Raw genomic sequence first — 263,989 nt, 5'->3', positions numbered from 1 at the left:
AAAGGGCATTGCGAATTAACATAAACGATATCCATCATATTGTTTGTCATCTTAGATTAGCCGAGAGAGAGGGGACGCGGGTGGGTGAAAGTTTCCCCCGAGCATCCTGGGCTGGGGCGAAGCGGTGTTTTATTTTTCTTCTAATTTTTTTTTTTTTCTTTTTTTTTTCTTTTTCTTTTCCCTCCCTACAAGCCTAAGGGATGCCCGGGTCAATGAGTTTTTATTAAAGGGTTTTTTTTTTTTTTAAAATATCCCACGCGTGTCGCTAATGAGTGGGGTGAGAAGCGGGGGCCGGGGGTGCTGCCGAGGGGCAGGTACGGGCAGAGGGCAGGCAGCCCGCGCCCTGCCCGTATGTATGCAGCGCACACTCCCCGGTTATTTCTTAATAGGCTTTTTATATATATATATATATATTTTTTTCTTTCCCTCGCTCCCATTTTCTTTCTCCCATTAGCGATCGATGGCCCCTCCGCCAAAGAGCCCTCTCCTCCAGATCCATTACGCCAGCTATTTCCTTTCACTAATCAATGCTTTTTTCTCCTCCATCTCCCCTTCCACCCTTTTCCTTCCTCCCCCCGCCTCCGCAGCCTCCTCCTCCTCACGCTCCCTCCCTTCGGTAACCCCCCCCCCCCTTCCTACCCCAGCACCCCAAAAAAACCTTCCCCCGCCCCATTGCAGGATGCGAAGAGCCTTCATTTCACCCTGAGAAGGCACCAGCATCCCCCTCCCTCCTCATCCTCGTGAATGTGAATTTTTGTGATTTTTTTTTTTTTTTTTTTTGTAAAGATATTTTATTTTTTGCCATTTCCACATCCCCCCAACCCCCCCCCCAACCCCCTCCCTTCTTTCCTCCTTCGCCCGTGAAAGCGTTAAGGTAGGAGCCCGGCACCCGCATCCAACAGCAGGCTTTTGTAGGGCTGATTTATGACTTCAATCTTGGTTCACCCAGAGTTCACGGGGATTTGCTGTTCCTGAGGGCTAAAAGATGGTCTCACTTGACAAGTGTGACTATTGGAAATGCCTCTCCCGCTCCCTCGCTCTCTCAACCGCCGCCTTTCCAGAGAGTAAAAGGTTTTCTAATTGAGAACGAGATTCGGGGGCTGCCCCACCCTCCCCCACCCCCCACCCCGACTTTGCTCAGGTATGGAGGTGGAAAAGGGGGACTTGGAGGGGCTCAGCACCCCAAAAATCCACCGCTGTCCCCTTCGGGGAGATGGTCAGAGGTGGCTACAGGGATGCGACAGGCCCCCCCCAGCCCTAATTCCCAAGGGAAATACAAAGAACTCCCCCCCCGCCGCCTCCGCCGCCCCCCAAATTCCTTCCCAGCCCCCGCCGCCACCGCGGGTTTTAAACAAGTAAAATAGTTTATGGAAGGCATCGAGGTCTTAAACTCCCGCAGAAGCATCAACCATAAATTACCCGACGTGACTCGCTTCCCAATGCGCCCGGCCCCGCGTCTCCCACCGCCGCGTCCCGCCGCCCCCCCCAGCACCTCCCCGCTGCCCCCCCCAAGTCCTTCCTCGCCCCCCCCAGCCCGGCCTCATCCTCCTCCCGCACCCCAAAGCTGGAGGGTTTCTTTTTTTTTTTTTTTTTTTTTTTTCAGCGAGCATCCGCCCGCCTTTGGCTGTAAAATAACCCTTGTGGGAATGTTAATAAGATGCAAATTTGAGCGGCAGCTAATCGCTTTCTGGGCCAGCGCACGCGTGTGGGTGCGTGTGCGCAGACCTGGGTGCGTGTGTGTATGCACACACCTAATTTATGCTCCGAGGTAACGAAGCGGCCGCACTCCAGGCGTGCAGGTTACGGGATGTTCTCGGTGCAGGATGCGGCCCCGTGGCTGTCCGGGTACCCAGTGCAACAGCTGGATTTGTGCGTGCGGCATCGCAACCTCCATATATGTGTGTCTCTATACGTATCTATGCGGATGTATATAGCCCTGGGCTTGCAGGCAGGGAAAGGTACCCCGGGGATGTCGCGTGGGTGCTCAAAGACACCCCCAAATGTGCGGTGTGGCCACGTGCCCCCCGTTTTGTGCTGATGGCCTCTCCCCGATATACCGTCCTTACGTGTAGAGGTAGCGTTATATACGTGCCGACTGCGGAGACGTGCGTCAGGTCGTTGCACGGACAGAGCTATGACGGGCGGTTATAGGGTGATGTCTCGGGACGGAGCTATAGCATGTCTGCGGGTCTGTATGTTCCCGTTTCCATATGTCTGCAATTCTATAGGTCCCCGTTTCTATACGTGGATATGTTTTCCTTATGCATGGCTGCACAGTGGGGTGCAGTGGGGTCCCCCAGCTGTGCCAGCCGGGGCTCGGAGGGATGTCACCCCACCAAGGGGACCAGCACGGGGGTCTCCAGGTCACCCCCAAAGGGGAAGGACCCCCCCGAGAGCGGCTGGGAGAGGAAAACCTTGGAGTAGAGCCGGGGGGTGCCCTGTAGAGCCCCCCCCCCCCCCCCCAGGCCCCTCTGCTCCTTCTCCCTCCCACCCTGTGGGTCCTGTGGGTGGCAGGGGCTGGGCTCAAGGTCACCCTTCTTCTTCCAGCCTCTCCCAGGGGACCAACGTGAGGGCTTTTCATCCCAAAACCTGATGGGCAGGAGCACATCCCGACGGATACCCCCGGATAACCTCCACCCCAACCCCTTCCATAGCATCTCCCACAGCTCTTCTCCCCCGGCATTTCGGGAGCCTTCAGGATTTGTCACCAAGGTCCCGGCGAAGCCGCCGTTCCCAGGGACGCTGGAACCCCGAGCCGAAAGCATCCGCAGCCGAGCGGCATCGCGATGCTGCTGATGCTGGATCCTCCACAACCCCCACCACCCACCTTTCCCAAAACCTGGAATTACTGGAAAACCACCCAGGTCCCATTCCAGTGCCTTACGTGGCTTTTTTAACCTCAATTAATTTCCTTAAAATGACGATCCTCGGGGAAATGAGCTTTAATCCAGCTCCCGAATACTCTCTGTAACTCCCGCGTCTCGATCCGATGTATTATATTTCGCTGTCACTTTGGTTCACGAGGGCACGGTGGGACGGCGAGAGGGATGCGGGGATGTGGCAGGAAAGAAAGACGGAAGGAAGGAAAGAAAGATGGAAGGAAGGAAAGAAAGATGGAAGGAAGGAAAGAAAGACGGAAGGAAGGAAAGAAAGACGGAAGGAAGGAAAGAAAGACGGAAGGAAGGAAAGAAAGACGGAAGGAAGGAAAGAAAGATGGAAGGAAGGAAAAAGACGGAAGGAAAGAAAGAAAGACGGAAGGAAAGAAAGACGGAAGGAAGGAAAGAAAGACGGAAAGAAGGAAAGAAAGAAAGACGGGAGCAGAGCAGAGCAGCCCCGCTCGGGGCTTGGGACCCCCCCCAGCATTCCCCCAGGGATCTAACCCCATATCCTGCATCTGGGGGGAGTTGTGAGGATCTGCATCGGGAAAAGCCATGGGAACCGGGCTGGGAAAATTCCTCCCGCCCTATTATGTCATTAAAAACCCCAAGTGTAACCACCAGCACCCGGCGTTCGTCCCTCTGCTCCGGCCCCTCCGGCTCCCCAGGTATTAAATCAGGGGGAGACGTGGTACGGAGGGCAGCCGCGGCGGCGATGCTGCTCCCCACCTTGCTCCATCCCTTTTGGGGTGGGTTTGGGGTCCCCCCAGCAGCCCCCTGCGCTCCAGCCCCGGGGATGGAGCATCGCGGGATGGGGAAACCGAAAATGAGCGTCGGTGCGGTGCGTCCGCGGGGAGAGAAACCCGCGGGTTTGCAAAAACAAAATCTCCTAGGGTTTTGTTCTAATTGGGGGGTCCCCCCATGCCGACCCCCCCCAAAACCGCCTTGCACCAGCTCCGCCAGCGCCTCCCCTCTTCCTCCCTGTGGGTTATTGTTTTCTAAGCAAATCGAGATGTAAATATACGGCAGCTCCCAGGCGGCTTTGACCCGGCAGCGCGGTGCAATTCTCACTGCCATTTACACGTCCTCGTCGCACTTATTTATTTTTATTAAAATAGTTAAAAAAAAAAAAAAAAAACAACAAAATAAAAACCAACCCCCCCCAAAAAAAACCAGCCAGAAAAAAAAAAAAAAAACCAACCCAACCAACAAGGCGAGGAGGAGAGGAACCCTCGGCTCTGCAAGCTACTGGGAATAAAGTGTATTTTCTTTTTTTCCAGGAGGCTTTCTGGGCGAACACTGCTCTCTTGTTCTTCGAATCACTTTGCCATCTTGTGGCTCTGGGGAAGGAGGGGCCTCACCCTCCGCTCACCCCCATTAATCACCCCGACAGCCCTCGCTTGCCGAGGCCTCTCACCCTTTTCATCTCCGGGTTTGTGTGCAGCCCCCCAGCGCTGCCCCGCTCCGGCCTCGCACAATGATGCCGCCGTCGCCGTCGCCGTCGCATCCCCTCCCTGGCGCGCCCGTATCCCGCTCCCCGGCATCTCGGAGGGGTTGGAGGATGGGGACCCTTCCCTGGGGTTGGGGGGGGAATGATAACGTAATTCCCATATATATTTTATTCCTCCCTCCAAAATGAGCAAATCTCCCTATTGCAACGGGCTGATTAATATTTCACCGGAGGGAGAGCGGCTCCGTCGGGTGCTCGGCTCTCCGGAGCGAAGACTTCCCAGCCTGGACCACCAGGTTTGTTTAGAGGAACCCGCTGCAAATTAAAAAAAAACCACTGCAAGGGGGAAAAATGAGGAGAAAAAATGTAAATCCCCTCCCGGGGCATTTTTCTCTCCGTTAGGAGATGAGCGTCCACCCCCTGCCTGCGTCGCAGTCCGGATGGAGTGGAAATGGGGCAGGGGTGTGCGCCTGCCCCGGCGCCGGGCAGAGCTGTGTTTTCCCACGTGCCCACGTATTTTCACCCTCATGAGTGTGTCCAGGCACTGTGCAACAGGGATTTTTGCACAGGACAGGAGGATTTGCACTATTTTGTGCTTTTAAAAACCCCAGCTAGTGGGATAAGAGCTGCCCGGGGGTGAGCACCCCAACTCGGCGGCATGAAATCCCGGCACCCCAGCAGAGCCGGCCGCTCCAGCGCTGTCGGAAAATGGCTGCTGTAAGCGAATTACAGCTCCATCCCGGGAATTAAATCACAACTCGGCGCTAACTCGATTGCACCTCGTACGGCGGAAAGGTCAAACGGGACTCGCGCTCGCTCCTCGCCGCCGCGTGATGGTAACGAACGCTCCCAGGCAGCTTCTCCCCACGCTAACGAGCCTGGCGGGGGGGGTTGCAGGGCATCGTGTTACTCCCAGCCCTGCCATGGCCCTGAATTTGCACCCACCAGCCCCTTCCCGGGGCTGATTTGCACCCTCGTGCTCAGGTGTGCAAATCCTGTGCCTGTGGGGAGGAGGGGGGAGAGCTCCCGGTGCTTCCATGCGTGTGCACGGGGGCACGTGCAAGAGGATGGCCACGTGCAAGAGGATGGCCACGTGCAAGGTGATGGCCACGTGCAAGGTGATGGCCACGTGCAAGGCAAAGGGCACGTGCAAGACGATGGCCACGTGGCTTTGCACGGGTTTAGCGCGGCCGGGGGTGATGCAGGTGTGTCGGTGCCAAAGCATCACCCCAGCTCGCCTCCATTTGCACCAGCCACCCCCAAAGTCATCTATTGGGGTTCAGGGCCACAGCGAGGCTGGGACCCCTCGTCAGTCGGGCAGGGTGAACCCCGGATTCCACCTAAATCCCTCCATATTCAGGCAGAGCCCACCCTCCCGCGGATGGGTGTGGGTGGCCGAAGCTGCTGGAGGGTGTCCAGAGCATCCCCCCAGCCCAGCCCACGGGGGGCCCACGGGGTGTTGTCGAAAATCCAGGAAAATTGCACAAATCCACCTCCAGCTGTAGGTGGACCCATATAGACAGGGATATACGTCCCCCCAGCACAGGGCAGCACGCAGAGAAAGGGGAGCAGCCGGCCGGGGGCGCGCGACGTTTCCCTTCCTTATTAATTTAATTGGAAACGCCGCAGGGAGAGGTGGGGGCCTCGGCTTCCCCCCACCTTTGGGGCTGTGAATTTGGGAAACCCTCGGCTGCAAACCCCCTCATTCCCTCTGCAGCTTCACGCAACGGCCCTTTGCCCAAATTTTTTGCGACACGCTGGGCGCCTTCTCCCACGCCGCTGAGCAAACAATGGACGATAAATAAATAAACACCCGATTTTTAATTTTTTCAATATTTTTTATCGGAAATCCCGGCGGTGCATTAGCATGCAAGGCGTCGGGAACGGGCGCTCGGTGCCGCTGCGTGACCTTTCCTTGCACCCGGTGCCGGGGAGGAGCCCGGCGCGGCGGCTGCGCCGGCGAGCGCGGGGGCTCGCGATGCAGATTCTAATTTGGCGATTACTGTCACAAAGTCATTTGTCACCCGCCCCGGGGAGACTCGGCGGACGTCAACCCTCCGATGCTCCTTATTGCTGCCTTAATCTTTACAGATTGAATTAAGATTGGGGGACTTTATCAGCGGATGGAGCCGGGTGAAGGGTTACGGGCGGGTTTCATTTGTTCGGCGATGGAGGGATGGAGGCTTCCACCCCATCGAACCCAAAAGCAAATAAAAATAAGACCCCAAAACCCAACAACCCCCCCCACCCACCTATTACCCTGTAATCAAATAGCTTCGGAGACGCTCTTCGGAATAAAGCAAGATGGATGGAGCATCCTTCCCCCCAGCCCGCCGGAGCAGAGGCGATCGCCCTCCATCCCGATATTAATTCTCCTATTAAATTAAATAACGCGAAGGGTTGTGCTGCTTTCATTAAGCGTCGTGGGCGAACGAGCTCCCTGCAGCCTCCCATCCTCCGAGCAGCGCACTAATTAGCAACAGGCAGGAGCGATGCCCTCCTGCCTCCCCCTTTTTCTTGCTTATTAATCGCTGTGAGTAATAAATAGAATTCGGGGGGGCTTGAGGGGGGGATGTGGGTGCTCAGGGACCTGGGGGCACCCACTGGCACCCGCCCTGCCTTGGTCCCCGAGCTCTCCTCTGGGACAGCCCCTCTGAAGGAGGAAGAGGAGGGTGGGGGTCATCGCCTCCTGCTGCTATTGGGGGGAAGTAATCAGCATCCCCAGGAGGTGAATGGGTCCTGCTAACGAGGTCGGGACTTGTAATTACACGTGGTCGGGGATGGGGTATAAAACTGCTGATAAATCCTGAGTGACGCCGTGGGAGGAGGGGGATGCTTTGGGGTGCCGGTGTAGGAAAATCGGTGTGGCTCAGGGAAATTTGGTCCTGGCCTTGGTGGAGAAGCTTCATTCCCTTCGTGTGGCTTTTATGTTGGGATACAAACCCCTCGTCACCGCTAGTCCAGGCTCCCTCTGGAGTCAGTGGAGAGAATCGGCACAAATCAGGTAAATACAGGAAAACTCCCCAAACCCACCCAGTCCCTTCCCATTGGGGGAGCTGGCCTAACTTTTCGATAAGTCAAGCTAGAAGGGGAAAGGCGAGGCTTAACCATGAGGGCAGGCTTATCACCGCAGCCGTCCCCATCACCGCACTTAAATCACGGCCGGGTACCACGGCTCGGCCGATGGGGAATCGCTCATTAACGGTGACAGCTTTCCCGGTCGTGCTCATCTGTCCGGCCTTTCCTGGGAAGAGATTGATTTAAAATCTGGAGCTCAAAGCTGAAAATCCTTCCTAAAGAACGCGTTGCTGCTCGTTAGGGTAATTGGTTTTGCTCGCTTTGTTTGCAAGATCCCGGCTCATCCCTGCAGCTCCTTTGAGGACTCGGCCCCGCTCGAGGATTATTGAGTTTCATGCTGAACTTCACATTAAATGTGCTGGGGTTTAGGAGAGCTCAACTATTTTCCACCCTTTTTCTCACCCCGGAAAACCGGGAGTTTCAGTTACATCGCTGCGGGAAGCGTCTCGCCCCTGCTGATTTACCCCTCCTGCCCCGTTTTTGCTCATCTTTTTAAAGCCCGTTGGCTTTGCACGTCAACGCCAGGGCTTTGCCTGAATATTTGGGATGCTCCTGCCGTATTCCTGGCTTTTCCCTTCAAAGAGCCAAATTTCCCTTGAAAATCCCTAGCAAAAAATTGGAAAGAGGCGGTTTCACCCCAATTTGCTATAAAAACATCCCTGAGCCGGGGGATTTCAGCTCACTCCAAGCTTTTAGGAGAGAACTTGCTTCAAGCTCAGCTCTTTGGGCTTAAAAGCCTGGACTTTGGCATCCAGCCCTTGGCTTTAATGGTGTTCAGCGGCTTGGGTTGACCTTTATTTTGCAAGGCAATGCTTCACGGCTCCGCCTGAGCTTCTCGGAGCCGCCTGTCCGGGATTGTTGGCTTCCCGGTAAGATTCATGGGACCCATAAAAACATCAGTTTTCTTTTCTAAACAAAGCTGTTGCCGGCCGTTTGCGGGGGAGAAGCTGGAGGAAGGGAGGGAGGGATGGAGGGAGGATGCGGTGCATTTTTTTCCGAGCTGGTGAGTTGTTTATTTTGTTGCTGTAAATAAGGCAGCGGTGCTGGCAGAACCTCCGGGTCGAGGGCAGGGGCTCAGCCGTCTCCTGGCCGTCTCTCAGCAGCTCATCCCCCACGTGGGGAGAGACGGAGGTGGTGTCGTAAAAATGGGCTGCGAAGGGATGCTCTGCCCCTGCACCTCCCGTCCATCCAGGAGGGATGCGTCTCCTTTGGCCCTGCTCCAGGTTGCAATCCAGAGCAGCGTTGGCCTTCTGGAGGCTGCTCCTCATTCAAGTTCATCTTCCAAAGAGATGGAGCCCGCTTGCCTCATCCTGGCCGTCAGCCGGTGACTTGACACCTCTCCCAGGGTGTATTTCCATACGGGAAAGTGTGGGCAATCAGCCTAAGGGTGGGATTAACCCCGGCTCTTGGTTACTCACTTCCCTCCAAGGCGTTGTCCATCCTCTTCCCAACCTCAACCGGGAAAGAGGGGTAACTGCGGGAAGCGATTTGCTGCATCCCGTAAGCGGCGGTTCACGGCGGGGAATTGCCCATGCCGAGGGACATGCTGAGCTGAGCTGAGAAGCCCATCTTCGCTAACGAACCTGCGGGCGTCTACGGTAAAAAGAGATGGATCCTGACCAAAATGCCAGGGGATGGGCAGTAAATTACCTTCCATTGACGGAGGAGCACTTTCATTCAGACCAAAGTGCACTTTGCATGCATTTTGCATGGTCTTTAAATGCACTTTAAATTAATGCACTTTAAACTCAAACCCTTAGTTAATTTAGATTCGCCTGCCTGAGCGTTCCCCTGCAGACACGTCCCCGCTGCAGGACCCAATCCGGCGCCCTTTGAAGCTGGGAGGGGGGTCTTCAGGTTGGCTTCACCTCATGTCCCACAGCTAAAAACGTAACGTCTGGTCTGATGTCCTCCTTGTATCCCTGGAGAGAGATGGGCGCTCATCCACCAAGGGGGTGAGTAGGACGGGAGAGACAACCCGCATCTAGTGGTCCACCTTTCTCCATTGACCATGGAAGGAGCTGAGATGACCCATCCTGGCCAACATTTTCTATTTAAATAAGCAAAAACGACAATGAGTGCTGGGAAAAACTATTCAGCCCTCCCCAGGCTTTCCTTCACTTCAAGGAGTGAAGCGGAGCCGGCCCGACTTGCGTGAGGCTGTGCAGAAGACATGGACGTGGTGATGGAGAGGCTTGATGGGACAGGGATTTACTGAGCTAATTTCTATCCGAGTTTTTCACCGTGTAGCCACGTACCAAGGCCATGGGATGCAAATGCATCCCAACAGGATCCACCATCCAAAAAGTTGTTCTGGATCAGCCCCATCTGTGGGGTGGCGAGGTGCTCCGCTCTCTGTTGTCTCCACGTTGTCTCCCAAAGGGAAATAATTTATTTAGCTCCCGTCCTACTCACTTTCCCCTGTATTGATCCATTGCCAATTGGCCGTTCTGCAAGAGAAATGAAGCCGACAGCCGCGGTATTAGCTGTTAACGCGTCAGCAGACTCTAAAAAGGACAAAGTCAAGGGGATACAGAACTCCTCTGCGACAGAGGGATTTTGCCAAGTTGGTTTTGGAATGAGGTGAAGACGTTTGGGGTGTGGTGCCTCCACGGCCTCACGCGGGCGGTGGGATGTGGGTGGACAACCCTATCGGTGTGGGGATTTTTGCAGGTTCCTCTCGGTGCCTCCTTGCACAAATAGCCGTGGCATTGCAAAGGTTGGGTCCTTGCTGTGCCTGCTTTCATTTTGGATCGGGGTGTGTGATTTTGTGATATTAATGAATCATGTGGACGCTTTTCATCTGCATGAGGTTAGTCATTTAATAGGTGTGCCTAAATGAGGAGCTTCGTGCCCAGACTTCTCTATACAGTCAATGGAGAGAGATCAGCACCCTCAAGTCTTAAGAAAGGGCTAAATTCAGGTGCTTATTGCAAACCCATCAGGAATCTCCCAAAATACGCCCAAAACAAGCGCCTTACCTCCTTCCATTGACCGGACAGGAACCGAACACCCAGCCGGTTAGTTGGCGAAGCAGGATGGATCCTGTCCTTCAAGAAGGTGGTTGAACCCCAGCCTCAGCATCCCCTGGAAGGAGGAGAGAGCTCACGGTCTTGGAGCAGGGCCATAAGGGAGGTGGGTATGGGGGAGCTGGTATGCTGTAAATCCTCACTGCATGGGGCGTTGGCAGAGCCGGCGAGCCCAGCAGCACCGAGACGTATCTATAAGGGGACATCCATCAGCATTAATCCAAATCTAAAGTGGATTAGCTAAAGCACATGAAATCCCTTTCTGGACACTTATTCAGAATTACAGTTGGTTTAATTCAGTTGAGCTTAATTTGCAAAGCTAAACCGAATTAAGGCTGGCTGCATTTTGAAGGAGAAGGTCCACGTGCCGGTTTAATATAATTTAGCTGGCCCGCTTTAAATTCACACCCTTAGTTGATCTATAGGCCTCCGGGGAAGCAGCTTGGCAGGTAACCTCAAGGTAAAAATTACAGCGTCTCGTCTGCGTTAGGGCTTTGCTCTGCTTGTTCTGGGCGAATCGTCCTTTCCCCGTCAGAGCCATATGCTGGGCTGCCAGCCTGCCACCCGCCTGAGTTGTGGCCGCTCCGAGAGGTCTTTCACGACCCATCCAGCAGCGTGATGCGAGACCAAATGATAGGTGACGACAGGGCTGTGAGCGATGCAGCTCCGCTCCAGGTGGAGCAATACGGAAAATCACTCTTGGAGCATCCGCCTGTCCCTGATGGCAACCGGGACCATCACGCAACCCGTGCACGGAGGGGAGAAGGTCCCGATGATGGTAAAGGGGATCCTGAAGGACTTTTAGTCTGTCAGAGAGAGGCATAATGGGATGCAAATCCCTTGGGGTGAGATTTTCCAGCCCTGAGAATGGGGAGATGTTTGGAGAGGTTGGGGTCGCAGGTGGGGTTGATGGGACACCTGGCCATGGTCGCCATCACTTGGCAGGGGTGAGCAGAGGATGCAACAGCCCTGGAGCATGGGTCTCCAGGTATCTACACCCCCTCTGCAAGCACCGACCATCCCCCAGGTCCTTTCCGGAGGTCAGACCCCGATTTCATCAGGCTTCTTCACCAGCCACATCATTTCACTACCTCCATCTGCCTGATCCCCCAGACATCTCAGCAGGGTCACCAAACTTTGGATCAGGCTGGAGAAGACTTTCCCAGCCTCTTGCAGCCACTGAGACGTGGCCGTCAGGGCGGGATTTGGACCACTCCAGGCACAGGAGACCACGAGCAGGATGGGACCCTCCAATCCTCCGAGGAAACGATATCTGTGGCAGAGATCGCGCTGGAATTTGGCTGTAAATGACCCCGTCAAGCTGGGCACCGGGAGGGGAAATGCCTCCACCAAGGCTTTGAGGAGGTTTCTTGTCTTCTCCTTATTAATCACAGAAAAGAAAGCAGGTCCCTTCCCCTCCCATAAATCTTGCGGTGGCGTCAGCCCTGTTTGTCCGACCCTTGGCTCACGCCGCTTCCCACGACAGACAAACCGGGGAGGAAAACCGCCTGGCAGCACCAAGCTCCCGCGGGTGTTAAGCACATGCTTAAAGTTAAGCAAACATTTCCGTGCTCTGCTGAGCCCAGACATTAAAATCCTAAGGTTTGCTTTAAATTCCTGAGATGAATTTCCTGGTGCCTCCAGAGGGTCTTTGATTTTGAGCATTCGGAGGTGGGTTTTCTGCAGATGAGAGGAGGGGAAACTTTATCTTTTCAGGGACAATCGAGGCTCCTGCCCTGCATCTGGGCAGGACCTGGTGCCTTTATCACAAGGCTCCCGATAACTCATCAAGAAGCCCCAAAATACTGAACTTGGGACGAGCTACGAACATTTTAGTATTAACTTAAGAGCTAACTCAGCATCTCCGCTAACTTTGACGGACCATCTTCAGATGTGGTTGATGGCAACCCAGCAATCTCCAGACTAACCTCTCTCCTTTTGCTTGTCAGTGATGGAGAAGCAAAGCCCTCGCTGGACGCAGAGCTCTGCTAAACATCTCTGATCAACTCTTTCTTATGCTGCAATTGGCTTTGACCTCCATCCGTCCACCACCACTCCATCTCATCCACCCAGGACCAAAAGAGGGAGAGGAAGGCCTGGGGTTTGGAAGAAACACGGAGTTGGCACAGCTCCCTGCGCCATCCCCCTTCTGCTCTCAATAAGACCAAAATATTCCCGGTGTCTTCACATCTCCTAAATGTCGTTTCCATTAGTTGATGGGCAGCTACTGAAGTATCTCAGCAGAGGGATTTTAACATGAACCGCTCTCCAGGTAACCATTACTGGATCTTAAAAACATTTTATTACAAAGGCAAATGTATGTTTTAGCAATGCTCAGATGGCTACTTAATGTCATGTTTATCCCAGGCCAGACGCTTCTCAAAATGAATGAGACTTTAAGATCCAGGTTCCCCCTTTGTTTAATGGACTTTAAGTTGTTTAAATCATCAGCTTCACTTAAATGTCTCACTTACTGAGGACGATCTATTTTTCTCCATTAAAAGTTCATTCGTCACAAGTGGGGGATGAGTCTTTCCATGAAGCCGCGATGGAGAACAAAAACATCCACGCTAGGTCATGGCCATCGTTTGGCCTTTTCCATGCAGGGATGGACCATTCCTTGGCAGAACGGGCCCAAAATCAGCCAAGAGGCAATGGTGCAACCTCCATCATCCCACGCACCGTGGCTGGCTGGATGCTCTTGGCTCTGGTGGTCTGATGCATACCCTGGACCCTTTTCCTTCTCCCATGACCCCTCTTTGAGCTGGAGATCCCCCAAACCATTTCCCTGCCCAGACACTCAGCCCCCATGGTCCCCCCACGGTGACATGGAGGAGAAGTACTGATGGGAACAAGCTGGTGGCAAAGGCCACCATTGGGTGTCCACTTCAGCATGGACCATGGAGAAGGACCACACTCACCTTGGAGAAGAGCTGGGCAGCGAGGAGTAAAGCCAGATGATGGGGTCGGTGTGGCAGAGCCTGAAATGGTGCTGGCTCCTGCTGCTGGGTTTTGCGTTGAGATTTAGGATGCTCAGGTAGGACCAGAGAAAAGGTCTCCACCAACACGTGCAGCCAGCCCCTGTGATGGACCCTCCATCCACAGCAACTATTAAATCCCAACACTTTCCTCTTAACTATAAGAAAGGAGAATCCCTGCAGCATGAATACAGACCAACCTTACACTCACAATCACCCCTTTTATTCCCTGTGCACCCACAAATTTACAGCTGCCCCCCCCGTAACTCACCAAGCCCCCCCCAAACCTACACGCCGAAAGCCGTCGCCTCCGTGACTTTGTATTCTCCTTGCAATATTCATGCGCGTAGGGTAGAAATGTAAATACATCCAGGCTGTCCCGCTTTGATTCATGCTTTGGTATCAAATCACATGTGCTTCCCCGTACGCAATAAATCTCTTTACGGTAACTCCACCTGAATTGTTCTTTGTGTGTTTCTCGGATCAGGATGAAGAACGGCGGCTCAGGGGGAACTGCAGACCCCCCCCCGCCGCCCACCAGCGAAATATTTCCCAGCACGTGCACAGGCTGACGTCTTCGGTGGCATGGATGGGGTCGCCCTTGGGCTGGTCCAGCATCTCCGGTGCAGAGCTCAGAGAAAGAAAAAAAAAAAAAAGGCTTTTTGGTGATTTGATGTGTTATAAACCATGGACTTTGTTGTCCCAGCCTGGGGACAACAACCTGAGAGCCCGGGGTCTAGGCTGGGAGCAGGACCATGGTCAGGGCAGTGTTGGAGCCAGGCTGAAGCGGGGTCAGATGTCCCCTTCCCTTTGCTGTTAGCCCAACCATCACCCTGAGTCCTTTTGGCTGCCCAGAAGATGAGGTCCACCTGCTCATGGACCCCAAAGTCAACGGAGGGAGCTTGGCACATCCAGAGCCCGACTCCTTCCATCGGAGAACTGTGTCCGAGCCCGATGCGTCGCCCTTGGGAGCTCAGCTCAGCCGGGAGCCGCCTCACCTCGCTGTGACCATGTAGGAGCCAGGCCTTGGTCTCAACTGGTCCCCAAGGCTCACTTGGTGGCCAAGAGAGGGAGAGAGATGGGATCATCCCCTGGGCGGGTGGGTGCATCCTCGGGTGGGCATGGGGGATAATTGGGGTGTTTTCTTCCCAGCGGCAGCAACGTCTCCCCAGCAGTGTCCAAGTGCCCCCGGCCAAAGAGACTTGACCAAATTCCACCTGAAACCACCCCGTACTCCCCCAGAAAGGGCCAGTCATGGATCACGGCGGCTGCATCCCAGCAAGGGCTTGAGCTGACCCTCTTTGTGTCCCCCCGAAATGGGTCAGGAGCAGCAACGTGGGGTTGGTGACCACCCTTTGGCCAAGCACTTGATTTCGGAGAAGGTTTGGAGACCCCACGCTCATCTTGGGGCTCCCCCGAGGCTCGTCCTCTCCCTGACACGGGACGCTTCGCATACCAGAACTCTCCCTCTAATTAAGATAACACGGAGCGAAGCCCCAGTGGAAAACTGGGCTGAGCTCACAGATCAGGACAGATTCCAGGAAAAAGGGGTTTTAATTTTTTTTTCCTTGAATCCTGGGGAAAGAAAAAAAGGAGAGAAACCCTCCCGTCTTTCCAGGGAGAGCAAGAAAGATTGGAGACAATTACAGAGCCCGGCACAAAGCCCTCAACATCTTTCATTATATCGGCAAAATTAAAACGTGGGGAGTTGAGCATCGAAAATTCGCCAGCTAATAACAGAAGTAAAAAGTTGTTAATCAGGCACGTGACCCTATAAAATAAAAGGAATAATTGAAAAGATATCTAATTTATCTATTGAATGCCTCCAACGCTCTCTTTATCACTTAGATGGACAGAATATAATTGGTACGGTGAAAGCCATCAATCTTAGGAAGTGGGCTTTCTGTACAAGATACAACTATTACTGTCATATTATGACACCATAATATCAAGATCAATGACATTTTAAATGCACTCCAGTTATGGGCAATTGGTGACAATAAAAACAGTGACAAATTGATGAAACAAGCGCCAAATGATCTGGTGTCTAAAATAAACCATAAATAATCTTCTTTAAAAAAAAAAGATATCCGCCAAACTCGCAGTGGTTGGGGGACTTCTTCAACCGATCAATTTATCCGGGGACTGAATTATCCGATTTTCATGAAGGGGCAACTTTCTGGGTTGATTTAGGGGTCATTCCCATGCAGTTTAATAATGTTATCATTAGCATAATTGTTGCCATAAAAAGCAAGGTTCTCATTTAGCCGTAGAAGTTACTCCCAGCTGAAGAGTCAATCCGACTGCGCTGTAAACACCGAGGCATTTTTTTACATATTATGGCACCGGGACGGCGTTATTCCCTCCTGGTGTCCGCGGCCCTTAAATAAAAGTAATAACAACAGCAGCAATAACGTGTGGATCTTGACGGAGCTTTCTGCCGGCAAACCTGGCCGTGCTCCTCGGACCGCAGGGGAAGCTGGGGGTGGGAGCCTGCCGGTCTCCTGGGAAAACTGGGGTGAAATCCTGCTTTTCCCCCTCTCCTGGGGGTCCCACCGGCTCCCAGATCCATCCCCAACTGTTGTCACCTCCCTCGGGTTGGCAGGAATAAAAGATGCCAAAGACAGGTATGGGGAGGGAGAATAGATCCTATAGGAATGCACCCGATAGGAATGGATCCTGTAAGAACAGATCCCATAGGAATTAATCCTATAGGAACAGCTCCTATTGAAATGGATCCTATAGGAAGAGATCCTATAGGAAGAAATCCCATAAGAAAAGATCCCATAAGAATAGATCCCGGGAAGTGCATCTGAGATCCTATAGGAGCAGATCCTATTGCCATGGATTCTATAGGAACAGATCCCACAGGAATAGATCCCATGGGAATGTGTGCTATAGGAGCAGATCCTATAGGAATATATCCTAGAGAAATGGATACCATAGGAATGGGTCCTACAGGAATGGATCCTAGAGGTACAGAACCTGTGGGAATGCATCCTAGAGACATGCAACCTGTAAGAATAGATCCTATAGGAATAGATCCTATAGGAATGGGTCCTACAGGGATAGATCCTGTAGTAATGCATCCTAGAGAAACAGAAACTATAGGAACGGGTCCTATAGGAACAGATCCTGTAGGAACGCATCCTACAGGAACAGATCCTATAGGACCTGACCCCGTAGGAAGAGCCTTTGCAGGGGGCCGCAGTCACTAGTGGGGTGCATGTGGGGGGGCCGCGGGGCTCTTGGCATTAAAAGCTGACAGCCGGGATCCGAGCCCCGGGATCCAAACCCGGTAGCGGGCGGGCGGGCGGGATGCTGAAGCCAGAAGACGTCGGTCCTCACTTCCCCGCGTCCGTGCCAAGGCACCCATCAACTGCCACCCTGCTGTCCCCAGCCCCCCCAGCCCTCCCCACCCTGCCCATGGCCCCAGCCCTCCCTCCTCCCTCCCTGAGGCCCAAAACCCAGGTTGGCTTCACCCCTCAGCATCCCCAGACATCTCGGATGCTCCGGCATCCTCCGGCTGCTCGTTGCCTGGGGCTAAGAGGCGGCCGAAGGCTGTTTGTCCTTGGAGGCAGACGCCACCTCCTCATTTCCCAAACTTCTCCGAACGAACAATGTTTTACATCCTTCAAGGCTGTTTGAGCAGCACTTATTGAATTTGGCTCCAAACAGCTCCCTCTGATGTGCTTTCCCTGTCCCCTCTTGCTCCATCTTTTTGATGAATATGAAACCTGGCTAAAAGCTGAGGAATGGGAAAGCCTGACAGATCCTTCACGGATCCCAGAGTCGTTTTCCTGGAGGCATTAATGGATTTTCCTTGGCTGGAGGAAAGGCTTTGGCAGCGAGCTTGGGAGGCAGCAGGGATGTGGAAGATGCTCTTCCCATAACTTCCCAGCTTCAGCCCCATAAAGGCGGAGGGAGGAGCCCTCGCAGCATCGCTCGGATCCAGAGACAGGGACACGTGTACGCAGGGACACCGGGACAAATCGCCACCTCCAGTCTCTCAGAAGTCCCACCCCCATTTTAGGCATTTCAAGCACCTAAAATCCAGCCCTTGGGCGATGCTGAGCCCTTAAAGCCACTATTTTAGGAGCAGGTTGGAATTGTGTCTCTCCAGAGACTAAAAATTGGGTTTTTTACCCTCATGGGAGTGAAGCGTTGGCTGGACCAGGTCCAGGAGGTGGGTGCCTGAAGGAGAGGTGCTGCAGGAGCACTTTGGGGGGACAGAGGGGTGTCCCCTGCTGATTTGGGCACCTTGAGAAGAAAGCTGATGGCTCCAGGGATGGTTCATCCACACCCCACGTACGCCTTCCTGGGGGGACAACCCAGCCGCTGGAGCTGCTGATCTCTCCCCAGACCCCTCGTGCCGTCCCCAACCAGACCCTCAAATAGGGGCGAAATCCCTTATTTCTACTGGTGCGTTTTTTCTCCAGGGCTGGAGCAAGTGTGGGACCAGCAGCAGGACCCCAGGGCTCTGAGTGAGCTTTCCTGGGCTTGAAGAAACTCCATGAGATGTTGGGAGCAGGGAGGCATCCCCTAAACGAGAGGTACTACCCCAGCCCAACCCCTGTGCAATCACGGGGCTTGGAATTCGGTGGCCACGCTGTTTTTTTGGGGAGATGCTGGTCTCATCCAAGGAGCTCCAAGGACTTGTCCATGGCTCCGTGCCTTGACCTGGTCTTCAAGCTGGGCCAGGGGCCAGGGTTCTCCAGGATGATTCATTCCCATCCAGGCGATTTTGGGATACAAGGTAGAAGGACCCACCCGACTGAAGGGGGGGCTGTTCCCTATGGATGATCCTGCTGGAACAGGGTCCGGCTGCAGCATCCCCCTCCGGGGCGAGCGGAGCCTCTGAGCCCCGGCCAAGAGAGACAAGCAAAGAAAAAATAAGGCAAAAAAAGAAAGGAAAGGGGCCAACACAACATTCCCAACCCATCGCCGACATGTCGGGTCCCGCCACATCAGAGGGTTGGCTGCTGGCCTGGAGGAGCCCCGGTGGCCGGGGGAGGAGGGTCCCTGCGTCCCACGAGCCGCTGCCGCGCGGGAGGGGAGCACCCGGGCAGGGACCCAGCTGTGGGGCTGGAGGGAGGAAGAGCAGGGGGCATGGGGGGAAAGGGTGCTGGGAGGTGGGGTTGTGGGGCCTCGGAGGGAGAGAGGGAGGGAAAAGAGAGAGAAAGAGGGGGGGAGAGGGGAAAAAGGAAAGAAAAAAGAGAGAAAGAAAAAGGAAAGAAAGAAGAAAGAAAGAAGAGAAGAGAAGAGAAGAGAAGAGAAGAGAAGAGAAGAGAAGAGAGAAGAGAGAAGAGAAGAGAAAAGAAAAGAAAAAAAGAAAAGAAAAGAAAAGAAAAGAAAAGAAAAGAAAAGAAAAGAAAAGAAAAGAAAAGAAAAGAAAAGAAAAGAAAAGAAAAGAAAAGCAAAGAAAAGAAAAGAAAAAAAGAAAAGAAAAGAAAAGAAAAGAAAAGAAAAGAAAAGAAAAGAAAAGAAAAGAAAAGAAAAGAAAAGAAAAGAAAAGAAAAGAAAAGAAAAGAAAAGAAAAGAAAAGAAAAGAAAAGAAAAGAAAAGAAAAGAAAAAAGAAAATTTTGATTTTCCAGGAAAGACTTTGCTTGGAAGCGACGCTGCAATCCCCAGTCTCAGAGGCCACTCCTCTGTCTGATTCCACATACAGAAATAAGAGAGAAAAATCTCCTTTTTGTGTGATTTCATGCCATTTAAAAAAAAAAACAAACAAACCAAAAAACAATCCAACTTCTTGATTTTTTCCCTTCATTTTGGGGAGGGTTTTCTCCCCCTCCAGGAATAAAGGAGAAGAACAAAAGGTGATGCTGAAAACTGCTCAGGGCTTTCGGGGCCAGGACCCACCTGGCACCCAGGAGAGGCCTGGGCTGGGGGTCCCATGCCAGGTCAGGTCCCACCACCCTGCATGGCCAGGGACCCCCAGGCAGAGTCACCAGCACATGGACCTTCCCTGGGACAGTTGTGCCTGAGCCGGACCAAGCCCTGCAGACATTTCTGGGTTCCTCCTCCATGGGAGGCAGATTTTAGGCAAACCCAAGAAAACGCCACTTTCCAGTGATGCCTGGCAATGGCTTCAAACAGCACCTAGAAAAAAACCCACCCCACAGCTCATTCAGTTCAATACCACGGAGCAGATGAGCCTGGGGACATCGCAGGGAGGGAATTCAGCAATTCATCTCCAAGCCAGCCCGCCTTGGACGGCCATGTCCCCAGAGACGCCGGGGTCCGTGCCGGTGCCACACAGGGTGCCCAGCGCCATCCGAGATGTTGCTGGCACTCGCCTGGCTCTCCCTGTCAGTGGCTCACATCTGCCAGCCTTCTGCAGAGGTTTGGAGCCCCAGGGCATCTCCAATGGTGCTGGGGTCTTCTGGCCACTAGCAGAGTCAACAGCTTGGCTAAGTCCCTATGGGCTCTACGAGAAGCCTGGCACCTATGTAGGCACCTACGTATAGATATACACCTGCACCGAGGCATCAACATAGAGACCTCCACGAAGACTTGGCCAACGGATGAGTGCGGCAGAAGCACGGCAAGACTCAGCAGTCGCTTGGCCGGGCAAGAAAGGGATGGGACAGCATGCTATGTCCTCGAGGAAACATCTCTTTGTTTCTCGCTGCACCCGAAGAAAGATGGTTTTTTTTTCCAGCTGGCTCAAGAAAAGCATCGTGCGGCTCCCAGGCAATGTCCGACCGCCCCGCTGAGCCCCAAAATGAGCCTCTCCTGAAGGTCACCTTGGGCATGATGGTTGGGCTCTAGCAAGGGCCACCATTCCCAGCGGTGGCCAAGCAGCTCTTGACCTCTACATTTTGAGGCGGCTTCAAAAAATAAAGTAGTGGAACAAACCCAGAAAAAAAACGAGTCACTGATTTGTGAACAAAACCCTGAAGAAGAAACCCAACGGGATGGGGACACAGAGAACCACCTCCCATGGTTGGAAATGGAAACCACTCCTGGCCCTGTCCCAGATATTTGCTCTTTCTCCAGGAATTTGCACCAGAACTGTTTTCAACACTTCATTTCCCAACGGCTCCGCGTGTCGCTGCCAACCACATGTGGTCCTCGGCCCCTTTCTTTGGAGAATTGTCTCAAAAAATGTCTTTGCGGCCGCCAGTGACTCAGTGTCGAGCCTTGGATTGGGGGGCAGGGAAAATCCCTCCTTGGGACCTTCCCTCCGAGTGGGGAGAGAGTGGGAGGTGATTTTGGGGCTGGGCTGGTCCCCAGCCCGTGCTGATATTAGTGAAATCGCTGGGTTTCAGCTCAAAAATAGGAGGCTCTAACGGCGGGGGGGGGGAAGCTCTCATGCAGGAATTGCGTCATGCACGAAAAGGAGGTAATTGAAAAGTCATGGTTTTCAGGAGAAATCACGAGATTCATCCCTCGGGATGATGTAAATGGGCCCAGGATGGCACAGGGGAGCGTCCTGGGCTGCGAGAGCCATGGAAGCATCTCTGGAGTCCTCCAAGGACCCTCTCCCCTCACCCACCACCTCTCCCATCGCCCTCCCGGCGAGCCCTGAAGAGCAGTCGTCGCCCCACGAGACACCAGGGTGGGGGCACGGGCTCCTCCGTTTTGGGAAGAATTCAGCTTAATTCAGTTCAAAGCAGAGAGACTCCAGGACTCGTGTGGACTGCACCGGAGCAGGACTCGCTCCTCAAAAAAGACGACGGATCAGCTCAGCTCCGCTTCCTGAGGGAAACTGAGGCAGGGAGCCGACTGCTGGGGGGGAACGGAGGCATCCCCCCCGCTCCGTTGCCCATCCCTGCCCGCCAGCATCTTCCCAGCGAGGACAAACAGGACGACGGGTCCGGCTCGCCTGGATCTAGATCCCTCCTGGCTTCGGAAAGTCCACCCCTCGCTGGCATCCGCACTGCCCATCCATAATGTCCGACTCCGAGCGAAGCCAAACACCCACTTAATTAAACTCGGGGAGAGGATGGAGACGCAGCCGGCTCCGGCTCCGTTCCCTGGAGGCATCGCTCATGCCCACGATGATAGTAAGCGGCTTTAATATTGAAATATGTGCCATTTAGGAAACTGAAGCCATCCCCGTGCAAAAAATAAAACAACTTTTAGCTTGATAAAAGATACAGAGAGTAAATACATTAATAGGAGGTAATTGAAAACTCATGGGAAATCTTTAAGCGATCATGAACTTCATCCGTCGGGATGCTCGGGTGTATATACTGCTCCGGCCGACTCGCTACGGCTTTTACAAATCACAGCCCGGGTGTTTTATGGTGCCGGGTCTCGGAGTGTAACAGCGATGTCATATTTAGATTTCTAATTATATTTCGAGATGCTTCAATGGCTTTTCCTGCACGCGGAGCTGAACAAAGGGGGGAATTGCGGAGAGGAGCAAACCAGTCGTGAGCCATAAAAGAGAGAGAGGACAAGGTATCACCTAATGGAAAAGATCAAGATGTTCCCTTTCCTCTTCCCGGGCTGGCTGATATTAATGTGCCGGGAGTTGCTTTACTCCGTGAACGGGCAGATGAGGAGACTGCCGTCTATTTTTTTTTTTTTTTTTTTTTTTTTTTGCTGCTTTGCAATTTGCTTTCCCTCCGCCGGGCAGACGCCGGCCCTGAGCAATGGCCCGTGCAGCAGAACTGGTATTCAGCGGCCTCCTCCCCTCCCGCCTCGCTCAGCAAAATCTCTCTCCCAAACGCCCGTCCTTGGGATGTGCTCCCATGGGTGCAAGCACCCAGCCGGGCTCCCCCCCAGGAGCCGCCCCCAGGGATGAGGGGGGACCCGTGAGTCCCCGTGGGTGGGATCGGGGTGTTTTGGGGTGGGAGGAGCAGGGGGCAACCTCCAAACTCTCCACCCATGGAAACCCCCCGGGGTTCCTCGCTGGAGGATGCTGCTCGTGGGTTGATGGGCTGCTCTTCCCCCAGCATCCCACGAGGAAGGCGAACGCTGGCTTCTCCACCCCTCCGTCCACCCAGCCGTCCGTCCGTCCGCCCGTCCGTCCCTGCCTCGCTCCATCTCTCCATCACCGTCCCTCGCTGCCCGGCTGAAATTCATGACGCTAAGGGAGGTGTAAACCTCATCCATCCCCAAAGCCGGGACCCCCCCCAGCTCGGCCGGGCTGGAGCTGCCGCGGAGGAGACCTGAGCAGCCCGATCTGCCCCGGGCAGTGATTTCCAGCTGCCGCCGACGCCTGGCCCCGGCTCTCCGCGTCTCCCTGCCCTGGTTGGCAAAGGCTCGGCAATCCTGCGGGGAGCGGGACATAAATCTAGAGGTCAGAGCTAATACCCATTAACAAGCAACGCTGCTTGTAGGTGATTGCAAGGGATTCTTTATAAGGCTTTTGCAGATGAATGGACTGCCTGCAGCCATAAATACACTGCTCCACGGCCTCCTGCCTCCGGCACCGGTGCTCTGACTACGCTCGACTTGTTTCCTTAAGGTTTCCTACCCGGCTGGAAGGATGATTACAGCTGAGAGCCCCCCCGAATGCGGAATGCTCTACAAATCCCTTGGTTGGGGGGCAAATGTCCCCCGGAGTGTCCTCGTGAGCCTGGAGGTACCGAAGGTACCGCCAAGGTGATGCTGCTGCGTCGCGGGTACCATTTTCTCAGCATCCCTTTGGGAACGGGGAGGGGTGGGACCAGACGGAGCATCCGGAGCGATTGCTGGATGGAGGAAATCCTATGGGGAAAGAGTTCAGCTTGGGAATTTCCTTTGGAAAAGAATATTAAATAAAAGGGTCAGTGGAAATTAAGGAGGAGGAGGCACAGCGAGCCCTTCGTGTGCTTATCCCGGCGTTTCTTGCTTGTACCAGCAAGCGATGGGGCACAAGCGCTGCATCCTTGATCCTGAACCTGAGACCGTCTTTCCCTACGGAGCTTTTTAGCCCAGCACGAGCAGCCCTGGCTGGAAATTTCACCTCCCCGATAAACACGTTCCTAAATTTTGAGGCCGGGATGGGTGTTTTTAGGAGTCGCCATCCGTGCTGCTGAGCCCTGCTTCGGTTTGAGGACATAACGGGTGGAAACGGGAAAGCAGAGGTGGGAAACCCTGATGCCGATGGGTTCAACTTCCCCCTGGGAAATAAATGGGATAGAAGAGGAACAGAGGGAAAGCCCTCGCCTTGGTTTTTTCCAGCGGACCATAAAGTGCCGTTATGTGGGTCCCAACGCCGGGGACTTGCTCTTCTTGCCGTGGGGCTGCCGGCATCGCCAGCTCCAAGCAGACCCAGCTCCGCGGGTGCAGGGTGGCCGGTGCCACCTGATTTTCCCTTTTGATTTTTATTTATTTTGTTTTTTTTTCATTTTTAAGCCCTGCATGAGCCTGTCCCCACCCTCCCTCTGCCCCAGCCAGCACCGTGGCAACACGTGCATGGAAATCTTCCATTTGGGTTTATTCCTGAACCTTGGAAATAGGAAGAGGGGGATGCAAAAAGGACCAAAACCCACCCCAAACCCTCTCCAACGCCCTGAGACGCAGCTCCCCACGCTGCTGCCGTGGGGAGGTGGGAGGGGATGCGAGCAGCCACCGGATCCAGACAATTCCCAGTCCTGCCGGCCGCCCTTTCCGATGCCAAACAAATAAATAAGGTGAAGAGAGAAAGACGGAGCTGACAAAGAGCCCCGGAGGGAGCCGAGCCCGCGCCGGGCGGCCCCGGGAGCACAAAGGCGATCTTCTCGCCCTGTGCAAAATGCATCACGGCCACGCAGCCCTGGGTAAATACCGGGAATTTATGGCTCCTTTTCCCTGCCGTCGCCCTGCAACCGCCTCTTTGCATCCCCCTGAACTCTGGCAGGAGTTTAACCACATCTTTCCCGGGCGCTGCCAGAAGCGGTTTGGATCGCCGCCGGCACACGGCTCCTCTGCACGCCTCCGGTAAAGAAATAAAGATAAAGAAAAGCGATAAAGAAATGCGGGGAGTTGGGAAAGAGCCTGGGTTTAGCCTGAGATTGGCTCCTAGCAAAACCCGTTAAGCGAGGTGGTCAAAATCCTTAAGAAATGGTAAATTTTGGCAGGGCGGTTTCGTTCTCCAGGGTGGCCAAACCTCGGGGCTGCCCTGGGGTGGTTCATCCCCGGAGCCCCCCGCTCGCCCCGACACCTCCAGCCCCAAATCCTCCTTCCAGCAGCACCATTTTATCATTTCTGTCATCAAGATTCAAGCTTGGAAGAAAAATTAATGAGACTTTCCCCATTAAAGTGACCCGACTTGGGTCTGGCAGAGCGGTGGCCCAACCCAACCGTTGAGTTGGGTCCCAACTCAACAGCAAAGTCAGGGTGAAAGACACCCCAAGGCCACCCAATGGCAGTGACATCATCCCACCACGCTGTGGCCCAACCCAACCGTTGAGTTGGGTCCCAACCTTTTAAACAAATGTTTAAGGAAGGTAAAACTTGGGTCCCAACTCAACAGCAAAGTCAAGGCAAGAGGCGCCCCAAGGCCACCCAATGGCAGTGACTTCATCCCACCACACCATGAGGGACTTGCTCCTCGTTCTCAGGGGTCTGGGGCTCAGACCTCAAGGTCTCAAGAGCTTTTTATTTGGTGCCCAAACACGATGCTCAGCCCTTAAGGACACTGAGCAAAAAGGTCCCTCGTGCAAAGGGCTGTGGTCTTCCAGGTGGACTTTGCTGGTGGAGATGTCCATGGTCAATCCTCACCTCTCCTCCAGCTGCGGAGAGGAGAAAAACCAGCACCAAAATGCGGGTGGTCACTATATAACCACAGCTGGAATCTCCCTAAAGCCCAGTTTTGCTGGGAAAAGCAAGGATGCTCTGATTCAAGGGAAACCAGTAGAGCGGAGCCCGCTAATATGGCAAAGGTTGTTACAACGAGGCCGGCAACTCGTTACACTCATTAGCAACTGGGAAGAGCGAGAGGAGCAGGGACTGATGCTGCAGCGGGGAAAAATTAAGCGAAACATTAGGCGTGACTTCGGCGCTGGAAGGGCTGTTGGGAGGGAGGAACAGGCGGCTGGAAGCTGTTCGGGGGGCGCGGGAGGGGGAGATGCTCCCGGCGGGGGACCCATTCGTCGAGGATGGTTTAGGGGTAATGGAGCCGCACTGGGAAGGTGGTTGGCTCCAGGTCTGCAGGTGGGTGGGTTTGGTTTTTTTTTTTTGCCCTGAACCCCCCAAACCATCCTCTCGGGGGGGGGGGGGAGAAAAGACATCAGGGCATGTTGGTGCAATTTTTGCATCTTAAAATTAACAGGTTATGGGTGAAAATGTCTATTTGCAGCAGATATTTTTTCAGAAGGGGGGGAGCACGTTCATTTATTTTCCAGCCCCCAGCCCCCAGAAAGCTCTTGCTTCCCTCCCCAGCAGTTCCCGCGCTCAGAAAACAAACAAACAAAAAACCCCAAGAGGTTTGGGTGGGGAAGGTGAGATTTGCTGGGGGCTGCGGTGCCCATCGAGCCCCCGATGCCGACCGAGGACGAGAAATGCTTCCAACACCTTCGCCGGCGCAAAGCGAGGCTACAAATAAACCACTCAAACGGACGGCTCTTGTTCTAATCACCCCATAAAATGTATTTAAGCGGCCAGCCGGAGACTTTCCAGGGGTTTATTTATCTATTTATTATTGCGGCTGACCGGAGCATCCTTCTCCTAAAGAGCCCGGTGCCAAGCGCCGTGAGTTATGCAAAGGCAGGAGGGGAGCCATCGGGGAAGCGCTGCCGTAACTCACACCGGGAGCCCGGCCGGGGGGATTTTGGGGAGCAGGGGGCACCCCAGACCTCTCCGCAGAGGGTTTGTGCCCCCCCGCGGGCTGTTTACAGGGGAGGGGATCGGCTCCGGTGAGGGTGCAACCCCATCCGTGGGGCAGGGGCTGGGATGCCGCCGTCTGGGAGCCTTGAATGGGGTATTTTGGGTTTTTTTTAGTGAAAAAGGTGTTTTCAGGCACCCATTGCTGAGTTATATTTGAGCCATTCCTCCCTAAAAACCTGCTTGGCCGAGGGGGTGCACGGCAGCTCCCCCCCATCCCACGTCCCCTCTGCAATTCTGGCATCTCCCAGGCTCTCGGTTGGGATGAGGTGGAAGGGTGCTCGGATGTGGTGGAAGGGTGCTCGGACGAGGTGGAGGGATGCTCCAACGAGGTGGAGGGATGCTCCAACGAGGTGGTGGGATGCTCCGACGTGGCAGGGGGATGCTCCGACGTGGCAGGGGGATGCTCCAGCATGGCAGGGGGATGCTCCGACGTGGCAGGGGGATGCTCCGACGTGGCAGGGGGATGCTCCGACGTGGCGGAGGGATGCTCCAACAAGGCGGAGGGATGCTCCAACCTGTCCTCCAGCAGCCAAACCCCTGCCCTCGCCGCCCCCCCCGGCTCTTTCCCCCTCTGATCTCAGCCCCTGCAGCCTCTGCAATCATCTCCTGGCTCCCTCACCTCTGAGCTCCTGCCAAGGGGGGATCCCCCTGCGGGGTGCAGGTGCAGCGGCGCCGGGACCACATAGGGAGAGGCAAAACCCCAGCCCCTTCCCAGCCCCGCAGCCCCCGGCCTCGGCACGAGCGAAGGGGAAGGCACCAGCAGAGCCCTCCGCAGAGCATGGCTGGGGGTTAGAGCTGCCTCAGATTGCAGTCTGGGGGGGTGCAACTGCAGTCTGGGGGGCGCGACTGCAATTTGGGGGATGCATTTGCAATCTGGGAATGCAATTTGGGGGGTGGAACTGCAATCTGGGGGATGCAACTGCAATCTGGGGGGTGCAACTGCAGTTTGGGGGATGCATTTGCAATCTGGGGATGCAACTTGGGGGATGCAATTGCGATTTGGGGATGCAACTGCAATCTGGGGGGTGCAACTGCAGTTTGGGGGATGCATTTGCAATCTGGGGATGCAACTTGGGGGATGCAACTGCAATCTGGGGGATGCAACTGTAATTTGGGGGGTGCAGCTGCAATTTGGGGGATGCATTTGCAATCTGGGGATGCAATTTGGGGGGTGCAACTGCAATTTGGGGGATGCATTTGCAATCTGGGGATGCAATTTGGGGGATGCAATTCCAATCTGGGGGATGCAAATGTAGCCTGGGGGTTGCAACTACAATTTGGGGGCTGCATTTGCAATCTGGGGGATGTGACTGCGCTTTGGGGGATTGCAGTTTGGGGGATGCAGTTGCAATTTGGGGGATGCGAGTGCACTTTGGAGATGCAATTGCATTTTGGGGTGCAGCTGCATTTTGTTGATACAATTGCATTTTGGGGGAGGCAACAGCAAGGGTGGGGGACGCGACACTGCGATTTGGGGGATGCGATTGCAAGCGGGGGGGTGCAACTGCAAGCTGGGGGGTGGGCGTGATTGCACTTTGAAGATGCAATTGCATTTTGGGAATGCAATTGCATTTTGCTGATGCAATTGCGTTTTGGGGGTGCGGTGGGAAGCTTGGCACCAGCGCAGAGGTGGCCCCCAGCACCCTTGGGTGGCCCCGAGAGGTGGGAGCTGCTGCTGTCCCCCACAGAGCCCCCCTGGCACCCGCAGCACTCACCTCGCTCCCCCCGGGAAGGGCAGCACGTCGTTCCCGTCGGAGGCGACGCACTGGGCTGAACTGGGTGGACTGGGAGCATCGTCTTTTGGGGAAACTGGTTATTTTGGGCTCTTTTGGGCTCTTTTCCCTCCCCAGCCCTGCCCATGGGCTCGTCCCCCCCTCCCTGCCCGCCTGATCTGGGAGCTGATCCGGCTGAAAACGAGCCGAAAAAACCACCACATCCCACTCCCCCGCGCCCCCGCCCCCCCCATCCTCCTGCCTTCACCCTTCCCATCCCCCAAAACGGGTGGGATCAGCACCACATTCCCCCCCCCCCCCAAGGCTTTTTTCCATCAGGAAGGGGACGCTCAGGCTCAGACCGAACCCCCCGTCCCCCCCCCCCCAACACCCCTTAAAAAATATTAACTCCCAATCCCCGGCGATGCAAAACCAAAAATAAAAAAAACCCAAACCCTTTTCCCACCTTTTTCCCTCTTTTTTCCCCGCTGGCTCGGCCCCATCCGCACCCGGAGCGAGCTGCCGCGCGGATGCAGGCTGTAAATATTAATCAAATGGCTTTTGGTTTTTGGTTTTTTTTGGGTTTTTTTGGTTTTTTTTTGCTCTGTTTAGCTCCGCGGGATGCAAACAGATGGGAGACGAGAGGGCTTTTTACCCAGCCGAGGAGCGGGGTAACTCAAACCTAATGAATTCCAGCGGCGGAGCGGTTTTCCATAAAATCAATAGCGGGATGTGAGGGTGTAAATATTTTATTAAGGGGCTGGAGAGGACGGGGAGGCTCTACCGGGGCTGGGGGGGAACCGCGTGGGGGGGGAGCAGAGGCCTTGGCGGAGGTGGGAGGGGGTTTCCTGGGAAAGCTGGAAAAAAAGGGGGAAAAAAGGAGGGGAAAAATAGAAGGGGAAAAGCAGGATCCTGCGCCCAGTGCTGCTCCGGCGGCGGGAATTCCCATGAGCGTTTTTGGGGGTACCCACGGCCAGGACCCTCCCCTCCCCCCCGGCATCGCAAGAGCATCCGGAGCGAAGGCGCGATCTGCTCATTTAATATTAACAAATTGAAATGAATTATTTTAATGCCAATTAACTTGTAGCTGTCCCTTATTAATAGTAATTTAGATTAATATTTCTTGGAAGCAGGAACGCTGGGCTCGGGGCTACGTGATTTGAATACCAGAGCGTGGCGGAGCCCTTATTTATTTTTTTACCTGAATTCTTGCTTTTTCAACCCAAAATTGGGCCAGAGGGTGTTTTCTTAGTGGGGGGGGGGTGAGGTAAAAGCGGGTCCCGTTTGGGACACTTGCTGAATGTCCCATAAAAATCAGATTTCCCGGCTTGGCCCAAGCATCCCATCCCAGGACCCTCCTTGTGTCGAGGGGAAGAGCCGCCCCCTCCCCCCCAAATACCCCCAAGTGGGAGCCCCTCCCCCCCCGCACCCCAACCTGGCAGCTCGGGCTGGGGGGGGAAAGGGGGAAGGGAGGAGTACCCCCAAAATAGACTTTTTCAGGTTGTTTTCTAGAGAGAGCTGGGGGGGGGAGAGGGGGTGGATGGGGGGGGGGGCAAAGTTTGCTGCTGCCCCTTCCCGGGGCGGGATGGGGGGAGGAAGAGGGAAAGAGGGAGGGAATGGAGGGAAGAAAAGAGAGGAGGAAAAGAAAATGAGAGGAAGGAAGGAAGGGAGAAAGGGAGGAAGAAAAAGGGAAAGAAAAAGGAAAAAATGGGAAGGAAAAAGGAAGGAAAAGGGAAAGAAAAAGGAAAAGAAAAAGGAAGAAAAGGAAAAAAGGAAGAAAAGTGAAGAAAAAGAAAGAAAAAATAAAGAAAAAGGAAGAAAAAGGGAAATAAGAAAAGAAGGGAAAGAAAAAAAGGAAAAAAGGGAAAGAAAAAAGGAAGAAAAAGGGAGAGAAAGGAAGAAAAAGAAAGCGGGAAAAAGAAAAGACAAGGAAAGGGGCCGGGGGGGGGCGGCCCCCCCTTACCTGCCGCTCCGGGCGCAGCTCCCCGACGGGGCGGACGGGCCGGGGGGTCCCGGGGGTCCCGGCAGGACTCGGGGGGTCCCGGGGGAGGTCCGGGGGGTCCCGTCCCGGGGGGTCCGGTCCCGGCGGTCCCGGGGGAGCTCCGGGAGGTCCCGTTCCGGGGGGTCCCGTCCCGGGGGGGCCGGGCCGGGCGGTGCAGCTTGCCCGTCTCCCTCCTCCCGCTCCGCCCGACCCGAACCCGCGGCCGCCCCCGGGGCCCGGCCCGTCGAGGCGGCCCCTGCCCGCACCGCCCCCGGCACCGCCCCCAGCCCTGCCCCGGGGGGAGAGTTTGCTTTTTCTGCCCTTTTTTTCCCCGCCCCCCCCTCCACTCCCAGCCCCGCCGTTCTCCCAAGGAGACCCCCGGGACCCCCCCCCCCGGACCCCCACCCCCGGGTCCTCCCTCCTACGGATACCCCCGGGACTTCCACGTCAGAAGCCCCCTGGGGATCCCCCCACGGAGCCCCCTGAGACCCCCCGGGCTGAGCCCCACCCAGGACAGCTGGGGGCTGGGTAAAGCCCCCCCGGGACCGGGCTGAGCCCCCCCCAGCCCAGGCAACACCTCCAATCCCTGACAGTGCCTATAGACATGTATAGAGGGACACGCAGCAGGGTGCCAGCACTGCACAGGCACCTATAGGGCCCTATTGCTCCTATAGACATGGAGCAGGACCTATGGGGTGCGTATAGAAGCACACACAGTCCCCTCCCCATAGAGGTATACGGTCCTGCGGTTATAATGACATATGTAGGGCAGAGTCTATGGGGCACATATAGGCATATATACAGTCCTGTTCTTACAGTGATGTGTGCAAAGCTGGATCCATGGGGTGCATATATATATACATATGCGCATATATATATGTATACATACACTTCTATAGCTAGTGAGGCACAGAGCTGGGTAAGGGCCTTGCCTATAGGCCCATATACTGTCCTGCTGCTCTGTGACGCACAGAGATCAGGATATTGGGTGCTTATAGACAGATCTATAAGTCCTACCCTCACAATCCTATAGATGCACACAGGGATGTCCCTGCAGATATCTCCCCTATGTATCTGTAGGCGGTAAAACCCTTACACCACCAAGGACCAGGGAGAAAAAACCCCACCATTTTTAACCCCCCCAAAAAAGTTCTCTTTATAGAGCTGGAAATGAGGCGAGAAAAACGGGAAATCCCATGACTCCAGGAGCTGGCGCTTGATGCTAAGGGATGCAGGAGGGGACGGGTTAGGGTTAGATATAATAATGTTAAAAAGAAATAGAAATAGAAATGGAAATGAAAATGGAAATGGAAATAGAAATAGAAATAGAAATAGAAATAATAAGACTAAGACTAAGTCTAAGACTAAATTAATATTTAATACTAAAAGAATAAATAACACTATTTACAGGGGTTAAACAGCTGGGCGCACATTTTGAGGCCGTTTTGGGGCCGAGTTCTTCCTGGGGCTGGAACCGAGGCGAGAAAACAGAAAATCCCATGACTCCAGGACCTGGCGCTTGATGCTGAGGGATGCAGGAGGGGACGGACGGCATCGCGTCGGGCGCGGGTACCGAATCGCGCGGCGCGATTCGGTACCCGCGCCGACGCGCTGCCGTCTGTCCCTTCTTGCGGCTTGGTTATTCAAAAGAAAAGAAAATCATTATTATCAAATTCAAGGTATTTTATATAAAATCCATCCATAAAATTCACCCCCTGCCCTTTTCACCCCCGGCTGGCCCGGGGCCAGGCGTGACCCGGTCATTGACTAACCCCGAGTCAATAAGTCTGCCGGCATTAGCATAAAGCATGAATCTGGTGGCAGGGTGATTAATGAGAGCGCGGAGGTAAAGATCTGCCAACTGGCTCAGTCCTGGAATGACGATTTATCATTGGGGCTGGGAAATCATAGGAATCCAGATGACTTAATTATTCAGAGAGAGGGGGGAAAAAAAAATATATTGGGCTCTAGAAAAGTGTTCAGGTAGAGGAAAGTGTTTTCAGCTCGCAAAAAATGTCAGGTGTTCAAAAAATTCCGGTAAAAAATATTCGGAGATAAAAAATAGTCGGAGAAAAAAAGAAGTCGGATATAAAGAAAAATTCGGCTATAAAAAATATTCAGCTATAGAAACATTCAGCTATAGAAATATTCAGCTGTAAAAATATTCAGCTACAAAAAATATTCAGCTACAAAAAATATTCAGCTACAAAAAATATTCAGCTACAAAAAATATTCAGCTACAAAAATATTCAGATGTAAAAATATTCAGATGTAAAAATATTCAGATGTAAAAATATTCAGATAAAAACCATTCAGATAGAAAAATATTCAGGTATAGAAAATTCAGGTAGAAAAATATTGAGATAAAAAATATTCAGATAGAAAAACGTTAAGAGAAAGAGTAGTAAGATATAAAAATATTCAGATGTAAAAAATTCAGATGTAAAAAATAATCAGATACAGAAAAATTCAGATATAAAAATATTCGGATAGAAAAACACTCAGGTAGAAAATATTCAGGTATTAAAAAATTCAGATCTAAAAATATTCAGATATTTAAAAATGCTGATACTGAAAATGCAGAGATTAAAAATTCAGATAAAAAACCAGGTAAAAATATTCCGCTATAAAATCGGACCTAAAAATATTCAGGGATGAAACCCCCCGGCCCAACCCTTAAACCCCGGCTCTCAACCGCTTTTCGGCTCTTTAAGGGAAGGGGGGGGGGAACTGAGATTAACGGGGCCTGAGCTGGGGGGCGGCGGCTCCCACGCGTGTTTCTGCTCCCGCTCTGCCCCTGCCCGGGGGATTTGCCCCGGCGTGCGGAGGCGGCTGAGGCTGAGGCTGAAGATGAGGCTGAGGCTGAAGATGAGGCTGAGGATGAGGATGGTCGGAGCCTTCGCGCCCGGGCTCCTCCCGCCGCCTCGTTTCTCTTTGTCTGGGGCCTCGCTCCCTCCGTCCCTCTTTGTTTCTCCATCGCCGGCTCTTTGTCTCCCGCCAGCTGCCTCCTTCCTCCTCCTCCTCCTCCTCCTCCTCCTCCTCCTCCTCCTCCCTGCGGGATGGGGCCGGGGGGGGGGGGCAGGATCCGGCCCCCGGGCTGGGTACCCGGGCGATGCCACCCCCCATTTCCCCATCCCCAAATGGGGCCAAACCCCGACCCGTCCCCCCCCCGCGCCCCCCCCCGCTAGAACCCCTCCCCCCCATTAAAAACGGGCCCGATCCCGCCCAGCTGATTTTTGGGTTGTTTTCCCCTTTTTTTGGTACTTTCTAACTTTGGGGGACCCCGAAGCAGCGTCTCACCCCGGGGGGGTCCCCGGTTGGGTGCTGGGACCCTCCCCAGCTGCTACCACCCTGCTTCCCATCGCTCCCAGTGCTCCCAGTAACCCCAGGATCTGCCCCCAATCCTGCCATGGGATCCCACCCCAGTACAGAGCCGCGTGTGGCCAAGCCCGGGGGGGGTTTTCCCACTCTGACTTCTTTCCTTGCATGGAAGAAATAAAAGAAGACACAGAAATGGGGCAAAAAAGGGGGAATTTCACACCAAACCTCCCTCCCCGGGTCTCCTTCCCAACCCCGGGGAGATTTACGGGCGCGATGGCTCCTATAAATCACCGCCGCCTTTTTTCCTCCGGCCCAGGCAGAAACGCAAACACCTGCACCTGATTATTTCTCCTTTAAACAGAAAAACAGGTGCCGACAGCCCCCATCCCCCCCCCCCAAAATATAAATCCTGGTGGAAATCCCGGCGGCAGGATCCGTGCGTCTCCCTACAGCCTTAAAGGACGAGGTCGAAGCCGCGGCAGCTCCGGCGCTGGGGTGTAAATCCGGGCGCGATGGATACGGGATTTGTCCCCACGTCACTTTTGTGCCCCCGCGAGGGAAATTTGGGGGGAAAAGTGGGGGGTTGGGGTGTCCCTGGCTGCAGGCAGGGGGAATAATTCCCTTTTTCTGGGCTCTTTCGGGTGGGGGATGTGGATCCCCCCCCCCCCCCCAGGGTCAGCTCAGGTTTGGGGGGTTTTGCTTCTCCCCAAAGCCCCGTGGTCAGGGCCTGGTGACAGGGTGGGGGGCAGCCGGGCCACCCCAAGTTTAGGGCACCGAACCCCATCCCTGTCCCAAAGTGCTGCAGCCGTCGGGGCCGCTTGGAGGGAGCCGCGGGCAGTCGGAGCATCCGCCTCCCCCCCGACCTCCCTTCCTGGCCCCAACCCCCTTCGTCTTCCCCCAAATTCCCTTCCCCAACCCCAAACTCCTTTCCCCAGCCCCAAATTCCCTTCCCCAGCCCTAAATTCTCTTTCCTAACCCCAAACTCCCTTTCCCAGCCCCAAATTCCCTTCCCCAGCCCCAAATTCCCTTCCCCAGCCCCAAATTCCCTTCCCCAGCCCTAAATTCCCTTCCCCAGCCCTAAATTCTCTTTCCTAACCCCAAACTCCCTTTCCCAGCCCTAAATTCCCTTCCCCAGCCCCAAAATCCCTGCTCCGGCCCCAAACCCCCTTCTCCAGCCCCCCACTCCCTTCCTGAACCCCAAGTCCCCTTCCCCAACCCCAAATTCCCTTCCCCAGCCCTGAATTCCACCCTCCAGCCCCCAAATCCCTTTCCCAGCCCTAAACCCTCTTCCCCAGCCCTAAATTCCTTCCTCCAACCCCAAATTCCCTTCCCCAACCCCAAACTCCTTTCCCAAGCCCCAAACCCCCTCCTCCAGCCCCAAACCCCCTCCTCCAGCCCCAAACCCCCTCCTCCAGCCCCCTCCCAGGGAGGACCCATCCCAGCTCCCACGGCCACGACCCCCTTCCAGGGATGCCGAAGGGGCCTCATCCTGCCCGACCTCCCCCCCTGGAGCATCACCACCTTTTGGGGTGACCCTGCCTGTTCCCCAGCCCCAGCCCCGCATCGCAGGGATGGGATCGGGTGGGATTCACGCCCCGACTGACCCGGCCGTATCCGGACCCGTGGGAGAAGCGGCACCAGTCGCTCCCCTGGGACCAGCCGTGACCTCGCCAGTCCCAAACCGGGAGGTTTTCCCCCCTAAAAGGGCTTTTTCCCCCTCCAAAAAGCAGGGTTTTCCCTTCTAAAAGGGCTGCTTGTCCCTCTAAAAGGGCTGTTTCCCCCTCTAAATGGCTTTTTTCCCTATAAAAGGGCCTTTTTTTCCTCTAAAAGGGCTTTTTCCCTCTCGAAAAGGGCTTTTTCCCCTCTAAAAGGGCTGGTTTTCCCTGTAAAAGGGCTTTTTCCCCTCTAAAAGGGCTTTTTTCCCCCCTCAAAAAGAGTTCCCCCCCCTCTAAATGGCTTTCCCCTCTAAAAGGGTTTTTTTCCCTATAAAAGGGCCTTTTTTTCCTCAAAAAGGGTTTTTTCCCCCCCTCTAAATGGCTTTTTTCCCTCGAAAAGGGCTTTTTTCCCCATCAAAAAGAGGCTCCCCCCCCCCAAGGGCCGGTTTTCCCTCTAAAAGGGCCTTTTTCCCTCTTTCCTTCCTCCTTCCTTCCCTTCTCCCGCGCGTCCTCGCCCCGCCGGCCGCTCACCGGGGTGGCAAGAAACGGGGGAACGAACCCCAGCTCCTGCAACGCAGGCAGCGCGGGCAGGGAAAAAAAAAAAAAAGAGATGTTTTTTATTGGAAAAGATGACATTTTTATTGTCTCTTGTATTGTGCTATTTTCTTTTTTTTATTACCCAGTTCCAGCTTTATTTTAGCCGGTAACAGAAGTGAAATTATTTTTCCAAGAGGGTTCTTTATTTTTTTTTTTTTTTAATTTTTTTTTTTTTTTCCCCTTTTTCATCTCCACATTTCCTTTTTAAACACTCGATTAGAAAAATATAGCAGCTGGGACGCAGGCAGCGAGAGAGGCGCGAAGAGAGCGGGGGGAAGGGGGGGGCAGCGAGCAATAAAAAATAAAAGGAACCAATAAAGATTAATTATCTAATTAACAGAGACATAAAATAGAGAGAGGAATAAAGAAGCCTCTTGCCAAAATTTGGGGAGGGGGTTGTGCAGGGGTGGGGGGGAAGGGCGGGGAGCAGTGCGGGGGCTCCTGGGGGGGGAGCGTCCCCCCACCCGCTCCGGCGCAAAGGCCGCCCGGTCCCGCGGGAAACGGTGCCGGAGCTGCGGGGGCTCGGCCTGGGCTGGGGGGGGGGCACCCCCAGTTTGTGGTGGTGCTGGACCTGTGACATCCAACCCCACAGCGTCCCAGTCCCGCACATCCCAGTCCCGCACATCCCAGTCCAGCGACATCCCAGTCCCGGACATCCCAGTCCAGCACCGTTCCAGTCCCACATATCCCAGTCCCGCAATCCCAGTCCAGCAGCATCCCAGTCTCACATATCCCAGTCCCGCACATCCCAGTCCCGCACATCCCAGTCCAGCAGCATCCCAGTCCAGCGGCATCCCAGTCCTGCACATCCCAGTCCAGCAGTGTCCCAGTCCAGCAGCATCCCAGTCCCGCACATCCCGGTCCAGCAGCATCCCAGTCCCACACATCCCAGTCCAGCAGCATCCCAATCCTGCACATCCCAGTCCCGCACATCCCTGTCCAGCAGCATCCCAGTCCCGCACATCCCAGTCTGACAAATCCCAGTCTAGCAGCATCCCAGTCCTGCTCATCTCAGTCCCGCACATCTCAGTCCGACACATCCCAGTCCAGCAGCATCCCAGTCCAGCAGCATCCCAGTCCTGCACATCCCAGTCCAGCAGCATCCCAGTCCTGCACATCCCAGTCCTGCACATCCCAGTCCAGCAGCATCCCAGTCCAGCAGCATCCCCGTTCCGCACATCCCAGTCCTGCACATCCCTGTCCAGCAGCATCCCAGTCCCGCACGTGCCAGTCCAGCAGCATCCCAGTCCAGCAGCATCCCAATCCTGCATATCCCAGTCCCGCATATCCCAGTCCCGCATGTTCCAGTCCCGCATGTTCCAGTCCCGCACATCCCTGTCCAGCAGCAAAACCCCGGCTCCGGCGACCCCCTTGGCCGGGCCGGGGCCGCGGTGCGGGGCCGGGGTGCGGGGCCGGGGTGCGGGGCCGAGGTGCGGGGCTGGGGTGCGGGGCCGGGGTGCGGGGCCGGGGCCGCGGTGCGGGGCCGGGGTGCGGGGCCGGGATGCGGGGCCGGGGCTGGGGTGCGGGGCCGGGGTGCGGGGCCGAGGTGCGGGGCCGGGGCCGCGGTGCGGGGCCGGGGTGCGGGGCCGGGGCCGGGGTGCGGGGCCGGGGTGCGGGGCCGGGGCCGGGGTGCGGGGCCGGGGCCGGGGTGCGGGGCCGCGGTGCGGGGCCGGGGTGCGGGGCCGGGGTGCCGCCGCAGCTCTCTGCCTCTCTCTAGCGGCCTCTCCCCGCAGAGCCGGCTCCAGCCCCGCCGCTCCGCACAACCGGCTCCGGCGGCCGCGGGCAGCCCAGTGCCTCCCAGTTCGGCCCAGAGCTTCCCAGTTCGGCCCAGTGCCCCGACGCCGGAAGGAAGGAAAAAGGGAGGGAAGGACGGAAGGAAGCAAGGAGGGAGGGATGGAGGGGGGGAGGGAGGGATGGAGGGGAGGAAGGAGGGAGGGATGGAGGGGGGAGGGAGGGATGGAGGGATGGAGAGGAAGAGGGAGGGCAGGAGGGAAGGAAGGAGGGATGGAAGGACAGGGGGAGGGATGGAGGAAAGACTGGAGGGAAGGAGGAGGCGTCGCTCCTGGGATTCACCAGCAATTCCCGTCCGGGAGCAGGTGGGAGCACGGGAGGAAGGGGAGGCCGAGCCGGGGGGGGATGGAATTGGAGCGGGGGGGCCGTTAACCGCTGCCCTGGCCCAGCTCCAGCCGCAGGGATTGCATTCGCCCCGATTAAAGATTTCCCCTTCGTTTTCGATCGGCTTCGCCCTTCGTCTTCGCTTCCTCCCCAAACGCCGGCGGCCTCAGGACGCGGCCCCTGCGCCTGCTGCTGCGGAGGGGAAACTGAGGCAGGGAGCTGGGGGGGGCTCATGGGGTCCCACAGGTACTGCAGGGTGTTTTAGGGGCTCACTGTGGGGTACCCGCTGAGTATCACTGGGTGTGTACATCGGGGTGTCCCTGGGGTGATGCATGGTACCTGCAGGGTAGGAGGGGTGTTTGCGGTACCTATAGGGCACCTATGTGCTCCTCACAGGGCGTTTATGGTACCTATAGGGCACCCACGTGGTCCTCACAGGGTGTTTGCGGTACCTATAGGGCACCTACATGGTCCTCACAGGGTGTTCCTGGTACCTATAGGGCACTTACTTGCTCCTCACAGGGTGTTCCTGGTACCTATAGGGCACTTACTTGCTCCTCACGGGGTGTTCCTGGTACCTATAGGGCACTTACTTGCTCCTCACAGGGTGTTCCTGGTACCTATAGGGCACTTACTTGCTCCTCACAGGGTGTTCCTGGTACCTATAGGGCACTTACTTGCTCCTCACAGGGTGTTCCTGGTACCTATAGGGCACCTGCGTACTCCTCACAGGGTGTTTATGGTACCTATAGGGCACCTACGTGGTCCTCACGGGGTGTTTATGGTACCTATAGGGCACCTATGTACTCCTCACAGGGTGTTTATGGTACCTATAGGGCACCTATGTGGTCTTCACGGGGTGTTTATGGTACCTATAGGGCACCTACGTGCTCCTCACGGGGTGTTCGTGGTACCTATAGGAGAACACCCCCCGGGCCCGGGGTCGCAGACCCCCAGCCCCCCCAGCCCCATAAATATCGCGGGAGAACCCAGCCGCCCCCGAAGGTTCCCCGGGAAGGGCCGTAAATTACCCGGAGCTTTTCACATGGCTCGGCCGCGGGAAGAGGAGGAGGAGGAGGAGGAAGAGCGAGAGCCGGAGGTGCCCATTTATTCCCAGGGATGAATCCCGAGCCTTTCGCTTCCCTTAATTCCTCTCTTCTCCTTTTTTTTTTAATTTTATTTAAAGCAATTCAATAAAAACCCCGTAACCCGCCCCGCAGGGGGCCGAGCAGACGCAGCCCCGGCTCCGTCCAAAGGGATCCCAGGAATGAGGGGAAAAAAAGGGAACAAACCAGCTGTTTCCCACCGGGAATGTCCGGTAGGTAGCAAAAAGGAAAAGAAAAAAGGGGTTTTTTAACCCAAACCCCGGCAGTGAGCGCGCTGCGCCGGCAGAGCCCGGGGCGGTATCTGCTCCGTCCGTCTGTCCGGCCAGCTGGTTCTGCCTCTCCCGGCGTTTCTCTTTCCATCTTCCGGATTATCCCCGTGTCCCGGCGGAGCATCCGCTCCCCCGCCCCGGCTCCCCCTTTCTCTCTGTCTCGGCATCTCTTTATCTGTCCGTCCGTCTGTCCCACACTCATGGTCCCCGTTGGACGGCTGAGGACGAACCCGCCCCCGTTTCATCTCAAATCAACTCAAACCTCCGTAATTAAACCCAAATTAAAAGCTCCCGGGGCCGAGGCCCCTTTTTCGCCCCTTTTCTCCCCAAATCCGAGATGGGAACACCGGGAAGAGCCATCGGTCGTGCCCTTTCCCACGCCGACCTCCCGGGTGGCGACGCTTGAGGAAACACGGACGGCTGCTCCCGCGCGCGGACAGACGGACGCGGGACCTGCCGAGACACCCCGTCCCTGCCCCCACGCAGCCATCCCTTTTTCCATCCCTTCCTCCTTCCATCCCTCCATCCTTCCTTCCTTCCTTCCCTGCCTCATTCCTCCCTCCTTCCCAGCCTCATCCCATCCCTCCTTCCCTGCCTCATCCTTCCATCCCATCCCTCCATTCCTTCTTCCCTCCCTCCCTCCATCCCCTCCCTCCCCCCTGCATCCCATCCCTCCTTCCCTGCTTCATCCTTCCATCCCATCCCTCCCTCCCATCCCTCCTTCCCTGCCTCATCCCATCCCTCCCATCTCCCCATCCCTCCTGCTTATCCATCTCTTTATCCATCCCTCTCTCCTTCCATCTCATCCCTCCCTCCCACCCCTCCATCCCTGTCTCCTTCCCAGCCTCATCCCATCCCTCCTTCCCTGCCTCATCCCATCCCTTCCCTCCCGCCCTCCCATCCCTCCTTCCCAGCCTCATCCCATCCCTCCATCCCTCCTGTCTATCCATCCCTTTTTCCATCCCTCCCTCCTTCCATCCCATCCCTCCAGCCCATCCCTTCCTCCCTGCCTCATCCCATCCCTCCATCCCATCCCTTCCTCCCTGCCTCATCCCATCCCTCCATCCCATCCCTCCTTCCCTGCCTCATCCCATCCCTCCATCCCATCCCTTCCTCCCTGCCTCATCCCATCCCTCCATCCCTCCTGTCTATCCATCCCTTTTTCCATCCCTCCCTCCCTCATCCCATTCCTCCTTCCCATCGCTCCATCCCTGCCTCATCCCATGTCTCCCTCCCATCCCTCCCTCATCCCACCCCTCCATCCCATCCTTCCTTCCCTGCCTCATCCCATCCCTTCCCTCCCATCCCATCCCATCCCTCCTTCCCTGTCCCATCCCATCCCTCCCACCCCGTCCCTCCCACCCCCAGGCAGTGCCCCCCACCCCCCATGTTGGGGTGCCAGCCGGGATCCCCTTCCCTTCCCAACACCGTCCCCCATTCCCAACTCCAAAATCCGTGCGCTCCCTCCGCGTCCCCGCAGCGGCAGCCGAACGCGACAAGCGCCTTGAAATACGGCGGCATCCGACCCTCCGGAACGGCGGGACCCCGTTCCCTGTAAAAAAATTATTTATTGGGAACTTTTAGTTCTCAAGTGGCAGCGGGATTTAGTGCCGGCGGCTGCTCCCGGCCTCCGGAACGCCGGCTCGGGCGGCGAGCGCGGGGAGAGGCTGCCGGGGCGGCGGCGGGCGGCGTGGGGACGTAAAACTGTCACCGGGGGCTTAAATCAGGGATTGGGGGGGGGGGGGGGGGGGGCTGGGATGGGGGTCCCCTGGGAGCTGGGAATGGGGAGGGGGGATGGGAATGGGGGGAATTGGGGGGGGGGGGGAAATGGGGGGGTGGGGAATGGGAATGGGGGGAGTTGGGGGAAATGGGGTGGGGGGCAAATGAGAGGGGGGTAAATAGGGGGGCAAATGGGGGGGAGATGGGGGGCAAAAATGTGAGGGGGCAAATGGGGGGGAATTAGGGGGGCAAATGGAGGGGGGAGTGGGAGGACAAATGGGGTGGGGGGAATTGGGGTGGGGAGGAAGGGGGGGGACAAATGGGGGGGGAGTTGGGGGGGGAATTGGGGGGGGAATGGAGGAGAAAATGGGAGGGGGGGAATTGGGGTGGGGGGGAATGGGGGGCACCCAGGGCAGGGGTTTGGGGGGGGGCCCCGGGGGCCCAGAAATGGGGAAAAACCATGAGAATCGTTGCAAAAAGCGGCAAATTCCACCCCCCCGCGCTGCAAATCCCCTTCCCAGCCCCACGGCTGCCCCTGGGGACCCTCCGTGTCCCCCCCCCCCAGCCCCCCCATCTCCGGGCTCTTACCGTAAAGCCGCTGATTCATTAAGGGCCCAATTAATTACGTGTCGTCATTAGTCAGGGCCGGGCTGGTTGGTGGCAGCTGGGGACAGGCCCCTCGGGGCGGGGGGGGACGGACCAGAAATTCAGCCCCCCCTTGCCACAAGCTGGGGGACAGGGACGTCCCCTCGGTATGACGGGGCCCCCCCGGGCCCTTCGGAGGACGGGGGGGGGCTTGGGGGGGCACTGGGGGGGTGCGGGATGGGGGGGGTCTCCCTGCACCCCACTGGATGCAGCGTCCCTGTCCCCCCCCCCCAGCATCTCCCCAGACGCCTGGGGTCTCTGTCAGCTTTGGGGGGCATCGGGACTGCGGGGGGGTGTCTGGGGCGAGCCCAGGGAGCCCCCCCAAAACACCCCATGTGGGTGAAATCAGTCTTTGGGGGGAAGGTGGGTTATACCCCCACCCTGCACCCCCAAATCTGGTTAACCCCCCCCATCTGCACCCCCAAACCGCAGTGTACCCCCACATCTGGTTAACCCCCCAACCTGCATCCCCAAACTGAGGTGTACCCCCACCCCGCACTCCCAAATCTGGTTAATCCTCCCCATCTGCATCCCCAAACTGAGGCGTACCCCCACCCTCTACCCCCAAATCTGGCTAACCCCCCAACCTGCACCCCCAAATCTGCTTAATCCCCCATCTGCACCCCCAAATCAGTGTCTACCCCCACCCTGCACCCCTAAATCCAGTTAAACCCCCAATCTGCACCCCCAAAACGAGGTGTATCCCCACCCTGCATCCCCAAATCTGGGTGTACACCCACCCTGCACCCCCAAATCTGGTTAATCCCCCACCTGCACCCCCAAATCAGTCTCTACCCCCACATGCACCCCCAAACTGAGGTGTACCCCCACCTTGCACCCCCAAATCTGGTTAACCCCTCTCACCTGCACCCCCAAACCCATGGGCAGCGGGGACCACCCAAGAGACCCCCCAACGGTGGTGACCCCCCACCCAAAGGACGACGCGGAGGCCCCGGCCCCGCAGGACGCAGCGTTTATTGCCAACAGGGGAAACTGAGGCACGGGGGGGGACACATGGGACATGCGACCGAGCACCCCGGGGAGCCCCTTATCGCCCCCCCCTTGTCACCCGCTCCCAGGGGACGCACCCGTGCCTCAGTTTCCCCTGCCAAGAGCGAGCAGGGCCACTGACCCCTTGGGTTCAATAGCTTAAAAAACCCCTAAAAAACCCAAAATGGGGGATTTTAGGGGAAATAAAAGGGTGAGGAGCCCCAAAACTCGGGGCGGGGGGGGGGAGTCAAGCCCGAGGCTCACAGGGGAAACTGAGGCACGGGGGCACGGCCAGCACCACCCATGGGATGCGGCATCTCACCCCGCCCTGAGAGCCTGTTTAGTGTTAAACTGGTTAAACTGGGGAGACTGGAGGCTGCTGGTTGGCTCCCCCGGCAGAATTAGCCCTTGGGGTGGGGTCCACCCCGTAGGAAGGGGAAACTGAGGCACGAGGTGGGGGATCAGTCCCCAATTTCCGCAAGATGGGACCCCGCTTTGCTCTCAGCAGGGGAAACTGAGGCACGGATCCGTCCTCCACCTCCTAAAGGTGCCCCAAACCAGCTCCCAACTGGGGAAACTGAGGCACGGACCCATTAAACACCCCCCCCCCCCGCAAAACCCCAGCCTTGCCCTCAACGGGGGAAACTGAGGCACAGACCCATTAGTGCTCCCCCCAAACCCCAGCCTTTCCCTCAACGGGGGAAACTGAGGCACAGATCCACCTCCCCTCCGCCTCCCAACCCCCCCCTCACCTCCCCGCCGCCCCCCCCCTCCTCCTCCAACAACTCCAGCACCCCCAGTTCTCCCAATCGCGCCTTAGCCAGTTCCTCCCAACCCCGGTTGGCGCGGGGATTTCGGGGTGAGGGATGGGGTAACCCCTCGACGCGAACGGTGAGGCCGGCGGCCGCCAAGGCGCGCCGCGCCCGCCGCTCGGCGTAACGCCCCACGCCCACCACCAGCCCCACGCCCAGCAGCCCCACGGCTCGCGCCAGCACCCGGTCGCAAAGTCCCATTAACCGGTCGCGTTGGGTGGGGGGCAGCTCGGTGGGGGGCAAGTTCCGACCGCTGGAAGCGAGGAAGAGGAGGGGACAGTGGTTGTGGACGAAGCAGTGACGGAAAAAGAGACGGGGGTCTGGGCAGAGGGTTCGTACCAGCCCCCAAAAACGGGCACCGCTCACCTCCGCCCGTCGGCAGGTCAGGCCCAGCACCGGGCGCTTGGGGTGCTCCGAGGGCGGCTTCTTCACCCCCCCGACGACCCGCAGCCACTCCCGCACGTGCCAGGCTTCTCCGAAGGGGACCTGCGAGACGGGGAGGGGGGTCAGGGCGGGCTTGTGACCCCGGTTTCCCCTCCCTGGGGAATTGGGGAGGGATTTGGGGGGACCCTGGGGAACAGTCAGCCCAAAATAGCCAACCCGGCTGCCCCGTGCCTCAGTTTCCCTCACCTGGTGCTCTGTAGGGATGGATTGGGACTCCCTGGCACCCCACGAGCACCCCCGTGCCTCAATTTCCCCCCTCCTTTGGCTCCACGGGGGCATACGAGGTGCACCCACGGCGTGCCCCACCCACAGCCAACACGCCAAACCCCATCCCAGCCTTGTCCGTGCCTCAGTTTCCCTCCCCGCCAGGGTCCCTCCCGGTGCCGCACCCCGGTCTGCGCCATGCCGAAGGGGCCGGGGTTCATGCCGAGGAAGAGGACGCGTTTGGGGGTGCGGCAGTAACGGCGGACGAAGTCGCAGTGGGGCTCCCAGGCGTAGTCGAGGGGGTGGTAGACGTGGCTGACGGGCTCCCCGAAGGGCGGCAGCGCCCGCAGCAGCGCACTCTGCTCCCGCTCCAGCTGCAGGAACCGCCCCGCCAGGTCATCTTCATCCTCCTCCTCCTCCTCCTCCTCCTCTTCCTCCTCCTCCTCCGCCGCTGGCACCGGCTCACCCACCGGCTCTGTCACCGTCTCCGCTGGCTCAGCCGTGCTCTCCTCCATGCTGCCATCGCCTGGTGCCTGTGGAGAGGAGAGACGGTGACAGGGCAGCCCCGGGGGGGAGGCCCCGTGGCCGGGGTGGAGGTGAGGGGGTGGCCTGCCCCCCCCCCCCCGGCATCTGAAACGGGGAAGGAAGAGCCCCCGTCTCCGCTCCGCCCCATCCCCTGCACTCCCAGGACCCCCAACGACCTCAGAGCACAGCCCTGCACCCCCCCGGGCCCCCCCAACTGCCCCCCTACCCCAGCCCCGTGCCCCCTGGGCCCCCAACTGCCCCACAGAGCAGCCGTACACCCCCAGAGACCCCTCAGGGTCCCCCAACTGCCCCCAGGGTCCCCCAAGTGCCCCCCCAGGGCCCCCCAACTGCTCCCCTACCCCAGCCCCGTGCCCCCAGGGCCCCCAACTGTCCCCCAGAGCAGCCGTACACCCCCAGAGCCCCCCAACTGCCCCCTCCGGGCCCCCCAACTGCCCCCCAGCCCCGGCCCTTCCCCCTCGCGGGCCCCCCAAGCCCAGGCCTAACCGCCCCAGGGGTCCCTCACTGCCCCCCGGCCCGGCCCTACCCCCCCCAATCGCCCCCCACCATCACTCCCCTCCTCCCCCAGCCCCCCCAAGTCCCCTAACGACGTCACGCGACGTCATATAACGTCACGCGCCCCCCCCCCCCCCGGGCCTACCTGTGCGCCGCGCCGGGCCTCTCCGGCCGCGCTGCCGCCCGCCCGCCCCGCCCCTTGACCCCTGACCCGGCCCCGCCCCTCCACCCCCGACCCCGTGCGCAATGCCTGCCGGGAGCTGGAGTCCGGCGGGGCCCGCCCCCTTCGCCGCCTTCCCGGCGTGCCCCGCGCAGTGGGCGGGGCCAGTCCCTTTGTCTGCGCGGGGCCGCGCTGCATCACGGGGCGGCGCGCGGAGTTTCCCATCGTGCCTTGCGGCGGGAAAACTACTCCTCCTCCCCCCGCCCCCCCCCCCCCCGTGGGGCGGCACGGGGGCGCGCACACGCGTGGGAACATCGGGGCGCTTGGGGGGGGGGAGTCGGGGGTCGTGACCCCACAGGGCCGGGCCGCGCGGCAGAAGGAGGCGTGTCCTCCCCGCGCCCCGCCCCTCCCTGACCCCTCCCTCCCCAGCGGCGGGGGGCGGTGCCGCGCGGAGCTTCGGCGGCACAAGGGCGACCCCTAGCGGGGGCGGGCGGGGGCGCCGCGGCGGGGGGCGTGTCCCCGGGGTGTCCCCAAACCCCCCCCGGGACCCCGCCCACCCCCCGGGGACACCCCTTGCTCCGCCCACAAAGGTCCCCAGGCAGCGGGTGCCCCGCCCCCCGTGTTTCCCCGCCCCCCGTTGCCCGGGCTGCAGTGCCGCGTCGCGCCCACCAGGTGGCGCCAGAGGCACAGCCCGGGGGCGGGGCGGAGCTGGGCCCCGCCCCCCTGTTATTGGGGTTGGGGGGGTGGCACTCCTGGGTCCCCCCGAAATGGGGGGTTCCCTATCCGAGGTGGGGGTCCCACCCTGACCCAGCAGTGGGGGTGAACTGGGCCATACTGGGAGGCCCCCAGTTGCCCCAACCCGCCCCCGCCCCCAGGACGAAGCGGCAGCTCCTGAAAAGTGACCGTTTATTGGAAGGAAATACTGGGGGGGGGGACGACAGACACAGGGACACCCCGGGGGGGGGGACGGACACGGGGACACCCCGGGGGGGCCCCGGCTAAAAACACCGACCTTAGAAAAACAGCAAAAAAACGGGGCTGAGCCTCCCCAAAACCTGCCCCACCCCCTTCTCTGGGGGGCGAGGGGGGGATGCAGGGTGGGGGGTGCCCCCCCTTCAGACACCCCCCGAGGAGGAGGGGGGGGGACACACACACAATGCTCCCCTCTCCCCCCCCGGGGCAGGACTGTCCCCTCCCCTGTCCCCAGGGGGGCTGCGGGGAGGGGTAGGGTGATCCCTGGGGACACGAGATGATTTGGGGGGGGCTATGTACAGGGGGGGGGGCGCCTTAGCTCCTGGGGGTCTCGCGCTCTTTGCTGTCCGTGTCCTCGGGGTAGGCGTGCCAGGTCAGGCGCTCCTCGTAGAAAGCGATGACAATTTGGGGACACTTGAGGTTCGCCTCCTTCGCCAGCACCAGGTCGGCTTCGTCCGTGTCCTTCCTGGGGGGACACAGAAAAATAAGGGGGGTCAGGGGGATGCTGGGGGGGACACACACACACACAGAGAGGGGTGGTCACCCCCCTCGGGGACACGGCTCACCACTTCATCAGGAACATGAGGTCCCCGCAGGAGTCGGTGGCACCGATGATCTTCTCGGGCTCCAGCCCCCGCTCGAAGCCTCGGGCGATGTCGTTGCTCTGCAGATTTGGGGGGAAAAAAGGGGATTTTGGGGGGGGTGAGGTGGTGCAGGTACGCTTGGGGTGGGGAGCCCCGGTTTGTGACAGTTGGAGGTTGGGGGCACCCTCCTCAGGCTGGTGCTGGTCCTTCGCGGTGGCACTGGGTGCACGTCCCCATCGTGGTGGCACTGGGCGCCCATCCCCATCACCAGGTGCCCATCCCCATCCCTGGGTGCCCGTCCCAACCGTGGTGACACGGGGTGCCCGTCCCCACCCCTGGGTGCCTGTCCCCATCACAAGGACGCTGGGTGGCTGTCCCCATGGCTGGGTTCCTGTCCACATGGTGGGGATGCTGGGTGCCTGTCCCCATCCTTGGGTGCCTGTCCCAGCCATAGTGACACTGGGTGCCCGTCCCCACCCCTGGGTGCCTGTCCCCATCACAAGGACGCTGGGTGGCTGTCCCCATGGCTGGGTTCCTGTCCACATGGTGGGGATGCTGGGTGCCTGTCCCCATCCTTGGGTGCCTGTCCCAGCCATAGTGACACTGGGTGCCCGTCCCCACCCCTGGGTGCCTGTCCCAACTGTCGTGACACTGGGTGCCTGTCCCCACCCCTGGGTGCCTGTCCCAACTGTTGTGACACTGGGTGCCTGTCCCCATCCCTGGGTGCCCATCCCAACTGTTGTGACACTGGGTGCCCATCCCTGTGGTGGAGACGCAAGCTGCCTGTCCCCATCACGGGGACGCTGGGTGCTTGTCCCCATGGCTGGGTGCCCGTCCCAACTGTGGTGACACTGGGTGCCTGTCCCCCTCCCTGGGTGCCCGTCCCAACCGTGGTGACACTGGGTGCCTGTCCCAACCGTGGGGACACTGGGTGCCTGTCCCCCTCCCTGTGTGCCCGTCCCAACCGTGGTGACGCTGGGTGCCTGTCCCAACCGTGGTGACACTGGGTTGCCTGTCCCCCTCCCTGGGTGCCCGTCCCAACCGTGGTGACACTGGGTGCCTGTCCCCCTTCCTGGGTGCCCATCCCAACCAGGGTGACGCTGGGTGCCTGTCCCCCTCCCTGGGTGCCCGTCTCAACCGTGGTGACGCTGGGTGCCTGTCCCCCTCCCTGGGTGCCTGTCCCAACCGTGGTGACACTGGGTGCCTGTCCCCCTCCCTGGGTGCCCGTCTCAACCGTGGTGACACTGGGTGCCTGTCCCCCTCCCTGGGTGCCCATCCCAACCGTGGTGACACTGGGTGCCTGTCCCCCCCCCTGGGTGCCCAGCCCAACCGGGGTGACGCTGGGTGCCCGTCCCCCTCCCTGGGTGCCCGTCTCAACCGTGGTGACACTGGGTGCCTGTCCCCCTTCCTGGGTGCCCATCCCAACCGGGGTGACGCTGGGTGCCTGTCCCCCTCCCTGGGTGCCCGTCTCAACTGTGGTGACACTGGGTGCCTGTCCCCCTCCCTGGGTGCCCGTCTCAACCGTGGTGACGCTGGGTGCCTGTCCCCCTCCCTGGGTGCCCATCCCAACCGTGGTGACACTGGGTGCCTGTCCCCCCCCCTGGGTGCCCAGCCCAACCGGGGTGACGCTGGGTGCCCGTCCCCCTCCCTGGGTGCCCGTCTCAACCGTGGTGACACTGGGTGCCTGTCCCCCTTCCTGGGTGCCCATCCCAACCGGGGTGACGCTGGGTGCCTGTTCCCCTCCCTGGGTGCCCGTCCCAACCGTGGTGACGCTGGGTGCCTGTCTCCCTCCCTCGGTGCCCGTCTCAACTGTGGTGACACTGGGTGCCTGTCCCCCTTCCTGGGTGCCCAGCCCAACCGGGGTGACACCGGGTGCCCGTCCCCGTGGTGGTACAGAAGAAACCCCATTATCCGTGTTCCTCCCCCCATCAGCCTCGCCCCGCGCCGGCAGCGGGAGCCTCCGGCCGCCGGAGCTGCCCGAGCGTAAACTGCGCGATAAAACCAACGCTGCAAACCCCGAACTCGCCGGATCCGGCAGATGGGAGCGGGACAAGGGAGATAAGGACCAAGGAAACAATTCCAAGAGAATGAGGTCACCTCAGAAGGCGGCCAGCCCAGCGACGGTGAAAACCAGGAAGAAATCAAAAGACCACCGACCAGAATTAAGGGGGTCGGGTGCTGGGTGGTGCGGGTACAACTGGGGGGCACAATCTGGGGTCACCCGGAGGCACCCAGCTCGAGCTGGCAGCCGAGAACTAATCCCAGAGGAATTGGGAACCTTCCCTCGGAGATGACATTAACCGGCGGGATCCCAGGGTTGGACCCTGTTACGGTGGCCAGCGTGCGTAAATCTGTAACGACGGCTGGGTGCCCGTCCCCATCGTGGGGACGTCGGGTGCCTGTCCCCATCCCTGGGTGCCTGTCCCCATCCCTGGGTGCCTGTCCCCATCACGGGGATGCTGGGTGCCGGTCCGCATGGCTGGGTGCCTCTCCTCATCCCTAGGTGCCCGTCCCCATCCCTGGGTGCCTCTCCTCACCTCTGGGTGCCCGTCCCCATCCCTGGGTGCCTGTCCTCATCCCTGGGATGCTGGGTGCCCGTCCCCATCCCTGGGTGCCCGTCCCCATCCCTGGGATGCTGGGTGCCTATCCTCATCCCTGGGTGCCCGTCCCCATCCCTGGGTGCCCATCCCCATCCCTGGGATGCTGGGTGCCTGTCCCCATCCCTGGGTGCCTGTCCCCATCCCTGGGTGCCTGTCCCCATCACGGGGATGCTGGGTGCCTGTCCCCATCCCTGGGTGCCTGTCCCCATCCCTGGGATGCTGGATGCCTGTCCCCATCCCTGGGTGCCCATCCCCATCCCTGGGTGCCTGTCCCCATCCCTGGGTGCCCGTCCCCATCCCTGGGATGCTGGGTGCCCGTCCCCATCCCTGGGTGCCTGTCCCCATGGCTGGGTGCCTGTCCTCATCCGTGGGATGCTGGATGCCTGTCCCCATCCCTGGGTGCCTGTCCCCATCACGGGGATGCTGGGTGCCTGTCCCCATCCCTGGGTGCCTGTCCCTATCCATGGGTGCCCGTCCCCATCCCTGGGATGCTGGGTGCCTGTCCCCATGGCTGGGTGCCTGTCCTCATCCGTGGGATGCTGGATGCCTGTCCCCATCCCTGGGTGCCCGTCCCCATCCCTGGGATGCTGGGTGCCTGTCCCCATCCCTGGGTGCCTGTCCCCATCCCTGGGATGCTGGGTGCCTGTCCCCATGGCTGGGTGCCTGTCCCCATCCCTGGGTGCCTGTCCCCATCCCTGGGATGCTGGGTGTCTGTCCTCATCCCTGGGTGCCTGTCCTCATCCCTGGGTGCCCGTCCCCATCCCTGGGATGCTGGGTGCCTGTCCTCATCCCTGGGTGCCCGTCCCCATCCCTGGGTGCCCGTCCCCATCTCTGGGTGCCTCTCCTCACCCCTGGGTGCTCATCCCCATCCCTGGGTGCCTGTCCTCATCCCTGGGTGCCTCTCCTCACCCCTGGGTGCCCATCCCCATCCCTGGGTGCCCATCCCCATGGTGAGGTCCCCCCCTCACCTCCCTTTTCTTCTTGGCCTTGACGTCCTCCCCGCCGGCGGGCAGCCCTCCTTTCCTCTTGGCGCTCTCCGCCTTCTCCCGCGGTTTGTTCCCGTCACCCTCCTTCATCTTCTTATACTTTCTCATAAACTCCGAGATCAACTCCGGGCAATCCAGGTTCTTCTCCGGCTCCCAAGTGTTGTGTTCCCTGTCACCAAATAACCGTCATCGTCATCATCATCGTCACCGTCCCCCGTCCCCGGCGGTACTTACTCGGAGAAGCCCTTCCACTTGAGCAGGTACTCGGCCTGGCCCTTCACCACGCGCCGGTCCAGCACCTTCTCCACCACATACTCCTCCTCGTCTCCCGAGGACGAGCTGTCGGCTGGCCGCTTGCTCCTCTTGCCCATAGCGCAGCGCCCACGGGTCCTGGGTGGGGGGGGACAGGGGGGTTATTGGGGACCCCCCTGCCACCCATCGCCCCCCAAATCCATAAGAAGAGGAGATGGCGGCGAAGGAGCAGGCGCCTCCCAGCGCTATTTGGGTTAAAACCCCTAAAAACGGTAGGGATTTAGGCACAGGGAAATGTAATTTGGGTTAAAATCCCTAAAAAACAATGGGGGTTTAGGCACAGGGAAATGCTTTGGTGGAAAAGCCCATTTTTCCACCAATTTATAACACGGCGATAAAAATCTCACCCCTTTTTTAGGGGGTTTAAAGACGAATTAAAAAGGGGTGAGAGGGGAAAAAAGAGGGGGAAACCTCGCACTCCCCCTGACTGTTTTGGGGTGAGTTTGCTGCTTAACAGCAAAGCCCCACAAGCTAAAACCTCCGGGGTTTAAAAAAAACCCAGGTTTTAAGGCACACAGCCAAAATGTGGGGGTTTTTTTAAGTCTTGGGTTTAGCGTTTTTTTTTTTTAAATTCAGCCCTAAAAAAACCAATGGAGCCAGAAGTTCCTCATCCTCCCCGTTCCCCGGGCGGTGTTTCCTGACAGGGCTGGGCCGCGAAAGCCCAAACCGGCGTGATTTACCGGCGGCGGGTTTGGGTGTAAAAGAGGAGGTTTTGGGTGTAAAAGGGATGGGTTTGGGAGTAAAAGGAGCAGTTTTGGGGGTAAAAAGGGCGGGTTTTGGTGTAAAAGGGATGGAAACGGAGCCCCGCGGTGTCGCATCCCTAAAGCCGCGTGTGGGAGTCCTGGAGGAACAAAAGAAAAGCGCCGTTTTGAGGCAAAAAGTGCTATTTTGAGGCAAAAAAGAGGCGTTTTGAGGCAAAAACCGCCGTTTTGAAGCAAAAAAGAGATGTTTTGAGGCAAAAAAGAGCCGGTTTGGTTCGGACTGGCTTGTCCCGGGACCGGGCCGGTCCCGGGGGCGGCGGAGGCCCGGCCCGGTCCCGGTGCTCGGCGCTGCACAGAGGACCGGGCCGCGGGGGCGGGGCGAGCAGCGCGCCACCTCTCCCCATTGGCCGGCGGCGCCGCTGCGTCCGCTCGCGCATTGGCTGAGCGCGCCGCCGCTCGCCACCGCTCCGCCCCGCCTCCCCCCCGCGGCCGTTGGCCCAGCCTGCCGTCACTCCCCGCGCCGTCCCACCCCTCCGCCGCCGCCATTGGCCGAGCGGGGCGCCGCTCGCCCCCGCCCCCCGCCGCCGCCATTGGCCGGCGCGCCTGCCCATCCCGCCGGCGGGGCCCGCCCCCGCCCTGCCCCCCATTCATCCGCCGCCCGCCGCCGCTACCTGGGCGGGGAGCGGCTCCGGCGCGGGCCCGTCCGCCGCGGTCTGGCCGCCCCTCCGAGCCGCCGCCGCTCCGCGCTCCGCCCGCCAAAACCGCCCGCAGCGCGCAGGCGCCGCCGGCCGCGCTCCGCGCATGCGTCCGTCCGCCCCTCCCCCCCCCGCGCCCCGCGTTGCGCATGCGCCGAGCTAGGTCCACCTTGGGCGCCGGCGGGCGGGCGGCCCCTCCTCGCCGCCGCCGGGACTCGCCGCCGCGGCGCCGCCGCGCCCTGCTGCTGCCGCCCGCCGCGCCGCGCTCGCCGACCTCCGCCGGGCCCGCCGCCGGGCAGCGCTGAGCGACGGCCGCGCCCGCCAATGGGAACGGCGGCGCCGCGTCGCTAGCCAATGAGAGGGAGGCGCGAGGCGGGACCGCCAGCGAGGGAGCCAATCGGAGGAGCGCCGGGGAGTCTCCGGGCCGAAGCGGGAAAAGCGGAGCAGGGCGGGGCCGCGGCGGCCTCGCCCAATCCGTGAGGCGCGGAGGCGGGACCTCGCCCTTCGCGGCCAACCGGCGGCAGTAGCGCGGGCGGAGCGGCGGGGCGCCGCCAATGAGACCGCGTCGCTCAGGCCCACCGCCCAATGGGAGGCGGCGCGGGGGCGCGGCGCGGGCGGTGCCGCCCAATGGGAGAGGCCGGGGGGCGGGCGGACGGCGGGGGCGGTGGAGTGAGGCGGCGGCGCTCGCGTCGCTCGGCCCCTTTCTGTGTCGGCGCCTCGCAGAGGGAGCATCGCGCGCTGAGCCGCCCGCCGACCAGCCCGCCCAGCCCCGCGCCGCCGCCATGGCCAAGTCCGAGGTAAGCGCCCCGCCGCTCCCCAGCCCCGCCCCGCCCCGCCGCCGGCCCCCGCCGCCCGTCGCGGCCTCCCCGCCCCCGCCGCCCCGCTCGCCGCCGCGCGGGCCGCGCGCAGTGCGCCTGCGCGCGCCGCCCGCCCGCCTCCCTCTGCGCAGGCGCCGCCCGCTCGCTGCGCGCCGGGGGGCCCCCGCGGCGCATGCGCAGCCCCGCGCGCGCCCGCTCTCCCCCCCTGCTCCCTCCCCTCCCCGCCGCGGCTCCCCGCGCGCGGGGCCACGTGCGCGCCTTTGTGCTCGGGTGGGCGATGGCGGCCGCGCCGCCTCCGCGCATGCGCAGGGCGCAGGTCGGGCCTGGGGGCGCCCCGGGTGGGGGGGGGCGTGATGGCGGGGGCGGGGGGGGGGGTTCGGGGCGGCGACGGAGACCGGGTCCCGATGGTGATCTCGGCCACCCCCCAGATGGGGTCTGGGGCGGTTCGGGGGTCTCTTTGGGGCCAGGGCAGCCCCCCAGATGTGGCCCGGGGGGGGCTTGGGTGTCCCTTTGGGCCAGGGCTGCCCCACAGTTGAGGGCTGGGGAGGGGCTCAGGGGTCAGGGCAGCCCCACAGATGGGCCCTGGGGGGGCTCAGGGGTCCCTTTGGGGACAGGACAGCCCCGCGGATGGGGCCTTGGGGGGGCTCAGGGGTCCCTTTGGGGACAGGACAGCCCCACGGATGGGGCCTTGGGAGGCTCAGGGCCCTGCGCAGCCCCACAGATGGGGGCTTGGGGGTCTCTTTGGGGCCAAGGCAGCCCCACAGATGGGCCCTGGGGGGGCTCAGGGGTCTCTCTGGGGCCAGGGCAGCCCCACAGATGTGGCCGGGGGGGGGGGGGGCTTGGGTGTCCCTTTGGGCCAAGGTTGCCCCACAGTTGAGGGCCGGGGGGGGCTCAGGAGCCAGGGCAGCCCCAAAAATGGGGGCTGGGGGGGCTCAGGGTCCCTGTAGGTCCTGATGGCCCTGCAGATGGGGCCTGGGAAAATTTAGGGTCTCCTTGAGGCCTGGGCAGCACCACAGATTAGGGCCCCGGGGGGGGGCGCTCAGGGTTCCTTTGGGGTCTGCACAGGCTCACAGGTTGGCATTGGGGGTCTCAAGCCTCTTGGAGGAACAGGCAACCCCACAGATTGGGGCTGGGGGCTCACAGGGCCTTCCCAGGGCCTGGTCGGCCCCATAAATGGAGGCTGGGGTCCCCAGTGTCTCCTTGGGGCCTGTGCAGCCCCACAGGTTGGCACTGGAGGTCTCAGGGGGCCTGGGCAAGCCTGTAGATAGGGGCTGGGGGTGGCAAGGTCTTCCTAGGATGGGGGGGGGCTGACGGAGGGGAGCTGGGGGTGAAACGGGGGCTGGAGGAGTGCAGGGAGGCTCCAGGAGGGGCTTTGGGGGCGATGGGGCCTCTTTGGGGCTGAAGACAGATATGATGGAATGCAGTGGGTCCAGTGAGGGGGGGTTTGGGGTGCCAGGGCCTCTCGATCCAGGAGGCAGGGGTGTCCAGCCCCCCTCACCCCCCTGTCACCGCCTCCCCGCAGTCTCCGAAGGAGCCCGAGCAGCTCCGCAAGCTCTTCATCGGCGGCCTCAGCTTCGAAACCACAGATGAGAGCCTCCGCAGCCACTTCGAGCAATGGGGCACCCTGACCGACTGCGTGGTAAGGCTCCCCAACCCCCCCCCCTGCCCCCCCACCTCCTCCCCAGCCTCCTCTCTGCCTCCAGCACCTCCGTGGGGGGGTGGGTGACAAACGTCGGCCCTCGGTGACCCGCACTGACGGGGTTTGAGGTGTAACACGGTGGGTAACGAGGAGAGCGGCTGCGAGGGCAGGAGCGAGAGGTGGAGAAGCTAAAGGAAAAGAGCCACGTCCCCATGGAGGGGGGCTGCTGCCTTTTGGGGGGGCTTCGCACCATACCCTGACGTGTGTCTCTGTCCTCGCAGGTGATGAGGGACCCAAACACCAAACGCTCGCGAGGCTTCGGCTTCGTCACGTACTCCTCGGTGGAAGAGGTCGACGCCGCCATGAACGCCCGGCCGCACAAAGTGGACGGCAGAGTCGTTGAACCAAAGAGGGCCGTATCCAGAGAGGTAGGGAGGAGCCGCCACCGTCCCCGGGAGCTCTGGCGGGGGCTCAGACCCCGCTGGATGGGGCTAGCAGAGCCCAGGGCCGCTTTGGGGGGATGACGGGGGGCTCCCCGACCCCAAACCCACGCTGCCGTATTCCCGCAGGACTCCCAGCGGCCCGGAGCCCACCTCACAGTCAAGAAGATCTTTGTGGGCGGCATCAAGGAGGACACGGAGGAGCATCACTTGAGAGACTATTTTGGCCAATATGGCAAAATCGAAGTCATCGAGATCATGACGGACCGCGGCAGCGGCAAGAAGAGAGGTTTCGCCTTCGTCACCTTCGACGACCACGACTCCGTCGACAAGATAGTCAGTAAGTCCCCTGTGCGCCGAGAGGGCGGGGGGCACCCAGCTTTGTGCCCCCCTCCCCTAAATCTTCCCCCCCTCCCTCCCCGCAGTTCAGAAATACCACACTGTGAACGGGCACAACTGCGAGGTGAGGAAAGCCCTCTCGAAGCAGGAGATGGCCAGCGCCTCAGCCAGCCAGAGAGGTGAGCGGGCGGCTCGGCCCCCAGCTCCCCCTCGCCCCGAGCTGCCGCTAGACCCCGCTGCCTGTGCTGTTCCTAAAGGCTGTCCCCCCCCTCCGCCCCCTCTCCTAGGCCGCAGCGGTTCCGGGAATTTTGGCGGCGGCCGCGGAGGCGGATTCGGCGGTAATGACAACTTCAGTCGCGGCGGCAACTTCGGCGGCCGTGGTAAGTGGTTCGGTGGGACCCGTCCGGCTGCCAGCCGCAAGGGACGCCGCCGGCTCGAGACCGCAGCTCAAAACTTAGCCCAAACGCCGCCGCCGCTCCGGCTGCCACCGCTCCGGCTCCCGGCCCCCCTCGGCCCGGCCAGAGCGCCGCTCCTCCTCCCTCCACGCCGGGATTTCGGCACCCCGAAACTTTTCTCTCCGGCAGCTCTAAAACCGCCCGACCCCGCGTGGACGGATTGAACCACAACGGTTTGTTCTTTTCAGGTGGGTTTGGTGGCAGCCGCGGTGGCGGTTATGGCGGCGGCGGAGACGGCTATAATGGATTTGGCAATGACGGTAAGGCCAGAGCGGGATTTCTCCGACGGGCAGCGGCCAACGCGCCCAGCCGCTCGCCGAGGACGCCAGCCGGCCCTGTGGCCCGGCCCAGACAGCGGACGCAGCCCACCGCCCTGCCGAACCCGGAGCCCGGCCCCCACGCGCCCGCCGGGGCGGCCCTCGGAGCTCAGCGCCCTCCTTCCTCTCCCCCAGGTTACGGCGGCAGCGGCCCCGGCTACTCCGGCGGCAACCGGGGCTACGGCGGTAGCAGCACCTACGATGGCTATAATAACGGCGGGGGGGGCTTCGGCGGCGGCAGCGGAGGACGGCGTCCCGCCCGGGGACCCGCGCTCGCCGTGCGGAACGGCCTTTCCGAAGCGGGCACAGGTGAGACCCGCCCCCGCCGACCCCCTAAATCCCCCCCTGGACATGGGGTGCATCTGGGTTCCCCGGTAAATCCTCCCCAGGTGCTTCGTGGCCCCCCAGTAAATCACCCCCCGGCCGTGGGGTGCCTTTGGGGCTCCCCGTTAAACCCCACCCTGGCAGTGGGGTGCCTCCAGACTCCCAATTAACCCCACCCTCAGGCTCCGGGTGCCTGCGGGCTCCCCGTTAAACCCTCCCCCAGTTCCTTGGGTGCCTCCGGACTCCCTGTTAAATGCCCCCCCCAACCATGGGGTGTCTCCAGGCTCCCCATTAAACCCTCCCCCAGTTCCTTGGGTGCCTCCGGACTCCCCGTTAGACTCCCCTGTGGCCATGGGATGCATCTGGGCTCCCCATCAAACCCCCTCCCCAATTCCTCAGGTGCCTCCAGGCTCCCTGGTAGACCCCCCCATTGCCTCTGGGCTCCCAGTTAAACACCTCTCCGGCCATTGGGTGGCTCTGGGCTCCCCATTAAACCCCCCCACAAGCTCCCAAGTGCTTCCAGGCTCCCTGTTAACCCCCCCCTCAGCCTCCAGGCTCCCCGTTAACCCCCCCTCAGCCTCCGGGCTCCCCGTTAACTCCCCCCTCAGCCTCTCAGCTCCCCGTTTAAACCCTCCCCAGCCTCCGGGCTCCCCGTTAACCCCCCCCTCAGCCTCCGGGCTCCCCATTAACCCCCCCCTCAGCCTCCGGGCTCCCCATGAAACCCCCCCCTCAGCCTCTCGGCTCCCTGTTTAAACCCTCCCCAGGCTCCCCGTTAAACCCCCCCTCAGCCTCTGGGCTCCCCATTAAACCCCCCCTCAGCCTCTGGGCTCCCCATTAACCCCCCCCTCAGCCTCCGGGCTCCCCATTAAACTCCCCCCTCAGCCTCTCGGCTCCCTGTTTAAACCCTCCCCAGGCTCCCCGTTAAACCCCCCCCCAGCCTCCAGGCTCCCCATTAACCCCCCCTCAGCCTCCAGGCTCCCCGTTAAACCCCCCCTCAGCCTCCAGGCTCCCCATTAACCCCCCCCAGCCTCCAGGCTCCCCGTTAAACCCCCCCCGAGACCCCCGGCTGCCTCCCCCTTCCCCACATTGACCCTGTTTCCCTCCTTCTTGCCCCCCCCAGGCAGCAACTTCGGCGGCGGGGGGAACTACAACGATTTTGGCAGTTACAACAACCAGTCGTCCAATTTCGGCCCCATGAAGGGGGGCAACTTCGGGGGCAGGAGCTCGGGGCCGTACGGCGGCGGTGAGTCCCCGGGGGGGGGTCAGATGCAACCCCCAAATCTGCTTTTCCTCCCCCGCCCTGGAGTGTTTTTTCTAACCCACCTCCCCTTTTCGCAGGCGGCTACGGCAGCTCGAGCGGCGGCGGCAGCTACGGCGGCGGCAGGAGGTTTTAACACCCAGGTAAGCCCGTCCGCCGCGAAGCAAGCGAGCCGATTCCAACAGCGGTTTTATTAAATGAAAAAAAAAAAAAAGAATAAAAAAAGATTTTTTTTTTTTTTTTTTTTTTTAAGCCAAAAAGCTGCCAAACACCCTCAAAGCGGCGGCTGGAACCCGGGGGCCGTTTAGATTAACTTTATTCCGTATTATTCAACAGGAAACAAAGCTTAGCGGGAGAGGCGAGCCAGAGAAGGGACAGGGAAGCTGCAGGTTACACCAGTTGTGAACTCGGCCCACTCACAGCTGTGGCGGGGGGTGGCTGCTCCATGACGACGTGTGGTAGACAGAAGTCTCCTTTGCGAAACAGGACTGTGTTTGTGACTAATTGTACAACAGGTTCTTTTAGTTTTCTGTGCCGTGGAAAGCATTCCGACGAGGCCTCCCGGGAGCCTCGCTTTTATTTGCGCGCCCGTGCTGTCGATCGCTAACTGTACCACAACATGACGCTGAATAAATGTGTCCTTTTTTTTTTTTTTTTTTTTATTATTATTATTCTTATTCTTTTTTTTTTTTTTTTTAATATATTCACGTTTCTGATCTTTACGCCGCTCTGGTGTCGGCCGCTGCGGGGGCGCAGCCCCCCCCTCCCACCCAGCGCAGACTAGCTCAGGCTCTTCCCCCCCCACGCACCCCCAGCCCCATTTTGCCCTTCACGGGCTCCGCACACACCACCCCCCCCCATTCCCCCCCCCACCTCCATTTCAGGCTCGGCCGCCCCCTCCCCACCTTGTCCCCGGGGTGTCCCCTTGGCGTTGGGCCCCCCAAGTTCTCCCCCCTCGCAGCACCGCAGAGCGCAGGGCAGGGACGCTGTAGGTAAGAGCAGCTTCTGTCTGTGTGTGTCCCCCACGTCCCCGTCCCCCCCCCAGGACCCCCCCTGGGTCGCTAACGCCTGCCTTCGCTTTCGTAGGAGCCGCCGGCACGGGGAGAGGAGCCCGCGGGCCACCGGCGGAGGTGAGCGCGGGGAGGGGGACAGCGGGGGGGTGTAGGGGGACGTGTGTGACACCCCCGGGGTCGGGGACGCCCCCCCTCACGGCTCTCCCCTTCCTTGCAGCGCCCGCGGGAGCCGTTAGCGCCTGGGAGGTGTCGCTGCCGCGGGGCGGGGGCCTGTAAATAAAAAAAAGGGTATTTTTGTAAGCGTGTCCCGTCTGTGGGGACGGGGGGGACGAGGATGGGGACAAGGACAGGGACGAGGATGGAGGGGACAGGTCGGGGACAAGGATGGAGGGGACAAGGACAGGGACAAGGATGGAGGGGACAAGGATGGGGACAGGTCAGGGACAAGGATGGAGAGGACAAGGACAGGGACGAGGGGACAGGTCAGGGACAAGGATGGAGGGGACAAGGGTAGGGACAAGAGGGGACAGGTCAGGGACAAGGACAGAGGGGACAAGGATGGAAAGGGCAGGATGGGGACAAGGATGGAGGGGACAAGAATGGAGATAAGAGGGGACAGGTCAGGGACAAGGACAGGGGACAAGGGTGAAGGGAACAGGTCGGGGACAAGGATGGAAGGGACAAGGACAGGGACAAGAGGGGACAGGTCAGGGACAAGGACAGAGGGACAAAGATGAAGGGGACAAGGATAGGGACAAGAGGGGACAGGTCGGGGACAAGGATGGAGGGAACAAGGATGGGGACAAGAGGGGACAGGGCAGGGACAAGGATGGAGGGGACAAGGATGGAGGGGGCAGGATGGGGACAAGGCTGGGGACAGGTCAGGGACAAGGCTGGAGGGGACAAGGACCGGGACAAGAGGGGACAAGTAGAGGACAAGGATGGAGGGGACAAGGATGGTGACGAGGGCACAGGTCAGGGACGAGGACAGAGGGGACACAAAGATGAAGGCGACAAGGATAGGGACAAGAGGGGACAGGTCAGAGACAAGGATGGAGGGGACAAGGATGGGGACGAGGGGACAGGTCAGGGACAAGGACAGAGGGGACAAGGATGGGGACAAGGATGCAGGAGGCAGGATGAGGACAATGATGGGGACAGGTCAGGGACAAGGATGGAGGGGACAAGGACGGGGATGAGGGGACAGGTCAGGGACAAGGACAGGGGACAAGGATGGGGACAAGGATGCAGGAGGCAGGATGAGGACAATGATGGGGACAGGTCAGGGACAAGGATGGAGGGGACAGGTCAGGGACAAGGATGGAGGGGACAAGGACGGGGACAAGGATGGAGGGGGCAGGATGGGGACAAGGGTGGGGTGGGGACAGAGGGGATGAGGGTGGAGGGGATGGAGCAGCCGCGGAGGGGACAGGATGGGTGTGGGGACAGGGTGGCACTGGGGAGCAGGACAGGGAGGGGGAAGGGACAAGGACAGAGGGGACAGGTTGGGGACAGCAAAGGGGGAGAAGGTGGGACGAGGTTGCCAGGGATGGGGGACAAGGTCTTGGGGACCCCAGGGCTGGGGCACTGCAGGGAAAGTGAGGGCCACGTGTCACCCGGAGGTGACAGGGACAGGAGGTGACCGGCAGGCGTGGGGACAGGGACGTGGTGCCCCAGGGCGGGACGGAGTCACTCGGGTTGAGGGAGGTGACGCCTCCTCACCCTGGGGGGACGGGAGGTGGCAGGAATGTGTCACCCCCGGGTGATGGGACAGGAGGTGACGGGTGACGCGGGGTGACAGAGGCGACACAGGCGCTGGCCCCTTCTGAGGTGGTTTATTGTCTATGTACAGGGGTGACAGTGATGGGGTGTCCCCAGGGTGTCACCCGCAGCCAGGGGAGGGCGGGGGGGGGGACACCCCGGGGTGTGGGGGACACTGGGGACACCGCGGGGTGCAGCACCCATTGTAAGGCACCTGGGTGCATCTTTGGGCTCGGGGGGGGTGCAGGAAGGCACCGTGGGCACCCAAGGGCTCCATTGCTCACCTTGGGGTGCAGGGGGGACCCAAGGGTGCTGTGGGGCTCCGTGGGGTTCAGGGGGTCACCCAGGGTGCCCTTGGGCTCCTTGGGGTGCAGGGGTCACCCAAGGGTGCTGTGGGGCTCCCTGGGGTGCAGGATGGCACCCAAGGACCCCATTGCTCCCCATGGGGTGCAGGGGTCACCCAAAGGTGCCGTGGGGCTCCCTGGGGTGCAGGATGGCACCCAAGGGTCCCATTGCTCCCTATGGGGTGCAGGGGTCACCCAAGGGTGCCGTGGGGCTCTGTGGGGTGCAGGACAGCACCATGAGCCCCCGAGGCCCCCCACAGCTCCCCATGGGGTGCAGGACACCCCCAGGGCCCCCTCCCTCACTCCCCGCCCCCCGGGCTCTCCAGGCTGAGCCCCCCGTCGGGCGCCAGGCGCAGCCCGAAGCGCTCGGGGGGCAGGGGGTTGCCGGCCCCGTCCCTCAAAGCCCCCAGCACCTGCGCCGAAACGCGGGCCAGGTCCCGGCGCAGAGCACCCAGCGCCCGTTCCGCCTGGCCCCGCGCCCGTAGCAGTCGCTCCCGTTCCCGTCCCAACCTCCCTAATTCCGCCTGTAACCGAGCGATGGCTTCTAATTTCCGTCGGCGACATTTTTGCGCCGCCACTTTGTTCTTGCCGCGGCGACGGATATCCCGCGCCAGCGCCAGCTCCGCTCCCGACAGTCGCGCTCGTCCCAAGAGGGCGTTGAAGTCCTCCACGGGCAGGTTGACGATGGCTTCGGGGCCGATGGGCAACGCCGAGGCCAGCGCCCGGCGGGCGTCCCGGCTGCTGCCACCGCCACCTCCCCGGGGAGCGGCTGGGTGGGCGGGCGGCTCCGGTGGGAAGGGTGTTGGTAAAGGGGGATTGGGGAAGGGAGGAGGGAAAGGGGGAGTAAAGGGGGGTGGGGGGAGGGAGGGTGGAAGGGGGGGTTGGAGGGGGGTGTAGGGGGGAGGGGGGGGTGGGGGGTGGGGGCAGAAGGGGGGGTCAAAGGGGGCGTCTGCCACCATGTCCAGGCCCTGCAGGGAGAGAGGGGGTGATGGAGGGGGGTATAAGGGGGGGCACAACGGGAGTTTCCCAGGGGGTGTCAGAGAGGTGGGTGCAATGGGGGGGGGGGGGTCGCCCAGGGGGAGGTGGGTGCAATGAGGGGGGTGCAATTGAGGGTCTTTGAGGGGGTGCCAGAGGAAGGTGGGTGCAGTGGGGGTGGTCCGGGGGAGATGGGTGCAGTGGGGGGGGGTGCAATGGGGCTCTCCCAGGGGGTGCCAGGGGGAGCTGGGTGCTGGGGGTCTCCCAGGGGGTGCATGGTGGGTGGGCACAGTGAGGGGCCCAGAGGGGTGGGTGCAATGGGAGGGGTGCAATTGGGGGTCTTCCAGGGGGTGCCAGGGGGAGCTGGGTGCAGTGGGGGGTCTCCCAGGGGGTGCATGGTGGGTGGGCACAGCGGGGGGGGCCCAGAGGGGTGGGTGCAAAGGGGGGGGTCCAGGGGATGGCGTGGAGGGGTGCGGGGGGGCCCAGGGCTGGGGTGCTCGGCGGGGAGTGCGGCGGGTGCACCCGCGGCGGCCGGCAGGGGGCGGTAGGCGCCTGCAGGGAGGGGGCGTGGTCTCGCGGGGGGCGTGGCGTACCTGGAGCTCGCTGAGGGAGAGGATCTCCTGCCACGTGAGCTCCACCTCGGCGGGGCCCGGCAGGGGCGGGGCCAGGGGCGGGCCTAGAGGCGGGGCCAAGGGTGGGCCCCGCCCCCCCACCTCCCCGAGCGCCGCCAGCGCCTGCGGGACAAACCGCCTCGTTGGCTCTGATTGGCTGCGGGCAGCCCTTGGCCCCGCCCCATTCCCCCCTCCGCCCCCCCCCGGGTCCTAGAGCCCCCCATCCCTCCCCGTGCCCCTGACACCCCCGGGGCCCCCTGAAACGCCCCCAGCCCCTGCCAGGACCCCCCAAAACACCCTCAGCCCCCACCAAGAGCCCCCCCAGCCCCCCCGTGACCCCCCCATGCCCCAGGTGACGCCTACCAAGGCCCCCAGGGCCCTCGACACCCTCCCCAGACCCCCAGATGCCACCCCCAAAACCCCCCCAGTGCCACCCTCAGCCCCAGCTTCCCCCTCCGGCCCCCCCCGCTCACCTCGGGGTCCCCCATGCCGGAGCCGCGGTGCCGCCTCCTCCTGCCACCCCAGATAAGGGGTTAGCGCCCGTCCCCGGGGGGGGGGGACCACACACCCACTGACCCCCCCCGTGTCACCCCCCAAGGGCGCCTGTGTCCCTTCCGGCTCCCACTTCTGCTTTCGGGGTGCAGCAGGGGACGGGGTGGGGACGGGGGGTATCCCCTGCAGTGTGGGAGGGGTGCCCCCACCCATGGGTGCCCCCAGGGCGCCGCCCCCCTTGCGCCACCCCGTTGCCCAATGCCGGGGCATTGCACAAGGACCAACCGACGTGTCCCACCCGCGGCTGGCCTGGCCGTCACCCCCCCGTGTCACCCCTGTGTCACCCACCGTCACCCCCGTCCGACAGTAACACAGCGCTGGGGCACCCTACAATAACACAGTACCCAGAGACCCTACAATAACACAGCACCCAGAGACCCTACAATAACACAGCACCCAGGGACCCTACAATAACACAGCACCCAGAGCTCCTACAATAACACAGCGCCCAAGGAGACCCTACAATAACACAGCACCCAGAGCTCCTACAATAACACAGCGCCCAAGGAAACCCTACAATAACACAGCGCCCAAGGAAACCCTACAATAACACAGCACCCAGGGACCCTACAATAACACAGCACCCAGAGCTCCTACAATAACACAGCACCCAGAGACCCTACAATAACACAGCACCCAGAGCTCCTACAATAACACAGCACCCAAGGAGACCCTACAATAACACAGCACCCAAGGAGACCCTACAATAACGCAGCACCCAGAGACCCTACAATAACACAGCACCCAGGGACCCTACAATAACACAGCGCCCAAGGAAACCCTACAATAGCACAGCACCCAGAGACCCTACAATAACACAGCACCCAGAGACCCTACAATAACACAGCGCCAGGCCCCCGTGCTGACGGTGGGTGGGGGTGAGGGTGACCCCCCTGTGTCCCCCCCCCTCGCCCGCCGCAGCCGTTGGGGCTGTTTCCGCCCGGGGCTGAGCCGGGGCCCGGAGCCATCACCCCCCGCCGAGCTGCTGGCGCCTGGCCAGGGCACCCTGCCTGCACCCTGCCTGCCTGCCTGCACCCTGCCCGCGCCCTGCCTGCGCCATGTCTGTGCCCTGCCTGTGCCCTGCCTGCCTGCACCCTGCCTGCGCCCTGCCTGCGCCGTGTCTGTGCCCTGCCTGTGCCCTGCCTGCCTGCACCCTGCCTGTGCCCTGCCTGCCTGCACCCTGCCTGCACCCTGCCTGCCTGCCTGCGCCCTGCCCGCGCCCTGCCCGCACCCTGCCTGCCTGCCTGCGCCCTGCCTGCACCCTGCCTGCGCCCTGCCTGCGCCCTGCCTGCCTGCGCCCTGCCTGCGCCGTGTCTGTGCCCTGCCTATGCCCTGCCTGCCTGCACCCTGCCTGCACCTTACCTGCACCCTGCCTGCACCCTGCTCGCACCCTGCATACACCCTCCCCGCGCCCTGCCTGCACCCGCACATGCACCCGGGCACACGCAGGCACCGACGCCCCGATCCTCGGGCACACGCGTGCACCAGCACAAACACCAACGCACCAACACGTGGCACACGCGTGCTCTGCTGCCCTGGCATCCTCCCCGGGCACACGCGTGCACCGATACAAGCACAAACACGCTAACAGCTGGGCACACGCGTGCTCTGGCACCCTGGCACATGCATGATACTTCCCTGCCCACCCTTGTGCACCGATCCCCGGCACACGCGGGCACTGATACCGTGATCCTCGGGCACACGCGTGCACCGATCCCCCGATCCCCGGGCACACGCGTGCACCAGCATGAACACAAACACACCAACACCTGGCACACGCGTGCTCTGGCACCCTGGCACACGCGTGACCCCTCCCTGGGCACATGCGTGCACCGATCCCCGGGCACACGTGTGTGCCCGTCCCCGTACACGCCTCCCCCCCCCGCTGCACACACATGCGCCCCCCCCTTGCACACGCGTGTGCCCCCCGGTGCCGGGACCCACCTGGTGCCCCGTGCTCAGGGCAGGGCCATGTCCCACGGGGACACGGGGACACGGGGACACAGGACAGGCCTGGCAGTGCCAGTCCCCAGGGTGGCCCCGCAGCCGCTGCCAGCGGGTGCCCGCCCCGGGGACACCCTGGGGACAACGCGGGGGGGGGACAGGAACCCGGGGATGGGGGGGGTGGGAAGTGGCAGGGGACAGAGAGAGGGGACATGGGGGCGGGAGGGGGGACACGGGGACAGGGAAATGGAGGACATGGGGACACAAAGGGGGGACATGGGGACAGGGAAATGGGGGACATGGGGACACAAAAGGGGGACACGGGGACAGGGAAATGGGGGACATGGGGACACAAAAGGGGGACACGGGGACAGGGAAATGGGGGACATGGGGACACAAAAGGGGGACATGGGGACAGGGAAATGGAGGATATGGGGACACAAAAGGGGGACATGGGGACAGGGAAATGGGGGACATGGGGACCCAAAAGGGGGACATGGGGACACTTATGGGGTCTCAGGGACACGGGGACAGGGAAATGGAGGACATGGGGACACAAAAGGGGGACATGGGGACACAGGGACAGGGAAAGGGGGGGTGGGAACAAAAATAGGGGACATGGGGACACTGATGGGTCAAAGGGACAAGGGGACAGGGGAAGGGGGGATATGGGGACATCAGTGGGGGTCATGGGGACACACGGACAGGAGGAGGGGGGAGACGGGGACACAACTGGGGGACACGGGGACAGGGGGAGGTTGGGGAACATAGGGACACTTACGGGGTCACAGGGACACGGGGACACAGGGGACAGGGGAATGGGGGGCAGGGGGACACAAGCAGGGGACACAGGGACAGGGGACAAGGGGACACGGGTTTGGGGGGCACGGGAAGGGGACAGGGAGCGGGGGCAGTGACGGGGACACTCCTCTGTCCCCCCCTGTCCCCCCCTGTGTCCCCCCCGGGCGTCCGGAAGCCACCGGCGGTTGCCCAACGCGGGGCCCCGCGGGGGACGTGGGGGGGACACAGGGGACACGTGGGACCCCCCCCCCCGCCAGGCGTTATCAGCGGGGCCCAGGGCATCCGCCCCCCCCGCGGGGACCAGGGTGTCACCCCCCGGTGGCACCGCTCCCGCCAGGTCACCCCCTGTCCCCCCGCATCCCCCTTGTCCCCTTGTGTCCCCCCACGTCCCCTCCGTGTCCCCTCATGTCCCTTTGTGTCCCCCCCGCATCCCCTGTGTCCCCCTGCATCCCCCCGCATCCCCCTTGTCACCCCCATGTCCCCCCCAAGTCCCCTCATGTCCCCGTGTCCCCCATGTCCCCATGTCCCCTCATGTCCCCTCATGTCCTCCCATGTCCCCATGTCCTCCCATGTCCCCATGTCCCCCCATGTCCCCATGTCCCCTCATGTCCCCTCATGTCCTCCCATGTCCCCATGTCCCCCATGTCCCCATGTCCCCTCATGTCCTCCCATGTCCCCATGTCCCCCATGTCCCCTCATGTCCCCTCATGTCCTCCCATGTCCCCATGTCCCCTCATGTCCTCCCATGTTCCCATGTCCCCCCATGTCCCCCATGTCCCCGTGTCCCCTCGTCCCCTCATGTCCTCCCATGTCCCCTCATGTCCCCCCATGTCCCTATGTCCCCCATGTCCCCTCGTCCCCTCGTGTCCCCTCATGTCCCCGTGTCCCCTCATGTCCTCCCATGTCCCCGTGTCCCCTCATGTCCCCCCATGTCCCCCCATGTCCCCTCATGTCCCCTCATGTCCCCCCATGTCCCCCCGTGTCCCCCCATGTCCCCTCATGTCCCCTCATGTCCCCCCATGTCCCCCCGTGTCCCCCCATGTCCCCCCATGTGCCCATGTCCTCCCATGTGCCCCATGTCCCCTCATGTCCCCGTGTCCCCTCATGTCCCCATGTCCCTGTGTCCCCTCATGTCCCCTCATGTCCTCCCATGTCCCCCCGTCCCCGTGTCCCCTCATGTCCCCATGTCCCCTCATGTCTCCTCATGTCCCCATGTCCCCCCATGTCCCCCCATGTCCCCCATGTCCCCCATGTCCCCTCCTGACCCCTGACCCGACCCCAGAGAAGCCAAAGGTCACAGGTAACCCCGCCCCTCAGGGGGTCGTGACCCTATTAAGGGTGTGGCCAAGCACTGAAAGGGAAACGCTTCCGGTCATGTGGTTGGTGAGCCAGCCAACCACAGAACGAAACCGACAAAGGGGTTACGTCAGCGCTTCCCTGGTCACCATGGGAACTGCACCGCCCCCTCGGCTTCCGGGAGTGCGGTGCGGCGGTGACGGACGGGACGCGCCTCCAATCAGCGGCCGCTTCGGGAAGGGCGGGAAAGGCCGGCCCGCCCTCCGAGCGCAGACGCGCAGTGATTGGTCAGATCGGGTCCGGGCTCCCCCAGTCAGCCTGGCGGGGTGGTGCCCGGCGGCGTGATTGGCAGCCGAGCAGCCAATGAGCGGCGGCCGCTCTTCCGGCTCCACGTCGGCAGCGGCGAGCGCAAAATGGAGGCGCTGATCCTGGTAGGGGGCGGCGGGGCCGGGGGGGGAGGAATGGGGGGCGATGGGGGGGCAGGGGGGGCAAATGGGAGCGGATGGGGGGCGAGGGGGTAAGTGGGGGGCAGCGAGGCGGCAAATGGGGGGCGCCAGTTGGGGTACGTGGGGGGCGATGGGGGGGTAAAGGGGGTGCAATGGGGGGGCAATGGGGTAAATGGGGGGTGCCAGTGGGGGGGGCAGTGGGGGTGAATTGGGGGTGTCAATGGGGGGGGTAATGGGGATAAATGGGGGGTGTCAATGGAGGAAATGGGGGGCTGCCAATGGGGGGTGATTGAGGGTGCCAATGGGGGGGCAGTGGGGTAAATGGGGGCTGCCAATGGGGGTGCCAATGGGGGGGCCGTGGGGTAAATTTGGGGCTGCCAATGGGGGTGCCAATGGGGGGCCATGGGGTAAATGGGGGGCTGCCAATGGGGGTAAATAGGGGGGTGAGTGGGGGGGGTAGTGAGGGGGTAAATGGGGGGGTGCCAGTGGGGTAAGTGGGGGGGCAATGGGGGTAAATGGGGGGCAGTGTGGGGGGGTAAATGCCAGGGTGCTACTGGGAGTAAGTGGGGGGGCAGTGGGGAGGGAAGTGGGGGGCAATGGGGATAAATGGGGGGCAATGAGGGGGGTAAATGGGGGGCAATGAGGGGGGTAAATGCCAGGGTGCCAATGGGGGTAAGTGGGGGGCTTCTCCCTGCCCAATTGGGTGGCAGTGCCCCCCCCCAGAGTGGCCTTGTCCTGCCTGTGGGGTGACCGTCCCCACCGGCGGTGCCCACAGGGTCCCTGCTGGGGCTGGGGGGGGCCGTGGGCAGTGGCTGTCGGTGGTGGCTGTCGGTGGTGGCCCTTGGTGGCCATCGGTGGCCGTCGGTGGCCTGGCAGCGCCCGGGGCGAGGTTCTGTCCTACACTCCGGCTGTGGCTACGGGCAGTCAGTGCATCACAGAACTTGGTCCCGGGAGCTTGGGAGCACCCGGATCGACGGGGACAGGGACGGGGACAGGGACAGGGACCCCCCCGGCCTGGCCCTGCAGCGGCCACCGCCCAGGACCCCCTCGCCAGGACGGGGGTGCCGGACACAGGCTCCTTCCTGGTGTCCTCGGTGCCACCGAGGCGGTGTTTGGGTGATGGGGGGGGGTGGTGCGGTGCCACAGGGTGTCCCCCCTCGCTGGGCTGGGGGTGCCCCTGTCCCCAGGAAGGGGGTGGCAGCAGGGTGACAGTGGCCGTGTCCCCGCAGGAGCCGTCCCTCTACACCGTCAAAGCCGTCATCATCCTGGACAACGATGGCGACCGGCTCTTCGCCAAGGTGAGGGGCACGGCGGGGTGACGCTGACACGCAGGGTGCGGGGATGGGGACAGGGGTGGGGACGTCGTCCCAGGGAGATGTGGGGACAGGGGGGCACAGGCATGGGGACACTCGGTGGCACCAGGAGGGCTGGGACGCGTTACAGGACAGGGACGTGGAGGCCACGGGGGGCACGTGGCACGGACAAGGGGACATTTGGTGGCACAGGGCAGGGACAGGGGCTTGGGGACAGGGTTGGTGACCCAGAGCAGGGTTGGGGGGACTCCTTGGGGGGGGGGTGGCCCACGTCCCCACGTGCCACTGTCCCCACAGTACTACGACGACACGTACCCCAGCGCCAAGGAGCAGAAAACCTTCGAGAAGAACATCTTCAACAAGACCCACCGCACCGACAGTGCGTGTTTTGGGGACGGGGACGCCTGTGTGTCCCCTGGGCGGGGGGCTGCCACCCCTGTGGGGACAGCGGGGCCGCGCGGGGGGGGCCCGCGGGGGTGACGCCAGGCTGTGCCCCCAGGCGAGATCGCGCTGCTGGAGGGGCTGACCGTCGTCTACAAGAGCAGCATCGACCTCTACTTCTACGTCATCGGCAGCTCCCACGAGAACGAGGTGGCTGGGGACACCCAGGGGTGCCAGGGCAGGGGGGACGCTCAGGGGGTGGTGGGTTGGGGACACCCAGGGGTGGTGGGTTGGGGACACGGGGGTGGCAGGCTGGGGATGTGGAGGGATAACAGGACAGGGAGGGGGGTACCTCGGGGTGCCGGGGCAGGGGACACAGAGGGGACATGCAGAAAGGTCCCAGGACAGGGAGGGGACACAGCAGGTGCCACCAGGGATGGGTGGGGGGGCAACTTGGGGTACCCCCGTCTGGCAGTGCCACCGCGTGACCCTGCTGTCCCCCAGCTGATGCTCACGGCCGTCCTCAACTGCCTCTTCGACTCGCTCAGTCAGATGCTGCGGTACGATGGGTCCTTGGGGGGGCACCCATGGGTCCTGGGGGGGCACCCATATTCCTGAGGGGGCACCCATGGGTCCTGGGGGGCACCCATATTCCTGGGGGGGGGGCACCCATGGGTCCTGGGGGGGGCACCCATGGGTCCTGGGGGGGGCACCCATATTCCTGGGGGAGCACCCATGGGTCCTGGGGGGCACCCGTACTCCTGGGGGAGCACCCATGGGTCCTGGGGGAGCACCCATGGGTCCTGGGGGGCACCCATATTCCTGGGGGGGCACCCATGGGTCCTGGGGGGGCACCCATGGGTCCTGGGGGGCACCCATATTACTGGGGGGGCACCCATGGGTCCTGGGGGTGCACCCATTGTCCTGGGGGGCACCCATATACCTGGGGGGGTAGCACGCAAGGTCCTGGGGGGACACCCATGGTTCCAGGGGACCCCCAACGGGCACCAGCACTGGGGGGGGGACACAGCAGGCACATCCTGGGGGCCACTTGGGGGTCCCATTGCTGGGGGGGGCCTGTGGGTGCTGAGCGGGCAAGGCCCCCCCCCCCCCCAGGAAGAACGTGGAGAAGCGGGCGCTGCTGGAGAACATGGAGGGGCTCTTCCTGGCCGTGGACGAGATCGTGGACGGTGGGTGAGTGTCCACGGCCCCACCCTGGGGCTCGTGTCCCCCCCTCCCCGGGTGCCCACGGGCCCCGCGGGGCGGGTGCTGGGTGCTGACGGGTCTCTGTTCCCCCCCCCCCAGCGTCGTCCTGGAGAGCGACCCCCAGCAAGTGGTGCATCGCGTGGCCGTGCGGGTACGGGGGGGCCGGGGGGGACACGGGGAGGCCGTGGGGGGGCCGGGGGTGCCCCCCCCAGGCACCCACCTCCCCCCCTGTGTTGCAGGGCGAGGACGTGCCCCTCACGGAGCAGACGGTCTCGCAGGTAGGGCCTGACCCCCCCCGGGACCCCCCTGGGACTGGCAGTGCCCCCCCGCCAGCTCCGAACCCACAAACCGGGGCAGCTGCCTGTGCCCGTGGGTGTCCCCAAGTGCCACCTGGGTGTCCCTGCCTGCCCCCAGTGTCCCCCTGTCCCTCCCCAGTGCCACCTGGGTGTCCCCGAGCCCCCCCACACCCCCATGCCCCTCCCCACGTGCCCACCCCATGCCCATGGGTGCCCCTGGGTCCCCCCAACACCCCCGGCACAGCTCCCCATGTCCCCTATCCCCACCTTGGGGCCCTCTGGGTGCCCCCCCGGGCCCCCCCGCACCCATGGGTGCCCCCTACCCAACGCTGCCCCCCCCCTCCCCACTTCCACAGGTGCTGCAGTCGGCGAAGGAGCAGATCAAGTGGTCGTTGCTGCGCTAGCGCGGCCCCCCCAGCCCCCCCCCCGGCCCCCCAACATGCCAGCCCCCCCCTCCAACTCCCGTCTGTCGCCTGGTCTGTGCCGGGGGGGGGGGACCCAGGGTGGGGGGGTCTGGTGTCCCCCCTCGGCTTTGGGGGGGTCCTCTTGCCGGGGTGGGGGGGGGGACAAGGACACGCGTGGGGACACAGGCGTGTGCTTGGGGCCACACGCAGAGGGGATGTGTGGGGGGGGCACGTATAAGGGACACGCGTGCAGGGGGGGACACGCGTGCGCATGGCCACGCCTCCAGGGGCCGCGGGGCACACGCGTGTGCGCAGGGACGGGGCTGGGGACGCAAAGACCCACCTGGGGGACATGGACCCCCCCTGACCGCCCTGGGCCCCCGCCAGCCCCCCCAGACACGAGACCACAGGCTCAAACCTCGTCATTTATTGGGGCAAAGCCGGGGGGGGGGACACAGGGGGACAGGCAGGTGTGGGGGAGGGTAACAGGGCTCTGTGTCCCCCCCCAAACCCTGCCCTGCCCCCCCCAACCTGCTATTGCTTTGCTTAAATCACAGTATTGACTGGGGGGGGGGGCACCAAGAAAGTGGGGGGCCAGTGCCAAGTGGGGGTGGAGGGCAATAAAGAATGGGGGGGTGTGCAGTGGGGGGGGCAGTGCAAGGTTTTGGGGGGGGGCCCACAGTGCGAGTTGTGGGGCAATAAGGATGGGGGGGGCAGTGCCAAGTCGGGGGGAGCCTGTAGTGATAAAGGGGGGGGGCACAGTGATAGCGGGGGGGCACAGTGATAGTGGGGGGGTGATAAGGATGGGGGGGGTCACAGTGATGGGGGGTGCTGGGTGTGTGGGGGGGCACAGTGATAGTGGGGGGCACTAAGGATGGGGGGGCGCACAGTGATGGGACAGTACCAGGGTTGGGGGGGGGCACAGTGCTTGTGGGGCAGTACCGGGGGGGTGAGGGGGGGTGTGTGCTATTTACAGGGTGGGGGGTGCCCCGGCCCCCCGCATTATTGCAATGGGCTGGGCCCAGAGGGGGGCCCCGGGGTGGGGGGGGGATGATAGGTGCCCCCCCCTTCCCCCGGGGCGTGTGCGGGGCTCGCTGCCCTCAGTGCAAGAGGTCATGGCTTGGGCTGGGGTGGGGGGGCACCCTGGGGTGGGGGGGGGCACCCTTTGGGGGGGACAGACACCCCGGGGTGGGGGGGGGGCTCCCTTCCCTGCGAGCCATCACTGATTGCTTAGCGGATCCCTGAGGTGCCGGGGTGGGTGGGGGGGCGCTGGGGACCCCCCCCCGGACCCCCCCACCCCACCCCGGGGCGCTGGGGGTCCCCGTCCCCACGGGAGTTGTGCAGTGGGGCCGGGGCGGGGCAGGGGGGCGGGGCTCATCGTTTTCCTGCCAAATATCCCAATTCCAGTTAAAAAATAATCGCTGAGCCCAAAAAGCAGCTGGGGGGGGACGGGGATGGGGGGGGCTGTTGCCGGGCATGGTTGCTGGGAGACGGTTGCCAGGGACGGTTGCTAGGCGCAGCTCCTGGGTGCAGCCAGTTGCTGGGGACGGTTGCTGGGTGCTGTTGCCAGGTGCCGTTGCTAGGTACCATCGCCGAGCGCTGTTGCCAGGTACCGTTGCCGGGCAGGGTTGCCAGGGCGGTTGCCGGGGGCGGTTGCCAGGGGCCGTTGCCGGGTCCCTTTGTCAGGTGTGGATGCCGGCCACAGTTGCTGGGCAACCATCGCCGGGTACCGTTGCCAGGTAACTGTTGCCACGTACCGTTGCCATGTGCAGTTGCTGGATCCCGTTGCCAGGTAACCATTGTCAGGTCATCATTGCTGGGTCCCGTTGCCAGGTACCATTGATGGGCACAGTTGCTAGGTAACCGTTGCCAGGTGCAATTGCAGGGTCTCGTTGCCAGGTAACCGTTGCTGGGCGCCGAGGCCCAGTCCTGTTGCCGGGCAACTGCTGCTGGGTCCCGTTGCTAGGTAAACATCTCCTGGTTGCCAGGCAACCACTGCTTAGAGGGTTGCTGGGTAACCATTGCTGGGTGCCCGTTACCGGGCAGGATGCCGGTCCTGTTGCCAGGTAACCATTGTCAGGCAGGTTGCTGGGTAACCATTGCCGGGGGGGGGGGGAGTTGCTGGGCAGGTTGCTAGGTGGGTTGCCAGGTAACTGTTGCTAGGCAGGTTGCTGGGTGGGTGGGTCTTGTTGCCAGGTAACCGTTGCCGGGGGAGCGTTGCTGGGCAGGTTTCTGGGTTCTTTTGCTGGGTAACCGTTGCTGGGTAACCATTGGTGGCTGGTTGCTAAGATACCGTTGCCAGGTAACCATTCTGGGGTGGTTGGTGGGTGCTGTTGCCAGGTAACCACCGCTGCCCGGTCGCACGGCAACGACCGCTGGGTTGTGCTGTGGAGTTGCTGGGTGACCGTTGCCGGGTGGTTGCCAGGTAACCATTGCTGGGCGGTTGCTGGTTGCAGTTGCTGGGTAACGGTTGCTAGGTAACAGCCACTGGGTCCCGGGTGATGCTTGGGTACCGGTTGCCGAGTGCCGGTTGCCAGGCGATGGTTGCCGGGGGGGTCAGTAGGGGGAGAAGAGGAGGGGGGCGTGGGCGGGGCGCAGGGGCCCGGGGGCGGGGCGCAGCAGGGCGGGTGCCAGGGGGGGCCCGGGCAGGAGGGGGGGCCCGGGGGGGCGCAGGGCCAGCGGGGGGGCGGCCATGGCGGCGGCGGCGGCTGCCAGGGCCAGGGGGGGCGGGAGCAGCCCCCCCCCCGCCAGCGCCTTCGGCAGCTCCTTGGGGAAGGGCAGCGGTGCCTGCGGGGGGCGAGGGGGCGTCAGTGATGGGGGGGCACCCTATAGGTACCCCACGGGGCAACCCCAGGCAAGCTATAGGTACCCCAAGGGCCCTCTCTGCCCCATAGGGCTCCCTATAGATAACCTCAGGGCCTTTGCCGGGTGGGGCACCCACGGAGATACCCCCAGACACTCTATAGGTGCCCCCAAGCACCCTACAGATAGCCTAACCCCGACACCGTGGAGCACCCACGGAGATACCCACAGACACCCTATAGGTACCGCAAGGGGCAGCCCCTGCCTCCAGGGTCCCTTCAGGGCACCCTATAGAGACTCCTGAGCACCCTATAGATACCCCTGGGCATCTCCCTGTCCCACAGGGCACCCCCAGGCATGCTATAGGTACCCCAGGGGGCACCCCTGACCTCCAGGGTCCCTTCAGGGCACCCTATAGAGACCCCTGGGCATCTCCCTGCCCCAGAGGGCACCCCCAGACACCCTATAGGTACCCCAAGGGCCCCCCATGGAGCACCCCCTGCCTCCAGAGTCCCTTCAGGGCACCCTATAGAGACCCCTGAGTACCCTATAGATACCCCTGGGCATTCCCCTGCCCCACAGGGCACCCCCAGGCACACTATAGGTACCCCAAGGAGCACCCCGTGCCTCTAGGGTCCCTTCAGGGCACCCTATAGAGACCCCTGAGCACCCTATAGATACCCCTGGGCATTCCCCTGCCCCACAGGGCACCCCCAGGCACACTATAGGTACCCCAAGGAGCACCCCGTGCCTCTAGGGTCCCTTCAGGGCACCCTATAGAGACCCCTGAGCACCCTATAGAGACCCCTGTGCATCCCCCTGCCCCACAGGGCACCCGCAGGCACCCTTTAGGTAGCCTCAGCCCCCTCCTTGCCCCATAGGGCACCCCCAGAATACCCTATAGATACTTCTGGGCACCCCTCTGCCCCATAGGGACCCCAGGACACCCTATAGACACCCCGAGCCCCCCACTCACCAGCTCCGGGGGGGTCCGGGGCTTCTTGTGGCGGCTCAGCAGTGGGTTGGGTTTTCCGGCCACGCCGTCCCGGTGCCGCCGGCTGGAGATGTGCTGGGGGGGGGCACGGGGGGGCTGAGCGGGGAGCCAGGATTATGGGGGGGGGACACTGGGGGTGGGGGGTCCTCCCGGGGGTGTGATGGGGGCTCAGGGAGTCCTGGGGGGGGGGGAATTAGGGGAGTCAAGTGGGTCCGGGGGGGTCCCAGAAGCATTTGGGGGGGGGTCCTGGAGCCTCAGGATGGTTTGGGGGGGTCCCATAGGGTCCTTGGGGGTCCCAATGGGCTCGGGAGGGTTTGGGGGAGTCCCATGAGGGTCTGGGGGGGGCTCAGGAGGGTTTAGAAGACTGTGGAAGGGTCTTGGGGGGGTCTGGGGGGGTCCTCGGGGACTCATGAGGGTTTGAGGGGTTCCATGAGTTACTTGGGGTTCCCAATGGGATGGGGAAGGTTTGGGAGGGGTCCCACAGGGTCCTGGGGAGGGTTGGGGCTCCCTGGAGAGGTTTGGGGGTCCCGAGGGAAGGTTTGGGGGTCCCAGGGTACCTGCTTGAGCTGGAGCTCGGAGTTGAGGCGGACGTTGCAGATCTGGCAGTGGAAGGAGCGCTCGGGGGCCTCGGCCGGGGGGGTCCCCGCAGCCCCCCCCAGCCGCGGGAAGGCGCGGATGGGCCCCAGCCCGCTGCGCGCCTCCACCAGCGTCTTGTGCTTCGTCCCTGCGCACGTCGGGGGGGGTCACCCTGCGCCCCGGGGACCCCCCTGCGCCCCGGGGACCCCCCCCTGCGCCCGGGGGACCCCCCCCTACGCCCACAGAACCCCCGTGGGACCCCTGTCCCCCCCCGCAGTGTCCCCCAGTGCCACTTGATGCCCATCCCTCTGCTCCCAGTGTCACCCAGGGTCCCCCAGCCCCCCCCACGTCCCGTGTCCCCATGTCCCCCAGACCCCCCCCGTCCCCTCCTGCCCCCCCCGTGTCCCCTCGTCCCCCACCTTTGTTGTGTGCCTCCAGCTGCGAGAGGGAGTTGACGGCCACCTTGCAGAGGGCGCAGTACAGCAGCCGCTTGGCCTTCGCCTTCTCCTCCTCCTCCTCCTCCCCCCCGGCCCCCCTCGTGCCCCCCCTGGCGCCTCCGTGGCCACGGCCGGGGGGGGAACGGGGGGCGAGGGGGGCCCGGGGGCCCCGGGGGCTGCAGGCGCCGGGGGCTGCTCGCCTGCCGGCACGGGGAGGGTTAACGGGGGACCCCTGGGACCCCTGCCGGGGTGGGGGGGGGGACCCAGGCGTCCAGGGGTGTCGGGGACCCACCTGCGCGGTTGGGCGTCTCCCCGGCGGGGGCGGGCGCGGGGGTGTCCTGGGTGTCCCCGGCGTCCCCCCCGCGGCGGGCGCGGGCGGCCTCCAGCCCCTTCAGGCGCCGCGCGTGGCGGTTCCCCTGGTAGTGCGCTGCCGCCTGGCTCTGGGGACCCCGCGGGGACACCGCGTCACCCCAGAGACCCCCCCCGGGGACATGGGACACCCTGGGGACATGGGACACCCCGGGGACCCCCACCCCTGGGGACATGGGACACCCTGGGGACATGGGACACCCTGGGGACCCCCACCCCTGGGGACATGGGACACTCCGGGGACCCCCATCCCGGGGGACATGGGACACCCCGGGGACCCCCACCCCTGGGGACCCCCACCCCTGGGGACATGGGACACCCCAGAGACCCCCACCCCTGGGGACATGGGACACCCTGGGGACATGGGACACTCCGGAGACCCCCATCCCGGGGGACATGGGACACCCTGGGGACCCAGCATCCCAAGCCCCCCCACCCCTAGGGACCCCCTACCCCTGGGGACATGGGACCCCCTGGGGACCCCCCACCCCTGGGGACTCCCACCCCTGGGGATCTGGGCCACCCTGGGGACCCCCCACCCCTGGGGACCCAGCATCCCAAGGCCCCCCACCCTGGGGACATGGGACATCCTGGGGACCCCCCACCCCTGGGGACCCCCCACCCCTGGGGATCTGTGCCACCCTGGGGACCCCCACCCCTGGGGACCCAGCATCCCAAGGCCCCCCACCCTGGGGACATGGGACAGCCTGGGAACCCCCCACCCTGGGGACCCCCAACCCTGGGGACCCCCAACCCTGGGGACACAGCACTCAAGGGCCCCCCAACCTGGAGACCCCCAAACCTGGAGACATGGGACACCCTGGGGACCCCCAACCCTGGGGAAACAGCACCCCAGGGCCCCCCACCATGGGGACACGGGACACCCGGGGACTCCCAAGCCTGGGCACGTGGGACACAATGGGGACCCCCACCCCTGGGAACACGGCACCCAAGGGCTCCCCAGCCTGGAGACCCCCACCCTGGGGACCCAGGACACCATGGGGACCCCCACCCCTGGGGACATGGCACCCCAGGACCCCCCACCCTGGGGACATGGGACACCCTGGGGACTCAGGACACCCTGAGGACCCCCAACCCTGGGGACCCCCACCCCGAGGACATGGGTCCCGGCATGGGGTGCACACCCAGCTCTGGGGTGCAGTGAGGCCGGCCCCCCCAAACCAGGACAGAACCCAGGCACCCAGGGAGGGGGGACCCAGGCTTCTGGGACGGGGGGGTCCCATGCACCTGGGGAGGGGTCCCAGGTGCCGGGGAGGGGTCCCAGGTGCTCGGGCGGGGGAGTCCCAGGCGCCCAGAAGGGGGTCCCAAGTGCTTGGGGAGATGTCCCAGATGCTCGGGGGGGTCCCAGACACCCAAGGGGGGTCCCAAGTGCCGGGGGGGGGGCATCCCAGGCACCCGGGGGAGGTCCCAGGCGCTCAGAAGGGGGTCCCAAGTGCTTGAGGGGGGTCCTAAGTGCTTAGGGGGATGTCCCAGATGCTCGGGGGGGTCCCAGGCGCTGGGGAGGGGTCCCAGGCGCCCAGAAGGGTGTCCCAAGTGCTTGGGGGGGGTCCTAAGTGCTTGGAGGGGATCCTAAGTGCTTGGGGGGGATGTCCCAGACACCCGAGGGGGGTCCCAAGTGCCGGGGGGGCATCCCAGGCACTGGGGTGGGGTCCCAGGTGCTTGGGGGGGGGTCCCAGGTGCTCAGAAGGGGGTCCCAAGTGCTTGGGGGGGGGTCCTAAGTGCTTGGGGGGGGTGTCCCAGATGCTCGGGGGGGTCCCAGGCGCTGGGGAGGGGGTCCCAGGCGCTGGGGAGGGGGTCCCAAGTGCTTGGGGGGGGTCCTAAGTGCTTGGGGGGGATGTCCCAGATGCTCGGGGGGGTCCCAGGTGCCCAGGTGGGGTCCCAGGGGCCCGGGTGGGGGGGGGGTCCCAGGCGCTGAGGGGGGGTCCCAGGGGCCCGGGGGGGGTCCCAGGCGCTGAGGGGGGGTCCCAGGTGCTGAGGGGGGGTCTCACCTCGGAGTTGAAGCGGATCTGGCAGACGCTGCAGGCGATGACCGGGCGCCGGGGCTTGGCCAGCGCCGCCCCCAGCACCGCCTTCGGCACCGGCTCCATCTGCGGCGCAGGGCGGGGGGGGTCGCATCCTGCCCGAGGGTGGGGGGGGGGGGCAGCACCCAGACCCCCACCCCCTCCTCCTCAAACTGCCCCAGCACCCCCCTGGCACACTGGGTGCTGCTTTGGGGGTGGGGGGGTGGGCGGTGGGTGCTGGGGGTCACCGTGGGGCGGGGGGGTGCCGGGGGGGGTGGGGGGGTGGGCGGTGGGTGCCGGGGTCACCGTGGGGCGGGGGGGTGCCACGGGGGGAGCTTTGAAGGGGGGGGGGGCCGCGCCGTGGGTCGCCCCCCCCCGCCCCATTCCGTAGCGGCTCAGGAATCTCTCCCTGCCCAAACCCGGGGGACCGGCCCGGCCCCCCCCCGCCCCGCCCGGGTCTCGGCCCGGCCCCGCGGTCCCTCACCGGGGGTTCGGGCCCCCCCCACCCCCGGCTCCCCCTTACCCCGAGCGCGGCGGGCCCGGTGGGGGGGGTGGTTTGGGGGGGGGGGTCCGGTACGGTGGCCGGGAGGGGGTGGGACCGCGCTCCGCGCCGGGCCGCCCCTCCGCGACCCCGCGGGGCCGCCGTAGGGCCCCTCCCGGCCGCCGTAGCGACCCCCGGGCCCGCGGGGTCCCCGTTCCCCCCCGGCCCCGGACTCACCCCGGGCAGCGGCGGCAGCAGCCGCAGGGCAGCGGCGGCGGCGTCGGGCAGGAGGAGGCGGCCGGGGGGCGGCCCCAGCGGCCCCGGGGCCCGCAGCATCGCCCGGCCCGGCCTGGGGAGCGGGGGGCGGGCGGTCAGGGGGCGCCGGCACCCGGCACCCCCCCCCCCCCGCCCCGGTCCCCGAGGGGTCCCCGGCCGCTGCGGGGCGTTACCTGCGGCCCGGTGGGCTTGTCCCCGCGTGTCCGTGTGTGTCCCCCCCCCCCGCCGCCCGGCCCAGCCAATGGCGCCGCGCAGAAGTGGGGCAGGCGGGGGGGTGGGGGGGGGGGCGCATGTCACACGCGTGTTCCCGGCCACGCGTGTCCCCGCTCACGCATGGCCCGCCCCCCCACCCCCCATTGTCCCCGCCAAGCGTGTCCGCGCGGTCACTCACGTGTCGCGGCGCGTCCCCGGCCCACGCGTGTCCCCCCCCGCCACGCGCGTCCCCACGGCTCCGGCCTCGCGGCGCGGGCCTGCAGCGCACGCGCAGAGGCGGGCGGGCACACGCACATGTCAGGACACGCGTGTGCCGGCCGGGCGGGGGCGGGCGGTTGCCACGGGGACGGGCCCCCACCCCGCCCCACCCCCGCCCACGCAAGTCCCGGGGGGGCGAACCCAGGCGTCCGGGTGGGGCTCCGTCCCCCGTGGGTGCTCCCACCCTGTGCACGCCCCCCCTCCGTGCACAGACCCACCCCCACCCGTGCCCCCCCTCCCCGTGCACCCCCGGCCCCGTGCAAAGCCCCCCCGCCGTGCACGAGTCCCGTGCTGCGCCCCCCTCCTCATTGCACCCCCCCCGTCTGACCTCACCCTGGGGGGGGGGGCGTGGGGCTCGTGCGGGACGCGCGTGGGGCTGCGGTGGGCACGTGGGGGGGCCCCCCAAGGCTCCGACCCCCGCGCATGCGCCCTGCGACCGGCCCCCCCCCGCGGGTGCCCACCAGCTGCTGCGTCACGTGATGGCGGGGCTGGGGGGGGGGGCGCGTACGGGGGGGCTATGGGTGCGGGGGGGGTCAGTGGGTGCAAGGGGGGGCTGTGGGTGCGAGGGGGGTCTGTGGGTGCTGGGGGGGTGAGTGGGTGCAAGGGGGGGCTGTGGGTGCTGGGGGGTCTGTGGGTGCAAGGGGGGGCTGTGGGTGCTGGGGGGGCTGTGGGTGCGAGGGGGGTCTGTGGGTGCTGGGGGGTCTGTGGGTGCTGGGGGGGGTGAGTGGGTGCAAGGGGGGGTGAGTGGGTCCGAGGGGGGGCTGTGGGTGCTGGGGGGGGGCACGGGGGTGCCATGCACAGGGTCCGTGGGTGCTGGGTGGCGCTGGGCCCCCCCGCAGCGCCGGCGGCCGGGGGGGGTCCGGGGGGGGATGAATTATTGATGCCCGACGCGTCCCGGCTGCTAATGAGGGCGGTAATGGCGTCACCCGACACCCCGCACACGCGTGTGCGCTCAGCCGTGCCCGACCTGGCTCACGCGTGTGCTCCCCCCACCAGGCCTGGCTCACGCGTGTGCCCCCCCACCAGGCCTGGCACACGCGTGTGCTCCCCCCACCAGGCCTGGCTCACGCGTGTGCCCCCCCACCAGGCCTGGCACACGCGTGTGCTTCCCCCACCAGGCCTGGCTCACGCGTGTGCCCCCCCACCAGGCCTGGCACACGCGTGTGCTCCCCCATGTCCAGCCTGGCACACACGTGTGCTCCCCCCACCAGGCCTGGCACACGCGTGTGCTCCCCCCATGTCCAGCCTGGCACACGCGTGTGCTCCCTCCACCAGGCCTGGCACACGCGTGTTCTCCCCCCCATGTCCAGCCTGGCACACGCGTGTGCTCCCTCCACCAGGCCTGGCACACGCGTGTTCTCCCCCCCATGTCCAGCCTGGCACACACGTGTGCTCCCCCCACCAGGCCTGGCACACGCGTGTGCTCCCCCATGTCCAGCCTGGCACACGCGTGTGCTCCCCCCACCAGGCCTGGCACACGCGTGTGCTCCCCCATGCCCAGCCTGGCACACACGTGTGCTCCCCCCACCAGGCCTGGCACACGCGTGTGCTCCCCCATGCCCAGCCTGGCACACACGTGTGCTCCCCCCACCAGGCCTGGCACATACGTGTGCTCCCCCATGTCCAGCCTGGCACACACGTGTGCCCCCCCATGTCCAGCCTGGCACACACGTGTGCCCCCCCATGCCCAGCCTGGCACACGCGTGTGCTCCCCCATGTCCAGCCTGGCACACGCGTGTGCTCCCCCCTCGCAGGCCTGGCACACGTGTGTGCTCCCCCCTCGCAGGCCTGGCACACGTGTGTTCTCCCCCCCCGTGCCCAGCCTGGCACATGCGTGTGCTCCCCCTCTCCCCCCTGGCACACGCGTGTGCCCCCCCCGTGCCCCCTTGCACCGCTCCTCTGGGTCGGACACATTTATTGGGGGGCCCTGAGGCCGCCCCCCCCCCAATTAAATACAAACCGAAGCCGCCCCCCCCGCGCCCGCCTGTGCCCCCGGCCCCCCCCGCGCTAGTGCAATCCCCCCCCGCGGGGACGGGGACACCCTGGGGACACCCCGGGGACACCCCGGGGACGTGGGGGGGGCGGGTTTCGAGTCATCCCCCCCCCCCCCAACTTTGGGCGCGGGGTCAGTGCAAAGTGAGGTGCCCGCGGCGGGGGGCACGGGCAGTGCAGCACGCGTCGGCCGCGCCGGGTGACACCGCGACCGGGTGACACCGCGACCGGGTGACACTGTGAAAGGGTGACTCCGTGAGAAGGTGCCACCGGGGCACAGGTGTCCCCAGGTCCTGTGCCAGGTGGGGTCACAGGGCTGGCACCGGTGCCCGGTGTGGTGACGGTGTAGGCCCGGCGCGGTGACGGTGTAGGCCCGGCGGTGCCCGGCAGGGTGTTGTCCATCCCACCGGTGTCCTGACTGTCACGGTGGTGCCCAGGTTGGCGGTGCCGGTCACAGCAGTGATGCCACCGGCACGGCGGTGGTGCCCGGCACAGCGGTGATGTCCCGGTGTGGCGGTGCCCGGCACGGCGGTTGTGCCCAGCATGCAGGTTGTGCCAGCTATGGCGGTTGTACCCGGCACAGTGGTTGTGCCCGGGCTGCTGCCGCCCGGCACGGCGGTGTCCAGCGTGGTGGTGCCTGGCTCGGCATCACCCCATGTGCCGGCAGTGCCCGTCCCGGCGGTACCCAGTCCGGTGGTGATGCCCGCTCCGGCGGTACTCAGTCCGGTGGTGATGCCAGGCGTGGCGGTACCCGTTCCAGCGGTGGTGCCCATCCCGGCGGTGCCGGGACTGTTGCCGCCCGGCACGACGGTGTCCAGCGTGTTGGTGGTGCCCGGTACGGGGGTACCTGGCGTGTTGGTGCCCAGCCCGGCGGTGCCCGTCCCGGCGGCGGTGCGCGGCCCGCGGTGCGGTGCGGGTGACGCCGGCGGGCGCCGGCGGTGCGGGGCCCCGTCAGGCCTCCGAGGCCGCCTGGGGCTTCAGCTGCGCCTTCTCCATGGCGGTGCCGTAGGGCACCGAGCGCTTGAAGAAGCCCAGCTGGGGGGGGGTCAGGGGGAACCCCCGCCCCCCTGCGCCCTGGGGCCCCCACGTCCCCTGCGCCCCCCACGCCACCTGCGCCCCCCACGTCCCCTGCACCCCCCCACGCCACCTGCGCCCCCCACGTCCCCTGCACCCCCCCATGTCCCCTGCACCCCCTGCGCCCCCCACGTCCCCTGCGCCCCCCACGTCCCCTGCGCCCCCCCCACATCCCCTGCACCCCCCCATGTCCCTTGTGCCCCCCACGTCCCCTGCGCCCCCCATGTCCCCTGCGCCCCCTGCGCCCCCCATGTCCCCTGCGCCCCCCCATGTCCCCTGCAACCCCCACGTCCCCTGCACCCCCCCATGTCCCCTGCACCCCCCCATGTCCCCTGTGCCTCCCATGGTGCCCATGTCCCTGTGCCCCCTGTGCCCCCCCCATGTCCCCTGCACCCCCCATGTCCCCCTGTGCCCCCCGTGCCCTCTGTGCCCCCCCATGTCCCCTGTGCCCCCTGCGCCCCCCCCATGGTGCCCCGTGCCCCCCATGTTGCTCATGTCCCCTCCATCCCCTGTGCCCTCCATGTCCCCTGTGGCCCCCCAAATGCCCCCCCCCTCCATGCCCCCCCGTGCCCCCCCCGTCCCCCCCCTGCACCCACCTTGTAGAGGCCGTAGCAGAGCAGGGCGAGCAGCAGCAGCCCAGCAGCACCGCCAGCACCACCACCCACACCGGCACCCCCGGGCTGCCCTCGGCGCGCGCCCACTGCAGCCCCGTCACCACCTGCCACCCGCGGCGTCACCCGTGGGGTCACCCACGGCGTCACCCCACACCCACTGCAGCCCCGTCACCACCTGCCACCCGCGGCGTCACCCGTGGGGTCACCCACGGCGTCACCCCACACCCACTGCAGCCCCATCACCACCTGCCACCCGCGGCGTCACCCGTGGGGTCATCCCACACCCACTGCAGCCCCGTCACCACCTGCCACCCGCGGCGTCACCCGTGGGGTCACCCACGGCGTCACCCCACACCCACTGCAGCCCCGTCACCACCTGCCACCCGCGGCGTCACCCGTGGGGTCATCCCACACCCACTGCAGCCCCGTCACCACCTGCCACCCACAGCGTCACCCGTGGGGTCACCCATGGCGTGACCTCACACCCACTGCAGCCCCGTCACCACCTGCCACCCACGGCGTCACCCGCAGGGTCACCCATGGCATCACCCCGCACCCGCTGCAGCCCATCACCCCCTGCCACCCACAGCATCGTGCACAGTGCCACCCACGGGGGTCACCCCACCACCCACGGCGTCACCCGCTGCGCCCCGGGGTGGCCCCGGCCCCCGTCACCTGCAGGCGCTGGCTGGGGTAGTGTTGGGGCCGGACGCGGTACGGCAGCCGCAGCACCCGGTACTCGGCCTCACAGCGCAGCGCCTGTGCCCGCACCTCCCGCTGCGGCACCCGCTGTCAGCACCCGTGGGCACCCACTGACACCCGTGGGGCACCCACAAGCACCCACCAACACCTGCAGGACACCCGCAGGCACCCACGGACACGCACAGGGCACCCACTGACACCCATGGGGCACCCACGGAGATCCACAGGGCACCCACTGACACCCATGGACACCCATGGGGCACCCACCAATACCCACAGCACCCACCAACACCTGTGGGACACCCCTGGGGCACCTATGGACAACCATGGGCACCCACCCACACCCACAGACACCTATGGGCACGCACCAACACCCACGGGGCACCTGCAGGCACCCACGGAGATCCACAGGGCACCCACAGCCACCTACCAACACCCACATGAACTGATGGGCACCCACAGACATCTACGGGCACCCACTGACACCCGTGAACACCCACAGGGGACCGTGGGCACCTGCACCCAGCACCCATATGGGGCACTGTGGTGTCAGGGCACCCACTAACCCCCCGCCACGGGTGACAAGGGCACCCCCCCACCCCGGGGGACCAGGGCACCCACTAACCCCCCGCCACGGGTGACAAGGGCACCCCCCCACCCCGGGGGACCAGGGCACCCACTAACCCCCCCCATGGGTGACAAGGGCACCCCCCCACCCCAGGTACTGGGGCACAAGTGGGTCCCAGCTGGGGGTCGGGGTGCTGGAGGGGGGCTTGTTTGGGTGCTGGGGGGTGGGGGCAGATGCTGGGGGTCCTGGGGGGTCCGGGGGGTCTCAGGGGGTCTGGGGGGGTCCGGGGCGGTCTAGGGGGGGTCCCAGGGGGGTCCTGGGGGGTCCCAGGGGGGTCTGGGAGGTTCAGGGGAGGTCCCGGGGGGTCTGGGGGGTCCCGGGGGGTCCCGGGGGGTCCGGGGGGTCCGGGGTCTCACCTGCCGCAGGGAGGGGGCCCAGAGGCGGAAGGCCAGGCGCAGGCTCGCCCGCTGCTGCTTCTCCAGCCCCCCCATGGGGCAGCTCAGCCGGAAGCACTCGGCCTCGGGGCACCCCTGCGACCCCCCCGTGTCACCCACCGCAGGGACACCCGGCCCCCAGGTGTCACCCGCCGCGGGGTCACCCCCCCCCATCATCCGCACCCAGCCCCCAGGTGTCACCCGCCGTGGGGACACCCGGCCCCCCCCCCCATACATCACCCGCTGTAGGGGCACCTGGCACCCCCGGTGTCACCCAGAGCAGGGGCACCCCCAGCGTCACCCGCCTTGGGGACAGCTGGCACAGCAGTGTCACATCGTGGGGACAGCACCCACGGGTGGTACATGCCAACCTGGGGGTGCCACGGGGTGTGGGGGGGGACACAACAGAGACAGCGGGGGACCCGCGGGCAGAGGGGGGACACGGGCACAGGGACACGTGGGTACGGGGACCCGCGGGCACTGACCAGGGTGGGGGGGGGCGCGGGGGGGCCGCTGCCCCGGGTGTCCCCCGTGTCCCGGCGCTGCAGGACGTGCGTCTCCGGGCTCTGCTCCTGCTCCTGCGGGAGGGGTCAGCTCTGGGGACAGCCCTGTCCCCTGCCACCCCCGCTGGCGCCCAGGGCCACCCCCTGCCACCCCCTGCCACCGGGGTCCTCTTTCCCCACCACCTCCCGGTGCCACCCATGTCCCCTCCCCGTGTCCCCACCCAGTGCCCCTCATGTCACCCAGTGCCACCTGCCTTGGTGCCACCCAGTGTCCTCAGTCTGCCCACCACCCCCCAGTGCCTGCCAGTACCCCCCAGTGCTCCGTCTCCCAGTGCCACCTGATGTCCCCAGTGCCACTCAATGTCCCCAGCGTCCCCGAGTGTCGCCCAGTGCTCCATCACCCAGTGACACCCAATCTCCACAGTGCCACCCAATGTCCCCAGCACCCTCCAGTGTCCCCAGTGCCCCCCAGTGCTCCACCTCCCAGTGCCACCCAATGTCCCCAGTGCCACCCAATGTCCCCAGCACCCCCGGTCCCCGTCCCCGCGGGCGCACCGCCAGGCGCAGGCTGTCCAGGGGGTGGCTGGCGGAGCAGTTGCGGGGTCCCGAGTGGCCGGTGACGTAGAGGAGGGGGTGGCCCCGGTAGCTCAGGGGACAGCTCAGCTCCAGGGTGCCGTGGCTGATGGCGCTGGGACCCTCGTTCACCACCTGATGGCACCAGGGGGCACGGACGTGGCAGCATGAGGGGACACCCATGGCATGGGGACATGGCACCGTGTGGGACACCCACGGCATGGGGACATGGCACCCACAGGGGACCCCATGGCATGGGGACATGGGCACCCTTGGGGTCAGGGACATGGGGGTCCCCAGGGTTGTGGGACAGGGGCACTCCTGGGGTTAGGGACATGGGTACCCACAGGGACACAGAGACATGGGGACCCACAGGGACAGGGACACAGGCACCCGTGGGCTCGGGGACATGGGCACCCCCAGGGTTGGGGACATGGGCACCCCTGGTTTTAGGGACCTGGGTATTTGTGGGGTCAGGGCCACAGGGACCCCTGGGGGTGGGGACATGAACACCCATGAGGACACGGGGACCCACAGGGACATGGGGACACATGAGGACATGGGCACCCATGAAGACACGGGCACTGACAGGGACATGGGCACTCATGAGGACACGGGGACCCACAGGGACATGGGGACACATGAAGACATGGGCACCCATGAGGACACAGGCACGGACAGGGACAGGGGCACCCATGAGGACATGGGCACCCATGAGGACACGGGGACCCACAGGGACAGGGACACCGGGACCTGGGGGGGTCAGGGACATGGGCACCCCCAGACATGGGGACAAGGGCTCCCCTGGGGTGGGGGACACGGGGACCCGCAGGGTGGGGGACAGGGGCTCCCCCGGGATGGGGCTCGCTGCCCCCCCACCTCGTAGACGTGCTCCACGGGCGGCCCCAGGTCCTGCAGCCGCTGGGGCGGCCGCTGGGGCGTCCACCCCCCCTCGGGGATGGTGACGACGTCGGGCCGTGACACCCTGGGGGACACACACACACACACGGGGGTCAGGCGGGGCTCAGCGCCCCGCGTCCCCCCCCCGGGACCCCCCTGGGGCGGGTGGCACTCACCCGAAGGCGGAGAGGCGGGTGGCCGCCCGCACCTCCAGCGGCACCGTCACCACCTCGCTCTGCGAGTTGTTGGCGTTCTTGCTGCCGGCACACGGGGGGGTCACGGCACGGCCCCCCCCCTGCTGGCACCCACTGCTGGGGAACCCCCCCACCCCCCGGGACACCACCCCCCCCCAAGCCTGAGCCCCTCAATGTGACACCCCAAGCCCAAATGGGACCCCCTCACTTTTGGGACACCCCCGGAAGGTCCCTGGATGGGACGTTGCTGGACCCCCCCCCCGCACCCCAGGACCCTCACCCCAGGGTGCCCCTGGATGGGACCCCCCAGCCTGAGCCTCTCAAGGTGGCCCAGGTGGGATCCCCCCACCTTTGGGACCCCCCACAAGGTCCCCGGATGGGATGTAGCAGGCTGGAGGCCCCACCCCAGGGTGCCCAAGGTGGGACCCCCACCCCAGAGCCCCCCCACTGGGGTCCCTCCACTCCAGACCCCCCCAGGGAGGATCTCCCCTGACCCCCCCCAACGAGGCCCCCCCATGATCCCTTAGCTGGGACCCCCCACCCAGGACCCCTGCCCCAGGGTGCCCCAGGTGGGACCCCCCCACCCCTGACCCCTGCCCCAGGGTGCCCCAGGTGGGACTCCCCCACCCCTGACCCCCCGTCCCAGGACCCCCACCCCAGGGCGCCCTACATGAGACCCCCCCACCCCAGACCCCCGCCCCAGGGTGCCCCAGGTAGGACCCCCCCACCCCAGACCCCCGCCCCAGGGTGCCCCAGGTGGGACCCCCCCACCCCAGACCCCCCACCCAGGACCCCCACCCCGGGGTGCCCCAGCCGGGCCCCCCCACCTGCGGATCTGCAGCTCGAAGCGGATGCTCTTGCTGCTGTCGCTGAGGTGGGGGACGGTGAAGCGCAGCCCCCCCCAGATCTGCGGGCAGAGGGCAGGGGGTCACAGCGGGCCCCCCCGCACCCCCCGCACCCCCAACCCCCCCGTGCCCCCCACTCACGCTGGCGCCCGCCTTCATGGGGTTGCCCAGGTCGCAGACGAGGGGGCTCGAGCCGTTGCCCCCCCCAAGCTCACAGCTCAGCGCTGAGAAGTTCTGGGGGGGGTGTCAGGGGCGACGGCACCCACAGGGGCCAGGGGCACCCACAGGCACCCACCCCTCTGCACCCACCCCTGTGCACCCACCCCACACCTGGGGACTCCCAGGGGCACACACCCGATATCCAGGGGAGACCCCAATGCCCCCACCCCTCACCTGGGGACACCCACCCCATACCCAGCAGACCCCCCCAAGCACCCACCCCTCACCTGGGGACACCCACCCCATACCCAGCAGGCCCCCCCATGCCCCCACCCCTCACCTGGGGGCACCCACCCCATACCCAGCAGGCCCCCCCATGCACCCACCCCTCACCTGGGGACACCCACCCCATACCCAGCAGGCCCCCCCATGCACCCACCCCTCACCTGGGGGCACCCACCCCATACCCAGCAGACCCCCCCATGCACCCACCCCTCACCTGGGGGCACCCACCCCATACCCAGCAGGCCCCCCCATGCACCCACCCCTCACCTGGGGACACCCACCCCATACCCAGCAGACCCCCCCAAGCACCCACCCCTCACCTGGGGACACCCACCCCATACCCAGGCCCCCCCATGCACCCACCCCTCACCTGGGGGCACCCACCCCATACCCAGCAGACCCCCCCAAGCACCCACCCCTCACCTGGGGACACCCACCCCATACCCAGCAGACCCCCCCATGCACCCACCCCTCACCTGGGGGCACCCACCCCATACCCAGCAGACCCCCCCATGCACCCACCCCTCACCTGGGGGCACCCACCCCATACCCAGCAGACCCCCCCATGCACCCACCCCTCACCTGGGGGCACCCACCCCATACCCAGCAGGCCCCCCCAAGCACCCACCCCTCACCTGGGAGCACCCACCAGCACCCACCCTAGATCCAGGGGACACCCATATGCACCCCCCGCCCCATATCTGGGGGCACCCACCCCATACTTGGGGTCCCCTTGTGCACCCACCTCATACCCGGGGGCACCCACCCCATACCAGGGGGCACACCTAGGCACCCCCCTGAGCCCCCCCCATCCACCCACCCCATACTGGGGGGCACTCCCAGGCACCCCACTGACCCCCCCCCATGCACCCACCCCATACCGGGGGTCACCCACCCCATACCAGGGGGCACCCAGCCCATGCCCAGCGAGCACCCCCATGCACCCCCACGCACGCACCCCGTGTGGGCGCAGCACCCCGGTGTACTGGGCGTGCGGGGGGGGCCGCACGTGCAGCTCGGCCTCGTAAGCCCCCCCCTCGCCCTGGTTGCGGGCGTTGAAGGTCAGGTTCAGGCTGTTGCGGTCCCCCAGGTAGACGGCACGGCGGTCCCTGCGGGCACCCTACGTCACGGCCACCCCGGGTCCTCCCGGGCCCCCCCGAGCCCCCCTGCCCCCCCGGCCCCCCCTTACACGGCCGCCTCCAGCTGCAGGTCGGGCACACAGACGTTGTCCTCCCCGCAGTCCAGCTGGATGTGAGCCTGCGCGGGGACACGGGGACGTGGGGACACGGGGACGTGGGGGACACGGGGACGTGGGGGACACGGGGACGTGGGGGTGGTGGGGGACACGAGGGCCATGGGGGACATGAGGGCCATGGGGGACACGGGGACGTGGGGACACGGGGGCCATGGGGGTGGTGGGGGACAGGGGGCCATGGGGGACACGGGGGCCATGGGGGCACACGGGGACACAGGGGCCATGGGGGTGGTGGGGGCACGGGGGCCATGGGGGACACGGGGGCCATGGGGGACACGGGGGCCATGGGGGCACAAGGGTGATGGGGGACACTGGGACATGGGGGACACGGGGATGTGGGGACACAGGGGCGATGGGGGCAGTGGGGGACACTGGGACATGGGGGACGCGGGGACGTGGGGACACGGGGGCGATGGGGGCACAAGGGTGATGGGGGACACTGGGACATGGGGGACACGGGGACGATGGGGGCAATGGGGGACACTGGGACATGGGGGACACGGGGGCGATGGGGGGACATGGGGACATGGGGACACAGGGACATGGGGCCACGGGGGCGATGGAGGACACTGGGACATGGGGGACACTGGGGCGATGGGGGATACGGGGACATGGGGACACAGGGACATGGGGACACGGGGACATGGGGGACACGGGGGACAGCAGGTGACACAGGGGCAGTGGGTGATGCAGGGGACAAAGGGTGGCACAGGGTGCTACTGGGTGCCATGGGGAGGCAAGGGGTGACACAGGGTGCCATGGGGAGGCATGGGGTGGGACAGGGTGACACAGTGTGCCATGGGATGGGACAGGGTGACACAGGGTGCCACGGGGTGCCACGGGGTGCCGGGGGGGGGTACCTTGGCCTCCAGTCGGGTGCGGGTATGGGCGGCCAGAACCGGGTGCAGCCCATGGGTGTCGGGTGGGGCGTGGGGGTCCAGGGCAAAGCTCAACCCCACGGCGATGGGTGACAGCTTATCCCGAAACTCCGACTCATTCTGCCGGGGGGGGGGACACGACACACGGTGATAAGGTGGGGGGGTCCCATTGGGTGCCCCCCGCCACCCACCCCCTGGTCCCGGCGTACCCGTAAGAAGACGGCCATGGTGCGGCAACGGGTGCCGGCGCCGTTGGGGACGGGGAGGGTGAGGGTGCGGGTGGGCTGCCCCCCCGAGAGGAACAACGCCCGTCGCCCCCCCCCAGCCTTCGCCCCATCCACGCTCAGCTCCACCGCAAAACCTGGGTGGGGGGGGGGCACCCGTGTCAGGGACCCCGGCATCCAGGGAACCCTGACGCGGGTGCCCCCCCCCGATGTCCCTTGTCACCCCCCCCCCCCCCATGACTCACCGATGGGGCCGGGGAGGTGACGCCCCGAGGCGTTGAGGCAGAAGCTGACGTTGATGCTGCAGGGTGGGGGGCAAAGGGGGGGCACCCATGCAACCTCCTGCCCACCCCATGGGTGCACCAGCACCCAGGTCCCCCCTGGGTCCCCCCCCTTCCATCCCCCCCCAGAGCCTTCCATCCCTAATTGTCCCCAACACCTCTGGGTGTCCCCCCCTGCTGTGCCCCCACCACTCCTCAGGGTCCCCCCTCGGTGCCCCCCAAACATTGGGTGCCCCCTTTGATGTCCCCAAGTCCCCCCCTGTGACCCCTTTCCCCCCCAGTGCCCTCCACCCCCATGTCCCTGGGGTGTCCCCAAGCCCACTGTACCCCCACTTGTCCCCATGTCCTCCCCAGTGTCCCCATGACCCCTGGTGCCCCCCCTCAGGGTCCCTCCTCGGACCCGTGATCCCCAGACACCCCCCCGCAGTACCCCCCAGCCATTGGGTGCCCCCTGGTAACCCCCCCCCCAAGGTCCCTGTTGTCCCCAAGCCCCCTTGGTGTCCCCCAGGCCACCTGAGATCCTGGAGCCACCCTGGTTGTCCCCAACCCCTCCACACCCCCGTTTACCCCACGTCCCCCACCCAGGAACCCCCGGACCCCACTGGGTGCCCGTCACCCCCCGGTCCCCCACGGTGTCACCCACCAGGGGACGTGGAGGCCGGTGTCCTCGAGGACGCAGCCGCGCTCCTCGGGGTTGAACATGGTGGGGAAGACGCTGAGCGCGGCGCTGGCGTGGACGATGGGGCGGCCCCTGGGGACAGGGCGTCAGGGACAGCCCGGGGACACCCTGGGGACACCCCCCCCAGCCGGCAGCACCCACCTGTACACCACGGCCGTGTCCACCCCGAAGGCGCCCACCAGGAGGTCTGTAGGGAGAGGGGGGCGGTGGTGTCACCAGACGTGGGGTGGCACGGGTAGGAGGGGTGGCAGTGGTGGTGGGACACCCATGGGGGGGTGTCTGGGGCTGGGTGTCCCCTCCATGGGGTGGCATGGCCAGGCTGGGTGTCCCCAACCATTGGAGTGGCACAGATGGGTCTGGGTGTCCCCTGCCATGGGGTGGCATGGCCAGGTGGGGTGTCCTCTGCCATGGGACACCCCCCTATGGGGACATCTGGGGCTGGGTGTCCCCAACCATTGGGTACCCATGGGGTGGCACAGATGGGTCTGGGTGTCCCCTGCCATGGGGTGGCACGGCCAGGTGGGGTGTCCCCTGCCATTGAGCACCCCTGGGGTGGCACATCCAGCTTGGGTGTCCCCAACCATGGGGTACCCATGGGGTGGCACGGGTGGGGTTGGGTGTCCCCAGCCGTCCAGCACCCACAGGGTGCCACGGATAGGTCTGGGTGTCCCTGGCCATGGGTGGCATGGCCAGGCTGGGTGTCCCCAGCCACTGAGCACCCCTGGGGTGGGACCCCCGGGGCCGGGTGCCCCCGCTGGGGCGGTGGCGGGTGCCTTACCCGGGTAGCCGTTGCCGTCCAGGTCGGTGGCCCCGCGCAGGGCGGCTCCGAAGAAGTCGGGGTGCCGGCCGGGCGCCCAGTGTCCCCGCAGCACCTGGGTGGGCTGGGGGTGCAGCCCGGCCCCCCGCCCGCTGTAGATGTACACCAGGCCCTGCCGGCCCTCGGCGCCCAGCGGGGCCCCCACCGCCACGTCTGCGCCAAACCGCTCAGGGGGGGCACGGGGGGCCATGCCCCCCCCGGGCACCCCCTGCACCACCCTATAGCCTGGGCACCCTCCTGCACCCCATGCACCCCCCCCATGCAACCCCGTAACGCAGCCACTCCCTTGAACCCCCTGCAACCCCCTGCACCCCCCTGTGCCCCCCCCGGGCACCCCCTGCACCCCCCTGTGCCACCCTATAGCCTGGGCACCCCCCTGTGCCCCCCCCGGGCACCCCCTGCACCCCCCTGTGCCACCCTATAGCCCGGGCACCCCCCTGTGCCCCCCCCGGGCACCCCCTGCACCCCCCTGTGCCACCCTATAGCCTGGGCACCCCCCTGTGTCCCCCTCACCCTGGGCACCCTCTGCACCCTCTGTGCCCCCCCCGGGCACCCACTGCACCCCCCTGTGCCACCCTATAGCCTGAGCACCCCCCTGTGCCACCCCCTCCACCCCGGGCACCCCCTGCACCCCCCTGTGCCACCCTATAGCCTGGGCACCCCCCTGTGCCCCCCCGGGCACCCCCTGCACCCCCCTGTGCCACCCTATAGCCCGGGCACCCCCCTGTGCCCCCCTCACCCTGGGCACCCTCTGCACCCCCTGTGCCCCCCCGGGCACCCACTGCACCTCCCTGTGCCACCCTATAGCCTGGGCACCCCCCTGTGCCACCCCCTCCACCCTGGGCACCCCCTGCACCCCCTGTGCCCCCCACCCCTGCCCTGGGCAGCCCCTGGGCCCCCCCTGCACCCCATATGCCACCCCTCACCCTGGGCCCCCCCTGCCCCCCCCCCGGGCACCCACCGTTGAAGCCGTCCAGGTCAAGGTCACCCAGGGGGGCGATGGCGCTGCCGAAGCGCCCGAACTCCTGGGGCCCGGTGAGGGCCATGGCGGGGGTGGGTGCCATGGCAGGGGTGGGTGCCATGGTGGGTGCCATGGCGGGGGTGGGCAGGGCCCCCCCGGGCAGCTGCAGGTACAGGTACACCCTGCCCACCTCCTGCACCCGCCCCTCCCCTGTCCGCGCCATGAAGAGGGGGGCCCCCACCAGCAGGTCGGCCAGCCTGCGGGCAGCGGCCGTCAGCCCCCCCCCACGGACCCCCCGGGTGGGGTGGGAGGGTGGGGGGGGCACCCAGGGGTGCCCGGCGGGAGCAGCCGTGTGGGTATTTGGGGGGGGGGGGCACTCACCCGTCGTTGTTCACGTCCGTGGCTGCCACCGCGTAGCCGAAATACGCTGCCATCTGATGGGGGGGGGAGTGGGGTGATGGGGGGTGCTGGGTGGGCACCCCCACCCTGCATGGGGGCCCCCCGGCCCGCGTGGGTGCTCCCAACATGCATGGGTGCCCCCCACCCTGTGTGGATGCTCTCAGTAGGTGTGGGTGCCCCCCCACCCTGCATGGGTGCTCCTGCCCTGCATGGGTGCTCCTGTTCTGCACCGGTACCCCCCACCCTGCACGGGTGCTCCTACCCTGCATGGGTGCTCCCACCATGCACGGGTGCCCCCCACCCTGCATGGGTGTTCCTGCCCTGCATGGGTGCTCCTGTTCTGCACCGGTACCCCCCACCCTGCACGGGTGCCCCCCACCCTGTGTGGACACTCTCAATAGGTGTGGGTGCCCCCCACCCTGCATGGGTGCTCCTGTTCTGCACCGGTACCCCCCACCCTGCATGGGTGCTCCTACCCTGCATGGGTGCTCCCACCATGCACGGGTGCCCCCCGCCCTGTGTGGATGCTCTCAATAGGTATGGGTGCCCCCCCCACCCTGCATGGGTGCTCCTGCCCTGCATGGGTGCTCCCACCATGCACGGGTGCCCCCCGCCCTGTGTGGATGCTCTCAATAGGTATGGGTGCCCCCCCCACCCTGCATGGGTGCTCCTGCCCTGCATGCATGCTCCCACCATGCATAGGTGCCCTCCACCCTGCACAGGTACCCTCCACCCTGCATGGGTGCTCCTGCCCTGCATGGGTGCCCCCCACCCTGCACAGGCACCTCCCATCCTACGTGGGTGCTCCCACCCTACATGGGTGCCCCCCACTCTTCGTGGGACCCCCCCCCTCCAGCCCCCCCTCCACCCAGGCACCCTGTGGGTGCACCCAGGGCCACTGTGGGAGCACCCAGCACCCCACGGGAGCACCCAGTCCCCCCCTGGGGACCCCCCGCCCCACCTGCTCCCCCGAGAAGTTGTAGAGGGACTTCATGTTGGAGCCGTTGAGGATGGTGACCTGGGGACACGGGGGACAGGGGGACACTGCGGCAGCGGCCAGGAACCCGGGCAGCCGGGCCCCCCCGGTGCCGCCTGTGTCCTCCCGTCCCCTGTCCCGATGTCCCCCGTCCCCCCATGTCCCCCGTCCCCCCACGTCCCCCGTCCCCCCACGTCCCCCGTCCCGATGTCCCCCGTCCCCCCATGTCCCCCGTTCCCCCACGTCCCCCGTCCCCTCATGTCCCCTATTCCCCCATGTCCCCCGTCCCCCCACGTCCCCTGTCCCCCCGTGTCCCCTGTCCCCCCGTGTCCCCTGTCCCCCGTGTCCCCCGTCCCCCGTGTCCCCCGTCCCCTCATGTCCCCTATTCCCCCATGTCCCCTATTCCCCCATGTCCCCCGTCCCCCCATGTCCCCCGTTCCCCCATGTCCCCCGTCCCCCCACGTCCCCTGTCCCGATGTCCCCCGTCCCCCCACGTCCCCCGTCCCCTCATGTCCCCTATTCCCCCATGTCCCCTATTCCCCCATGTCCCCCGTCCCCCCATGTCCCCTATTCCCCCATGTCCCCTGTCCCGATGTCCCCCGTCCCCCCACGTTCCCTGTCCCCCCATGTCCCCTGTCCCCCATGTCCCCCGTCCCCCCGTGTCCCCACAGCCTTACGTAGCCATAGGTGAGGTTGCCCTTGGGGACACCAGCCACGAAGTCTGCAAGGGACAAAGTGACCCTGTCAGGGGGGTGTCTGGGTGGGGGGGCTATGACCCCCCCCCATGTCACCCCCCCCAGCACCCTGGTGGCACCCACCTTGTGTCATGTCCCCGCTGAACTCACCGACCGCCACCGAGTAGCCTGGGGGGGGGAGAGGTGTCACTTGTGTTGTCACCCGTGGCACTGATGCCACCCTGCCCCCTGTGTCCCCATGCTCCATGTCCTCATGTCCCCCATGTCCCCTGTGTCCCCATGCCCATGGCCCCATGCCCCCCTGTCCCCCTGTCCCCATGCCCACGTCCCCATGTCCCGATTCCTCTGTCCCTGTCCCCCCATGTCCCCCACATCCCCCATGCCCCCATGCCCATGTCCCCATGTCCCCATGCCCCTGTCCCCCCATGTCCCCATGTCCCCATGCCCCTGTCCCCCCGTGTCCTGATGTTCCCATGCCCCATGTCCTCTGTGCCCCTGTTCACCCATGTCCCCCACATCCCCCATGTCCCATGCCCATGTCCCCATGTCCCATGCCCATGTCCCCCATGTCCCCATGCCCCCATGTCCCCTGTGTCCCCATGCCCATGGCCCCATGTCCCCATGTCCCCTGTGTCTCCATACCCATGGCCCCATGCCCCTGTCCCTGTCCCCCGATGTCCCCCATGCCCCCATGTTCATGTCCCCATGCCCCTGTCCCCCCATGTCACCCATGTCCCCATGCCCATGTCCCCATGCCCCCATGCCCATGTCCCCCATGCCCATGTCCCCATGCCCCCATGCCCATGTCCCCCCTGCCCCTGTCCCCCCATGTCCCCCATGTCCCCATGCCCATGTCCCCATGTCCCCCATGCCCATGTCCCCATGCCCCCATGCCCATGTCCCCCCTGCCCCTGTCCCCCCATGTCCCCCATGTCCCCATGCCCATGTCCCCATGTCCCCCATGCCCATGGCCCCGTGTCCCCCATGCCCATGCCCCCATGCCCATGTCCCCATGCCCCCATGCCCATGTCCCCCATGCCCCTGTCCCCCCATGTCCCCCATGTCCCCATGCCCATGTCCCCATGCCCCCATGCCCGTGTCCCCCATGCCCCTGTCCCCCCATGTCCCCCATGTCCCCATGCCCATGTCCCCCATGCCCATGTCCCCATGTCCCCATGCCCATGTCCCCCATGCCCCTGTCCCCCCATGTCCCCCATGTCCCCATGCCCATGTCCCCCATGCCCATGTCCCCCCATGTCCCCCATGCCCCCATGCCCATGTCCCCCATGCCCATGTCCCCATGTCCCCCATGCCCATGTCCCCATGTCCCCATGCCCCTGTCCCCCCATGGCCCCGTGTCCCCATGCCCCCGTCCCCGTCAGACCCATGTAGCTGTCATCGTGGGTGGGGGCCGCCTGGCGCGTCTGGAGCTGCCCGGCCACCTCCTGGATGAAGTACTCGGGGTAGCTGGAGGCCGCGATCTGCTCCTGCGTCGCCGACATCACCTGCCCTGGGGGCGCGGGCGGCCCCTCAGCACCCGGGACGGCGGGCGGGGGGGGCAGGGGGGGGTAGGGGGGTCAGGGGGGGCAGGGGGGGCAGGGGGGGGCAGGGGGGGGCAGGGGAAGGGTGGGCAGGGGCAGGGCGGGCAGGGGCAGGCAGGGGCAGGCAGGCAGGAGTACTTAGGGGCAGGCAGGGGAGTTTAGGGACAATCCGGGCAGTTTAGGGACAGGCAGGGGCAGGCAGGGGCAGGCAGGGGCTGGGGTCTCACCTTGCCAGAAGTAGCTGCCGGGACCCCCCAGAAGCACCCGTCCCGTCTGCAGGGAGACCATAGGGGCCCCCCCTCAGCCAGGGGCACCCACCAGGACCCCCTGCACTCCCTATATGCCCCCAGACCCCTATATACCCCCCCACCCCCACATAACCCCTGTGACCCCCAACATACCCCCCATAGAGCCCCCATACCCCATTACCCCCAGGTACCCCTGCCCACCCACACCCCCAACCCTCACCCCCCCTAGGCCTATGGGTCCTGGCCCCCCCATGCCCATGATACCCCCCATGCCCCCCTATATCCCCCATGCCCCCCCATGCCCCCACCTGGGTGAACTCGGCGCTGAAGCCCCCCTGGCAGTAGCCCTGCCCGGCCGCAGAGTTCAGGTCTGTGGGGAGAGGGGGGGCAGTTGGGGAGGATGGGGGGGTCCCATGGGTGCTGCTTGAAGGACTATGGGGGTGTCACCTGCCGGGGTGCTGAGCTGGGGATGCCCAGAGTCCCATGGGTGCTGGTTGGGGGGCTATGGGGGTGTCACCTGCCGGGGTGCTGGGCTGGGGATGCCCAGAGTCCCATGGGTACTCGTTGGGAGCTATGGGGGTGTCACCTGCTGGGGTGCTGGGCTGGGGATGCCCAGGGTCCCATGGGTGCTCGTTGGGAGCTATGCGGGTGTTACCCCTGAGGGTGCTGGGCTGGGGGTGCCTGGGGTCCCATGCGTGGTGGTTTGGGGGCTATGGGGGTGTCATCCCCCAGGGTGCTGGGCTGGGGGTGCCCGGGGTCCCATGGGTGCTGGTTGGGGGCTATGGGGGTGTTACCCCCCAGGGTGCTGGGCTGGGGATGCCCAGGGTCCCATGGGTGCTCGTTGGGGGGCTATCGGCTTGTCACCCCCCAGGGTGCTGGGCTGGGGGTATGCCTGGGGGGGTCCCTGGGTGCCAGGCAGGGTCCAGGGGGGGTCACCCTGGGGGTGCTGGGCATGGAGGGGGGGATGCCCAGGGACCCAGGGGCACCAGACAGGGAGTGTCACCCATGGGTACCGGGCGGGGGGGATGCCCAGTAGTGCCACCCATGGGTGCCAGGCTGGGGGGTGCCTGGGGGTCTGGGGGCGCGCGGAGGGGTGCAGGGGGGTCCCACCTGAGCGGCAGGGCGCGTACTCCACGAACTTGGAGAAGTTGCCGATGGAGAGGAAGCAGGTGCCCACCGGCTCCCGGGCCCCCCCCTCCTCCTTGGGGGGGCTCCAGCTGTACAGTGGGGCGCAGGCCTGGGGGGGCAAAGGGGGGCTATGGGTGGGGGGGGCACAGGGAGTCCGTACACAGACAGACCCCTGCCCCCTGCTCACCTCCCCGGTGCCCCCCCACCCCATGCCCCCCCCGTACCCCCCCTGTGCCCCCCCGTGCCCCCCCCGTACCAGGATGGAGGCGTTGTGCGCCCGCACGGTGGCCCCAAACCACTGCAGGGACTTGAACTCGACGGGGTCGGGGGTCTCCGTGCTGTTGCCCCCGAAGACGTGGGTGCGGGTCCCTGGAGGCGGGGGTAAGGGTCAGGCTGGTACCCGCTGCTGCAGCACCCACGGGACCCCCGCCCCAGCACCTGCTGCTCCCCCCAGGTTTATCATTAACCAGGCAGGACAAGAGCCCGGCTGTGGTGCCAAGGCCACGGGGCGGGGGGACATGGCCGTGGGGGACGATGACGTGGGGCTGGGCTGGGGGGGGCTGTTGGAGGGGCCCATGGGGGGCTACTGCGTCCCATGGGTGCTGGGGGCCGTGTACCTGTCCCAGGCCATGCCCATCCCTGTCCCCGGGCCTGGCTGTGCCCTGTCCCCATGCCTGGGGGGGGCCTGTCCCCACCCATGTCCTTGTCCCCCACCCATGTCCCCACCCTGTCCCCATGCCCAGGGGGTCCTATCCCCACCCGTGTCCTTGTCCGCCACCCATGTCCCCACCCTGTCCCCATGCCTAGGGGATCCCATCCCTACCCGTGTCCTCATCCCTATCGCCCACCCATGTCCCTACCCTGTCCCCCTGCCCAGGGGTCCCCACCCGTGTCCCCATCCTCTTACCAATGTGGTCGAAGTCGATGGGGGTGCAGTCGTCACCGGGGGGCCAGGGGCAGTGGTAGACGGCCCCCCCCTGGGTGACATTGGGCTGGCTCGTGTTGGCCTTGGGGGCACCCACCAGGATGCTGACACTGTGGGGGGGGGTGAGTGGGATGCTCAGGGTGGGGGCTGTCCCCGTGGGGACACGGTAGCCGTCACCCATGGGCCACCCAGGGGCTCGCAGGGGATGGAGGGGATCCAGGAACCCTGGCGTGGGGGTGTCGTGGGGGGAGGGAAACCTTTGCCCCCCCCCCCCCGCGGGGTCCCACGGGCCCCTCTGACTCAGCCCACAGGGCCGGGCCTGGGTGACCCCTTCCGGCTCCGTGGGAGAGGAAGCGCCGAAACCACCCACGGCCGTGGGGGGGGCCACCCACCATGGGGTGGGGGGCACCCAGGGGCACCCAGGGGCACCCAGGACCCGGGGGATGGGGGGCGCAGAGAGGCCGGGGGCCCCCGGCCCTTCTGCACCCCCCATCCCCCTGGTCCTGGGTGGGGGGACACACGGGGGGTGCCCCTCAGTTTGCCCCCGGACGCCTGAGTCCCCCCCCGGGTGCGGGTCACGCGTGGGCGAAGGGGGGTGGGCACGGCCGTGCCCGGACGCCTGGGTTCCCCCCCGAGCCCCCGCCGCCCCCCGGGGGCAGCTCCCGGCTCCGGTTACAGGAAACGCTCCGGCCGGGGGCAACGGGGCCCCGGGACCCCCGGCGGGGGCCGGCGCGGTGGGGGGGGACACGACCGGAGCCGGGACCGGGGCTCAGCCCCCGCCCGGTGCCCTCAGCCCCGCCGGAGACCCCCGGGGCCGAACCGTTCCCCGTTCCCCTTACCCCATCCCGGGACCGCCCCGTTCCCTGTTCCCCGTTCCCGTTACCCAGTTTCCCGTTCCCGTTTCCCGTTTCCCATTCCCAGTGCCGGTTCCCGCTCCCCGGTACCCCATTCCCGTTATCCCCGCCCCGCTCCCGGTTCCCGTTACACGCTCCCGGTCCCGTTCCCCACCGCCCCGCTCCCCGCCCCCGCCCCGCTCCCGGGGCCGCTCCCCATCCCGCCGGGCCGGTCCCGGTCCCACCCGCTCCCCATCCCGCTCCCTCCTGCTCCTCCGTCCCGTTCCCGGCGGCCGCTCCCCGCCCGGTGCCCGGTGCCCGGTTCCCGTCCCCTTCCCAGTTCCCGGGGCCGCTCCCGGTGCCCGGACCCGTCCCGGTGCCGCTCCCACTCCCGCCCCGCCACGTCCCGGTGTCGCTCCCGGTGCCGGTGCCGTTCCCGGTGCCGTTCCCGGTACCTGCGGGGCCGGGGCAGGTAAAAGTCCAAGGCGAAGCCGAAAAGGGACCCGGGGGCCCCGCGGAAGGCGACGGGCCGCGACGCCTCCAGGTTGAAGGCAGCGACGGGCAGCGGCGGCAGCAGCAGCGGCAGCAGCAGCGGCAGCAGCAGCGGCAGCAGCGCCCGGGGCCGGGGCCGGGGCCGGGGCCGGGGGCGGCGCGGGGGGGCCGGGGCCGGGGCCATGGCGGAGCGGGGCTGGCCGGGCTCGGCGCTGCCTCCCGTTCCCGAGTCCCTTCGGAAAGTGCTCGGGGGGGGCCCGGCCCGCCCCGCCCCGCCGTGACTCACCGGGGAGGAGCCAGAGCCCCGCCGGGCACCGGCACCGGCACCGCACCGGGCCGGGCCGGGGGCACGGGGCGCCGGGACATCCCGGGGGGAGCGGGACATCAGGGACAGGGACACCCCTGGGGCGCCGGGACACCCCGGGGGCACCGGGACACCAGGGACTGGGACATCCCGGGGACACCGGGACACCCCGGGGGCACCGGGACACCTCGGGGGCACCGGGACATCAGGGACTGGGACACCCAAGGGACACTGGGACACCCTGGGACACGGGGACATCGGGGATGGGGACACCTGAGGGGCACTGGGACACCCCGGGACACCACGACATCGGGGACTGGGACACCCAAGGGACACTGGGACACCCTGGGACACTGGGACATCAGGGATGGGGACACCTGAGGGGCACTGGGACACCGCGGGACACCGGGACAGCAAGGACTGGGATGCCCCAGGGCTACTGGGACATCAGGGACTGGGACACCCCGGGCACACCAGGATACCCCGAGGGCATGGGGACACTGGGGACGGGGACACCCGAGGAACACCGGGACACTGGATACTGGGGACCAGATCACTCGAGGGGCACCAGGACACCAGGATCAGGGACACCAGGGACTGGGATACCCAAGGGGGACTGGGACACCAGGAACAGGGACACTGGGGGGACACTGGTGGGACCAGGACACCAGGAACTGGGACACCCGAGGGAACAGGGACACTGGGAACACGGACACTGGGGACCAGGACACTTGAGGGGGACTGGGACACTGGGAAGGACTGGGACACCAGGAACTGGGACACTGGGGACACACTGGGGGGAATGGGACACTGTGGGGACGCTGAGAGACCAGGGGAGACGGGGGCCCGGGTGGCAACGGGACAGTGGGGACTGGGACACTGGGAGGGGGGAACTGGGACATTGTGGGGGGGTGAGGGGACACAGGACACCAGTGAGGGGACTGAGACAGAGGGGATGAGACCCCAGGTGACGTGGTGGGCAGGACAGTGGAGGGTACTGGGACAACGGGGGGACAAGGGGACACAGGACAGGGGGGACATGGAGGGGGACAGGAGAGCAAGGCATGCTGGGACACTGGGACGCGGGACACTGGGAGTACTGGGACGCTGAGAGGACAAAGGGACACAGAACACCATGGGGGGACCCGGGTGGGACAGGCATAGGGGGACATGGGGGGACATGGGGGGACACATGGGGGACACAGGACACCAGTGGGACACTGGAGGACATGGTGGGGGGACAAGACCCTGGGGAGGAACGGCAGGGATGGGACACGGGGGACAGGAGTGGGACAGGGACGGGGGGACGCAGGGCTGGGGACAGTGGTGGGGAGGAAGGGGACACAGAGGGGGGACGGGGGGGCCGGATCCGGCTGCCGCTTCCTGGAAGCAAACAGCGGAAACGGAGCTGGAGCTGGAGCAGTTCCCACACGGCTGCGCGGGGGGGGGGGGACGGGACCCCCCACGGGGGGACACGGGGAGACACGGGGGGACACACACACACACCAGCACCCCAGGACCCTGCCCCGGTGCGGGGCCAGCGTGCGAGGGCGTGCGAGGGGCGGTGGTGCCCCCCACGTGCTCCCCGCGGCACCTTCGCTGTCCCCACGCGAGCGGGCGAACGGTGCACGCGCGGGGTCTCGCTCCACGCGGGGTCTCGCCCCCCGCCCCCCCCCCACGCCAGCGTGCGAACGCCGCACGTCCACCACCTCCCGCCGCGCGAGCGTGCAAGGGGTGCACGCTCAGCCTCTCCCTCCGCCCGCGTGTGCAAATGCTGCACCCTCGCTGCGCCCCTCCACGCGTGCAAAGGCTGCCCGCCCCTCCACGTGCTCGTGCAAAGGGTGGGACCCCCCTCTCCCGGGTGGGACACCCCTCCCTTCCCAACCGGCCCCCCGTGCGAGGCGGGTGCCCGGGCGTGCGAGGGGCCGGGGGGCGTGCGCGGGGGGCCGGGGGCCTCGCACGCCTGCTGCGGGGCCGGCCGCATTCCTGCGCCGCTGATGCAATGGCGCCCGCCGCAGCTGGGCCGGGGGCTCGGGGGGCTCGGGGGGACCCAGGCGTCTGGGGCCTCCCCCCGTCCCCCCACCCAGGCCCGGACGCCTGGGTCCTCTGCCCAGCACCCTGCCGTGGGTGCTCCCCCACCGCTGCTCCCCTGGGGTGGGCGGGTGGGTGGTCAGGGGAGGCGTGGGAGCTTGCACACGCGTGTGGGTGCAGGGGTGCGTGTGCCCCCCGTGGGCACAGTGCCCGTGGGGACAATGGGGACGTTTCCGTGGCTGGGGGGGGGGAAGTGACAGGCGGGCAACGAACAATGCGCTGGCGCCGGGGCCCTTCCTGCCCTCGCACGGCCGGCCCCGCGCTGGCACCGCCCGCGTGCACACGCGTGTGCCCTGACACCGTCCCCTCGTGCACACGCGTGTGTATCCTGACACCGTCCCCTCGTGCACACACGCGTGTCCTGGCCCTCTCCCCTTGTGCACACTCACCCCAGGTCCCATCGCCACGTCCCCGTGTCCCTGTGCAAGGGCTCCATGGGTGCCCATGGCCACAAGCTGCCCCACTCGTGCCTCAGTTTCCCCCACGCTCTGTCCCTGGCCTGGGGGAGCCTGATCCGCGCCACCCCCATTCCCACGGGTGCTGTCCCCATGACCCCCATCCCCGGGACACCCCACGGGTGCTGTCCCCATGACCCCCATCCCCGGGACACCCCATGGGTGCTATCCCCGGGGACCCCCAATCCCCACTTGTGCGAGGGACGCCCCTTGGGTGCCATCCCCCTGGTCTCCATCCCAGGGACACCCCACGTCCCCCCATCCCCACCCTGGGTGGGGGGTGCCGGCGCTGGGGTCAGGCTTTGGGTGCTCCCGGCTAAGTATGGCCAGTGCCGGTGCCGGGGAGCGTCCCTGAGTCACCGCGGGGGCCGGGGGGGCCCCGGGCCTGACTCACCGCCGCCGCCAGCCCCTATATAGCCTGGGCCGACAGCGGGGCCACGTCACCCCCGGCCCCCCCGGCTGGGGCAGCGCCTGGGGCTGCGGGGGGGCCAGGGGCAGCCATGGTGGGGCACCCCCATGGGTTGGGGGGATGCAGGGTGACACTGGGGCACCCCGATGGGTGCGGGAGGCATGCGCCGGTGACATTGGGGCAGCCCGTGGGTGGGGGCACGGGCAGGACACCCCGGGTGCTCGGTGGGTGCCCGGCCTCAGTTTCCCCCAGGGTGGGGGGCATGGGTGCTGGCGCGGTGCCCCGGGGCTGGCGTGGAGCCCGGGGACGGGCGCGGATGCGGCCCCGCGCGCCGGCTGCTTCCCAAAAAGGCGCTGGCGGCTGCAGGCGTTGGGGAGCCGGGCAGCCGGCCAGCCCCGGGGGGCCCCTGCGCCGGGGGGGGGCAGGCAGGGCAGGGACACGGGCAGGGACGCGGGCAGGGACGCGGGGCAGAGGTGGCACTGCTGTGGCTGACACACGCGTGTGCTCGTGGCACCGCTGGCCCTGGCACTGCCGTGGGTACTGCAGGGCCGGGGCCGGGTGTGCACACGCGTGTGTGTGCGTGTGCAAGCGTGTGCACAGTCCTGGGCAGAGCCCCAGGGGTACCGGTGGGCAGGAACACGGGAACCCACGGCACAACCCCCTTACACACACACGTGCACACCCACCACACGCGTGTGCACTCACACACGCGCCCACCAGCCCCGCCATGGGCAGGGGGCCGCACATGACCCCCGTTTGGGTCACCCCCCGCCCCGGGAAGGGCAGGGGCTGGCCAGGGGCACAGGGACCGTTTCACACCCCCCCCCCCCTCATTTTTGGCCGGCTGCCCCCTGGCTCCCAGGCAGCGTGGGGACGCCCTGACGTCATTCGGGGACACCCCCATCCCACCCTGAGCTCCCACCCCCTTTTTGACCCTTTTCAGCGCCCCGATATTGGGTAAAACACCCCGTAACGTGGCTGCGATTAACCCGGAATCAAGCGCGGGATGTTTTGGGGCCAGAAAGGGCAGTTTTAGTGCTCGCGCGGCGAGGCGGAGGCCGGACGCTGCCGAGCCCTCCTCACCCGGCCCCGCTGTTTCTGGGCATTTCTTGTTTTTCTGCCTAATTTCCTGCCTTAACGAGTCCCGCTCGCCCTGCGGAGCCCGGCTGCCGGAGGAGCTGGGGCCAAGCCCTGGAGGTGCCCGCTCCAGGGCAGGATCCATCCCCGAGCGAGTAGCGGGAACCAAATTTTGGCAGGAGGGAGGGATCCCAACGAGCTGCGGAGATAAAAAGCAAAAGGTGTAAAAAAAAGCCCCAAAAAGGTTTCAAGGGGAGCGATTCCTGCCAGGGCATCCCCCCTCCCCGGGGCTGGGGTGCTGCTGGGGTGCACGGCGGGGGGGACGGGGCTTCTCCAAACCCCCCGGCCGTGGCTCCCACCCCGGCGACTTCAAAGCCCCCGGCGAGCCGGGGCCTCGGCGCTGCCATTTGCCTGCGACCGCCAGACACTCGCCGGTTCCTGCCCTCTTCCTTTTCCTGCCGCTTTCAGACACAGTTTGACAGTAAATGGGGTTTTTTTTGTGTCCCCCCCCCCAGCAGAAACCAGCTGGAGAGCGATGCCGGGCGCTGAATCACAGCAGGGGAACGACGCGGGTTAAGACGAGGGGAATTTTGTCCTGGGAATTGTGTAGGGGGAAGCGGCGCAGCCGGGGCGGCTCGGGCAGAACCGGTACTCACAGCCCCGCGTGGCGCTGGTCACCCCTGCCCGCACAGGGGGGTCTCGGCGGGCGGCCCCGGGAGCCGTGTGAGGGTGGGGGCACACGGGATGTTTCATCGCTGTATGGAACAGAACAGGGAGAAGCGGTTAAAGCACGTGGGGCAAGGCCAAAAAGGCATAAAATCTCCCCAAAAACGTAGCGCGGAGAAGGCACGTGAGACGGCGGGACCCCCTTGGAGGTGGGGAGCAGGGTGGGAGCCAGGAGCTGCCCTCCCCGAAGCGCGGCCGTGCCACGGCACGGCTTGCCCGCTCCACGGCAATGAAACGGCTGGACACCGCAGGGGACGACGAAGGTGACACGTATCTGTGCCGCCACCACAAAAAACCTGACTGTCCCTCCCCACCTCCTCACGTCCCCGTCGAAGGGAAAACCCAACGGCTCCCACCGAGGAGATGCGCGAATGGGGGGCTCCGTGACTGGGACCCGCGACTGCTCTCGACGAGAGAAAATAACGGCAAAATAGGTGGAAAAAGGGGGGAAACGCCTGTCGTTTCCCATCCGGCTCACGGATGAAAATAAGCCAGCCCTCCAACCTACCCGGCTGGATCCACCCTCCCAGCAAAAACTCCCGGCAAGTGTTGCAAGGCCGTTATTGGCACGGTTCGAAGCACACATGAAACTGCTCTGGAAACCACAGGGGAGAGATGTCAGGCAAAGCCGAAGCAGTCAGACGCTTTTAAACAAGCGAGGCAACAAAGCTGGAGAAATTCCTCCTTAACCCTTACGGAGCAGGAAGGGATTGGGATGACTTTCCACCTGCGGGCAGCGCGTGGGGAAATGTTTCCACTCTCCGGCGAGGGAAAACGGGAGCCGGTGCGGAAGCACCGGCTCCGTGCGGGGATGGGATTTGCGGCCGGGGGAGGATGTGCGGGGGATAAACCGGGGCGGACACGCGTCCTGATTCTCCGGGCTGAGCCGTGGGGGGATAAACCCTCCCCATAAACTCAAGAAATGGGTTTAAAACATGTCTGGGGGGGGGGAAGAAAAGGCAGCTTTGAGCGAAGGTTAGCGCTTGGCAGGTTAAAGCCCGAGGAAGGAGCGGCCGCCGCTAGACGATTCGTGTTCAGCCTCCGGATTGGAGATGGAGGGAGGAAAAGCGTCTCCCAGATGGGCTGAGCCCAGGATGTGCGGCTCCTGCCAGATGTACGTTAACGGGAGTTATTAGTCGCATAAAAACCGCTCTGCAGCTGCATTTCTGGCACTGACGAGGGAGGAATTAATTGCAACACCAGATCACTCCTCCTCTGCCCGGCCAGGAGGGACCGGCGCGACCCCGCCCGCGCGCTCCCCTCCGCCGGACGGGGAAAGATATATATCTGACCTCCCCGTGAACCGCTGGAAAAAAGAAAAGCAAAAAAAAAGCAGGTTTTCCCCCCAAACTCAGCTCCGCGGGGTCCCCGCAGCCTGCCTTGGATGACGGGGTGTTGGAGGAGGCTGGGGAGCGAGCGGTGGCGGCGGGGCGGGCAGGGAGCCCGGCCGGGGAAGGCGGCGTGACACATGCGTTCCCATTTCCACACGTACCGCCCCAAATCTGTCGCCTCCTCCGAGCTCTCCTCACTTCCCGGGGTGGCGGGGGCTCCGTGGGGGCTCCGTGGGGTCCCCCGCACCCGGAGACATCCCACTGGAAGAAGGGGAGAAGGAATTGGGGGGGAGGGAGTGGAAGATTGGGGGATCCCCCCGTTCCTGGCACGACACTGGGGTTGAGCGCGCCCTGGGTGTGACGGGTGTGTGTCACCGCCAGGCTGGCGGGGGGGGGACACACGGCGTGACACATTTTTTGGAGGAATGCAGGGGGTGGGGGGGGATTAACGAGGCTTCCCCAGCTGCCCCCCCCCTCCCCGGGCGGGGAACCCACGGCCCGATGCCCCGGGACACAGCCCGAGCACGAGGCACCCGCGTTGCGCAAGAGGCACTAAAATAGCCCCCCCCCCCAGCCCAAAATCTGGGCAGCGCCCGCCTGGAAACGCCTGTTTTGATGGGAGAGGGACTGGGAGGGGATCTGGTGCCCTGCGGGGGGGGGACAGCAGCGCCCCAGGCACCTGGACCAGGTGGGTTTGGGGTCACCTTGAGCCAGTTTGGTCATGGTCATCCTCTTCGTCGCTGTCCCTGCCAGAGCCCGAGTTTAGGGGTGGTTGGGGACAGGGTGAGGGGGACAGCAGGGCACCGGGGGCCTGGGGGGACAGGGACACGCTGAGGGGGACAGGGCACAGGGGGGTTACGGGGACACGCCGGGGGGATACAGGGATACACTGGGGTGCTACAAGGACATGGGTGAGCCTAGGGGTGACGGGGACACACTGGGGGGTATGGGGACACGCTGGGGAGGGTGACAGGGACATGGAGTGGCCCAGGGGGTTATGGGGATACACTGTGGGGGTATGGGGGCACACTGGGGGGATGACAGGGACACGGGCTGGCCCAGGGGGTTACGAGGACACACTGGGGGGATTACGGGGACACGGACAGGCCCGGGAGGTGGGATCCCGCTGTGCACTAGAGCTGTTGCCCCCTGTCCCCCCATGGTGCTGGAGCCCCTTGGAGGGGGGCAACAGGCCCTGCCCCCCCCTCATCTGTGCCATAAGGGGCGGGGCCAGCGCAGAGCATGCTGGGAGTGCGGCTGAGGGAGCGTGGGGGGAGCGGGGCAGGCTGGGAGCTCATGCTGGGGGTCCCCTGGGTCCCCATCCCCGGGGTGCCCCTGTCCCCAGGTCACACGGTCCCCTGGGTCCCCGTCCCCGCGGTGCCCCCAGCGTCCGTCCTGTGGGGGTGCCTCCGTTCCCCCCCGGGTGACAGGACACCACGCACACTCACAGGCAGTATTTTTGTAACATGCAATTAAAACCTGTGAGTACAATCACCCCCCACAGCAGCAGTCGAGGGGGCAGTGCCCCCCCCAGCACTGCGGTCCCCCTGGTCGTGGTGGAGAGACGGACACTGCCCTGGTCCTGCTGCCACTGTCCTGTGTCCTGGTCTCTCCTGTGCCCGCTGCTCTGCACCCACTGCAGGGCATCCTGCGACTCCACCACCTCGGCTCCGGCTCGTGGGTGCTGCCGGGGCAGAGCTGGGGGGCAAGACAGGACCAGGAGGGTCGGTGTGGGCAGCACCCTGGGCGGGGACGTCACCCAAATGTGGGCACCAAGGGAGGGGACATCCCTGGCCCTGCGGGCTCCTACCTGTCGCATGGGAGGAGCAGGTCGTTTGTCCTGACGTTGAAGATGAATGGCGGAGGGTCCTCCAGGTCCTCCAGCTCTGCAAAGGGTGACAAGACGGGGACGTGCCAGCCTCAGGGTGACATGGCGAGGCGGGGGAGCACTGCTTGGCACCCCAGGGACACTCACCAGCCTCCCAGTCCTCCTGGCACGGGGGGCCCTGCCAGGCCGTGGGGACCTCTGGTTGCTTCATCCTGTTGCCGAGGGATGTGTCCGTCTCTGCAGGGACAGAGGGGACAGTTGAGGGGGGGCACAGCTAAGCATGGCTGCCGGGGTGGTGGTGGGGGGCCACGCTGTACCGTGGGGAAGGTCGGGCTGGAGCTTGTCGGGACAGGAGGCGACGTGGCTCCGCAGCTTGGCCTGGGGCACCCTGTGCCTGGCGTTGAAGGGGCAGGTGGCCAGCGTGCGGGCCACCTGCGGGTTGTTCTGGGGGGGCGAGGAGAGGCGAGAGGCGCTGGGTTGGCGGGGGGGGGAGCCTCTGCCTCAGAGCTGGCTGACCCCCGGCCCCAACAGGCCTCGGCCCCGGCTCCCAGCAGGCCCCAGGGCCCCGTAGGCCCCAACCTCGGCCCCCACTAGGCCTCGGCCCCGGCTCCCAGCAGGCCCCAGGCACCCGTAGGCCCCAACCCCGGCCCCCAGTAGGCCCCAGCCCCGGCCCCCGCTCACCCGCTGGCACTTGACGAGGTGGTAGGGCAGTCGGGACACCCGGACCTGGTGGCTCTTGTCGTAGGGACACTGGACGAGCGCCTCGGGGTCCATGGCGGGGCCCAGGTCCGAGCCCGGCCCGGCGGCTCGGCGCAACAGATTCCCAACGGGCCTCGCGCGCCGCCGCGTCGCCACGGCAACGGGGCCCGGCTTCCGGCGCGGCCTGCGGGGGCCGCCGCGCTCCGCTGTCGCCATGGCAACGGGGCCGGGCGGCCGCCGCGGGGCGCCCGCAGCGCGGCGGGGTAGGCCCGGGCGGTGCTATAGGAGCCCGGGCGGTGCTATAGGAGCCCGGGCGGTGCTATAGGAGCCCTGGGCGGTGTTACATGAGCCCAGGCAGTGCTACATGGGCCCCAGGCGATGCTATACGAGCCCAGACGACGTTCTGTGGGCCCTGGGCAGTGCTATATGGGCCCCGGGTGGTGCTATATGAGCCCAGGTGATGTTATGTGGGCCCTGGGCGGTGCTATATGAGCCGCAGGTGGTGATATATGGGCCCCGGGTGGTGATATATGGGCCCAGACGATGTTACATGGGCCATGGGCGGTGCTATATGAGCCCTGGGCAATGCTATATGTGCCCAGGTGAAGTTATAGGGTCCCTGGGTGGTGCTATATGAGCCCTGGGCAGTGCTGTATGGACCCTGGGCAGCATTATATGGGCCGAGGCAGTGCTATATGGGCCTAGGAAGTGGTATATGGGTCCCAGTGGTGATATAGGGGCCTAGGAAGTGGTATATGGGCCTAGGAAGTGGTATATGGGCCCCAGTGGTAGTATATGGGCCTAGATGGTCTTATATGGACCCTGGGTGCTGTTATAGGGCCCTGCACCATGGTGTTATACGGGCCTGGTTGCTGCTATATGGGTCACGGTTGGTGTTGCAGGGCCCTGGGTCCTGTTGTAGGGCCATGGCGGGTGCCATACGGCCCTGGCCGGTATTACATGGCTGTGGCCAGTGTTGCGTGGCGATGGCCGGCGCTATACGGTCCTGGTCAGCATAGCACAGCTGGGACGGGTGTTATATGGCTGTAGCCAGCACTGCCTGGCTGTCAGCGGTGTCACCTGCCACAGCCGGTGTCGTATGGCCACGGACGGTGTCATCGGGCCATGGCCAGCGTGGCATGGCCACGGCCGGGCCTACACCGTGGTGGTGTCACACAGCTGTGGCGTCAGGGGGTGGTGGCATCGTGCATCAGTGGTGTCACACAGCTGTGGCGTCAGGCGCTGGCAGTGTCACGGGGTGGCGGCGGTGGTGTCACGTGGCGGTGGCCCCAGCTCGGGGCGCAGCCCAGGAAGCCCAGGAAGGGGAAGTTGGGTGTTGGGGCCGTGGGGCCGATCAGGGGACGTGGGGGACACGGGGTGGCCCCCTCCCAGCACGTCGCCGCCATGTCGCTGCCCTCCGTCTACCAGAACAAGTTCGCCGAGAAGCTGACGATCCTCAACGACCGGGGACGGGGCGTCCTCGTCCGCATCTACAACATCAAGAAGGTGGGTGTGGGGTGGGGTGGAGGAGCGGGTGCCTGGGTCCCTTGGGGGAGGAAGGGTTGGGGTACAGGACACCGGGGTACCCCCCCGATGTAAAGGGAGAGAGCCTGGGTTCTGCCTGGAACAAGGGTCGTGGAGAAACGGGGTGGTGGGATCGCTGGGGCAGGGGGGTCTGATGGGGGGTCCGAGCCCAGGAAGGGGGTTTTGGGGGGGGTCTGACACTGGGGGGTCCCCGCAGACCTGCTCCGACCCCAAGACGCGGCCACCCTTCCTCAGTGACAAGGCCATGGAGCCCTCCGTCAAGTTCATCAACAAGAAGTTTCCTCACCTGGACGTGCGGAGTAGCACGGTGAGGGACCGGGGTGTCCCCTCTGTCCCCAACCCCCTGTCCCCCCCACCCTGTGCCAGCTCTACCTGGTGTCCTCTCTGCCCCCCACCCCGTGTCACCCCAACCTCAGTGTCCTCACCATCCCCACCCCATGTTGACCCCATCCAGTGTCCGCACTGTCCCCCACGTGTCACCCTGGTCCATGTCACCCTACTTTGTGTCACCACCACCTGGCTTCCCCTCCAGCCCCCTCCCTTGGTCAACCTGCCGCCCCCTGCCCCATGTCACCTCTCCCTGGGTGTCCCCCCTGTGTCACCCCACCCCGGGTGTCCCCACTGTCCCTTTGCAGCAACACCTGGGGCCGGTGCACAAGGACAAGGGGGACATCGCCCGGGCGCTGGGGCCCTTCTACCACTCCTTCCTGGACGTCCTGGAGTTCAGGGTGAGCTGGGTTGTGCGGCGGGAGGCAGAGCGGGGTTTTGGGGGGCAGCGCTGGCGTTTCAGACCCGGGGGGACAGTGGTGACATGGTCCCTGTCCCCTCCCTGCCAGGATCACGTCTATGAGCTGCTGAACACCATCGATGCCAGCCAGTGCTTCTTTGACATCGTGAGTGGGGTGCAGGGGGTACCCGGGAGGTACTTTGGGGGTGCCACGGCTGTGCCCACGCGCTCACGGCTGTCCCCTCCCCAGCACGTCAACTACGACTTCACCAAGAGCTACCTGGATCTGGTTGTCACCTACGTGTCCCTCGTCCTGCTGCTGGCCCGCACCGAGGACCGCCGGCTGCTCATCGGCATGTACCACTGCGCCCACGAGATGAGCCACGGCACCAGGTGGGTCGGCTGTGCCCACCGGGGCTGTCCCCACGGACTGTCCCCACTGGAACTGGCCCTGAGGACCATCCCTGACCCCCATGCCCCTGTCCCCACAGTGACCCCAGCTTCGCCCGCCTGGGACAGATGGTGCTGGAGTACGACCACCCCCTCAAGAAGCTGACAGAGGAATTTGGGCCTCACACCAAGGTGGGATGGGGGCCCCCCAGCCAGCAGGGCCACATCCTGCCCCAATCCATCCCACAGCCCCCCCCGTGATGTCCCCCTGTCCCCCAGGCTGTCACCAGCGCCCTCCTGTCCCTCCATTTCCTCTTCGCCCGGAGGAACCAGGGGGCCGAGCAGTGGCGCAGCGACCAGCTCCTCAGCCTGCTCGGCACCGCCGGCACCATGCTCAGCCCTGCCAGCTCCGACACCGTGAGTGCCACCGCGCCGCAGGGACCGGGACAGGTCCCGGGGGAGGCTGCAGGAGGGCTGAGGGCAGTGACACGGTGACACCTGTGTCCCCAGATGGCCTGTGAGTACCTGTCCTTGGAGGTGATGGAGCGCTGGATCCTCAGTGAGTCCTTGTGATGCCCGTGGGTCCCCGGCCCCATGCGGGCACAGGGTCCCCAGCCCCACACGGGCAGCCTGGCTCCCTGCTTCGGGCCATCCCCCTGGCCGCTGCGGGGCCGGCAGCACGGGCAGCCCCTGCACTGCTGTGCCCGCAGTGGGATTCCTGGTGTGCCCGGGGGCGCTGGGCTCATCCCCGCAGTGCCTGGAGCTGTGGCGGCTGGCGCTGCAGGGCTCGCTCTACGTCACCCTCCTCCGCGATGAGGCCCTCCAGGTCCACAAGGTCACCGAGGAGCTGCTCAGCAGCCTCAAAGGGTAACGACCGTGCCAGTGCCAGGGCTGTGGAGGGTGCCAGGGGGGTGCCGTGGTGGGTACCAGGGGCTGGGTGCTCTGCCAGCAGCCCTGCTGGGTGCCAGGAGACTTCGCAGGATGCCACGAGTTTGTGCTGGGTGCCAGGGGATTGTGCTGGGTGCCAGGGGCTGTGGACTGTGCCAGGGGCTCTGTGGGGTGCCTGGGGCCCTCCTGGGTGCTGTGCCGGGTGCTGTGCAGGCTGCCACGCCTGGCACTGCCTGGCTGTGACTCTCTTGCAGGTACGGGAAGCGGGTGGCCGATGTCAAGGAGTGCAAGGAACACGCTGTGGCTCACAGGTTGGGGACTCAGAGGGGGGACAGCGGGTATGGGGGGGCTGGGGAAGGTCCCAGGAGTCCTGGAGAGCTGGGAGGTCCCAGGGCATCCCAAAGAATTGGGGGTCCTGGGGGGTACCATGAGTCCCAGAGAGCTGTGGGGGTTCCAGGGGTGCCAGCACCCTGGGGGGGGGTGGCTGGGGTGCCCCTATCAGGTCCACACTGGCCCTGTGCCACAGCCCCCACCTTTGCCTGCAATGGTACCTGCAATGTCCCCACTGGGTGAGTGAGGTGACTGGTGGGGCGATTGGGTGGCCTTGACCCTGACCTCCACCCTGACCCCCCCTGCAGCGGATCCCTGCACCGGGGCCGGCGGGCATACCTGCGCGGGGCCGTGCGGGAGCTGGAGGCGCTGCTGGAGGACCAGCCCGGGCTGCTGGGACCCAAGGTGAGCCCGGAGGGAACGGGGGGGCAGTGGGGGCCAGGGGTCAGGGTTTGGGGTGGCAGGGGGTGCGTGGGTGCAGGGCTTGGGGTACGGGGGGTGCGTGGGTGCAGGGTTTGGGGTACAGAGGGTGCGTGGGTGCAGGGTTTGGCGTACAGAGGGTGTGTGGGTGCAGGGCTTGGGGTGCAGGGGGTGCGTGGATGCGAGGTTTGGGGTACATGGGGTGTGTGGGTGCAGCGTTTGGGTGCAGGGGGCTCAGTGCTGGAGCTCTGCATGTGCCCGGGGGTGTGAAATGGGTGCTGGTGTGGTCTGTGTGGGGGGTACTGCCAGTGCCAGCCTGGTGCCATGTGGTGACAGTGCCCAGGGCCATTGGTGCCAGCTGGGTGGCGGTGCCTGGTGGCAGCACCCTGTGCCTGGTGCCCTCTAACCCCCGCTCTGCCCAGGCCCTCTTTGTCTTCATGGCACTCTCCTTCTGCCGGGACGAGGTGAGCTGGCTGGTGCGGCATGCCGAGCATGTCACCAAGACCAAGACGCCTGAGGATTTCGCTGACAGGTAGGCATGGTGTGTGGGCACTGGCTCCACACTGGGGGGTTCCGTGCCCACAGGGGTTACCCCCAGTCGTGGACACGCTGGTCTCGTGGTGGGGGTTGCCCTGGGGCAACGCCAGGGTGCCATGGGCATGGCTGGCACTGGGGTGGTTTGGTGGGCACAGGCTCTGACCGGCGGCTCTGGCAGCAGCCACATCGCGGAGCTGCTCTTTCTCATGGAGCAGCTGCGGAGGCTGGTGCGGCGGCAGGTCGGGGTGCTGCAGCGCTACCACGTCCAGTACCTGGCCCGCTTCGACGCCCTGGTGCTCAGCGAAGTCATCCAGGTACCGCAGGGCACTGGCAGGGGCTGATCTGTGTCCCCCGTTGGGGCTATCCCTGTCCCCCATGCCCTATCCTGGCTGTCCCTCATCCTGTCCCCATTCCTGGCCCTGCAGAACCTCTCCGTGTGCCCCGAGGAGGAGTCCATCATCCTGTCGTCCTTCGTCAGCTCCCTCTCAGCTCTCTCTGTCAAGGAAGGTATGGTCAGTGTCCCCCCTGCCATGTCCCTGGCACTGCCCGGGGACTGATGTCCCTCCTGCCCCGGGAGCCCTGCAGCAGTCCTGGACCGTGCTGGGCACCCAGGCACGGGGAGACGGCAGCTCCTGGGGGTCCTGTGGGGTGGGCACCTCAGACTGGCACCCCCAGACTGGCACCCCCAGGACCAGCACCTCCAGATTAGCGTCCCCAGACTGATACTCCCCCCAGCCCCCTCCCCACAGCCACGTCTCCCCACTTTTCTATTTCCCCGCAGTTGATGACAAAGAACAGTTTGATTTCACACCGCTCCGCCTGGACTGGTTCCGGCTGCAGGTGCTGTCCCTGTCCTTGTTCCTGTCCCTCTCCTTGTCTCTGTCCCTGTCCTTGTCCCTGTCCCCATCCCAATTTCCATCCTCGTTCCCGTCCCTATGCCAATCCCCTTCCTCTCTCCCCATCCCCGTCCCCATCCCCTTCCCTATTACTGTCCCCATCCCTGTCCTTGTCCTCGTCCTCTTCCCCTGCCCTGCTGTGCCCCTGAGCCCGCTGTCCCCCCCAGGCCTACACCAGTGTGGCCAAGGCCTCGCTGCCACTGGGCTCCAACCCCGACGTGGGTCGTGTCATGAACCTCATCGTCTTCCACACCAAACTGCTCGACTCCTTGGAGGAGCTGCTGGCCGAGGCCTCCGACCTCTCCGATCTGTGGTGAGCGCAGGCACCCGCTCTGCCTCAGTTTCCCCACAGTCATGGGGGGGGGGTCACCCTGGCTGTGGGGATCTTCGAGCCATGTCCTGCACCCCAGCATGCATGGAAAGGTGCCCACGTGTGCTGGGTGACGGGTGTGGGAAGGGATAGAGGTGGCTGTTGGGGACATGTCACCCATGGGAGAGGTTGGGCAAGGTTAGGTGACATACACATGGACATGGGAACAGGGACGACACACATGTGGCACAGGAGCAGCGTATCCAGAAAGACAAATCCCTTCTCCTGCCCTCCCTGCCCACATCTTCTGCCCCTCTGCCCCCCCACCCCTGCAGTTTCTACCCTCGCCCCATGGAGAAGATGTTTGTGGCAACAATGGAGGAGCCCTCGATGCTGCGCTACAGCATCGCCTTCCCTCTGCTCTGCAGCCACTTCTCCCGCTGCGTCCACCCCATGTGCCCAGAGGAGGTGGGTCCTGCTGCCGGGGGACACACGGGGGACACGGGGACCATGGCTGGCTGCTGCCCGGCCAACTGTGGAGGGGCTGGGGCAGGCACACGTGGGTAGGGGACAATGGCAGCCCCATGACCTCAAGGCAGCCGGTGGCCCGCTGCAGACGTGGCTGTGGCCCGCGTGCTGTGCTGTGACGGTGCTGTGGCTTTCCCCCCCCAGTATCCCCACCTGAAGGCCATAGCACTGGGGATGTGCAACAGGTTCCTGGAGGAGATGGCCCGGCAGGCCAGCGCCTGCGTTATGGATGCCTGCGCCGAGCAGCACAACCTCAGCGAGCAGGTGAGGGTCACGCCTCCAGGGCCTCTGAGGTCTCTGTGGCCTTTGGGGTCTCCATCACCTTCAGGATCTCTTGTGTCCTTTGGGGTCTCTGTGGTCTCCAGGATCTCTATAGCCTTTGGGGTCTCCACGGCTTCTGTGGTTTCCAGGGTCTTTGTGGCCTTTGGGGTCTCTGTGGTCTCCATGGCCTTTGTGGCTTCCAGGGTCTCCATGGCCTTTGGGGTATCCATGGCCTCTGGGATCTTTGTGGCGTCTTTGTCCCCTGGGACCTCCACAGCCTCCAGGGTCTCTGTGGCCTCCGTGTTCTCCAAAGCCTTGGGTCAACAGAGGCCATGCGGGGGAAGCCCTGGCAGGGTGTCCCCCCAAATCAACCTTGGGGATGGTGACCTCTGGTCCTGGAGGCCCCATTTGGGCTGTCCTCGGTGCTGTGGCCCATGGTAACCCACTGCCCGTGTCCGGCAGCTGCTGCCCAAGCACTGCGCCTCCACCGTCAGCAAAGCCCGCAACAAGAAGACCCTGAAGCAGCCGACCAAGAAGGGGGAGCCTGAGAGGGACAAGCCGGGAGCCGAGAGCCAGAGGAAGGACCGGACCCTGACCACCAAGTGAGAGCCACCCGGGACTGGCGAGGGTGGGCAGGGGGCTGGGGGGGACCAGTGGCCACCAGACGTCAGGTGTGGGCATGGTGTGACGTGGGGGGACGACGTGACCGTGGGGCTGTCCCCATGGGGCTGCGGTGTGGCTAACGGCACCTGTCCCCCCCCACCCCAGCATGGACAAACTGCACCTTACGCTGGCCGAGCTGTCCCTGAGCCTCAACCACGTGCCCAACTTCACCGTCTTCGAGCACACGGTGACGCCGGCCGAGTACCTCAGCAGCCACCTGGAGACACGCTTCACCAAGTAGGGACCGCACCGGGGACGTGGGACATGGCAGGGCCAGGGCAGGCTGTGGGTGCTGCCGGGGAGGGGACACTCAGCCACGGCTCTCCAGACAGCCCCTTCCTGTCCCTGCAGAGCCATCGTGGCCATGGCGGGCTACAGCCAGGCCACACAGGAGGTGTCCCGGCCCTCAGAGGTGCTGGTGGGACTGAGCGCCTACATGACCTTCATCCAGACGCTGGGGCAGTTCGTGGGCTTGGACACAGGGCGCATCATCCGCAGCGTCCTCCTGCAGCAGACGCAGCCCCGCGACGCCACCGGCGAGCAGACGCTCACCACCATCTACACGAACTGGTGGGTGCCACGCCGGGACCGGCACCCTCCCTCCCTCCCTCTTGGGAGGTGGCCCTGGGGTGCCGTGGGTCACAGTGCCATGGGTCGCGGTGCCAGGCGGTGGCAGCAGCTTGGTGTCCGTAGGTACCTGGAGGCCCTGCTGCGGCAGGCCAGCACGGGGGCCATCGTCCTGGCCCCAGCCCTGCAGGCTTTCACCACGGTGCCCCGGGAGGGCGAGCCCCCCTTCAGCGCTGCCGAGTTCTCCGACGTCTCAGGTGAGGGATGCAGGGGTGCTGCAGGGGGGGATCATCACCTCCTGACCCCGCTGATGTCCCCATCCTTGTCCCCCTCCTCGCAGAGATGCGGGCGCTGGCTGAGCTCATCGGGCCGTACGGCATGAAGTTCCTGAGCGACAACCTCATGTGGCACGTGGGCTCCCAAGTCACCGAGCTGAAGGTTCGGCTGGGGGCTGGGACCGGGGTCGGGGGACCAAGACCAGGATCAGGGGACTGGGACCAGGGTCAGGCTGCTGGGGCCAGGTTCTGGAGCACGGTGTGACAGGGCAGGCAGGGCCACCCCGGGGACCATCCCAGTCCCCTGCCTGTCCCTTGGGCTTGCCGGCCAGCGTGGAGGCGGGGCAGAGGGGCTGGGATGCCCGGGTCCCTCCCGGCCGGCAGTGGGCTCGTCGTGTCCCTGGTGCCATGAGCCTCACGTCACCCGCAGAAGCTGGTCAACGAGAACATGGACACGCTGGTCCAGCTGCGCTCCAGCTCCTGCAAGCCCGAGCAGATGGCAGCTCTGCTGCCCCGGCTGACCTGTGAGTTTGGGGGGAACTGGGGACACGGAGGGGGAGCGTGGGACTGGCACACGTGGGTGTGCACACACACACATATGTGCGCACACACACACACACGTGTGCACACACACACACACGTCCCCGCTGACCCCTCTCCTCCCACAGCGGCCGAAAACGTCCTGAAGCGCATGACCATCATCGGGGAGATCCTGAGCTTCCGCGCCATGGCCCAGCAGGGCCTGCGGGAGGTGGGTGCCCCCCACCCCACAGGTTCCCCACCCCATGAGACCCCCACCCACAGGCCCCACAGCCCAAGGCTTCAGCAGGAGCCCTGTGAGCATCCACCTTCTCTCTGCAGGTCTTCTCCCGCCACTGCCCCTTCCTGATGGGCCCCATCGAGTGTCTGACGGACGTTGTCACCCCTGACACTGACATCCAGGTGGGCACGGAGGGGGACGGGGACAGGGTGGCACCTCCAGTGCTTGGGACAGCTGTCCCCAGGCAGCGCTGGTTGCTGCTGTCCTGTCACTGCCGCTGCGTGGTGCTACGGGGCACTGTATGTCGTTGTATGGCACCGTGTGGCACTGTGTGGCATTGCATGGTCCCCCGTGCCTGGCTGCACCCCCTGTCCCCAGCCCTCAGCCTGCGCGTCCTCGTCCCCCCAGGTCACCCTGAGCATCTTCGAGCTGGCCTCCGCTGCGGGGATCCCCTGCGAGGTCGACCCCGCGCTGGTGAACGTCCTCGCCGGCAGCAAGACAGGTACCACGGGGGTCTGCTGGGGTCGCGGGGGGCTGTCCCTGAGATCCGTGACCCTGCCATGGGCCCCCAGCCCCACTCACCTTCCCCTACCCCATGTCACCTCCCTGGGACCCCCTGGGGTCCCCTCTTGGAGCCCTGTCTAGTGTCACCTTCCTCCCTGGCAGATGGCTCATCCCCGGAGGAGGACTACAAGGTGGCCTGCCTGCTCCTGGTCTTCGTGGCCGTGTCCCTGCCCCTGCTGGCCTCTGACCCAGCGTCCGTCTACAACACCGAGGTGGACGGTGAGGCTTGGCCGTGACCCTGGCAGCTTTGTCCCTATGCCCCGCCCCGGTCCTGGCTGTGTCCCCGTGACCCTGACCCCACAGTTCCCTGGTGTCACACGTTGTGTGTACTGGGACCCCCAAGGTCATCGGTGCCCCATAGCCACAGCTGAGGGGTGTTGGGGACAGCAGGACCCCAGGACTGGCAGGGCTGGTGCCCCATAACTGCAGCCACAGGAGGTGGGCACAGTGGAGACCCTGTGCTGCCCCCAACCTACCCCTGTCCCCAGCCTACCGGTGTCCCCAACCTACCCCTGTCCCCAACCTACTGGTGTCCCCAACCTGCCTGCGTCCCCAGGCTACAACAACAACATCCACTGCCTGGCCAAGGCCATCATCCACGTGTCGGCCGCCCTCTTCACCGTCCACAACAAAAACATCGAGACCCACCTCAAGGAGTTCCTGCTGGTGAGAGCGGCTGGGGGCCACAGCTGTGCCTGGCCGGGGGTGGGCACCCTCCTGGGGTGGGCACCGTCCCCAGTGCTGATCAGGATCCGTCCCTCAGCTGGCTTCCGTCAGCCTCCTGCAGCTGGGCCAGGAGACGGACAAGCTGCGTGCCAGGAACCGCGACTCCATCTCCCTGCTCATGCAGCTGGTGAGTGACGGGAGGGACCCGGGGTGCCCCTGGGTGGGCTGTGGGGTGCCCCTGGGTGGGCTATGGGGTGCTCCTGAGTGGGCACATCCCAGCTCCGTGTCTCCGCGGGGCTCCAGCTCTGCCCAGGCTGCTCCAGACTGCAGCGGCTCTGGGTGCTCAGCCCTTGCCCAGCTCCGGTCGGGTCTGGGGGGCTGGATCCAGCTCCGACACCCCCGGGGAGAGGCTGGGCTGACCGGGCGGGGCCCATGCACCCACCACTGGGGATTGGTATTCAGGGAGCGCTCGCCCTCGCTGCAAAGCAATTTAAATGCAAATATTTCAATCTGGAGCTGGGGCAGGGGAGCCATCTGGGGAGGGAGCACCCAGCGCTGCCAGGGAGGGGCTGGGGTCCGGGGTCCCCTCTCCGGCAACAGAGGGAAACTGAGGCGAGGGGGGGCTGCTGACGCTGTGTGACGCCTCTCCCAGATCGTGGCGGAGTCGTCCTTCCTGACGGTGGACATGCTGGAGACCTGCTTCCCCTACGTCCTGCTCCGCAACGCCTACCGCGAGGTGTGTCGGGAAAACCTGCTCAGCAGGGTCCCCTCGCACTGAGCCCGGCCCTGCGTTGCCCCCTCCCCTCAAACCCCTCAGAGCACCCCATGCTGGGACCCCCAGCTCCTCCCTCGATCGCTAGATACCACCACGGTGTCCCCAACTGTCCCCCAGCCATTGCCGCCTTCGCTAAACCGTTTTTCCCCCCGACGGCTGCGTCCAACTCATGGCTGGGGGGGACCTGGCAAATATTTGGGGCCGGCTCTGCCCCAGCACCCCAGGGTGGGTGCCTAGCCCTCTGTCTCCGGCAGGGATAACCTCCTGCGGGTCCCCCATGGGTGTTCGGGGGCGTCTGGGCGTGCCGGGGACCTTGGGGGGCTGGGACACGGAGGGACTGGAGCTGCCGGCAGGATTTACCAGCTTTAATTAAAGCAGCTGCTTCTCGTGGCAATGATCCTGGCTGGCCCGGTGCCTCAGTTTCCCTTCTCCCGCCTGGCCGGGGACGTTTCAAGTCACGTTTCCCCCCGCCCCTTTCCCCCGTCTCAGGGTGTTTATTTTTCTCTCGTGCAGCATCTTGGGGGAAAATTAATGGGGCGAAGGAAGGAGGCGGCAGGGCAGCCGTTGCCATTCCGCGCACGGTCGGCTGCTCCGGGATGAGTCACCGGCCGTGCCGGGAGAGGGGGACGGCGGCTGCCGCGACCGTGAGCCCCCCTCGGCAGAGCCCCCCTCGGCAGAGCCCCCTCGGCAGGGCCCGGTGGTACCGGGGCTGCGGGAGGCCGAGCGTAAGGCCCCGGCAGCCAAACCGAACCGCAGCCATGATTGCGTGGCTGAGCCCGAGCGCGCGGCCGCCTCGTCCGGCACTAATTGCTTTATTAATTCATCCGGGGGGGAAAAACCGCTCCGGAGCGGGCTGGACTCCCCCGCTGCCCCCCTCCGACTGCGCTCCCAGGGGGCTAAACTCCCCCGAATTAACGCCCAGAACCTGCTGATTATTCCAGATTGCTGCAAAAGTCTATTTTCGCGCTCATCAATCACGATATTAAGCGGTAACGAGCTGCCGCGGCTCCCCACCGGCAGCGCGGCTTTGTCTCGCGCACATCCCTGCCCACGGCCTCTCCCGCGCCTACAGCCCCCCGCGCCCCCCACCTCGGGCTGCTCTGCGCCATGGGGTCCCCTCGCTTTGTTCAAATTGCTGCCCCCAGCCCAGCTTTGAGCCCCCCAAAAGTTTGGGGACCCCAAAATGTCCCCAGCAGCATATGGGAGCTCCCATGCCATGTGCCGGGGCTGGCAGCCCACCCTGCTGACCCCAGCATGCAAGTGGGGGTCCTATGGGTGCCCCCTGCACCCACAGAACACCCCACCAGACCAGGGGACCCCCGTGGGAAGGGGCACAGTCCCCCTTTTGGAGGCTAAACGGATTCATCCCCGGGCAGCACCCATGGGTGCTAGCCAGCAAAGGCCGGGAGGTGGCATGGCCTGGTGGCCAGGGACCTGGCTGAGCTGCCGGGGACGGCGGGCCAAGATGGGGGCTCGGTGATGGTGCCCCCAGGGGGGGTCCCCACCTGGCCCCCCGGTGCTGGTGCCGCGGCGGTGGGTGCTGTGCACACCCACGGCGTTACATAAGGGCTTATTAATATTCCCCGGGGGCTGCGGCTCGGCGCGTGCCGCGGGAGGCAGCACGGGTGCTGCCGTGCACCCCCGGCTCGCTGGGACCCACCCGGGGCCCTGGCACCCCGATATCCCCCCCCGTGTGTGTGCCTGGAGCCCCCCAGGCCCTCGGCACTGGCCCCTGCACCCTGAGGTTTCCCGGTGGGACACGGACGGGATGGGGGGGCCACAGGGTGGGGGACAAGGTGTGTGCGGGGTGGGTGGGGCAGGGGCAGGGGATGGGGTGTCCATGGGCCCATGGGATGGGGTCCCCTCAAGTTCAGGCTGCTCCCAAACCCCCCCACACCCCCCAGCCCAGGGGGGGTGATGCCCCAACAGGTGAGAGGCCCAGGAGCCCCCCAGGTTTGGGTAGGTCCTACAATAAGTTGGAGGCTGCCGCTGCCCTGCGGCCGGCGGGAGGGGACGGTCCCTGGTGTCCGTGTCACCTCAGTGACGTGTGACGAACGGGGCAGGTCTTGGCAGGGAGCGGGGCTGGGGGAGGTGGGGGACGCGGTGCCCCCCGCCCCAACCCGCTGCTCAGAGCAGACTCCCCGCGCGGCACGTGGGAGGCCACGGCCCCTCCGTGGGGGGCACCGGGCCGGGGACTCTGGCCCCTTCCTGGGCTGCCAAACCCAGTGACACCCCCCATAGCCCCATGGGGGTCCTGGGGTACCCCCCATAGGGGTCCTGGGGTACCTGCACTCCCCAGATCCATAGGGGTCCTGGGGTACCTCCTTCTGTAGCCCCATAGGGGTCCTGGGGTACCCCCCAGGGGTCCTGGGGTACAGCCTCTATAGCCCCATGGGGGTCCTGGGGTACCCCCCAATAAAGGTCCTGGGGGACCTTCCTCTCCCATAGCCCTTATGGGGGTCCTGGACACCTCCCTCCCCATGCGGGGTCACGGGGCACCTGCCCCCCCCCGCCCCCGCCCCATGGGGGGTCCCAGGGCATCTCCCCCCCTCCCCATCGCCCCGTGGGGGGTCCCGGGGCACCCGCCCCCCAGCGCCGGGGCTGAGCGGGGCGGTGGGGCTGGGCGGACCCCGGTTCCCGGCCCCCGCCCCCGGCTCCCCCCGCCCCTCCCCGCCCTCCCGCCGGTGCCGGCTCGGGGAAAGTTGCGGCGAGCCCCGGTCGGCGGAGGCAGAGCCAGCAGCAGCGGGAGGACCGGGGCACGGCGGCACCGGCGGTACAGGCAGCACCGGGGCACGGCAGTACCGGCAGCACCGGCAGCACCAGGGCACAGCGGCACCGGCGGTACAGGCAGCACCGGAGCGCGGCAGTACCGGCGCTTCCCGGCCGAGCATCCCCGGGTAGGAGAGCGCAGTATCCCCGGTCCCCCGCACCGCACGCCGGTGCTCCGCATCCTCGGTGCTCCCCCCATCCCCCGTGCTCCCCATCCCCGGTTCTCCTCTCCCGGTGCTTCCTCCATCCCCGGTGCCCCCCATCCCCGGTGCTCGCCTCATTCCCGGTGCTCCTCTCCCGGTCCTTACCCCATCCCCGGTGCTCCCCATCCCCGGTTCTCCTCTCCCAGTGCCCCTCCATCCCCGGTGCTTCCCCCATCCCCGGTCCCCCCCCTCCCGGTGCTCCCACCCCCGGGGCCCGGGATGCCATCTTAGCTCCGCCGCCCGGGCCGGTGCTGCCTGCGCAGCCGCCGGGTACCGGGCGGGGAGGGAGGCCGCTACCGGGGCTGCGGGGTGGTACCGGCGGCTGCTCCTCGGCGCGGCCCGCCGGGCCCCGGGTCCGGCCGCGGGGCTGAGGGCGCGTCCCCGCCGCCGCAGGGGCCATGGAGCCGCCGCGGAGCCTCCCGGGGCTGGAGCCCGACCGCGAGGTGCTGGACCCGGCCGGCGGCTGCCCGTCCCCGCTGGAGATCAAGTCCGTCCCCAGCAAGAAGATCTGGGTCAAGCTCCGGGCGCTGTGAGTGACACCCCCCCCCAAACCGGGACCCCCCAAAATCAGGACCCCCGAGCCCACCTGAGCGTCACACCCCACCGAACCCCCTGACACCCCCCTTTGGGCACCCCCCTCATCCTCTTCTAAGACCCCCCCGGTGCCCCCCACCCTGCGTCCCCCCACTCCGGCAGGACCCCCTGGGACCTTCAGCTGCCCCCGGGGTCCCTCCCGGAGCCTTTGCCCCTGGGGACCCCCCAGGTGTCCCCCACCCCAGCCGTGCGCTGCCCCCCACACTTCCATTGCAGGACCCCCCAGTCACCTTCAGGACCCCCCTGCACCCATTGCACCCCGTCGGGGTGGGGAGCACCAGGACCCCCTTGGGCTGGAGGCACCCATAAGCTTGGGGTGGGTCTGATGGGGCAGCTCTGGGGGTGCTGGGTGGGGGCCCCCCAGCACAGCCCCCAACACCCCTCACCCCGCGTGGCACCGCAGGGTGGGCAGAGGGCTGGGGTGCCCCCAACTCTGGGGGGGCAGAGCAGGTGCCAGGGTGCTGGCTGGCCCCGGGGAGGGGGTGACACCCTCTGACACCCCAGGCTGCCACCCCGCGCCTCCCCTCCTCGCCAGGGGGCTCCCGGTGGCCCTGGAGCTGCCACCCCCCCTCACCCGTGTGCAGTGGTGCTCACGCGTGGGCTCATGTGCACGCGTGCCCCTTCGCGAACCTGCGGCACGTGCGCTCGTGTGGGTCCTTCTGCGGCGGGCGCAGGCGTGGGTGTGCGAGGGGCGTGCGCGGCCGCGTGTGCACACGTGTGCGGGGCCGACCTGCACGTGGCGGCCCGCGAAGGCGCGCGCGTGCACGGGTGCGCGCCGGCCGGGGTGTGCACAGCGCCGGTGTGTGTGGGGGGACACGGGGACAAGGACGGGAGCCGGGTGCCCGTGTTGCACGCTCGCCGGCGAGCGTGTTTCACATGAGCCCGAGGCCGGGCCAGGACTCAGCCGGGGCGTGAAACGTGGGTGCCAGAGCTCTCGGAGTGAGTGTGCAAGCCTGAGCGTGCACCCGGCTGCGCAGGGTGCTGTGGTGGGAGCGTGCACACGCGTGTGCGGAGGTGCGTGCGAGCGCACCTTGGGTGCGTGCAGGAGTGAGCGTGGGTGGGAGCAGGGGTGCCTGCGCGTGTGCGCACACACGGGAGCACGCGTGTGCACACACGGGACCGAGTGAGTGTGCACGGGACCGTGTGTGCACACCCGCGTGCCGGAGCGCACCCGCGCAGGTGTGCGAGCGCGTGGGCTGCGCCGCGTTCCCGCTCCCCCCCCGCCCCCGTCCGCTTCCCCCTCCCCGAAATCGCTGGCGGCCGCCCCCGCTGCGGGGGCTTGTGGGGGGCTGGGGAGTCCCTGCCTGCGCCCCCCCGGGTCCCCCCTCTCCCTGCCAGCACTGGGGTGCAGGATCCCGGCCCCCCGAGCATTGGGGACCAGTGGCAGGTCCCCAGGTGGGATCAGCTGGGATGGGGGATGCCAGGGAGGGAGCTGGAGCGGTCGGGGCACCCATGGGTGCACGTAGGGCTGTGGCATCAGTGCTGGGGGGGTCCCCAGCGCTGGCTGCACCCCGAGGCCAACCCTGAACCCCTCCCTGGGTATGGGGTGGCCCTGGGGACACTGTTGCCACCCCGGGGGGCTGCGTGGTGCCAGCGGCTCTGCAGGCACCCTTGTCACCGTGGCAGGCCTGGGACACTGCAGGGGGTGGCACAGGGGGGGCTGACAGCAGTGCGGGGCCGTGGGTGGTGACAGGCAGCCTGAGGGGACCGTGGGCACGGGTGGCACCCGCCTGGCAGTGTGACGCAGCCCGACCCCTGCTCCCGCTGCCGGTCGGTGGCCGTCCCTTGTCCCCGGGCTCTGCTCGGGGGTCCCAGCTCCATCCACGATGGACGAGTGACACGGGGGTCCCCAGGGGTGGGTGTTCCTGAGGATGGGTGTCCCCAGGGATGGGTGGGCGGGTGCAGGAAGGTGACGGCCGCCTTCCCCAAGGTCACATTCCCTCGCAGCTCGGGAGCTTCGCGCTGGCTTTGAACGTGACGTCTGGCCGGCCCCCGGCCCCCCCGGTCCCCCTCCCTCGCTCGCTGGCAGCCGTCACCGTCACCTTGGCCGGGGGACATCGTGGCCCCCACACGTGTGCCGGCACACGGGGGTCTCCAGCGCCTGGCCCGTGCGCACACGCGTGTGCACGCTCCCACCACAGGCCGGGGCGACGCTAACGAGGCCTGGGAGGTCGTTAGGTGCTGGGAGGGTGGGGGGGGAGCACAGGGGCCGTGGGACCTGGGGTGGGACCCAGGGGGGGACCCTGTGGGGGACCTGGGGACGCTTTCGGGGCGCGAGCCCGGCTGCAGCGCGGGTCCCCTGGCGCGGGGCGGCGGCCGGTAATTAAAACAAATTGCAATCAGCAGCCGGCAGGAAATCCCACGGGAGCCGGGGCGGATGCCGGCCCTTGCCAGCCCTCCTCGCCCTCCCCGCTGCCAGCGCCCCGTGTCCCCCACTGTGGGGACCTGGTGGCTTCATCCCCCGCTGGAGTGGTGGGAGGTCCCCCTGTCCCCCCCCAGTGACCAGGAGCCCTGTCCCCACACAGTCCCACGGCCCCGCTGGCCCCGGCGTTCCCAGCGCTGGTGCTGGTCCCTCCTGGGCTGGCCGGGGCCATGGCACTGTCCCCTCCTGGGGACTGTCACCTGGGTCGGGGACGAGCGCTGGCATCTCCTGGGTCACTGCTGGTCGCGTCCTTCCTGCGAGGTTTTGAGCCACCGGTGGCTGTCCCCAGCGCTGGGGGACAGGGGACATGGTGTCTCCTCTCGGCCGGTGACCTGCGGGTTTTGGAGCTGGTCCCCGAGGAGCCAGCGTGGTGGGGACCCCGTGGCCCCGGCTGGGACCGTCCCTGTGACCCCTGTCCCCACTGTGCCTCAGCCCCCCCACCTCCTCATGCCGTGCCTCGGTTTCCCCAAGGGACAGAGGTGGTGGGGACAGGGTGGCTGGGGGCTGGCTGACAGGGACAGGCACGGCCACGTGTCACCCGCGCAGCCTTGCATGAGCGTGCACGGGTCCGTGGGGTCTCGCCCACCCCTGCACACCCGCCTGGCGGGTCCCTCGCACCCGCTGCCAGCTCTCGTTAGCGCTAACGAGGTGCAGGGCTGCTGGGAGCTCCCCTGGGGTTTTCACTCAGGGCTGTGACCAGGGTGACGTTCCTGCCGCGGGGACACGGGGTGACAGTGCCGGGGACGTGGGGGTCGGCTCGGGGCCAGCCGTGGGAGCGGCACGGGGCGGTGGGTGGCCTCTGCCCTGGGTCCACGTGTCCCCATCCCATGGGACTGGCACCGCGTGCTGTCCCCCTCCCCACGGCCGGGTTTCAGGGTCCCCCCGAGGTGTCCCCCGAGCCACGGGCCGGGCTGGCAGCAGGGACAGGTGCCACCAGCCTTGGGGACCGTGTGCCCAGGTGGTGGGGACCCAGTGGGTGCTGGGTGGGCAGTGATGGGGACCAGTGGGTACTGATGGGGACCCCCTGGGTGCTGTGTGGCAGCAATGGGGACTAGTGGGTACTGATGGGGACTTGTTGGGTGCTGGTGGCAGTGATGGGGACCAGTAGGTACCAATAGGGACCCCCTGTGTGCTGGTGGCAGTGATAGGAAACTGGTGGGTGCTGGTGGCAGTGATGGGGACCAGTGGATAGTGATGGGGACTTGTTGGGTGCTGGTGGGGACCCACTGGGTGCCATGCGGACACTAATGGGGACCAGTGGGGACCTGCTGGGTGCCAGGTGGGCAGTGTTGGGGACCAGCGGGTACCAATGGGGACCTGCTGGGTGCTGGTGGCAATGATAGGAACCTGGTGGGTGCTGGTGGCAGTGTTGGGGACCAGTGGGTACCGATGGGGACCTGGTGGGTGCCAGTGGCAGTGACAGCGAGGCCTCCCGGAGGGGACAGGGTGGCCGGAGGGCCGAGCCAGACCAGGACAGGGACCAGGGTCCCACCAGGGGCCAGCAGCTGCCCTGTGTGTCCCCCCCCGTCCCTCACCCCAGCCCTGGGGGGCCGTGCCAGCCCATGCCAGCCCGTGCCAGCCGGCGTGCGAGCAAGGCGGCTGCAGCGGGAGACATGGCTGCGGGGGCGGCGCTTCCCCGGGCGGCCAGATGGGATTCCCCCTCCCCTCCCCGCCGCCGCCTCCGCGCCCCCCGCCACGACAGACACACGGACACACAGACAGATGGCCGGGGGCCGGCCGGCTGCGGGCACACGCGTGTTCAGGCGTGTGTCAGACGGGGAGGGCTTGCCCGGGGTGGGAGCTGGGGAGAGAGCGTACCTCCGTGCACACGTGTGTGCTGCGGGCACGCGTGTGCGTTGGTGGGAAGGTGTGCACGTGTGTGCGAGTGTGCACGCGTGTGCGTGTGCACTGTGGGTGGGTATTTGCAGGTGTGGGCACACATGGTGCGTGTGTAGCTGTGCCAAGTGCGCATGTGTGTGGTTGTGTGCACCATGTGTGTGCTTGTGGGCACCGTATGTGTGCATGTGTGGTGCACGTGTGTGTGCGCGTGGTTGGGCAAGCGTGTGTGTGCGCGCGTGTATGTGCAGGTGTGCATGCCTGCGTGCACACACCTGGCACGTGCATTCGGGCATGTGTGTGCGCGCACATGCATGTGCACGCTTGCTGCGTGCACAGATCTGGGTGCTCTCCCTGCCAGGGCTTGTCCCCACGCCGTCCCCCGACGGGACGCTGCCGTGTCCCCGTGTCCCCCCTGTCCCGTGCAGGTGTCGCAAGCCAGAGGGGGGAGGGTGGCCATGCTGGGCTCCTGTCCCCACGTCCCCATGCTGCTGGGGCACCCATGGGTGCTGCTACAACCCCCTGCCATGGGAGAACCCGCCTGTGGGGTCCCATCCTGCGGTGAGTCCCTGGGGACCCCCAGCCCCTCAGCACCCAGCACAGGGGGGGAGGCTTCTGGGGGGGAAAACTGAGGCACGGCAGTGCAGGGTGGGGCTGAGCACCCTGACCCCGCTGTGGGTCCCCAGGGTGCAGAGCCACCCTGACCCCAGGCTGTGTCCCCCCCTCCTGGGTTTGTCCCTGTCCCCAGGGACGTCCCAGCTGACCGCTCGGCCTGGCGGGGACTTTGTCCCCAGGGTCACCCGGGGCCCTGTGCAGGGCGGGGAGCACCGGCGCTCCCGGGAGGGTGACGCAGTGGGGACAGCCACCCTCCGGGCTGGGGACACGGTGACCTCCGGGCTCGGGATGCTGAGGGGAGCCCTGCGGCATTTTGGGGCACCCCCTGCTCTCAGCCCTGCTCGGTTCCCACGGGGGGGTGCCCCCTTCCCAGTGCTGGGTGCTGAGCGCCAGATGCTGGGTGCAGGATGGGCTCTAGGTGTTGGGCACTGGGTGCAGGGTGCACTCTGGGTGCAGGATGGGCTCTAGGTGCTGGGCACTGGGTGCAGGGTGCACTCTGGGTGCAGGATGAGCTCTAGGTGCGGGGTGCTGGGTCCCGGGTGCAGGATGGGCTCTAGGTGCTGGGCACTGGGTGCAGGGTGCACTCTGGGTGCAGGATGAGCTCTAGGTGCTGGGCACTGGGTGCAGGGTGCACTCTGGGTGCAGGATGAGCTCTAGGTGCAGGGTGCTGGGTCCTGGGTGCAGGATGGGCTCTAGGTGCTGGGCACTGGGTGCAGGGTGCACTCTGGGTGCAGGATGGGCTCTAGGTGCTGGGCACTGGGTGCAGGGTGCACTCTGGGTGCAGGATGAGCTCTAGGTGCAGGGTGCTGGGTCCCGGGTGCAGGATGGGCTCTAGGTGCTGGGCACTGGGTGCAGGGTGCACTCTGGGTGCAGGATGGGCTCTAGGTGCTGGGCACTGGGTGCAGGGTGCACTCTGGGTGCAGGATGAGCTCTAGGTGCGGGGTGCTGGGTCCCGGGTGCAGGATGGGCTCTAGGTGCTGGGCACTGGGTGCAGGGTGCACTCTGGGTGCAGGATGGGCTCTAGGTGCTGGGCACTGGGTGCAGGGTGCACTCTGGGTGCAGGATGGGCTCTAGGTGCTGGGCACTGGGTGCAGGGTGCACTCTGGGTGCAGGATGAGCTCTAGGTGCTGGGCACTGGGTGCAGGGTGCACTCTGGGTGCAGGATGGGCTCTAGGTGCTGGGCACTGGGTGCAGGGTGCACTCTGGGTGCAGGATGAGCTCTGGGTGCAGGGTGCTGGGTCCCGGGTGCAGGATGGGCTCTAGGTGCTGGGCACTGGGTGCAGGGTGCACTCTGGGTGCAGGATGGGCTCTAGGTGCTGGGCACTGGGTGCAGGGTGCACTCTGGGTGCAGGATGGGCTCTAGGTGCTGGGCACTGGGTGCAGGGTGCACTCTGGGTGCAGGATGGGCTCTAGGTGCTGGGCACTGGGTGCAGGGTGCACTCTGGGTGCAGGATGAGCTCTAGGTGCTGGGCACTGGGTGCAGGGTGCACTCTGGGTGCAGGATGGGCTCTAGGTGCTGGGCACTGGGTGCAGGGTGCAGGATGGGTGCAGGATGAGCTCTAGGTGCGGGGTGCAGGGTGCTGGGTCCCGGGTGCAGGATGTGCTCTGCACCCAGGGTGCTGGGTGCTGTGGGGTCAGCTCTGCTCGCTGGCTGCTGGGTGCCCCCCACACCCCCCCCCAATGCCGTCACCGCGCTCCCACCTCGACCCTCCCCTCGCTGCCACCACTGCCCCGGGTGTCCCCTGGGCGGGTGCCCGCCGCCCCGCCCCGCCACCTCTAGGTGCTGCCCACGCGTGTCGGGGCGTGTCGGTGGGCACACCCACCCGCAGGGCAGCCGGGGCCCCCCGCCGCTGTCCCCCCCGTCCCCGGGGGGGGGCCGGTCACCCGCTGCCCGGCTGCCCGCAGGCTGCGGTACCTGGTGAAGCAGCTGGAGACGGGCGAGGTGAACGTGGAGGAGCTGAAGAGGAACCTGGAGTACGCCGCCTCGCTGCTGGAGGCCGTCTACATCGACGAGACGAGGTGCGGGGGCGGCGGGGGGACGTAGAGCCATGGAATCGTTAAGGTTGGAAAAGACCTCTAGGATCATCCAGTCCAACCATCACCCCCCATGCCCACTACACCACGTCCCCAAGCGCCTCATCTCCACGTCTTTTAGATACCTCCAGGGATGGGGACCCCACCACCTCCCTGGGCAGCCTGGTCCAAGGCCTGACCACTCTTTCCGTAAAGAAATTTCTCCTCATGTCCCATCTAAACCTCCCCTGGCGCAACTTGAGGCCATTTCCTCTCGTCCCATCGCTGTCACTTGGGAGAGGAGACCGACCCCCCCCTCGCCCCAACCTCCCTTCAGGGAGCTGTAGAGCGATGAGGTCTCCCCTCACCTCCTCTTCTCCAGGCTGAACACCCCCAGGTCCCTCAGCCGCTCCCCATCAGACTTGTGCTCCAGGCCCTTCCCCAGCTCCGTTGCCCTCCTCTGGACATGCTCCAGCCCCTCCATGTCCTTCTTGTGGTGAGGGGCCCAGAACTGAACCCAGAATTCGAGGTGGGGCCTCACCAGTGCCCAGTACAGGGGGGATGGCGCCCACCTTCTCCCCGTTCCCCTCCCACAGGCAGATGCTGGACACGGAGGACGAGCTGCGGGAGATGGGCTCGGACGCGGCGGTGCCCTCGGAGGTGCGGGACTGGTTGGCGGCCACCTTCACCCAACAGGCACGGGCCAAGGGGCGACGGGCAGAGGAGAAACCCAAATTTCGCAGTATCGTTCACGCCGTCCAGGCTGGCATCTTCGTGGAGAGGTGGGTGCTGGGTGGCACCCCTCGGGTGGATGGGGGGGCTATGGGATGGAGGTGGGGAGCACGGTCCCACTCGTGGGTTGGGGCTGTGCCTGGCACCCAGGTGGGTTCCCAGCACCCAGGTGGATTCCCAGCACTCAGGGACTGTCCCCTGCACCCAGGTGGGTCCCCAAGCATCAAGGTGGGTCCCCAGCACCCAGGGACTGTCCCCTGCACCAAGGTGGGTCCTCAAGCATCAGGGTGGGTCCCCAGCACCCAGGGACTGTCCCCTGCACCAAGGTGGGTCCCCAAGCATCAAGGTGGGTCCCCAGCACCCAGGGACTGTCCCCTGCACCAAGGTGGGTCCTCAAGCATCAGGGTGGGTCCCCAGCACCCAGGGACTGTCCCCTGCACCAAGGTGGGTCCCCAAACACTCAGGTGGGTCCCCAGCACCCAGGGACTGTCCCCTGCACCAGGTAGGTGTGTCCCCAAACACTCAGGTGGGTCCCCAAACATCAAGATGGGTCCCTGAGAACCCAGGGACTGTCCCCTGCACCAAGGTGGGTCCCCAAGCACTCAGATGGGTCCCCAAGCATCAAGGTGGATCCGCAGCACCCTGGGACTATCCCCTGCACCAAGGTGGGTCCCCAAGCACTCAGGTGGGTCCCCAAACATCAAGATGGGTCCCTGAGAACCCAGGGACTGTCCCCTGCACCAAGGTGGGTCCCCAAGCACTCAGGTGGGTCCCCAAACATCAAGGTGGGTCCCTGAGAACCCAGGGGCTGTCCCCCAGCATCCAGGTGTGTTCCCAAGCACCCAGGTCTGTCCCCCAGCACCCAGGTCTGTCCCCAGCACCCAGCTGAGTCCCTGAGCACCCAGGTCTGTCTCTTGCCCCCAGGGTTTGTCCCCTGGCACCCAAGGTCTGTCCCTGAGCACTCAGGTTGGTCCCTGAGCACCCAAGTGGGTCTCTAAGCACCCAAGTCTGTCCCCCAGCACTCAGGTCTGTCCCCCAGCAGCCAGGCGGGTCCCTTAGCACCCAGGCTGTCCCCCAGCGCCCAGCTCTGTCCCCAGCACCCACATCAGCCCTGAATCCCCCCACCCTTGCAGGATGTTTCGCCGGACGTACACGGCCGTGGGGCCCAGCTACTCCACCTCTGTCCTGAACTGCCTGAAGGTACCGTGGGGTGCGGGGGGCACCCCAACCCCCCCCCCCCCAGGGACGCTGCCCCAGCCTGCACCCTGCCCCCACTGCTGGCTCCATGGGATTCTGCCTGGGGGGAGATGGCACCCAGTGCTGCTGGGCACGGATGGGCATCGCCTGGCATTGCTGGGCATGGCTGGGTATTACGGGGCATGGCTGGGTATTACTGGCCATTGCTGGGCTTCAGTGGCCATTGCTGGGCATCATTGGGCATTGTCCGGCATGGCACGGCTTCACTGGGCATGGCTGGGCACCCCTGGGCATGGCTCAGCATCCTTGGGCACCCCTGGGCATGCTGTGGCTTCACTGGGCATCCCTGGGCATTGCTGGGGGTCGCCTGGCACCGCTGGGCATGGCTGGGTGTCACCGGGCATTGGGCTTGCCCCGGTGCTGGGGTGATGCCCCCCGTCTCCCCGCAGAGCCTCGACCTGTGGTGCTTCGACGTCTTCGCGCTGAACCGGGTGACGGACGATCACTCCCTGAGGACCATCGTCTTCGAGCTCTTCACCCGACACAACCTCAACAGCCGCTTCAAGGTACACCCGTGCCCACCCGTGGGTGCCCCCGGGGCTGGGTGCCTGGCACATGCCGGTGCCTTTGCATGCGCGAGTGCATCCGTGAGCGCGTGTGCCCGTGCCGCAGATCCCCGCCGTCTTCCTGACGACGCTGCTGGACGCGCTGGAGGCCGGCTACGGGAAGTACCGGAACCCCTACCACAACCAGGTCCACGCCGCCGACGTCACCCAGACCGTCCATTGCTTCTTGCTCCGCACAGGCATGCTGGTACGGGGGCGTGGGGGGGTCCCACGGGGGGCCGGGCTCTGTCTGGGCCCTGGGCGGGTGCTGGGTGCTGGTTTGGGTGGTCCAGGCGATGCTTGTTGCCACGGAGACGACGCCACCTAGCGACTGCGCTGTCGCCATGGAAACGTCGCCAAGATGATGGGGGGACGGGGTGACCCCCGGCTTGGGGGGGACGGGTGGGCACACGTGGGGTGACACCTGGCACGTGTGTGCGCCCTGTCGTCCCCACACGGCTGTCACGGTTGTCACGCGCACATGCACACACTCGTGGCGTGTCACACGTGCCGTGACAGGCGGGCGTGGCCGTGCACACGTGTAGTCACACGCAGTCGTGCAAAAACACACATACAGAGGAGCCCACACCCATTTGGCCCCGTACCGCTCGCGGGGTGGCACTGGACCACCCGGTGCTGGTGCCCGTCCCCCTGATGCCTGCGTCCCCCCAGCACTACCTGACGGAGATCGAGGTCCTGGCCATCATCTTCGCTGCCGCCATCCACGACTACGAGCACACGGGCACCACCAACAGCTTCCACATCCAGACCAAGTGAGGGCGGGTGGCACGGCGCGGGTGGCATGGCACGGTGCAGGTGGCATGGCACGGTGCAGGTGGCATGGCACGGCATGGGTGGCATGGCATGGTGCAGGTGGCATAGCATGATGTAGGTGACATGGCATGGCACGGGTGGCATAGCATGGTGTAGGTGGCATGGCATGGGTGACAGTGCAGGTGGCATGGCATGGCATGACATGGGTGGCATGGCACAGTGTGGGCAGAGCAGGCAGGACAGGGGACCTGTTATGGGGACACACGGGGCACTGTGGGGCATGGAAAGGACTGAGTGGCACCCTGGGGGTCACCGTACGGCTGGGATACAGATGTGGTGGCACCCTGGGGACACCCAGGGCCACTGATATGGCTGGGATACAGATGTCCTGGCACCCCGGGGACACCCAGGGCCACCGATATGGCTGGGATACAGATGTCCTGGCACCCTGGGGACACCCAGGGCCACCGATATGGCTGGGATACAGATGTCCTGGCACCCTGGGGACACCCAGGGCCACCGATATGGCTGGGATACAGATGTCCTGGCACCCCGGGGACACCCAGGGCCACCGATATGGCTGGGATACAGATGTCCTGGCACCCTGGGGACACCCAGGGCCACTGATATGGCTGGGACACAGATGTCCTCGCACCCTGGGGACATCTCTCTTCCCGGGGGGGGGCTCAGCCTCCGCCCCGTGCCCCACTGTCCCCTCCGTCCCCAGGTCGGACTGTGCCATCCTCTACAACGACCGCTCGGTGCTGGAGAACCACCACATCAGCGCCGTCTTCCGCATGATGCAGGACGACGAGATGAACATCTTCGTCAACCTCACCAAGGACGAGTTTGCGTAAGGTCCCCGTCCCCATCCCCGGGGGTGTCCCCAGCCGGGACGCGGGGCCCTGACGGCGTTTCCCCCCCTCCCCGGGGCGCAGGGAGCTGCGGGCTCTGGTGATCGAGATGGTCCTGGCCACCGACATGTCCTGCCACTTCCAGCAGGTGAAGTCCATGAAGACGTCCCTGCAGCAGCTGGAGCGGTGAGTACGGGGACCCGGTGGCGGGGAGGGGGACGTGGTTTTGGGGACAAGCCTCAGCGCCAGGGTCCCCTCCCCAGGATCGATAAGTCCAAGGTGCTGTCGCTGCTGCTGCACGCGGCCGACATCAGCCACCCCACCAAGCAGTGGTCGGTGCACAGCCGCTGGACCAAAGCCCTGATGGAGGAGTTCTTCAGGCAGGTAGGGTGCCCGCGTCCCCAGGGACGGGTGGTGGGACATGGGGACCACCCCTTGGGGACACATCTCCCTTGCCTTGCCAGGGGGACAAGGAGGCTGAGCTGGGGTTGCCCTTCTCGCCCCTCTGCGACCGCACCTCCACGCTGGTGGCCCAGTCCCAGATCGGTGAGTGGTGGTGGGTCCCCGTCCCCACCCCGTCCCCAGCCACCGGCCCCGCCGTGGGCAGGGGGTGTCCCCATCGACGCCGTGTCCCTTCTCCACCGTAGGCTTCATCGACTTCATCGTGGAGCCCACCTTCTCGGTGCTGACCGATGTGGCTGAGAAGATGGTGCTGCCCCTCGCCGAGGACGGCACCAAAGCCAAGGGCAAGCCGGTGGCCAGCCAGCAGGCCAGGTCGGCCACGCCATCCTGCCTCAGTTTCCCCTTCTCCACGGGGAGGTGGTGGGGCTCAGCCTGGGGGTGGGGGGCACCCACTTATTTTGGGACCCGGGAGGTGGCAGTGGTGGCCCTGCCCTGTTCCCAGCTGTCCCCGTCCCCGCAGCTCGCAGTGGCGGCAGCCGTCCCTGGACGAGCACCTGGAGCTGGGGGACATCAAAGCCGACCTGGCCGGCTTCCGCTCCAGCTGGGCCAAGTACATCCAGGAGAACAAGCAGAAGTGGAAGGAGCGGGCGGCCAGCGGTAGGTGACAGCCACCACGGCCACCACAGCCACCGGGGAGGGCATGGGGACCATCACGGGGATGTGCGGGGCCAGGCCTGTGCCGAGCCCCCCTGGGCGGGGAGGTGGCCCAAGCACAGGGTGGGTGGCCCCCAGGGGGGAGGACGAGTTGGGGGGGGGGTCTCAGCCCCCGGGGGTGGCTGTGCGACCCCCCCAGCCCCGCGTCCCGCCGCAGGCATCACCAACCAGGCGTCCATCGAGGAGCTGTCGCCCTGCGAGGAGCAGCCGCCCGCGGTCCCCAGCCGGCACAGGCAGAACGGGGACGTGGAATAGCACCGGGAGGAGCGAGGTGGGTGCGGGGGAGCCCAGGGGGGGCAAACCGGGGCGGGGGGATCAGTGGCATCGCCGTGACTGTCCCCCCTGCCCGCCCCCACTGACGGCAGGTCCTCGTCCGGCCGAGTGACACCGTCTCGCCCAAAGTCTCTGACGCCATCAAGTTCAGCACCATTTGCAGGGAAGGAGCCGCCCGGGACCGCACAGGATTCGTGCCAACCTCCGCGCCGGGAGCATCCCCGGGGCCGGCACCGCCGGCAGCCCCCCAGGCCCGCCAGCTCCGGCTGCCTGTGCCAAACCGGCCACCGAGCCGTGTGGCCTCGGGCCACGGGTGACGGTGACACCGACCCTCTCACTGCCACGCGGGGCTGCCCAGCCCCCCCCCCCGGCCCCTGCGCTGGGTTTTGTCCTTATGGCTTTTTAAAAAAGCTTCTTGTCACCCCGCTGGGTGCTTGCAGGGGGGGCTGGGGGTGATGACGGTGGCACTGGGGACAGCAGGGGACCGAGGGATGGAGGAGGTGTCGGGTACGCTGTCACCCCAAGGACCACCGTGGTCCCCTCTGTTCCTGCTGGGTCTGTCCAGCCACACCGTGAGGGGTGGCCCCAAATGGGCCCTATCCTGCCCTGTCCCGGGATATGTGTCTCTGTGTCACCCCGGGCTGGGGGTGACATGTCCCTGTGGTGCCTGTCCCCAGGTCCGCTGGCCCCAAGGACCCCCCTTGGGGTCCTGCCCCACGCGGCGTGGGCGAGGCTGGGAGATGTGGGGGGCAGCGAGGTGGTGATGGGGCAGCGCGTGCGGGGCCGGAGCAGCGGTGGGAGCTGGGGCGGGAGGGCAGGATTGGGCCCTGAGGTGGCAGCGCCAGCCCCTGGCTCCAGTAGCCCCTGGTGCCGGCATCGCCCAGCTCCCGGGTGCCTCCAGCACCTCCCGGCTCCGCTGTGCTTCCAGCATCGCTGGCGCCGGCCTGACTCCAGCATCCCAGCGCCAGCATGCCCCCGGTATCCCCCCTGCTTCCTCTGCCCCGGCACGCCTCCGGCACCCCGGCTCCGGCGTGCCTTGAGCGTCCTCCGCATCCCGGCTCCGGTGTGCCTTGGGCATCCTCTGCATCCCGGCTCCGGCGTGCCTTGAGCGTCCCCCGCACCCCGGCTCCGGCGTGCCTTGAGCGTCCCCCGCACCCCGGCTCCGGCGTGCCTTGAGCGTCCTCTGCATCCCGGCTCCGGTGTGCCTTGGGCATCCTCCGCATCCCGGCTCCGGCGTGCCTTGAGCGTCCTCCGCATCCCGGCTCCGGCGTGCCTTGAGCATCCTCCGCATCCCGGCTCCGGCGTGCCTTGAGCGTCCTCCGCATCCCGGCTCCGGCGTGCCTTGAGCGTCCTCCGGCATCCCTGGATCTGGTGTGCCTTGAGCGTCCCCCGCACCCCGGCTCCGGCGTGCCTTGAGTGTCCTCTGCACCCCGGCTCCGGCGTGCCTTGAGCGTCCTCCGCATCCCGGCTCCGGCGTGCCTTGAGCGTCCTCCGCATCCCGGCTCCGGCGTGCCTTGAGCGTCCCCCGCACCCCGGCTCCGGCGTGCCTTGAGCGTCCTCTGCACCCCGGCTCCGGCGTGCCTTGAGCATCCTCCGCATCCCGGCTCCGGCGTGCCTTGAGCGTCCTCTGCACCCCGGCTCCGGCGTGCCTCCCGTCTCTTCCAGCTCCGGCGTCCTCCCGCTCCGGCATCCCGGCTCCGGCCCCTGCCCCGCCGTGTCCGTGGCGCGGCCCCTCGGTGTTTGTACTTTTCTACCCCGCGGTCCCGCGTCGTGTCCCCCCCGTCACTGCTGGCAGAGCTCCACCCGCGCCCCCCCCCCACGCATGTGAAACGAAGTGCCGCCGCTAACGAGCAATTAATAAACCCTATGCCACCACCAGCCCGGTTCCCGCACCCTCGTCCCAGGCACTGGGGACCCGGCTTGACCCCAGTGGGGGGGTGGCGGGGGGCCAGGACACCTGGGTCCTTCCCGGGGGGGACAGTGCCGTGGCCTGGGGCCGGCTGGGAGGGGGACAGAGGGGGTGGCACAGCTGGATCGGACCCCGGGGGGGGCTGAGGCCCGGAGGTGGGTGCTGCCCCCAGCACCCAAAGGGGGTCCCAGCCCCTCCGTCCCCCCCGCCCGGCGCAAAGCAAGGACGAGGCGCGGGGAGAAGGGATCCCTTTAATACTGGCTGAGGCGGGGGGGGGTCCCCGCGCCCCCCCAGGTGCGTGCACGCGTGCTCTGTGTGTACACGCGTGGGCGTGCATGCCAATCACATGTGCAAAGTGCGCGGGCGTGCCCCCCCCCCCCGTGTCCGTGTGTGCACACGTGTGTGCGTGCGGGGGGGGGTGTGTGTGCAAACGCCCGGCTCTCCCCCCCACGCATGTGCACCCCCCCCACGCGTGTGCAAGCATGCACACCTACCAGCGTGTGCACGCGCACACGCGTGTGCTGGGCGGGGGGCAGCTCCCCGTGTCCCTGGGAGCAGTGGGGGTGCGTGTCCCCCAGCCCGGGGGGGGGTGGTGGTGGTGACAGGGGGGTGACCCTGGGGACACCCCAGGGCTGGCAGTGAGGAGGGGGTGGCACGAGGGGCGCTGCTTGGTGTCCCCAGCGTCACCCGCCCTGGGGACCCGGGGGGGGGGTGAGGGGGCGGGGCGGGCAGCCCGGCTCGCCGTCGTCCCCAGGGCCCCCCAGTACAAAACCAACCCCCCCGGAGCGGCCCTGGAAATCTTAGAAAACATCGGATAAAAAAAAAAGCTCCCGCGGCGTCCGGCGCCTCCGGCCCCGCCCCGGCCTGGCCCCCGCCGCTGGCACCTGGGGACAGCGGGGACACGCTGGGGGACGGGGACCCCCCCGTCCCTGCCCCTGCCCCAGCCACGCCAGAGCCACGGCCCCGGTGTCACCCTCGCCCCGTGCCACTGGCCCCTTCCCTGGCATGGTGCCCAGTACCCCCCAGTGCCCCAGTACACTGTCCCAGTACGTCCCCAGTCTCCCCCGTACCCCCCCGTGCCCAAGTACAGTGTCCATGTACCCCCCCAGTGTCCCAGTACCCACCCAGTGCCCCACTACAGTGTTCCAGTACCCCCCAGTGCCTCTGTACAGTGTCCCAGTACCCACCCAGTGCCCCCATACCCTCCCCAGTGCCCCAGTATAGTGTCCCAGTATGCACCCAGTACCCCAGTACAGAGTCCCAGTACACCCCAGTGCCTCACTACAGTGTCCCAGTACTCCCCCCTACCCCCCAGTGCTCCTGTACCCCCCCAGTGCCCCAGTACAGTGTCCCAGTACGCACCCACTGCCCCAGTACAAAGTGGCAGTACACCCCAGTGTCCCAGTACCCACCCCGTGCCCAAGTACAGTGTCCGTGTACCAGCCCAGTGTCCCAGTACCCACCCAGTACCCCACTACAGTGTCCCAGTACCCACCCAGTGCCCCAGTACCCCTCTGTGCCCCAGTACAGTGTCCCAGTACCCCACCAGTGCCCCAGTACCCTCCAGGTGTCCCAGTACAGTGTTCCAGTGCCCAAGTATAGTGTCCCACTATCCCCCCAGTGCTTCAGTACTTCCCCAGTGCCCCAGTACAGTGTCCCAGTACGCCCCTGGTGCCCCGTACCCCCTCAGTGCCCAAGTACAGTGTCCCAGTAACCCCCCAGTGCCGCAGTGCAGTGTCCCAGTACCCACCCAGTGCCCCAGTATCCCCCCAGTGCCCCAGTACCTCCACAGTTCCCTAATACAGTGTCCCAGTACCCCCCAGTGCCCCAGTACAGTGTCCCAGTATCCCCCCAGTGCCCCAGTACCCCCCCAGTGCCGCAGTACAGTGTCCCAGTACCCCCCCAAGTGTCCCAGTACAGTGTCCCAGTGCCCAAGTATCATGTCCCACTATCCCCACAGTGCTTCCGTACTTCCCCAGTGCCCCAGTACAGTGTCCCAGCACACCCTAGTGCCCCAGTACAGTGCCCCAGTATGCCCCCAGTTCCCCCCCTACCCCCCCAGTGCCCCAGTGCAGTGTCCCAGTGCCCCCCCAGTGCCCCACTATAGTGCCCCAGTACCTCCCCAGTGCCCCACTACAGTGTCCCAGTACCCCCCCAGTCCCCAGTACAGTGTCCCAGTACCCTCCAGTGCCCCACTACAGTGCCCCAGTACCCCCCCGGTGCCCCAATACAGTGTCCCAGTACCCCCCAGTGCCCCAGTACCTCCCCAGAGCCCCAGTACAGTGCCCCAGTACCCCCCAGTACCCCAGTACAGTGTCCCAGTATCCCCCCAGTGCCCCAGTACCCCCCCAGTGCCCCAGTACAGTGCCCCAGTACCCCCCCATGCCCCAATACAGTGTCCCAGTACCCCCCAGTGCCCCAGTACAGTGTCCCAGTACCCCCCAGTGTCCCAGTACCCCCCAGTGCCCCAGTACACACCTACTGGCTGCTGGCAGCCCCCTTGCCGGCGCCTTCCTTGGGTGCTCTATGGGTGCCCTCCTCGGCCAGGCTGTGCCGCCCGTCCCCGTGGGTCCCTGCGGGCGCCGTGGGGCAGGGGGTGAGCCCAGCGCCCCCCCCGCGGCCCCCCCCAACCGCCCCAGCCCCCCCCAACCCCCCGGCTGCGGGGGGGGAGTTCAGGGGAGGGGGGGGTACTCACGCTCGCCGGGCCCGGGGCCACCCTCGTGCGTGGCCAGCGGGCAAGTGCCCCCGGGGCTGTGGCTGTGCTCGGTGTCACCGCGGTGGCAGTGGCCGGCGGTGGCCGCCTCCTCCTCCTCCTCGCCCTGCGCCTGCTTGCAGAGGTGATGCTCCACCATCATCTGCAGCTCTGCCGGGCAGGGAGCGGCGCTGGGGGGGGCAGCGGTGACCGTCCCCCACGCTCCCGGTGACATCGGGGAGATGCAGCTTGGTGACCTCCTGTCCCCTCTGGTGGCATTTGCCATGCCTGGACCCCGGGTGCCCAAGGGCACCGTCACGCTCCCGTCCCGGGCTGGGCACAGCCGAGCAGGACCAAGGTGGTGGGGTCCCACCCGCCCGGCCCCTGCGGGGCTGTCCCCCCCTGTCCCCCCCTGTCCCCCCCGTCCCCCCCTGTCCCCCCCCCCCAAATACCTTTCATGGTTGGGGTGGTGCGGGAAACCTTCTTCCTCTGCCTGGGTGACATGGCCAGACCCGACTGCGAGGGAAGGGGAGGGACGTGAGGGGGGGGGCACCCTGGGGGTACCCCGAGGGGCTGGGGGCCCCCCATCGCCCCCCCATGGCGGCAGCACCTACCTTCAGCAGGGGGTTGGGCAGCCGGTCCTCGTCGATCTCTTGGGGGACAGCGGGGGGGGGACAGAAGGAGCCGGAGGTCAGGGGTGGGCGCAGGGTGCTGGGCTCCATCCTGCACCCCCGATGGGAATCCAGCCCCACTGGGTCCGTCTGTCACCCATGGGTGCTCAGCGTGGCTGTGGGTGCCGTCGGGACAGTCCCGCTCCCCCCAGCATCACCATCGCCCCCCGCGTTGCCATGGGAACCAGCATCCCGTCCCCTGCCGTGGGTGGGGGAGGCAGGGGAGGGTGGCCGGCGGTGGCTCAGCCCCGTCCCCATGCTGGGGACAGCCCCCGGGCCGCATCCTGAACCCCCCTCCCCGGGGTGATGCTCAGCCCCACGGAGCTGGTTTATTCACAGCCGGAGCCGCTGCCCCGAGTGGGTGCAGGGTCTGGAGGTGGCACTTGGGGACAGAGTCTCCCAGCCACTGGGGTGTCCCCAAACAGGGGACAGATGAAACCACCCCGCTGGGGGGGGGGCAGGGCAGCCGTGACGCAGCCACCAGCCGGGTCAGATCCCGTCCCCAAAGGCCACATGCCGGGTTGGGCCGGTGACCGAGGAGCTCTTAAATGTCACAGTTGGTGTCCCCTGCTCCCCGTGCCAGCAGGGGTGGCCCTGTGCCGGTGTCCCTGGTGTCCCTGGCACGGTGTCACGGGCAGCTGCTTCCCCTGGAGATGGATGGGCTGAGCGAGACCCGGGGCCGGATCCTGGAAACGCAGCCCTGGAGGGGGGAGGGCAGGGGCTGAGCCGGGCTGGGGGGGACACGGGGACAGTCCCAGGGTGGGGGACACGGAGCACGGGGTGCTGCTGTGCCAGGTTGCAGGATGAATCCCGCTGCAACCAGTGTGCTGTGGTCCTGAGCGTCATGTAGGAGGGTCCCTGAGCACCCCGAGGGGGGGCCCTGGGTGGGCTGGAGCCCAGGGTGACAGGGGTGACACGCGTGAGGACCCACCTGGGGACGACTGGTCGCTGCTCAGGACCAGGTTGGCAGGAGTCGGTCGGCGCCTCCGAATCTGGGGGGGACAGGAGAGAGTCAGGACCCGCAGCTGCACCCCGAACCCCACCGCGCCCACCCGGACCCCCGCCAACACCGAGACCCCCCCGATGTCCTTGTCCCCAGGGCGGTGGTGGCCCCATGGGGACAGAGGACGCCGGCCAAGGCCCCGAGCCCAGCGGCTCCCGTGGCCGGACACACATGGCTTTTAAATCAACATCTCCTGGCCAGCCCTAACGACAGCCGGGAGCTAATTATACCCCGGGAAGCGCTTGGGGACATCGGTGTGGTGACACCGCCGGGGCCCTGCCCTTCCTCCGAGGGCACAGTGTCCTCGCCCAAGGTCACCTGGAGCATCCCGGGCTGCTCCAGCCCCCCGTCCCCCCCCCCCCGGGGTGCCATCAGGGGGATTTTGTGGCCTTGTTGGAGGATTCGGTGGCCGTGGCGTGGCCGGGTCTGGTGGCAGCGGTGGCAGTGGTGACAGCGGTGACCCCGCGCCCCGCGGGCGCTCCCTTGCCCCCTTTCCCCGCTGACCCACTAACTGAGTTGCTCCGAAAAACCAATTTCCCAGCGAGGATTCCCTAATGAGGCGGGATGCCTAATGAGATGCTGATGAGATGCTAATGAGGCGGGCGAGTGGCTGGGCGGGTGGCGGAAGCCCCCTCCCCACCTCCCCACGCCCCAGCCCACCCCCCCGGCCCCCCGGCGCATCTTCTCCGTGTCGGCCCCGTTGCCATAGAAACCCGCGATCTGGATTTTAAACGGAGATTAGAGGGAGCCGGGAATCGCTGGGAATCTCTGGGAATCGCTGGGAATCGCCCTCTCCCTGCCAGGGACTCACTGACGAGCCCCCCGCTCCGGGGTCGGGGTCCAACCGCCCCCCCCCAACACCCAGCGATGGGGCTGGGATGGGCCGGGGGACACGGGTGTCACCCACTCAAGGTCACCCAGGCGGAGCTGAGCACCCCGAGCTGTGCTCCCCACTCCGGACCGGGCAGGGTGTCCGGGCGGCTCCCGCCCCGAGGAGGGATGCTCGGGTCCTCCCTCCCTCCACCCCTCCGCCACCCCCAGCTCGCCCGGGCGCCGCGCCCCCCCCCCGCCGCCGCTATTTTTAGATCCATCTCCACCATCGATTAAGAAGCGCCACGGCCGGGAGCGGCAGGAGCCCGGCCCCAGCAGCCTGCGGCGGGCGCAGCATCGCTGGGGGGGTGCTCCCTCCAGGCCCGGGGGGGTGGTCCGGGGGGGAGCCGGGATGGGCACGGGACTGGGGACCAGAACGGGACTGGGGACCAGAACGGGATCGGGGACCAGAACGGGACTGGGGACCAGAACGGGATGGGTACAGCTCATCTCTCAGCATGACGGAGCAAATGCCCCCGACTGTCCCCCCCCAGCCTTGGGGACACGCTCTGCTCAAGGTGGACTTGGGGACCTGGGCAGAGATGCAGGACAAAGCCCTGGGCCAGGCCTGGCACCCATGGGTGGCATCCAGGAGGGCCGGGGCAGGTGGATGCTCTTGGCAGAGATGGGGGTCAAGGAGCTGCGGGACTTGTGAGGACACCGGCGACCTAAGAAGGTCCATGGGGACAAGGTCCCTTTGGAGGGTGGGGCTGGACGGGCTTGGGGACAACCCTGCAGGACATGGGGACACCGTGCCGCAGGCTGGCAAGGGGCTGACGCGGCCGAGCCCTCCGTCAGCGTGAGCCCCCGACGAGGGGAACCCCCACCAGGTCTTTCACTGCAGGGACACCCCAAAAACGAGGAGATGTAAACCCAGGGAGGGGACATCAGCATTGTCACCCACTGCCACCGCACGGGGCTGGCTGTTGGGGCCCTGCCGCACCGCCGACTGCTGCCGAATCAGGGCTTCCAACTCCTCTGGGTGGGGAAACTGAGGCAGGGATGGGCAGGCGACTCCCCAGGGCAGGGTTGTGCCCGAGCCCCCCGCAGCCCGGCTGTGACGTGACGTGGGACACGGGCACCCCTGCTCCTCGCTGCAGCCGAGGTGGGTGCCGGGGGGTCCCACACCCACTGCCCGGCAGCCCCCCGCTGGCTCTCGCCCTCGCTCCTGGGGGGGCCGCGCTGCAAATGAGCCGTGCGGCAGCCCCAGATGGTGCGTGGCCGTATTTAGCGACAGCGAGATGCTCACCGGGGAGGCCGCCCGCGCTCGCCTCCGCGCCGCTGGCACGCAGGGGCTCCTCGGCCGCGAGCCACCCAGCTGCCGGGGACCCCCAGCTTGGGGTGGGGGATGGCTGGGACCCCCGCCTGGAGCCCCCTCCACCCCTCATCAGCGTCCTCAAGCCCCCGCAGAGCTTCCCACGCCTGGTGATGATGGGGACCGCGGCGTGGCCCTCCCAAGACCCCTCTGCAGCCCCTGGGGCTGGGGGGCTCGGCGGGAGGGGGGCGAGGTGAGCAGGGAGAGGGGTCAGGGTGGCGGGGGGGGTCCCTGGCTGCTTGTGGGCAGCCCTGCCATGTCCCCCGGCCGGGCCATCCCGTCCCCACTGCTATTCTGGGATCCCCTCCAGCGGGAGCAGGGATTGAGCAAGGGCTGGAGGGCCCTGGGGGCCCCGGGGGGGCCCGTTACCCTACACCCACCCCGGGATGGCCTCGGTGGCGTCGTGCTGAGCCAGCACATGGCCTTGGCACCGCCACCCCCGTCCCCACCGCCACCCTGGTCCCCACCGCCACCCCACTGCCCACGGCCACCCCGTCCTGCCCACGGGGCACCCACGGAGGTGCTTGGGGGGCTGCGGTGCAGCAGGGGCTGCTCTCCAGGGCGGCGGGGGGTGGCACTGGGGGTGTCCCCGCGGTGTCCCCAATACCGGGGGGCTGCGCCCACCTGGCAGCGCCCGGGCGCGTCCTCCCACGCCGCACCCGTCCCCGTGTCACCCACCGCCGCGCGCCCCGTCCCCCCCACACCCAGGGGTGCTGTCACCGCCCCGACACCGCGGTGGCCCCCCTCGCCCCGGGCCGTGCCCCGCTGCCGGTGCCCTTCCCGTGCCCGCAGCCTCCCGCACCGCCTGGTGCCCCCCCCCAGCTCCCCGGCAGGACCACCCGGCTCCCCCCGCGCGGTGCAGCCCCGGTGTCCCCCCGGTGTCCCCCCCCCCCCACGGTGCCCGGTCCCCCCCCCACCTGCTCGGCCGCCTCCGGGTCGAGGTGCGGCTCCAGCAGCGGCACCGTGAACTGGATCTTGCGGGGGCTGTTGGGCTCCATGGCGGGCGGCGGCTCCGGCGGCTCCCGGCGGCTCCCGGCGGCTCCCGGCCCTGCCCGGGCCGCCCCGCCCCGGCCACGCCCCTGCCCCGCCCCTGCCCCGCCCCGCCCCGGTTCCCGGTCGGGGTCCCCGCCCGCGGCGCGCACGGACGGACGGTGGGACCCGGCGGGACAGACGCAGGGACACAGGGATGGACAGTGGGACCGTGCACCAGGACACTGGGATGGACACATGGACACAGGGACAGATGCATGGGCACAAGGACGGACACTCGGACAGACCCTGGACACAGGGACAGACACGCGGACACAAGGATGGACACACGGATGGGCCCTGGGACACTGGGACAGACACGTGGACACAAGGATGGACACACGGACAGACCCCGGGACACAGGGACAGACACGTGGACACAAGGACGGACACATGGATGGGCCCTGGGACACAGGCACAGACACATGGACACAAGGACGGACACACAGACACAAGGACAGACACACAGACCGACCCTGGGACAAAGGGGCAGACACGGGCCCAAGGACAGACGCCAGGACACAGGGACAGACACACAGACAGGCCCTGGAACAGACAGGGAGACGGTGGGACAGACACTGGGACAGACATCGGGGCGCAGAGGCACGTGGACAAAGGGACACCGGGACAGACCCATGGGTGACACACGGACACAGGGACAGACACACAGACAGGCACATGGACACACGGACACACACCTGGACTGACAGACACCAGGATACACACCCGGACATGGGCATCGGGACACAGCGACACGTGGGGACGCCTGCAGGGACGGAGGCACGAGCAGTGGGACAGCCAGACACGGGTAGATGGACACCAGGACAGAGGGACACAGGGACAGGCACCGGTAGGCAGGCACACGCTCTTGCACACTCGGACACACACACACACGCCGACAGACACGCGTGTGCACGCACACACGCACCCCGACACGCACAGGCGGGTGTGTGCGTGCACACGCAGACACGTGTGCGTGCACGTGCGGACACCCCCACACGTGCACCCCCACACGTGCACCCCCACGCCCCCACACGTGCACCCCCACACGTGCACCCCCACACGTGCACCCCCACGCCCCCACACGTGCACCCCCACACGTGCACCCCCACGTGCACCCCCACGCCCCCACACGTGCACCCCCACACGTGCACTCCCACGTGCACCCCCACGTGCACCCCCACACGTGCACCCCCACACGTGCACCCCCACGTGCACCCCCACGCCCCCACACGTGCACACGTGCCCCGGGCGGGGCAGGGCCACCTCCCCGCGGGCTGGGGGTGACCAGGACAGGGACGGGCACCCGCGGCGGGGGGACTTTCCGGGAGGCCGCGGCGGGTGCAGGCAGGGCGCGGGCAAAGTCCGGCAGCGCCCGTTTCGACACGGGGCGGCTTTCGCATCGATCGCCCGCGCTCTGTCACCCTGCCCTCCTGGCCAGCGGCTCTTGGGGACTGTCCCCCCCCCCCAGCAGCCAGCCCTGCGCCCCCTTGTCCGTCTGTCTGTCCTAACGAGGCCGTTAATTGCAGGACAAGGGGGGTCTTGGCGTGGTGTTGGCCCCCGGCCGGCTGTGTCCGAGGGGGGGGTCCCGACAGGGTGGTGGTCCCCAGGAGGGGACACGGGTCGGCCCTGTGCTGGTGGCCAGGACAGACGGACGGACAGAGGGCAGCCACTGGGGCCTGGGCATCCCGGGGACATGGGTGCTGCAGGCAGTGAGCTGGTGGGGACACCCTAAAAAAAGAGAATGAATGATTTAGGGGCAGAGTGGGGGTGAGCATCATCCCTGGGGGGGCACAGGGTGGGGGTCTGCAGGGTGCCCCCACCCATGTGGGGGGGCTGCCACCACCCACCCTGCCCCGGGTCTCCTGCACAGGGCTGCACCCCCATACCCCATGCAACCCCCCCAGCAGGACTTGGGGCAGGGAAGGGAGAGCCCTGGGGGACGCGGGGGGGGTCGGGGGGGCCTCGCCGCAGCAGCCATAAATGCGTGTCCCATCACTTATTCATGCAGGCAGGAGGCCCGGGCGGCTGCTGCCGGGATCTGGCAGGAGGAATTCGCTAACTAGGTCAGGCAGGAGGGGGGGCAGCGGCGGGGGCTGCCTGATGCCCGGGGTGCCCCGGCTTTGCCCTCCGCTGGGTGCTGCGGGGGTCCCCATAGGGGGGCCGGGGCAGCACGGGAAGGGGATGCTGCCAGCAGCATGCGGCCGCAGGGTGCTGGGGACCCGGGCAAGGGTGCTGCTGCTGCTGCGGGCGGAGCGGGGTGCTCCCCAGCCAGGCCCAGGGGGTGAAAAGGCAGTGGGGCCACCCAAACCCCTGCTCGACACCCCCCCCCACCCTGGCAGCTCCCCGGGGCCGTGTCCTGGTGCCCTGCTCCGGCGTGATGCAGCCGCCGTTAATTATTGATGCAAAAAGCACTCGCTGAAGAGCTGCTGTGCACCCCCCCAGCCCCCCGCTCCAGCAGCACCCAGCCCCCTGCTCCGGCAGCCCCCAGCCCCCCGCTCCAGCAGCCCCCAGCCCCCCGCTCCGGCAGCCCCCCGGCCCCCCGCTCCAGCAGCCCCCAGCCCCCTGCTCCGGCAGCCCCCCGGTCCCCCGCTCCAGCAGCCCCCAGCCCCCCGCTCCGGCAGCCCCCCGGCCCCCCGCTCCAGCAGCCCCCAGCCCCCCGCTCCGGCAGCCCCCCGGCCCCCCGCTCCTCCCGCTGGCGACCCCCGCAATGGGCTGTCCCCTGCTCCCGCGGTTTAATCCTGCCCGGTCCTGGGTCTCTCCCCGCAGGGATGCTCTGTGCGGCTGCCGACCCCCTCCTCCAGCCGCTTTGGCTGCTTTGCCTGTGGGGTCCCCGTCCTCCCCAGGGACCCCCATGGCTGGCGGGGGGTCCCCATCCCTGCGCATCCCCCTGCCCACCCTCGCTCTGCCCACGGCCATTTTGCTCCTCACCGGGCTTTTACGGGAAAACCCTTCCCGGCTTCGATCCCGCCATGGCCCCATCCCGGCTCCCCGCGGCGGGGGCTGCTTCTGCCCCCGAAAAAAGGGCTCAGGGGCCGGTGGGGAGGTAAAAACCTCTTCAGAGCCGGGCAGGCGCCCAGCGAAGGCGTTTGCGGAGGGGAATAATTGGGAGAGATGGAGGATGGACCACGGGCCGGCTCCTGCTCGCCGTCCGGATGCCGGCGCGGTGATGCTGGGTGTGCGCAGCCGAGAGCAAAGTGTGATTGAGGACGGCAATGCGTGTGAAATATGGGGGGGGCAATGTTTTGTCCCAGTGGTTAAACTGGGACCCCCCCGGCTGCTCTCAGGGTCAGAAATACCAATATTCGGAAGCTGGCGGCTTCCCGGGATGTGGTGTCCCCTGGCCCTTGGGGTCCGTGGTCCCCCCAGGCATCGCTGCCGGGCCGTGGGTGCTGGATGCGACCCGGGAGCAGAACGAGGCCGTTTTCCCGCTCCCACCCCGGAGCGGAGCCGGACGAGGGGCGATGCCGAGCGGGGACGTGCCCATCCTTCGCAGGGTGAAGCGACTCCCGAGTCATCCGGGCCCCCCCGCACCCCGGGCAGGAGGAACGGTTAATTCAGGGCTTTATCCGCAAACACTTGCGGGCTAAAAATATCCCTCCCGCGGGCAGCACCATTCCCGGCCAGCGCCGTGCCGGGAGCTTCCTTGCCTTTTTTGACAGGATCGTGGCTCGCGCTGGGGCAGCTCCTGGGCTCCCGGCTACGATTAGCGCTGAAACCCGGCTCCCGCGGGACCCGGAGGTGTGGGTGAGGGACCAGGGATGTCACCTCCGTGGCCGTGATGTCCCCGCTGGAGGTGAGTCCTGTCCCCGAGTCGGGGATGTCCTCGGTGGGGCCGTCCTCGTCACCGGGTGCTTTTATCCCGGTGCTGGGGGAGATGCTGGAGGGTGGGATTGGAGATGCCATCCCGGCTTGGCAAATAATCCATGGGGAAAACCGCTTCCATCACTCCCTTGCCACCCTTCAAGCCTGGGGTGGCTTTACCTGTCACCCCGAGAGCCACCCCAGCCCGGCTTGCCCCCCCCGGCAGAGCTGCTTTGAGTCCCCTTCTTGGGGGCCACCGGACTCGCCCGGCTGGCCGGCGATAAGCCACGCGTGCCACACGCCCGGCCAGCGCTCCCTTACGGGCATGGTGGCATCGGCAGCTCGGCACGGTGTGCCGGACCCCGGGGTGCTCGGCCGGGAGGGAGCCAGGCGCTGCGGGGTGCGAAGCAAAGCACCCTCCTCCTCCTCCTCGCGTCCCCTGTGCGAAGCCCACCCGGCACCTCGTGCTGTTTGGGGACCCGGCATCGGCCACCCAGGAGACCCTCGGGCCTCGGGACCCCCCATTGGGGTGTCACAGCCACCCTCGGAGCAGGCTGGGTGCAGGGGACCCCTCCAGAAGGTGGGTGCCCTCTCACCCATGGCAAAGGCGACCTGGGTGCCTCGGTTGGTGCCTGGGCTATTATTAGCCACCCTCGCCCACGTCGGCAGCTCATTAAGTTTTTCCCGTTGTGATAGCGGATGTGGGTCAACGTTTGAGGTTTCGCTGTTGATTTTTTTAATTTCCTCTTCAAAACAAGATGAGTTTCCTCCCCCCTTGCTGACGACAGATGCCGCCGGGGGCCGGGCGCGGCGGTGGGGCGGCGGGACGCCACGGCTGATGGCCCCTCGCCGGAGATAGGGCAGCCCTGCTGCCCCCCGCGCCGGTGAGTGCCGGAGCCACGCGGAGGGGTTTGGGGGGGGGGGGGTTGCCCCAGGAGGGGCTGCAGGGGTTGGGCGGGGGGCTGGGGGCTGCGGGGATGGAGAGCGGAAGAGGCAGAGGTGGATGGACCCGGGTTTGGGGGGGAAGAGACAGGGCCATGGGGGTGATGGGGAGACTCCGGGCACCCAGGAGAGACGATTCCTGTCCTCGGAGCAAAGGGAAAACCCTTTTGCGGCAGCAAAGGGACGGGGAGCGGAGTGGGGACCAGGGGGGCCGGGGGGGCCGGGGCTGGGGGCGGCAGGGGCTGGGGCTGGGGTGCTCCGGGATGCGGCAGGACAAACCAGCCCTGCCTTGGTGCCCCCATCCACGGTTGCGAGTGCCGCAGCCCCTCGCTGGGCTCTGCAAAGCCCCTTGGCCCCCAGGGTCAGCCCGGGGGGGGGCCGGGGGCCGTTAATGCTCACACAGGGTGGTCGCAACATCTCCTGGGGCTGCGGCTCCCGAGGGGCTGGGACGGGGACAGCACCCGGCCACGTGCCCTGGGTGGGCTGGATGTGGCCTCGATGAAGAGCTCGGCTACAAGGCTGCTGCTCCTTGACCCCCCCCAGCCCCCCCAGTCCGCTGCCCGCAGGTGACGTCCCAGCTCTGAGCATCACGGGGGTCCGGGGTGGCCCAGGTGGGTGCTGCCGGTTGCTGCCCAGGGCTTCACCCCACCCTGCCCGGCAAGACATGAAATAGGGAAATGGTGACAAGGTGCCCTCCCTCCGCCGGGGACTTTCGGTGCGGCTGCGGCTCGGCGCCGAGGGGGGGGGATGAACCGCGCTGGCCGTGGGCACGAGGGGCCGGCACCGTGGTGGCTCTGCAAAGTGTTTCCCTTCCCACTGGTGCGGTGGGTGATGGCTGGACTGGGATGCTGGTGCTGCGGGAGGCGGCTGGTCCAGGGTGCTCCTGCTCCGGCAGCACTTGGGTGATGGCTGGACTGGGATGGTCCTGCTCCGGCAGCACTCGGGTGATGGTTGGACTGGGATGCTCCTGCTCCAGCAGCACTCGAGTGATGGTTGGACTGGGATGCTCCTGCTCTGGCAGCACTCAGGTGATGGTTGGACTGGGATGCTCCCGCTCCGGCAGCACTCGGGTGATGGTTGGACTGGGATGCTCCCGCTCCGGCAGCACTCGAGTGATGGTTGGACTGGGATGCTCCTGCTCCGGCAGCACTCGGGTGATGGCTGGACTGGGATGCTCCTGCTCCGGCAGCACTCGGGTGATGGTTGGACTGGGATGCTCCTGCTCTGGCAGCACTCGGGTGATGGTTGGACTGGGATGGTCCTGCTCTGGCAGCACTCGGGTGATGGTTGGACTGGGATGGTCCTGCTCTGGCAGCACTCGGGTGATGGTTGGACTGGGATGCTCCCGCTCCGGCAGTCTCAGCCGTGGGGACACATGGCCGGAGCAGGTGGTTGGCTCGAGAAACCTGTCCCGTGTGGCTGCAGGGGTGCTGCGGGGGTCTGTCCCCGGGGGGTCCTTGTCCCAGCCAGGACCTGTGCTGGGGAGGGCAGAGGATGAGGGACCAGGTGTCCTCGGTGCCATTGGGCCGCGCAGGAGCTGGGTGCCAGGACCCTGGGATCCTTCAGGTCCTTTGGGATCAGGGGACTCCCCGGGGACACGATCTCCCACTTTGCTCAGGGGCTGTAGGATGGGGAGGGGATGGGATTGGAAATCACCTCCCTGCGGGAGCCGGGGGGGAGGCGCCCGTTGCCCAGCAGGGAGGGTCCAAGCTCTGGAGATCTGCGTCACCTGCCCCGGCGCGTGCCCGGCCGTGGGGCAGCTCTGTGCCTTATCTCGGCCCCGGCAGCAATTCCATTCTCTCCAGCAGCTCCGTCCCTGTCCCCCTCCAGCCCCTGGGTGCAGCGGGTGCCCATCGGCACCCAGAGCAATGCCCGGGCCGGGGCAGAGCATCCCTGGGATGCCCAGAGCCCACCCTGAACCTGCCCGTGGAGCACCCGATGGTCCCACCCCATGGGCAGGAGCTGGAGGTGACCTCCCACCTTCACGGCCGTCCTGTCCCTGCAGGGAGACCCCCGGCCCACCCGGCGCTGCGGCCATGGAGGGCGCGTCGGTGCTCAGCCCCTCCTCATGGGAGAAGCGGCGCGCGTGGGCCAGGCAGAGCCGGTGCTGGCGGACCACCGTGGTGGAGGAGGAGGCGGCCGCCGCCATGCAGGACGTCCCCGAGCTGCAGCCGCCCCACCTGGACGACGTCTTCCTTGAAGGTCGAGGGGACCCTGGGGTGCACACGGGATGGGGGTCCCAGCGTACTGGGTCACCTCACGGGTGTTTCTGTCCCCCCCAGGAAGCCCCTCCAGCAAGATAGAGACATGGCTGCAGGAGTGCGGGTGAGCCGGGGGGCAAGCGGGGGCAGCCCCGGGGGTGCCTCTGCCGCAATGCCATTCCCATGGGGATGGGAATCCCCCCCGGGGATTTCGGTGTCACCGCGGGGACGGTGAGGGCGGTGGGACGATGCTCACGCTTGGCCCTTCCTGGAAGCTGCACCCCGGCAGGCGCGCGGGTGCCGGTGGGACGGCGGCGTGTCGTCCCCCCCCCGCTCCCTGCTCGCCCCCGCGCAGGAAGCCCAGGTGGCACCCGGCCACGGCTCTGCCACACGCCGGGGCCACCGGCGCAGGGTGCTGGTCCCATGCCCGGCATCATGTGGGTGCCTCCAGGAAAACCCTGGCTGGGCTGGGAGAAAAACCCCAGCACCATGTTGGGGGGTCTCCAGGGTCTCCCGGGGGTCTGGGGTTGCTGGGATCGGGGGTCTGCTGAGGGGACCCCCCTCCCGAGCATCCCACCATGGTGCACCCACCTGCAAGCCCAGCTGCCGTCTCCGTGCTCGCACCCTGTGCCCCATCATCTGCATCCCTGTCCCCACCGCCCGTCCCATCACGCTCAGGTCTCCTGTCCCACCTCCAGCCCCCCGGGATGGGGACGGGGGGGCTGTAACTGGGGTTTTGCTCCGGCACAGGTCGTCGGTGGAGGTCCCGCCGGACGAGCTGGGCTTGCCGGGCCCCTTCGGTACGTTGGCTTTGCCACCGTGGTTCTCCTGGGGTGCTGAGGCTGGTGGTCCCTGCGAGTCCCCAAAGGCCACCCAGCCCAGGGGCTGTGCGCGAGGTGCAGGGCGATGGGCAGGGAGGTCTTCGAGGACCTTGAGACCTGTCCCCAGCTCTGGGTGTCCCTGCGCCTCGCAAGACTTTGCTCTCTCGCAGTGTGTGGGAGCAACGGGACCAGCTTCGAGGATGACCTGACCCTGGGAGCTGAAGGTACCAACCGCCCCCGGGCGCACCGGGGTGTCCCCTCCTGCGGTGTCACTGTCACCCCACGGGCAGAGCTGCCCCGGCGGAGGCAGGGGAGCTGGGGACAGTCAGGAGCAGACCGGGGGGGACAGCCACCATCGATAGCTTTTCCTCCAGAAGGGTTTCAGTGGGGTTGGGGCTGGGCTGTCCCCAAGCTCTGCGTCCCTCCGGGCTCTGGCCACCAGGAAGGACATTTCCCAGGGTGGCGAGTGTGGGACCTGTCCCCAAAACACCCCATCTCACTCCCTGCCACCTCTCTGCTCCCTTTTCCCAGCTCTTCTGCTACCGGGGAGTGAGAAGGCCACGGGCAGGTGAGGTTTCGGGTCCCTGGGCAGGCTGGGGGGGGCTGGGGGCACCTGTCCCCATGCATCCCGCTGGCAGCGTCCCCTTCGCTCAGCCCCGTCCCCCTCCCCGCCGCAGAGCTCTGCAGGACAAGCACCTCAACCTGGGGCACAGCATGGCATCCAGTGCCCTCTCCAGCCTCACCACCAAGACCAGCTCCAGGTAGGAGCTGGGGGGGGGGTCTTTGGGAGGGGGTGTGTGTCAAGTCACCCCCTTTTGAGACCGATCCCCGTGGGGCTGAGCCGGGGCTGTCCCCCACCCCGCAGCATCTCCGAGGTCCTGGAGTGGTGGCAGTCGGACGCCGAGGAGATCCTCTACAACCTGGGCTTCGTGCAGAGCGAGCCGGGGGCCGTGGCCCGCATCCCCGCGCGCTTCTTCTCGGCTCCTTCCCGCGCCAAGGGCATCGACTTCCAGCTCTTCCTCAAGGCCCAAGTGCGGCGCATGGAGATGGAGGACCCCTGCCTGATGCTGGCCAGTGAGTGACACCTGGGTCCCCAAACCCCCCGTCTGGGGAGACACCGACACGTGGGGTGGGATCCACCATGCTGGCTGGGCTTTGCTTCTTTTGGGGTGGTGGGAAAGATGCTCCCGTGCCTCAGTTTCCCCACACATGAGCTGGGGGAGCAAACCCAGCCCACCCTGCCCCTGCTGCAGCCCCCTGCCCCATCTCCCAGCCCCACCGAGCATCCCTCACCCCCCAGCCCCCCTGATCCCCCCCATCTCCTCCTGGTCCCGCAGGTCGCTTCCAGCAGGTCCAGGCTCTGGCTGCCACGGCCGACGCTTTCTTCTGCCTCTACTCCTACGTCTCACGGACCCCCGTGCAGCGCATCTCCCCCTCCCGCCTCCCCTGGGCTTGTCCCAGCGTCCCCGACATCCGCGTCGCCCCCGCCCAGCCCAGCACCCTCTCGCCCGTGGAGCGTCTGAAGAAGGCTGTGTCCACCATGTGCCTCTACACGTCCCCGCGGGACGAGGACAGCCCACGGGGGACCGGCCGGGCACCCACGGTGCCCACCAGCCAGCCCAGCGCCCTGGGGAAGGTGGTGCAGGAGGTGCTGGAGTGGGTGCGGGAGGAACGGTTTCGGTTCGACCCGGCCGATGTCCTCGAGGACCGGGGAAGGGACGGGGGTGCGGGGATGGTGCAGCACCGGCGGGGAGTGGAGGGGGGTCCCCCAGCACCGCCATCGCCGTGGCTGGTGCAGGGTGTCCCCGCGTGTCCCCATCCCGGTGGTGCGGATGCTCCGGGGTGCTGCGGAGGGGAGCGGGAGCCGTCCCCGAGGCCAGTCCCAGCGGGGACGCCAGCACGCGCTGCACGGGGACGCCTGGAGCGGTCCTGTCCCCATGGCCGGGGGAGAGGTGACAGCCCTGCGGGGGTGGCTCAGGGGGCCGGGGGTGCTCTGTGCCCGGTGGGCGCAGGACGGGTCAGCACGGAGGAGCACCAGCCAGGCGCTGCTGCGAATGTCACCTTGTCCCCGATGCCGGGTCCCCTGGCCCCCCACGCTGGCCGGGTGTGGGTGACCCCTCAGCACCCAGAGGGGCTGGGATCTGAGGGGGACTCCGGCTTCAGCTCCGGCTCCTGGGGGACCTCCCCCAGGAGGAAGGCAGGGTCCCGTGGGTGCCGCCCGGGCGACCCCCTGGACCCTGCTGGGACACGTTCCCCCGGCTCAGACACACCAAGAGCTGGAGGCCACCGGGCTCGGCGGAGCAGGGGCCGGCGCCGGGGGGACCCCCCGAGGGACATCGGGCGGCAGCAGGGCGATGCGCCGGGGCTGCAGCCCCCCAGGAAGGGCCCCTCGCCCCACCGTCCCGGCTGGCAGGAGCCGGTGGACTCCTTCGAGATGGAGGAGGTGAGGGGCGATGCCTGGGTGATGGGCACAGAGGGGTGGGGGGGCTGGGAGCGGGTCCCTTCGGCTGGCGGGTGATGCCGGGTGAGCAGGCGCGGGGCGGGAAGGAGCTGGAGTGGGAAATGTCCCCAGAGTGTTGCCAGGCTTTTAAGGTTTGAATGATTTAGAGCTTCAAATGGAGCCTCTCGCAGGGGGGAGCTGGGGTGACGGGCACGACGGCCGCTCCTGCACACGCACGCACGCCTGCGCGGGCTCGCACGTATGCACAAGCATCCTTGCACGCGCACAGGGGTGCATGGGTGTGCACAGATGCGCTGAGGCACCTTTGCACATGCACACGTGTGCACGGACACGCTCACCTGCTGCAGCTCCTCACCCAGCCCTGCTGCATCCTGCCTGCAGGTGCTGAGTGCCAGCGAGGAGGAGGATGATGATGGCGATGCCCGTGAGGAAGCCGGCCGGTCCCTCCATCCCTCCGTTGGGGTCCGGAGAAGTAAGTCGTAGGGTTTTCCTGCCCTCCTGGGGGGCAGAGGGGCTGCCATCCCAGCAGGTGCCCGGTGCCAACGTGTGTCCCTGTGTCCCCCCGTGCCCCTGCTCCAGGTTTCATGCTGCACGCCGGCAGCGGGCAGTCCGACAGCAGCGGCTTCGTGGAGGAGCCGGTGCCCGGCCAGCTGCCCGCTGCCCGGCTCCACGGCACCGACCAGATGGCCTGAGGCCACCGCAGAGGGACCTGGGCTTGCCCCAGCGCTGGCAGGAGCCACGGCTGGGTGCCGGATGGACCGTCCCGTACCGCCGCGTTTTGGACCCGGAGACCATCCTCAGCCGAGGGCTGAGCACTGCGTGTACACGTGTGGGGGTGTGGGTGTGTGCACGTGTGGGTGTGTGCACGTGTGGGTGTGGGTGCACGTGTGGGTGCACGTGTGGCTGTTTGGCACAGAAAACCTTTTGACTCAGGACTTTGGCCCCGAGGGGCGCGCGCGTCCCCCCTCCAGCCAGCCTGCCGGCTCTGGGGCCGCGGCTGCACCGGGGCAGCGCCGGGGACGTCTCCCCCGTGCCTGGCTCTTGGGGCCATCACTTGCACTTTGGCTACGGTCGGTCACCCGTGCTGCAGCGCCTGTAACACTAGGACGGGGGTTTGCTGGGCAGAGCCAGCAGCACGCTGGAAATAAAGTTCCCAAAGGGACGATGGTGCCTGTGTCCCTGCCTGGAGCTGCTGGGGGGTGGGATCTGCTCACAGCCGGGCTGGGGACCCGGGGTGCCCCCCACGGCCACGCGTGCCCCGGCTGGGGTGCAAGCCCAGGGGGAGGACTGGAGCGGCGGGTTCTGCTCAGGACTTTTTTGGCCTCTCCATCTTCCCTCGCCCCTGCTGAGCCTCCCTTCTGCTTCCTTATCGGGGCACTTCATGGCTCCGGGCCTGTTCTTCATCTTCCTGCCACCTTATCTTTCTGGCTCCGCTGTTCTTCCCCTCCGCACGATCTGGGCATCTGAAGGAAACCGCACCGAGATGATGCTGGGTCCGCGCCGGCTGCTCCTTAACCCCTCCTGCGCCGCTGCCGCCGCTCACCCGGGCAGGGCTTTGTTGGTGGCTTTTGCCCCAGGTGATGCGGGCGCCGAGCGTGGGCACGGCCCCAAATTGGGAGGTGGAGGGTGGTGGGTGCTGGCTGGGCACCCCAGCATCTTCCCGTCGGGCTCACCCCAAAGTGGCCGCAAGCTGCAAATTCAGGGTCCAGCTCTGCTCCTGCTCCTCCAGATCTACCCAGGGGATGGGGTCACAAGTCACCCCAGGCCAGAGCCCCATGTCCTCAGGAAGGAGCCACCACGGTCCCCCTCCTCCCCGGGCTCTCACGGTCCCCATCCCGGTTGCCCACCACAGCGGTGGTCCACGACCCTCTGCTCTCAGGTGCAAGGATGGCACCAGCCCCAGGGCATCCGCACCGGAGTTACTGGAAAAGAAAAGTCCTGGTGGATAAACAAACCCCAGGGCTTTCCCATGGAGAGCAGCCAAAGACGGGATTATCCCGGATTAGCCCCACGGCCCCTCTGGCACCAAGGCTGGCTCCCACAGCCCGTCCCGGCTGCGCTGTGGGTCCCATGGGGACGGTCCCAACCCGCCGGGGCTGCTCCACGCTGGTTCGGGCTGCTCAGGGCTGCGCTTTATCTTCCTCCTCAGTCTCTGCAGAGGGGTCCATGGGGGACCCCCCAAACCCGGAGGCTCCTGCCAGCTCTGGCAGTGACCTCCAGGCACCTTCCTGGTGCCCTGGCTCTGCCTGTCCCTGGCTCATCCAAGAAATAAACCCCCCTCTGCTGTCCGAAGCCTCCTGAGAAAGCTTTGGTGGAGCTCAGCTGGAGCTCAGGACCAGGTTACCCATCCCTGCGGACACCCGAGGCCAGCCCCATCCCAACAGTGCCTGCAGGAACCGTTTATCAGACCAAACTGGGACCCGGCTGGAAACCAGTACACTGAACAGAGGAACCACTGGGAGCAAGTAGCTGGTGATGGGGACAGGGCAGGGGACATGGTGTGACATCTTCATCCAGCTTTGCTGCCGAACCCAGGGAAACGAGGGCTGCGGCTTCAGCAAATTTCATGGAAACGTTGAAGCCCTCGGTGCTTCTGAGACCGGAGCCGGGGGTTTTAGGGCAGAGATGAATTAACCTGGGGGGGTGGGGTACCCTGCAAACAGCATCAAAAGGAAGTCACGTTTGTGCTCCTCGGCCTCCCCACACCAGGTATTTGGGTATTTTCTCCCCGAGCCAGCATCCCAGCTGCGACCTGCTCCCTCCCGGGGGGTTTTGGCTCCGCATCCTGCATCCGGGTGCCTGAAATCCCACCCCGGGGCAGAGCTGGGTGCTCTGAGGTTCTCCTCTCCCTCCTCTTCCCACCGGGAATGAACGGGGTGGTCTGAGAAGCCGGGTGCGCAGCACAAATCCTCCCTCGGGCACTGGGCAGGAGAAATGCATGGAAAATCCCGAGGATTTATCCCCTGTCTCTGAAACCAAGAGGCAGCGAAGGCTCTGCCTGGTACCAGGGATGGTGACTTATGGGTGCAAACGGGTAAGTGTCCTCTCCTCTGAGCTCTGGGCTCTTGCAAAGGGGCTGTACAATTTCTGAGACCCCACCTGAGCAGGGACAATGCGATTTTGCAGGTTTTAGGAGGAAAAGAAAAGACTTGAGACTGTGCATCCACATCCCCCTGCAGGACCCAGCCTGCCCGAGCATCTCCCGGGGCACGTCCCGGGGTACCCCCCCGCCAGCCCAGGGACCTGCTGTCGGCGCCTCCATAAAGCTTTCCCTAAGGTTTCACCTAAACATTTTTCCTGCATTTTCAGCCTGGAGCTCTGAAACCACCCAGGCGAATCCCCCCCGGCCGCGCCGTCAGCGCTGCCTCTGCCGGCGTCGCGGCGGGTCACGCTCGGCTGCTCCATCCATCCTGGCCGCGGTGCGATGCCGGTGCCGGCACCGCGCTTCCCCCCTGCCTTGCGTGTCTGGAGAGACGTGAGATGGCTCCCTCCCTCCCCGGCTCACGTACGCTCCGGACGGGGTTTCTTTGCTAAACAGGGTTATTCAGCCAGGGGTTTTGCAGTTCACGGCAGCCTCGGCTCTCCCCGCAGAGCCATGGCTTGTCCTCGTCTCGCGCAGCTCGTGGTCCCTCCCGTGCTCCGGCCCATGCCCTTGGCCGCGGAGCACCGACCCCCTTTGGCTCAGCTCATCCCTTTAACCAGTGAAGATGTTCTGAGCTCAACCCGCATCCCCAGAAGGGGAGAGAGATGCTCTGCCCCGAAATGAGGAGGAGCTGGGGCCGGACTGGACCACGAGGATGCTCCCGCAGCATCCCTGTCCCGCTGCCACACGGCGAGCACAGCTCTGCCCCAATTCCCGAGCGGAGCCACCCTCCCCTCGTGTTACCTCTGTGTTTCAGAGGCTGCGTGTATCAGCGTGACGACCCCCACCGTCACCTCCCCTGTGCATCCCCACTCCCTGCCGGGGCTGGGACCGGGCTGGCTTCACGTGCCCCCCCATCTCACCAAGCCTCCGCCGCTCCCGCACGTCCCCTCGCTGTCCGTTATCTGTCAAATGGTGAGAAATAAAGTGCTGGAGCCAAAACCATGCTCCGTGATGGGCAGGAAAGGTCTGCGGCTGGGGGGGCTGGCAGTCGAGGAGCGTATAGGGGCTGGGGAGTGAGCTGGGGGGCGGCTTGGAGAGTATGGGGTGCGTGGGAGGGCATGGGAGGCTTGTGGGGTGGGCAGGAATGTACTGGGGGACTATGGAGCGTACTGGGGTGGTACGGGGTGCGCTGGGATGATGTGGGGTGGGAGCCATGGAGCTACACGAGCCGATGGGGCTTTGAGGAGTCGGGAATTGCTGGGCACGCAGGACGCCGGGAGCCCTGGGAAAGGGGCTGGGGCTGGTTTGGGTGCTCTTGGGGCTGGCAGCGGGGCCGGCCCGGAGGGGCTGCAGGGCTGATCCGGGCTAATCCTGCCCCTGGCCGGGTGCCCGGGCACGGGCATCTTCCCACACCTGGAAAATCCCGTGCACCCCCGCGCCCTCCCAGCCGCGGCCGATTGGTGCCTGCTGCCTTCATAAGGGACAGACCCCGGCCCCGGCTCATCCCTGGGTGCCTCCCGGCCGTGGCTGTCGCCCAAAATCCTCCGGGATGATGAAGCTCTGGGTCGTCCTGCTGCTGGCCGGGCTCGCCTGCAGCCTGGCTGCTGGCCGTGAGTCGGGCAGGTCCCGGGGGGCCGTGGGGCGGCACTGGGGTGGTCCCCGGTGGGGTGCGGGGGGGGGGTCGGGCCATCCAGGCACGTGTGTTGAGGGGCTGGGTGCAGAGGGGGGGGTGTCCTGTGCGCGGTGGGGGGTCCCGACACCCCGCCGAGGTGGGTGATGCCGACCCTTTTCCTCCTGCAGGTCCTCTTAACGAGACGTCTTCCACAAGCTCCGGTGAGTTAGGGGTCCTGCTAACCCAGCGGGTCTGGAGGCAGAGGTTTGGGACCCCCCCAAAGACCCCGAGCCCTCCAGGGAATGGCAAATCTTTGGGTTTTTTCTCTTGTTCTGAAGGTGGGGTTGTTCCTGGCGGGTGAGGATGCTCCTGCATCCCTCTCTTCCCTCCAGGGCAGGCGGGGAAGCGCGTGGGTCGGACCCACACGGCACAGATGGGGTCGGAGCAGCCCCGGCTCCCCGCAAACCCCGCAGCAAGGGGAAGGGGACGGCGGCCTTGGCCCGGGTGTCAGCGCAAGGGTCAAGCCGTGCCGGGCGTCAAGGTTACTGGTTTCGGTGGGTGGGTGGGAGGGGATGAGGAGCACCCTGTCGGCGGCACATCGGGGTGCTCGGGTAACCTCGTTTCTTCCTGCAGATGTGGAGGCAGCCGAGGGGGCAGATGGAGGAATGCTGTCCCTTGTCGTTGACCTGTTGGACAGACTCTTGAACACTCTGAGTTCCAACATCATCGGGTGAGCGGGGAAGGGGGAGCCATGGGGGCCGGGAGGGCTCTGCCGCAGTCGGGGGCACAGCAATGCTGCTGCCCCGAGAGGCGTCCCCAGCTCCTTCCCACCCCGCCGCGCTGCGTGCCGGTGGGGGGGTAGTGGGGTGGGTGCTGGGGGGCCGGCTGGGTGCTCCCGTGAGGGTGGGATGGTGGGACTGGGCCAGGTCTCACCTCTTCGGTGTTTTCTCTCTTCCAGATGACCAGCGGCACAGTAAGTCCCTTCAATCCCGGGGGAGCCTGGGGACACGGGGTGTCCTGTTGCTGACAGGGGTGCAGCTCCAGGGCTGGGGGTTGGGTGGGGGGATGCTCTCCTGGGGGCACTGGGAGCCCCCACCACCTCCCATGGCTGCCCAGGACCGTGCCCGGCTCCTTCTCTGCTCCTGCACTGAGCGCTGAGCACCCAAACCTCCCCGTCATCCCACCAGACCTCCCCGTCATCCCACCAGACCTCCCTGCCATCCCACCAGACCTCCCTGCCATCCCACCAGACCTCCCTGCCACCCCACCAAACCTCCCTGCCACCCCACCAAAGCACCCTGCCATCCCACCAAACCTCCCCGCCATCCCACCAACCCTCCCCTGATCCCGCACCAGGGACCTCCACCTCCCTCTGTGTCTGAGGCTCGTCTGGAGCCAGCGCTGGGCTGGGAGGGCCGACTCAGAGCAGGTTTTGGGGCAGTGGAGGACCCGGGACCGGCTCCCCCTCCATGGTGCGATTTGGGCTCCCTCCCAGGGCTGACCGGCGTCCCCCTCCTCCCTCCGAGCACCCCCGGCTCTGCACAAGCACCGCTCAGCTCCCTGACGCCGGGTCTGGTTGAGTCCCAGCTCGTCCCAGGGCTCTCCTCGCACCACGTGCCTGCATGGCTCCAGACCACAGCTACCAGTAAAGCGAACCCCTAATTGCTCCGTGTCTTGTCCTGCCTGCTGTTTGCCTGTGACCCGTGGCCGGGAGGGACTGAAACCCAGCCCGGGGTCTAGCCCAGGGTAGGATCCTGCTGCCAGATGGAGGCAGCTGCTTGAGATGAACGGAGACTCCCCCGACTCGATCCAGGGGAGTGGGGGGGGACGGGTGCCAGCTGAGCCCCAGGGACCCATCCCATGCGCGGTGGTCCCAGCACACCCACCAGCCCCACAGTCACGGTCTTCAGTCCTTATCCGGCATGGAGACCACCCCACTGCTTCCCAGGCCTGCTGGGACCCCTCCAGCTGCCGGGGCTCAGCTGGATCCAGCTGTGCCCAGCTGTGCCTCTGAGCCCGTCCTGCAAAGACAGACCCCAGGATCCCAACCCGCAGGACTTCTCTGTCCCCAAGCTCCCATTCCCCTTACAGGGCTTGGGTGCCGGGCGCTCTGTCCCTCATTAGCAGGGTTCGTTAGCTCCCGGGGCTCTTCCCACCCCCTTCCCGACTGGCACCTGCCACTCAGGCCGCGAGGAGTGGGGACAGCATGGGTCTCTTTCGGCGTCCCCACGGTGTCCCCAGCTTGGTGTCCCCACCGCCGGCGCAGGGACTATGATGCTCTGGGGTGTCCTGGTGCCCTCGGTGTGAGTAGGGCTGGGACACGAGGTGACGCTGGGTGGTCGGGGGGTGCCTGGGGATGGGACACGAGGTGACGCTGGATGGTCGGGGGGTGCCTGGGGACGGGCTGGGACATGAGGTGACGCTGGGTGGTCAGGGGGTGCCTGGGGCTGGGACACGAGGTGACGCTGGGTGGTCGGGGGGTGCCTGGGGATGGGACATGAGGTGATGCTGGGTGGTCAGGGGGTGCCTGGGGACAGGCTGGGACATGAGGTGACGCTGGGTGGCTGGGGGGTGCCTGGGGACGGGTTGGCCACTCCTGCCCCATCCAGCATCTTCTGTCCTCGTTGGGGCTAACGGCTTTCACCCCTTCCCCTTCGCTCATCTCCGAGGGGGTGATCACCAGCCCTGGGGGGCTCCTCCCACCCAGGGTCTCCTTGTCCCAGGCTGTGGACCACCCTGGCCATGGCCCCAAGTCCAAAAGGCGGCTGTGCCTCCCCCCCCATGGAGGCCCTGTGGGGGCCGGGGTGTCGGATTTGCAGCTCTGACACCCCCCAGCTCTGCCAAAAACCTGCCTGGGGAGGGCGGGGAGCTGCCTGGTTGCCATGGCAATGAGGATGATGCTGGCAGCTCCGTGGGAAGCGGGTGATCTTCCTGGGGAGGGAGAAGCTCCGTGTCTTTTCGGAGTCATGGGATGCTCCGGAGAGACACGGCTCCATCCAGGACAAGCCTGGAGCGGTCTCGAGAAGGGCTCCGTGGGGTGCAGCTTTTAATTGTACCCCCAAATCCACGTTCAGCACACTGCTGAACCAGTGCTTACTGGTTTCCAGCTTGGGAGACCAGTAAGAAAAGTCCCATGGTTTTGCTTCTGCTTGGAGGACGGACAAAACCTGGTCGCCCATGACCGGCTCATCTCATCTCTTCACCGGTGGTGGGATGCCCTAAATGAATGGTTTTTCCCCCCAATAAACGCCTTCTAAGAATAAACCCAGCACCTCCCGGCGCAGGCAAATGCCTCGTCCCAGCGCGAAGAGCTGCCTCCTCCTCCTCCCCTCGGCTGGCAGCTCTTCCTCCAGCTGCTGCGAACATCTCACCACCGCCTCCCTCCTGGCATTGCTGGGCAGCTTTTTGGGTAAATAAAGCTTGCTTTTTTTTTTTTTTTGCAGGATTGCGCAGGGGAAAGGTGCGTCGTGCAAGCTCATAGGAGCTCTCAGATGGCAAAGTCCACCTCCGAGCTGGCCAAGGGAAGCGTTGGGGGTGGATAAATACATGCAGTGACAACTGCAGCGGCCACCTCCGGCTTCCCACCACAGGTGAGATAAATCTCATCTTAAAAAACAGCTTTTTTTTGGTTTTTCTTTTCACTTTTTCCCAGGAAAAGGCTCCCGGCGGGGACACTGAGAGCTGGGACGCTGCCACTCTCCGCAGAGTGGGATGTCCCCAGGGAGACGGCACAAGTTATTCCTGACAGCTCCTCGTCCCGTAATTGTTCCCCGAGGTGGGTTCGTGCGTTATTAGCGATGGATTTGCTGGGGATGGAGTGGAGCTTAAATTAGACTCCGGCTGACAGAGCCCTCCTGGGTTTGTGCCGGGCGGCGTAATCCGGCGTGAAAGGCTCGCTTGTGTTTGCCTATCGCACAAAGCGAGGTGTGGCGTTGTCCCTAAACCTCGAGAATTGACCTTAAAAAGGGACCAGGTTTTGGTTGAGCAGAAAATCTCTGAGCGATGATGCTCGGGGCAGCAGGGTCCCCAAGCAAGGAGACCCCAAAAAAGTGTGAGGTCCCCAGTAAGTGGAGTGGGGGGCACGGGGGGGTACTGGAGCTGGGGGCCAACCTCCATCCAACAGCTTTGAAGCTTCAGGGCATCTTTTTTTCCAGATCTGAAGCGTCCCTAGGCAGGAGATGGGTAGGGACGTGGTCCCAGCTCGCAGAGGGTCTTTGGCTCTCCGTCCGTTCGAGGAGCAGGCGGATGGCATCAGGAGGCACCGCGGTGTCCCAGGACGTCGCCTCTCGCTCCGATCCCCTCAGGAGCACCCGTGGCTGCAGCCTCCACGTGCAGTTTGAATTTGGAGCTCGGAGCCGAGCTGCGCCTGGAGCTGACCCAGCTGGCTGGGAGACGTCACCGCGATTATTTCAGTTAACTCGATTTACTGCTATTACTGTCAGCCGGACCTAACGACCCGACACGGAGCAGCAGCCCTTAGAGGACCCATTTTTAATTAATTTTAGCTCATAAACTAATTAATGGATTTCCTTGTAAATTCTCTGAAAATCCATGTTCCCTGCAAAGAGCAACCCTTTCTCCCTGGGGAGGCCGGGCACCCTTGGGGATGCTCTGCTCCGACCCTGGTGAACGTCCCCCTCTGTTGCTCCTCCAGCAAAGTCACCCCTGGATCCTGGTGCCCACAGAGGTGCCCGGGCTCCTCTTCCCTAGGGATGCTTTCCCTGAGCCGGCACAGATCCGTGCAGCCCTCCCGGGGATGCCGGCAAATCTCCACGCCTGGGTGGGGGCCAAGCTGGACCAGGTGCCATGGCAGCTCCTCGCCGCCCGCGGTCCCGGGGGACGGTCCAGGGATGCTCCGGGGGGACGGCAGCCCCGGCTGCGGAGCCGGAGGAGAGGGGGCGGCAGCTGGGCGAGGAGGTTGCCAAACGGGCAGAGACGGCAGCTCCCGGCAAAGCCGTGCCCGCAGCTCAACATCTGGGGCCCGTGGTTGCCGTCCAGGCAGCAGCGTCACCGCCTGTGCCAAGGCATCTTCCTCCTCCTCCTCCTCCTCCTCCTGCAGAGCCTGGCTGGGGCAGGGGCACCCGAGACAAAGCCCCTCCAGCCTCTGGGGACTTCGGGGCAGGCTCCGGGCAGACCCCGAAAGGTTCTTCGCTGGGATGAATCCGGTCCCAAGAGGCCAGGACCGCCCTGGCGATGCCCTCGCAGGGTCCTTGCGTCCCCACCCTGAGGGTTTAAGGGGTAGAAGTGGGTGCAGACAGCAGCGGGGGGGGAGCCCTGGGATGCGGGGTGGCACCCAGGGATGTGGGGTTGTGCGGTGCACAGGGCAATGCCCATCCCAAAGTCCTGTGGCCCCAGGGCTGTGCTGTACCCCGCGTCCTGGCACCCCAAATCTGTCCTGTGGCCCCAGGGCTGTGCTGTACCCCGCGTCCTGGCACCCCAAAACTGTCCTGTGGCCCCAGGGCTGTGCTGTACCCCATGTCCTGGCCCCCCAGATCTGTCCTGTGACCTCAGGGCTGTGCTGTACCCCATGTCCTGGTCCCCCAAATTTGTCCTGTGACCTCAGGGCTGTGCTGTACCCCATGTTCTGGTCCCCCAAATCTGTCCTGTGACCTCAGGGCTGTGCTGTACCCCATGTCCTGGTCCCCCAAAACTGTCCTGTGGCCCCAGGGCTGTGCTGTACCCCATGTCCTGGCCCCCCAGATCTGTCCTGTGACCTCAGGGCTGTGCTGTACCCCATGTTCTGGTCCCCCAAATCTGTCCTGTGACCTCAGGGCTGTGCTGTACCCCATGTTCTGGTCCCCCAAATCTGTCCTGTGACCTCAGGGCTGTGCTGTACCCCATGTCCTGGTCCCCCAAAACTGTCCTGTGGCCCCAGGGCTGTGCTGTACCCCATGTCCTGGCCCCCCAGATCTGCCCAGCATCCACAGGGCTGTGCTGTACCCCGTGTCCTGGTCCCCCAAACCTGTCCTATAAACCTGGGGCTGTGCTGTACCCCATGTCCTGGCCCCCCAGATCTGCCCAGCACCCCCAGGGCTGTGCTGCCTGCAACCCCCACAGCGGAGGAGGCGCAGGTTTGCACGAGCCCTCCCGCTCCAGGCCCTCTGCACGGACAAGCTCTCCTTTCCCCCAGATTTGGGGGGACACCCGGACGCGGGCCCGGTGAGCACCCCGAGGGGACGCGGGGCACCCCGTGTCGGCTGCTGAGGTTTCTTACCAGCAGATGTCAGCTCCCGCCCGGGGATGCTCGGCTGGCGCTCACCCGGCTCCATTTCTGGCTCTGCACCCTCGCACACGCGTGTGCTGCCTTCCCCGAAGGGTGACAGTCCCCGGGCGCAACGGGGTGACACGGTGGCCCCAGGGCTGTGTGTGCCATCACCGCTGCAGCCACCTGGGACAGCCCGTGGCTTTTCCTTCGGGAGCTGTGCAGCTCCCGCTCGCGACCCGGGCCCGTTGGGGTCTGCTCTGCAGTGGTCATATAAGAAAATACCTCGTTATCGAAATTAGGGTGTGCAGGGGAGGGGCTGGGTGCTGTGCTGAGCACCCCAGGGAGTTTTGCAGCAAGCAGAGGAGCAAGGGTCCTGCTGGCAGGCAGCCGGGGTGATGGGTGGGAGGGCAAAGGGCTGCCTGGGGCTGGAGACCCCCCTGAGCTGTCAAGGAGCGATGGAGCGGGGCTGGACCAGCACCCCCAGACCACAAACAACCCCCAGACCGCGAGCAGCCCCGACGGGCAGATGTCGACCACCGAATTACGCCAAGCTGGGAACCTTCATCGAGATGCAAAGCCGGGGACCCCACCCGCCAACACATGGTCCCAGGCACCCGCACCCCGGCTGCGGGTCGGGGCTGCACCCCTGTTTTTTTGGTGCTCTCCGTGCCACGCTGAGCTGCCCTGAGGTGGGGACCCCACCATGTGCATGCGTGGGGCAGGGGGAAGGGGACGTGACGGGCTGAATCCTGCTCTCCAGCAGCCAGGTTCATGCTGCTGAGCCCACCCAGGACGCTCCCCCCCGTGGGCCTGCCGGTGGGATTAATGGATTTAATTAATTAAGCAGGAAAGGCCCCTCTCGGGGCTGAACCTCGGGGGGTTTCTGCCCCAGCAGTGCTGGGGAAAAGGGTCTTTCCCCACCCTGATAAATCCTTTTCTGGACAAGGTGCTGGGCATTGCACTCTTCTCTTTTCCAGAGAGCTCTGGCAACGGGGTCCCCACGGAGCCGTGGGGACGTCCTGGCTTCACCTGGGCTGATGCACCAGGTGACGGCACAGCTGGGGTGTCACTTGCTGTCCCCTGCGTGTGATGGAGATGTCTCCCCTAAACAGGGACCGTCTCCAGCGTCCCCCAGCTCCAGGTTGTCCCCAGCCCTGCTCTCGGGAGGACGATGCCTGGGCATCCCTGCCAGCTCCACGGGGCCGGAGGCAACCGGGAGTGAATCGGGGCTCTCCCAGCTCTGCCCGCAGCAGCTGCATCCTGCGGGCAACCAGGAGCCCAGCGGGCCAGCAGCCGCTCCGGGAACGGCTTCTGCGCTGAACAGGGGGCTTGCTCCAGTGGGACAGCGGGGTTGTGACCCTTCCCTCCCCGCTTGCCGGGGATGTTCGAGCCCATCTGTGCCTCCCGATCCATCTGGGCACTTCAGCATCCCACCTCCGCCTGCCTCCTCGCCGGGGAGCAGCCCTGGGCTGGGCAGGGGAAACTGAGGCAGGGAGCCGTGCGAGAGGCTCAGCCCCGTACATCTCCAGAGCACCCCGAAACATCGGGACACACTGGGTGCTATGCCCGACGCCTGGGGGTTTTGGGGGGCAGGAGGCAGCCAGCAGGCAGGACGAGTGCTGCGGCGAGGGCTGGGGACGCGGCTGGTCCCCACAGAGTGTCCCCAGCCCCTGACCTGTCCCTTCTCCAGCACCAACAGCCATCAGGGTGGTGAAACACCCAACTGGACCCCATGGTTGGGCCACCAGCACGGTGCCCGTGGGGCTTGGGAGATCCCCAAAACTGAGCTGCTGGGGGACCCCAGGGACAGCGTCCCTTTGTCACAGCACCCCCGCCACCTCTCCCCGGTGCCACCATCGCTCAAATTGACAAATACGGGTCAGCGAGCGCTGGCCGCGGCCCCCCTGGCCCCCCGCCGCCCCGCCGGGCCCCCCAGCCCCTGATTTCTCTTTAATTGCATTCCCCAGTGTCATGCAAATCAGCCGTCCCGGGCGCAGCTGCCGGGATTAAATTAGACCCCGTTAATACGCGGTAATTGCGTTTCCGCACAGGCCCAGGAATGCCGGCCCGGGCACGGGGGTGGTGGGCAGCCGGCACCGGGGCGGCAGTCGGCTTTCACAATATTTACTCTGGCAATTACCCTCCCTTCCAGGCCGCGGCCCCTCTGAGGCCAGGGGCTGGCAAGGGCATTAGGGGATGGAGAGAAATGCTGGGGCGGGGGGTGGTGGCCCAGGGTGCTGGTGGGACACGGGGACAGGGGTGGGATGAGCTTCTCCCTCTTCTTATCATCCCCAAATTTTGCCCCTTGTATGTGCAAGTTTGTGCCCTGCCAGGAGCATCTGAGTGATGGCTTCATCCCCTTTCCAGGTGGAGCATCGTTGAGGTGGAGCATCCCAGGATGGCACATCGTCGAGGTGGAACATCCCAGGGTGGAGCATCGTCGAGGTGGAACATCCAAGGATGGAGCATCGTCAAGGTGGAGCATCCCAGGGTGAAGCATCATCGAGGTGGAACATCCCAGGATGGAGCATCGTCAAGGTGGAGCATCCCAGGGTGGAGCATCATCGAGGTGGAGCATCCCAGGATGGAGCATCGTCAAGGTGGAACATCCCAGGGTGGAGCATCGTCAAGGTGGAGCATCCCAGGATGGAGCATCGTCAAGGTGGAGCATCCCAGGGTGGAGCATCATCGAGGTGGAGCATCCCAGGATGGAGCACCGTCAAGGTGGAACATCCCAGGGTGGAGCATCGTCAAGGTGGAGCATCCCAGGGTGGAGCATCATCGAGGTGGAGCATCCCAGGATGGAGCATCGTCAAGGTGGAGCAGCATCAAGGTGGAGCACCCCAAATCTAGCTCCTTTTGGCAAGTCTTGCAGCCATTGGGAGGACCTGCTCCAGGTCCCCCCGAGTCCCCCGCATCTCCCTAGCCCCGCTGGGACGCGGTTTACCCCGCCGTGTTTGCAGGTCCAGGATGTGGAACATCTGAGAAGGACGATGCTTTTAAGGGAGATCTCCCTGCAGAGCACCAGGGAAGGGCCACAGGGTGAGGGACATCTTGCGTGTGACCAACAGATGGGGGTAACATGGACAAATTTGGGGGTAAATTTGGGACCTGCCACATCTTCTCTAGGTGTCATGGGGACGGTGCAGTCTGTTCCTCATGGTCTGCACTGCTCAGAGCCCCACAGCACAGAGGGAAACTGAGGCTCAGGATGAGCAGGCATGGGTGGGAACATGCAGGTTGACGGGGACCCAAGCCATGCCCCTGAGCTGAGGTGGGTGTGGGGTAACGAGCCGGTGTTCGGAGCCACCAGTGCCCGGGGAATGGAGAGCTGGAGAGGGATGCGGGGTGGTGGGAAGGCAATGGGGGGGACGGGCTGAGATGTGGGGGACCTGCAGGGGATGGGGGACCTGCAGGGGATGGGGGACCTGAGGGGACGACCCCTGAGAGATGGGAGGGTTAAATGGGGGATGGAGGATGCCTGGGAGGGATGGAAAGACACGAAGGGGATGAGAGGGCTCCGCAGGGGACATCGAGGAGGGAGTGACACAAGGAAAGGACACATGGGGGTGGGAGGACTCTGCGGGGGGGTGGGAGGCTCCTGGGGTGGGCACAGCTTGGGGTTTGGGGATCACTAGCACAGCCCTGGTTTGCCGGGGGCTGAATGTGGGGCTGAGCCCCGCTGGTAAATGGTAATGCCCGGCTGCGCTTCCCTCCCGTCCACCTCGGAGACCCCCAGCGCCCACCCGGGATGGGGCGGGGGGGCTGTGCCTCCACCCCAGCCACAGCCCCCCCACCCTCTGCCCACCGAGGTCCCCATCCCGGGGCTGCGGTGCCCACCCCCGGGGCTGGCGATGGAGGCGGGAGCGGGAAGGTTGAACATCTTGCGAGAGCAGTCCCGGGGGGCCAGAGCCGCCCGTAACCCCAACAGATGCAAAGCCCCCGCACAATGGGATTAGCGAGCGGCACGTGGCCGGGCGCTGAAAGGCAGCGGGGCCGGCAGACAATGCGCCCGCCATCGCCCCGCTCGCTCCCGGGGGTCACTCCCGCTCCCGGCATCTGGGGGCCACCGCCGGCTCCTGGGGGAAGTTTTGCCGTGTCCCCCCCTCCGGGCGCCCACCGGCCCCTTTGTGCGGGTGCCCGGACCTGTTGGAGCCATCTGTCAGGGAGGGGACGAAGCCACCGCCGAGCCGGGCAGTGTGGCAACAGGCAGATTTATTGGCCGCAATCTGTTCCTGCCTGCCCTGCCCGTCCCAGCCTGGTGGTGGGAAGTAAGCCATGAATCCACTAATGAATTAATTAGTATTCCCTGTAATCCCAGGCTGCCAAAGACATGATTGCAAGCGCTCTAAATTAATGTGAAGGGTCCTGCGGGCTGGCGCGTGCGGGGAGGCTCCCACGCCGTGATGCTGAGCTCCGGGACCAGAATCCGGGCAGGGATGGAGGGGGTGTGTGTGTGACTTTTGGGGTGCCATCGCTGTCTCCCGCTTCAAGCCCCGCTGCTGCAGAGGGTCCCAGCCCAGCCCCTTCCCCAGGCTGGGCGGCTGCAGCCCCCGCGGTTGGAGGAGCCGAGCTCCAGGACAGAGAGGCAGAGCAAGGCGACCCGTAACGCCCGTCCCTTAATTAATGGGGGGGTCTTTTTCCATCGCCCCCTCTCGCCGGCTGAGGGCTGTGGAGCCCGGGGCCCCTTCCCTTGTCTGAGCAGCGGAGAGCTCAGCCGGGCCCCTTCTGGCCGTACCAGCCACTAATTACTCCCCCTTTGCTCTCTCATTACAGCTGGGAGGGAGCCGTGGCCCCCGCGCCCACCCCCAGCACCTGAGTCGGAGCCAGCGTCGCCCAGAGCCTGGCCCCCCCCGGCTCTCCCAAGCACCGGCATCACCATGGCAGTGCCGGGCCAAGGGGGGCAGCGGGTGATGATGCCCGAGTCTGAGACCCTGGCAGCCCCGTGTCACCGTCACATCATGCTTGGCCATGCCCTGTTGAATGGGGACCCCCCTGGGGACTCCCCCCCTGGAGGGAGCTGCACGGCAGGGTCTGTCCTGGTGCTGGGCAAGGTGGGGCGGACGTCCAGGGGTGCCCGTCCAGGGGTGCCCACCTAGGGGTGCCCATCTAAGGCTGCTCATCCAAGGGTGCCCATTCAGAGATGCCCATCCAGGGATGCCCATCTAAGGGTGCCCATCCAGGGATGCCCATCCTAAGGTGTTCATCCTAGAGTGCTCACCCAAGGGTGCTGGTCCAGGGATGCTGATCCAGGGATGCTCACCCAAGGGTGCCCATTCAGGGATGCTCATCCACGGGACCGTGGCCAGTGTACCCACCCGAGGATGCTCGTCTAGGGGCCCATCCAGGGATGCCCAGGGACCGGGGGCACCGATCCAGGGATGCCCAGGGTTGCCGTCGGGGCCCCGGTGGGGTGGCGGGAGGAGCCGGACTCGGTCACCTCCCCCCGTGGGAGGAGCCACGCGGGATCCGCGGCCGGGCAGGAGCCGCCGGCAGCGCGGAGCTCTCAAAACCGCTCGACAGCAGAGCTGCCCGCTGCCGGGGTCGCTCCCGGTGCCGCTCCCGGTGCCGCTCCCGGTGCCGCCGCCGCCGCGGGAGCTGCCTGCGCCCCCGGGGCTGGAGGCACCATGCGCCCGGGCAAGTGACAGCGGGGACTCGCTCCGGTGCCCAGGTAAGGGAGGACCGGGACCCCCGGGGGTGCGAGGGACCCGAAAGGACGTGTCGGTCCCTCCGACGGGGCTCGGCGGCCGCTCGGTGCCCCCGGTTCACCGGGCCACCCGCCGGGACGGCGCGGGGGGGTCTGCCCCGACGGCGGAGCAGCGGGACCCCGTCCCGGGGGGGCTCTGCGCCCTCCGAGGGGAGCCGCCGGGGGTGCAGGGCGAAGGGTGGGATGGAGCCGGCAGCACCGAGCCCCAGCCGCCTCCCCGCCAGCTCCCCGCAGCCGTCGGGGATGGAGCCGCAGCCCCGGAGCTGGGTGGGGACCCCCGTGCTGGGGGTCTGCCCTGCCCCGGAGCCGGGCACTGGCTGGCAGCGGGTCCAGCCACCCCCGGCCACGTCGCGACCAGGCTTTCGGTGGGGATGGTGAAGGTGATGGGGGAGATGAAGGACCTGCCCCAGGCCTCAGCTTTTGTTTCTCTCCTCCCGGAGGGGGCAGCCCGGGGAGGGGAGCTCGGCTGGGGTGCCCGGTGCTCTGCAAGCGCAGCCCCTTCCCCAGCGAGTCCTGCCCGGGGCCAGGACCCCAGCAGGGAAGAAAACGGCATCCCCCACCTTCCTCCCCCTTTTCCAGGTCTCTGTGGATGCTGCAGGGCTGCCGTTGCGCAGATTCCCCCCACCCAAATGTTAGTGCATCCCCTCTCCCCTGCTCCACTTGGCTGAGAGTGGGACTGGGACTGGGACCATGAGTGGGACTGGGAGCTCTGGGCAGCCCTGGGTTCAGGACTCAGCCGCCACGGGTGCCCCCGTAGCCACCCTGTTGGCCGTGCTGGAGCTGATGGAGCAGCTGTAGGGCTTTTAATCTGCCCTGCAGCCGGAGCCCACCGGGTCCACGTACAGCTGGGCCACATCCTGCTGTGGTGCAGAGGTCTCAAGCAAATTCTAATTTTCAAGGTCTCCTTGTGGGTTTCTTGTCTCTCCTGCCCCTCTCCGTGATGAATTCCTGGCTCCAGCTGCCTGTTTTGTTCCTGGCTCTTGTGCCAGCATCTTTCCTGCATCCTCCTGCCCAGCCCTCTGTGTTTCTTCTGCTTTGGGTGGCCCTGTCCAGGGTCAGGGTCTTCGTTCCAGGGGCTGTGCAGGGCTGGAGTCAGTCAGTCTTTGTCCTGAACCAACGGTCCTTCTCTGGGGGATCGAATCCATTGGAAGGAAACCATGGTTGAAACCAAGTCCCTGGTCCTACAGGAAAGGAGAAGGAGTTGGACCCGCTTGTTTTGGGACGGGAGCTCGGTGGCTGGTGACACAAAGGGAGAGCATCTCCCTCTGCTATGAGCTGAGCCAGCCCTACTTGAAAATTAAGTTTTTCGGCTACAGCAGGCTTTTTCCTGCAATGGGTTCCTTGTGGTTCTTTCAGACAATGTGGGATGGAGATGTTTGAAAATGAAAGGTATCCAAGATAATGGGCTGGAGAAGCTTCCCATTTCACAGTGGCTTCCCACCATCTCCTTACTTAGGAAACTGGGAAGCTACCAAAGTGACTTCATCAGGCAATTCCCTCTTTGTCTACTTTCCCCCCCTGTTAAAAAAATTAATATTCTGGAGAAAGAGAGCAAAATCCCTAAAAATTCAAACTGGATTTCCAAAGAGACGACCTTCTGAAACATTTCCATGGGAAAACTGCGCCGCGAAGTGCAGGGAAGGCAGGAAGACGCTGGGCTCGCCTCTTGGACAGAGCCCCAAACCTGGTGATTTTCTTCTGGGATGGATTCTGGTGCACGGGACCAGTGAGGGATGGGAGCTGCAGGCAGGTGTGTTGCGTTTGGGATAGGTGCCCAAGGGTGGGGTGAAAGTAAGCCCCAGACTGCAGCCTGGAGGGGTTTTGGAGCAGATCTGCAGCCGTTTCTGGGCTGCTCTCGCCGTGCAAAGTGGGTGCAGCCCTGTGGTCCCACCGGGACGCTGGCAGAAGGTATTTGGACCTGCTCCATCCTGGCTCAGCCAGACCCGTCCATTCGTCCCAAAAATGGTCCTTCACCGCATCTGACGGACCCCCATTACTCTGCCGAAGAGTTAATTGGGGCCACATGGTCCCCCGGGGATACGATGGCCGTGGGCAGCAATTAATACCCTAATCCAACCCGCAAGCCCCATCACGCATATTAAAAGTGGGATTTTCCACATGGGGTGGACAGGGCCAGTGGAGCCAGGGCTTGGGCAGCACACTTGCAGCAAAGCTGCTTAGATGTTAAGCTTTATTAAATGAGTCAGGCGCGATGACAGGATTTGGGGGGCTGATTAACGTGAAACCCAGGCTGGTTTCTGCGGTGTGACTGGGTTCGTTATGGCAGAGGGAAAAGAAGGTTCAAGCAAATGTGCTCAGGTTAGAAGAGCTCAGGCAAGAAAATCTCCAAAGGCAGAGGACCTTTACTTTCAAGCTCTCTTTTGCAACTCCTAACGTGACAACCAAGGTTGAAGCCATGAGGGGAGGGACTCATGGGTGGGAATAAACCCAAAACTGAATTGTTGGAAGCCCTGAGCCCTGGAAAAGAGCTGCTGGGCCCCAGGGAGAGGCTTCAGTGGCTCCCAAAAAAATTCACCAGAAATTATTGTAGATAGATAAATAGAGAGATGATGGATAAACAGATTCTGTAGGTACCATTGGTGGACAGAAAGCAGTTGATGCCTCTGGAAGGTGATTTTGTCCTCAGTTCCTAATGCCCTCAGCATGTTGAGCAACTCTCCTGCTGGAATTTATTAACATCTCCTTGTGCCTTTGTTGCAGAGATCAGAGATGACCAAGACGTACGCCAAGCCCAAAGACATGGCGGAGCTTGTGAGCACCCAAGCCTGGATGGACGAAACGTTGAGCTCCAAAGATGAGCTGAAGGAAGAGGACGGCAGGCAAGGTCCTTTTGGGTTGATGTCTGGCTTGAATGAAGAGCACGACAGCATCGAAGAAGAAGAGGAGGAAGAGGATGATGGGGAAAAGCCGAAGAGAAGAGGACCAAAGAAGAAGAAAATGACCAAGGCGAGGCTGGAGCGGTTCAGGGCCCGGCGGGTGAAGGCCAACGCCCGGGAGCGCACGCGGATGCACGGTCTGAATGATGCTCTTGACAACCTGAGGAGGGTGATGCCCTGCTACTCCAAGACTCAGAAATTGTCCAAGATTGAGACACTGAGGCTTGCAAGGAACTACATCTGGGCTCTGTCTGAGGTGCTCGAGACGGGGCAGACTCCGGAAGGGAAGAGCTTTGTGGAGATGCTCTGCAAGGGCTTGTCCCAGCCCACCAGCAACCTGGTGGCTGGCTGTCTGCAGCTGGGATCGCAGACCTTGTTCCTGGAGAAGCATGAAGAAAAGTCCCCGGCATGTGAATCGGCCATATCCAGCCACTCCTTCAGCTACCAGTCCCCAGGGCTCCCAAGCCCACCCTACGGGACCATGGAAACACATCTGCTGCATTTAAAGCCTCCGACCTTCAAGAGCTTGGTGGATGCTTCCTTTGGAAACCATCCCTCTGACTGCACCACACCCCCCTATGAGGGTCCCCTGACGCCGCCCCTGAGCATCAGCGGGAACTTCTCCTTGAAGCAAGATGGGTCTCCAGACCTGGATAAATCCTACACCTTCATGGCCCACTATCCCTCAGTCAGCCTGGCTGGAGCACATGGACATGCCTCTCACTTCCAAAACACAGTGCCCCGCTACGAGATCCCCATAGACATGAGCTATGAGTCCTACCCACACCACGTGGCCGGGCCTCAGCTCAACGCCATCTTCAATGAATAGCAAAGCAGAGTTAGACCCAAATTCTTGACGCAGAAAGAAGTTCAGCCGCGTCGTGGAGCTGTTTCTAGAACGGACACAACTGGAGCGAGGATATTGCCGCTACGGGGTGAGAGGCTTCTGAGCATCTCTGCAGGACATCGCTGTGGCAGGTTCAGCCAGCCCTCCTGTCCTCTCCCAACAGGTCTGCACTGGTGCCACCTTGCTGATTTCTGAGCTGTCCCCAGGAGCCACGTGAGCCCTTCCGGACAGCTGAACTCTGAGAAGCCATCGCCAAAAGCTGAGCCGTTGCCTCCCGCTCCCTCTCCCCCAGAGATGCTCATGAAGGTGGCTTCACCCTGCAGGACTTTCTGTCTGAACGCACTCCAGCACTTGGGATCATCCATTGCCAAGACGTTACGGCTCCTTTTCCTCCCTCCTTGGGGTGGTGGGGCGTGGGCACATCTCTGTCTCACATCAGGTGGAGACAAGCCCCTCCCGCCCCTTGGGATGACCAGTTTCCCTTCCACACACCCTGGTGGGGTCATGGTTTTCCCAGTCCAGCCATGGCTGGATGGGAATGATCTGGACCATTTGCAGAAGACCAACACAGTTGCTCCTCCTTGAAGCTTCCCACCCAATGGAGAACCTTATCTTTGCTGCCACCATATCATTCATGGTCCAGCCAGGCTCAGAGCTTCTCCATGGTGGCCCCTCCACTGCTCTCCTCCTGCGCTGAGCCCTGCTGCCCGTCCTCTCCTGAGCCTCAGACCTCGCCTGTGACCTATAACCACCATGAGATTATCAGCACACGGATCTTGAAACCTCGTTAAGAGACCTTTGGTCTTTCAGAGCACAAATATCCTGGCTGGAAGACCAGCTCTCAGCTGAACCCTTGCTCCTGACTAGGGCCACGTCTTCTTACGGTTTGTAGTGTTATTTATCATGATCTGTGTCCTGAAGACATCCTGCAAAAAGAAGTGTGTCTTAATTTCCTGTTTTATTTATTATTTACTGTGTGTGGGGGGGGTCTAATTTATTTCCTTCCATTTTACATGAAATGTGGAATGTGCTAAATAGCCTCCTCATCTTCCAGTTGACTTCCAAGTGCTTAGTTGGAGTTAGCTTTGTGGAGACGTGTGGTTTTTGCAGTGCTCCTGTTGCTCCAGGATTATTTATTAGCCATTATTTATTTAATTTATTTCCTTCCTGCCCTCACGGTCTATTTTCTGGTGATGAAACCACGTATTTAACCAAGGGGTTACATATTTAATGTTGAACTACAGATTTTACATTGCCATTTCTTGGATTCTGGAGGCTGAGCGTGCCCGGCAGCTCCCAACTCGTCCCTTGTATTTCTATATGAGCAATAACTTTGAAAGGCTATGCAACTATTTTTGTTTTCAAGAAAATCCAGGCAACTATTTTTGATGTCCTACTGGCCTTGTGAGCCCGGCTGGCCAAACCTCCCTGTTTTGCAGAGGCGTTTTGTATAGAGTTGGGAATTTGGAGATGACTTGAGCTCCGGAGGTCCCTGCCCAGCCCCTGGGTCCTGGGGCTTCTTCCCTTTTGTACTGAGAGCAAATGTTTATCCTTTTGTAAAGAAAGCAGAATTGGGTTTTTAGCTCAAATAAAGTTGTGGTCTTGTTTCAAGCAGCATTGCCCCGGGGCTGTTGTCTCCTTTTCCGTGGTCTTCAGCGTGGTAGTGGTGGGGAGGGGCTGCCTGGGGGGAACCAGAGGATCCGAACCCCCCCATGCTGGGGTCCAGCTGGGATCCCTGACCTTGGGGCTGGGCTCCATGGGCTGCTGCTGGTGGCCAGCGCTGGCCATGGGACCAGCACTGGCCATGGGACTCCCTGGGAAGATCATCTCCAGAGGCATGGGGAGGGGGTGGGTGGTGGTGGGCTCGGCTGCGGGGTGAGGGTGGGTGCATCTAACATGGAGCTGCTGCTGGCTCTGCCCCGGGGCTCTGCCCGTCTGGCCCCGGCGTTCATGGGGTGCACATCATGAGCACGCGTGCACGCATGTGTAGACAAACACGCACATAGTCAGACATGTGCTGCCCCAGACACGCACACGCGTGTGCACCTACCTGGATGTGCCCATACAGGCGTGCACACACGAATACCACACGCGCAGGCACAGACACGTGCAGACAACCCTTTGCACGCGTGCACGCTGACACACCAGGCACACACGTGCTGATGCGTTGTCCTGCAAGGTCTGGGTGTGCACACACTCTTGTGAGCAATGCAGAAACACGCACAGGGAGATGCGCACGTGCAAGCGCACGCACACGCGGGTCGGCTCTGCACCCGTGGCGGCGCAGAGGCGCTGGGACGCATCCTGCCTGCTCCGTGAATGGCAGCGTCGTGCCTGCGCAGGGGACACAGGCGTCCTGACTTCACCCCGTCTAAGCCGTCGCCCCTACCGAGAGCGGGGGTGCGCGTGACCCGGCCCCCGCAGCACCCACGAGTCCTCATTTCCCAGCTGCGCTAAAAACCCGAAACAGCTTCTGGCTGCCGTCGAGGTCTCTCCTCCCCGCAGCCCCCACGGCCCCTCGCGCGGGGACCCCACGCTCCACGTGTCCTCGCACAGCTCAGTGCCTCTCCGTCCCCCAGCCCCGCGCGCCGGCTGCTGCCGGGAGCCCGGTGGGAGCTGCCGAGTGCCTCGTCCCCGCAAGCTGTGCCCGGCACGTGGCTGCCGCTGCCCCGCGCGGGGCGAGGGCGGGGGGCTCTCTGGGGGGACCCGCAGCTGCAGCCAGGCTGCAAAGGGCTGGGGGAGATGCTACGGCTCCGAGCAGGGATGGGGCTGAGCCGGGCAGGGGGCTGGCGAGGAGAGGAGACCTCGTGTGTCCCCCCAAGCAAGCGGGGAGCGGCTGTTCTGGGGAGCGGGCTGGGCTGGGGATGCACCTACCTGGGGATGCACCTACCTGGGGATGCACCCACCTGGGGATGGGTCTTACCGTGGGCTGGGGGTTATTGCAGCCTGTGGAGATGGGGAATCCCCTTCCCAGCATGTATGCACAACATATATATGCACACGCACATTCAAAACACTCCAACGCTTACACACGTATGCACACAGGGAGACATACGTGCATATATAAGTAGGTGCAGCATCTGGGCGTGCACACACAGACTCACAACCCTCCTGCACGGCTCTGGGCTGGATACCTAATGCCGTGCACAAACGTGCACGCGTGCACACAAACCCACACCCCGGACATGTATGGACACGCACACGTGTGCACACCCCCACAAACACGCACCCGATGGCAGCGTGACCCCCACAACGATGCTCTGGGAGCAGTGGGATGAGGACAGCGGCCGGCTGCCCGCTGGTGCCCGGGGTCCAGCTGTGCCCCCGGTCCCCCCCCGGCCCTTCACTCGCTGGCCGGTGGCCAAGCCCTGCTCGGTGCCAGGTCCCCCGGGCGCCTGTGCACCCGACAGCAGGGGAATCGCCCCTTCCAGCAGCCCCAGCCTGTGCCAAGAGGGCAGGGAGCCATGCCAGGCTGGGGCAAACGCTGCCCTGCTCCTGCGCCGGCCCCCGCGGGGCTGCGTGTGTGCACGGGCGTGCGAGAGCACAGCTGGCCCCCGGTACGCTTGTGCGCAAGGGAATCGCCCTGGGGGTGTGCAGGCAGGGTGAGCGGCCCACGAGGAGGTCGTGGCTCCACTGGCTGGCACTGCTGAGGTTGCTGTGGTGGTGAGGAGCTGAGAACTGGCACGCTCGCCGCACCACACGCTCCCCAGCACCGGCACAGCCTGGGAGTCCATGGGGCAGGTCCCTCTTCCCCCCCCTGGGTGGCCCAGGTGGGGTCCCTCTCCAGCTCACGCCTTGGCGGGTCCCCGCAGCCCCCCACCATCCACCTCCTCCCAGCGTGGGGGGAGGCTGGGAGAGGTCCCAGGGCCGGGGGGGGACGGGGCAGGCAGGGTCTGCGTGCTGGGAAGGGCTCCCGGGGAGGCAGCGTCACTTCTCACCGGCCCTAGTGAGGACCCACAGAAACGCTGGGGACGAGCGGGTGCCCAGGAGCTGAGCCCTGCGAGTCGGGTCCCTCAGCTGCACTTACGTAGCTTTAGTGACTAATTAGCATCTAGGACAAAGGAGCCCTTGTTAAAAACTCTCCCCTTCCCATACGATGAGATTGGAGGATGCTCTTTCTCCTGGAAGAAGGACCAGGGAGGCTGGAGCAGGTATTGGGAACCTCTGATGGTCCATCGTCTCCTCGTGCTCCAGCATCTCCAATTGCTGGGTGAGCATCGGTTTTGGGTGCAGTGCAGAGACAGCTCTGGACACCTCCTGGACTTCCAGAGCTTTGCTTTAACTCCACCAGGGTCTCCATCTGGGCCCACGTGCAGGTCAGCTTGGATGGCAGAGCAGCCCTTCCAGCTCCTCTCTGGCACCCCAGCAGCCAGCCTCATCCTTGGGGGAGCTGGCCGAAAACCAGGACTCTTTTTTTAAGGATACTGGAAGGAGAAAGCCAGCTGGGCAGCGTGCAAGATGAAGGATGACTATCGGACCTGAAAAGGCCAGCTGGGAACAACATCCTACACCGTCCTTTCCTGGGCAGGTGGAGAAGACCCCAAGGCAGGGATGCTTCATCTCCCACCCCACACGAGGCATTCCCACGGCAGCGGTTGGGGCGTCCAGCACTATGGCTTGGTCAACAGTGGTGGTGTCCATGGAAAAGCCACAGTTGGGAGCAACTCTTCATGCTGAGGGTCCTGGCTCCAAGTCGCCCTGGTTTCCACAGCGGGGTGGGAATGCCCAGAGCTGTATAATTGCTAAGTCTTTTTAAACCCCAGATATAAAAGCTGTAATTCTGATATTGTTTGTAATCTGATAACACTGTGAGCCACTGAGCTCTTAATGTGCCCAGCTTGGGAAACCACGAGGATTTTCCCACTAAGCCGAAATATCAGACTGTTGATTCTTGAGTTAATCATCTTTTCCCCCGTGGGGACATCAGATTTTGGCAACTAACTTTTTTGCTGATCAGTGTGGGCCGGTGGGAGAGGGACACACGGTCCCAAGAGGATCAACGTGGTGGCACCATGCTTGATCCTGGGGAAACTGGGATGTGCCAGGACACAGCTTGTCTGCACCCACCAGGCATCGAGGGTTAAATTGGGCTTGTGCAAAGCCGTGACCCTCAGGCTCACACCGTGTGTTCAAACCAACCCATCATTGCATGTTTGCAGCCTTCAGGACCAGTCTCTTCTTTCCATGAGCCCAAGCTGTTGCTCCTGGACATGGCTGTGCGGGCGGGTAACTCCTGTGCACAGGGATAGGAACATCCAGCATCCTCCAGTCCATCCGCCCAGCATCCCACCAAGCCCTGGAGCGGTGTGCCTGTGGCTCCGGCCACCCAGGTCCTTGGATTTGGGCAACGTCGCAGCACAGGAGATCGATCCCCTTGGAGAAGCTGTGGGGATGGACGCCTGGGAGAAGAGCCTGGCCAGCCTTAGCTGCAGTGTCCCAGCCAGCACGTCCCGGGCTGGGATGTCCTGTGAGCCAAAGGCTGCACCTCATCCATCTAACTGGGGATCCGTGGGTGCCCCACCACCCTGCGACACCCCCTGCACCCTGCCCGGGCCAGGGGACCCAGGGGAGGGCAGGGTCCCCTTCCCACATCCAGCCCGGCGGAGGTGGGACCGGGCTCCCCATCGCACCGGCTCCTCCGGAGCCTCCCGCCAGCGCGGGGTGGGTAATTCGCACAAATCCCGGCGCTGGCTCTGCCGAGCCCCTAAGCTCTTTGCCGCGCTCCAGATCAGCCGCGGTTCAATCTGTTTGCAAAGCTGTACAGAGTGTTTACGCAGCGGGGACCGGGCCAGGGGATTAGGGGAAACGCTCCCCCGGCATCTGCTCGGTCCAGCCGCGGCCAGCACCGGAGCATCCCTCTCCTCGGGGGGCCATCCCGGCGCTCCCAGCGTTCCCCATCCCCACCCTGCCATGGGATCCAGGGAGGGCGCTGGCTCCAAAGGTGCTGTGGGTCCTTCTGGCACCCAAAGGGGTTTTGCTGCTGGCAAAGGGTCCCGCTTATAGCGGGGGAACTCATGGTCTTACCCCGGGGCTGTTGTGGGTCCTGGTGGGCTGGCTGATCCCGGGGGGAGCTCGGGGTGACCAAGAGGGACTGTCATGCAGCTGGGAGAGGTGACACCCCTTCCCCTGGACTCCGAGGAGTCTCAGGACATCCCTGACTGATGAACCCCTGAGTACCTGGGCAATACTAACCCCGTGCCCCTTCCAGCAGCAGAAGCACCCCTCTCGCAGGGTCCCCTCCTTCCTGAGCCCCTCTTCGGCATCCAGAGCTGAGCACAGAGAAGGGGACGCAGATGCCACCATGAACTGAGCCTCACCCCGGCTGGGCTGAGGGAGGACCATGGGCTCCGTTCGGAGGATGCCGCACGCAGCACTTGAGCCTTCTCCCCCTCTGCCAGCCCTGGTCTGGAAGCCTCAGAGATGTTCGAGGGACATTCCTGAGGCGTCACTTGGACCTGAGCCCTGGTGCTCCCACAGAGCGGATGGAAAACACTTGGGCCACCACAAGCACTTGTGGGGAAGCGGCTGCTCGTCCCGGAGCCGTGCTCTGCTGAGGGCTGCGGTCACCGGCCGGGCTGCTGTTGGGGCAGTAAATTGCGTCCTGCAAGAGCAGAGCACGGCGCTGCCCTGCACACGAGGATCTGGGCTCCCGGGAAGAGCTGGCAGCCTGAAACATCCCGAAGTCAGCCTGCGGGAACGGGCAGCCCCGCTGCCTGCGCGGGGGTGGGACCAGGGCTGCACGCCCCATCCCGGCGGCTGAGCAGCTCCGTCGGGATCAGCGGCAGCACAGGCAGCGCGGGCAGGGACAGGCAGCCCTGGGCAATCCCCGGAGCCCAGGCTGGCATCTGGGTGGCACCGGGAGTTTCATTCAGCCCCATCCCTGGCTGAGACGTGGGAGATGGCAGCTGGCATGCACTGGCCAGCACACACACAGAGGGTTGGGTTGTTTTTTTTATGTTATAATACAAGTTTAGGAACCTCCCAGCTTAATCCCCACCAGATAAACTAACAGCGGAGAGATTTGGAGTTATTGACGAAGTCTTGCTGCTCGGGCGAGATTAGAGCTCGGCTTAATCTTGTAGCAGGAGGGTTTGGGGACGGTTTAATCAGAATTTGTACAGGAATAATCCCATCTTTAAACTCGTCCCCAGCCCAATCCCTCCCAAGTTGTAATCAGGCAGGAGCCTTTCAGATGAAGAGGCCTCGGGGGGTATTTCCAGCCCAAGTGATGCAGGAGGAGTCCCAGCGATGTGAGCCAAGGGCAGGCAGGTGCTGAAGACCCCCCACGCACCCACCCACAGCTCTGCCGCCTCCTCCAGCCGTTCCCGGAGGGGGAAACTGAGGCACAGACCCCGGCAAACCCTGAGGCTCCAATTCTCGCTCTCCCCGTGGGTGGTGACTCAATATGGGTTTCTGCAAAGGATTAAGCTTGCCGGATTCAGCCACGTGCCCACGAGATGCCCAAGCCCTGGAGGTACCTGGAGGCTGAGGGGGACACTGGGATGTCACCTGGCCAGGAAAGCATGAAGCCCCGCTGGGCGATGGGATGGGCACCGAAAGGCAGGTGGCACCAGGACCAGCCCAGCCCTGAGGACTAACCCAAAGCTGGGGGCTCATCCTGCCTCCCACAGCCCCCCCGTGCTCCGGATGGGGCCCTGAGCCGCAGCCGCGCTGGGCTATTGGAAGGAGATCTCCCGGGCAAGCAGCCCTGCACAAAACCCACCTAACTCACAAATAAAAATTAAATCACCTGCAAACGAGGTTGCAACCAGCATCAAGTGAGCTGGGGGCACACTTTTGCCCTCCAAACCCCACCACTCCAAAGGGTGCCATAAGCTGCTCCCTTAACTGTATCGTGCCTCAGTTTCCCCCCCAGGGCTGCTGGGATCGCCGGACCCTTGTGCGGCGCCAGCGCCCGGCGGGGACGCGGCTGCTTTTGTGCCGCGCCGGCTCTTTCAGGGAGCACAAAGACGGGACACGGCGGCACAGATGGACCCTTTCAGAGGGGAGCGGGCTCCTTTCTCCGTCTGCCGCCGGGCTCTGCCTTCCGTCGCAATCCCCCTTAATTGAATCCGCACTTTCATAGCTCATTACCCCCTTGATGGATTGGATTAGCCCGGGCTGCAGCTCGCCAGCCTCTGCGGGGAACAGTTGGCTGCTTGGCGTCCCCGCGGGGAGCAGGAGAAAGGTGCGGAGGGGGCCCAGCGGGCTCCTGGCCGTTAGCTGAAGCTCGGGGGCAACGGACGCGACCTCGGCTTGCCTCTCCAACGGCCGGACCCAGCTGCGGTCCGGCAAGGGCGGGCTTGCCGGCTCCCGTGCCACGGCCAGGGTGTAGCCAGTGCCGGCGGTGGGTGCATGGTCCTCGCACCCTGCAGGGTGTTGGACCCCCCCGGGTGAAACGCTGTGCTCTTGTTTTTCCCCGCTGGTATTTATTTGATCATAGGAAGAGCATCCCTGGGATGGGAGGGATGCGGGAGGGATGCGGGAGGGACGGGGGGGACCAGCTCCGGATTGGGGCATCAACGACCTAACCCTGCATCTCGGGTGACTTTTGGCAGCACAAGAGGAGAGGGGGCTCTTCCACCCCAAACGCTGGCACGCGCCGATCCCCCCCTGCCGCCGCCGCCGCCGCTCGCGTGTCCATATGGGCTAACGGCCGCTGCCGTGGCGGCTCCCGGCCCCGCTCGCTCATTAACCTCTGCTCCGGGGGGTGGACCCCCGGCCCAGCTGCCAGCGATGCTCCGTGCCACCTCCCCGGCTCCTCGGGGTGGGCTCTGCTCTCCCCCACCCCTTTCGTCTTCAGGCTGAATCACTGTAAAAGGAGGATTTACCGTACCTAAGCCCTGGCTGGCCTCCACCGCAACCACGGCAGGACTCGACCCATCTCCGCCGCATCCCCGGCTGGGCTGGGGGAGAAGGAGGATGCTGTCCCAGGGTCCCTTCCAGCCGGTTGCTCACGGAGCCCACCATGCAAGCGTGGGCTGGGCTGTTTTGGGTTGTTTTCTCAGTTAACTTGTACTCAAGGCTGGGACAGAGGGTTTCTGAGCCACCTCGAAGTTTCCCATACGCAGGACAGCATCTCCCTCACCATAGAGCTGAGCATCGCAGCCGCGTGCTGAGCTGTGCCGGGGATGGGGCAGAGCATGGGGCTCATCGGTGGGGGGCATTTCTGCCCCCCTTAAAGCACTGAGCCCCAGCAAAGGGAGGTGGCCGTATCCACACCGAGTTTTTTGTAGGAGCAGCCCAGCGGTGCTTGTCCGGCGGGCGGCAGCGAGGAGGGGTGCTGCCCGGGGTGCGGGAGCAAGCCGAGGGCTGGGGCCGTTCATCCAGATGGAGATCCCATCCTGCCAGCTCAGACATCTGATCGCGGCGGATAAAAAAGTGCCCGCGGCATAAATGGTTTAGCATATTCCCCTCTGCATCCTCATCCTCTTAGCAAAAGGTACAGCCGGGCACTCCCGGCAGGCTCTGCTACCAGATGTGGCCAGAGTCCCATCGGGGTAGTTAGTGCCGTATCGTTTACGGGAGGGGATTAGAGAGCCTCCACTTAGAGTCACGGTCCCCAAGGCCTCTCGGATTAGGATATAATGCAGCAGGCTTTGCCTTACGGGGGCTCAGATGGAGCTGTAACCCTCTTCATCCTCACTTTGCAAAAGCTCTAATGGCCGGGAGCTGGTGGTGGTACCCAGGGCTGCGGCTGTCCAGAGCCCTCCGTTGTAACGCCTGGGCTGCCACGGTCCGTGCCGGGATAAATCCTGGAGGGATCTCTTCAGAAAGCTCAGCCATTTCCAAGGGTGAGACCCAGCGGATGAGCTGGGTGGTAGAGCATCCCTCCACCCAGGACCCCAGATTTTCAGCATCTCTCCTTCAAAACGTGGGGGACCTCTCCTGCCTCCCCCCAGGGCAGTTCACCTTGCCCAGGGGTAGGGGAATGATTCGGGCACACACATGCAGGAGCCCTGGGGACGCTCGGGGTGTCCCGCCTGGCCTCTCCAGAGGAGCCCGGGTCTGCAAGCCCTGTGGATGTCTCCCAGCACCCCGGGTACCTCGGAGGGAAGCCCTCCTTGCCCCAGGGTCTGCACGCCGGCTCATCCAGGTGTGGTTCATCTTGGCCTTGCATAAACCTCCCCGTAGGGAGCCCGAAGCAGGCTCCAGGGACGGACGGAGCCCTGCTGCCCCCGGGCTGGCAGGGCAGGGCAGGGCTGCTGCCATGGCCAGCCTCTCATTTCTCCTTCTCCTGGTTCCCTGTGCCCAGCACAGCACGGGAAAAAGGGGAAAACACGGGAAACCCCCCCTGCGTGTGCTAGCGGCTCAAGATCACGCCCACAGAGCTGTGCCCGGGGTCTGGTTATCCTAACATTGGTGCAAGTCAGGAGCATCTCCACTGCAGGGCCAAAGTGATGCTGCCTGCAGGTTTTTGGTCCTGGCTGGCTCGGATCAGGTGAAGGAGCCCAAGCCCTGGCCCTGGTTTGCAGGCGGTCGCTGCACCCACCCCTCCCGTGTACAAGGAGGGGGCACAGTTTTGGGGGGAGCCGAGGGGTTACCCCAATATTCCCTCCATGCAGGGAGCAGGGGGCAATGCTCACCCAAACCTCCCCGTGAGCTCAGCTGTGGCGAAGGCAGCCCACGAGCCCCACGGAGGGAGGGCCAACATCCCCCTCCGAAACCCCCCGATGCGGCTGCGCTCAGGTGGGGGATGCGACCGCGCAGTGTCCCCCCCCCGAGAGCGAGCGTTGTCCCCGTCAGGCGCAGAGCTGGGGGGGCCCTGGGGTCCCCGAGCTGGCAACAGATGGCTGGAGGCAGCTTGCTGACACCTGCCCCTCCTCTCCACCCCTCTCCTGCCCTTCCCTTTCTTCTCTGCTCGTTTTGTTTGATTTCCCAACACTTTGGGTGAAGCCGGAGGGTCCCAGTGCTGCTCCCCTTGGCCGAAGGGAGCCTGTCCCGGGAGCTGGACCCGAGGGCAGAAAGATGCAGAGGGATGTGCTGGCCCCGGGGGAGGACCAGGAGGTCCCTTCGGCTGGAGGGTGATGCTGCGGAGGATGCTGGGGTGTCTCTGGGCAGGGATTTTGGGGTACGGGGAGCCCCGCTGACGGCTAGCTTTCCTCTGCTCCGCCTGGCCTGGCTGGCTGGGTATGACCTGGAGCCTTGGCAAGCTGCTGCCTCACACCCTACAGCCTGAACTGATGCAGGCAGGGGGTCCATCAGACCAGCAGATACCCAGAAATGTGCCCACCTTGTCCCTCCTTGCTCCCCCATGGCTTGCTGCAACCAGGGGGGGTCCTTCTGGATGCGGACGAAGTGCCGAGCAGCTCCCCGGCATCACCTGAGCATCTCCAAGCACTGGCCAGGCCCCCAGCGCTACACCCACCACCACGGCAGCAACCTGGGCCAGGGTGGGTGACCTTTCTCTGCGAGGTTTTGTCTCCATTCACCCCAGAAATGGATCCTGGAAAAGCAGCTTCCCAGCCCTGGCAGCGACTGCGGGGCGCAGGGGACCTGCGGGCAGGGGACTGGCACTGTCTGTGATGTCTGGAGGCACCGGGGTGCTTCTAGACGAAGAGATTTGGCATTAACGAGGCGAGCAGGAATGGGGGTGGGCTGAGGAATGCGGAACCAGGAGGAGGAACTGGGTCCTGTGCCAGTGCAGCCCTGCAGTGAGCAGCCACCACCCGCTGCCTCGTGATAGCTCCGCTGAAAAACTCCAGGACGGGCTCTAGCAAGGATGAAGACGCCTGGAGCATCCTCATCCCGCAGCAGGGCTGTGTCCTGCCCCGTGCAATCTGCCCCTTGCAAACCACCCTGCCGTGGGAGCATCTACCAGCTGGCACAAGGCGCCTTGGCCAGGGCCCTGGGCTGCCCCGCAGCGCTTGAATCTGCAGCTTAACCCCCCCACGGCTCCTGCAACCGGCCCCTGCTGCACCCCGGCTCTGGGGCACAGGAGAGGAGCGATGCCCACGCTGCTGGGAAGGGAGCTGACGGCGGGGAGCCGACCCGCACCCATCCCAGGTCCCCCCGCACCACCTCTTCCCCAGTTTCCCAGTGCATTTCTATAAATCAAGCTCTGGCATGCCCCCCTCCCCTGCGGCGGGGTTTGGGGGTCACCTGTGACCCCTGGCAGATGGTGCGGGGACTCCCACCCCTTCCCCAGGAACTGTTGCAGCCGGCCATCTGTCAGGCAGCTCAAATCTCCCCGGTCCTGCCCGGGAGCTGCCGCGCAGCATCTTCACCCTGGGACCCCGGCTGCTGCCTGCCCTGCCGACGCAGGGGGTGCAGGCAGGAGGGGATGGGGGGGGACGAGCGGCTGCCTGGAGCTGGTGGCTGTCCTGCCTGCTGCCCACCCGAATCTGGGGCGGGGGGATAAGCAGGAGAGGGGGATGAGCATGGGGGGGGCTGATGGGATCCCAGCGCCTCGGGGGAGCTCTCGGGTAGGGCTGGCATCGTCAGGCAGGGGTCTTCCTGCGAGCGTGGGGCGTCCCTGGAGCAGCCTGGGGGGCAGTGGATGGAGTTAGGGTGGGTGTCACCCTGGGGGTCCCGCCGCCAAGCTGTCCGTCCCCCTGCCCAAGGTGGGGGTCTGGATTTGTCCCCCAGAGTGTGGTGCTGAGAAAAGCATCTGGAGCCCTGAGCAGCCCCAGCTCTGGGTGCAGGGTTAGGGGGTCTCTGGGGACCCGCGGGCCCCGGAGACAGCACAGCTGGGCGAGGATGGAGGATGCACCTACTGCAGAGCCTAATTTCCTTGTGATGGTCCCCACGGAGCGGCTGCCTCTGGGACAGAGACCCAGGAGCCCAGCAGCTCGGCCGTCTCCTCGGTCCCCGCGTGGGGCAATTCCTCAGGGCAGGACCCATGAGCTCAGAGATGGCAGGGAACGAGGCTGAGCCCGCTCCATCTGGAGAAGCTGGGTGCAGGGATGGATCAAGGAAGGTAGGGGACAAGTTTTGGGTGCCACACTGGAAGACTAAGTGGCACAGATGGTGGCACTGACTCTGGCTGGCAGGAGCTCGCTTTGCCCAGTATCCTCACCCCTCCAGCGTCCCACACCAGCAGACTCACAGCAATGAGGGGCTGCTCCCTGGAAGCAGGGGAGATAAATGAGGATGAGGGTCCTATCCGGTAAGATGCCCCCCCCCCCGGGGGCTCTCAGCCATGCCCTGTCCCCTGGGATCCCCAAAAGAGCTAGCTCCCTGGTGGGGTGCCCTCCCCTGTCCCTGGCACAGGGGAGGGGGAGCTGCTGGTGGGGCAGCGGGCAGGCTGCATGGCGAGCAGCAGCTCCTGCACTGAGGAATTAAACACTTCTCCATCCAGAGCCAGTATTTATTTCGCTCGGGGGTGCTACTTTCCATTGCAAGTCCCTCCCTTCCCCCTGCTCTTCTGCTGCGACTGGGGAACACGACGCTCGATGGGACCGGGGGGTGCCGAGGCTGCTGCCTCCATCCCCTCGCTGCCTCCACGCAGGGCACGGCCACCGCTGTCCTGCCCAGCTCCTTCTGGTACCCTGCACTGGTCCTGCAGCGCGGCCATCCGCCTCCCACACCAGTCCTGCCCAGTGCCGCAGACCCCTGGCGTGGGGCAGCCCAGGGCCCCAGAGCGGGGCTGCAGTTGCCCCCCCTCCTCCCAGCCTCAGGGCGAGATCACGTAGGCGGTGGCGATGTACTTCTTGCCGTTGCCGTAGGTGGACTTGGTCCAGGCGTAGGTCTGGATGCTGAGGCTGTAGCCGCCCAGGCTCAGGTGACATCTGTGGGGACACGCCTGTATCACAGCCCTGCTCCATCCCGGAGCCCCGCAATCACATCTCCGGGGTGCTCCTGGTGTCCCCACACCAGCCCTGCTCCATCCCTGAGCCCCACAATCACATCTCCAGGGTGCTCCTGGTGTCCCCACACCAGCCCTGCCCCATCCCTGAGCCCCACAATCACATCTCCGGGGTGCTCCCGGTGTCCCCACACCAGCCCTGCCCCATCCCAGCGCCCCGCAATCACATCTCCGGGGTGCTCCCGGTGTCCCCACACCAGCCCTGCTCCATCCCGGAGCCCCACAATCACATCTCCGGGGTGCTCCCGGTGTCCCCACACCAGCCCTGCTCCATCCCGGAGCCCCACAATCACATCTCCGGGGTGCTCCCGGTGTCCCCACACCAGCCCTGCTCCATCCCGGAGCCCCACAATCACATCTCCGGGGTGCTCCTGGTGTCCCCACACCAGCCCTGCTCCATCCCTGAGCCCCACAATCACATCTCCAGGGTGCTCCTGGTGTCCCCACACCAGCCCTGCTCCATCCCGGAGCCCCACAATCACATCTCCAGGGTGCTCCTGGTGTCCCCACACCAGCCCTGCTCCATCCCGGAGCCCCGCAATCACATCTCCGGGGTGCTCCCGGTGTCCCCACACCAGCCCTGCTCCATCCCCAGCCCTCCCCGCCCGCGATGCCCCAGCGCTGTGCCGGGCTGTGATGGGGCTCAGGAGGGCACCGCTGGCTCCACGGCCAGCGGACAGACGGACGGATGCAGACGGGTGCGGTACTTACGCTCTCCCAGGACGCGCGATGAAGCACAACGTGTAGAGGCCAAACTCGAACTCGGGGCTGCAGCCGATGAAGGCAGAGCCCACCTCCTTGTAAAAGCCGTCCCAGCTGAACTGCAGCCCCAGCACCTCGGGGTAGGTGTCCCACTAGAGAGAGGGGGTTCGGGGATCAGACCCCCGGCTCCGCTTGGCCCCGGGTGCAGCAGGGCAGGGGATTCAAGCAAAGCCCATCTGCATATGAAGCCGGGCATCCTCACACCCTCTCCAGGGACAGATCCAGAGCAGCTTTCAGCTGGTCTGAGGGGCTGCCAGACAGAGCCCCCCAGTCTCAAATCTCTCCCTTGTGGTTTGGGAGCCCCTTTTGCCCATCGCATCGTCTTTTCTGGACCTGCCCACCCTGCCTCCATCCCAGGGTCCACACAGGGACGCAGAGGGGACGTGGCAAGGTGAGCATCTCTGATGCTTCCGATTCGCCCCGTTTGGGATGCGGCCGATTTGGGATGTTGCCGGCCGGTGCAGCGCCGCCGGCCGCAGACCCCACAGGATCACTTACCGGCCCGTTGAAGTTGTGGCTGAAGTAGTTGACGATGCCCTGCTTTTCAAGGAGGTAGAAGCGAATCCAGTTGTGAAATCCAGACACCTTCCCTTTTTTCACCTCCCCTAAACACAAACGAGACCCTGGGGTGAGCCCCCCAGCCCGGCGCTGCCCAGCACCCCCGTCCCGCCGGCGCGGGCTCTACCTGAGAAGACGTGCTCGAAGCCGCTGGAGTCCTGCTCGCCGTTGCCTCTGGAGTAGAGGCCGAACCACATCTCCTTCAAATCGGCGACGAACTCCTGCTCGGAGTCGTAGCGGTCTGCAGGCAAGGTGGCATGGAGAGGTGGAGGGGCAGGAACAGTGTCCCGGGATGGGAGCACTGGGAGAGGCAGAGCCGGGGCTCCCCCCCACCCCTGACCCAGTCCTCTCCCTCAGGAACAATTCAGCTTTGCCCTGCTCAGTTCTCCCACGTCCTGGCAGCTCTGGAGAGCCCGCTCCCGTGCTCCTCCAGTCTGCATCCTCCCAGGTCATCTCCCACCCAGCTGGGGCTTTCCTTTTGGATGCCCAACGTCCAGAGACCCCATTCCCCCCGGTCAGTCCTGTCCTGCTCCACACTCACTTTTTTTGTGGAGGAAGGCGAAGAGTTTCTTCATGAGCTCGGTTTTCATCACCTCCTTGAGGAAGTTGTCCTGCTCCCTCAGCTCCTCCGCCGTCACGTCCTCCTCCCTGCCAGTCGCCCTCTGGTAGTTGTCCAACAGTTTAATGAAGCTTGCGTAGGTGGGTTTGGAGAAAAGTTCCTCATTGACGTATTTGTAGAGCCTAGGAGAGTGCGGATCCTGCGCTCAGCGGGGAAGCAGAGGTCCCTTCCAAAGCCAGCCCTGCACCCTGCCTGGCTGGCTGGTCTCTGCCGCGGTGGCCCCTGGCCACCCCCCGAGGATGCTGGTGCACACTCACGGCTGCGGGGAGCGGTCCTCCTGGTCACCCGTCTCGTCGGGGGAGGCCTGGTACTGGGGGTTAATGGTGATGTCGGTCGGCCGAGCTTTGTTGTGATCTGCCTTGTAAAGCTGCTCTGAGATGTGCAGGAGGTCCTCGTCGGTGATGGCGTCCCAGCTGCTGGAGAAACCCTCTGCAAGGAGAGGCAGGAGGCTGGCAAGAGCAGGCAGCAGCTCCGGGGCTGCAGATTAGCTGCCCACGGAGAAGCGAGAGTGATGCAGCACCTGATGCTGCACCGATGCACGGGTGTCACGATCCTGGGACACCGTGAGAGCCGGGTGCTCAGCACGGAGGGTTAAGGGGTGCAGGGGTGGCAGGGGGGTCCCAACCCTCACCAGCCCCACGCCCTGGGGAGAAGAGCTGGCCACAGGGCTGCAGGCACGGGAGCCTTTCATGAAGCACTGGGTGAGCTGGGAAGTATCAGTGCCCGTCTCCCAGGCACGACGCTGCTCTTTGCAACGCGTCTGCTGGGATCAGCCCCCTCCCGATCTCCCACATTTTAGGTGCGCGGTGACCAGGGAACGCAAACGCCAGCTCGCCCCTGCCTCGGGCCGCTCTGGGCCTGCCTGCTTCACCCGGCTCCGGTGAAGGGAGAGAACGCAGGCGATGCTGGGGCTCTCCGGCACCCTCTGCTCAGCAACGACACGCGGTGGCGTGGAGCGGCCGGCGATGGCAGAAACCAGCACGACACCGCGATGCTATCAACCCCCAAGAGCCACGGGTGGCAGAGGAGCGAGCTGCCCCGAGGCACGCGGGGTGAAACCAGGGTTTATTGCCCTTGGTCAGAAGCGGAGCTACTCACCGCGGGTGTGCGCTGCCTCCTCGGCCCATTCTGCACCTGCACGGAGCCGGGGAGAAGAAAAAGGAGCTCAGGGTGATGGAGACACGGGCTGGGGGCTGCTCGGGACCACACCCCCAAATGCACAGCGGCATGGGCAGAGACAACGCTTGCAGCCAACCCCTTTGCAGCCCATAGCTGGGCTCTGGAAGCCTCAGGGGGAGAGCAGCCCCCCAGGCCGCCCCGTCGCCCGAGGGTGCTCACCGGGTCGGCAGTGCGTGTAGTAATCCTCGCAGCAGTTGTGGTACTTCTCGCACTCGGCGTTGCAGTGGCACTCGTCCTCCTCGCTGTAGGGCTCCTCGCAGCGTCCCTCGCAGGAGTCGGGGGCCGTGTACAGGTCTTTGGGAGAGAGAAACAAGAGCGTGGTCCGCGGGACGGACTGACCACCCTGCCCCGTCCAGCCCACGACCTGGGACCATCCTTCCTTCTGCCCACGCTCCCCTCCTGGGAGAGCCTGAAGGACCTGGCTCCTACCCTGGAGCTATTTGGGATTCTTTGTCAGCGTTTAGGGGTGGCATTTTGACCAGCTGAATCCTCGGGATGCACACCACCATGGGTCACTCCTCTTCGGCCGTGGATGTCCACCACGTCAGGGCCACTTCACACCAGGAAACACGTTCTTGGCTCCCACCATTAATTGCTCCTTCTGATTCACCCTTTTAATGTCAGGCTTAGCAGAAGTGCCCCAGGTCCTGCCGTCTCCGGGCTCGAGGAGGAGTGCCACATTCCAGACACACTTATTTGCCACCCGACCCTCGCTCTTTCTGCAATGCTGGGAAAACTGGGAACTCCTTCCTGAGCTATTTATATGATAAATGTGTCGTCGAGCATGTGCTTTATTACACATGGTGGCAAAGCCAAAAATAACCCAAGCTGTGCTTTGAATAGGGCAAGTGTCATGTCTCAGATGGACGATGGCCACTTGCCTTCCCTCAAAGAGGGGCTGTAGGAGACCAAGATGTTGGGTTTGTACCAAGAGACAGCCCAGAGACTGCGAGCTTAGGGAAGGCGCCTTATCCTCTGTGCTGCCCATCAGCTCCTGACGAGAGGAATGGGACAGCGGGCAGCCCGGGCATGGCTTTCTCGGCATCCCTTTGCTCCAGCCAGGAAGGTGACCATCTCCAAGGACGTCCTGAGAAGCCCTGTCCCAACCAAGCTGCCCTGTCCCAACCAAGCTGCCAGCCTGCAAAGCGATCCCTGGAGGAAAGGGTGGTGCTTTCCCTTGCAAACCTGCAATCACGCAACGTCTTAAACACCTCTGGGTTGCCTGCCTTGAACTCGGGCAGATGAAACATGCCCTCAGGGCCAATCCTGATACAGCAGTGATGAGAGTGACCTCCAAGTGTCACGCTTGCTGGCTTCTCTCTGCACCCGCGTTGCTTGCTCTGTTGTCTTGCATTTTCCCCAAATTATTTGTGCTTTTCAGAATCACATAATCCAGGTCCCACATGTGATGGGGAGAGAGGAAGAACCTCTTCGCCCCACCAGCCAACCCAGCCCAGGCTGGCTGACCGTGCTGCAAGCGCACACTGCGATTCCCGTTTGGCTTCTTGCCACCAGGTCCTTTTCTGCAAATCCACTTTATAGCAAGAGGGGTGTTAGTAGGAAGGGGTTGCTCCAGATGCTCCTGGAGGCCATCTGCCCTTGGCGCTACTTTAGTCGCACCTTTGCTCGTACCAATGCAGGGAGAACTGGGAAGGGCTGCAGAGGGAAGGGGCACCCGTGGGTGATGCTCCTGGTGTCCAGACACCCCGGTCTCACCAGTCCATGCAGCAGAGCAGCCAGGTCTGGAGCTCTGATGCGCTTGGCAGCCGAGACCCCTGTCCCCAGGACGGCATCCCTCTCACTCCCAAAGCAGCAGTCGGGATAAATCAACCTGAACCACGCATCCAGGCTCATTTTCCAGCAGCATTCCCAGAGGGATTGTGCAAGGCAGGAACCGCCCACGCATAAGTCACCGCTGAGACGTTCCCAGTCTCGGGGCACGTGCTGCCAGAGCGTGTTGCAGCAAAACGCCAATACTGGGGCGTGCAGTGACTCAGCCGAGGCCGGGAGTCCTGCAGAGTCCTTGGAGGAGTGAGCTCAGCATCGCCCCATCTCCCGCGGGGCTCAGCTGCAGGGTGCCGAGGCTTCTCCCTGCCCGGGGAGCAGGGGGGACGGCTGCAGGAGGGTGTTCGCCCCTCCTGACGCAGCCATGAACCTAAATGGCTGCAGAGCAGTCGGCTATCGTGACGGTCAAGTTTAGAGGGGCTGCTGGAGCTTTTGGGGAGAGAAGGGCTGCTGGGAGAGCTGGCAACGCTGCAGCCAAGGGACGGTGGCCGGAGCAGAAGGACATGGCCAGCAGGGCTCAGCACAGTGCATCCGCACTCAACTACTCAGTCGACATTTGGCTGGTCCAGCCAGTAGATAGTTTCTGGCTGGACAAATATTTCTTTCTCATTTTTAGCCCTTCAGCCAGATCCATCCCTCCCCGAGCACAGCTTTCTGGACAAGGACAAACTCATTTTCGTTTCCGCCAAAAAAGTTTTGACCGAGAAAGCGCGGGTTATTTCCTGAGCAGCTCCATTCACCAAGGTGTGGGGAAATGTCTGAGACGTGACGGAGCCCTCCCAGCGGCTCTCGGCTCGGTTTCGTAGATGAACATGAGTTACCGCTCGCGTCAGAGCAGCGCCCGTGAGTCCCTGTCCTGACTCAAGACCTCGCTGTGCCATGCAAACACAGACCAAAGATCAACCCCACCTCTAAAAGGGCCCATTTGAAGGACAAATTAACTTGCAACAAAAGAGCTATTGATAGTCTGAGTTCCCCAAATATTTAGTTACATGCTCCTGGCCCCCGAAACCACGTATAACCCGGGGTGCAAGCTGTCTGTGAGATAATCGGGCAAAATCTCCCACCGCTGTCCTGCGTAGCCGAGGATAAGCAAGGTTGTGACACGGTGGAGGTGTTCCAGCTCAGACAGGTCCATCAGGGTGATGCTCCGATAGCTCTGGTCCGAAGCGCGGGCCAAGGACACACCACGACACAAGCCAGCGAAGCTGCCCAGCTTCCCAGCCACGGTAAGCCCAGTTATTCCTTCCAGCAAAAATAACTTAGCACTTGCATTGAACAAGACGAGACCGTGGCAAATCCTCCTGCTTTCAGGGCAACCCAACGGCTTCTTCGCAGCAGAAGCAGCTCCTCTTCTGCGTTGGCCTTGCAAAACTCCTCTCCATTAATCCCGAGGGGAGTCATCTTCTTCTGAAACATCAGATACAGCCTGCTGGCAGCGTCAGAAGTGACGAAACTCCCTTCTTGCAAATAGATCGCACTTCACATTTTGTGCAAGAAGATGGTAATGAAGGCACCTTGTCACATGCAGGATCCTGGCTAACCGGGAGCCAAAACCTGATGCCCACAAGCCACTCCTTGTTGCAGCATCTGCCTTAAAGACAGAGCTATCCTTTATCGTCTCCCCAAGCCTGTCTGCTCTCGTAACAACCGCAGAGTCGTGAAGGGCAAAACACTGAGTTCACGCTGCATTTCCCATTGGATCCGACTGGCTCCTCCGCTCACCTCCAGCCGCCACGGGCGGATTGTGGATAAGGTATTAGAAAAATATTTCCCTTCGTCCTCCCGCAGCGTGGGAGGATGGAGGAGCCAGAGGAAGGAGGGCTTGCACAACAAAAGCACAGCAAGATGCACCAGGAAGCAACTGGTGGACAAGGCTAAAGACCAGGGGAAGTCTCAACCCATCAAAGAGAAGGATGAACCACCCTCATCACCAGCCGAGTCTCCCAGCGCTCGAGGAAGCCCTCCAGCATGAAAACATCCCTCACCCTTTCCCCTGTGAAGCTCTGCTGGATCCAACCTCGCGAGGAACCAGCTGCACCAGTACAGCCGAGCTCCTGGCTTACGGCAGCGCCCTCAGCACCATCTGCTTTCAGCCCACCGTTGGCCCCTTACCATCGGATGCACCAGCTGGTTTAGCCCCTCTGCCAAAGCAAGGCTCCATTACTCACTGCCAGACACGCAGCCCAGGGCTATTCCTGTCCCAACAAGGAGGATCCAGATCTTCATCGTCCCGCAGACGGCAGGCTAGGTGTTTCGGAGCGTCCCGGAGAGCAGGTTGGGAATGACGGTGCTCCCTGGCGCTCGCTGCTATATGTGGGTTCCCTGGGAGCGTGGAGGGGAGGGAGGAGCCTGATGCCACCGAGGACTTCACGGGAAGGCTGCACCCAAACTTTGCCAAAACTCATTATGCACACGGCTTAATTATAGGCTGCCCGGAGTGGGAGGAGGGCTGGTAAATCCAGTATCCCAGTATTGCTCCACTCCTCGCGTGCATGACCCCGGGGGGTGATTGAGGAGCACGGGGAAAAACTTCTCAGCGGGGTCTTTGCCCACCCAGGGCCCAGCAGGTCCATTAGAGATGCGAGCTGGTGATCAGTGCCACAGCTCGGTCCCTGATGTGCCACATGCTCCCGCGCAACTGGTGCTAACGGGGGGCAACTTCCTGCTCCCCAGTTAATTGGAGGTAATCATCTCTCCTCCCTCAGCTGCTGTCTCTGGAGGCTGTGCCCCCCTTACGGCACAGACCAGCCTCGCTTGAAGCCTCCAGGTCCTCCAGCAGCACAAGGAAACCCTGAGATATTACCACAAGCCAGGCTTCGGCGTCGAGGCTGGTCAGGGGTAGGTTTTGTGGGCTACCCCAGTGTGATCTCGCTCCTGGGGCAAGCCCAGAGCTGGTCCATCCCCACCCTGCGTGGGGCTGCCCTGCTCCAGGGAGCCTCCAGGGCCCCGGGTAACGCCAAGGGGGAGCTCAGCCCATGCCTGGGGTGGTCACCAGCCTCCTCCCTCCCACAGCAGGGCCAGCCCAGGCTCATTTCAGTGCATCCCAGTGGAAGGTGTTCCCAGACGGTGGGTGTTTTGGTGTATCTGGCCGGAGACAGAGCTTTCCATGCTACCACAGCCTGGGGGGGGACCTGGCTCCCACTGGTTCCCAGTCCTGGAGCATGTCGTACGTGCTGACCAGTACACCCAAAGGCATGGGAGTGACAGACTGGAGCAGGACAAAGCCCATCCTGCCTCCAAGGGCATCTTCACGCTGCCTCTGAACCGTGGCACAGCTTCCCTGTTTTCAAAGGGGAATCGCAATCGTCCCTGATCCGATCTCCATCCACATCCCCCCACTGCCCAGCTCCGCCGCTCGCGGGGCTGCACTCAAAACTGCATCAGGAGAATAATCCAGTCCTAACTCGCCATCCTTCTGGAGATTGGTTTAAAAACTGCTATTTTCCCATTCTGGGTTGGAGAGCAGTGCACCAGGGCGAGCAGGGAGGAGCCTCCTCAACCCGTTCTGCTGCTGGAGGATGTTGGGGAAGTTCAGCTCTTCCACACATCTCCCAGTCTCTTCCCAGCCGCAGACCCTCAAGGGCCAGCATGGGCTGACCTCAACTCATGGATCAGGGAGCATGGCTGTCCGCAAGCATCGCCCTTCCATGTCTCTCCAGGAAAATAATGAGGAGACCAACAGCGTGTGTTGGTGCTGCACCTGAGGGTCCATCACAGCCTGGTTTCTGGCTTCTCCTCACACGGTGACGTGGTTTCTCAGGAAGCCTCATCACAAGCCTTGCTCAAAGCCCAAATGATTTATACCAGCCACTTCTCCGCCTCCTCGCCGGTGCACTGCGAGTGACCCAGGGATGGCCCAATACTGGCTGGTCCCTTCTGGTCCACGTCCCTCTGGTTTGGCCAGGCATTTGCCTGATGCCATGCTGGGAAGACTCCCCAGCCGGAGGCTCCTGGAGCTTCTGTAAACAGCCCCGGCTCTCCTGGGCTGCCTGCCACGGCGGCTGCCAGACGGCAACCAGAAGCAGCAGGTCCAGGACAGGGTCTCCCCACCGAGGAAGGGATCACTCCCTGTGCATCTCCACCTCGGCAGGTGATAACTGACCTCCAACCACCACCTGAGCCAAGGGGAGGCAATTTCTAACTTCCATCAGCGGAGCAGGCAGCAGCTGCCTGCAATTCATCCTGCCAACACAGCAGCATTGCAACAGCCTTAATTCCCCGGGGTGTGTTAGCTGGCACAGGAGAGCAGCGTTTGGTGTAATACCGACCAGGTTTGGCTTCTTTCTCACCCCTCAGTCATTTCCTCCCCTCCACCCTGGGCTGGTGACCCTGCTGCCCTGTCCTCCCTGAGAGCAGCCTTGTTTTTCCTGACATCTTTGTGTCACCCTGTGCTGAGGCTGCTCTTTGAGTCCATCAACAGGTTCATGCACAAGCCAACCTTTCCCCAACTCCAGGCAGTGCCTCAAGCCCTGCTGGGGGTGAGGAGCTCACATCAGTGGGGTTGGACGTTGGATGGACGGCTGCAGCCATCGTGCATCCGTCTTGCTCCTCTGAGATGCCCAGGAAGAGCAGGAGCCGCAGCGCCTGGAGATGTGAGTCCTGCAGTGCTCGGTGGGGGAGCTGGATGCCCACCACGGAGGAGGATGGAGGTGGAGCCCACCTCTCCTTGCAGAAGGTTGCTTTCCCAGCCTCACCGTGGAGGATGATACCTTTTGCCTCGGCCTTAACTGGGAGCGTTAGCTCCACCAGCAAAGACATGAGAACGGTGTGTTTGTCCCTGTTTCTCAGCCACACCTTCCAGAAGCTGGTGGTCGGGTGTGAGCACTCCCCAGCCGCCATCCTCGCACACCCCCACGGTCCAGTGCGTCTTGTTCCCACCTCTACCTTCCAGCAGTGCTGGACCTGCAGGCACCAAAGCCCTCCGAGCTCCCGGGGACAACCTGCCTCTCCTCGCCCAGTTTGCAGGTCCAGGGACAAGAGCAGGTAGGTGTGTGCCGGGTCACGGCCCAGAGTCAGTCACTGGTGACAGAAGGACAGCGTCACCGGCTGTCACCGAACCCTGTGACCCCATTCAGGGTGCTCGCCCAGGAGGGGTGTTGCAGGAGAGCGGTGAGTCAAGCTCCCCGGGGCTGGCTCCATGTCGCGCTTGTTTAGAGCCGAGGAGAGGAGATGGGAATTGCCCCGGCCTCGGGGATGCAGAGGGGGAAGCCGGGAGCCCGGGCAGCCACGCTGGCTCCTGTGCCCAGCAACGCCCTCAGCTCTCGCCCCTGGCATTACACCCTTGTCCAGACCCGGGCTTTGCCCACGATCTTGCTGGAGGGGGCAGGCATCCAGCCTCTTATTTTTGCACGGTCCAATGTTTTCTACGAGCAGGGCTGCCCGACGCTGAGCTTCATCCCCAGCCCCTCCAGCCATCCTCCCCTCCACATCCCCCTGGACTCATTGCCCTTTTCCAGGATATTTCTCCAAGTTCTCCCTCACCCTCGGGACACGGGGCTTCTGCAGCTCCATGGGAATTGCTGGTGGGGCTGGACCTTCACGCTCGTGCTTCTAAGGAAAACACAGCTTGTGGAGGACACGGGCTTGTGGGTTGTGGAGGCGCATGGGCCGCGGTGAGCTCCCGACGGGATGCTCTTCACAGCCGGCACCGGGAAAACCAGACAAGGGTCAACTTTTCCACTCGAGTGGAGATTTCTCCAGCCAAGCCAGTCAACCAGGCCAGCACCCCGCCTGCGGCCAAGGAAGGGAAAGCCCCGAGGCACATCCATCGACACGGCCAGCCAACCTGCGGACCGAAGGTAATCTGCGGGCCCAGAAACATCTGGAAAATGTGCAACTCTGGTTTAACCCCTTCCTTCTCCACACATGAGCTCTTTCATTTCAAGGCTCCTTTGGTCCTTCAGGGCAAACATCCTGGGCAAGGTGACTGCGGGAGGTCTGGGCTGCCCAGTTTGGGTCCAGATGCCAAGGAATCTGCTTTGCCCTGGCTTGCCTGGACATGCACGTTGCTGGGACCATGCATGGGGCTGGAGTTAGAAACCTGGGAGATGCCGGGTGTCAAAACCTGGTCCCAATCGAGCACGGCCACCCGCTGCCTGGCAGAGAACCACAAAGCCAAGCTTTGCCCTGGGGGGGACCCGGGGGTCCTGGGATGGACGTGGTGCTGGGAGCTGAAAGGAACCTGCATCCCATCTCCTTGCTGGCTGCATCGCTTGAAACGTTATTTAGGTGTGATGGGGACTTTTATTTTAAGCAACCCATTCATCTGCGTGGTGAGACTGAGAAGAGCAATTAATGCAGCAGGGCGCTGGTCCCTTGCAGCCCAGCCGTACCTGGGGGGCCTTGGCTTGCAGCTCTGCACTGTGGCTCCGTGGTGTCCCGGCTGGGGCCCAGACCTGCCAGGGGCTGTGAGCCTCCCCCGCGCTGGCACCCTGCAAACGTGGGAGCTTTTAGGGGCTGTGATCTCCCAGGAGCTTCCTCCAGGCCTGCTCAGAGCGTTGGGAAGCCAAAACTGCTCCGTGCACGTACAGAGATGCTCTGAGGGGAGGGATGGGGGTCCCCACCCCTGGGGTCCGTCAGCTCTGCCTCCTGCAAAGACATCTCCCCCAAACCCCTGCTCGTGGCCCAGCAGCAACTGGTCATGGGTTGGGAACGGCCAGAGCAGATCACCGCCTCCATCACGAGGCCACCACAGCTTCCTTCCGTGACGGATGCTGTCCTGCCTCTGCACCACGGCTGTACGTGGCTATTCCTGCCCCCATCCATGTGGGGAAACTGAGGCACGGAGAAGGCTGTGCTTAGCCCAAGGTTTGGCAGCACAGGCTGGTTTAAGCCCCAGCAGTCCTGGGGGTGATCCCGTGGCTGCTGGGGGTCGTGCAGCTCCCAGAGGCTGGGACAAGGGATGCAGCCAGCACCTCCCACGGGACACAGGGGACAGAGGGAACGGCAAGGTCCCCTCTGGGGCTGCCCCCAGGATCCGTGGGGGAGCACAGCAGCACGAGCCAGACCCTGAGCTCAGCCTGGGTGTCAGCACCCCGATGGAGACAGACGTGGGGCTCCCTGCTCATAGGGATGCTCTGGCTTGAGTCCCTCCAGGAGGAAGGGGATCTTCCAGCCCAGCACCTCCAGGGCGGGCAGCATCGGGGGGCAGCCAGAGCTCCTTCCTCCCCCCGGCCGGTGCAGGGAGTGAATCCAGGCTGCTCCACCGAGAAGAAAGGGAAGTGCAGCCTTACATACAAAAATACCTCTATTGCTCACTCCGCTGTCCGTGGCCCTCGCCTGCCCGCAGCCCACGTGGGCTCCCGGCTGCCTCGGACCTGGTGCCCGCAGCCGGCGGCACGGCCGAGCAGAGGCTGCTCTCGGCCGGCTCCAGCACAGCCCCGTGCCCGGTGCTACCGGGCGCAGAGCCACGGGGCTGCCCCCGCTGCCGGCAGACCGGCTGCCGCATCCCTGCTCCGGGCCCCCTCCGGCCCCGTCAGGACTCCAGGTCGTGGGAGAGCCGCAGCAGCTCCTTCTGGCTGTCGATGGCTTTCAGGTGCTGCAGGTATGCCCAGGTGGAGACGGGGCTCCGCACGCTCAGGGACTGCTCCGAGCCTGCCGGGGAGAGCTGAGATCAGGGCTGGGCGCCTGCCTCCGGCTGGGCTCACCGATCCCTCCGTCGCCTCCAGCTCGGCTTGCCAACCCTCTCCATCAGCGCTGGCTCATCTCATGGATCCCCCTTCACTGCCCCTTGCCCGACGCATTGATCCGCTTCCACTGCCGCTGGCTTGGCTCGCTGGTCCCCTCCATCACCTCTGGCTCAGCTCATTGCACCTCTCTATCACCTCTCCCTGGGCTCGGGGATCCCCTCCGTCGCCTCTCCCTGGGCTCGGGGATCCCCTCCGTCGCCTCTCCCTGGGCTCGGGGATCCCCTCCGTCGCCTCTCCCTGGGCTCGGGGATCCCCTCCGTCGCCTCTCCCTGGGCTCAGGGATCCCCTCCGTCGCCTCTCCCTGGGCTCAGGGATCCCCTCCGTCACCTCCAGGAACCCACTGGAGCTGAGGGAGCAGGAGCAAGTGGGGACAGACTTGCTCCATGGGACAAAGCGATGCCCCCGCCTGCTGCCCAACAGCCAGAGCCCTTCAGCCGTGCTGGAAGCACCCCGTGACTCTTCAGCACGAGGAGCTGCCGAGCGGTGCCCCCAGCCAGCAGCATGCGACCCGCGGGCTGGCACCACTCAGGAGAGGGAGCTCAGCCTCCATCCACGGCATCAGCAGCATCCAGACCAGCTTTCACCCACTGATGCCCTCGGGAACATCCCCGCGGGACCCTCCCCGCAAGGACGGTGGGTGCATGCTCCCCTGGGCTGGCCTCGTCCGGCCCCGCGTAGCCCCAACGGGTGGGGGTCTCCCAGCGCAGGGGTGGGGGGCGAATGGGCGAGCCCCAGACATACACGTGGAGATCCTGACGGCCTTGGGGTCCTCCGGCCGGTGCGGGGAACGATTTCGCAGCGGAGAGAGCGGAGCTGGGTGCAGACAGAGAGCGGGAGCTCAGCCCCATGCCCAAAGGAGCCCTGGTCCCCAACCTTGCCCCCACCCGGGAGCACTCACCATGCGCGTGGCCCCGGCAGCGCTGCAGGACACGCACGGTCTTTGCCATCATGTGCTGTGGGCAATGCACAAAGGTCACTTGCTGTCACCTGGCCCCACTTTGCTCCCAGGCTGGGAAAACACAGTCCCCTCCGGCTTCAGCGGCGGCGGCGGCTGCCCCGTGCCCCCTGCGAGGGGACGGCCAGGGGTCCTGGCTGCCGGCGGGGGTGGGGGGGGGCTGCGCTAATGCTGTGGAGATGCTCTGGATCTGCATCCCAGGGGACGGGGGGGACAGCAGGTCCCCCAAGGTGGGGGTCCACGGGGAGCCAACCCGCCCCACTCACCATCTTCTCAAAGTTGATGAGGTTCTCGGCCAGCGTGCGATTGCCCTCGTGGATGAACGTCATGTCTGCGGGGGGGATTTGGGGATCAGACTCCTGGTCCCTGGGGAGGGCTGGATGTGTCCAAAGGGGTCCCTGCCACCCTGATCCAACCCCGTCCCACCTGCACCCCCAGCAAAGGCCCCGCAGCTCCCAAGCCGAGGTACCCACCTTTGAGGAGGAGGGGCACGAAGGGGATGATGGGGGGGCTCAGCTTGGCGACGGCCAGGCGATAGACCCTGTGGTTCCACGACGGGTCCTGGGGACGGAGCGGGACCTCAGCAGAGGGCAGGCAGGGGACACGGGTACAGGGCAGAAAGGGGGGGCAGCACCTCCGCGGCACCCCTGTGACCTTGCACCTTTTGGGAAGCAGGAGCAAACCCTGCCGGGAAGGGGGATTCGGGGCGGGAAGGGGCTGCGCTCACCAGCATCCGCTCCAGCGCCGAGTGCAGCTTCCGGATCTTGTGGGGCAGCCTCTGCGCAGAGAGAGGGTCAGCGGCGCGGGCGCCCCGGCTCTCCCACCCCCAGAGACCCCCCAGCTCCCCCGGCACCTCCTGCTCTCCACCCGCCCCACTGCACCGCTGTGGGCTCTGCAACACCGCCCGCTCCGGGTGCTTGGAGCCTGTTGCCACTCCGGTACGGGGGATTTTGGCCACCAACTGGGTCTAACCAGAGCCAGGGGCTGATCCCGGCCCCCTGCCCGGTGGGAAACGCGCTCCTGCCCTTAGCAGCTCCCTTGCTCAGAGCTTACGGGCGCAGGGTCTGCCCGCACCCCAGCACCCTGGCCCCTCGCCTAAGCCAGGGGACCCAGATCCATCACTGCAGACCTCGGGGGACCTCGCAGGGCTGGCAGCAGCTCGAAGGCGGTTACCTCCCAGGTCTTGGCCAGGCGGCTGACGGCCGTGTTGCTCACACCAAACATCACCGCGAAGAAGGAATTCAGGTTCTTCTGCTCCTTGAGGCTGCAGGCAAGGACAGAGTCAGGCGAGGAGGCCACCACCGGCTCCGTCCTCGCAGGACCGGGACGCGGGCGGCGGGGCACTCACTGTGCGGCCAGCTTGATGAACTTGCGGAGGAGCTGGGCTCGCCTGCCCACCTCGGGGCAGAGGCACAGCTCCGTGGCCACCCAGTACTGCAGCTCGTTGAAGCGCCTCATGACCCGCTCCAGGTTGGCCGTGGTCACGTCGTGAAACTTCTGCGGCCCGACGATGTAGTGGATCATTTCCACCTGCAAAGCCCAATGCGGTGACTGAGAGGTGTCCACGCTGGAGGCATCTCCCACCCCGGTCCGGGTGCTGGTCTTACCTGGTGGATGCTCTTGAAGAGGTTCCAGTCGTAGTCGGTGAGGTGGCTGGCCAGGTCCTTGGAGCTGATGAGGTCCAGGGTCTCGGAGGAGCCGACGTGGGGGCCCAGCTGCTCAGGGTGGGGGGTCTGTGTACAGGAGAGAGGACGCCCGACCCCTCCTGCCACGAGCCGCCGCAGCAGGGAAGGCAACACCAGCCCCTTCCCCAGGCTGGACACCCCCAGCCCTGAGCTGCTGTGGGCACCACAGCCCCAAATCCCGCTTCGGGGGGGCCAGCCCGCTGCTGCCCGTCCCCGAGACTCCCCCACCCTGCGCTCACCAGGCTGCCCAGCTCCTCCACGCTCACGGCGAAGAGCCTCTCGTTGAGCCCCAGTGCCGTGAACACCCCCACGGCGTCCAGCTGCAGCCCCACTTTATCTGCGGGAGAGGACGGTCAGTGCCGGGATGGAGAAGGGGCCACATCCTGCCTGGGCACACGGGGCAATTGCCACCATGGCACGGTGGTAGCCCAGAGGAGAGACCTCGGGGACGTGGCATCCCTGGGAGAGCCCGCTCACCTCCGGCCGAATTCACCTTCACCAGGATGTGCTCCGCATCCCGGCCGAGCCGGGGGGCGAGGGACCGCAGGATGTCCCGCACCGAGGCGTTGACGGGCAGCACCGTGATCAGGCACGAGTGGTCCGGTCTGTAGATCTCGTAGGGCACTGCGGCGGGAGGGAAAGGGCTTTAGCGTCCCAGCCGCCGGGGAGGGGACCGTCCCCGCCGTGCGTGGCCGTACCTTTGTCCTGGGCTCTTAAGGCACAGCTGCTGTTCAAAATCGCCTCCTCCTGGCTTGCCAGCCAGTTCACCGAGCTATGCGCCTGCGGCCAAGGTGGGAGAGAGCGGGGAGGATGCCTCCCCACCGGTCACCCCTCCTGCCGGGGGTCCCCAGAGGGCAGGGGTGACCCAGCTCTCCACCCCCCTCCACCCTGGCACCCCCCAGGGCCACCCCTACCTTGGGCTGGGGAGAAACACTGCCGTCTCCGTTCTCCAGCCTGCAGAGAGAGGATGGAGGGGGTGTTGGAGCCCCAGAGCCCACGTCTCACGCCGGGGACAGAACCGGGTCCTGCAGCCCCCAGGCTCCAGGCCACCACCAAGCCCCTGAGCATCCCTCGGGGGGCTCGGCGGTGTTTGACACCCTCTCCGTGGCCGGGAAATCCCCACGCTGGGGACGAGGTGGCCTGAGAGCTGCTGGCATCCCCCCAGTCTTGGCAATCATCGCTTCGCTGGCCGAAAGCTCAACCCCATGAAAAGTGGAATCCCCCTGCACACGAGGGGTGCGGGATCCGGGGTTGTGGGCATCAGCAGTGGCACAGGGGGACAGAGCCAAGCTCTGTTTCGGGTGGGGACACCCCTCCTTCCCCAGGGGACTCACGCTCGGGGCCGCCGGCGGTCCTGCGCTTGCTCCTGGACCAGCCCGCCCAGGCGGGGGTCCCGGCTCGCCAGGTCCGCGAGGTTCTGCGGGAGGAAGGTGCCCGGTGCTCAGCACGGGGTGTCCGTAGCCAGACCCCCCTGGGGACAATCCCCCCCACCCCGACCCCGGTACCTGCAGCAGAGCCGTGGTGCTGCGGTCGCCCTGCAGCAGCCGCCCGTAGAGCAGCACCCACTGGCTCACCAGCCGCAGGATCTTCCGCCGCTTGTGCAGGGAGTAGGTGGCCTTCTCCTGCTCCGAGCCCTCCAGCGGCTCCGCGCGGAAACTGGGACCAGTCAAGGGCACCAGCACGGGCGATGCGGGGCTTGGGGAGCGGGCAGGGACCCCCGTACGTGTGCACCCGGGACAGGATGGGAGATGGGAATGTGCCCTGTGCCCCTGAGCCCATGGGGGATTTGGGGCTCCCCTGGCCAACCCCTGAGGTCCCACCAGGGTGACAGGGACCAAGCTGAGCGTGCTGGTCCCTGGCAGGAGGGCGCACGGCATCGGAGGGAGACCGGTCCCCCCCAACTCCAGCCGCAGAAGGATATTGGTGCAGCAGGGCTCTGCAGAGCTGCGAGGTCGGCATGAACACGGTGTAAGTCAGCAGGAAATCCCCCAGCAGGGTATCTGCAAGAAACCGGGCCACCATCACCCACCCTTCCTGGTGTCCCGTGGGTTGGGGACATGGTGATCACAGCCAGGCGGTGCAGCTGGCCGGGAAAGGGTCACCCGTGCCCTGTGTGGGGACGGCCTGTGGTCTACCCCCACGGTGACCGTGCTCATTGTGGGTCACTTTTTGCTCCTAAACTCCACGGAAAGGGCTGGCGAGGCTGCAGGCTTTGGGGGATGGAAGAAAGTTAAAGGCTCGCACTAAAAGTGCAGCGCTCGGCGGAGAGTTAACTCCAAGGCAGCCGCTGATGACGCCAACTTGGCAGCTCTGATTTTTTACCCGCTGGGGACATCTCCTGGTTCCTGTCTCGCCCGGCTTTGCTCCTCTCCGAAGGCAGAGGGAGGTGGAGGGATGTGGGACCGGAGGGAGGAGATGCTCCCGGCCCTGGAGCTGCCTCCCTCTCCTGGCCTCAGTGGGGGATTTTAGGGTGCAAGGAGCAGCTTTGGGGGTTGAACGCTGGGAAGAAGCAGCCCCGCTCGGTGCTGGTCCTCCTGGCGGCACCCTGTCCCCAGCCCCCTGCCCATCTCAGGGTGGCTCTGGGACGTGGTCCCTGGACCAGGGGGGTGACCCCCCACCTACCCATGGGGTCGTAGAGTGTGGCGTCGAGCCTCATGAACTCCAGCAGATGCTCGAGGATCTTCTCCGGTGTCCCAGCCATCACCGAGTACCTGGTGGGCAGAGCACCGGGCACATCAGGGAAGGACGTGGCACCCCAGCTGTGGGCAGGACCACCGTGCTGGGCCACTGGGCCACTCGACACAGCTGGCCAGCATGGCCTGGCCCCCGTGTTCCCCCTCCGGGGACACGGTCCTCCCAGCAGACTCCTCCAAGAGCACCCAGAGAGCGGCAGAGGAGGCAGGGGACAGGCAGCACCGGCTGGCAGCGCTGCAAGGAGGGATGGGGACAGGCTGCTGTCACCTGGTGCTCCGCGCCGCGGCCGGCTGGCTGCTGCCACCCTGCAGGTTCTTCTGCAGGACCAGCACCACCTTCCCGTGCTCCTTCAGGCGCATGGTGTTGGCCTCCACGTCCTAGGGAGAGAAACCAGGCGTCAGCCCAGCTCGGATCCGTCAGGCGATGCCTGGCTGGCTGGTTGCCCCCCAAAACCCCATATTGGCATGCAGAGAAGTGTCCTCCCCTGCAAACGCCATGGGGGGTGGACGGTGCGACCCGGCTCGGACCCAGCACCCCGTGAAGCCCCTGCCCACCTTGAGGATGTGGTTGAAGTCCTGCTTGTCCACGCGGAGGAAGTGGCAGTTGTCCTCCCGCAGAATGATGGTGGCCGCGCGGGGCGCGTCGTTCACCAGCGCCAGCTGCCCAAAGTCGTCCCCCTCGTGCAGGGTGGCCACCAAGCCCTGGAGGGGGGGGGCACGGAGGGTGAGGGACGGGGTGGGAGCCCTCGTCCCTGCTGGGGACCAGTGATGTGGGGTGTCTGGAGAGACCTGCTGCCGCAGCGGCACGCCCACCTTGCCGTGGGTGACCACGTTCACCGAGCCCTTCCAGACGATGTACCACGACGTGCCTTTGTCTCCTTGGCTGAACACTGCAGGGGAAACGGCGGCATCCAGCAGCCAAAGAGGGGGAGCCCCCAAGCATCCCCCTTCACCCCCCCCACCCCAAGCCCCCAGCCCAGGTGAACGCAGCGAGTGCTCTGGTCCCCTCCACCACCAAGACGCACCACATGGATGACAACGGCTCCAGCCGTCCTCCCCGGGCTGGGGACCCTTTCCCTGGGGACCGACAGCCCTGCACGGCCCCGGGGGCACACGATACTCACGCACGGTGCCCGCTCTCTGGTGCGACTCGAACATCAGCACGGACGCCAGCTCCCGCTTCACCTGCGGCAAAAGGCACCGGCCGTTAGGGTCACCCAGCTGGGAGCTGAGCGAGGAGGGGGCACACTGGGTAGGTGGGATGGGGTGGGGAGGGGCCCAGGGGTGCTCAGAGAGGGCTAGGAGAGGATGCCCAGATGGGAAGCGATGGGATGCATGAGGATTTGGGGACCAGGAGCAGTTTGGGGGGGGGACACGCGCCGCGGGGGACGCAGGGCACAGCCTCACCGAGTTGGAGAGATGAGCCACGGCTTTGATGTGCAGGAGCTCCTCAAATATGAGCTCCAGCTCGTCCTCCGTGCGCTGGGCAGGCCTGGGAGGGGAGAGGGGGGTGAGTGGCCGTCCGTGCCCCCTCTCCCCGCCACGTCCCGGGGCACAGGCACCCCTCTCCAGGCACAACGCCCTGGCCCCGCAGCCTCTTGCTCTCCCCGGTCTGACAGCCCTGGAAGCTGCTGGTCGCCCCATCCACAGCAGCCCCTTCGGTACTCCAGACTCCCACGGAGCAGGGTCGAAATGAGCCCCACGTCCCACCCCGGCCCCTGGGGAGCACCCGGCCACTCACGGCTTGCGCAGGGCCATGGTGAGCAGCGCGTCGGGACCCAGCTGGGCCAGGAAGGCCAGTGCTTCCAGCAGCTCCTCCGCATCCCGGAGCCCGGCGCCGGGCTCTGGGCTCAGCTCCAGCTCGGCAAAACGATAAAACTGGGTGTCCTTGTCCTGGAAATGCCAATCCTGCTTCACTGCGGGGGGAGAGCGCGCGTAACTTGGCCGTGCACCCATGGGAGACCCATGGGGTGCCACGTGCACCCATGGGAGACCCCAGCAGCCTTGCGAGACCCTGCCGCCCGCCCTCACCATGCGTCAGGACACCTCCGTCCACCAGCACCTGGCAGACGCCGACGGCCTGACTGCGCGTCTGGACGGCGAGCCCGGCGCTCAGCAGCCAGTCCACCAGCTCCTTCCCGGAGCAGCACTGCCTGCAAGGGGAGAGGGCATGAGCACCACCCCCGAAACGGGGCTGCGGCACCCGGCACCCCAGGAGAGCCCTTGCCTGGGATGGGCAGCAGAAGTCCTGCCCTCCTCGGAGGGCTGCCGGGGTCCTGGGCAGCCCGCGGTGCCCGGCGGCGGGGCAGGGGTGCCGGCCGTCCCACCTGTGGTGCCGCAGGTGATGCTTGTGGTCCCGGATGAGGCCAGGACGGGTGCTGGTGAGGTGGATGAAGAGAAGCTTCCCGGCTCTCCAGATCTTCTCCGAGGATGCCTGAGGGTGGAAGGGGATTGTACAGCTTGCAGGGGAAGTGGGGGGGGCACGGGCAGCGAGGCACGGACCCTGACTGCGCTGACACCTCGCACCCCCACCACCCTGCCCGAGGTGCGATACACCCGCACGCCCACCCCAGCACCCCGGGATCTCCATCACCTGCCTCCAGGAACAGAGGAGCCCAAGGGAGCGAGCACCCCAGAACCGAGCCGAGGACCCCACGATAGGGGGGTGGTCCGGCCCCCCACCCCTCACAGCCTTCAAGACATCTTTCTCCATCTCCCACCTCCCCAAACTCATGTCCTTGGGGGTTTTCCCAGCCCACCCACCTGGGTAAGGCTGTGTCCATAGTCCAGGGTGGATTCAGTGTCCAAAAGTGGGGTCTGGAAAACCAAAAAAAAGGGAGTTGGTGGCTGTGGGAGCTCTGCCGTGGCCCCCCCTCACCCCACACATCCCCGGGGGGCTCCTGCCCCCCCCAAGGCACAGTTGTGCCTCATCTGCTCTGCACCGGGCAAGGAGGGAAGCATCCCTGCATGCTCACCAGCACCCATCTCCTAAAACCAAGGCAAAGCCTTTACCCTGCCCCGTCCTCGCTGCAGACAGACGTGTGCCGGGGACCTGACCCCCAGAACCCCCCGCGGTTACGTTTAACTTCAGAAAGGGAAGTGCATTCAAATAAGGGAGCTGAGAGATAAAAGAAGGAAGTTAAAAGTCAAATCCTTGCAAAGAGGGATCCAAGTCATCGTATTTGAGACATGGAGCTTGCCCCTGGAGAAGGACTTCAGAAAGAGCTGGGGAAGCTGGCACAGCCCCGGGGGAGGGAGAGGTGTCCAAAGCCGGGGGGTTTTCCTCCAGCTTTGAAGCCGAGTCCAAACAAAGAGGACGGAAAAGATCCCAAACTCTGGCAGGTTACGGGAACGGCCCAAGAAAGCCTCGGAGAGCTGAAGGATCAGCTTGCAGAGGACACCAAGGGCTGGGCTCACGGCCAGCCCGTCCCATGGCAGATGATGGGGAGCAAGAGCTCTCATGGGGGACGAGGGTAAGAGAGAGCCCTGAGGAGCGCGAGCCCGAACCCTTCCCTGCAGGAACGTGTCGGGGGATTGGTCTCAAGTCACAGGGCGGCCAGAAAAACTGCAATAAATCCTGAACAATCAGCTGTAACAAACCACCGGGACGCGGTGGTTCCCAGCGCTGAGAGGAGCTCGGCAGCGGAACAGCCGCATTGCTAAGGGGGATTCCCTTGGGGCCAAGGAGCTGGCGAACACGAAGCCGTTTTTCCAAAGGATTTTAAGGGAGATCCTGGAAACGATGGATCAACGAGGCAGAAAGTCACCGAGCATGTGCTGGGTATGGGGAAACAGCGCAGCGGGTAAAATTCAACAGAGATATGCCTAAAATAAGGCATATTAGAAAAAAACCAAGCCCAATTTTCCCTCGCTCGTGGTCAGAGGATCTGAGCTCAAGCAGGAGCCCGTGGCGGTGACCGCAAATGTGAAGTCAGGCCTCGACAGCTGTAAAAAAAAGCAAATAGTGGGATGGGTGTGAGTAGGAAGAGAGCAAAATAGGAAACCTCGCTGATCCACAGCACATCCCGTTCACCGGCAATTCAGTGCTCCCTCAGCCTAAAGACGAAAAACGCGCCCTTTGGGATGGAAAACCCCAGTCACCCCCCCAGGTTTTTGCTCCATTTAACTTAAATCCGCACGTGAGGGGTTGATCCAATGCTGTTTTCTAAACCGGTTCCTCTTTAATGTCTATGCCGTTTACCGATCCTAAAATAGCTCGGGGATCCTAAAATGGCTCGGGGAGTCCCTCCTGGCGCGATCTGTCATCACATCGGGAATAGCCGGGGACCGTCTTGGGTCTGAGCCACGGCCCCGCGGGGGGTCCCTGCTGCCCGGGATGAAGCGGCTGCCGATGCTGCGGCACAACCGCGGGGTTGGATTCAGCTCCGCCGGGAGCGATGCCAGTCCCTGCCAGGCCACGCTTGAGTCCTCAGCTTCTCCACGACCCCTCATCCCTCTGGATATCCCCCCTCAGCCAGTGCTTTTTTAATCCTTGTGCTTATTTTTCTCCCAGTTTTTTTCCCTCGGGGAGAGGATGCTCCAGGTAAAAGCGGAACAACGAAGGGATGAGCCATTGCCCACCCCAGCCGCAGCCCTAAGCCCGGTGCAAAGGCGGCCGCGCTCCCACCCAGGCGCTGCCCAGAGGGACGAGGGCTCTCGCATGGCCACGGCCCTGAATAAACAACCTTTCATCCCGGCTGCATAAACCACGGGCTGGGGGAAGCCGAGAGCACCCGTCAGACCTGTTCTCCACGCGCTGCCCCGGCCGAGGCAGTTAATGCACTTTGAGCATTAACCCTGAGACAGGGCGAGGGCCATCCTTCCTCGGGGCGTCTTCACCTCGAGGGGAAGGTTTTGTGGTCCCCCCCCCATTTATTTCTGGCTGGTAAGGGGTCTGCAGCACTCCGGGCTGTGCTGGAGGTGGTGGGCACTCGAACCACGGCGTCATCTGGGCCAGATCCTCCTTGGATCTGCTGGCTCCGGGCTGGTTGGAAAGGTCTGAGCCACCCCAGCAAGAGGGACGGCGGATGAAAGCCTCAATTAAGGAAGCCAAGGGCAGGAGTAATTAGCTGCAGAAGCCTTCTTTGCAAGTGAATTCAAGGACAAAACCAGCTACCAGGAGCTGAGGGGAAACCAAAGAGCCCTGGCACCTCCTGGTCCAGGCAGCAGGGTGATGGAGGTGGACACTCACCAATGGGTGCTCAGATGGGTGCTCTGCCCTGTGCTGCCTGCTTGCCTGTCCCAAACCCTGCCTGCCCACACCCTGCCTGGCTCAGGCTGCTCCTTCCTTTCCTCCAGCCCTTTCCATACCCCCAGAGGTTCCCCATCCTCCTCCGGACAGCCCGGACAACTCGAGCCACTGACCTGCCCCCAGTAGTTTGCAACCAGCTTAGGAGAGATTCGGGGAGCAGATGGAAAACAAGAAGCTCCGTGAACGCAGCAGGTCCCTGGGGACGCCCCTGCCCTGGCCACGCTGCCGCTGAGGCTGGGACATCGTGACTTACTCACTCTGCAAACTTTCCTGAGCCTCGTGACCGCCCCATGGAACAGGAAACGCGCCGGCAATTGCAGAGCAAATGTTTGCAAATAGGAGTTGGGCTGCGGAGCTACCTGCCGTGGGACCCTGAGATCTATGTCACCCCCTCGGGTGCAAGCAAAAGCTGCTCCGGTCCCCAAACAGCCTTTGCTGTCAGCCCGTAAGTGAGGTCTGTCCTTCAGGCAGGGAGCCAGGACGTGCCACGGTCCTGCTCCCAGCCGCACGCACAAGGACGCCGAAGGAGACTGAGAAAAACCCTGCCCAAGGATGAGTGCTCGGAGCGATTTCTCTCTCCTGGGGTTTTCTCATTGCCAGACCAGCTCTGAAACACATGCAAAATCTCACGGTTGGCCCCAAAAACCCCTTCCTGAAGCATCCTTGCTCCCCAGTTCCCGGGTCTGCACCCACAGGATGCCCTCCCACCCTCACCCCCTGCCTAATTGTCGCAGCATCGTGGCCGCCGTCTCCAAACGGCTTCCTAAGGAGTTGCCTCTTTCCATCTTCCTGCTTACGGGACACGCGGGCGCTGAGATCCTGCCTGTCTCCAGAAATCCGGCAGCAGCGGGCGGCCGGCCAAGGCCGGCAGCGACCGTTCCGCGCTCGCGCGCTGCTTTTGTTTGGGATCCCAAGGAAAACAACAGGAGTTATTTCAGGCTTTACGGCTCCGGAGAAAGTCCTCGCCCATCCGCAGCCTCAAAAGGCACGGCAGCCAGCCAGGAGCTTGCCGTCCCCCCGGGAGCCTCAGAGGGGAGGGGGGCTCGGGGGACCCGCTCTGTCCCCTCCGTCCTCTCCAGGGATGTGGCGAGAGCCGGCACGATGGCACTTGTACCCTGGGAAGGGTGAAGGATGGAGCTGCTTGGGGACGCCGGGCTGCGATGTCCCGTTGATGCCAGGGAACGGGAACCTGGGCTGGAGCCTCGCGGCAAGGAGCAGAGCTGGAAGGGATTTGCCGGCACCGGGATCAGGCAAACAAGTCCCCAGGAGGGATTAGACGGAGCCACCACGTGAGGAGGAGTTTCCAGGAGCCGTAGGCATGCAGCGATGGGGACAAGGGACAATATTGCTGCTCCAAGGCACAGCCAGATGGTTCCCTGCCATCCACCTCTCCTGTGCCTGCCCCAAGGAACGGGTGCACGGGGAGCACCCTCCTACCTGCAAAAAGTGGGGAAAACACCCCCTTTCCCTGCAAAGATCAGATCCACCCCCCTCAAACGGCTGGCGGTTGTCCCCACGCACGGCGGAGCCACTCGGGGAGGGGACGCTCCTGCCACACTGCATGTGCCACCGCGCTGCCAGATTTTGTCAGATTTATCCCACTCTGGCAGTTTCGCACAGTAACGCTCCAGCCTGCTGCTTTCCCGACCTCCCTGGCTTTTTGCCACTCAAAAAAACTCCCCATAATTAAGTTCCTAAAAGTTCTTGGGAGAAAAAAATCAGGAAGAAGGGGAAAAAAGAGAGGAAAGTTTTCTTATTTGTGAAGGAGCTTGCACGCTGCACAGAAATGCTGAAAGGGGGGTTGTTCCCTTAAAGTAATTTCACTTTTTTCTTTAAAAAGGTTTGTCTCAGGTCAAGCAGTGTGGGAAGGGGAAGGCCACGAAGCTCAGCCAGGACAGGTGAACAGGCTCCAGGGTCACCTCCCAGCCCAAAGGGGACAGAGAGGAGACTGAGAGCAGGGACCGGGTGCCTTTTGCACTCCGGGGACCCCCAGGAGACCCCCAGCAGCTCCTGGCCAGGGGACAGCACGGACCCGGGGAGGGAGGACGTGATGTTGAGCATCGTCCCGCTGCCAAGCGACAGGTTTCTCCTGTATAAACAGCCTGACCCGGCGGGGACAAAACGTTTTGAACCCCGTGTGCCGCAGGGCCGCGGGGAAGGTCTTTCCTGTTCACACGCTCGGGGTTGGGGTGCGCTGCCCGGCCGCCGTACGCCGGAGCACAATAGCATCGGGCTCATTTCATGCCTGGCTGCCAACTCCGCCTGGAGAAGGGGTTAGGGCAGGCGGCTGCAGAAATATGCTCCATGCACGCCTCGCCTCGCTCGCTGCACGCCTCGCTCCCTGCACGCCCGGCCTCGCAAGCCAGCAAACACGAGGGGGGAGCAGGGCGCGGGTCACAGATCACAGCCCGCTGCCAGGCCAGCGGGGAAGGCAGGGAAGGGCCAGACCTGCCCTGCAAAGCCGTGCTCAAGAAGCGGGGCTGGAGGTTACGATCAGCCCGGGGAAGGGGGCCCCCGCTTGGCTCTTCCACCGATCCCCGTCCCCCGAAACCCAGTGGCCAGCCAAGTGCAGACCCCCGGCGCAAGGAGGGATGCTGAGAGGGGGGAGCCGGCAGCGAAGGGGGCTCCTTGGCTCGGGGTCCGTCCCCCGGGGGCTCTGGGTGGTGGCGGGGTCCCCCGGGCGGGCCGCCCCCCTCCCGGCCAGCCCGCACTCACCCAGCGGATGCCCTGGATGCGGGGCAGGCTGCCCCCCTCGCCCTCCAGCCGGATCTCGTAGCTGGAGCTCCGGAACAAGTGCATCTTCTTGAGGAGCACCGAGAGCCGGTTACCGTCAGCCCCGGCCCCGCCGGGGGCCAGCGGCGGCGGCGGCGGGGGGGAGCGAGCAGCGCCGGACCCCGGCTCCAGCCCGGTTCGCCGTGTGCTCTGCCGGCTCCGGGCTACCGGCGCTCCCGGGCCCCGCCGCGCCGCCTCCCCGGCCGCTCCCGCCGCCCCGGCCCCGCGCACCTTCATCGGGCGGCGGCGGCGCGGCGGGGCGAAGCCATCGCGGCCGCAGCCCGGTGCTGCTCCGGCGGCGGCGGCGGCTCCGCGGCGCTGCTCGGGGCGGGACGGGACGGGACGGGCTCGGCGCCGCCGCCGCCACCGCGCCGGGCTGGGCGCGCCCCGCCCCCGAGCGGGCTGGGACCGGGAGCGGGGCCGGGGCACGGCGCACCCCGCCCGCAGCCCCTCCCGGGGTCCCACGGTCCGACCCCCCGCCCACGACACCGGGATCCCCTGTCATTTTGGGGACACCACCCCCCGTTCTCACCATCCGGCCCCAGCCCGGACCCCCACCCGCGGGACCCCCCACCCAGCCTGAGCCCTGCGCCACCCCCTGGGACCCCGTTCCGGGGATCGGGGTGTCTCCAGGAGGCCCTGCCCTTCCCCTGAGCACCCCTCCGAGACCCCGGGGATCGGGGTGTCTCCAGGAGCCCCTGCCCTTCCCCTGAGCACCCCAGCGAGACCCCGGGGATCGGGGTGTCTCCAGGAGCCCCTGCCCTTCCCCTGAGCACCCCAGCGAGACCCTGGGGATCGGGGTGTCTCCAGGAGCCCCTGCCCTTCCCCTGAGCACCCCAGCGAGACCCCGGGGATCGGGGTGTCTCCAGGAGCCCCTGCCCTTCCCCTGAGCACCCCAGCGAGACCCCGGGGATCGGGGTGTCTCCAGGAGCCCCTGCCCTTCCCCTGAGCACCCCAGCGAGACCCCGGGGATCGGGGTGTCTCCAGGAGGCCCTGCCCTTCCCCTGCGCACCCCTCCGAGACCCCGGGGATCGGGGTGTCTCCAGGAGTCCCTGCCTTTCCCCTGCGCACCCCAGTGAGACCCTGAGGACTGAGGAACCACAGGGACCCCCCTGCCCTGGCCAGTCCTGCAGGGCCCAGCCTGCTGGGGGGTGAATGGGGTACAGAGGTGCTGGAAAGTGGGAGGCGATTTGTGCTGGGGAGGTGGCCCCGAGCCTCCGACTGGGGAGGACAGAGCAGCAGACCTGGAGCGTGGCCCAGCAGTCCTGGGAGTGCTTGTGCTGGGGCTTTTGGCTAAAAAGAAAGGGGTTTCTGCCAAAGGAACTTTTACTTTTGAAATAAACCCTGGGTTTTTTAATTAAAAAAAAAAAAATTTTAAAAAAAAATATTTAAATAAGCTCCAACCAGCAAAATGATGAGAAATGTCAGCTGGCTATAAGCAGTTTGGATATGCATCCTTGCCGCACTCCTGCTTCCTCTTTTGATCCGGCACCCCAGGGACTTTGGGGGTCACGCCAGGCTCCCTAGCACTGTCACTCCTTGGGGCCACCCCACGCGGGCCTGCAGAAATAGGATCTCCCGGTGTGGCCTTGGGCAAATCCTCGAGCAGCCGCGCAGGACGGGGACAGCAATCCTTCCTCCCACCGTCTGCTTCGCCTGCGAGCGCTTGGAGGCAGAAAAGGAATTTTCCTGGAGACCTTGAGGCTTCGGGCGCTGCTGCAGCCGCTGCGCTCTGCTGCCGGGATCACAACAACCACCCACGCGCTGAAGAGTCTCACGCCGAGATCTGTCACCACTTAGACCGTGCCCGGAGTCCGCTCGCTTGTGCAGTTATTTGGTCCAGGATCTCCAAGCCAAAGCAGCAGGGCTGCTGCGTCACCGTCCTCTGGGCAAATCCCTCCCAGGAGCTCGCTAAAGGGCTCCCAGGCTTTTTCACTGGTAACCCAGTACGGCCACTGGTCTGAGTGGGTCCCAGCCGGGCAGGGAGAGACGGAGCAATGCAGGGGCTGGATGAGGCTGGGCGCTGCCTGGAAAACACTGCAACGAGTGGCATTTCAAATGCCCGGTGGAGCCGTTCCCCGTCCTGTGGCACTGCTGGTCCAGTTTCCCAGCTGAGGCCCCACGGACAAAGCAGACGTGGGTGGGTTGGGTGGAGGCGGCATGACCTGGGGACTCGGGACACCGTAGAAATGGGCGCAAAAGTTCCCGTGTGATTGTTCTGCTGCAAAAGATGCATCTTCTGCACCCCTGTCTTGAAGCCTGGCCCAGCGGGGTGCATGCGCAGACCGTGCCCCGGAGGTGCAGGCTCCTCCTGGCCCTTCTCACCGGGTGTTTTCCGTATTTACAACTTTAAACACATTCCCCTTTCCCAGGAAACCACCAGTGCCGAAAGCTTATCCCCTCTCAGCCCTGCAGCGAGCCCCATGCTGTGGGCACAGACCGCAGAGGGGAGGTGATGTAGGGACGGGGGCACGGGGATGCCCCAAAACACGGCTGCGAGTGCTGTGCCTCGCCCCAGCGAGCCGGGGCTTCGCGCCTCGGTCCCAGCTTGACCCTTGGAGCTGTGTGTGCACCTCCGCTGCCTGCGTGTGCATCTGCCTGCGTGTGCATCTGCCTGTGTGTGTGTGCATCTGCCTGCGTGTGCATCTGCCTGTGTGTGTGTGCATCTGCTTGTGTGTGCATCTGCCTGCGTGTGCATCTGCCTGTGTGTGTGTGCATCTGCCTGCGTGTGCATCTGCCTGTGTGTGCATCTGCCTGTGTGTGTGTGCATCTGCCTGTGTGTGCATCTGCCTGTGTGTGTGTGCATCTGCTTGTGTGTGCATCTGCCTGCGTGTGCATCTGCCTGCGTGTGCATCTGCTTGTGTGTGCATCTGCCTGCGTGTGCATCTGCCTGCGTGTGCATCTGCCTGTGTGTGCATCTGCTTGTGTGTGCATCTGCCTGTGTGTGCATCTGCCTGTGTGTGTGTGCATCTGCCTGTGTGTGCATCTGCCTGCGTGTGCATCTGCCTGTGTGTGCATCTGCTTGTGTGTGCATCTGCCTGCGTGTGCATCTGCCTGTGTGTGTGTGCATCTGCCTGTGTGTGCATCTGCTTGTGTGTGCATCTGCCTGTGTGTGCATCTGCCTGTGTGTGCATCTGCCTGTGTGTGTGTGCATCTGCCTGTGTGTGCATCTGCCTGTGTGTGTGTGCATCTGCCTGTGTGTGCATCTGCCTGTGTGTGCATCTGCCTGTGTGTGTGTGCATCTGCTTGTGTGTGCATCTGCCTGCGTGTGCATCTGCCTGTGTGTGTGTGCATCTGCTTGCGTGTGCATCTGCCTGCGTGTGCATCTGCCTGCGTGTGCATTGGCTTGTGTGTGCATCTGCCTGCGTGTGCATCTGCCTGTGTGTGCATCTGCTTGTGTGTGCATCTGCCTGTGTGTGTGTGCATCTGCCTGCGTGTGCATCTGCCTGCGTGTGCATCTGCTTGTGTGTGCATCTGCCTGCGTGTGTGTGCATCTGCTTGCGTGTGCATCTGCCTGCGTGTGCATCTGCCTGTGTGTGCATCTGCTTGTGTGTGCATCTGCTTGTGTGTGCATCTGCCTGTGTGTGTGTGCATCTGCCTGTGTGTGCATCTGCCTGTGTGTGCATCTGCTTGTGTGTGCATCTGCCTGTGTGTGCATCTGCCTGTGTGTGTGTGCATCTGCCTGTGTGTGCATCTGCTTGTGTGTGCATCTGCCTGCGTGTGCATCTGCCTGCGTGTGCATCTGCTTGTGTGTGCATCTGCCTGTGTGTGCATCTGCCTGCGTGTGCATCTGCCTGCGTGTGCATCTGCCTGCGTGTGCGTCCCCCCCACCCGCGTGTGCCTCTCCTGTGCCGCACCGAGGGCCCCGGGAGGTTCGAAGCTGCCATTTCCCAGGCACCCGTCCGCTCCGGGTGGCATCGGGCGTGCAACACGCACAAACCTCGCGCCAGAGGAGACCGGGCTCCCAGCGCGGCTTTGCAGCCCCTCCCGGCCCCTTGTGCCCATTATACAGGAAACCTCCCCGGCCGCAGCCCACTCCCCTCACAGCCCGCCGGGGCGGCGTGGAAGGAGCGTTTGGCACTGGCAAAGGTGGCTCAGGGTTCGAGCAACCTCCCTCCTGCTGGGCTGCCTGTCGCTGGCCGGCAAAGCCCGACCGGGAGCGATTCTTGAGAGCTGCTCCTGCTCTCAAGGAACTGGTGCTGGGATGGAAACGCTCGCGGGGCGGCGGGCCAGGATACGGCCTCGCCACCGCGCCGAGGGAGGATGCTGGCTCGGCCGCTGCAGGGAGGAACCTTTGGAAAGTTCCCCGGCCTGATGGAAAGTGCTCTGGGCTGCCTCGCGCTTTGCACATCAAGGATCCGCTCACCTTTGACAGGCCCCTGGGTCTCTGCTGACATGGGCGAGGGATCCCTGCCTTGCACAGACATGCTCCCCCCATGCAAATGAGAGCCAATTAAGAGAAGGAGGAAGAGGCCTGAGGAAGGCAGGAGGCTCCTGGAGCGGCGTTTCCCCGGGGGAGCCCCACCCGCGCGGCTGCGTGCGGATGCGGCGCAAGGCGCCAAGGACGTGACACCCGCCTTGGCCCCACCAAGGACCGCGGGCGGTTCCTCTCCCTGCATCCACCACCCCATCCCACCCCATCCCAGTTTAGACCCAGCGATGAAGGGTGCCCCACCACCCTCACCAAAGCGCTCTCCCTGCCCCTTTGCCGCCGTCTCCTCGCTTCCTCCCACCCTGCATTCCTGGGAACGGCTCCCAGCCCCCGCGGAGTTTAGAAAACTTTGCGAGGTCGCGGCTGGTGCAGCTGCGCTGGCAGGGAACGGCGCGGAGCGGCCCTGCTCGCTCGGGAAGCGAGCCGGTGCGCGGGCAGCCGGGGTGGCAATCCTCTGCAGGGACCCCACGGCCGCTGTGGGCTGTGGGTGTTGCTGCAGGTCCCAATCCCTCGGGAAATCGGGTGTTAGCGTCCGGTGCTGCGGTTCAGCATCTCCAGGGATGGCAGCTCTGGAAACGCTGAACTGGGCTCCATCCAGCCCAGTGTCCTGTCTTTACTGGACCAGTAAGATGCTTTAGGGATGGGGTTTGAGAGCATCACGCAGCGGTGCTGTGTGACGTACCCCCGCCGGGGCCAGCGACGTACGGCACCGGGTGTCACCGAGCTATGCGGGGTGTCGCTCCCACCCGATGGCAGAGGTCTCGGGGCCAGCGATGGCCAGCGTGGGACCCTGCTGCCGGGCACGGAGAAACCCAGCACCCAACAACCCCAGCTGCTGCTGCACCCGTGCACTTCCCCTGCAGTTTTTCCAGGTGCAAACCAGGCGCAGGAATGCCGTGCCGCAGCCGCGTGCCCAGCCGGCGTGCCGGGTCACCGGCTCCGGCCGCGGGGACACGTTTCCAACAGGCTGCACCAGCTGCCCCAGTCTGGTTGCCTTCGAGCAGAGAGCTCCTGCCTTGCCATAAAATGCAAACAGAGCAGCTCTGCTTTATCTAACTCTTTATCACTGTATTTAGCTTGCTCATTTTATCTGCACTTGAATAATAATTAATCTCCCGGAGCAGGCAGGCCTGGCCCTGTGGAAATGCACCTTTCGTGTGGAGGGTGTTCGGCTTGTGGGACCTGCTGGAGCCGGGTGACTTTGCAGAGGGAGAGTTTTCGACTGCTGCTCCCGGATCTTTCCCAGTGAAACTGGTGGTGCTGGTGTCAGTGCAAATGGCTGTTGGACCCTTCAAATCTCATCAGGGCTCAGACCTTCGGTGGCGTGGGCTGGGAGCGATGCCCATCCCTTAACAAAATCCTCCTCCTTTGATCTATGTGTTTCAGGGCTCGGATAATTCATAAGAACAGCTGTTATCGCCCATGTTTTGGCCAAAAAAAAAAAAGCTTCCCATTTTTATGGGTAGTTCAGGGCACAAATGATTTAGTGCTGCTTTGTCACCTCCCGTCTCCCTGCGATTTACTGCCCGGCGGTGGTGCCCCTGCCGTGGGTACCGCAGCCCCTGCAGGCAGGCTGAGTCCCCCCCTTGCAATGCTGGAGCCAAGGGCTCGCTGCTGCCGGTCGCCTCCCTATTGTTCGTTAGCACAAATCACTAATTTCAGGGCTGCTCTGACAGGCACCCGCCGCCCCCCATCACCAAGGGACTGCGGTGGCAGCTACCCGGAGCCGAGTCTCCAGCAAGACGTGCCTGTTCCCTGGGAGATGAGAAGCTCCCCGAGGTCTGGGAGCCACGGCCAGCGCTCCCGCTCAGCATCTCTACAATAAACTCCATCGGCAGGATTGGGAAACCCTTCCTGGCCCCTTCCCAGGGGCTGTAAATCAGAGCAGGGCTTGCAGGGTGACAGGCAGGGCTGGCGTTTGCTCCCCGGGGCTCAGCGCAGCCCCGGCTACCCCAGCTCCGGGCACAGGGCAAGGCGCCTCCCTCGGCGGTGGAGATGGCAGCGGGGCTGGGGGCAGCGGCTGTGTTTTGTGGTCGTTTCCCTGGTTGAGGGACTCGGCATCCCCAGGGCGAGTGCCCAGACGTTGCCTACAGCTTGAAGCTTTAAATAGCTGAGCATAAATAAAGGTGGCAGCAGAAATAGTCTATCCTGGGGCGATGCTAAGGATTGGGAGGATGGGGCGATGCTGAGGACTGGGAGGACGGGGAGAAAGCAATGGGCAGAGGGTAAAATCGGGGGGCTGGGGTGCAGCTCTGCTGAGGGCAGGGGTCCCCGCTGAGCCCCCAGCTGTGCTCGCACCGGGGGCTGCTGCTTCGGTGGGGACCGCTGGCAGCTGGGGTCCCTCCAGCCCACCCCAAAGGCCTCACCAGGCGTTTTCTGGGGTGTTTTCCCAGCCTTTCCTCTGTGCCTGCAAGATCTACGAGGCCAATTTAAAGCCCTCTCCATCTCCAGGCTCCTCTCGGCTTCTTTCGTAAATCAAATTGGGGATAAAATAGCATTCCAGGAACGCAGCGGGCCGGCCCTGGCTTTCTGTGGGAAAAGCAGCAAACGCACAGTGTCAGCACTGAATAAAGCTCGTGAGATGTCAGGCTAATTCTCTTTATAGCTCCAGGGCTGGCCTTTCCCACCGAGGACTGGGTACCCGCGCCAGCTGGCAGCTCCCGGGGGATTCCCCCTGCGTGCGGTGGAGCCGTGCCAGCCCGGCGCCGCGGTGGGCGGCTCTCGGGGTTCAGGTGTTTGCGGGACCGGGGCGATGGCTTTGCACGTGCAAGTGTGCGACAGCACGGGCAGAAAGCCGCACGCAGGGCTGCGCTGCAGCCTCGGTGGGCGGGTGGCGTGGCTTTGGGTTGAGCACTTGACTCTGCTGCTTGTCGGCCGTGCAAGGATGGGGTTTATTTCCCCTGGGTGAAAAAAAACAGTCACGGGTTTAGGTTCGCTTTCCCGACCGTGCTGCGTGCCTCCTCCATCCCTGCGTCTTGTACCAGCCATGGCACGAGGAGCCCTGCGTCTTGTACCAGCCACGGCACGAGGAGCCCTGCGTCTTGTACCAGCCACGGCACGAGGAGCCATCGAGCTCCCTCCCGCTGTCCCCGAGCACATACGGGATGGCAGGACCCTGTGTCCTCGCCCTTCGGACACAGCTTTGTGCTGGCTGATGAACAGAAGTTAATTCTGCACTAATTAGGGGCTAAGCTACAGACCCAGAATCGCTTATGAAATTACAGATGGGGATGCTACTCCCAAGATTATTTAATTGCAAGTGTTTTAGTGATGTGCTCCCAAACCGGGATCACAGCTCATCAACACCACTTTCATCCCTCACTCGCCCCAAAACGATGGGCACAGGTTTCCAGAGCTGCTATTTCAGTCTCTTTGCAAACTCAAGGGCATCTGGTTGCCTCCGTGCCCGGCGTGCCGGGCTGTCGCTGCAGCAAAACGGAGCCTGGCATTAAAACCCGAAGGGGCTTCGGCAGATGAGATACGGAGCTGCGAGCGTCGGGTTGTTGCTGACGGAGCTCGGAGACGCTGAATCGCGGCGCCGGAGATGGCGAGATGCGCAGGGGGCGGCTCATAACCCCGGGGCCGTCCCCAAGAGGAACCGCAGGTACGCGGGGCAGCAAAACGCTGCAACCTGCTTCCCCTCCTGCGACCGTCACCCCGAGGTAGAACGAGTTAAATGCTGGTATTTCCGTTACGCTGCCTGTTTTGGCACCGTTTCACGAAAATGAGTGGTAGGGTCTAGTGCACTTGCACAGAAGAAACTCCAGAAGAAATGGCTGAACTCTTTGTATTACTGATGAGCGTATTTGCTGGCAGATGGTTGTAGAAGAAATCTTTTATATTTATCATCTCTTCGGCTTACCAGGACAAGATAACAAATCAGTGTTGAAAATATGATTCTGGGGAAAATTGCTCTAAATTACTGCACTCTAAGCATGTTGTTTTATTCTTTAATGTAGCTACTTTATGTATTTCTTTTCCTCAAACTATATATATTTCCTTTTTATTGGCTAAGCCTCTCCTAATTTATATTTTCATTACTTTGATTAATACTACTTCCACAGTGACATTATTATTCCAACGCAGTTTTGCAAGTGTCTTACTGAAACACTTGGCGTTAAATAATCTTCGGATTTAGCCTGCATGATTTGTAATTTAATAAGCAGTTCCGCTGCTGCGTTTTATCTCCTAATTGGTACAGAATTAGCAGCTATTCTGGAATTAACACAAACTATCGTATGCTTTTTTTTTGTTGAAAAGGAAACAGCTATAGGTGTTATTTTAGCCGTAGTCATTGAGCCGTACCTATGCCCATATTAGCATTTTAGGATCATCGGTTGGATTGTAGCTTGAGCAGGAATACGCTGCCGTGGAAGTGATGCTGCTCTTTTAGGAAGGAAGATTTCAGTCTCCCAGACGGTTGCATTTGATATTCCTTTAATTATCACTTGGTGAGCGTGATGCATCTTGTTCTCCCGGTATTTCCATACCCAGTTCGCTTCTTCCAATACTTCCTGAAACATGATTCCCAGATTTGCGTCTCTGAAGAGCTGTAAACACTTCAGATCTGCATCCAGCCAGGGCTTATCCCCCGCCCTCCAGAAAGCGGTGGCTTTCACCTCCCTTCGCAGACAAGATATCTCTAGATCACGAACAATTAGCGTTACGGTTGGTCTAGAAGCAGCAGATTTCACCTGGGAGAAGCAAGATGAAGTGAAGTCCTCGGCCGCGTTGGGTTGTGCAGGCAGGCGGGTGCGGGGGCGATGCCGGGGAGGGCGGGCAGGGGGTGCGGGCAGCAGCGGCCATGGGGTCTGCAGAGCTGCAAGGTGTGTGTCCGCCTGGCACAGAGAGCCAAGGGGCGTCTGCTAGTCCAAATCCAGCCCTAAACCCAACCCTACCCCTACCCCTAGTCCTAGCCCTAAACCTAAGCCTAAACTTAAACCTAAGCCTAAGCTTAAACCTAAGCCTAAACTTAAGCCTAAGCCTAACCCTAAGCCTGACCCTAACCCAGTCCATCACACGTGGATGTCAGCGCCCCTGCACCCGCGGGTCTCGGTGCAGAGGACGGTCCCAGGCAGGTCTAATTTACGGACGTGAACCACCTAAGGAAGAAAACCAGACTCAGGGCCCGTTTCCCTGCGGAAACGCACCGCTCCGTCACAGCTCAGCGGCGGCCGCAGCCCCTTGGAAATGTTCAAATTAAGAGGCTTTGCCTTACAAAGTCCTTTAGACCCACGGAGGAGACACGAAAACAGTCACTGAGTCACCGAGACACCGAATCCTCAGGACTGACACCAAATCCTCAGGACAGGCGCCGAAACCCCAGGACAGGCGCCGAATCCTCAGGACAGGCACCAAATCACCAGGACAGGCGCCGAATCCTCAGGACAGGCGCCGAATCCCTAGGACAGACGCCGAATCCCCAGGACAGGCGCCGAATCCCCAGGACAGGCGCCGAATCCTCAGGACAGGCGCCGAATCCTCAGGACAGACGCCGAATCCCCAGGACAGGCGCCGAATCCTCAGGACAGACGCCGAATCCCCAGGACAGGCACCGAATCCTCAGGACAGGCGCCGAATCCTCAGGACAGACGCTGAATCACACCGAAATGCCGAGTCAGGGAGACGCTGAGACACGACGGCTTGGTGGCGTCTGAAGGACCACGTCCCCGAGACCCAGCACCCAGAACTGAATTCCTGTGGGTTTCACAGGGAACAGGGTCGGTGGGAGCCCCTGGAGCCCGTGAGGAACCGGCAGGAGCTGCGGGGGGTTTAAGGCAGGATTAATGGGAGGAGAAGGAAAAACAATAGTTTTTCCCAAAGGACCGGTTGAAGGCAGCACTTGTAACCCTCCCTCGAACCAGGAAGGGCTGGGACCTCCCCATTTCCTTAACTTTTCCTTCTTCCTTTTGCCTTTGAGTCTTTAATATTCACGGGATCTAAACCAGTATTTTCCTCAGTTATTCCCATATACACAATGCTTCTTTAAAGGAGAAAAAAAAAAAAAGCCTCAAGGACAAATTCTCAAGAGATGAGCAGGATAAAATACCAGCCCGTTTCCAGCTCTCTGAAAACAAACAGGGCTACCCCCATCTCGAATGATTTTCCTCCTTTTGTTCCCAGATCCAGCCACCATCCAGCTTTCCCACCTACGGCGCGCGGGGCGGAGGGAGGAGGAGGAAGGCGATCCCTCATCCGGTAAATCCGGCTGCTTCCCAGCTGTCGCTGTGGCTTTGCAGGAGCAATAACCAGGAGGAAGACTCTGCTCTGGGCAACCTGGCCACCAGGTGCTGGCGGTGGAGAAAAGGGCTAAGGTCCAAATCTCTGCAAAATTCAGATCGCATCCAGGGTTGGCCGTTTCGTGGGCAGTGCCAAGGAGCCGGGAAGCCTGTTTTGGGTTGAGAGGTGAAAAAATATCATTAAGTTGAGCAATGCAAGCAGGCCAGATCCGAGCTGTAGAACAGGAACGTCTGTATTAGCATCTGCAGCGGTTACTCCTCCTTTCCCCGCTTGCTCATTTCCATCTCATCCACCTTCGCCTGCTGGAGGTTTCCACCCCTCGGAGCAGGACCACCCACGGCCACTCGGGGTGGGCATGTCCTGGGGTGGGCATGTCCTGGGGGGGATGTCCTGGGGTGGGGATGTCCCAGGGTGGGGATGTCCCAGGGTGGGGATGTCCTGGGGTGGGCATGTCCTGGGGGGGATGTCTTGGGGGGGGGATGTCCCAGGGTGGGGATGTCCCAGGGTGGGGATGTCCTGGGGTGGGCATGTCCTGGGGTGGGGATGTCCTGGGGTGGGGTTGTCCTGGGGGGGTGATGTCCCAGGGTGGGGATGTCCTGGGGTGGGGTTGTCCTGGGGGGGCGATGTCCCAGGGTGGGGATGTCCTGGGGTGGGCATGTCCTGGGGTGGGGATGTCCTGGGGTGGGGATGTCCCCGGGTGGGGATGTCCCCCAGTAGGGATGTCCCAGGGTGAGGATGTCCTGGGGTGGGCATGTCCTGGGGTGGGGATGTCCCTGGGTGGGCAGCAGCCGCTGCCGTGGGCTCCTGCTAATGCGGAGCAGCCATAAACTTCTTGGACAAGGTCTCTGCGGGCTGCAGAGGGGCTGGCAGCCATCCCGCCCTTGCCCGTGGCTCCGGCTCTCCGTGCAGTCAGCCAGGACATGAAGCTGGGTTTAACTCAGCCGCAGACCGCTTACAAGGCAAAACGAACAGCTCTGCGGTAAACTGGGCATTAAAACACCCGGCTGCCCCCCCTCCGGGGCTATCGGTCCCTACATGCCTGGAGGGCACAGGTCCCACCCGGTCCCGTGAGAGCAGGGAATTTCCTAATGATGTGGTGTGAATCTTGCCCTGAAACACGACCCGGAGCAGCCCACGGGGTAACACGGAGCGAGCGCCAGGCTAGCTGCTCCAGCTCCGGCTCGTTGTGTCTGCTCAGTGAATCTTTAATTAGGCCGTGCAGATTCCAGCAGCTTCTAATCATCTTAATCCCGAGGCCAGCTTGAGGTTGCTATTGCTTCCAACGTGTTGGTGACTGTCTGCCTCGCTGCTTGGCTGAGGGTGCTCCAAACTCATCTTGTCCAAGAACGGACACGGTCATGGACGAGGGTGATGCAGTGGCTCAGGGAATCACGGAAGCCACATCTCCGCTAGTTTAACATCCCAAAAAACCTGGTGGTCAGCTGGACACAGTGCAGGACTCTTGTCCAGTGATTGCATATGTCTCCTGGGCAAGGAAGGAGGACCTATGGACTGATCACCCCCAGGCACCTCCATGCACACTCAGCTTCTCATCACCTCCTGCAGGTTTGGGGTTGCTCCGCGGATGGAGAGAATCCCATTTGCTGCGGGGGTGCTGGGGGGATGCTAATCCAGGTGGCGTTGCCTTTCCACCTGGGGATCAACGTGCTTTTGCGCTGCAACACCGAATCCATCAAAAAGCTGACTGCTGCCCAAAACCAGACTTCAGGCAGCGAGGTGCACGCTCATGCCAGACCTGCCTTCACGGTACTGGCAGGGATTTAAGGTGCAATCACTTCTTGGGTGTGATTCTCCTGAGCTGGCTGAGATCTTTACCTCGGGACGAGGTGACTCATGCCCCGAAGTGCCCGTTTCTCTCACCACCGGCCGGCCCAGACACGCTCGTCCGCAGGGCAGCAGCCTCCCGAGGGTGATGTCAACCCCTCCCGGGTGCCTATCGCAACCCGCACCGCCGCTCTCACCCTCCCTCTGACGAAGGGACGCACACGCTGCTCTCTTCTTCATCGGTTTTTTGGTCGCTGTCAGCTGCAGCCCGACTTATTTCTGCGTCTTGATTCCGCTCCTGCGTCCTATCACGCATCCGAGCTGGTCCCTGCACCCTTGAGCCGAGCTCCTCGACGGACCCATCCCCCAGACCTGCCCCGTACCCCAGCAGCTCTCCGTGATCTCCTGGCGCCTGCCTGAGCCCGGCGCAGGGCTGGGACGCACCGACACGGACGCGGGTGCCCGGGGGGACCCGGCGGCCGATCTCCCACCGGCTCTGGAGTCTCATCTGGTGGATGGTTATTAACGCAGGAGAGTCATTTCCTTCTCGTCAGCGAAGGCGAAGGCGCACAGCAGAATGGATTTCTTTAGAAATCGATGTACCTTACGTCCACGAGGCCACTTTATTCCACTTTCCAAAGCAGCATTTACTCTTTCCTGGTATTTACCCGCATCCATGTCCTGTTGTTTTCTCTGGAAACAGCCCAAGGTGTCCCAAAATCACCACCCAGCCTGGAGACAGATCTACTTACCTGCGATCTCCAAATCCCCCCTGCAGCCTTTTAAAAGACCCATTGACCACCTCTGAGGTTGGCCTAAGTGACAGACCTGCTCCCCCAAACCTGCTCCCCTTATTATATCTCCCAAAATCCTTCTGGATGAATTGCTGCTGTGGTCTGATCTTCCCTAAATGATCCGTTTGAACCTTGATCATCTATAAAAAACAGACTTTCTTGTTGCTCATCAGCTCGGAGAGGTTTTCTACCTGTAAAAAATTATTCCACCAAATCTTTTTGTCTTTGGCACCAGCCGTTGGGGCAGACTCAGCAGAGCTGGGATGATACTACAGAAGTCGTCTCCAAATTTCTGCTGGGTAATTGGCAGAAAGTAGGTGTGAGAAGAGTCTGGGCAGAGAGGACCAAGATGGAGCTGATTTTACCTGTTTTGACACAGAATAGCTGACTGGCGTTTGCTGACGCCGCTTATTGCGCTTTCAGGTAGCTGCATGCAGCATCTGAATTCCTGCAACGGCTGCAGGAGGCGTCGGGAAAGAGGGTGTTCTTGCAGATCTCGGGGCTTTTACGCTAAAAAACCACTAACAGCCTGTCCCTCCCCCAGCCAAAGGCACCCAGGACGAGCAGCCAGCCATCCCAAGGACACCTGATATTTTATTAATGTCACCGAGTCTTTGAGGGCTGTGCTCAGCCCCGGGATGCGTCAGGCTGAGACTTGGCGTTGCTGAACCCAAACGAGCTGCAAGATTATCCGTGTTTTCACCAGTGACCGTGACCGATGCACGTTCAGCATCTCAGACGTGAGGTGTGTGCGGAATAATGTCCCACGGCGCAGCCCGAGAAATGCCGTCCCTCCTCCGAGCCCTGCGGTGAGCTCCCCCGTGAATTTTCCGATTCTTCAGCCAAGAATGTGATAAGGCTTTGGGTCGGTCGCACTGCATAAACATTTTCTCCGCTCTCAGATCCCATGACCTGCTCTTGAACTGGTGGAGCTGAAGCCTCAGCCACATCTCTCAGCCCCAGTGAACGTCAACCTTTACAGCCAGGCAGTGACTGGCCTCATCATCCCAGCCTCCAAAAAACCGGGGATCCTCCACATCCTCCCCACATGCTCCGATGGTTTGTCACTTGTTCCGCTCCACTCAGCGCTCGTTGCACCACGTCTGGATGCTGTGTCCAGTTTGGGGCCACCAGTATGATGTAGACATCAATGAACTGGAGTGAATTCAACGGAGGGCCACCAAGATGGTTGGAGGTCAGAGCCTGGTTGGAGGTTGGAGCCCGGTTGGAGGCTGGAGCTTCTCCACGAGGGAATGGGGCTTGTTCAACCCAAAGAAGAGAAGAGTTTTGGGGACACAATAACAGCAGCCTTGAGCTCCTACAAGGAGGTTATCGAGAAGATGGAGCCAGGTTCTCCATGGTGGTTCATGGCAGGAGGCTGAAACCAGAGGGGTTCACGTGGGGTGTATGGAGAAGCTCCATCCTTGGTGGTTTTCAAGACCTCGCTGGATAAAGAGGGAGGGAGGGAAGGGGAGATGTTAAAGCGATGTCTCAGGCTGAAAGGGAAGGAGGCTGCTGCCATCTAGAGCAGGGACGACTCTGCGTGCGGGCGCGGCAGCCAAACCGCACTTTCCCAGGCCTGGAAAGATCATCTTGGTAGAGACTAAACGCGGAAAATTAAGGAAAAACATTACGAGCTGGAATAGAGCAAGTAATGGATTCCCAGGCTCTGGGCAGAGCATCCGTCCCTGCCGTCCTTGAGCGGCTGACGATGCGCCGCTTACATAAGCGCAGTTAATAATTGATTTGAAATAGGTGGAAAAAACCCATTCCTGTCTCCATCATCATTGCAAGTTTCGGTCCCCCGGGTTTACGCGCAGCCAAACCCAGGCGGCAGCTCAGAACATGGGGAAAAAAAAAAAAAGCTTGGGAAAAAAAAGGAAAAAAAGGAAAAGAGAACGGAAACGCCCCAAAACTTTTTAAGAACTTTATTAGGTGTCCCCAAACCACAATCCCACAATCGAGCAGGATGGTGCTGGTTGAAGAAGGAAAACTCCCCGAAAGAGGAAGCGAAAGCCGCGCAGAGAACGTCCCCAACCCCACGTGCTCCCCCATCTCCCAGTGTCCCCCTGTCCTCATGCCTCCTGTGTCCCCCACCTAACCCCATGCCCCCCTGTCCCCCCACGCCCCCCTGTGCCTCCACAACCCTCCACGCCTCCATGTACCCTGTGCCCCTCATGCCCACCATGTCCCCCCATCTCCTCACCCTTGTGTCCCCACGGCCCCCCATGTCCCCACACACCCCCATGTCCCCACACCCCCATGCCCCCTTGTGCTCCCCACGCCACCACGTGTCTCCACGTCCCCTCCGTGTCCCCACCCCCCCATGCCTCCATGTCCCGTGTCCCTGTATAACCCATGACCCCCCGTGTCCCCACCCGTGTCCCCCCCACGCCCCCTCGTGTCCTCACTCCCTCATGTCCCCTTGTGTCCCTCATGCCCCCCGTGTCCCCATGCCCCCCCATGTCCCTTGTGTCCCCTCGTGTCCCCACCTGTGTCCCCACTCCCTCATGTCCACCTGTGTCCCCCATGCCCTCCATGTCCCCATGCCCCCATTCCCCACACCTGTCCCTCATGTCCCCTCGTGTCCCCACCCCTGTGTCCCCACGCCCCCTCGTGTCCCCACTCCCTCATGTCCCCTCGTGTCCCCACCCCTGTGTCCCCACGCCCCCTCGTGTCCCCACTCCCTCATGTCCCCTCGTGTCCCCACCCCTGTGTCCCCATGCCCCCTTGTGTCCTCACTCCCTCATGTCCCCTTGTGTCCCTCATGCCCCCCGTGTCCCCATGCCCCCCATGTCCCCATGCCCCCCATGTCCCACCCATGTCCCTCATGTCCCCTCGTGTCCCCACCCTGTGTCCCCACTCCCTCATGTCCCCTCGTGTCCCCACCCCTGTGTCCCCACTCCCTCATGTCCCCTCGTGTCCCCACCCGTGTCCCCACGCCCCCTCGTGTCCCCACCCCTGTGTCCCCCGTCCCTCACGTCCCCTCGTGTCCCCACCCCTGTGTCCCCACTCCCTCATGTCCCCTCGTGTCCCCACCCTTGTGTCCCCACGCCCCCCCCGCCGCGTCCCCGCCCCGGGCCTCCCCTCGGTCCCCCCGGCCGCCAGGGGGTGCGCTGGCGCGGGGCGGTGCCGGGGCGGTGCCGGGGCGGGGCGGTGGGCGGGGCCGGGTGTCGGCGGGCGGGGCGGCGCGGCGGCGCAGCAGCGCTCCGATGGCGGTGAGCCGGGCGCTCGCCCTCCGCCTGGCCTACGCGGCGGCCGGCGCCCTCATGGGCCTCTCGGCCTTCTTCACCTGGAGCCTGGCGCCGGCCTTCCGGCAGCCCGCCACGGCGGCGGCGGGGGGGCTCTCGGGTACGAGGTGGCGGGGGGAGGGCTGCGGGGGGGCCGGGGCGCCGCTGCCTGAGGTAACTCCCGCAGCGGGGCCCGCCGGTGGGTGCTGAGGGAGGGTGTGGGGGGGGCGGTGGTGGCGGGGGGCGGTGGTGGCGGGGGGCGGTGGTGGTGAGGGCGAGGAGCGGCTTCCCCGGGGGGTGACGGGCTGTGGAGTGGGCGGCTTCGCCTCAGAGCTGCTGCGGGTGGTCCCTGGGGTGAGGGGGGACAGGGCGGGGGGCGAGCAGCACTGCCCCGGGAGTGCAGGCCCCTCGGTCAGCACCCGTGAGGGTGGGCGCTTACCCCTCAGCAAGCGGCGCTTGTCCCTCATGTCCCTCCGTGTTCCCCCACCATGTCTCCGTGTCCCCCCGTCTTCCCTGTTCCCCACACCCCATGCCCCCCCCCGTGTCCCCCATGCCCCCCCCCGTGTCCCCCATGCCCCCCCCCGTGTCCCCCATGCCCCCCATGCTCCACCCATGTCCCTCATGTCCCCTCCTCTGTGTCCCCACGCCCTCTCGTGTCCCCGCTTCCTCATGTTCACCTGTGTCCCCCACGTCCCCCGTGTCCCCATGCCCCACCCCGTCCCTCATGTCCCTTTGTGTCCCCACACCCCCTCGTGTCCCCACTCCCTCATGTCCACCTGTGTTCCCCACACCCTCCCCGTGTCCCCATGCCCCCCATACCCCACCTCCCACCCATGGAGGTTGTGGGGACATGGGTGGGGACATAGGAGACATGGGTGGGTGCTTACCGAGGGGCTTGGGCACGTGCTCTTACCTCGCCAAAAATCACGAAGCGGCCTGAAAATGGAGCGAAGCCACAGCTTGTGCCTGGGCGGTGCGTGCGTGGGGATAGCGTTGACGCCCGGCCACCGGGCTTTCTTTGACTCCTGGTGGCGAAGCTGGCAAAACTGGGTTTGTGACATGGAGGGGGGGAAAGCTCCGTATGGCAGCTAGAGTAGATGACAACGGTTGTGATTTTGGGGCTTGGGTGGGCTACGCTCCATTTTGGGAAGTCTCCATGTGATGCTTTTGTGATCTGCGCAGGAACTCCTGACCTTCTGGAAGGACTTGTTGCGCTCTTAAGAGAATGACTTTTAATAAAAACTGTTTGGGAGACTTTAGCTCGCAGTGTCTGGCTGTATTTGCAACTTGAAATGCAAACCCCTGGTTTGTGGGACACGTTAACTGCATCTGTTGATACTCATCCCTTAGGAAAAAGGGAGTTAATTTGTGTATTTCATAATCTCACTAGTGAAGATGGAATTGTTCTAGTCTTCTCCTTGGTCCTAAGAAGGTTTTTGCAACGAAATCTAGCAAACTTGCTGTTTGTGGTGGAATAGCTTTAGTTAATGGTGTATAACTCACAACGTTATGGAGTGAAAACTTCGAAAAGTTTGAGGCATAAGTTGCGTGCGGCCATCAGAGTAAGCCCCATATTCTAGCCAGCATTGTTACTGAAAAGAGGATTTTATTTCAAAGTTACAGTTGAAAGCTTTGCTGACTTTCCTAGTAAATTTTTGGTCTGGGACCCTATATTTACATGTGCTCTGTATTTTCAGGAAAGAAAAGAAAAACGCCAGCCTCCTGATGTTTATATCCGCTGAAAGCTTCTGTGCCAAACGCTCTGAAATAGGCGTTTGGGCTACTTGTCCTAGAGGCCAGAAGCTGTAAAATGCGTCTCCATGTCCACTGAAATCAGTGAGATTCAGATGCTGACGTCGGTTATGGATCTTAGTTAATGATTGGGTTGGCGCAGAACATAGTCCTCTCTTGGTTTGTCAGCTCAGCAACCCAAGGGTTTCTCTGGCTGAACACCTGGAGGAAGACTAGAAAGATTGTAAAGAATCTGGCTTATTTCTGGTACGTGAGCAGCGCCAACGCTCCCGTGTATGTCTAGGTATTTACTCACCCTGCTGTGAGGTGCAGGGTTGTGGTTGTCTCTCTGCTTCCTCTCCCTCCAAAAATTTGTAATTCCAGCTGGAATTGGAATTAAGCAGAGCTCCAGCACCCTGCTTTACAAGGTGGCACAAGGGAAGTTGGAGTGGTGTACCCCAGAAATGCACAAGGAAATAGCAAGTAATATTTTATGCTGCATGCACGTGCTGTCTTTGTCTTCACAGAGGGATTTCAGAAGTCCACATTCTAGAAGGAGTTTGGTGAGAAAGCAGAGAGAGGAACCATCCTGTACTTTCTGTGCTGGATATATGCTGGATATGCTGGATAATCTAAGATTATTTAGGTTATTGTCTGCTGGGAGAAGGAGGCTGGTGTGCTGGTTAATTACCGGGTAATTCAAGCTAGTTAAGATAACGAGGAGCAAGGTAAGCAAGAAATGAAATTTAAAAAAAATGGTCATTTGTTAGGTTGGACTCTGAATTTGTGTGAACTTGCTCTCAAACATCTGTGAAATGCCTATAGGTAGAGTCGCAATAGGATCAAAAAGCCTGACAAACAGATTAAGCAATGTATGTTTTGGTGTTAGACAAAGCTGATTTAAGAGGTTTCTGTCATCTTAAATTCATGGCTGCTTTTTCCTGCCTTTCTGCTTTGTTTTTCTACCCCCTCAATGTCTCAATAGGTGAAATACGCTCCAAACATTTGAGATGAGACTTTTATTTTAGGCTCCCACCCCTGAACTGAGGATATATAGCGTGCTGTCTCACGAACGTTGTTATCCCCATGACAGAGGGGCCAGGAAGGAGTGGGAATAAAACCGCTCGTGTATGGGGAGGACCTTTTAAATTCCTTCTGCTGCCAGAGAGATGTTAAACTCAAGTTGTTGCTAGCCTTTACAAGTCGACATTTCATGTCCTGCACATTGGAGCCTGCATGGGTAGAGCTAAGTGGGTGCTTGTTTAGTTGTGGAAGAGTACCCAAAAAACCTCAAAAAGCCATGTTTTTTCATTGAAGTGCATTGAAGCTAAGGCTACTTGCTGAAGTAAGATTGTTCTAAGAAAAAAATTACGGTGTGTAGGAGGTTTGCATTATACTTAGACACTGTGGATATTTCAATTTCAGATAAGCAGGTGTTCACGGGGTTTGTTTCTGGCATACTTCATTAAATTGTTTTTTTTTATCGTAACATGCAAACTAGTACGTACTTCTACTGGCAGAGAATGGCAGGGAAGGAAGTGGGCGAGCTTCTGAAATTTTCCGCTGTGTAGACATTGCAAAGTTAATTGTCAGGCATTGTTTTGTGCCCTTTAGTCTACTAATAAACCTGTTGCAACTTTCTGCATGTTGTACAGGATAACATAATGCAGAAAGACGGCTTCTCCCCCAAAACGTGTGACCCAGCTGAAGTGCTGGGGTGCAGCGTGTGCGCTGCTGCAGCTGGCGTCATGAAGTCAAAACCCTGTGCTGGAGGCGGGTTTGCTGTGCTGGGTGGGTTCACTGTCTTTAGCACAAACGGGGTTTTTTGGCCCATACGTGCCTTTTTCATTCAGAAGCTTCAAAAAGTGATCTGAGCACCTGAGAGTGAGTTGCGGGTTGGGCTGCTGTAGTTGGGAGCTCTGACACCGTGGTGGGGGGGCAGAAAATTGTTTAGGCTGGTGTATTTGGCAGCTTTGCAGCAGTTGCTCGTTAATATGCCTGTGATTAAGCTGAGGCTGTGCCTGCCAGCCTTCTCTGCGAGTGTGTGTTTGTACATGTTTATCTAGTTTTAACTATCTTTCTGGTTTTCCCGTCACCTCCTGTGTGTTTGTCGTTGCTTTTCTCTTGCCTGTGTTGGTGAGATGGATTGCAGCCTGCTGCAGCTTTTGTGGATGTGCCTTTGGTTTGTCAGGGACGTGTGTTTTAGGATGTTTATCCATATACTTCCTCTCTGTAAGAAGTCCTGATTCCTGTCTCATTAGGAATCTATATCTTTCTCTTTGTAATCAGTTTATTTATCTCTTGCTTATCTTCTAGAGAACCTTTCCTGCTACATTTTGCATTAAAATCTGCCCTGCACTGCTGCTTGTACTAACTTTCACTTGCTCTGATACATTTCCTATAATTTAAAGTAAAGACTTCGGTATTTATTTTCTCCGAGTTCTAGCATTAAAGTTCTCTGGAGGGAAAATTGCCACAAACTGATGACTCTGTAACTAGAGCCGTCGGTTACCTCTAGTTATGAAACCAGAAGCATGTAATTTAAGGTGCTGAGCAAACTACCTTTCCAGTCTTTCCGGTTGGCTTTCATAATAACACCCCCCCACACAATGCCTAGTAAAATCAACTCACTGATCCTCAAAGTCTTAAACATGCCTCTGGGCATGCATACTTGGGAATTTTGGGATCATCTTAAATCAGATACAGACTTTGTGTATCATATCCTTGTTTTAAGCAGAAACACCCCATCGAGTGCTTCTGATAACCTGAGGGACAGCAACTTAATCGACTAATCACAGGACCCAGAAAGTCATTCCTGAGTTAATACTGTCTGTCTCGGTGGTTTGCCATTTAATTTTGAGCTAGTCACAGCGGCTTTTATAATTTACTGCTTGTTTGTATGTTTGACCTTCTCCCCTCACTGCCTTAAATTAATTTTTTTTTTCCTAAGTAGGCCATGAATCTCTAAGCAACTCTGATGTTTTCATTCTGCCAGAGGCAGTTTAAAAGAGAAGAAAGCAATTAAATGTTTTCAGGATGTATCCAGCCCTTTCCTGAGTGGCTTTTAATGTTCTTGTGTATGTATCTTCTCTTTTTTTTTTCTGCTCCAAAGAGACTTTATTGGCTGTTTCCAAGCTGCTCGGATATTTCTGGCAAAATATAAAGCTTGTGCTTTATGAATATAATGTGAATCACATATTAAAGCAGCTGCAAAGAAGATGAAACACAAAATGTACTTTTCTGACACTTAATATCTGATAAGTGAAAGTAGTAGAAGCTAGTTTATGCTGAACACAGTATCTGTTGCATACAAAAGTAGTGATTCTCTGAAGACTCTGATAACTAATCTAACTTGCATATACTAGATAAATTTATGCCAGTTGGCTTGTTCCCCATCCAGGGCTGGAAAAGCGTTGCAGTTATGGAGTAAAGCATTCTTAAATGTTTGGGTTTGCATATAAAATACTGCATACTGTTCGATTAAGGTTTGGCTCGTGACTGCTTTAGTCCGTTGTCTTAAGAAACGGAGAAAAGGGAGGGAAAGCACACTAAAAGAAAACGCAGAAGAGACTGCACGTGGCTTATGCTTAATCATAATTTAATTAAGCTGCGAGGAGAGAATGAGTCCCTCTAAGTGCTGCTGATGTGCTGGAAAATGTGGTGTTGTTTTCATCTTAAATGTGAGTGGTAGAGGCACAGAGCATCTGAAATCTGTAAATCTTGTTTCCTGCTTCTGAAAATGGCTGAGCAGACTCGGTGCTGAACAACAAGCTGAAACGCCAGGTTTTTCTCCTCGCACATGTGCGGCCCAGTCGGCTTTCCTCCGAACCGAAACGCCCTGGAATAGTAAAGCACTCGACTGCACGTGTCCAGAGGGAAATTTTGCCAAGTGAAAACCAGTTTTCACTAGAATACTCCAAAGACTCCTCTCCTTCGAGAGCTGTTTTCCTAAAATATTTCAGTGTTGATCCCCAGCTATTTTGGCAGAAGGGCTGTTCAAGAAAACCCATTTTTAACTTCTTCCAAAAACAGCTGAGGCTGAGCTAGCTTGGCTTTAGCTGCCGGAAGAAAACATTTTACCCTTTCAGGGAATCAACCAGGCAAGGCAAAGTTTTCAAAACTTGGAAATGGCAAAACGAACTTAGGTTGGCAAAGCTCAGGCTCCTTTTAGAGTAGGTATTTCTAATGCTCCAGCTGGAGTAATAGAGCGTGTACAAGAAGATTGTTTAGATGGAAAATGACTGAAGGCTTTGTAAGCACTCTGAAAAAAAAGTCTTCTAATTGGTCACCATAGACTTCATATTTTCCAGGACTATGCAAGTAGTTTTTAATGTTGTTTTTCACTTTTATTGTCATTTTGTTTGCCATCATTGTCTGCCACCATCAACACGCGTTTTGAGCTTCAGAAGGCTGGAATAAGAACTCTCATCGCAAAATAGCTTCTGTGTGTATGTGTTTGCTTGGTTCTTTTGGCCTCCGTTGCACATTTGTTGTGTTTTCCCAGAATCTGTAACACCCCTTCGTGTTGGACACAGTGTCCTACCGCGGCGTGCAAACGTGGCATGACACGCTTGGCCTCTGGCTGCTCTGACCTCAGGGAAGGCAGCTGTGCTGTTATTCCCCGTCAACAACGCGGCTTGTTTTGCTGGGACGGAAGAATCGGTCAGTGATGAGCAGGGGTCTGAGAAAACCTTTTGTTTGTCACAGTTTTTGTTTTTCTGTTTGGAGAAAGGGAAAGTTGTGTTTCACTTGACCTAAAGTATGCCAAACTTTCGAAAGGGCTTATCAAAATATTTGGATATTAGTGTTTTTCTGTACCAAGTTACAAACTGAGGGCGAGCCTGCCTTTGAACTTGCCCTTTAGAATTTATTTAAACTTGTTCCAAGTATGCTGTAAGTTTTTGTATTTTAAATATGAATTTGTCTTGTCAAAATACCTGTTAATTTCTGTTTAAAAAAACCTGCCTCCGTCAGTGTTGTTTCAGATGCACTCATGGTTGTTTGGTTGGCCAGTTTCCTTTTCCTGGAGCTTTGTGTACTTGGGGTAATTAGTTTTTGATTTAGAGGTAACTTTCCCATTGCTCTACGTCGGAAATCCCTTGATTGTGTCTCTTGAGCAGCTCTTATTTTAGGGTCGTTCCTAGCACGATGTGTGGGGTAAATCCACCAAGACAAATGTTTCTCTGAAACGGGTGCAAGATTTTTTGATGTTATTTTAAGCGGGTGATGTAACTGGAGCTGACAACCACCATTGCTACCCCAGGGCTACCTCTGCAGGTTCAGGTTTTGCTTCTGTGCAAAGTGCGATACCACCGGAGAATACGACTGCTGTTGTGGAGAAGGAGGGGATTTGGGGGAATCGCTTGAGGTGAAAAAGAAAAACTGGAGGTCCTGCAGTTAATCATTCCAGTCTTTAAATGAGACATAACTTTTATTTCCTACTCCAGTAAAACCTGTTTCTGTTGTACAGCTGAATGAGCTAGCTGTTCTTCTGTTACCTACATATAACTAATGGGTTTGTGTTAAACCTGCAAACCTTTTGCTCTCAAGGTCTACAAAGTGAGAGATTTCACATTAATTAAAAATGCTAGTATGGTTTCAGTTTCTCTGGGTGATAATGAAAGTCTCTTCTGTAAATCAGTACAACTAATTTGTTGTTCTCGCTACTTAGCTGAATAGGAGGTGATTTTTCTTTTCCTGAACCCAATTTCAGTTGAATTAAACATGAATCAAACGCTCCATTCCATCATTCATGGACACTTTTCCTCTGGAGTTAGTTAGAAATAGTGTGGGGGTTTTTTCCTGCTGAATGCCGTATGTAGATAAGCAGTTAACTTAAAAAAGGGTTTTTAGCAAAGGTAGACGTTTTCATGTTTTTAAGCGTTTGGTTAGTGATAACTATATTTATAATATACTCTGCTTAAATGAGATTCTCTGCAATAATTGTTTGTTTTCCTCATGTATTCAGACCCTGAGTTTGATTTGCCATGCCCTGCTCTTACGTAGCTTCATCCCACTTGGGGTGCCCCTTCTATTCACATGTCAACATCTGGATGGTGGTTTTGCTTTCTTTTGTGGCTGTTCCCTAGTTTTGAGCAGCGCTGGTGGGGTGTGGGTGCCCGTCCGAGTATGATCTCACAAGCTCAGGATGAGCAAATGGAGCAATTGAAAAAGCAAGTCCTGTTCTCATTTCTCCTACCTGTCCCTGAACGCGTACTGCCAATGTTCTCTATGCCAGCGTTGATGTTTTTCAGACAGTGTTGTGAGCTGATTTAACTTGGAATGCTTTTCTGCCATTTTAGGGAGGGGGAAAAAAAAAAGGAAAAATAAAAATCAACTGCTCTGCAAGCTGAATAGCCTCACCAAAGGATCTGAGTGCTGTAGGGGTGGAAGGGAAAGGAGGCAAACAAACGGCTGGAGCTGGAGGAGACTCCTTCCCCCTCCATTTCGCGTGATAACGAACATGATGTTGGCTGAGCTGCCTGTAAAAGGATACCCTCTGTTTAATGGCCGTGTGACCAAACTCGGTCCTTCAGCGCCTGGTGAAGTTGTCATGAGGCTTTTTTTGCTTAGTCACGTATGAGGCAGTTATTCTGGATGTTAAGAATTAACCCAACACAACCGTTTGCCAAATAGCTTCCTCTCAAGTGCTGTGTCAGGCTTTAGGGTCAGGGGACGGTGCAGGATCAGGCCTGGCAGCGGGGGGAAGGTCAAGTGACAGCTCACGCGCTGCCTCTGCTCTCCCCACGGAGACCTTTCAGAGCATCAGCGGCAGTTTTGGTGTGGAAACACCAGCAACTTGACTCAGCAGTTCAGACAAATTGTGCCAAGTCATCTGAAAGCGCCTAGGGGGAAGCAGCTTGTTTTGCTGACTGAAAAACCCGAGTTCCCCATTTTTAAAAAAAAAAATTATGGGTTGAACTTGCTCGAGCGCAAGCTTAAGGGTAATACAAAGTCGAGGAAGTGGTGATTTAGCAAGCTGAGTGATAGGCTTTTCCACCGAATCCCGTGGCAGGCTGTTTGAAAAGCATTGTCAACGCAATTATGGTCTTCATCTGCAGAGCTCCGAAATATCTTCTGCCAGCTTTGTGATCTCTAGCACGCGTGCGTAGTGGTGGCCTGTGTGGAAGTCATGGAAAAGCATCTGTAGCTGACTTGACGAGAGTCTCAGAATTAAAATCCTGACTGCCTGGAGCCAGAAAACGTGCTTAGATACCACTTAGGTACAGCGGGTCCGACCAGATGAAGTAATGGGCTGATTCTGCCTTTCCTGTTCGCTGTGATAAAAAGTCCATGAGCTCCATCTGTCCTGGATATCAGCACTTTACCCTTGGGTGTTTAGTTCACCCCGAGTGCTTTTCCTTTCGCTTTTACAGGGTTTTTCTTTTGAAGGTTGTCCTTTTTCCACCCACCTCTTTTGTGGGCCACTGTGGAGGGTATTTTAACTTTCTTTGCCCCATCCCAAGACATTGAAGAGGCAAAAAGCATTGCCAGGGTTCTCCTGGAACTGCCTTTGTGTATATTCAGCTCCATTTGATGTGCACCTGCAGTGCACCCCTTGTCCATGTGTCCGGCGAGGTCAGAAAACCTGCTAGAAATGAGCCGAAAGCTGCTCGGGAGCTGAACAGCGACTCTTGGCTGTGCTCATCTATCGGTTTTGACGCAGTTGTTTTCCTCTGTGCTATAACACGTTCTTTTAAGCCTTGGGAAGCTTTGTGTGTAATGACCGTATCCAGTAACAAATGAGCTCTGGCAAGACTTAGTATTAAAATGTTTATCTTGTAATGGGCAAGGCTGGTTTTCGCTTCCTTTGATGTCAGAAGTAGCCGCAGAGGGAGGTCTGTGTTATTGCAGGATACCATATGAAGCAGCCTGGTATTTTAGCAGTGGTGTCATTTTTTTTTTAATTATTTTTTTTTTTTCCCCTGCTGCCCTTAAAATAAAATCTGGAAAGGAGGTGGCAGTGAAGGAGGAACACAAGCCAGTTAGTTGCACCACTGGAGGTTCAAATTTCAGAAGTGCCGCAGAGGTCTTTGCCAAAATAGGTTGAGTTAGCAGCTTAAGAAGAGCTAATCATACTCTTCAGCGCTGCGACTTAAACAGAGGAACAGCTTGCTATAATTGGAGTTGGTGATGTTGCTTGTAGTTGGGATTGTATAATGGGGAACGACAGGCAGCCTTGTTCTGGCGGGTTATAAAAACTTTGACAGGCTTTAAGCACGTGAACGGACAGTTCTTCTGTTGAGTATCTCTTCTAATTTTTTTCTGAAGTGTAGTGGAAAGGTAGCAGTTTAGAACAAGATTAGGGAAGGATGCATTGCTTTTCCCTATATCAGAAACTGTTTACAGCTGTTATTTGGATGCTTTCATCCCTTTTTTTTTCTCCTCCGGTTTCCTCCTTTTAACAACGGAGTTGAAACTTGGTTATGGACTAGTCACCTGAGCTCAGGGAAATGCCTTTTGCTGTTCCTATTAAAGCCACAGTGAATTTGGCTGTTCTTAAAAAAAACCAACAACAACAACAAAACTATACGTGCTCAAATATTTGTCTGGTTATGTAATCCAGAGTTTTGGGCCAGATCCAGAAGTACAGAGTTAGATTTAGGCCACCTTAAACACTTAGTGAGTGTGCTTTGCCAAGTGTGAACTGTGTGTACGAATCATCTGGGAGCTGAACTTCTACACCCCTTTACTTGAAACATTTGAAGTGTTTGGAGGGGTTTTGTATAAATGAAGTTAACTAGAGATACGTTGGAGCTAAAAGACATGCTGTGAAACGCTGAGTGCTGAGCAGGTCCTGTGGATCTTGATTTCGGTGTCTAAAATCGGTGGTTACGTAGTGTTTCTCTTCATCATCGTCTCCATATGTAAAAGGGGCTGCCTGGCCTTTGTGAAAAGGTGCACTAATTCTTGCCAAGTGCTTGGCTTGCTGCGTGTAATGTCCTGAAAGCTGAATGCGGAATTAAATAAAACTGCACTGAGTATGCATTAAATGGGTCTATGCAAAACAGGAAAACAAGTTATTCGGGGGAATCCATTCAATAATGAAGCCCTTTCTGTGCCAGCCTGTAATCAAGATCTGTATCTTAGAGCCTGTGCAAAAGCAGGGAGTGCGGGGTGGTCGTGGAGAGCGATGCTTGCACAGGCAGCCATTTATTCTGATATTTCCCCTCTCTTTGCGGGGGACATGGCCATGACGCATTAGTGTTCCTTGGCGTTTGTATGGGGGTTTTGATGAGATGTATATTTATGAGACGCCTTTCTGTGTTGCAGTGTGATGCATGGTACTGATTCCCCTTGCTGTCTAATTGAGCAGGTGTTCTGGCGCTCTGGGCCCTAATCACGCATGTGATGTATGTGCAGGATTACTGGAGGACCTGGTTAAAAGGGCTGAGGTTCTTCCTCTTCATCGGGATCCTCTTCTCAGCTCTCTCAGTGGTGGGATTCTGCACATTCCTCGTTCTGGCCATCACCAAGCACCAGTGTAAGTACTTTGTGGCAGTAGGCAACTGGGAGAAATGACTAGCGATGCTGGGATTACTGGGATTGGATTTGAAGGAACAGAAGAGCCTGCAAAGCAGAGCTGGGGTGTGAATCTGGGGGAGCTCCTGCCGTCTCTTCGGAGAGGTGTTGAGAGGCTTTTGGGGAGGGGCTGCAAGAATGCCACTGCATTTCATTTTTCTGCTGTGGTACCTTGATGACACAAGGGGAATTCTGCTGCCCGATGAGTGCCTCTCCCTTAGGGCATCTTCTAATATTTGATAGCTGCCTTGATAGGCCTGGTCTATAGGATAGCTGGCAGGCAGTCCACATTTTCCAGCATTGTTTCCTATAGGAACTGGAATTTACTTATTTCTATGACAAATAAGGGGGGTGCTCTTAAACCTTGTCTCTTCAGCACTCATAAAGCAGGTGGGTGAGGATATTGAAATCCAAACACCAGTCAGCAGGGTGAAAATGCCTTCTACACTTAGTCAGCATATAAAGCTGTGTTGCTATAAAATATTTAACATTGTCTAAGGAGGGCTCACATAATTACTCCCAGTATTTGCTTGGCAATAGACCAAAGAGGGAAAGTTTGGGTTTTGTTTTTTTTAGAAGTTGTCTGTGTTTGTTGCTTGCTGCATTTGGGCTGGTAGCCACTAAGAGCCCTGTTGTTGTTGTACTCACGGTGGTGGGCAAGCTGTGTTGGGGTCACAACCCGCCAAAAGCCCTTGGCTTAGCCTAAATACGCTCCCTGTGGAGACTCGAGTGCTTCAGCCTAGTGGAAGGGTATGAAAATACTCGTACGCAATCATTAGAAATACAAATGTGAAAAGAAAACCAAATGTTTTTCACCACCTCCTTTCTTGGAGACATGAGGAAAAACTGGTTTTGGGACAGTTTGGGGTTTTTTAGGGAAATGGAAGTATTTTAGGGAAAGCCCTAATTTTTGGGGAAAGTAGAACATCTGCGTAGGCTATTTATGCATGGAAAGTTTAGGACTGCTGCATTTAATGAGTGGGATTTACTGAGTAAGTATTGTTTTGTGTATGATTCAAAAAAATTATCTATCTTTATTTTTTAATAATGACCAGGCAGCTTGTACTTAGAGGTGGAATTGTTTTACGCTTTAGGTTATGTAAGTGCATTTCAAAATTGTTAACGTCTCTAGAACAAAAAGACCTAAATGTTGAAAATAAATACAAAGACTGCTGACATGCACTCAAAAAGGAGAACCATACCCACTTGACTTCAAAGTAATCCCTAAGTAGAGGCAGTTTTATAATAGATAAAGAAGAAATGTGATCATTTGCAAAGATTCTCTAAAAAGAGGCTGTTCATGTCATTCACTAATGTGTGAGTATCACAGCACTGTTTTGAAGACCGGCAGTACAGGTTGAAGTGCACCAGTATTATACATTAAATGTCGGTCACAACGATTGGTAAAAGCATTTTTGGAAGGAGGATATATTTTATTTCTTGTTTTCCCCCCGAGATGTGCAGATTTCCTCTCTCCCTGCCACGGCGGAGGAGAAGGGAATAGTAGTAAGGCAGGGTGAGAGAAATGAAGAACTGCAGGTTGAGGTTGTTTTCTTGAGCCACATGTTTCTGCCATCCAGGAATTCACACAAACCCCATCCTTTGGGCCCTAAGCCCGGAGAGTTTGGGGTGGCTGAGCGGGTGACCTCGCAGCTCCTAGGATCTGCCTCTCAAGAGATAATAAGGACCTTCTTCAGACTGTGACCAGAATGCTTTCCTGTGGCAGAGAGGAGGAAATTTTACCATCTGAGTCAAGAGAGCTGGGATAAGGCACCGATTAAGCCTTGCTCGCAGAACAGGATCTTTAGATGCAGGCTGAAAAGCTCCCAGGAACTGGGGGGCTGGGTTGGGTTCTTCCTGGCCAGACTGCACGAGGGATAAATGGGATTTTTAAATGCATCTGTGTCCTTTTCTCTCCTAGCCCTGACTGATCCCAGAAGCTACTACCTGTCGTGCGTCTGGAGTTTCATCTCCTTGAAATGGGCCTTCCTGCTCAGTTTGTACGCTTACCGGTACAGGAATGAGTTTGCAGACATCAGTATCCTCAGTGACTTCTAACGCTTGGACTTCAATCCCGTCTGAAGGTGCTGGATGTTTGAATTGCCCCCCAAAGGCATGGTACATGCAAGAGGCGTACGAGAGGCGGAGAAGGAACCCACCCAGTGCTGCTTGGTTTGTCTGTCTGCAGTAGGGGTTTTTCCTAATTGCTTTTACTCAACCATTTAAAGTTTGGCTAATGGTGTCAATCTAGTCTTTCTGTAACTTCCCTGGGAGTCCCTGTGTCTGGTAGTGAGGTGAAAGACTCCACATGCTTACACACGGCAGGCCTAGATCCACCCTTTGCGTTGCCCCGAGGTCCAGGGGAGCTTTCAAGTGGGGAGGAGGTCCTGGGCCCTCCAGGAGCTGTAGGTTCATACCTCATGGATGCAGCACCCCGACATCTTGTCCTTCTGAGTGCATCACCAGCTTGCTTCAGGTGGGTGCCCCAGATGCGTGTGGCAAAGAACCCTGCTGCGTGAAAGTCGGCTCCTCTTGCGCTGCCCTGTTCCTCAAAGAGAAAGGGAGAGATGAGCCTTTCTTCGTGGCAGAAGTCCCTACGTACCTTCCAGCCAGTACCCCGCATCTTCCCGTATTTTCTTTTTACCCGTTGTACACAAAGTCAGCGCTCTCCTGTGGTCTGGACGAGCCCCAAGGGACGGGCCAGCAGCAGAGGAGCACTAGTCATCTCAAGGCTCTGCCAGAGGCGGGGAATGCTGATTCTGGCTGCTATCCAGGATCATTGTAAAAAGGAAGTTAATACTATATTTAACGCTCAAATTTGTAGCACGTAGAATGAGGTGTTTGGGTGAAAGATGCACTGGGCAAAGGCTTACCTACCTGAACCTCTGGAGAAACATGAATATGATTCTTCTAAAAAAAAAAAAAAAAATCTTTTTGTAGGCAGTACTGTGTTTCCTTTTCTTTGCTCAGCTTCCCTGCGACAGTCAGCGGGATGAGGGAGGCGAGGAGACATGGTACTCAAAAATAAGGAAGGTATCCAGAGTCAGCATCCAGGAAGCCTCTGTAACGAGCGCCACCGGCATAATGCAACCATAGATAAATTGCTGTGAGTTAAGAGGTGACAGGTCTACACTCATGGGTGTGCTGGAAGCAGCTGGGCTTGCCCAGCATGTCCTTTGCCCGCCGGCAGCGGAGCCTTCCCTCTGCGGTTCAGCCGTGCGTGGCACTGCTTGTGCAAACCTGAAACCTGGGTGGGTTTCGTGACCTCTTTAATCCCTGTGTTTTGCTCCCTGCCGGCAGCTACCCTGAGAAGCTTGAAACCTTCAAGCGTTTACATCTTGCCTTGTTAACTGTATGTTCTTCAGACCAGCTAGAGGTTTTGGGCTGCTGCTCTGGCAGAATCCAGGCCGGTGTTTTGCCATGTCGGGCAGATGGTGCTGGCTACTATAAACTGGAAATGGCAACTTCCATGAATAATTCTACAGGTGGGTGAGAAGAGAGGCAGGAGAAGCCCCTTCCCTTGCAGACCGATGGAAGATGAACTAGGCAGGTATTCGAAGGAGTCTGCAGACACAGTTGTCCTGCCACTTCTCTAGGTGCTGCTGGAGCCTTCCCTGAAGGGGATTTTGGCAATCTGTGGCAGGGGGTGGGTGACGGGACCTGCTCAGGGTTTTGTGACCGAGTGAGGTGCGAGTGGAATGTCCTACGTGCTCTGTAGTCAGCCCAGCTTTCTCTCATGCCGCACAAAACTCCCAGTTGTCTGTTGGGGTGTATCTTGGACTGTGCTTTCTGTTACCTTATCCTAGTTACCTGACTTAGCTGTGTTTGAATCCCTCCCCGCACTCAAAGGCTCCATCCACACCTTCACTGGTCTGTGTTTTGCTTTGGAAGATGCCTGGTTCAAGCACACAGTAATTCATTTGAGCTGTTGAGGGGATTTTGGAAGTGTTTGACGCCACCCGTTGATAGCGTTCCCGGGTTTCTTGGGTGGGAAGATCCTCAGGTGACTTAACGAGATCGAGGAACACCTTTGGGTCAGCTTGTAAATGGAGGTTGGAGCCAGCTTTTGCCAGGGGACCTGCTGGAGTCATTAAACCCAGACAAAGGCTGCGAATGTGAAATGCGCTTACTTATGAGATTAATACTCAGGCTTTTAAATACTAAAATCTCCCTTACTGCTGACGTCAGGCTGCCAGCATGCCTGGCAGGGGATGGAATGGCTCATCTCGCTTCTCTGCCCAAAGCCGTGGCACCCACTGTGGAGTTTGCAGGGGTTTTAGCATCGGGCGTTTCAATAAGCCATCTCTCCTCTTACGTTTCCCCAGCACAACACTGCCCACACATTTGCTGTGCCGGTGCAAGCCCCAGCTCTGAAAACGGGATTGTGGTGTGCTTGGGACGCAGAAGTCCCGACACTGGTCAGACTGGTGGAGCTCTGCTACTGCCTTTCAGCAAAACGTTGTCCCTGTCTGTCACTGAAGTACAGAGCCCTCCTGTCTGCGCGCCACTGGCATCTCGTAGCGGCACGTCAGGGGCTCCTTTCTTGGGCACGTGGGCAAAGTCCTATCAGCTTACCCCCGAGATTTTTAAAGTTTATTTTTGTGACTGTAAAGTCTGCCTACAAACAGCTCACTAATCTAACCCCCGTTTTCTCCCTGACATGTTTTAGCTCTGGAATTTATACTTGCATCTCAGCTTTTTAAAAGATTGTGTATGTAAATATATAATATATTTTTACATTGTTTATGCTTCGTTTGCACGCTTGGTGTAAGATTGGTCCTGCAGTGGGATGATGTAATTCACAGTGGGGTTCATTTGCGTGTATCCCAGTGTCTCCTTGTACTAAACCACACTATAACTTGTATGTGACACCACAGTAAGAGCAGAAATACAGTCGTCTTTCTCACCAAACCAAGTGTCTGGAGTGATTTTTCCCTATCAAGTTGTTAAATTCTCTCTCTCTCCCTGCCTTGATGACAACCTGCAGGAGCATCACTCTTTGTGGGAAGGACGGGTGAATTGTACGGAACATTTTGCTTTTGGGGGTGATGTGGAGCCCCAGCATTTAACTCTGTTGTGCTCTGTCCCTTGCATCTTTATCAGCACCCTCAACGTCTGGATCCACAGGTAGCGATGCCCAATGCGTTTTTTCCCCCCCTCCCCACAAATCCCTTTGCACTTTGGGGCTTGAGCACGAAAGAATTTTTGAGCAAGCGATGTTGTTTCCAGCAGCTTTCGATTTGAACTACAATGTGCGCGTAGTCCGCGCCCGCAGCGAAGGGGCGAGGGGAAGAGATGCTGATGTGGGGGCGGCTGGATACTCTGCTGCGTTGGGAGCACTCCTGACTCCCTGCCCTCGCCATCCCCGTCTCGGGCATGCCACCACCACTGCCTGCAGGAGCCAAACTCGGCCACCTTTTCAGCAAACCTGGCTGCGACTTCAAGCCCTGTCTTCCCCCCCATCCCTGAAATGTGACTCTCACGTGCAGTATCGTATTTGAGCCGCAAATTTTCTCTTTTAAGAGATCCCGTGAAGGGTGGTTTGCGTACAGGGCTTTTGATTTCTTGCGGCAGACGAGGCACAGCCGCAGAGGTAAGAGCATCGCTCGTGCGCGTGTCGCGTCGCCAATCGCGGCTTTAGGCGCAGGAGGGGGGGTGTGAAGTCCAGCGGGGTTACAAGCAGTGCTGCCCTTCTCTGGAAAGTTGCAGACTTCGGTGGTGTAACAGTGGAGTGTGTAAAATAGTCTGGGGGGAGGGAATAGTTCATTTTCCTGTGAAAAACCATATGCTCGCTGCCTGGGGACAGGGTGCTGACTTTTTTTTTCCTCTTTGGCACTTCCAGATTTTATTTTTGCTGTTGGAATGAGACAGTCCCGGTCTCTTTTAGCCGTCTCACAGTCCCTCCTGCCCTCTCAGCGGCTTGGCCAGAACTTGCTGTCAGCATGGGCTGATTAGCCTGGTGCTGATCCCAGCTATCTGAGGCAGCTCTTTGTTTTATTTCCCCCTCTTGGCCTCTGATTTCTCTTGCCTTGTCTGCAGCCTGAAGAGAGACAGTGCAGGCACTCGCTTACCTAATCTTGTAGGTGGATCAGACACGTTTCATCCAGGCTGCGTCCATCTGAATGCGGAGGAGTTTGGATTGAGCCATCAGTTTCCTAAAGGATGGAGAAAAAAGGATGCTGTAGCTTACAAAGACCCTCTTTGTGGGATTTTGGGTGTCGCTGGCTGCAGCGAGAGCTTGGTGCCCATCTAGGAACGGGCTGAGAGAGATGAGTAGGGTCATTCCTCTGCAAAGAAGTCCCGGTAATAGGTGCATGTACGTGCCTGGGCTGAACAGAGGATGAAGAGCCTGCCGCTTCTGCCGAGCACCAGATTTGGTGCCATGGACGGGGCGAGGGTTAGTGCTTCGGTGATACCTAACCAGGCTCAAACTGGTGGGGACGAGGCGTTTGCTCTCGCCGTCTCCAAGCGTGAGTAAGCACTGCCCGGCCTCCTGCTGCACCGCGACCATCTCCTGCACCTCCTGCACAGCCCTCGGCGGGGAAATCCACCCTCGCCCCGGGCAGCGGCGAAGGAGCAGCGGGCTGGAAGGCGTCCGTCCCGCAGCCCCAGCGCTGCCACCCGCTCCCAACGGCTGAGCCACCTCGCCTGGATTCACACGGGAGGTGTAAACCCCTGCACCCGCAGGTGAGATTCCCAAATCCCCTCCAGCTCTGGGTGCGCAGAAGCTTCCCTCTGTGCTTGTGCTTCTGGTATCAGGCCTGTCTAAAAATTGCTGGGGCTGGATGAGCAATCAGCTCCTGCCTGAACGCCAGCTGCGGTCTCGGAGCGAGCTGCCGGTCTCCCCTGTGTGGTCTCAGCTGGTAAGCGTGCGCCGAGCCGGCTGGTCCAGCGCCTGCGCTTACGGCATTCGCCACGGGCAGACGAGGGGGAAACGGGAATCCTGCACCTCTTCTTCCTTTTAGGATTTTGGGAAGGACAAGGTGGTTTTCAGAAGCTGAGCAGGAAGGGGAAACGCAAACTTCCAGTTGGCTGGGAGTTTGGTGGGAGCCGTTGCTCTGCTCTTCCAACCGAGCACCTGACACGGAGGTGGCTCTGTGTCCCCGCCGGGGGCTGGCGCTGGTGGAGACCCCTCCTCTCCAAACCCCGCTGCAGCTGGGCATCGCGCTAGCGAGCCCTTGAGCGGCTCTTCCCCTCCCCGTTCCGCCTGGAGGCACGAGTCCTGTCACTGATGCTGGGACCAGGACCCTGCGCCCCCACCCGTGACCGAGTCCCCTGGGTCAGCGAGGTTTGGGGTAGGGGGAGGCCCCTGCGTCTTGATTCCCGATCATCTGTTTTCTGTAGCCCTGCCAATGAGTGCAGCGGCTGGTGGGAGGCCGCGGTGATTTGAACATTTGGAATAAATTTGGGAAGCGCTGGGACGGCGTCTCCCCTTTGATGCTTTTCCTGCAGGAGGGAAGAGTCCAAGGCTCCGCAGCCTTGCGGTTGGGAGCGCCAGCCGGCGCTGCTGCGCGGAGAGCTCCGCTCCGACTCCGATTACAAATGAAACGAGTTTGCCGGGCTCAGCCGCATCCTCGGCGGCGTGACTGGCCGCCTTCTCCGAAGGGACCCGGAGCGGCTTCTGGGGCGAAAGGTGAGAGGTCTCCTCTGGGGGAGGGAAGGGGGCAGGAGGGGTCCCCCCAGCCCGGCGCCAGCACCTTTTGGGGGCAGCATGGGAGGGAGGGATGTGGGAGATGGGGCTAAGCCCCCAGCCTGGCTGGGAGCACCCATGGGTGCAGGGTGGGCAGTGGCCGGTGGGGGGCAGCAGTGGCCCGGCCATGGCTGGAGGGAAGCTGGGCCCCCCCCAGGAGCAAGATCGTCATCCCCATGACACCCACATCGCGGGGATGTGCGTCCAGCTGAGGGTCTCCTCGGAGCTGCGGGTGGGGGGGCGTGAGGCTGGACCCCTTTGGGGACCTCCAGCTCCCACCGTGGTGACCCCACCGTCCCGGCCAAACCCCCCGTTTCCTTGCAGACTGAGGTCTGCAGAACTCCTCCTTTGACCCCTTCGCCCCGTCCCGGGGCGGCGGGAGGGCCTGGCAGAGCGGTGACCTGCGGCCGGCAGCCATGGCGGGACGTTTTGGGGTTCTCCTTCCCTCGCCGGGGTCTCACAGACGGCTCTGGGAGCCGCTCCTGCACCGGGAGGTTGCTCCTGGCCCCGTTCCCGGCTCATTCATGCCGAAATCCCAGCTGGTTTTGTTCTGCTGAGGAGCCACCGAGTCTCTGCCATCGACGGGGAGGTGACGAGGGCTGACAGCGCTGTGGCACGCGCACCCGGGGACGCCACGTGAGCCCTCCCCAGGCTGAGCACCCGGCGGGATTTCTCCCACCAGCCCTGTCCCCTGCCTCAGGTCCAGGGGCTGAGCTCGGAGCCGCAGCAGGTCCAGCACTGTGTCACCACGCTCCAGGGGGTCCCCGGGGCTGGGGACTGCGTGGAGGCCACTGAGGAGCTCGGCGTGGTCCTGCAGTGCCTCTCGCTGGCTCCCCCGTCCCGGGATGCTCAGGGATGTACCCACCCACTGGGCACCACCAGCGCCGCTCCGGGACGCTAGCGCAGCGGCGCTGGCTGTCGTGCGATGCTCTCTGGTCCCACCGCTGCTCTCGGTGGCTTCACAGCCACAAACCTGCCTCTCAGGGTGGCTGCAAAGGCCAAAGCAGGGCAGGTATGAAGGAGAGGGACCTCCCTTCTCTGCTTGCTTTGCAGTGGGGAATCCGAGTCTCCCCCCACCCTGTGCTATGGGGTGGGTTTTGCAGCTCGGTGGATCCAGACGCCCTCCAAAGGAAGGGTAGAGCAGCCCCTGACTGCCCGGGACGGGAGGGGCAAAGCCTTCTCCTCTCCTGGGGAAAGGTTTCCAGCCCTTGCTCTAAAGCAGGCAGGGCAGCCCCCCAGCCCGCATTACCTGCTGGTCCCTCTGGAGTTAGGATACGAGGGGAGCAGAGGTCCCGTGTGGCTCTAAAGGGCCAGAGCAACCCCCCCGGGCAGACTCGAGTCCATCAGCTTGCCATGAGAGCCCTTCTCCACCCGCAGGCTCCCCAAAGTCTTGGTGATCCCAGCCCCACTCTCAGGATAGACCAGGCTTTGCCATCCAACAGCACCTTTTTCATGCAACTGCCCGGTTTTCACTTAGTTGGAGGAGCAGCGGCGTTCGTATCACCTGGCGCTTGGCAGCATAAGGAAGCCTTCAGAAATCGGGCGGCATCTGCTGGACTTGGCACAAGTGTTGAGGGCTTGCAGAGGACCTTTGGTGCTGGAAGAAGCCTGCCGCGAAGCACAGCTCTGCCTGCAGCCCTGTCACATCACCGGTGCAGGTCTCCAACAGCTTGCTGAGACCCACTGTCGGGGTCTCGGCACCCTCCCGGAGGGTCCGTTGCTTGCCCGCGTCGGTGGCCCTGATCCCACCTTCCTGCCTGAGCAGTGCTTGAAGATATTCAAAGCAACATTAACAAAAACAACAGATTTTTTGCATTTTAGCAATCTGCTTTCAAGATGTGGGGAGGACGGAAGCGGCGTTTCAAAGGCTTCGAGCGCTGCAGCCCCGCCAGACGTGGAGGCCTCCGCAGATGAGCCTCGCTGGAGCTGCCGAACGTGGGCCTTCAAAGGTGGGTTTGGGTGGCGAAGGATGCTCGGTGTCTGCTGGCCAGGATGAGGCCGTCCTTGGTGTGGGGGTCCATAAAGCTTGGCTGTGTCCCCTCTAAGGGGGCTCTGGGACGGTGCTTAGGGGTGTCCAACAGCTCCAAGGGATGGGGCAGAGCCCATGCAGCCAGGGCAAGGAGATCTTCAGCCATCCTTGAGGTGGCCATGGATGGTCCTAAGCGTGGCTGGGCTGGGAGCATGGTGCTGGGAGGGACCAGCCATGTAGGCAAGAGGGTCAAACGTCTGCCCAGCCGCTAGGTCCCTGGTCCCTTGGGGATGTCCACCCATCCAGCCTGACGGTGCCACGTTGGGTCTCCTGCTGCCACTTGGCCAAAGCTGTGCTTGCAGGACCCATTTCCTGGCGGTGCGGGAGCTGAGAAGGGGAATCCGTCTGCAACAGAGAGCAGAGCAAGGGGGAGGGGACGCTTTATGAGCCTTGCAGGGAAGGGGGACCTCAGCCATGCTTGGTGGCACTGCTCTGCAGAGCAGCCCTGCCGTGCAGATCCGCCTGGATGCACGGTTTGCTGCAAGCGCAGTCCCCAGCCTTGCAGCGGAGCTGGCCCGCCCTGCGAGGAGGGAGCCGACTCAGCACATATTTGCTTTTTGTTTACTGGCTGTTGCTTGTAAAAAAAAAAAAAAAAAAAAAAAAGAAAATCCCCCAAATACCACTTTAATAACTGCAGCCCTTGCACGCAACGTCCCGCTCGCAGCAGGAGGGAGCTGTATGCCATCGTGCGCTGGCTGGAGCGAGATGTGGCAGGCACGGGGTGCTTCTGGACACGAATGAGAGGCCGGGGTAGCGCCGCTTCAGAGGCGGCTGGATGAGGCCATCTGAGCAGGCGTGGGGTAGCCCTGGGCACGGGACAGTGCTGGACACGATGGGTAGAGGGGGGGCAGTGGGTGTGGGAAGGTGGGGTGACCTTGGATGTGGCAGGCGGGGATAGTGTTTGGCATGGCCAGTATGGGTTAAAAGAATAAAATAAGGCTAGAAGGGACCTTCTGGTAGTCTTTGGTCTGGCACCCTCCTCACGGCAGGGACAACTGCAAGGTCTCCCCGCATACAGCCCCAATCCTGAGTGTGGCTCTGGGTCTGGGCAAGGGTGGAGAGGACAGGACAACCTGCCCGAGGGAAGCACGGCAAGGAAGAGTTCCTGCAGAAGACCTCTTCGCTGGAGCAACCAACCGCAGAGGTCTCTCCTTGCTCCCAAATGCCTCAAGCTGGGTGGATGCTGGACTCGCGGACATGAGCCCAGGCCAGGTCCTCCTGGTCATCATCTTCAGGGCGAAGTCCTGCCAGGCTGATGGTCTTCCCAAGGGAATTGGTGGTCCTGCCTTGTGCTTCTCACAGGCCAACAGGCAGAGGTGGGTTTTGGTAAAAACTAGCAGTGGGATTAAAAGTCCCCAGCTGAGCTGATTTAGTGTTGGGATAAGCTAACCGAAGCGCAGACGGAGCTGGGAGGCAGCCATGGTCTGAGGGGGGGTTGAGCATCACACGCAGAACTGGGAATAGTTATTTTTAGGACATCTTTCAGTTTGGAGAACAACCAAGTGAGTAAAATGATTCAATATGGTTCCAATATTTAACAAGGAGGCTGAAAATTGCCGGGTTGAAGTGGAGTATCTAGGAAGAGCCTTTGAGACAATATTTATGGAGAGCGGTGACGTGCAGCCAAAAGGAGTCAAACCGCAGCTTTGCAAAGGGGTTATCGGATGGCCCTGGCACCTCCGTGGAGGTGACTCTGAAGTTTGGAGCTGGCTGGAGGGCTCTGGTCCTCTCCTGGGACAGCCCACGCTGCAGGCTTGGAGCTGAGCTGGGCTGGCAGCAACTTTTCATGGAAGAGTTGTTGCTTATCTTCACCCTAAACCAGGAATGAAAGAGCAAAGAAATGAAGAAAGGGCTAAAAAGCCAAGAACGAACTGAAATAATCATTGCAGAGGAAAACACGACTGCAAACAAAAAGGCAAGCAATGAAACGGGTGCCCTTCCCCTCCTCCTGCGAGCGCTTGGGCTGCGAGATCTTCCACCAGATCCTGTTTACTCCCCGCCTGATGTGGCTGGAAACATCTCGCTGAGCCAGCGCCGTGCCAGGACATGTCTCTTGGCCCACAGCTCCTTGACACAGTTCAGTGGTTTAAAGGCCTTGTGGGGGAGAAATTATTCTGGGAATAATTATATTAAAAATCTTGCGGGTTGGTAGCTAGGTCCTGAAGCTGAGGGCTCCAAAGCTAAAGATCAACCCTCAAAAAATAAAAATTTCTCCCCTATCTCCCCAGTGCCTGGAAGGTGGAGTTGGTTTGGCATGCGCAGAGCATGGGATGGGCACCCCAAACCCACCAGCCCAACACACACTCCTCCTCCTTTCCAAGTAGGATTTATTTTTCAGTTTTCCCACCCTGGGGAAGATTCGCTCGATGGGATGGGACCAGCCACCTTCTGGCTGGGAGGCAGCTTCACCCAGGAAGGGGGTAGGGAAAAACGGGGTGTCCACAGTGCGAGTGCCAGCGGTGGCAAGAAGACCTCGTCGAGAAGGGTTTTATATTTCCAAATGAAATTACATTTTGGTCCCATTTTTTGTTATTTTAATTTTTAATACATCCAGGTCTGGCACTCAGACATTCGGATCCTCCTCTCTGCTGCCAATGCCTCTGCATCGCTAGCAACGGCTTCGACCTTCCTCCTGGCTTTTAAGCAAATGAAGACGTTCGGGAAGCCTGTCCCCCGCCAGCCCCTGGGGACCCCGAGCCAGAGGCAGTGCCTCGTCCGCGGCAGCCCCGCGTCTCCCCTTTAGCCCATTCCTTCCCCAGTTCAAACCCCTTTTTCTCCAGTTTACCTACAGTACCTGTGGAGCAATTTATCAAGTGCGTTAATAAAGTCCAGACAGCGGAGATCTACTGCACGGCCTTTGTTCAGAAAATAATTTTTGATCAAAGGCAATTATCGAGTTAGCCCAAGGTGAGCTCATTCTGTGCCACTTTTATCCAATTATCTCCCTATCTTTGATAGTTTTTGCCTTCCAGATTTCCTCCAGGCCCTTGCACACCCCCGGGGTCGCACTCACTTGCCTCTCTTGCCCTTCTGACAATAAAAGCTCCATATTTACTGTCTTTACTCAGTTGGTTTTATTTTCCACCAAGTCACGATATTTATAGTTATTACAGATCGAGGTTTCAGTGCTCCAGCACACGATACTCGTGGAGGTTTGCCTTCACCTCCAAGGTGCTCGCTCCATAACCTCCTGCGCCCTCATCCTCCTCGCCGGATCATGGAGTCATTTGGGGAGATGTCTAAATTATCTGTAAGCTCAATCCTATCTGCACTGCACAGATGTAATCTTCTTTTTTGCCCTCTTTTTATGTATCTAGCGAAAGGGCTTTCCGGCTGAACTTCTTTAGCCAGCGCTAATTCAACCTGGCTTAGGACAATTCTGACTTTATCCCTGCAGAGCTCTCCAAGAAAGAGAGATTGGCTTTGATTCTTTCTCCTTCTACTTGTATATGGAACTTTTCAGTGGGGTTTTCCCTCTCCATCTCGAAAAAAGCCGTCCCCCTGCGGAACACGTACACTGTAGCTCTCCGTTCAGTTTAACCCACTTCAGCTCATGATCAGTCATTTCAGATTTCGCTTTATCCCAGCCTCCCTTGGAGGACGGTCTGTTGTGTGTTCCCCCAACCCACAGTGCTCTCTCCAGCCCTCAGAAAAGCCCCAAACTTCAACAAGACCTTCTTGGTGCCCCTGAAAACACCCAACCGTGCCGTGCTTTGCATCACAGGACTTTCCCTTTTACGTTATAGCCCGGAGAAAACTTTTTATTTCAGGTGATGGAGGAGAAGGTAAGGAGCTGGAGGGCTCTCGTTCCTCGATGGGGAGGAATTTCCCTTTGGAAAATCAGCCTGGGCATTCAGCTGCCCGGGCAGGAGGCAGACGGCCCAGCCCAGCCCTACAAGAAACCCTCGCAGCGATGCGGCATCTCCTGCCTTAGGAGTTTTTCCACCAAGATGATCTTCTCCTTGCCTTGTCCAGCTTTCATCCACCCCTGCTCAAGTCTACGTGCCTGCGCCCACCGTTAACGTTCTGCGTGGCAGCTGGCAGCAGTGCAAGGAGACCTGCAGAGAGCAAAGGTAAGGCTGAGCCGCAGGTATGGCTTTTCTAGAAAGGCACAACCTACGGCGGGCCTGAAAGCGTCTTCGTGGCTTGGCCTGGAGAAGGAACCATTGAGAGAAGACCTGACCACGGTCTTTGGGGGCTGATTTACAGAGAAGAAGGACAATCTGCTCTTCTTGTCCAGTCCAGATGGGAAAAGAAGTAATAGGCTTAAACTGCAGCACAGATGTGGGTTAGGTCTTGGGAGGGATTAGTGAGGGCAGCGCGTTGCTGGTGTGGGCTGCCTTTGCTGGCAGGACAAACTGGACGGGCGTTTGCAGCCATGGCAGAGACCGATCCATCCTGGGGACAGAGGGATGCACGGGTTGACCTCTCCAAGTCCTCTCAGCTGCAATTTTCCATGACTTGACCTTTTATCCTAGTCAAAATTGCTGAATTTGAACTCGTGACTGGTTTGGGAGTGGATGAAGTTGGATGCATCAGCGGAGGAACTGCTTGCTGGAGACACGGGGTTGGAGGGGCTCCGTGGCCAGCCCTGCTCCCGGCCAGCACCTTTCTGCCTCGATGCTCGAATCAGCTCCGTAGCATCCCTGATTTTTCCACTGCCTCGGGCTCCTCTGCCCAGGACCGCGTGTTCAGGTCTGTCTGTGTTTCCCCACCTCTGACGTTATTTCTCCGAACGGTACCCAAGACCTTCCCTGCCTTTAGCTCTGTCCCTCAGGCAGCCACACACTCATAAACCCATCCGATAAGGACCGTCTCTACATCGCGGGCTCTGCTCAGCTCAGCTTTGATGCCGGGTAACCCCGTCCCGACACAGCGGGGAGATGCAGGCAGGCGGTGGGAGGAGAGGGGACAGCCCCGGGCAGGGGCTGTGGTACCAGGGTACCTGGCTCTGCAGCCCGCCTGTGCACGTGGCCAAGGACGAGCGGCTTGGTCCCTTCCTGCTCCGTGCTGCGCGGCGCATCCCTTTTTTTAATAAACCCCTTGAAGTCATCTCCAGATTTTGCAGCTCATGCCCTTGCCTTTCCCTCCTTTAAATCTTACTTGGAAGCTTTTAGCTGATACATTAGCCCAATAAAGCCCAACAATTGGAGAGAAACCCAATCCTACCCCCACCCTACCCCCCTTCTCCATCGAGATCAAACGGATTTTAATCGGAATAGAATTTCCTTTGACAAAATGAGTAAAATCTGTCGCTCGCATCCGCCCAGCCAGCCGCTCCTCAGCCCTGGGCTGTGTATCTGTGCTTGGTGCGGGAGCTGAAACCTCCCCTTTCTGCTCACCCCCGTCCTGCTGCACAGCCCATCCTCACCCGCGCTTTGTCACCCCCGCGGGGCGGCGGGGTCCCGGGAGCCCTCCCCTGCGGAGATACAGAGGACGTGAGCCCCAGCCTCGGCTGCTGGAGCATCCAGGCTGCCCCTCCTGCAGAGCCTGGCGTCCTCCCGGCGTGCTCGGGGACGGGGACGCGCCGAAGAGCCGTGGATGATTCGGACATCTGCTCTCACGACAGCCCCGTGGCTCGTTAGCAAAGTCCCTCTGCAAATGAAAGCTCCTGCCATGGCGCTCAGGAAATGGGCCTCAAACCCGACTCCAAAGCACCAGCAACTCGTTCCAGCCGCGGAGGGGAGAGTTTCCTTTCATCTCCCGCCAGGAGTTTAACCGGCCTTTCGTCTCTCCCCAGACAGGGCTTTGAAGGCTTGCAGGGTCCTCCCACATGTGCTGCTGGGGCTGGGAGTGGTGTCGGACCGGGAGGGAGGAGAGGGTGGAAAGCAGCATGGGAGAGAAGTGTTCTTCCCCTGGGGAGATGCCCAAATGGGGCAACCGGAGGGGCTCCTGCAGACCACCCTCACCCCGGATGGTCACGAAGAGCTGGGGGCATCCAGGGGCTGGGGACATCCATGAGCTGGGGACATCCATGAGCTGGGGACATCCAGGGGCTGGGGACATCCATGAGCTGAGGACATCCAGGGGCTGGGAACATCCATGAGCTGGGAACATCCAGGGGCTGGGGACATCCAGGGGCTGGGGACATCCAGGGGCTGGAGCGCTGTGGGACGTGCTGTCCTGGCTCTCCTGGTTGTTTTGAACTTCTGCAAAGTCTCTTCCCCAGGCAGCTTAAAGGAGGTTCTGGAGCTCTTCAAGGGAGGCAGAGATGCTCCCCCCTGCTTTGCCAGGCTTTTGGAGGGTCTTCGGGCTTGGAGAGTCTGACTTCTGCCTGTGTAGGGACTCTGTGTGGGGAGAGCAGAAGTGTTTTCTACAGGTTGCAGAGATGGAGTTTAGTTCTCACTGGCAGCAAATTATCAGTGCTGTGAGGAAGGGTCCAAGCTCCCTACCACCCTCTACTCCAGCACTCGCTCAATCCCCTTTCTCCAAAGTCCTTCCTCCTCTTTCTGGCCCTTGTTGTTGATAACAGAGCAAGGCACAGGGCGATGGTGGTGGAGGGTGACGCTGATGTGTCCAGAGGCTGGGGGTGGGAGAGGACACGCTGGGTCCTCTCCCATCCCACCCAAGTCTGTCCTAAGATGTTGCTCATAACTCTGCTCTGCCAAGCATGGGCCAGCTGGGAGCTGTGGGAAGCCACCAGGCTGTGAATGTGAGCTACTAATTTGCTCCAAGATGCTAAGTGGTTTGCATGAGCATGGACTCTCACGCAGAGCCGTGTGAAGAAGACCCGGCACGTTGGCTTTTCTGAGACCCCTTTTTCCTCCATCCCTTGGGTTGGCATGGCTCCAGTTTGGCCCATGGCTCGAAGGGAGGAGATGCAGAAAACTGAGTCAGCTTTGAGTGCTCACAAAGTTGCTCCCATAAAAATAACTCGGCGTTCTTTGGGATGTGCATCATCGGTATCATCCGTCTGTCTGTCTGCTCTGTACTTTTGTGGCCTTATCCTCCTGGTAGGCTTTGCGGCATTTAGATAACAGCCCAAGGAAATCTGCTATAAAATGCGTGCGCTTGCTGGTGTCTTCCTTTTTTGCTTCTCTGGTTGCCCCCAGGAGAAAAACACATTTCCCCCCCCTATTTTTACTCCCTCCCAGTTCCTGAACCTGAATCTTGGTTGATTTGCTGTGAGCAGGAGCACAAGGGACCAAGACAGTTTGGTCGCTGCTTAGGAGTGAGATGTCTCCTCCCATCTGGGGAAGATGCTCTCAGACAGGGACCTCCTGGGGCAAATTCAACCCCTGCCCTTCTAACACCTTCTTGCACAGATTTTCCCAGAGGCTGTTTTGCTCACAGATTAAACAAAACCTACCGTAAATGTTTGTCTTGTTGCTAACAGCAGTTTTGGACTTCGCTTTCCCACAAATGCTTGAGCTGATGTTGGAGGATCGCGTGGCTCTCTGCATGGGGCAGATGGAGGTCAGGATGGCTTTGACGTACTGGATCCTCTCCAGTTCTGTGCAGAGAGAGGTAACTGCACACAAAAATACATATTTGCTTCAAACAAATTCCTTTTAAAGCAAGAGACCAGGTTCAGTGCATTAGGGGAGAGAAGAGTCAACTTTGTTGGCTTTATTGGGATTTCAGGATCATGCTCAGGGGGGAGGGCAGGGACCGTTTGGTAGTGGGGTGGCAAAGGGCATGGCCATGCACGTGGTAGAGGTGTGTGAAGGGTGGATGAGTAGACAGCTACGTATGTGTGGAGATGGAATTACAGCTGCAAGAGGTGTCCAGAAGTTGGATGCTGGAAGATCCGCGGGATGGGCAGAGGGTGACCCTCAGATGAGCCCTCCTAAGGGTCAGGAAAAGGCAGAAATGGGCTGGAACGGAGCCCAGGGGTGCAGCCCGCAAAGATAAGAATGGCTGTATTTCTTCTTGTGAGCCCCCACACTTCAGAAACTCTGCTTTTGGGGGCTAATAGCTGCAAGGGAAGGCTTTGAAGCCTTTGCAGGGGAGAAGCAGGCCTGGAGCAGGGGGGTTAGGCAGCATTTACACCTTCAGAGAGGATTAAACCATGAAACTCCCTAGGAGCAGAAGACGAGCCTTTGGTTTCCCTTCCCACAGAGCGGACTGGAGGCTGTAGGATCTCCTGGCTGGAAGTGACTCACCGCAGGCGTAGCTGAGCTGATGCACAACGTGATGGAAAGACGCTTCCTGCTGACCCAGCCACAGCCGTCGGGATCCTCGCTCCATCTGACAGTGAGTCACTGACCTCTCATCCTTGGGTTACTGGTGCTAGCCCAGGTCCAGCTGGGTACTGGGAAGCACTGGGCTGAAATGCAGAGCTCCCGGTCAAGCCCTCACCTGCAACGTGCCCACAGCACGTCTTGTTTCCTTCCCCTTGAATGCATCAAGCAAACCTGTGGCATCGTGGCCCGTTCATCACCCAAACCTGCTCATGAGGCACAAATCTCGGTGCCTCCGGCCGAGGGAGCCGGGAGAAGGTTGTCCTCAGCCAGATGTGAGCAGCGGTGCAGGGCGAAGCGCGTGGAGGTTTGCAGAGGGGGGTTTGCTTTGCACCAGGAGAAGGAGCTGCACATCTGGAGCCAGGGTCGGGTCCTGCAGAGCCAGCGAGCTGCGGTCAGCGGGGATGGGCACCTCACAAGGTTCCTCTCTGCCTGGCATTTAAATCCAAGGCAAGAAATTAAAGGCAAGAATGACAGAAAGTTTTTGTTTGCTCCTGAGGTGCAAGACAACAGCAGCATAAGCACAACTACCCGCAAGCTATGAAGATGATGGAGCCGAACTCTTCTTGGTAGCGTTGGGTGACATAGCCAGGGTGAGCAAAACACCTCCTATCTGGGCAGAGGAGCTGGTCCAAGAAACGTTTGCTGAAGGGATGAAGTAGACTCAGGGTTAGGCTGCTCACGAGGTGGGAATGGGTTCTCTGCTCGCAGGAGTGCCTGAGCTCTCGGGCTCTTGCTCCCTCCTCCCAAAGAGGTTCTTTGCCTGCAAAGATGGCATTTGTCCTCTTCATCCCATCTCCTGGGGCAACGCTTGTTCAGGTATCTGCTGACCACAGCACGCACGCGCCCACCTGCCCCATCGTCTGGGGTGCCCTCCTGGGGTGGCTTCATGTCTGCGAGGCATCGCATGGGGTTTGCAAAGCAGCTGGGTCCTTCGGAGGAGAAAGCTGGAGTAAATAGGAAAAGCAACCGCTTGTGATGATCTTTTATTACTAGCGGGAAAGCGGATCCTGGGGGGGTTGATCCACTGCAGCGCTGCCTGGGACTGATGCAAATTCAAGGGCAGAGCAAGGTCACAATCACAGCAGCGCTCGGTCTCCCAGCCAAGGCTGCACGACCGGCTCCGCTGGCGGCAGTGGCCGGAGGAGGGCTCGGCTCGGCTGCTGTGCCCCGGCGTGAGCCCATCGCGCTCGGCTTCCCCCCGAGCCTCGGCTCGTGCGGCGCCAGGGCTGGGCTGGAGGCGGCTTCGGTGGGAATTATTCTGCTCGCGGGGAGAGCGGGGAGGCTTTTGGCAGCGAGACCCAGAACATGGCGTTTTGCTCCTTTGATGGCCAGATGGAAACAGATGGGGAAGTAAGGGGGGGGGGAGCCCCGAACTTTCACATGTAAAAATTAACTGGAACGGGATGGTCGTCAGCGCGGGGTGGTGGTTGGCATCTGCGGGCGGCACGCGGGGCGTCCCTCCATCGCTGGCCACGGTGCCGCAGCTCATCCCACCGCCCCATCCCGCGGCTCCGCTCCCGGGGAAGGGGCAAAGCCAGGCAGAAAAGCACCGCGGCTCACTCCCAGTCTCACCAGCAACACCGCTGGCCAGACCCCATCCACCACCCCGCGTCCCTTCTGCCCCCGGCTCGGGGAGGGGTGCAGGGGGTGCGTTTTGGTGGGGAACATCTTTTAGTTCTTAAAAAGTTCAGCAAGTTCCAGGAACATTATGTCACTTTGACAAGGAAATGAATTGCGAGGCCATCAATCAAAGCTGCAGGCGCGCAGATCAAAGGACCCCGCAGCGCTCGAGTTCCCTTTTACAGCCAGAGCCCTGCACGATCCCCCTCGCCCATATTCCCTGCGGTTGCTGCAGCAACAGCACGCTACAGCGGATGCTTTGCATTTTTATTCGCACCACACATGTTTCCACTCTAACACTGCAATAACTAGAAAAACCTGCGAAACCAAAGCTGCTTCCCCAGCCTCCAGGGGCAGCGGCTATTCCTGGCTCCCTTTAATGTTCTCAATTTATTAGCGTTATCCTCCTTTTTTTCACGCAGGATAAAATAGAGATTATTTTTGTCCTCTCTAACAAAGAAAAGGAGCTTGCAAAAAAAAAAAAAACAACCACCCAACCCCTCTGCATCGAGGCTCGGCCTCTGATTTTGTGCCCAGAATTATTTGCAGGCGTAATCATGTCCTT

General features: G+C 63.0%; 16 protein-coding genes and 1 long non-coding RNA gene across 33 annotated transcripts; 8 read left to right on the top strand and 9 right to left on the bottom strand.

Moving 5' to 3' along the window:
• Positions 1-42,236: 42,236 nt before the first annotated feature.
• Positions 42,237-45,242, bottom strand: SMUG1 (single-strand-selective monofunctional uracil-DNA glycosylase 1). The gene is given in 5 exon segments (XM_075133536.1): positions 42,237-43,567; positions 43,915-44,262; positions 44,913-44,978; positions 44,980-45,159; positions 45,162-45,242. Coding segments are annotated over 5 exon segments (1,281 nt in total). The 3' UTR covers positions 42,237-42,961.
• Positions 45,243-45,819: 577 nt separating this feature from the next.
• CBX5 (chromobox 5) lies at positions 45,820-51,885 on the bottom strand. The gene is given in 6 exon segments (XM_075133906.1): positions 45,820-46,365; positions 46,466-46,563; positions 50,052-50,238; positions 50,304-50,459; positions 51,754-51,833; positions 51,835-51,885. Coding segments are annotated over 6 exon segments (723 nt in total). The 3' UTR covers positions 45,820-46,214.
• A 536-nt stretch (positions 51,886-52,421) lies between these two features.
• Positions 52,422-58,680, top strand: HNRNPA1 (heterogeneous nuclear ribonucleoprotein A1). Of its 10 annotated transcripts, none has more exons than XR_012670465.1 (12): positions 52,433-52,574; positions 54,118-54,234; positions 54,516-54,662; positions 54,804-55,014; positions 55,100-55,192; positions 55,301-55,393; positions 55,657-55,728; positions 55,921-56,094; positions 57,230-57,352; positions 57,448-57,510; positions 58,454-58,497; positions 58,598-58,680. XR_012670465.1 is itself a non-coding variant. In XM_075133898.1 (11 exons), exons 1-10 carry the CDS (start codon positions 52,560-52,562, stop codon positions 57,501-57,503), a joined length of 1,131 nt encoding a protein of 376 aa, XP_074989999.1. In that variant the 5' UTR covers positions 52,445-52,559; the 3' UTR covers positions 57,504-57,510; positions 57,704-58,019. The 10 variants fall into 10 exon arrangements, 6 of the variants coding, with proteins under 6 accessions (XP_074990002.1, XP_074989999.1, XP_074990000.1 ...); XR_012670463.1 differs by having other exon boundaries at positions 52,445-52,574; positions 55,271-55,393; XR_012670464.1 differs by having other exon boundaries at positions 52,445-52,574; positions 55,271-55,393; positions 58,580-58,680.
• Positions 58,681-60,717: 2,037 nt separating this feature from the next.
• Positions 60,718-64,801, bottom strand: NFE2 (nuclear factor, erythroid 2). Its single transcript, XM_075133905.1, has 4 exons — positions 64,568-64,801; positions 62,545-62,584; positions 62,054-62,194; positions 60,718-61,453 (listed from the first exon to the last, which is right to left on the bottom strand). The coding sequence occupies exons 2-4, from the start codon at positions 62,557-62,559 to the stop codon at positions 60,785-60,787; spliced, it is 825 nt and encodes a 274-aa protein (XP_074990006.1). The 5' UTR covers positions 62,560-62,584; positions 64,568-64,801; the 3' UTR covers positions 60,718-60,784.
• A 2,059-nt stretch (positions 64,802-66,860) lies between these two features.
• COPZ1 (coat protein complex I subunit zeta 1) lies at positions 66,861-70,765 on the top strand. Its single transcript, XM_075133595.1, has 9 exons — positions 66,861-67,095; positions 68,340-68,408; positions 68,721-68,802; positions 68,923-69,014; positions 69,309-69,364; positions 69,921-69,998; positions 70,110-70,161; positions 70,250-70,288; positions 70,663-70,765. Exons 1-9 carry the CDS (start codon positions 67,078-67,080, stop codon positions 70,708-70,710), a joined length of 534 nt encoding a protein of 177 aa, XP_074989696.1. The 5' UTR covers positions 66,861-67,077; the 3' UTR covers positions 70,711-70,765.
• Positions 70,766-74,294: 3,529 nt separating this feature from the next.
• ZNF385A (zinc finger protein 385A) lies at positions 74,295-81,902 on the bottom strand. Its single transcript, XM_075133616.1, is given in 7 exon segments — positions 74,295-74,581; positions 75,064-75,230; positions 75,502-75,607; positions 75,610-75,719; positions 75,812-75,959; positions 77,898-77,996; positions 81,537-81,902. Coding segments are annotated over 7 exon segments (1,167 nt in total). The 3' UTR covers positions 74,295-74,410.
• On the bottom strand, positions 81,144-100,496 carry ITGA5 (integrin subunit alpha 5). Its single transcript, XM_075133647.1, is given in 32 exon segments — positions 81,144-82,164; positions 82,800-82,843; positions 82,846-82,921; positions 83,493-83,594; positions 84,504-84,617; positions 85,007-85,099; positions 85,580-85,732; positions 86,477-86,582; positions 86,674-86,754; positions 87,519-87,598; positions 87,678-87,770; positions 88,931-89,022; positions 89,025-89,089; positions 89,170-89,237; positions 90,096-90,233; positions 90,323-90,474; positions 90,583-90,638; positions 91,262-91,369; positions 91,439-91,484; positions 92,076-92,267; positions 93,076-93,332; positions 93,457-93,509; positions 94,436-94,492; positions 95,128-95,171; positions 95,269-95,313; positions 96,530-96,655; positions 96,914-96,959; positions 97,243-97,304; positions 98,045-98,171; positions 98,319-98,431; positions 98,970-99,097; positions 100,276-100,496. Coding segments are annotated over 32 exon segments (3,222 nt in total). The 3' UTR covers positions 81,144-82,080.
• Positions 100,497-104,578: 4,082 nt separating this feature from the next.
• On the bottom strand, positions 104,579-109,470 carry GTSF1 (gametocyte specific factor 1). Of its 4 annotated transcripts, XR_012670430.1 has the most exons (7): positions 109,215-109,467; positions 108,851-108,977; positions 108,681-108,770; positions 108,516-108,591; positions 106,867-106,966; positions 105,305-105,403; positions 104,579-104,847 (listed from the first exon to the last, which is right to left on the bottom strand). XR_012670430.1 is itself a non-coding variant. In XM_075133611.1 (6 exons), exons 1-6 carry the CDS (start codon positions 109,446-109,448, stop codon positions 104,706-104,708), a joined length of 768 nt encoding a protein of 255 aa, XP_074989712.1. In that variant the 5' UTR covers positions 109,449-109,470; the 3' UTR covers positions 104,579-104,705. The 4 variants fall into 4 exon arrangements, 3 of the variants coding, with proteins under 3 accessions (XP_074989712.1, XP_074989714.1, XP_074989713.1); XM_075133611.1 differs by lacking the exon at positions 106,867-106,966 and having other exon boundaries at positions 109,215-109,470; XM_075133613.1 differs by lacking the exon at positions 105,305-105,403 and having other exon boundaries at positions 104,829-104,847.
• A 1,031-nt stretch (positions 109,471-110,501) lies between these two features.
• NCKAP1L (NCK associated protein 1 like) lies at positions 110,502-122,034 on the top strand. Of its 4 annotated transcripts, none has more exons than XM_075133933.1 (32): positions 110,502-110,738; positions 110,974-111,084; positions 111,413-111,505; positions 111,614-111,670; positions 111,755-111,897; positions 111,996-112,086; positions 112,174-112,311; positions 112,405-112,453; positions 112,605-112,761; positions 113,037-113,093; positions 113,421-113,517; positions 113,955-114,064; positions 114,251-114,383; positions 114,495-114,576; positions 114,851-114,909; positions 115,133-115,278; positions 115,611-115,743; positions 115,948-116,067; positions 116,527-116,666; positions 116,833-116,964; positions 117,079-117,297; positions 117,421-117,551; positions 117,635-117,732; positions 118,000-118,093; positions 118,238-118,320; positions 118,431-118,511; positions 118,738-118,831; positions 118,996-119,112; positions 119,450-119,559; positions 119,657-119,746; positions 120,212-120,295; positions 120,848-122,031. In XM_075133933.1, exons 1-32 carry the CDS (start codon positions 110,637-110,639, stop codon positions 120,932-120,934), a joined length of 3,438 nt encoding a protein of 1,145 aa, XP_074990034.1. In that variant the 5' UTR covers positions 110,502-110,636; the 3' UTR covers positions 120,935-122,031. The 4 variants fall into 4 exon arrangements, with proteins under 4 accessions (XP_074990034.1, XP_074990033.1, XP_074990036.1 ...); XM_075133932.1 differs by having other exon boundaries at positions 114,248-114,383; XM_075133935.1 differs by lacking the exon at positions 111,413-111,505 and having other exon boundaries at positions 114,248-114,383; positions 120,848-122,034.
• Positions 122,035-123,162: 1,128 nt separating this feature from the next.
• On the top strand, positions 123,163-138,208 carry PDE1B (phosphodiesterase 1B). Its single transcript, XM_075133936.1, has 16 exons — positions 123,163-123,231; positions 123,700-123,835; positions 130,679-130,792; positions 131,383-131,568; positions 132,652-132,718; positions 133,165-133,281; positions 133,388-133,528; positions 133,993-134,093; positions 134,822-134,947; positions 135,033-135,134; positions 135,212-135,332; positions 135,413-135,494; positions 135,596-135,722; positions 135,871-136,007; positions 136,222-136,335; positions 136,430-138,208. The coding sequence occupies exons 2-15, from the start codon at positions 123,705-123,707 to the stop codon at positions 136,317-136,319; spliced, it is 1,650 nt and encodes a 549-aa protein (XP_074990037.1). The 5' UTR covers positions 123,163-123,231; positions 123,700-123,704; the 3' UTR covers positions 136,320-136,335; positions 136,430-138,208.
• Positions 138,209-138,483: 275 nt separating this feature from the next.
• PPP1R1A (protein phosphatase 1 regulatory inhibitor subunit 1A) lies at positions 138,484-145,855 on the bottom strand. The gene is made up of 7 exons (XM_075133692.1): positions 145,715-145,855; positions 142,541-142,601; positions 141,553-141,590; positions 141,391-141,454; positions 140,942-141,109; positions 140,725-140,819; positions 138,484-139,130 (listed from the first exon to the last, which is right to left on the bottom strand). Exons 1-6 carry the CDS (start codon positions 145,793-145,795, stop codon positions 140,725-140,727), a joined length of 507 nt encoding a protein of 168 aa, XP_074989793.1. The 5' UTR covers positions 145,796-145,855; the 3' UTR covers positions 138,484-139,130.
• Positions 145,856-150,506: 4,651 nt separating this feature from the next.
• Positions 150,507-157,217, top strand: TESPA1 (thymocyte expressed, positive selection associated 1). Its single transcript, XM_075133539.1, has 11 exons — positions 150,507-150,514; positions 152,578-152,774; positions 152,855-152,897; positions 153,524-153,573; positions 153,765-153,818; positions 154,126-154,162; positions 154,272-154,355; positions 154,460-154,668; positions 154,932-156,037; positions 156,437-156,527; positions 156,635-157,217. Exons 2-11 carry the CDS (start codon positions 152,609-152,611, stop codon positions 156,745-156,747), a joined length of 1,953 nt encoding a protein of 650 aa, XP_074989640.1. The 5' UTR covers positions 150,507-150,514; positions 152,578-152,608; the 3' UTR covers positions 156,748-157,217.
• A 6,746-nt stretch (positions 157,218-163,963) lies between these two features.
• LOC142073727 (uncharacterized) lies at positions 163,964-165,278 on the top strand. Its single transcript, XR_012670457.1, has 2 exons — positions 163,964-164,527; positions 164,907-165,278. It is a non-coding gene; the product is annotated as an uncharacterized LOC142073727 (long non-coding RNA).
• A 10,116-nt stretch (positions 165,279-175,394) lies between these two features.
• On the top strand, positions 175,395-176,390 carry NEUROD4 (neuronal differentiation 4). Its single transcript, XM_075133689.1, has one exon. It carries the CDS (start codon positions 175,395-175,397, stop codon positions 176,388-176,390), a length of 996 nt encoding a protein of 331 aa, XP_074989790.1.
• Positions 176,391-189,713: 13,323 nt separating this feature from the next.
• Positions 189,714-197,347, bottom strand: ENDOU (endonuclease, poly(U) specific). Its single transcript, XM_075133648.1, has 10 exons — positions 197,290-197,347; positions 193,493-193,627; positions 193,253-193,288; positions 192,675-192,680; positions 192,412-192,583; positions 192,077-192,276; positions 191,663-191,776; positions 191,476-191,582; positions 190,927-191,069; positions 189,714-190,138 (listed from the first exon to the last, which is right to left on the bottom strand). The coding sequence occupies exons 1-10, from the start codon at positions 197,345-197,347 to the stop codon at positions 190,024-190,026; spliced, it is 1,086 nt and encodes a 361-aa protein (XP_074989749.1). The 3' UTR covers positions 189,714-190,023.
• Positions 197,348-202,349: 5,002 nt separating this feature from the next.
• Positions 202,350-216,402, bottom strand: RAPGEF3 (Rap guanine nucleotide exchange factor 3). The gene is made up of 27 exons (XM_075133594.1): positions 216,109-216,402; positions 210,906-210,959; positions 210,470-210,576; positions 210,174-210,295; positions 209,884-210,058; positions 209,550-209,634; positions 209,267-209,327; positions 208,956-209,032; positions 208,698-208,844; positions 208,411-208,520; positions 208,072-208,160; positions 207,371-207,449; positions 206,955-207,105; positions 206,784-206,866; positions 206,364-206,403; positions 206,148-206,229; positions 205,927-206,073; positions 205,689-205,786; positions 205,372-205,497; positions 205,113-205,294; positions 204,938-205,028; positions 204,492-204,542; positions 204,238-204,325; positions 204,031-204,095; positions 203,708-203,762; positions 203,551-203,622; positions 202,350-202,714 (listed from the first exon to the last, which is right to left on the bottom strand). Exons 1-27 carry the CDS (start codon positions 216,400-216,402, stop codon positions 202,596-202,598), a joined length of 2,850 nt encoding a protein of 949 aa, XP_074989695.1. The 3' UTR covers positions 202,350-202,595.
• A 16,165-nt stretch (positions 216,403-232,567) lies between these two features.
• Positions 232,568-248,810, top strand: SLC48A1 (solute carrier family 48 member 1). 2 transcript variants are annotated; one of them, XM_075133786.1, is made up of 5 exons: positions 232,713-232,767; positions 234,344-234,460; positions 234,711-234,860; positions 243,694-243,861; positions 245,821-248,810. In XM_075133786.1, the coding sequence occupies exons 2-5, from the start codon at positions 234,457-234,459 to the stop codon at positions 245,955-245,957; spliced, it is 459 nt and encodes a 152-aa protein (XP_074989887.1). In that variant the 5' UTR covers positions 232,713-232,767; positions 234,344-234,456; the 3' UTR covers positions 245,958-248,810. The 2 variants fall into 2 exon arrangements, with proteins under 2 accessions (XP_074989888.1, XP_074989887.1); XM_075133787.1 differs by lacking the exons at positions 234,344-234,460; positions 234,711-234,860 and having other exon boundaries at positions 232,568-232,767.
• Positions 248,811-263,989: the final 15,179 nt, after the last annotated feature.

Source organism: Calonectris borealis, chromosome 30 (assembly GCF_964195595.1).
Source record: "Calonectris borealis chromosome 30, bCalBor7.hap1.2, whole genome shotgun sequence".
NCBI classification, from domain to species: domain Eukaryota; kingdom Metazoa; phylum Chordata; class Aves; order Procellariiformes; family Procellariidae; genus Calonectris; species Calonectris borealis.
This window is presented reverse-complemented; position numbering and strand designations above follow the sequence as displayed.

What these genes read in the sequence shown, in the direction of transcription:
- HNRNPA1 (XM_075133898.1), top strand. An exon ending in AGAGGGCCGTATCCAGAGAG is followed by an intron (nt 54,663 to 54,803) that starts GTAGGGAGGAGC and finishes GTATTCCCGCAG; the next exon opens with GACTCCCAGCGGCCCGGAGC. An exon ending in CTCCGTCGACAAGATAGTCA is followed by an intron (nt 55,015 to 55,099) that starts GTAAGTCCCCTG and finishes CCCTCCCCGCAG; the next exon opens with TTCAGAAATACCACACTGTG.
- NFE2 (XM_075133905.1), bottom strand. An exon ending in TCTCCCTCAGCGAGCTCCAG is followed by an intron (nt 61,454 to 62,053) that starts GTACGCCACGCC and finishes CTCTCCCTGCAG; the next exon opens with GGCCTGGACATGGTGGCAGA.
- COPZ1 (XM_075133595.1), top strand. An exon ending in CAAGACCCACCGCACCGACA is followed by an intron (nt 68,803 to 68,922) that starts GTGCGTGTTTTG and finishes CTGTGCCCCCAG; the next exon opens with GCGAGATCGCGCTGCTGGAG. An exon ending in GACGAGATCGTGGACGGTGG is followed by an intron (nt 69,999 to 70,109) that starts GTGAGTGTCCAC and finishes CCCCCCCCCCAG; the next exon opens with CGTCGTCCTGGAGAGCGACC.
- GTSF1 (XM_075133611.1), bottom strand. Translation starts at nt 109,448, where the DNA reads ATGGCGACAGCGGAGCGCGGCGGCCCCCGCAGGCCGCGCCGGAAGCCG. An exon ending in CCAGCCCGACCTTCCCCACG is followed by an intron (nt 108,771 to 108,850) that starts GTACAGCGTGGC and finishes CTGTCCCTGCAG; the next exon opens with AGACGGACACATCCCTCGGC. An exon ending in GACCAGCGCCACGCGGGGCT is followed by an intron (nt 104,848 to 105,304) that starts GTGAGTACCGGT and finishes TTATCTCCGCAG; the next exon opens with CTCGTTGGGATCCCTCCCTC.
- NCKAP1L (XM_075133932.1), top strand. Translation starts at nt 110,637, where the DNA reads ATGTCGCTGCCCTCCGTCTACCAGAACAAGTTCGCCGAGAAGCTGACG. An exon ending in CCCAGCAGGGCCTGCGGGAG is followed by an intron (nt 118,321 to 118,430) that starts GTGGGTGCCCCC and finishes TTCTCTCTGCAG; the next exon opens with GTCTTCTCCCGCCACTGCCC. An exon ending in TCCGCAACGCCTACCGCGAG is followed by an intron (nt 120,296 to 120,847) that starts GTGTGTCGGGAA and finishes TCTCTCGTGCAG; the next exon opens with CATCTTGGGGGAAAATTAAT.
- PDE1B (XM_075133936.1), top strand. Translation starts at nt 123,705, where the DNA reads ATGGAGCCGCCGCGGAGCCTCCCGGGGCTGGAGCCCGACCGCGAGGTG. An exon ending in GGTGGCCCAGTCCCAGATCG is followed by an intron (nt 135,495 to 135,595) that starts GTGAGTGGTGGT and finishes TCTCCACCGTAG; the next exon opens with GCTTCATCGACTTCATCGTG. An exon ending in GAAGGAGCGGGCGGCCAGCG is followed by an intron (nt 136,008 to 136,221) that starts GTAGGTGACAGC and finishes GTCCCGCCGCAG; the next exon opens with GCATCACCAACCAGGCGTCC.
- PPP1R1A (XM_075133692.1), bottom strand. Translation starts at nt 145,795, where the DNA reads ATGGAGCCCAACAGCCCCCGCAAGATCCAGTTCACGGTGCCGCTGCTG. An exon ending in ACCCGGAGGCGGCCGAGCAG is followed by an intron (nt 142,602 to 145,714) that starts GTGGGGGGGGGA and finishes TGTCCCCCCCAG; the next exon opens with ATTCGGAGGCGCCGACCGAC. An exon ending in TGGCCCCGGGCCCGGCGAGC is followed by an intron (nt 140,820 to 140,941) that starts GTGAGTACCCCC and finishes CGGCGCCCGCAG; the next exon opens with GGACCCACGGGGACGGGCGG.
- TESPA1 (XM_075133539.1), top strand. Translation starts at nt 152,609, where the DNA reads ATGGAGGGCGCGTCGGTGCTCAGCCCCTCCTCATGGGAGAAGCGGCGC. An exon ending in GGACGACGTCTTCCTTGAAG is followed by an intron (nt 152,775 to 152,854) that starts GTCGAGGGGACC and finishes TGTCCCCCCCAG; the next exon opens with GAAGCCCCTCCAGCAAGATA. An exon ending in ACATGGCTGCAGGAGTGCGG is followed by an intron (nt 152,898 to 153,523) that starts GTGAGCCGGGGG and finishes GCTCCGGCACAG; the next exon opens with GTCGTCGGTGGAGGTCCCGC.
- NEUROD4 (XM_075133689.1), top strand. Translation starts at nt 175,395, where the DNA reads ATGACCAAGACGTACGCCAAGCCCAAAGACATGGCGGAGCTTGTGAGC.
- ENDOU (XM_075133648.1), bottom strand. Translation starts at nt 197,347, where the DNA reads ATGAAGATCTGGATCCTCCTTGTTGGGACAGGAATAGCCCTGGGCTGC. An exon ending in CTACACGCACTGCCGACCCG is followed by an intron (nt 193,289 to 193,492) that starts GTGAGCACCCTC and finishes GGCTCCGTGCAG; the next exon opens with GTGCAGAATGGGCCGAGGAG. An exon ending in GAGGACCGCTCCCCGCAGCC is followed by an intron (nt 192,277 to 192,411) that starts GTGAGTGTGCAC and finishes GCACTCTCCTAG; the next exon opens with GCTCTACAAATACGTCAATG.
- RAPGEF3 (XM_075133594.1), bottom strand. Translation starts at nt 216,402, where the DNA reads ATGAAGGTGCGCGGGGCCGGGGCGGCGGGAGCGGCCGGGGAGGCGGCG. An exon ending in ACCATGGCCCTGCGCAAGCC is followed by an intron (nt 209,635 to 209,883) that starts GTGAGTGGCCGG and finishes CTCCCCTCCCAG; the next exon opens with GCCTGCCCAGCGCACGGAGG. An exon ending in TGGCTCATCTCTCCAACTCG is followed by an intron (nt 209,328 to 209,549) that starts GTGAGGCTGTGC and finishes CTTTTGCCGCAG; the next exon opens with GTGAAGCGGGAGCTGGCGTC.
- SLC48A1 (XM_075133786.1), top strand. An exon ending in AATGCACAAGGAAATAGCAA is followed by an intron (nt 234,861 to 243,693) that starts GTAATATTTTAT and finishes CTAATTGAGCAG; the next exon opens with GTGTTCTGGCGCTCTGGGCC. An exon ending in GGCCATCACCAAGCACCAGT is followed by an intron (nt 243,862 to 245,820) that starts GTAAGTACTTTG and finishes TTTCTCTCCTAG; the next exon opens with CCCTGACTGATCCCAGAAGC.